The sequence below is a fragment of the Panthera leo genome, chromosome B1, assembly GCF_018350215.1.
Source record: "Panthera leo isolate Ple1 chromosome B1, P.leo_Ple1_pat1.1, whole genome shotgun sequence".
NCBI lineage: Eukaryota > Metazoa > Chordata > Mammalia > Carnivora > Felidae > Panthera > Panthera leo.
Window position 1 is genome coordinate 93,927,840 of NC_056682.1, and position 288,358 is coordinate 94,216,197.

The 288,358-nt window shown below is 35.1% G+C and overlaps 1 long non-coding RNA gene across 2 annotated transcripts; it reads right to left on the minus strand.

Annotated features, from left to right (window-relative positions):
* Nucleotides 1–94,100: 94,100 nt before the first annotated feature.
* LOC122217002 lies at nt 94,101–223,954 on the minus strand. 2 transcript variants are annotated; one of them, XR_006201241.1, is made up of 5 exons: nt 223,735–223,954; nt 218,373–218,438; nt 161,739–161,880; nt 105,962–106,083; nt 94,101–94,429 (listed from the first exon to the last, which is right to left on the minus strand). It is a non-coding gene; the product is annotated as an uncharacterized LOC122217002 (long non-coding RNA). The 2 variants fall into 2 exon arrangements; XR_006201242.1 differs by lacking the exon at nt 161,739–161,880.
* Between the last annotated feature and the right edge of the window lie 64,404 nt (nt 223,955–288,358).

Here is a 288,358-nt window from a genome sequence, read left to right on the forward strand (position 1 = left end):
ATTACTCACTGTTAAACCAAGCAATAGTCTTGACTATTAACTATACAAGCATAAACACATATACACATATATGCATTTGTATATACATAAGTATATGCTTGTTTCTATATATGTTTATACATATACATGCAATAATGTGTGCACATGTAGTTCTAGTTGTTATTATTGCTCTTTGTATGATTCTTATTTCACTTTGTTGTCAGTATTCTGAGTTTCCTTTCTAAATGGCTTTTATGTTCGTCTTTATTTATTTATTTCTCTGGGCACTGGATAGGTCTCTTATCTGAGTGACATGACAAACTCTGTAATTACTTTTTTTAAATATTCTTTAGTCAACTTTTCTCTTTTTTATTAATATTTTGAATAAAGTTTATTTATTATATTTTGAGAAAGACAGAGACAGCACAAGCAGGGGAGGGGCAAAGAGAGAGGGAAAATCCTAAGCAGTCTCTGTGCTGTCAGCACAGAACCCAACACTGGGCTGGAACTCACGAAAACTGAGATCATGACCTGAACAGAAATGAAGAGTCAGATGCTTAACCTAATGAGCCATCCTGGCATCCCTGTTTTTTTAATATTTTGTAAAGAATTCATTAGTGGAATACTGAGACTTCTTGTCCAATCCTTAAATATCTGTATCTTTCTTCACCTATTTTGTTCATTATCCTTTTTTGTTTGTTTTAAATTTAGAAACACATCCTCAATTTTACCTTTTAACATACCTACTATTTTTTCTGATTGATATTTTAATTTCCAGGTAATTATTATTGATTTATAATTATTCTGTTTCACAATTTTTTTATGACAAAGGAATCTACTATTTCTGAGGATCTCACGCTATTTAAATATTTTTTCTTTCTAATTCCTCCCCCATATTTGTTTATCATAGGTAAAATATTATAATATGATGCTTCTTGATGTCACTTATAGACAAAGCTTGAAGAAAGGAAAGGCACATTCCAAAAGGAAAAAGAGATTAACATTTAAAAATGTCCAGGTAATTGGGTGACTGGGTAGCACATTAGGTTAAGCATCTGACTCTTGATATCTGCTCAGGTTGTGATATCCTGGTCATGAGATGAAGCCCCATGCTGGACTCCACACTGTGCATGGAGCCTGCTTGGGATTCTCTCTCTCTCCCTCTCTCTCTACCCCTCCCCCACTCGTGCTCTCTGTCTCTCAAAATACAAATAAACATTTAAAACAAATGTCAAAGTAAATCAACAAAAACTATTTAGAAGTTTCACCAACATCCAGAATAAAACACAGATTAAAAAAAAAAGTTTTAAAATGTTTCTTTATTTTTATGAGAGAGAGAGAGAGAGAGAGAGAGAGGGAGAGAGAGCACAAGCAGGGAAGGGGCAGAGAGAGAGGGAGCACAGAGAATCCGAAGCAGGCTCCAGGCTCTGAGCTTTCATCACAGAGCCAGATGCGGGGCTCGAACCCACAAACCGTGAGATCATGACTCGAGCCCAAGTCGGGGCTTAACTGACTGAGCCACGCAGGCACCCCAAGACACAGATTTCAAAGAGGATTTATCTGGAAAGCATTTGATTGTGAATGTCTCTTCCCAAAAAGGGAAGTGAATGCTGGGAAGATGCCACTTTCAATCCTAAGCTTAAGGAGTCATATGTTTCCTTGCAGGTGGAAGCACTTTAGACAGGTATCTGACTCATGGCCCTGACCAAAGAGTGTGGGGATGCCTCCAGGACAGTCAGTGATTGGCTGGCTTCATGAATGAATGCATGACTGAATGAAACAAACAAAAAAAAACAACATTTATTGCGTATTTACAATGTGCTACATACACAACTATAATTTTCAGTTAACTTCTCATTTGATCCTCACAATACAAATGCAATTTAGTCTTTTCCACTCTAAAACTCAAAGAAATGTATAAAACATGATGATGACAATAAATCTGAGAACTAATAAATTATAAAACTATGCAAGGAGTTTTCAACTCAGCTGTGATTGTGGAAACCACATTTGTTCCTTGTTTATCACATACTACTGGCAGCATGCCCTTTATACTATATTTTAAAACATTCAGAGTTTATTCTATTGCCCCAAGTAAATTTTCTATTATTACTGTTTTAATGACAAAACACTATACCTTTCAGAAAACAGTAAGTAGGCAGGGAATGAGCAGAGATATAGGGTGCATCCTGTGCTATAAACTTCACATACATAAAGTCTAAAGCTAAGTAAAGATAGAGAAGAGATATTAATGGCATATAGTAGATTACAATATTTTTAAATTGAGGTATAGTTGACACACAGTGTTACATTAGTTTCAGGTGTACAATGTAGTGATCAGACAAGTTTGTATGTTATGCTGTGCTCACAACTGTAGCTACCATCAAATCACCATGCAACACTATCACAATACTGTTGGATATATTCCCTATGCTGAACATTTTATCCCTGTGACTTATTCATTCCTGAATTGGAAGCCTATACCTCCCACTCTCCTTCATTCATTTTGCCCACGCAATATATTTTAATAAGGCACTCAGAATCCATGAGACAGAGGTCCAAAAATGAGAGTCAGAGAAAGGATGTCTGATCAGGAGAGCCACTCCTAAATGTTGGGCTATGAGGTTGCAAACAATTTCCTATATATGTAACTGTAGGCTTGTTGAGTAAATATGACTAGAACCTATTTAAATCATATAAGTAATCTGGATTTTTCTCTCAGTTGTAATTCTGAAAGAAGAATCGATGAGAAGGGGAATCTGTTGAGAATAGATAACCAAGACCTGAATTTTTGAAATGTCTATATATCAGGCACAAGATAAACAACAACAACAGCAACAACAACAAAAACAACAAATGTTTGACTGAGAGAGAACATTGCAGAGAGGCAAGAAGAACACTTTAATGCATTATATGCCAAAGCAGAAAATGTTCAAGTTAGGGAATGATGAACGATGAACATATATGGTTAGCAGTTGTCAGCTAAAATTATAAATCTTAACAAAGGTTTTTTTTTTTATTATTTTTAATTATTTTTTTTTTTACAAATGTTGATGTTGTCAGTGAAAAATTGCCTGCCATGATAACCACCCCATTGTACATAAGAGCCTTAATGACTATGACATTTTGACAGCAGAAAAGCATTCTATCAGCTCTCATGTACTCCAGGAAATAGCTGGCCACGGAAAACTCTCCACCCCTTATATTGAAGAATTCTTCCTTTTTGAAATGACCCCCAAACTGTTAACTTATCCCCTTGTAGCCAACCGAGGGCTGCCAAATGTACCAGAATACCAACTAAAATGTCTCTTTGCCTGTAAAATCTTCACCTTAATAGAATACTTATCAACCAGAGACTGCCAGTTTTTCCTGTTTTTACTCTATAAAACTTACTTGTCTTTCTAACTCCTTTGAACCCCTGTGGAAATGTAAGTGATGGCAGATGGGTTCCCTTATGGCAAGTTTGTGAATAAATAACCTTTGTATATGTTGTAGCAGGCTTAGTTTTTGACATCGATAAAGGGACCCATAAATTTAAAAGAAGAATAAATTTAAATATGAAATAACTAAGTACACAAATGTCAAATCAACAATGGAGTAATCTTTTACATTTTTGTAGGCTGCTGTAATTAACAAACTATCTTCGCCTTGATTATTTAAACTTTAACACAACCCATAGACACAATCATTCATTGTAGAGGATACTGGAAATAGGTTTTATATTTTGATTTGTATTTCCCCAAATTCAGTAAATATGAGCTAGAACTTGAACTCAGGTCGTCTGTTAAAAGATCCTTTCCTTCAACAATTCAGCACATTGCTTACATTATATTACAATGGCAAAACTGAGTGTTGCTCCAGAGTTGGAATGTTTGAAGTGAGAAACAGAACATGATTTGGCTTCTGGAAGAAATTTAGCCAAGGCTAAAAAGTGATATTCATGGATTGGGAAGGAACAGGAGAGTGAAATGATATTAGAATAATGAAATTTGAAAAAAAAAATATATTTTGCAGACTAATTATTTTTTCAGTTCCACTGGAAGCTGGAAACATGGCAAAATGAGATAAAAAGTTTACCATCTGTTATATTTAACCTATAGACTAAAGGATCATCCAAAAGATCAAGTGTTACATCTGAATTTAGAGAGAGTTTAAGAGGGCATTACAAATATATATATGATATTTATATGGTTATTACATTAAATATATATGATTCTCTTGGATAGAAAAATCTGACTTTTAATCTCAAAGGATGAGCTCTCCCACTTAATATATTAATCTCTGTTGGATAAAGCTTTTCACAAAATCCTGACTCTCTTAGTTTCTAGCCAGTAAAATGTTGGAACAGGAAATCTGAATACATAAACATTTAAGAATTTCAGGAAATGTTTAAACTTTATACTAAATATACATTAAACAGAACAGGGAAATTACCTTTTAAAATTTGTTATCAAAATCATTGGTATCTTTATTTTTATTGGTATTTATAAAAGAAAGAGTAAATTTCTTCTTTATCCCCTAAAAGTTTTAGTATTATGAAAGATTGCTGTTTTGTACTTTCTTCCCCCAAATTAAAACCTCTCTTTCTTAAATTGATCACTTGTAGTTCAAGTTTCTTCCATATTTAGGAAGTTTTATTACATAGGCATCATAATATTAGCAGACAATTAAGGATATAGTACAGGAAAATCCAGTTTTCTGAACAAATTTTATAAAAAAACGTAGCAATCAATAAACAATACAATAGTGCACATGTGATAATCTTTTAAATCAGTTTCCTATCTCATCAATCAAGTCTTAATGATGAACACTTCCACATTTTAGTATAAACATCAAGTCTGAAATTTTCTAAAAGGAAAGACAGAATAATTTTGAGAGCCAAAAATCCCATATCTAATCACTAAGACTGGTAATCTTTGACAAACACTCCTTCTTGGTGTTGGTGAAAGCATCTCCTCTTAGACATGTGGCTCTATCATATGCACTTGATACAATAATTTATAATTATTATCATTGATGACTCTAAATGTGGCCCATCAACAGTGAAGTGGTATCTTAGGACATACACTTTTGTAGGCTAAATTCTATCCAGGCCCAGCATCAAAGATTACTTCTTTTCTTCCTTGGAATTATAAATCTTTCTGTAATTATTTTTTTCTTCCTCCAGGCCTTTATATTTCTTCTATTTGACTATATTTCATCTACATAAATCTACAGATCTGACCACATCATTGCAATACTTAAACTTTTCTTCTGACTTCAGGGTGAAATTCAAAACTTATTAGCACATAAAGGTTACGTGTGCCACAGCAAAAAGATAGTGGTTTGGAGAGTCAGTGGGAATTAAGAATAAATCTGGATATGTCATTTCAAGAGACTCAATTTCTTAATCTTTAAAGAGACATAATAATAGACAATTTACAGGTTTGTTGTACAGATTGGGCATGAGTGTGCATGAACAGCACATAGTGTAGCAGGTATGCAGTAGGGATACATGACATTATTTATGTTCCTTAGCATTATTCATTTATGACTCTTCATAGCCTTCACACAAGTATCACCTCTTGCCCATTAAAATATATTTATCTTGTTCTTGGAGCTCTTCTTTCTGCTGTTAATCACAAGTTTGCTCTTTCTGTCCCAGTTTTCACTTATGATACAGAACGAAAGGATAGAGAGGGGGCTGCAGAAGTGGAGGAAGACAGTAAAAATTTGTTGATTGATGGTGTTATTACAGGGCTCCTTTTCAATGTAGGGAATTCAAATAATAGACAGATCCAAGAGAAACAAGAAAAGACTCCATAGGCTAAACTGAACTCCATATTAAGGAATTGAGGGGAGGGAAATTCTGTAACAAGTCCTCCAAATTTTATTATAATAAAGTTGTGTAGTTTTAACATTTTCTTTATTTTTGTGCAACATTTGAAACTAGAGAACACTTAAAGTATGTTTTTGTTTTATAGATTTTAATTTTAGCCAGAAGAACTTTCCTGATTTCAGTTGTTTTTTCCAGAGCCTATTTTAATTTCACAAGATTAACCCCTGTCAATACCCTTACCATATCTGTTTTCACCCCTCAAAGCAAAGAAGCAACACATCCCAGTTACAAGGATCCATATAAATACACACCTTAGACATCTGGGAGTTTCTAACAAAAGCTAAGATTAAAGAATGAAGGCAACATACCACATGCATGAGACATTTTGTCTCCCATAATGTTTGAAGCTGGACACCTGAGGTTCCCCTTGATATGGTGAGATCAGATATTATGTTTCACACATAGCTGTAATAGAGTACTTGAAGTAAATATTCTTATTGAAATATTCACTATACAGTGGGAAATTTAATGAAAGCCTATAAATATAACATATGCTTTAAATGTTCTGCTTGAAACTTTCACTACATATGTTTAATATGCAATAGCATCTGAAGGTAATTATGTTATATATATATATACATATATATATATACACACACATATATATATGTCAACTTCAAAAAAGAAATGGACATTTGTCTGTACTTTGGGACTTACAATTAGTCATTGTAGTAAAAACCATTAGAATTATGGAGGAAAGAATTACAAACTGAAAGAAGGTGATAGTAAATGCCTTTCACAAAGCATTGTCCCAAATCCATACCCTTAAACTTTGAAATCATAATGTAGAAAGAGAAATAGAAATGATGTACCACATTACCACAAACCTCCTATATCACATTCCTGAAGCAGTAAAAGAGACTGGGAAAATATGGTGACAAAAATTATTTTAAAAAAATGCTCTGGACTCAGTCCAATTCATAGAAAAGTATTGAATAGGTAGTGTGAGACATAAACTAGCATGGATTTTTTTAAACAAAAATTCCTCCTCCACAAAACAATAGAGATTCCATAAAATATACCAAAGATAAAAGAAAAATAAGAACCACTGATGTAGAAGAGATGAACAGAAGAAAAAGACGTTCATTTAAAACTCTCCTCTTCGGGGCCCCTGGGTGGCTCAGTCGGTTAAGCGTCCCACTTCAGCTCAGGTCACGATCTCGCTGTCCATGAGTTCGAGCCCTGCGTCGGGCTCTGGGCTGATGGCTCAGAGCCTGGAGCTTGCTTCCGATTCTGTGTGTCCCTCTCTCTCTGCCCCTCCCCCGTTCATGCTGTGTCTCTCTCTGTCTCAAAAATAAATAAACGTTAAAAAAAAAATTTAAAAAAAAATAAAAAAATAAATAAAACTCTCCTCTTCTTCCACTATGAATTAAAAATGACAGAGTGGTCCCCAAGTTATAGTCTTTTCTTTCATCTTTTTTGTGGAGAATTTAGTAGAAGAAAAAGACACATAATATGAACAAATGTTAACCGACAATTTATTTCCTCCACTTGGTGAATCACGATTGGTAAACATTTGAATTTCATGAGGACAATCCCACTGGATTTAACTGTGTCCTGGTCTTTGTATATAAAAAGGAAAAACAAACTATACATCATTTACGCAAAGTGTCTGATGACTCACTGACTTCCTGGAAGTAGACTGGGCAAGAAAGATGGTGACACTTCATTGAGAATGCAAGACTGGCAGCCACACCGCCTCTTGGGATCCACACTTGCAGCACTTAGATCTCCAGGGAATTTGCCCCTGTTACTCAGTTTCTCAAATCACCCCACTCATAGAAATGAATCTCTACCTTTTTCTTATACCTCTGCTCTCATTGAATTAGTTTGCTCAGGCTGCCATGACAAAAGTACCAGAGACAAGGCGGCTTAAACAGCAGACACTTTCTCACAATCTTGGAGCCCAGAAGTCTGAGAACAAGGTGTCAATAGGGTACGTTTGCTCCGAGGTCTCTCTTCTTAACTTGTAGATGGACTTTTTCTTCTTGTCTCTGCATGATCTTGCCTCTGCATCTCTGATCAAAGGTCATCTTATAAGGTATCAATCACATTGGATTAGGGCCCATCCTACTGGCCCCATTTTAGTTTATCACTTTAAAGATCCTATCTCCAAATACAGTCACATTCTGAGGTACTGAGGGTTCTGACTTTAATATAGGAATTTTGGAAAAGGCCCAATTTAGTTCATAATGGTAACTCAGTTGAGATTTAAAGTTCTTGAAAGGCATATCTGATTGGCCATGCACAGGTTTACATCCCTACTCATGAACCACAGATTTTGTTAACCGTACAACTTTCATCTTACAGTTAGAAGTGGGTCCACCATATCCCCCACAGTAAATCAACCTCAAGTTTCAAGGCTGGCATCATGTTCAGGATCTACAGGTTAATTCTTCCTTTGTGTCTATCATGATTTCATCTCATTATTTTGCATCCTGTAGACTATGTTGTCATAGTATCTGCTGTCAATATACTCTATTTTTTTAAGTTCATTTATTTTGAGGGCAGGGGGTGAGGGGGGACAGAAATGAGTGGGGTAGGGGCAGAGAGAATCCCAAGCAGGCTCTGCATTGTCAGTGCAGATCCCAACATAGGACTCAGTCTCACCAACTGTGAGATCATGACCTGAGCTGAAATCAAAAGTGGGGCACTTAACCGACTGACCCACCCAGGCACCCTATCAATATACCCTACTTAAAACAGTGACAGAAAGGTAAAAAAAAAAAAAAAAGAGTGTTTTCTTTTTTCAAAAATATACTGCAGCTTAAAAGGGAATCCAGGTATGTAAAATGTGATTTTTAAAATAATTTTTAAATGTTTATTTATTGTTGAGAGGGAGACAGAGACAGAGACAGAGACAGAGACAGACAGAGAGACAGACAGACACAGAGACAGAGACAGGGACAGAGAGAGAGTGTAACACAGGAGGGACAGGGAGAGAAGGAGACACAGAATTCCAAGCAGGCTCCAGGCTCCCAGCGGTCAACACAGAGCCCTATGATGGGCTCAAACTCACAAGCCGTGAGATCATGACCTGAGCTGAAGTTGGATGCTTAACCGACTGAGCCACCTAGGCTCCCTATAAAATGTAATTTTATACATGTACTTAATATTTATAATTTATATTTACATCTTTTGGCAGACTCAATCAATGAATTGTCAAGTAAAATGACAACTGAAAATTAAATTTGAATATAGCAAAGTGGCAATCACTAATGACCGTTAAAAAAATAAAAATTTAAGTTCTGATTATAGGGATGAAGGGGCACCTGGGTGGCTCCATAGGTTAAGTATCTGACTCATGATTCAGGCTCAGGTCATGATCTCACTGTTCAAGGGAACTGAGCCTCTTGATGGGCTCCACACTTTCAGTGGGAGCTTACTTGCGATTCTCTTCTCTCCCTCTTTCTCTGCCCCTACCCTTCTCAGGTGCACTCTCTCTCTTTCTCTCTCTTTCAAAACATAGAAGGAAAGAAAATATGTGATTATGACGGATTTAAGGAACAAAGTGGCATCATATGTACAGTAAACATAGAAAGAAAACCTTTAGAAGGATTTTTTCTTGAACAGGAAAGAGTATGGGTGATTACCTAGCAGGAAATGTGAATTCAAGGGAGCATTTTATTTGTTCATTTTTAATAGGGGAGAAATGATCAGAAATTTGTATGCTCATGGAAACTATCTAGTTGAAAGCAAAAACTGAGTAGTGTGGGAGGCAAAAGGGACATTTTCTTTTTAACTTTTATTATTTACCTACTTTTTTCAGTAAGTAATATATTCACAGAAATCAAAATCCAAATAATACACAATAGTGAACATTGAAAAGTCATTCCTATCCTTGTGCCTATGTCCACACCATACTCCCACCCCTTGGAGTCAACAACTCTTATTAGTCTTTAAAATATATCTTTTCCATGTTTATTCATGCAGATAAAAGAAAATGCAAATATATAGGTTTATTCTTGAAAAGAGACATTTTCTGTAGTAATGATCTTAACTCTGAGAAGGAATATGCCTCCAGGGCAATGGAGAAGGTAATATTAGAAACCAATGAAATCAGACTAGTAAGGCTTCATAGGGATGGATGTGTACTTTGGAAGAACACTTTAAGGTAGAAGAAAAAAGCTGTTTCAAACTTAGGAATAGCATGACAAATAATTCTTGACATTGATAGAGGGTCATATATTTCCAAAATATTTTCTAGAGATTTTTACCTCATGTATCTCTCAACATGTGATCTAGGTGAGGCAATTCTGAAGCCAGGAAAAAATTAATTTTGAGGAAATTATTTTTGTCCTCACAACTATTCTATACAATGTGTTCTTTTCAAATAATAATAATAATGTTTTATTTCTTTTTGAGAGAGACAGAGACAGAGTGCAGGCAGGAGACGGGCAGTGAGAGACAGGGAGACACAGAATCAGAAGCAGGCTCCAGGCTCTGAGCTGTCAGCACAGAGCCTGAATTGGGGCTTGAACCTACAAACTGTGAGATCATGACCTGAGCCAAGTCAGATGCTTAACCAACTGAGCCATCGAGGGACCCAATGTGTTCTTTTTTAAAATCCATCTCACACCTATGGATATCTTTCTGGTGTCATCTTTGGTTTGATTTCATGTATCCTTTTGTTAAATATGAAATGTACTTCTTGAAATGTTCCTATCTTCTTTTCAGAAAATATACATTTGAGGGTAATGCCTATAATTACTCCACTGTTACATTTTTTTACCCTTTTCCTGTCTCTTTGAATCTAATTTGTTGCCACCTATGTTTTCACTGAATTAAAATCCTATACTTTTTGAAAGAACTGTATAATGTGGGGAAAGTGTAGACGTTTCCTTAATGTCTATATCTATTATATATAATTTAACCAGCATATTTAAAATATAAACATCTATTTAAATAAACATAATATATTTTAAATATATCTAAATATTAAGAAGAGAAACACTGATGAAAGGTATGGTTTTATATTTTACTCTTTAATATGTTTAATAAGTTTCATAAATTTACTCTTGATTTACATTTTGAAGTGTATACAACATAGTATTGCCTTTATCATTAATTCTTTAAAGCCAACTGTTATAAGAAAGTGTAAAATTAAAATTTACTTTATATATTAATTTTAATATGTACTTATTGATATATATTAACATGTAGATAACTCAAGGAAATTTAAATGGTTTGAATATATTTTTAAATTCTAATTACTAAGTACTTACGCTATTCCTGAAATTATAGTCTTATGGATTTCTACCTTTGTTAACATCTCATGATTCATAGTAACTCTGGTATCAAAATTAATGAATAAGTGTAAAAAGGAATCTGTCTCATTTTTAATGTTAGTTCAGTGACTTCTTTGTAAGTCTAACACTCCTTCTCCTTGGTCCTACATCTGAACATGCACTTGCTAATCTCCTTTGGAACTGGATGAGAAATTTAAACTTGCAACTCTCCAGCCCACCGTAGGAACCTCTCCTCAGTCATACCTGTACCTCCCAAAAAGACCCAACTCACTCCCAGTCTTCACTCAAGTCAGCCTTGCTCTTTCAGGATCTTTTCTGTGAAGAATAAACTTGCTCTCAAATTGCCTTAAGGGTAAAGTGCCAGCAGCCTTGACATTTGCCCTAAAACTAGCAGAGGTCCATTTTACTTCCACATAGTGACCCTAAACAGTGAATATGTAAACAATTTATTGTTTTAGAATGTGAATTTCTACTTTTAACCTGAGTAAATATAAGATGTAAAAACATTTTAAAAGAAATCAAAACACCCAAAAACTATGTTCCTCACTTATAACTATATGATTGTGTGATGTCAACTAAAAAAAATATGCAGAAACACAATGGTAATTAAAGTGCAAACAAATGTTAAGATTCACGATATTCTAACCCAGAGGATGAGGTCAAACATTATTCTTTTAAAAAAATATTATATGATGAATAGACACTTCTCCAAAGAAGACATCCAGATGGCCAACCGACACATGAAAAAATGCTCAACATCACTCATCATCAGGGAAATACAAATCAAAACCAAAATGAGATTCCACATTACACCTGTCAGAATGGCTAACATTAACAACTCAGGCAACAGATGTTGGAAAGGATGCACACAAAGAGAGTCTCTTTTGCATTGCTGGTGGCAATGTAAGCTGGTGCCCCACTCTGGAAAACAGTATGGAGGTTCCTCAAAAAACTAAAAATAGAACTACCCTACAACCCAGCAATTGCACTACTAGGCATTTATCCAAGGGATACATGTGTGCTGTTTCGAAGGGACACATGCACCCCATGTTTATAGCAGCACTATCAACAATAGCCAAAGTATGGAAAGAGCCCAAATGTCCATCGATGGATGAATGGATAAAGAAGAGGTGGTATATAGATAGATATAGATATAGATATAGATATAGATATAGATATAGATATAGATACACACACAATGAAGTATTACTCGGCAATCAAAAAGAATGAAATCTTGCCATTTGCAACTATGTGGATGGAACTGGAGGGTATTATGCTAAGTGAAATTAGTCAGTCAGAGAAAGACAAAAATCATATGACTTCACTCATATGAGGACTTTAAGAGACAAAACAGATGAACATAAGGGAAGGGAAACAAAAATAATATAAAAACAGGGATGGGGACAAAACAGAAGAGTCTCATAAATATGGAGAACAAACTGAGGTTACTAGAGGGGTTGTGGGAGGGGGGATGGGCTAAATGGGTAAGGAGCACTAAGGAATCTACTCCTGAAATCATTGTTGCACTATATGCTAACTAATTTGGATGTAAATTTAAAAAAAATTAAAAAATTAAATTAAAAAAAAGGAAATGAAACAAACAAAAAAAGTTGATTTTGTTATTGTCTAAGTGACTTTAGAGGTGTAAAAGACCCTTACAAACATACAATTCTTTTATTTCAATTAAAATTTTGTAATAAAACGTTATATGTATTTAATATGTATATGTATTCAATAATTGATAGAATGTCATATATAATATGTGTATGTGTGTGTGTATGCACACGTGTGTGTGTATGTCCTCATTTGGATGGAGGTGGCCCTTACGAGAGCAAAGGAGAACTCTTTCAAAGTTTATGCTGATTCAAGGGATATAATGCAAAACTCTCCAGAAAAATCTGTAATGTGTGGTAATTTACACAAATCAGATTCAGACTTAGCCACGATATATGCAACTTCGCCTAATTCTATTACCCCATGGTCTTTTCTTCATTTAAATGTCAATATCCATGCCTGCATTTATTCATTCTAAAATGCTTTCAAAGCTCATTATTCCCTCTATTTTACCACTGTCCACAAATAATATTCTGTGTGTCTAGATTACTAGATTAAATGAGTACATTGTAGTCTACCTTAAATCTTTCTTCCTTTTATCAAAATGTACACTACTTGTCAAATTTAATCTTCTTAAATTATACTTTGTATCTCTTTACTCAAGAATAATTTCCCCCCATTACTTTCAATTACTCCATTAATCAAACTGAATTATCTTTGCCTTTCTAGTCTACCAATTTAAACCCCATCTATAACTTACACCACTCTTCAAATTTCATCTTCTCTGTAAGACCACTTCTTTCTCTTTTCTGTTGCAGTTTCCACTAAACTTTCAAGCATCTGGACTCCTTATGAATATGAACTGTGTACTATACAACCCACCATTATTGTTTCTGTCTCTCTTCTCCTTCTCTCTTCTTTTTATTTTCTTCCCTCCCTTCTTTCACACCTCCCTCACATATGTTAATCTCATCTCTCCAGTCTTCATGTCTAATAATTTTTTTTTAATATTTTTTGGTGTTTATTTATTTTTGAGAGAGAGAGAGACAGACAGAGCATGAGTGAAGGAGGAGCAAAGAGAGAGGGAGACAGAATCCGAAGCAGGCTCCAGTCTCTGAGCTGTCAATACAGAGCCTGATGCAGGACTTGAATCCATGAACCACGAGATCATGACCTGAACCAAACTCAGATGCTTAACTGACTGAGCCACCTAGGTGTCCCTCTAATAAATGTTTTTTTTTTTTTATTCCTTCAGCTGAGGCTCAAAATACAACGCAGAAACTCATTTCATTAGAAAATATATATATATATATATATATATATATATATATATACAGACTTACAGAATAACAATGTTAATAAAGGTAATGGCTAATGTTTAGTGAGCATTTACTAGGTACCAGATTCTGTACGAAGATATTTACAGGCAGTATGTCATTGATTTCACTCCAAATTCCATGGTACTGTGATCATCTTGCTTTTATTGGTGATAAATTTGAGGCTTAAGGAAAATAAGCATGACTCAGTGCAAGCAATGCTATTCAAAGCCTATTAACATTTGGCTTCAAAGTCTGTGCTATTAAAATTGACAGCATGTTTGAGGATAATGTCAGTTAAGCCATATGCAAAACATATGATATAAGATTGGCAGTAAGTAGATTTTGTTTTGTTTTATTTGGCTTGATTTTTTTTAATTGATTTAGTTGAAACTCAAACTAAATGTCATTTGACCAGATATGTCAAATCTGAGTGTTATTTTATTTACTAAATTATTTAGCATTCTTTTAGATTTAGCTTCAAAATATATATAGGGTTTCTAATTTTCATTCTGTGCCTTATATGTTAATAAAGTTTAGTAACTATACACATATATATTATTATAGTATTATAACCAATGTAACAATGAAGTTATTGTTCAAGTTTAAGAATTAAGAACTTCCTTTGTGGTACAAAATAGCCATTATATTATGCATTCCTATTTAATATATTTTGAAGGCATAATGTTAAAACAGGTAAGGAAGTAATATCAGCAAGCATCAATATCTTATCAATTTCAAGTGTTTAAATTATGGCCATAGTAACTATAGAAAATGAAAAATACTGACCTAATACTCTAAGCATAGGATTTAACCATGATACAAAAGACAACATACAAAAAAAAAAAAAAAAAAAAACAAAAAAAAAAAAAACAAGCAAGCAAAACAAAACAAAATAAAACCCTCAACATTTCCTAAATTCATACTATGAATATTCCTTCAGAAACATCGTCTCTGGCTATTAGCTGCTTACTTGCTTGTTTTCGTTTGTTTGTTTCTTTGTTCATTTGTGTTTTGTTCTTGTTGCTTTGATCTAATAATTTGTGGAACTCTTTTTTTGAAACATTTGATAAGAAATAGATTGTGGTTTAACATTAGAGTGATTACTTTTTCTGGAAGAACACACTTTTTTTAATATTTAGGCTAACTATACAATCATCTGGGTAATCTAACTTTTAAAAAGTGGAAAATTATTTGTCTGTAGATGAATTAAAAAGATCACCTTATTCTTTGCATTGTTACGAATTTTAATGCATATTTATTATTACAATCTGTGGTCCCTCATGCATTATGTAATTTCATTAGAGATAATAGGTAAATTGATACTCAGGACACTTTCTTTCATTCCACTCTGTCTCTATGCTGGCATGGAGGAAATATAATCAGCTTATAATCAGATAAGTATTACGGAATACATTGTCCTTTGTTTTAGACTTAGAGGTCCCTTTCAGCTTCTTTTCTGCACTGAAATGCAATAGCATTACTGACACATTTTTTAAAAGAACATTTCAACAACAGCTTAATGAGGAAAAGACAATATTTTAAGCTTTCAGAAAAATCATTAAAATGTGCATACATTTTGAATTTTTCTCTCTGGTTTCTTGTATAAAACATAATTAACTTTTAGAACTATTTACTAACATTCAGGCAATTTATAATCTTGTGGTTTTATTGATCAGGTCCTGATTAAGAGAGAACTATCTTAGATTTAAAATCATACTATTTATTGAGATCATGGAGCTCAATGTTGATCTAAGAGACAAATAGCGATGACAAAAACCAAAAAACCCTAAGGGTTAAAGCAGCAGTCAAGTCCACCATAGTCTTCAATGGAGAAATAACATTAACCAGGAAAGAACAAATGGTTATATAAAAAGAGAAATTTTAAAATGGACAGTCACCATACCCATAATTCCATTAAGCTTCATTAAAATGATGGACAAAGATAAAATCATACAGTTATCTTTTAATATTTAGATATAATTTAAGATAATTTAAGAAATTTGTTGCAAAAGAATTAAACCACAGAACGCTTGCAAAAATATCTTGGAGGTCACCTGTACAATCCAGGAGCAGGTGGGTAATCCTTAGATATTAAAAAAAAAAAGTGCGTACGTATGTGTTTACACACACAAATACAGCTTATATAATTCCAATAACATAAATATATTTTAATTTAAAAATGTAATGCATATTGTAAAGAGCCAAACATAATACAGAAATAACACTGTTAAAAGTTACTTAATTATTCAAAAAATACGGTAAGCAATAGATAATAGTTGGCACTTCATGCTGGCATAAATTCAAATGGACAGTACATTACAAAAATTCAAATTTCATTTTGCTGTTGAAATGCTAATTTTACATGTTTATAAAGCTGTGAATAGCTGTAAGTTGAAAACTGTCATACTTCTTTCAACCAAGTAAATCTGACCACATAAAAGTAAATAAACCTGCATTCATATATAGCCATATATATGAATGCAAATGTATATATATACATTTGTATGTATGTGTATATGTATGTATGTATGCATGTGTATACGCATGTATGTGTGTATGTATGTATATGTATATATGCATAATATGTATATATGTATGTATTTGCATAGTTATGTTTGTGTGTGTGTATATATATGTATAATAAATATTATATATATATTCGGCAAGAAACTTTTCTTGCAGAATTGTTCTGAGTGGGAAGTAAGGGAATTGTTTACCAGTTGGCTCATTCACACCATGAATACTATGTAGCCTTTGTAAGAATGAAGTAAACTTCCACCAGTTGGCACCCAGATGTATTTCCAGATGGTATTATAGAGTGTAAAACACAATATGCAAAAGACTATTTATACATAATTTTTTTTGCCAATAAATGACCAAGAAGTGTGTGTGTGTGCGTGTGTGTGTGTGGGCGCAGTTGTAATTTCAGGAGCATGGAGAAAAATAAGTCAGTCCTCATAAAATGATATTAACATGACATTTCTGGGTCTGATGTGTTAGAAATTGGAAGAGCAAAAAAATAAAATAATAAAAACTGTTGTTGAAATACTATTGTGTGATGCTCATGATTCTCTATAAACTATATACACATGTATTTGTGTGTTTAAAGAAATGTAAAAATCATCAATGTCGCACTTGATGACAATTCATGAAAAGCATTTTTCTAAATTTAGGAAATAAGGATGCCATCTAACCCTAGGGTTACTTAATATTGTCTGAACGGTCTAGTCCATGATTTTCAATATCAGTACCATCAACATTTGAGTCAGATACTTCTTGTTGTTGGGCTGTCCTGTGCATTTCAGGATGTTTAGGAGCATCCTTGGTCCCTCTCTGGTAACAATAGCACCTCTTCATTATGACAACTAAAAATGTTTCCCAACATTGCCAAATTTCTCTAGGTGTAAATGTGTCCATGCAGAGAATCACTCATATACAAGGAAAGGTGGTATTAAGTAAAAAAGTTGAGGTTTACAAAAAGGAAAAAAGCAAATTCCTTTGCAGAATACTAGTATTCTATTTGGAGAAAAATTGATCAACTGGTAAAATATAAGAACTTTTATTAGTGCTAATATGTAACAAATAATCAAACACTGGCAATTTTCATACTACATTTCAAAGCAATGAGAAAAATATGATGAAGAGAAGATCCCTTTACCAGTAAGTTAAAAAAAATGGTTTGGTGGTGTAGATCCAATGGCATTGTTAGAAATAAAATACAGAGATATAGCTTTATTGGTAGGAAGACCTTAAGCGCTGCCCTGATTCCTTCCCCAGACTAATTGTATAAATGACACTAATTCCAGGGTTTTGGCCTCTCTGATGTGAGCTGAACTGACCACCACAATTCTGACACAACTTTATGAGAGAGTATGGAAGCAAGAGGATGAAAATCTACCTCTCATTTGTAAGAGCTTATTCAGACATAAATTACATACCATAAAATTCACCCTGTAAAGATCATGATTCAATAAAGTATAGTGTATTCACAGTTACATACCACTCATCACAATCTAATTTTATGATATTTCATCATCCCCAAAATAACTCTTGTACCCTTGCAGATACTCCCAATCCACTCCCCACTCTTGCTTCCCTGCTACTAGACCTAGGCAACTATTAATATACTTTCTCTATACGTTTTCTTATTATTAACATTTCATATAAATGGAATCATAAAATATTTGGCTATCTTCCTTCAATTAGTATAATGATTTTGGAATTATCTGTGTCGTAGCATGAATCAGTACTGGATTCCTTTCTATTGCCAAAACAATATTCTATTGTATGGATATACCACAGATTGCTTATCAATTAATTTGCTGATAGGCATTGGCTTTTGTCCCACTTTTTGGCTATTGGGTATAATGTTGCTATGAACACTCATGTAAAAGTTTTCATTTGGATATATGTTTTCATTTCTTTTGGGTAGATATCTAGGTGTGAAAGTCCTGGATAATATGGTACACTACATTGAATATTTTGAGGAGCTACCAATCTGTTTCCAAAGTGGTCCCATGATTTTATATCCCCACATATCTTTTCCACATCTTTGGCAATATTTGTTATTACCTGTCTTTTTGCTTATGGTAATCCTGGTGGGATCTCCATCAGATCTGGTGGGAATCCTTAAAGTGGAACCACCTCCTGGTTTTGATTTATACTTCCCTAATGACTAATGATGTTGAGCATCTTTTCATTGCTTTTGACCAGCTGAATATCCATTTTTTGAGAAATATATATTGGATCCTTTGCTCATTTCTAAATTGAATTGTTTGTCTTCTTATTACTGAGTTTTAAGGGTTCTTTACACATTCTAGATATAGGCCCCTTTTTGGATATGTGGTTTTCATTTTTTTTCTCCCAGTCTTTGGATTGTCTTCTCTTTATGTTCTAAGGAGTACAAAAGTTATTTGTTTTAATGTTAATTGAATCTAATTTAATAACCTCTTATTTTATTGTCTACACTTTTGGCATCATATCTAAGAAATCATAGCCTAACCCAAATTCTCAAAGACATCACTCTTTTAAATAAGAGTTTTATGCCTTTAACTTTACATTTAGGTCTACAATCCAGTTTGTGTATGATGTGATATAGTTTTGTACATTCTTTCTCTACTATGTGGATATCCTGTTATCCCAGCTTAATTTGCATAAAAGGTTTTTCTTTATCCATGGAATTGACTTTTCCCTTATTTTATTTATTAGTTTATTATTTTTGTTTTGTTTTGTTTTGTGTTTTAGAGAGGGGTGGGGAAGACAGAGAAGGAGAAAGAATCATAAGCAGGCTCATGCTCTTCAGGGAGCCCATCACGGGGTTTGATCTCACAACCTTGGTATCATTATCTGAGTTGAAATCAAGAGTCAGAGGCTCAACAAACTGAGCCACCCAGGCACCCCTATTTTTTTAATGTTTCTTTATTTTGAGAGTGAGAGAGAGAGAGACAGCCTCATGTGGGCTCAATACCATGAACCAGGAGACAATGACCTGAACTGAAATCAAGAGTCCAATGTGAAACCAACTAAACCACCTGGGCACCCCTGCCCTTATTTAAAAATTGACCATAAAATTTAGGGTTTAAGGGGTGCCTGGGTGGCTCACTCGATTAAGCATCTGGCTTTTGATTTTGGCTCAGGTCATGATCTCTTGGTTGTTGGGATGGAGTCCTCCATCATGCTCTGTACTGGGAGTTCAGAGCCTGCTTGGGATTCTCTCTCTCCCTCTCTCTGCTCCTCCCCTGCTCATGCTCTGTCTCTCTCAAAATAAATAAATAAACTTCAAAAAAACTTACGGTTTATTGCTGAACTTCCAAATCTATCCCATTGTTCTGCATGTCTATTCTGTGTAGTATCAGACTGCTGTGATTACTGGTATTCACTACTATGATTCAGCTACTGTGTAGCTGGATTGTTAAATTTTGACATCCGGAAATAAAACCCTCCAACTTTATTTTTATTTTCAACAATATTTCGCCTATCCTGGGTTACTTGATTTTCCACACTATTTTTAGGGTCAGCTTGTTAATTTATGAAAAAAAAAGCAAGCTAGCCATGACTTTGAAGGATATTGAAAGCCAAAGATTTGAAAGGAAATCCATAGATCAATTTGGAATTATGGATATTTTAATAATGTCAAATTTTCTGATCCATATATGGAAAGTCTTATATTATTTAGATATTCTTTAGTCTCTTTCAGTTTTACACTTTTCAGGTACGGTATTACATTTAGTTTTTTAAATATCTTCCTTAATTCTTCAGTATTTTAAAGCTATTGATAGAATTGTTTTCTTAATGTTATTTTCAGATTGTTCATTGTATAGAAATACAATTGCTTTCCATGCATTATTTTTATATTCTGTAACATTACTAATTTTATTCCCTTTAATAGTGAATTTCTTAGAATATTCTATATACAAATAAAGGTAATAATGACATATCTATTTCATATTTACTTGTTTAATAATAGACCCTAAAGGAGGAAATCTTGTTTTCCATCTAAGATTTTGTTCCTATGACGCTACAAAACTAGGTTAAATTCTGTGTCCTCCCTGTGTATTTTGGAAATAATAAAACATAAGTATATTAACCTATACAGAAAATAATGCTTTATGGAAAAACATAATTAGACTTAAAAATAAATAAACAGAGCCAGAGTAATATTCCGGAATGGGAAGAAACTTTCCCCCCAAATGCCAAACTTGATCAAGAGATTTCTAACATTTTGGAACAAGGTGCATCTTAAATCTACAATTAATAGAGTAATGTTTATAGATGGTGCTATTATTCCACATAGTTAATCACCATCATTTGGAAGAAAATATATCTGTATCTTATACTGCAACCAAAATGAATCCCATGTGTAAAAAAGAGATTACTAAACAACTTTGATGGATATAACTGCCTAGTTTTCATGTATAAAAAGGAGAATTTTATTGTATAAACATAAAAGAAATTAAGTAGTTGCAAAAAACAAAAAAATAGGTGAAAGAAAATTAAGTAAAATCTTTGCAAAATATCTGATGACAGGGTTTTGGAGGGTCAGAATCTTAAAATGATTCCACCCTCACCCCACTGGAAGGTTTCTTGCCTATTCCCTGGGAAGATATATATTAAGATACATAACAAATACACTAGGGATTTTACAGATGTAATTAAGATTAACAGTTACTTAAATTTGAGTTAATCAGAAGAGACAGTATCTAAGAAGTTCTAATCTAATCATATCAGTCCTTTAAAAATCAGTGTTTTCTACAGCTTATCACAGTTAGAAATACAAAAAAGATGCTGGTTCGAATATGGAGGATTCCATGATAAAGAATGTGATCAGCTTCTAGAAGCTGAGAGTAATTTCCTGACAGATTGAAAGGAAATGGTTACTTGAGTCCCACAACCACAAGGAAGTGAATGAGCTTGAAAGAGGATTGGTTCCCAAAGCCTCCACATAACATCACCAAATGACTAGCACACTGATTTTGCTCTTGTGAGAATTTAAGCATAGAACTCAGCAAAGCCTGCCCGGATTTTTAACCTACAGAACTGCGAAATTATAAATGTACATTGTTTTAATCTCCTAAAGTGGTGATATATTTCAATGCATCAATTAAAAATAATAAATTGTCCAATACAGAACTATAAGTTGTCAAGAGGAAGCAAACTGCTACCTCCTTCAAAACTTTGCTCAGAAATCTCATCAGCTAGGGGTGCCTGGGTGGCTCAATCGGTTAAGGGTTTAACTCTTGATTTTGGCTCACGTCATGATCTCATGGTTCGTGAGTTCCAGCCCTGCGTCAGGATCTGTGCTGATCACTCAGAGCCAGGAGCATGCTTCTGATTCTGTGTCTCCTTCTCTTTTTCTCTCTGCCCCTCTCCTGCTCGCACTGTCTCTTGCTCTCTCAAAAAGAAACAAACATTTAAAAAAAATAAAAAAGAAAGAAATGAATCATCAGCTAAACATATAATTTTATCATACACAAATCTGTCCTTCCATAAAACACTAAAAAACAGTTCAGTCAAGTTTTTTGCCATTTATAACAAGGATTGTGTTTCCTCCAGTTTCCAATCACATATTCTCTTTTCTGTCCAAGAGACATCATCAGAATCATCTTGAACACCCATATTTCTAGCATATACCTCAAAACTCTCCCAGCCTCTACCCATACCCAGTTGCAAACTCACTTCCAGATGTTTAGGTATTTGTTACAGCAGCATTCTACTTTCAGTAACAAAATCTTAGTCAGCTCAGGCTGCTGTAACAAATACTATAGGCTGGGTTTTTTAAGCACAGAAATCTATCTTCTCAGTTTTGAAGGCTGGAAGTCTGAGATCAGGGTGCCAGTAAGGTTTGGTTCTGATGAGATCTCCTTTCCTGCCTTGCAGAGGCTACCTTCTTGCTGTGTTCTCACAAAATAGAGAGACTGAGAAAGAACAAACTCTCTGGTGTTTCTCATTGTAAGAGCACTAATCCTATCATGAGGGCTACACCCCATAATTTCATCAAAACCTAATTATTTCCCAAAGGCTCCATTTCCAAATGCCATCGCATGGGGAATTAGGGGTTCAAAATAGGGATGGAAGGATGGGAGATATAATTCAGTCCATAGCACCTGACATGGTATCTTCCCCAACTGACATAATTCCTTACCAACTTGCTTTATCTTTTCTTTTTTATTCCTATTTCATATTTCATTTTTTCTTCTGCTTCATGGATTGTGCTGTGTTTTGTTCATCCTTGGTTACAAGCTGTTTTTTTTTTTTTCTTTAACTTGTTTTCTTAATGATACCACAGTGGGAGGAAGATGCATAAAATATATGCATGTGTCCTCCTTAGTAAGAAAACATCAATTCAAATCAATGAATAGGAGTGTTTTAGGTTACTTGAAGCCTTCCTAATGTAGAAGCATATCCATACAACCTAGCATTTATAATTGAGTGATGGAGATAACATACACACGCGTGCATGCATACACACACACACACACACACACACACACACACACACACACACAATAAGTAACTCAAGGGAAATTGTTGTGAATGCTATAGAAAAGATATGAAGAAAATGGTATGGAAGCATGAAGGAAGCAAACATTAATCATAACTAGGAAAAATAGAAAAAAAAGTAATTTGTGAATTAAGTTTTCAAATATTCTGATGAAAAATGATTCTGCTTTTTTCCTTCAAAAAATGATTTTTAGATTGATAAAAAAAATCTGCTTTTTATTTCTCTGTACCTCTCTTTTATCCTGTATCTGTAATTTCCTTTTCGTCTCCATGAGTTCTTAAGCTTCTTTATTCTGTTTCTCCCTGCTTCTATCTCTGACTGTTATTCAGACATGATCTACACTTGATCATGTCTGAATAACAGTCAGAGATAGAACCAAACCGTGGGTGTCTTGGAAACAGTATTTCACCTATGGAAACACATAGAGGTGAAGACTGAAATCTTCCTTGGAGACAGGAGGGAATTCACCCAGGGATGCACTAGGCAAGAGGCAGGAACAGGAATGAGTCCTCAGCTTGGGGTAGAGGAAGTATGCTTCAGTTTTTATGCAAGACATGATCAGTCCTCCTGGTGGTTTGCCTCAGGAGTGTGGGGGAGTCTACAGAGAGTGTCTGACTCAAGAATTGCCAGGAGTCACATATGAAAATTAAAGAGCAGGAAACACATAAACGGATTCACCTTGAGAAATCATTTTCTGCATTGTCTGTTTTAATTTCCTTATAAATACGATTTATATAATTGACCTTTTTGTACTTTTAAGATTTCTATAAAAAAGAATTATAAGTAAAACTATATAAGAACACAAATATTTTAAAAACATTTTTAGAATTAAGATATAATATAGATTTATTTTTCTTCAGAGAATGTTATTGTGCTCCAACACACTTTGACAACCACACCACACTATTACAGGCTATTTGGAACTCAAAGGAGTTTCATGAAATGTAAGCAGGGCAAAGAGAGAAATGTGTGAATTTGAAATAAAAGTGATGACAGCATAATCAGATGATCTAGCAGGCCACTGTAAGTTTGCTTCAGCAATACCTATAGAAGAATACATGAAGGACAGACGTTTAGAGAAAAAATACGTCTAGCATATGAGAGAAATCATTAATATGTCATCTTCACATTACAAAGAACACTAAAAATCTACCATAATGGTTTCTGTTTTTAAAGTTATTTTTACACATCTAAAAACATATGTATATCCGCTACTACAGGTGTATCATAAAACATCTAATTTTATAAGAAAATACACTAGCTACATGTAAGATTAAGAATATTAAAATATTTTGAGCTTATCTCTATCATGTAAACAAAGTAAAGATGAAACAAATTAATGCCAGGGGCATCTGGGTGGCTCAGTCACTTACGCATCTATCTGACTTCGGCTCAGTTCATGATCTCCCAGTTTGTAAGTTTGAACCTTGCAACGGCCTCTACGCTGACAGTGTGGAGCCTACTTTGGATTCTCTGTCTCTCTTTCCCTCTCTGCCCCTCCCCTGCTCATGTTCTCTCTCTCTCTCTTTCTCCCTCTCTCTCTCAAAAATAAATAAATACATGTTTTAAAAAATGACATCTTTATTTAAATAAATTAAATTAATGCCAGCCACCAAAGGGTATCCCTTCTTTCCTATGTTACCATTCTAATACTTCCAAGGAGTATTTGTTCATCACTATTATATTATTATATTTACAATTGGATAGCTTCTAATAAACTCATTGTCTTATTTTAAGAATCCTTTTTATGCTTATTTGTGAGAAATGGATTCTGAGTTTCCTTTTTGTTTCTCTGAAATCAAAGGAATGTTAAATTAATGGCTCCTTATAACAAGATACATTACCACTGTTAATAAAATTATACACATATTAATTTTGGAGATTCAAAATACATATTTCAAGGGTATCTCACATAGATGAAAAATATGAGCAAGCATACATCTAATAGCTACTAAATTATATTATAGTAATTATTTATTATAGTAATTATTTTAAAGATATTTAAATAAAGAAAACATAGGTTTCTTTTCTCTGTGGTTTTTAAATAGAAATCATATTTTAAATATGATAGAAGTCTAAATTTGATTCTAAAACAATCATATGAAATCTATATCATTTCATATGAAATGTAATGATGTCCATAAAATAAAAATTTTTAAATACAAAATATAGCATAAAAGTTATTGTTGGTTTAAACATTGCAGTGAACCAATCGAAATTAAAAATAACTTTAATACTGAGAAAAAAAGTCTTCCACTTTCCTTAATTATGTAGGCAATTAAAAAGTCTTGCCTGTGCTTAAGTAATCAAAAGTTGATGGGTTTCTAAGATTAACAAAAATGGTTCAGCATATGTATTTTGTGGTGATCCTTTTCCATTTGGCTGAGATTTTTAGCAGTATACAGAAAAAAACATTCTCTTGCAGACAATATTACATTAGAAACAAATTTAGAAACATGCTCACATTTTCAAATTTCTTAGGGAACTATTCTAACTTTATCATGTGTTTAAGAGACTGTTGTTTGTTTTTAAATGAATTACTCTACCCATAAAACATCTCTGGTTGAAAAAAGTAACTTAATGTATAAAATATATAAGTAAATACATAAAACTTGAACATGTCATATAAAGTGGTATTTCTAATTTGTAATTCATCAAGTTAGTTTTGCCAAAGAATTGCAAATAATTCTATTTACAGTGCTGATTCTCACTCTGATTTTCTGTATCCTAGTTAATATTTCCCTAAATATTTCCAATCTGATTCAGAAAATAGTGCAGCTCTGCATCAGTGCTGAAGATAATCTTGCATTAACATCCTAATTTCTAATTTAGTCAACAAATATTTATTTAGGGCTTAACACATATCAGGAATCTTCTGAGCATTGATGAGATTGCCGTCTCACTCCCAGTGAGCTGCCATTCCAGCGGAAAATGACGACCAATGGAAGGTGGTAAGTGCAATAAAGAAAACAAAGCAGGGACCAACTACCAAAAGGATGACATAGGAGACCCAGCCTTTCTTTCCCCCAACAAATATCAGCAATTAGACAGAGATCCATTAACAAAACATGCTCTTGGAGAGCTCTAGAGTCCATCTAAGAAATTTTAGCAACACAGGGGTGCCTGGGTGGTTCAGTAAGTTAGGCGTCCGACTTTGGCTCAGGTCATGATCTCACAGTTTGTGAGTTTGAGCCCCACATCGGGCTTTGTGCTGACAGCCCAGAGCCTGGAGCCTGCTTTGGATTCTGTGTCTCATTCTCTGCCCCTCCCCCACTTGTGCTCTGTCTTTCTCTGTCTCTCAAAAATAAATAAAAAATGTAAAAAAATTAATAAAAGAGAAATTTTAGCAACACAGTGGTACAAAATAGTGAGTATAATTGCATGCGAAGAGAATAAAGACAGTTTTATTTTGACTGCACCATCCTATTTCTCAAGCTGACATTGCTCAGTGCCAAGCGGTAACTTCCCAGCTAGAGAATACTCATTCCCAGTAAAGGAAAAGCAGAATAAGGGACCAGCTTGTTCAGTCTTTCAGGATGCTGCACAAAGGTCCCACATCAGTTTCACTTCTCCCAATTGATGAAGCTGAGATATATAGAGATGGCTAACATCAGGAAGAAAAGCAGGGGCTATTAATAGCAGCCATGCAGGGGGAGCAATTGTGGTTCACAGAGACCTGCTCTGCTGACCAATTCAGCAGATTTTGTCACTGAATAAGCAACCAAGAGCCAACACAGCTGCCACAGAATCCCTGACGATTTCACACCCTTCTTTTCACAAATATCCCATTGTCATCAAGATAACATAAGCATCACTGGAGTCCCACAAGGAGAAGCAAAGGAGAAAAGGGTAGAGAGCTTATTTAAATAAATAATGCCTGAAATATCCCAGACATGGGGAGAAATTTGAACATCCAAGTTCATGAAACTAATGGGTCACTTCAAGATTTCAGTCAAGAATGACCTCCAAGACACATGATAATAAAACTCTGTGAAAAAGACAAAGAGAATTTTAATTCTCTCATACAAAGGAACCCCCCTATATGGCTATCAGTGAATTTTTCAGCAGAAACCTTGCAGGCCAGTAGAGAATGTGATAATATTTTCAAAATACTGAGAAAAATAAAATGCCAACCAAGACTATTTTACCCAGAAAAGCTGTCTTTCAGACACTAAGGTACAATTAAGATTTTCCTTAAAAAGCAGAAACTGAGGGAACTAGACCTCCTTATAAAAAATGCTGAAAGAAGTCCTTTAAGTTGAAATGAAAGGACACTAATTAGTATCATGAAAATATGAAAGTGTTGTACAAAGTGTTAAACGATAAGCATATAGTCAGATTCAGAATACACTAATGCTATCATTTGGTGATGTGATAAGAACTTAACTCAGGTATACAGGTTAAAATACAAAAGTATTAAAAATAGCTATAGCTACAACAATTTGTTATTAGGTGTGAATATAAAAGTATGTAAGTAATGACAGCAGAAACACAAAAAGGGGAGTAAAGAAGTAAACTTTTCATACAACTTTGAAATTGTTATCAACATAAACTGGATTAATATATATGTAACATGTTTTATTTAAGCTTCACAGTATGCACAAAGCAAAAAAGTACAGTAGATTCCCATAAGGTAAGGAGAAAGAAATCAAAGCATACCATTCAGGAAAATCATTAATTCACAAAGGGAAGTAGTAAGAAAGGAGGAGAGGAACAAAATAATGCAACAAACCCAGAGAGGAAAAAAAAAAGTAGGATTGTATTAGTAAGTTCTTACTTATCAGTAATTACTCTAAATGTAAATGGAATGAATTTTGCAATGAAAAGACATAGAGTGCCCACTTCTTCACTGGATTGTTTTTTTTGGATGTTGAGTTTGATAAGTTCTTTATAGATTTTGGATACTAACACTTTATCTGATATTTCATTTGCAAATCTTTTCTCCTATTCTATCAGTTGCCTATTAATTTTTGATGATTGTTTCCTTCGCTTGTGCAGAAGCTTTTTATCTTGATGAGGTCCCAATATTAATTTTTGTTTTTGTTTCCCTTGCCACTGAAGACAAGTCAAGTAAGAAGTTGCTGCTGCCAGGGTCACAGAAGTTGTTACCTGTTTTCTCCTCCAGGAATTTGATGGTTTCCTGTCTTACCTTTGGGTCTTTCATCTATTTTGATTTTATTTTTGTGTATGGGTAACAAACTGGTCCAGGTTCATTCTTCTGCATGTCACTGTCCAGTTTTCCCAACACCATTAGCTGAAGAGACTGGCTTTTTTCTATTGGATATTCTCTCCTGCTTTGTCAAATATTAGTTGGCCATATGTTTGTGGGTCCATTTCTGGATTCTCTATTCTGTTTCATTGATCTCTGTGTCTGTTTTTGTGCCAGTACCATACTGTCTTTATGACTACAGGTTTGTAATACAGCTTGAAGTTAGGAATTGTGATGCCTCCAGCTTTGGTTTTCTTTTTCAAAATTACTTTGGGTATTTGGGGTCTTTTCTGGTTCCATTTAAATTTTAGGATTGTTTATTCTGGCTCTGTAAAGAATGATGGTGTTATCTTGATAAGGATTGCATTGAATACATAGATTGCTTTGGGTAGTATCGACACTTTAACAATATTTGTTCTTCCAATCTATGAGCACAGAATGTTTTTCCATCTCTTTGTGTCTTCTTCAATTTCTTTCATAAGCTTTTGATAGTTTTCAGTGTATAGATCTTTTACCTTTTTGGTTTATTTCTAGGTATTTTATGGGTTTTGGTGCAATTATAAATGGGATCAATTCCTTGATTTCCTTTTCTGTTGCTTCATTATTGGTATATAGGAATGCAACCAATTTCTGTGCATTGATTTTATATCCTGGAGCTTTGTTGAATTCATGGATTAGTTCTAGCAGTTTTTTGCTGGAATCTTTTGGATTTTCCATGCAGAATATCATGTCATCTGTGAATAGTGAAAGTTTGACTTCTTCCTTGTCGATTTAGATACCTTTTATTGTTGTTATTGTTGTTGTTGTCTGATTGCTAAGGCTAAGACTTCCAAAACTATGTTGATTAACAGTGGTGAAAGTGTACATCCCTATCATGTTCCTGAACTTAGGGGGAAAGCTCTCAGTTTTTCCCCTTTGAGGATGATATTAGCTTATGAGCCTTTCATATATAAGAAATGGGAAAAAGACATGAATAGACACTTTTCCAAATAATTCATCTAGATGGCTAACAGACACACAAAGGGATACTCAACATCACTCCTCAGCAGGGAAATACAAATCAAAACCACAATGGGATACCACCTCACACCTGTCAGAATGGCTAAAATTAACAACACGGACAACAACAGATGTTGGTGCGGATGTGAAGAAAGGGGAACACTTTTGCACTGCTGGTGGGAATGCAAACTGGTGCAGCTGCTCTGGAAAACAGTATGAAGTTTTCTCTAAAAAATAAAAATAGAACTACTCTACAACTCAGCAATTGCCCTACTAGGTATTTATCCAAAGGATACAAAAATGCTGACTCAAAGGGGCACATGCATCCCAATGTTTACAGTAGCATTATCGACAATAGCTAAAGTATGGAAAGAGCCCAAATGTCCATCAATTGATGAATGGAAAAAGAAGAGGTGGTATATATATATACAATGGAATATTACTCAGCAATGACAAAGAATTAAATCTTGCCATTTGCAACAATGTGGATGGAACTACAATGTATTTATGCTAAGAGAAAGAAGTCAGAGAAAAACAAATATCATATGGTCTCATACATATATGGAATTTAGGAAACAAAACAGATGAACATAGAGGAAAAGAAGGAAAAAGTAAGATAAAAACAGAGTGAGGCAAGCCATAAGATGCTCTTCAATACAGAGAACAAACTGTTGGTTGCTGGAGTGGTGTTGAGTGAGGGGATGTGCTGACTGGGGGAAGGGCACTTGCTGGGATGAGCACTGGGTGTTATATGTAAGTGATGAATTACTAAATTCTACTTCTGAAATCATTATTACACTATATGTTAACTAAATTGGATTTAAATTTTAAAAAAGGGAAAAAAAGATCTAGAGTGACCTAACAGATAAAAAACAACCTAACTATATGCTGCTAACCAAAGACACACTTCAGCTTTAAGGATACACAAAAACTCAAAGTGAAATGATAGAAAAAGATATTCCATGAAAATGGAAATCCAAATAAAGGAAGGGTAGCTATACTTACATGAGGCAAAATAGACTTTAAGTCAAAAGAAGAAAGAACATTGAAACTTCTAAATATATTAAGCAAACACTAACAGACATGAAAAAGAAATAGACAGAGGCGCCTAGGTGGCTTAGTTGGTTAAGCGTTCAACTTTGGCTCAGGTCATGCTCTCGTGGTCTGTGAGTTCAAGACCCACATTGGGCTCTATGCTGACAGCTCAGGGCCTGGAGTCTGCTTCAGATTCTGTGTCTCCTCCCTCTCTCTCTCTCTCTCTGCCCCTCCATGGCTTTCTCTCTGTCTCTTTCTCTATCTCTCTCTCTCTCTCTCTCTCAAAAATAAATAAATAAACATTAAAAAAAAGAAAAGGAAATAAACAATACAATAATATCAAGGAACTTCAATACTCAACTTTCATAATCTGATAGATCGTCTAAACAGAAAATCAAACAGGAAATGTTATACTTAACCTATACTTTAGACCAAATGGACCTACATATATATACAAAACATCCTATCTAACAGCATCAGAATACACATTATTATCAATCACACATGAAACATTATAAAGGATAGATGATTTAGTAGGTCACAAAACAAGTCTTAACAAATTTAAAAAGAATGAAATCATACAAAATATCTTCTCCAATCACAATAGTATGAAACTAGAAATCAATAATGGAAGAAAAATTAAAAATTCACAAATATGTAGAAATTAAATACACTCCTGAACAACCAATACATCAAATCAAAAATTAAAAAAAAAATAATCAAACTTTCTTGAGACAAATGAAAATGGAAGTACTATATGCCAAAATCTATATGATGCTGCAGAAGCAGGTGTAAGAGGGAAATTCAGAGTGCCAAAACCTACATTAAGAAAAAGAACCATCTCAGGGGCACCTGGGTGGCTCAGTTGGTTAAGGGTCCAACTTCAGCTCAGGTCATGATCTCATGACTTGTGAGTTCGAGCCCTGCATCAGGCTCTGTGCTGACAGCTCAGAGCCTTAAGCCTGCTTAGGATTCTTTGTCTCCCCTCTCCCGCACTCACTCTCTCTCTCTCTCTCTCTCTCTCTCTCCCCTTTGGCTGACAAAAACAATAAAAGAGATACAATATAATACTAAAAAATGATACATTAATCTAAACATGGAAGAAATAAAAAGAAAAAAGGAACTAAAAACAGAAGGGTCAAACAGAACAACAACAAAAAGAGTAAGAGAGTAGATCTAATCCAAACCATGTCACTAGCTACATTAAATGTAAATGGAACCATATCACAATTAAAAGGAAAAGCTTTTCAAACTACAATAAAAAAGAAAAGGGGGGCCTGGGTGGCTCAGGAGTTTAAGCATCTGACTTTGGCTCAGGTCATGATTTCACAGTTTGTGGGTTCAAGCCCCACATCAGGTTCTCTGCTGTCAGCACAGAGCCTGCCTCAGATCCTCTGTCTCCCTCTCTCTCTTTCTCTCATAAATAAATAAACATTAAAATATTTAAAAAGTAAAAGTAAATAAGTTAATCATAATGGATACTACATAAACATTAAAACAGTAGATTAAGATTAGTAAAGTGAAAAAATATATACCATAGAAACACTAATCATGACAAAATCTGAATAACTGTATTAAAGTAGAAAAGTAGACATCAAAACAAAGAGTCCTAGGAGTAGGTAGCATGGACCATTTTGTAACAATAGTTGATTACTTATGAAGATCTACCAATCAAATTAATTTGCCCTAATATAGAGATTCCAAATATTGAAAACAAAACCTGAAAAAACTAAAAAGAGAAAGAAATCCACAAATTTAGTTGAAAATTTAAATATCCTTCACTCTAAGAGAAAAAAAACATAGAGCAGATATAAAAAATTTGAACACTTATCAACTACTTTGACATAATTAACAATTAAAGATCAATAAAAACAATAACTGCAAAATATACATTATTCTCAGTTGAACACCTCAAGTAACCAGTACAAAACATTATACCATTATATATCAAATGCATATTATTTACCATTTATAATCAAATTCACCATTATAATCAAATGCACATGAAACATTCAACTTGATCAATATAATAAAATGTGTTTAGATTCTAAAAAGAGAAATCCACATGTATGTACAAAGTACTTTTATTTATAACAGACAAACTACAACAACTGAACTGTCCATCAACTGGTGAACCAATAATTGAAATGTGACAAATTCATATAAAAGAGCATTATTCAGTATCATGGGAATAAAATATTGATACTCACAACAGCATGAATAAATCTGGAAAACAACATGCTGAAATAAGTGTGTTGTTAAAGGATTAAAAACTGTATTCCTGCATTTATTGGAATTTATAGAATAAGTAAAACTAGCTAATGTCGAAATCATTGAGAGTAGGAGTGTTATCCAAGTGTAATTTTGCCTGGGAGGGCCACAGGGTAGCTTTTAGGATGACAGAAGTTTTGTCTCTTGATAGGTTTGTATGGTTCACAAGGTCTATGCATTTTTTTAAAACTCTTATTTAATACATTTAAGATTTGTTCATTTCACTGTATGTAAATATTACCTCAAGTAAAATGCGTGTTTGAATGCATGTAAAATTTTAAGGCATATTAGATTTTTTAGCAATAAAAATCTCTACACTGTTTTTGAATAGAAGTACAGGTTAATAATGATAAAATTATGACAGACCAATACTTTATACATGCTACATTAGTGTCTCTAATATGTATTGGCGTACATGTGCAATTCTTATATATTTTTCAAAAATAGATAACTGTGGATGTTTTAAAATGGTAAATACCACTCTAACAGTATAGGGTACTATATGAACAGTATAGGGCTCAAACTGTTTTCAAATATATGTTAATACTTTTTTAAACTATAATAAATTCAACTAAATTATAGAGAAAAGATACCCTAACTTTTAATGTAAAACCCAAGATAATATGGTAGTATCTTTCTACAAAAGTCTTTTTGGCAATTCTGTATCATAAAACCATTAATTTCTTTTAATTAGGATTTCTAAAACTAATTTAAATTTTTTTTAATTGCTGGACTATGGCATCTTGAAAAATAATAATTTCCTGTCCAATTGCAAAAGTAAAGTGCACTATTATATTCACTTGACTTTCTTTAGTCTTGCTTCCTATACTCCTATTCACTCCAGCAATATTATTAAGTTCTGAGGTTGATTATATGGGTTGCTTTGTGAAGAGGGACAAGCAGCATTTCAGACAGCTAAAAATAATATTCTATTTTGGTATAAGTGAAATACTTATACCTATCATCCCCTCTGAAAAATGTGCACTAAATATTAGAATTAAAATGTTCAGTACTTTAAGCCTGTTCTGGAAAACTAAGAATTAGCTTACTGACAGTTAACATTTTTGCTATATCTTTAAAATAACAGTTTTAAATTATGCCTTTCCATTCACAAATCAAAGTTCTTTAAAAAGTTCTCAATCATCAATTATGAGTAGAATAACACTTTTTCTCTCTTTTTTCTTTCATGGTTTGAACTAAAACAATGTTACAATGTTAAAACATTTTTTCCCAACATACTATGTAATCTGAAAAAAGACTGATATACAGAAACTAATTTTCATATGTAATTAACAGAATCAGACTTTAAGGGTTATGTTTGTGAAAAATACATTAATGATTATAAGATAAAATATAAATATTGATTTTGTTATTTACTATAATTTTGACATGCACAACTTGAATATTTTAATTAAATCACTAACTTAATCTAACATATTCAATAAAATTTATATAACATGAAAGTACTGTGAATTATGATATACATAATAAGTGGATTACATGCGTGATGGAAAATCTTTTATAAAAAATATGAGATCTATACGTTTTTCTTCTCACAGTGTTCTCAGCAAAATCATCACCTTTCTTTTTTATACTCTCACATTAAAAATATTAATCCTGTGGGGCACCTAGTTGGCTCAGTCAGTTAAGTGTCTGAGTCTCGATTTTGGCTCAAGCCACAATCCCAGGGCTATGGGATGGAGCCCCGTGTCAGGCTGAGCATGGAGCCTGCTTAAGATTCTCCCCCCTCTCTCTGTCCCTCTCTGTTCATCTCAAAAAAAAAAAAAATTACTTCTTGCATATTGTTTGCATAGAAGTAGTCTGATTTAGGCTAGAATTGCGCAGGTAAAAGCTTGTCCAGTATCAGCTACAAGTTCAGGTATAGGATGTGAGTGAAGCTCTCCAACACTGATGCCAGTAAAGCAGTTTAGATGAAGACAAGCTCAAGATTGAGTGCTTTAGGACCTGCCTCCTTAACCTGTCCAGCCGTGTTCTTTTATCCCATCCCTTCTAATTACCTTCTCCCACATAATTACAAAGCCATCAAGCTTTTATACATATAAGTTTTCTTCTTCCACCTATCGTTTGCCATCACTATTTTAAATATATGACTCCAATTCTCAGTCAGAAAACAAGTGTTGGGAAGGAGAGATGTTAGCTTCCTAGTCTTGAAGAACACTTTGTTTATGGTGGGAGGGGACACTCAGGCAAGATTTACATTCTCCAGGTTTGTTTCTCCCTGCCAGCCTGCTCCAGTGCAAATATCCTTCTGCCACCCTTCCACTGCCCAGTAATTGAACATCTGTTACTTTGTTCCTCTATTTACTGTCCCTGGTCTCCAGTTCCAAACATATATGAAGCGTAATATCCCAGATGTCAAAGTGGTGGACTGTTTGCCCACTAGGAAATGGTGAAAATGTATTTTATAGAAGACAGAAAATATGAAAACATAAGTATTAGGAAGGCAATGTGGAAGTCTCAGTCTTAAAGAGAGCCAAAGAGGATTCAATAGGAGTAACTATAGAACAAGGGATAAAAATGCATCTCAGTGTCATTTTTGACCGAAGGAAGGAAGGAAGGAAGGAAGAGGGAGGGAGAAAAAAAAAAAAAAAAAAAACAAGATTACTGGGAAAGTGGGAAAGAATGGCTACTATGTCAAATATTAAGGCTAACTGTACTTAAAAATTGTCACTAACTGTGAATTACAATATTTTGTAAGGCATAAAATATGTTTGTCTCAAAATTTAGGTTTAATAGTATAAACATGTACATAGCTATATGAAGTAGTATAAACTGTAAGAAGTGGAAAAAAATAAAACAAACTCAGTTACCTGTGGGGAAAGATTAGAAAGAATGGGAACATTGATTTAAGAATGACAAACTTGTATTTTTTTATTATTATTAACCAGGGCCTTCTCGATTGTCTGTAAACAAAATAATGGGAGCTACATTCATAGGAATTTAGCCTTCTACATCACTATATACAGATGTTCCTTATTAGGAAGTAGGGTAGTAAAATGAGCAAATATTATCATTGTTTCTTTTTTAAGAAATGGGGAAATCTCATTATATAGAAACATACATTCTCTATTATTATGTTTCCCACAACATTCATGGAAACCATCTTTCTTCCTCAAATGAACACATAGTCCATATTTTTAAGGAAAATTATCACCTAATTTGAAAACTTGCTTAGATTTTTTTCTTTTAGAATTAGAACTTAAGATCAATACTTCCATCTATTAACTGTCACATACACTAAACTTGTGGATACAGGAGTTTCACTGGTGGTGCAGAGAAATAAAGAGTTGTAGTTTCCACATAGAAAATCATAAACAGGGGTGTCTGGGTGGCTCAGTCAGTTAAGCGTCCAACTTCGGCTCAGGTCATGATCTCATGGTTCCTGAGTTAGAGCCCCACGTCGGGCTCTGTGCTGAGAGCTCAGAGCCTGGATCCTGCTTTGGATTCTGTGTCTCCCTCTCTCTCTGCCCTTCCCCCATTCATGCCCTGTCTCTCTGTGTCTCTCAAAAATGAATAAACGTTAAAAATATAAGAAAATCCTAAGCATCTCAGATAAAAAGAGATGACTCAAAATATAAGAGCTCTATGACCCTCAGCATAAAATTATTGATAAAAAAAAGAGACTACTTAGAAGATGTCTGAGGATATTTCCCTGCCCAAAACACGGATACAAGTATACAAACTATGTGGTATATGTAAGATATAATTTATAAAGAATAGTATAGGAAAATGGTGGTGGTATTATTGACTTGGGAGCTTCTTGTGAATCCAATAGCTCAAAGTCTAAAAACGAGTGAAATCAATTATTTAATACATTTGTATGAAATCAGAATTTGGAAATGTACTGTAAATATATTTTAGTTACTTCAAAAAACTTTAAATGATACACTTTTCATACTGGATCTCATTATCTAATTTCTTGCATATGTGCATACATAGAGATATATATGTAAGTGCATTGAACTATGATGTCTCATAGAAATAAAACAGCCTGAAGGGAAGCTATAAATTAGTTTTTGTGACAAGTGTGACATTAGTGGAATACAAAAAGGTAAATTTTAAAATCAACCATGATTTATTTCTTGGTAGAGGGGTACTTTATACGGCAATCAATAAAAATTGCATATTATCTCTGGTTTCAAGGAATCTCTTGTGTTTAGATAAGAAGCCACTATATATTGTCATTCATATCTGAGAGTGAGTCCTGGGAAAGTGTATGTGTCTATGTGTGTCTGTGTGCATATGCGTTTAAGCTCTCTGTATGATTCTGACGATCAGGTTTAATAAGTGATGTAATAACTTATCCAAAGATGTGATGCCAGGGTAGTTGATAAGAATTGAGCCTACCAGCTTCAGCATAATTTTTGGGATCACCAAAGCTTAAAAACTTTTGATGACACCTGTGTCAACATGATTTAACTGTTTGTTCTACAAAATTATTATTCCAGACAATATGACTAATAATCAACACATACAATAAATAATTTCACTACTAGGTTCAGAAAACATATTTATACTAGCTTCCTAGTGTTACTGTAACAAATTGCCACAAACTGAGTGACTTAAGAAACAAATTTATTCTATCACAGTTCTAGAGGCTAGAATTCTGAAGTGAAGGTTTTGGCAGCATCATGCTCTTGGGGAAGGTTCTTCCTTGCCTCTTCCTAACTTTTCGGGATTGTCATCAATCACTGATGTTCTTTGGCTGGCAGACACATCGCTCCAATCACTGCCTCCATCATTACATGACAGGTCTCCCTGGCCAAGATGGTAAAGTAGGTCCCATACTTGAATTAAGCTCTAATTCCTTTTCACTGAGCTGCAGAATATTGAATTTATTTTGTCTGAAAGAAATGAGGAATTCTTTTTTTTTAATTTTTTCAATGTTTGTTTATTTTTGAGAGATAGAGACACAGAATGAGTGGGAGAGGGGCAGAAAGAGAGGGAGACACAGAATTCGAAGCAGGCTCCAGGCTCTGAGCTGTCAGCCCAGAGCCCTATTTGGGGTTTGAACTCACAAACCATGAGATTATGACCTTAGCTCAAGTCAGATGCTCAACCGACTGAGCTACCCAGGCGCTCCAAGAAATTAAGAACTCTTTTTTGTGAGAAGATTGGTTATTCAGTAACATTTGAAAAGTCTTATTCTTAGGGAAAATCTGCCATGTTATGAATGACCTGTTAATATTTCTCTGTCTTTCTTAATCTCTTTGTTCTTTGAGTCTATAAGGGCAGAGTACAGAGCCAGCTACAAATACTTTTTAGGCTGGCCCTGATGATGACAAGTTCAGAAAGTTTTATCAGACTAGCATCCTTATAAGGAAAATTCTACATTGGGGCACCTCAAACTTTAAAAAAATTTCCATATTTTCGTCTTGTTTGTTTGTGAGGACCTGATTTCAGAAGAGATCTCCTCCCTAAATATCCCATCTACTGGGATTGAAAATCTGAAACTGTAGACAGCTAATCATTAGTTTGGGGCCAAGACACCAAGGAACAAAACCACATCTGGACCAACCAGCGCCCAATTCATTTCAGGCCAAGTCCTTGCCACCTCTGGCCTGGACTCAATGTTTCTATAAACTTATATCATGTGTTTACTTTGTCTAAGGGGCATGATATTGATGAACACAATTTGGAATTACAGTGGTCACACTGGAGGACTTTTGATGGGAATGGAATTGAGAGGTACCACAGAAAAAAAGGGATCGATAATCTAAACATCCAATGATCTCCTTTATTTTCATTATGAGGAAGCTTCCAAAACAAACTCCGATCATAACATTGTTTTTTTAAATATCTTTAAGATAAAAGTAAGAACTGAGGATGAGGTTACTTATTTTTTAAATATCTTTAAAAGTAAGAACTGAGGATGATGTTGACATTACTTAACAGTTTGCTCCTAGAATTATTAACCAGGAAGATTAGATTAAAAACCAGTAAATAGGGGTGCCTGGGTGGCTCAGTCGGTTAAGCGTCCGACTTCGGCTCAGGTCATGATCTCACGGTACGTGAGTTCGAGCCCCACGTCGGGCTCTCTGCTGACAGCTCAGAGCCTGGAGCCTGTTTCAGATTCTGTGTCTCCCTCTCTCTCTGGCCCTCCCCTATTCATGCTCTGTCTCTCTCTGTCTCAAAAATAAATATTAAAAAAAAAAAAACAGTAAATAACTTCACTTTTGCTTTTGAAAATTCTGTTAAGAAAATTTTATGGGCAAATAATGTGTTCACTTGGCCAAGTAGCTTTCTATCCTCATCAAGGATTTCCTCAGTGGAACAAACTGCTCATTTTTCAGGACAAAAATTTGCTCATCACGATCCTCTTTAAGATTTTCAGCCTACTGGGTTCACCAATCCTACATACTCTGTCAGGAAATTTGCCCAGTCCTAATTGGTAGCCTACTTTTATATATCTGCTCTGAAACCCTCAAGCCAAGACCCCCCAAAGTCTACAAATTATTTATCAAATTCCTTTCAAGAATTGAAGGACATTACTGAGGTGATGTCATGGTAGAAATTCTTCTATGTTAGCAGCAAATGTAGTGAATTCAACTTTGTTTGATCAAATTTAGTTTAGTGATCTTTATTCGAATGTGACAGTCAAAACAGGTTAAAATACCCTATGGTGTTTTATCTATTAGAAAGCTCAGACAAGGGATGCCTGGGTGGCTCAATGGCTTAAGCAACATGATCTCACAGTTCATGGGATTGAGCCCTGCATGGGGTCTTGAACTGATAGCGCTGAACCTGCTTGAGATTCTCTCTCTGGCTCTCTCCCTCTCTCTCTGTCCCTTCCCCACTCCTGTGCACATGCAAATGGGCACACACTCTCTCTCAAAATAAATAAACTTAAAAATAAAAACAGAAAGCTTAGCCAAAAAGTAAACTTTAGGGGCTCATTAAGAAAGCAAAGAAGGTTTCCAATTTAAATATAATTCCCGTGTGTTAGGACCACTGTTAGTTACTTATTAGTTAATTAGTTAATTGATTGATTTTTAGAATCTAGGATTTCTTTTTATAATTCAAAGCTGATTCAAAATGATTCACATTTTGTATCCTCCTATTTATCAGTTAACTGCTGCAAACGACTTGGAAATCTGGGAATTATAGATTGTTCCATTTTCCTATATTCATTCTGTTATAACCAGTATTAACAATGGAATGATATTCAACAAAAATGAGTTTTGCAATACTTTCCAATATAAGGCTTTTTATAAGATGTATATGGATGGATAGACAGAAAGATGAATAGATAACAGATGACAGATAGATAGATTATAGATGATAGAGATTAATATGTATATACACACATATACATGTATAGATATACAAATATACTGATACAATAATAATGGAAATTTTCATTTTTATCAAGGATTGGCACTACCATCTATATGTGTTAGGTTGAACAGATATTAGTATGTGTTGGATTTCCATAATGCCAATAACTTTAAAATGCAGACAGTGTATTAAGTTGTTTTGTGTTGTTTTTCAAAGGTATTAAAAAGTTAAAAGGTTTTATTATGGAGAATACACATAATTAAATCTGTATCATAGGTAATTTAAGAATAGGTAGTTCAAGGGGCACCTGGGTGGCTTAGTCAATTAAGCATCCGACTTCAGCTCAAGTCGTGATCTTGGAGTTTGTGAGTTCAAGCCCCACGTTGGGCTCAGTGCTGACAGCTCAGAGCCTGGAGCCTGCTTTCGACTGTGTGTGTGTCTCTCTCTCTGCCCCTCCCCTGCTTACATTCTGTCTCTTTCTTTCTAAAATAAATAACAAAACATTTAAAAAAATAACAACTAAAGAAGAGACAGTTCAAGTTCTTTACCTATGGTCACATAGAATTTTAAATTGAATTATAGTCGACTAGAAATAAGAGTTAATTTTAAATACAATACTTTTAAGAGAACTGTCCTTATGTTCTTTTGAAAATCACAGAATATACTTTTTTACATGAACTGATTTAAAAGGTTAATAAGTTTGCAAAGATTTGTTATAATAAAAAAATTAGTACCTTTTGAATCCTTCTTGTCTTCTTGAATCTGATATTTACAGCAAAATAATTTTTTTTTACACTAAGATGATTTCAGTGTGGTAGGTTTTTGTTTCTTTTTTAAACACAAATCATCAAATTATTACTCACACCAGTAAGTATTTCTAACTGTTAACACATAGGAATTTCAGCATTTAATACTACAGTGTATGAGGTGAATGTTTATTTACTTCCGTAGAAAGAAATGCACAAATATAATATATGTTAATCTGTATGACACATGTCAGTTTTGAATAATTTCATGATTCATTTTCCTAAATTTAGATAGTGATATTTTCATGTATCTGTACATTTTCCTTGATACAAAAAGTCTGCTCTGCAGCCATAGATTAAAAAAAAAATACATCACTCATCGAAATGATTCTTTTGCAATGAATATGCAGGGGAAAATAGCTTACTGTAATGATAATGGTAAATGTCCACTTTTAGCTCATATTCTTGGTGGAATTTATTTCTAATTATTAGCTTACATTACAAAATTTATTTAACATCATCAAACTAGACAAAATAAGACCATTAATATATTCAATATAAGAAAGGCTATCAGCCTAATGAGTAAAATAGGATAAAATTTGAGGAACATCAAATGAGTTCATTATCAATGTTGAGGAAGAATTTCACATATTATGGAAAGCATCAGCAGTTAAGGTAGCATTCAACCGACAGAGAGTTAGGAGACAAAGAACTTAAATATTGCCATAATATTTTTTTTCATGGAAAGAAACTTTCATTACAATGATCTGGGATGGATTATAATATTAAGCAATAGAACACAAGGCATTCATTGGAAAATAGTCATAAACTTACCATCACCTAAACATGTCGGCACAATAGAAAGATGGCACACAGATGTCCTATATTAGGGGGTGTAAGGCTAAAACTATTTTTACAACAGCCGTGAAATTTAATGGCAAATCAAAATGAAGTGAATTGCAATGATTTAGCTTCTAATAATTAGACCTTTTTTTTTCCTGTAAGGAAATGAGTTTTAACTCTAAAACCTATAAAAAATAAAGTGTTTTAAAGAAAATCATCATATTAAATAATGAAATTTGGTGTGGTATGATATAGTCTGCTCATGTCTTAGCTTATGAACATCAGTTTTCTTTGGGATTGATCCAAGGCAGTAAGAATCTGGCTGCACCAACTTGATTTACTGGATTAAATTATTTTATTATTTTTTAAATTTTATTTATTTCTTTTGAGAGAGATAGAGAGAATGTGAGTGAAGGCGGAGAGAGAGGAAGAGAGAGAATCCCAAGCCAAAATCAAGAGTTGGATATTCAACCAACTGAGCCACCCAGGTGCCTCTAAATTAAATTATTTTAAAAGAAAATTATACAGCTAAGTTTAGGAATATTGAGGAAGATTGATCATTAACCAAAGCACAACAAGGGCATAGGTGAAACTACAAGAATGGTAGTTAGAACAAAAGGAGAGATCGAGGCATTTAAGTCAGGGGACTGACAGCCTTCTGTTTTTTGAGTGATAGAAATGGCCAAAATGGGTCTCATTCCGTTAAAATGACGGTGTTGGTAGCGCTACAATTATTCTGCAAGCTGTAGGAAAATTGGTTTTCTTATCTTTTCTAGCTTACACTAGTTGTTCCCATTTCTTAGCTCTTTGTCCTCCTTCCATCTTAAAGAGACCAATGAGTCATATGTTTCTCACATTGTGACACTCTTACAGTGTCACATTCCTGACTTTCAATTTATAAGGAATCTTGTGAATACATTGAGCAGTCCCAGATAATCCATCTCCAGACCCTTACTTTAAGCATATTTGCAAAGTCTGTTTTGCCATGTAAAGTAGCATATTCATGGATTTGTTTTTTGAGGGGATGTCATTAGTGTGCCTACCACAGGTATAAATGGAAAAGCAGATTTGACAGGACATAGGGTAAACATATGCTTAAGGTTTGATAAATACTTCAAATTACCCAAGTAATTTTGCTGATTTACATTAATTTACTTGCAATTCATGAGATTCCCAGTCATTTTCCATCTTTACCAACACTTAGCCCTTCCAGTATTTTTTTATTTTAGCCAGTCTGGGTTTGTAATGGTATTTCATTTATTTTAATTTACATATAACTTCAGAGAAATTATTCTGAGCACTTTTCATATGCTTACTGGAAACCTGAAACATTTTTTAATTATATCTCTTCAAGTATTTTGATTATTTGTACTGAATCTTTCTTATGGATTTCCCAGAGCTATTAATATATTTTAAATTATCCCTCTTTTTCATTTTTCTAAATGTTTATTTATTTTTGAGAGAGAGAGAGAGAGAGAGAGAGAGAGAGAGAGAGAGAGAGAGAAAGCGGTGGAGGGGCAGAGAGAGAGGGAGACACAGAATCCAAAGCAGGCTCTAGCCTCTGAGCTGTCAACACAGAGCCTGATGCAGGGCTTGAACTCACGAACTGTGAGATCATGACTTGAGCTGAAGTCAGACCCTTAACCAACTGAGTCATCCAGATGCCCCAATATTATCATTGTTTTGAAAAACATACATGTATTGTAAGTATCTTCTCCCAGTTATTATAAATTCTGTCTTTTGGTAAAAATAAGTTTTAAATTTCATGAAATCCTATTTGACAATATTTTTTCCTCCTTTAGTTATTGCTTCCTGTGGCCTGTTCAAGAGAAATTTGCCAGGATTATTATGACATTTTTTTTTTACTTTTTAATCAAAATACTATTTTTAATTGTATTGAATTTTCTGATTTGAAAATAAGTCCACTGTGTATTTCTGTTATCAGTAAAATTGATAAATCTCCACACTTGTTTTTTCTCTGAATACTGTATATATTATTCTTTCTTCTATGCTTTACATAATTCTTAACATTCATACTCAGTGTTCTAAATACAAAATTGAATGATATTTTGTATGTCATTATTTTAAGAAAAAATAGTTTAATTAATTTTTAAAAGTACAGTCAGACTAATTATTTATATCCCATGTAAAGTAAAGCATTCAAGGAGATTACCAATTAGAAATAAAATACTACTGTTCTTTTTTAAACAGCAATAAATCTTCATTGTTGAATTCTAGTGATGTGATTCATTTAGTATGATCCTGGTCACAGATTATAGAAATGCCATTTCAAAATAGCTTCAATAATACAAAAATACATTATTTCAAAAATGGCAAATACAATACAGTCAGCTCTAGAATTGAATGATTCAATAACTCTTATATGTCAGTATAGACCCAGATTCATTCTTATCTCTTCAGTGATCTCTGATTTTAGCGTATCCTTAGATAATTGCTGATGTCTCAGGTTTCCAATACCAATGAAAAGCTATTCAAAGAAAAAAAAAACACTATACGTGTTTACGGTCTAGAAATAAATGGTGCTTCAGCAAACTTACTTTCACACATCATTGGCCAGAAATGTGTCACAAATCCCCTTCTGAATCATTTTGTGATGAACAATACAGCAGTTGGATGTATAGCTAAATGAAACTGGAAGAGTTTAAGCATTTACTTATTAACTTAATTATATATAATAAATGATGTAATAGATGCTGATTTTTACCTAAACTGTAGCTACTCCCTTATTCTCCATTTCTAAATGGGCTCTGGAAAATATGTTGACCAAACAAAATGTAATATATATTATATTATATTATATTATATTATATTATATTATATACATACAATATTTCATTGAAAGGTGCATATTCATGGTACTAACATTTTTATGTCCAGTTATTATAACTTGTTATTAAATTATAACTTCTATCCAACATTTCTATTTGATTTTTTCTCTCTCTCTCTTTACCTCCTTCCCTCTCTCTCTTCCTCTCCTTCTCCTTTTCTCTCTCCATTTCAGATTGCTTTTCCTCTCATTCTCTTTCTTGATCATAGTAGAGTTAGTTTCTATAATTTGTGTTAATGTGTTTAATATTTTATCAGCATTTATTTTATAGAAGAATGTATCTTACTCACTTTAAAACTCCCGAAAATTATCAATTTGATTAAGTAAATACATTCTGAAAATTCACATGAAATAATTTAGATAAGTAAATAATTGCTAAGGAAATAATATCATTTTTCTTAATTTTATTCACTGTTTTATGTTAATAAAAGTAACATTACAAAGCAAAACCGCATCTTACAAATCAGAGTGAAAGCGGTAAAAATAAAAATAACAGTAACAAAATATCTATTAGAGATTAACTGAGAGTCTCATATGTTGCTGGTAGAAATGTCAACTATTACAATTATTGTATTCAGCATAGAAAGCAGTGCGGCAATAGCTATTAAAATTAAAACTAGAAATAAATAATAAAAACTAGAAATTTAACCCTTAAGGATCTACACAACACAAATAAAATCAACGATGTTGAAAATATAGGTATTTGTTTATTGCTCAAGTTAAAAAAAAAAACTAAACTGGATTGCCTGGGTGGCTCAGTCATTTAAGTATCCAACTCTTGATTTCAGCTCAGGTCATGATCTCATTGCACATGAGATTGGACCCTGCATTGGGCTCTGCACTGACAGTGCAGACCTTGTGTAGGATTGTCTCTCTCCCTCTGTCTCTGCCCCTCTCCCACTCATGCTCTCTCAAAAATAAAGAAACTTAAAACAAAAAAAACTAAACTATAAAACACCTGAATGCTTATTAATAGAATTAAGATTGATAAAAATATACCTTTAAAATATGCTTTATATTAAATCTATGTTTAATATGTTAAATGAAATAGAGGTATTTTTATGAGGCAATGTTAAGAAAAAAAGTATGGGGGTGTCTAGGTAGCTCAGTCAGTTAAGTGTCGGACCTAGGCGCAGGTCATGATCTCTCCTTTCATGGGTTCGAGCCCTGAGTCGACCTTTTGGCTGACAGCTTGGAGCCTAGAGCATGCTAAGGATTCTGTCTCCCTCTCTCTCTGCCCCTACCCCACTCACACTCTGTGTCTCTCAAAAATAAATAAACATTAAACTTTAAAAAAAAATTTTTTTAATGTTTATTTTTCACAGAGAGAGACACAGAGCATGAGCGGAGGAGGGGCAAAGAGAGAGGGAGACACAGAATCCGAAGCAGGCTCCAGGCTCTGAGCTCTCAGCACAGAGCTCCACACGAGGCTCAAACTCACAGACAGCTAGATCATGACCTGAGCCAAAGTCGGTCGCTCAACCAACTGAGCCATCCAGGCGCCTCTAAACTTTTTTTTTTTTAAAGAAAGAAAGAAAAAGGATGGAGAATTACATAAAGTAAGTATAACTGTATTATTTAAATAAAGATTTGTTAAAGAATATTTGTATCTACTTTTCACATTATTAGAAAACTGTGATCGTTTTACAGATATAATAGGTATCGAGATTGATGTGTTTTTCTAGAAGCATGCATAAATTTTGAAAATTAGATACCTATGTTAACTGTACAGTATTAGCATATGTGTTTGTAAGTATCAAAAATATTATCTTGAAGTACCCCTATGGTTGGCCAACATTTTCTATACAGAGTCAGATAGTATTTTATGCTTGTTGCTACATATCATCTCAGTGGCAGTGGTTTTTCCTCCTTCTTCTCCCTCCCACTTTCCCTCTCTCTCCTCCCCTACTGAACCACCTCCCTCCTCCTCTTCTCCCTCTCCTTTTTTCCTTTATTTTTCCATCCTATAGAATATAAAAACAATTTTTAGCTCATATGATATACAGACCATGGTTACATTTGCCCCATGGGCCACTGTTTACCAACACCTGCTGTATAAAGATTTTTTAATTTGTCCTTCTTCTCTTAAAAAATACATATTTTACTAATCTCTCTATTTTTAATTATAAATTTTCATTAGTTTTTCTACCAATGATAACTAATCTGTGATATGCAATGGCATTTTATTTTAAAATAATTCCTGTTAGGGTGCCTGGGTGGCTCAGTCAGTTAAGCATCTGACTCTTGATTTTGATTTAGGTCATGATCTCATGGTTTGTGAGATCAAGTCCTAAGTTGGGCTCTGTGCTAAAAGCTCTGATTCTTTTCCTTCTAAACCTCAACTGCTTTAGGGGAAAAAGGTAAATATACTATGGATTGTCACAGAGTGGAGAAACTCAAACTTTTATGATTCTATTAAATACACTCAAGCAACCATCCTGCTTATACCTTTGGGTAGGGGAAGTGGCTTGATTTAACGGATTCATTTATATGGGTTAATAGTGGGGGGAGGAGGCCAATGTGTCCTTGTAGAATTGAAGTCCATAACTGTGATATCACATGTGAGAGCTCATCTTACTTGCAACTTAAGAAGTAGCCTGCTATATTTTATATGTTAATGTCAGTATGTAATATATGTATGTATGTAAAATGTAAACATTATAGTATACACTATTAAAATCTACAAAAATTAAAAAGTACATGGAGATCTGAAACACCTCTGGGTCATGGAATAAATCTTTTTCTCACAAAAATTTTATCCCTTTCACCATGCCCCAATTCTCCAAGAGCCAAGCAATGAGAACTAGATTTGCCTATGACTCCAGAAGTTTACACCACCCAGGAAGAACCACAAAATTATGAAGCTCTGAACTCTATGGGATCTTCTAAGTCTTATGGGAAGATGTTTGTATCACTCTTTGTAATGTAAGTAAATATCTCCAGGGAAGATGTTACTAAATCTTGCCAAAACCCTGTCTTTCACTTCTTTAACCTTTATTTCTTTTTGAGACACAGAGAGACAGAGCACAAGCAGGGTAGGGGAGAGAGAGAAGGAGACACATAATCCAAAGCGGACTCCAGGTTCTGAGCGGTCAGCACAGAGCCCAATGTGGGGCCTCAAACCCATGAACTGGGAGATCATGACCTGAGTCGAAATCAGATGCTTAACTGACTGAGCCACCCAGGTGCCCCCTCTGTCTTTAACTCCTAAGGATCATTAGTCAGTTGATCATCCTTTACCCCAACAGCAGTTGTCCCTTCCCAGAAAAGGCCTAATTGTGCAGAAACATGAAAAAATCTGGATCATTGAATCCAGAAAGTGGGGATCTTTGAGCCAATTCAGTGTAATGTTTTCCTTGCTTCTACATTTGAATGTAAACCAGGAATTGACATATTATATATTTGTATTTCACCACCCCACATGGGGATTAGCCAGAGAGGATTATGTCAGCAGTGAGAGTGCTTCAGATAGAGAGCTGTTACTGGACAAACTCCTCTGCCATTTGCCACCAGTTGGTAGATCAGGATTTACCATGAGTGCCTCTATTCTCTGAAGTTCAAAACTTTTACTATATGGATGACGTGCTATTGGTTGTCAAGTCTGAAGTCTCAGGGTCAGAAGCCCTGGCTGTGATGTAATTATATCTTTGTATCAGAGGTTCATAAAAATCTCTTTGAAATTCAGAGTCCTGCTTTCCAATAAAATTGGGACTATGTGGTAGATTCACAATGCTGAATCCTTTTGATATTCAAGGGAAATATTTTGGTTTTTTGGCTATAATACCTAAAGGAAGGCCCAGCACCTTATTGGATATTTTGGGTACTGGAGATAGTATAACTCTATAACTGATGATTTTGTCATTTTCAGCCTCTGGCAAAAGAGGGAAGCCTTTACTCCTTTACTTGGAGATGTCCCTTGGAGTTTTGGACTTATGGCCTCCCTGACATGGCTAATAGATGCACTACCTTTAAAAAGCAGTGATCAGCTTGTGACTGAGCTCTTGTTGATACCTGGCCTTCACAGTCCTTTATATTCTCTGGCCTGAAATTCTCCTGTGTAGTGGGGTCAACACAAACTCAAGAACTAACAAGATAGGAAGGACCTAAATGTATTTGCTTGAAAAGTGAATGATGCACCCAAAAACATAGCCTGCTTGGCCCCAATAGCATCAGGCTTTTCATGATAAAAGGGCATCTATTATTTCGCTGGGGACAATTTATCTCCCATAGCACTGCTGGAAAACAAGCTATTGGGACAATTGGACCCTCAGTTCCCTAAGGTTTTCCTAAATGCTTATGGCTTTCTCCTGGATTATTTCCCTGAGCTGAAATCCACTATCTATGGTTTTGTTTCAGCTGTGGGTGTAGGTTATTTGGCTCAGTAAATGTATCTCTGATTCTAGGACTGTTCCCAAAAATCTACTTTTTTGGACTGGAAAACTATAGACTATATGATTAAATACATCCTTCTCTGAAGACTAAAACAGAAGAAACAAATCATGGCTACTGATGAAATTGTATGGGCCATTCATTTAGGCACTCTTGGTAAAGATTAATTCTCTGATGAAACTGACTACAACCAAGTACTAAAATAGATATGCTATGTTTCTGTGGCAGAGGTTATATCTACATGCCATATTTATGACCACTTCCAAAAACAGACCTGTATGTCTCATGATGGTGAGAGACTACACTGTAATTGGGCATTGCCTCCTTCCACTCCTGGCAGATTGACTACTCAGGTTCCACCACCTTGTGGGACTATTGGCGGTGTCTCATTATCATGTGTGTGGGTGTATGCATACACACACATATCTACACAAAAAGTGAACAACCAGCAACCAGGTGCACTGCTGGAAGTTCTTCCCACTAGGAGGTTTCCCTTCACCATTATCTTTCATGAATAGGGCTGTAGTCATACAGCCGTCCACCTCTGGGTGGTGACTATGTATCTTGCTGAACCATCTGTAAACCAAGCCAGAATCTTCTCTTCCTTTGTCAACTTATCATAATGAACTCCTTATGAGGCCATAGATGTAGGTTATGAGAGAGAGGACAACTTAGCAGAAGTGGAGACCATGGATATTGGGACATTACTTCATGAAACTTACTTGTGGCTTCATGTCCCACTCAGGCCTAATCTCATATATATAAACTTCCATTTAATCATGTAGTGCTGTTGTGTACACCCAAATTTATGCTGTGATGGGTCAAGTAATATCCAGTTCATAATGGGCAGCTTAGGTCACATGGTAACTTGGTGACTCATGGTTAGCATCTAGTTTCTACCAAGGCCCGGTAGCAGGCCAAAAGCTGTTTCTAAAATGAGATTAATTATTTACAGAGGATGGCAGAGCTTTGATTCAAAATTCCAAGGGCCTGTGTTGTGATTCTCCTATAAGGACCTGCCAAATGATGCATACAGCATCCGCATCTGCCACTGTGACTTAGAACTACTGGATCATATTATCCAGGTGGTTATAGCAGCTTTCACAACAACCTAGGCTGTTTGCACAACCTCTTCTCATTCTGTGTTACACTTAAAACTAGTAGTTCCTTGAGTCACTTGGTAAATAGACTGGAGTAATGCACCCAAATGAGAAATATGTTGCCTCTGAAATCTGAAATGGTCCACTAGAGGGGCGCCTGGGTGGCTTGGTCAGTTAAGGATCCAGCTCTTGACTTCGGCTCAGGTCATGATCTCACATTTCATGGGTTCTAGCTCCAGGTTGGCCTCTGTGTTGACAGCATGGAGCCTGCTTGGGATTCTGTCTCTCCCTCTCTCTCTCTCTCCTCGCCCCACCCCTGCTTATGTGCACCCTCTCTCTCTCTTTCAAAATAAAGAAACCTAAAAAAAAAAATAAAATGGTCCACTAGATATTATGCCTCTATTGATTACAGGAGGAGTCATATGCAACAACTTATCTTTCACCTTAGAAGGGTTATCTGGTCATTCCCCATACACAGACCTCTAGTAATTTCATTGAAGTGGAAGGACCCTGAACTTTTATTGGATCCATCTCCCACCCTTTTATATGTAAATATCTAACAAATAACTCTAGAATAGTTGTATCTTCTTGCTCACTAAGTCCAATTAGTTTATTGTCATCAGTGTAATGGGCCAGAATGATATCCTGTAAAAGGAAAAGGCAATCAAGATCCTTGTGAATTAAATTATGATATAGGGCTGGAGAGTTGATATACCCCTGGGTTAAACAGTGAAGGTCTACTGCTGGCCTTGCCAGTTCAGAACAAATAGTCTAGTAGTGTTTACTAAACAGAAATGAAGAAAAAAGCATTTGCCAAATCATTAGACGTATATCAGGTACTAAGAGATTGGTTAACTTGCTAAAGCAATGAAACCACATCTAGTAGAACAGCTGCAATTGGAGTCACCATCAGTGAAGCTTAAAAGAATCCACTGTCATTCTCCAGCATAGAACTATCTTCTGCACAGGGCAGATAAGAAAGTTGAATGAGGATGTGCTGGAAATCACCACTATTCCATTTCTCAAAGCCTTGAGAGTGGTAATAGTAATCACTGCAATTCTTCCAGACACGTGATATTGCTTTTGGTTTACCATTTTACTGGCTAGAAGCAATTCTAGTGGCTTCTACTTGGCCTATCTCACTATATTAGCACTCATACCACAGTTCAGGGAGGCTCCAGCAGCTGCTGAGTATGTCTATTCGAATTATGCAGTTTGGAACTGGAAATATGATAGCACCCTTTATAAGACAGACATGAACTAGTAACTTCACTAATTATCTGATTTCCATAAACCTGTATTATGAATGGGGACCAACGTGACTTTTGAGTCTCCTGGAATTAACTATATCACATGGTCTTCTGTGGAGTTATTTCTAGAGAATGTATCGTAAGCCCTGAGAAAGTGAATGGGGTAACTGCTGAAACATCAGCGACGTTCTGGTCTCAAGGCTGTCAACATGATAGCACTATGAGAACAGAGCTCCATGATCTCCCAAGAGCCAGTGAGGGAACAGACCCACTGTATTGATTAGCCATTCTTAAAACTGCACATCTTCCCCTACATGCTTTCACATCAACACCAGATGAGTGTTTGGTTTAGGTCTGGAGCCTCTTTGTCTTTTCCCCCCATGCTTTAACATTCGTTGATGTTTACACCTGGCAAATATGAACTAAAGATTATGTGCAGTTTGCTGCTGCTGCTGTTTCACTGGCAGAGGCAGCCCTGCAGTCCACTTAGTCTAAGTGCCTGAGAACTTTTTCTTTAGTGTGCAGCTACAAGTGGTGCCCAAACAGGGACCAGCAGAATCGACTGGCTCCTGGCGTACCTCGTCTGTCAAGCCCATAAAAGGGAAAAGGACGTCTACTCATTTAAGTAGGATCTACCGGCACTCGGTACTCACGAAAATATCCTTAATCTTTCCTTTTCCAATCAGACATGCAGAACCCTTCATCTTCTTGTCTCTTTTACTTTTGTTTTCCTGTTCTCCTATCATGGGAGTTTCACTATGTGAACAGCAGAATATACATAAGGAGCAACTCCATGTGTTTTTGCACTCATCAGGATTTAAAGTCCCAGATAAAGATCTAACCCAATTGCTTTCCATAATTTATCAGCAATGCCCATGGTACCCCACTGACGGGCCCCTTAAAATGGACAATTGGGAGTGCATAGGGTGCTACTTTAAAAAATGGCCTTGACCCAATGAAGATCTCTCATTTACACACCTAGAACATACGCCACAGTGCTACTCATGCTAAAAAAAAAAAAAAAACAAAAAACAAACAAACAAAAAAAAACACCAAAACACAAAAAAAACAAACAAAACAAAACAAAAAAAAAACCCTGATTAAAATGGTGAACAGGACTTGAAAAAAGAAAATGAGAAAGAAAAAAAACAGCTGCCTCTGCTCATCTATCCGAGTAATAGGCTTTAAGACCGGGAGATCTCTTTCTCTGTCCTCTGGGCTTTTATCCATCTCCAGCCTTCTTGGTGGCACCTCACCTCTATGCTCTTTCCATCACCTGGGTTATGAGAAATTCCCTCACATATGTTGTTTTAATATAACTAATATTTCTCACAGAGTCTCACAACTGATAGATGACATTCAGGCATAATTGGACAAAGTCAGGGTCTCTCCTGGATTATTTAACTGGTTTGGAAACTGGGAACATTATCTTAGAGATGCCATCTTGTTGGTCAATATAATCTTTAGTTTGCATTTTTCTCTTTATGTCTACCAATGTTTATGCCACCTCATGCCTGCCATGCTTCCTATAAAACAATGCCTTAAACCACTCAACCTACCCTTGGGTAGACTGACTGCCATACCCCCACACAGTCCCTTATCAGCTTAAAGAAGCCAGAAAGGTCATTGTCCCTGTTCCCTAAAGGCAGTTAAGGGCCCTATTCCAGGGAGAGAAATAAATAGGGAAAGGATTTACACTAGGCAGGGAAAGATATGGGACCATTAGGGAGGCAGGCTTCAGGTGCAAGTGGGAGGGTGAGAAAGTGGCAGTGGAAGCAGAGTTTGGCAAAAAAAGAGGATGAAATAAACATGTTCTAAGCTGCCAGAGATAGGTGCCATAACAGTGCTATCTTACAGTTAGCTCTATGTTGTAAAAGAGAAGGTAAATGGTCAAAAGTTCCTTATATGCAGGTCTTCTTTGCTTTACACGACCAGGGAAACTTATGTAAGAGTTATAAGTCAGGTGCCAACCTCCTGGCCCCTTAAGCAGCAAAAATAGGCAAGTACTTATAGACTTGCCCCCTGAGGCCTCTTCTCAGAAAAAGCCACATATTAGACCCTTATGCTCTCCTTATCCAGGATTGCCAGGAATAAAAATCTTCCCCCTGAAAGAAAGCACATTCAATGTATCCATCAACTAAAATGCCTCATGGTACATTTGGAACCATAAAAGTTCCATTTTCCTTGAAAAATCTTAAACAAATAAAAAAGGACCTGAACAAATTTTCAGACAACCCTAATCAATATATATGGGAATGTTCCAAAACATAACCCAGGTTGCTGAAAGAGCACAGGCCATCCCTAATGAAGGGGACTCTAACACTCTCTCGCTGCTTCTCTTAATACACTAAAATTCTGCTAAATGTAATTAAGACTGATAAAAATAAGAAAAATAACTCTATATGTACAAAAGTAAGAGATATATAAAAAAGACATAAGGAATGGGAATGTATTTTTGTTAAAGGTAAAAGAAAGTAATTTTGTCCAAAACAAGACTAGTTATTTGGAAAAAAATAGCTTGGGACAAAATCTAAATGCAAAGGAAAGTTATAGAAGGTTCATGAAAGGAAATCTTTGAAAAACAATTTTATATATAGTTAGGACAGACTAAAGTTAAAATAAATAGATTTTAAAATATACTAATACAAGATGAAAATTCTACTTTTCTCTCTATTCAAAAAAGTTGTCTTGGATTGTAGATCTGCTCTTAAAAAAAAATATATATATATATATTTGTATATATATATATATATACACACACACACACACACACACACACACACACACACAAAGGTCTTTTCCCTTTTATCTGCCAAAGAAAGCCAAAGCTTTATGTTTTGTCTTTATCAGGTCTTTAATTACTGAGTTAAAATTTCTCAGTATTAAAAGAGCTAGGTTTTACTAACAACTATGTAAACATCCATATTTGCCTTAAAAAATTGCTTATTGCCACCGTGGTTAAATAAATAAAATTTATAATAACCTATAATCCTATTTAGGATATACTTGATAACTTTCTAAGGTCTTAACAAACTTCCCAAGATTTAAATTGTAAATAAAATCTTTTTAACCAATTGGGACTTTTTATTTAAAATCTTACTTGAAAAGCCCTATCAAACAAATAATAATAAACCTTAAGCTACATTGTTGGAGTCAATGCTATAATTGCTCAAATATACATAAAATTCCTAAAATTTTTATATTTTTTGATATAAAGTCATCACTTGGTATTCTATTTATCAAAATGTTATATGTCACAACTAATTTTTCATCAATTACATCACAATAATTCTCATATCACATTATGAACCATGTCCCTTTTTAAGCCTTTTTTCATTTATAGTTATTTGTCATTATAGTTATTGCTCTTACAAAATGTGTTTCATATCCAAAAAGATTTATAAAACAAAATTTAACACAAATACATGTATTTGACATCTTTAAAATCATAAAACAAATGGGAAAAAAATTTCTAAAATTAAAAAACTACATTCAAACTAAACAAAAATTAGTAACATGAAACTCAACAGAAAAAAAATTTTATCAACTATCAAAGGACTCTTATTTGGGCTTCCTTTTATTTCTATTTTTCTAATCATATTTCACTATTTTCTCCTATGTTTCTTCACCTGATGCCAAGACTCCTTCACTGCCACAATGTCAAGCCATCATTAAACATATTTAAAACTACTTTTATTAAAACAAAAGGATGAGATGACACCCCTATGGCAAGATTAATGAGAGCACTATTTATATTAAATCATCTACAATTAGACAACAATTTTCACTCTGCAATGTTCAAACATAGTCAAATGGAACAGGAACTCCCGAAACCCAAGGTACGGTATAGATTGCCCAATGAGGGGCCATTCTGAAAGGGTCCAATACAATTGTTAACCTGGGGGAGAGGTTTTGCTGCTGTGCTTTCTCCTCAAGGTCCTATGTGGGTACCTGCTCGGTTAATAAAACCACATCATGAGCTGGCACAAGGGACTCAAGAATCCAATACCAAACTTCAAACTGATGGTGGTGGCCACTCCCAGCAGGATGTAGAATCCAAAGGAAAGGAAGATTGATCACTCAGCCAACTGAGACATCTCCCCAGGGGTGATGTTAAAAAATTAACCTCACGGCTGAAGAGGTTTTAATTAACACAGGCACACTTGTGATCCCTAAAATTATGTTTCTGTCCATCATCTCTTGACTTACTGCCAACTCAAATAAGGTAGTACTCCTGCTACTGTGTCTGCATTCTTTACCTGTTGCTTCTACTCACCCACGCTCTACTTTTACTTCTAAAATTCCTATCTTAACTAATGACTCCCCTATTACAGGAGGACACTGGGTTCCCATTAACGTTGATGATTCGTCTAACTATCCATCCTATAGGATCTCTATAAATTGGACTTCTTCTCACTTAGGCATCTCTCTATGTTTCCATTATAATCCTAATACTCATAATACTAACCTAAGCCTCTGTGTCCCTCTTCACAAACAATGGCATATAAACAGCATATTTAAAACATCAGAAGATATAAAGAAGACATCCAGACACATGAAAACAGGCACATGAAAAGATGCTCAACGTGGCTCCTCATCAGGGAAATACAAATCAAAACCACACTCAGATACCACCTCACACCAGTCAGAGTGGCCAAAATGAACAAATCAGGAGACTATAGATGCTGGAGAGGATGTGGAGAAACGGGAACCCTCTTGCACTGTTGGTGGGAATGCAAACTGGTGCAGCCACTCTGGAAAACAGTGTGGAGGTTCCTCAGAAAATTAAAAATAGACCTACCCTATGACCCAGCAATAGCACTGCTAGGAATTTACCCAAGGGATACAGGAGTACTGATGCATAGGGGCACTTGTACCCCAATGTTTATAGCAGCACTCTCAACAATAGCCAAATTATGGAAAGAGCCTAAATGTCCATCAACTGATGAATGGATAAAGAAATTGTGGTTTATATACACAATGGAGTACTACGTGGCAATGAGAAAGAATGAAATATGGCCCTTTGTAGCAACGTGGATGGAACTGGAGAGTGTGATGCTAAGTGAAATAAGCCATACAGAGAAAGACGGATATCATATGTTTTCACTCTTATGTGGATCCTGAGAAACTTAACAGAAACCTATGGGGGAGGGGAAGGGAAAAAAAAAGGAGGTCAGAGTGGGAGAGAGCCAAAGCATAAGAGACTCTTAAAAACTGAGAACAAACTGAGGGTTGATGGGGGGTGGGAGGGAGGGGAGGGTGGGTGATGGGTATTGAGGAGGCACCTTTTGGGATGAGCACTGGGTGTTGTATGGAAACCAATTTGACAATAAACTTCATATATTGAAAAAAAAAATAAAGGGAAAATAAATAAATAAATAAATAAATAAATAAATAAATAAATAAAAAGTAAAAAAAAATAAAACATCAGAAGATAAATCTTGGGTAAATACTCTTAAATATCAACACCTTGTCCTCACCATAGGAGTAGAAGGAAACCTAACTGAGGGAGAATGAATACCAAAACCTCCAATTCTAGTATGTACCAGACCCTGGCTGGAGATGGGGTCCTATGATGGCTTCTCATGGGACCTCTGCTGTTCTCATAATTTTATCCAAATATCCTTATTTAACAATACAATCCTTGAAAATTGGAGACCCCAAGGACTTATGGTGATGGAAATTAATAGAACTTGGGAAGGACATATCTAAAATTGGTCACTTCCTTTCCATCATGACACTTCTAATGCCATATGAAATCCTGGATTTGCGGGTCCAAAACTTAGACTCAAATACTCTACGAATGCCTATTCCTCTATTAAAACTTCTTCTTGGAGGATTGGCTTGCCATTTGTTCAAAAAAGTTATGTTTACATTGACAACTTAAAAATCAGATTGCAAAAACAATTATAGAGCTTCAACAAGAAGGCCAACAGGTCATAATTGACACCCTCAATAATATCTCTAACTGGATCAACCCAAAAAACTGGACCTCTGGGTTCAATCTACACTCCTGATTGAACACTATTTATTATAATATTGCTAATAATCTTGTCTTTTGTTACAGTTATCAAAATGATGATGTTTCTTTGCTCCTCTAACAAGTCACCCAAGGTGTTCTTCACCAATACCCAGATGCTTACCATTCCATGACAACTCCTAGTTCTGCTAATAAAACACAAAAGGAGGGAGATGTGGAGTTATTTCTAGAGAATGTATCGTAAGCCCTGAGAAAGTGAATGGGGTAATTGCTGAAACATCAGGGATATTCTGGTCTCAAGGCTGTCGATGTGAGAACAGAGCCCCATGATCTCCCAAGAGCCAGTTAGGGAACAGATCCACTGTAATTGCTTAGCTGTCCTTGAAACTGCACATATTCCCTACATGCTTTCACGTCAACACCAGATGTGTATTTAGTTTATGTCTGGAGGCTCTTTGTGTCGATGTTTAAACCTGGCGAACATAAAATAAAGATAACGTGCAGTTTGCTGTTGCTGCTGTTCGCTGGCAGAAGCAGCCGTGCAGTCCATTCAGTCTAAGTGTCTGAGAACTTTTTCTTCAGTGTGCAGCTACAGTCTTTTAAAGGAATTAGCCACTGCATTTACTTTTCTATATTTTTAAAATTATTATTTAATCACTTTATCTACATCATTGACTTAAAGCTTTTCTTTAATACTTTTACTTATTTCTGGTTTAATTTCTTGGTTGTTTATTCCTTTATTTATTAAGATAAATCCTAAATTCTTTACTGTTTGTATGTGTTTCTTTTTAAATTATTGGGACTTCCAATATTATACCAATGGTTTTTTTTTTTAAACAAAATTTTGTTATAAAGCATTTTATTTTATATTACTGACTAGGTAGCATATAATTGCTCTTATAATATCTTCTTTTGTAGAAATATTTCACACTATGATTTTTAATTATGTTTAACTTCCATGTAACTAAGATGTCTTTGGCCTCCTTTTTGCTTTTTTTTCTTTTTTTCAAATTTTATTGGATGACATCCGAAGTACATGATCAACAATACAAACATTTTCATTAGGGTTATTCAGGTTTGCCTATTGCCAAGAAATATGTTTTTATCAATGGGATATGAATGTCTGTATGTATCAATAGCACAGAGTTCTTTTACTGAATGGTATTGCCTATTGTATCTCTAATGCTAGGAATTCATTAATTGTGGGTGTCCACGCACACACACCTATTAGAGTTAGCCCTTTTTAACTGAAAACTCCTTTCGATATTTCTATGCCTGCTTCTGCTTTCTATTTTACTTGCGTAGTATTGCTTTCTCTATGTTTTCAAACTGCATTTCTTTCTCACTACCAGAGAAATCCAGCTTATTCATATTTAGTGTAATGATTGATGTATTTGACTGTATTATTCTCATCTTAATTTTTGTTTCTATTAGTCACATTTTAATTCCCTCATTTTTTTATGTTTAACCATGTTTACTTCAAGTGTTCAACTTGTTTATTTGAAAGCAATTGTATTTATATGTCTATTCAATTAATGCTAATCTTCCACTGACATACACATAAATAGACGCATAGTTCCTTCTTATTCCGAAGAGATTATCACTTATTTCTGCCACCATGATAACCTCTTTCACCTGGCATCTTTTACTCCACTAAAATGATACCTTGATCTTACTGACTTTGTCTTCTCTATTCTTCTCACTCTTCCCCCAGTAAAAGGTCTTTGGGTCCTTCTTCATTCTAGCGTTCACTGCTATGAGTCTATGAGATAGTTTGGTTTAGTTTTGTTTTTTGTTTTTGTTTTTGTTTTCTTTTACTTTTATATCACTAACACATTTATCTTTGCATTTTTTATGGATTTTATGGAGTCCTTATTTAGCACTTATATTACATATTCCAAGAATTAGGGTTATCTTTTTAGCTTTAGCTATATTTAGATTACAAGGATCAATACCTTTATTGTTTACTATGTTCTTTATCTTTCAACATCTTGTGGTCTTCATTCAGATTCATCTTATGCTTGGTTAAAATAACCTCTCTTACAGTTTTCAGTTGAGTTATGCAAGGAATAATGACTCCAAATACTTCTTTTTTAAATTTTTTTAATGTTTATTTATTGACAGAACCAAGTGGGGGAGGAGCAGAGAGACAGGAAGACACAGAATCCCAAGCAGGCTCCAGGCTCTGAGCTGTCAGCACAGAGCCTGACACAAGGCTCAAACTCACGGACTGTGAGATCATGACCTGAGCTGAAGTTGGACGCTTAACTGACTGAGCTGCCTAGCTGCCCCTGACTTCAAATATTTCTGTTTCTCTGCCTTCAGAAGGCTGAATGATACTTTGGTTATATAATTATAAACATAAGTATGTAAGATCAATTTGCTCTTAGAATAACCTGAACGTTGTCATATGCTACAGATATCCAATGCTGAAAAAAATAATACTCTATTGTTATTTTAAGTTTAAATAACTATTATAGAATTTTCCTATAAGATTAGAAGGTCAATTATTTTGTTTTACTGCTTATCTGAAAAATAATGAGAAGTGGTTAAAAAAAACACAGATTATAAAAACATCTATATGCTGAGGACTGGGGTAGGCAAAAGAAAAATAAAATCTGTTAGAATTATAGCAATTGTTCCTTATTTGGTTTGTTTTAGTATGTTGAATAAAATCTCTAAGTCCGAATAGTACATAACCATCATTCAATAATAGCTTGAAAAAGCACTGAATGTAAATTCAATCTTAATATTTTCTATCACTAACCTAAATTTTAAATTATAGATCTCTAAACATGATACAGAGACTTCAATTCACATTTATATATTCAAAACAGTAAGTGTAAGGTACAAATTTTTTATTTAAGTAATTTTTTGGTGTGAATACACATTATAACCTCAATCAATATACATATCTAGGCCAGATTCAATATACATTATAATGTCATAGGCTCAAACATATAATTCAGACTCTACATGTCTGTTGCAAAAAATAAATAAAAATAAACCATTAGATCTTAGTTTCCAAATAACAAATAATATGAAAACCAAAAATATTCTGTGTTTTTTCACATATTCTCCTAATTTATACATTTTCTTAAATTATGTTCAATATGTACATAGATATAATGCTTCTAATGTTAGTGTTTGATTTATTAACATTTAGATTTTCTGTTCTGCTTTTCATAAATACAGATATCATCTTGGGTAAAAGTACCTACAGTCCTTTGTATTAAATTACATATATTAGCCTGATTAATTATAATAACTCCAATTCTATGGATTAAATTCACATTAGCTTAAAATAAATAGCTCAATTTTTTGAGTTTCCTAAAAGAACACATTCTTTGGTTTCAAAAAATGCCTATTTTTATTAAAAAAATTTTAAAAGCCTATTTTTTTAACCTGTCGTTTGACAGAAAAACTGTAAGAGATTTTCACACTAAATTATCTTGATCATATTGAACAGTGTATTACAGAGTGTATTGCCATCTATTGGGTAACATTATTCCCAAATTGTGCTCATGTTTTTTGTTTTGTTTTGTTTCAAGTATATTTTGATAAAACCTTAACATACAAAAAAAGAGGAGGGGGCTCACATTTACCTACATCATCATTAACTATTTCCACTTACACATAAAAAATCAGGTTAGTTGTTTGTTTGCTGATTCTGTGGTGTTACTGAGTTAACTACCACCAAAACCAAACATAGATAAATGAGATGAGGTTTCATCTATAATGACTAAGAAATCAGAAAGACACATTTGGTGAATCTCTCTCTTATAAAGAATAATTTTAAAGATTAAATACGTTTATAACATTGAATTTGTGTCTATAAAGATACAATCTTCAAAATGTGGATATTATTATCAGGCTTAGCCAAAAAAAATGATTTCATGGGGAAGACCATGCTGTAATTCTGCATGTAAATATGAATATTTGTATAAAAAAGGAGGCACAAAGAAGGAAAAGACCCTAAAGCACTGAAAATATTTCAAAGATATAGGAAAATATATATTCTTAGAGTTGGATTCAGATGATCCCAATGCTTTATTTAAGGGTGTTAGCTATCCTGCTATGCTCTTACTGTAAGAATTGACAAGAAATAATTTTGTTTTGTGATTATGACACCTTCTATGCAGGATAACATTCTGGCAATTTAGCAAAACAAAGGCTTCATTTGAGCAGCCTCTTTCCTTGCCATACTATATTGAGGTTCTATTTTATTGGAAGCTTGAGGTTAAGAAATGTGTCCCAAGAAAGGCAGGAAATGAAAAAGAATTCACTCACTGTAGTAAGGTCTCTTTTGTGATAGTACTGTTGTATAGAATTTAATTAGATGATGGAAAGAGACCTAATGTCACTGAGAGAGAACATAATTGAGGTGCGTCACAGAGCCAGCCTTCTACTCTAAAGCTTTTATTTTGTGAAGTCAGGAGTACTGCTGTATTCAGGTCCAAATGGTAGAGTTGGGGGGGATAGTTAAGCATTGAGGGGAGAATATATGCCAAATCTAAGACCTAAAATATTATTTTTAGAGCATGAATATAGTTTATGCCAAATGTTTAAAATAAGATGTAAAAAGCTAGAATGAGGAAATTCTTCCTATTTTTTTTTTTTTTTTTTAATGTGGGCAAGGTGCCCTTTCTTGCCATGATAGCTGTGGACACGTCTTTTTTTTTTTTTTTTAATTTTTTTAACGTTTTTATTTATTTTTGAGACAGGGTGAGACAGAGCATGAACAGGGGAGGGTCAGAGAGAGGGAGACACAGAATCCGAAACAGGCTCCAGGCTCTGAGCTGTCAGCACAGAGCCCGACGTGGGGCTCGAACTCACGGACTACGAGATCATGACCTGAGCCAAAGTCAGCCGCCCAACAGACTGAGCCACCCAGGCGCCCCCTAAATTTTTTTTATATACTGTGAATTGAAGGGGAAAATAGAATTGTATGCTCCCAGGTGAGCTTCATCAACTTCTCTCTCACTTTTTTTAACGTTTATTTTTGAGACACACACACACACACACACACACACACACACACACACACACAGTGCAAGCAGGGGAGGGGCAGAGAGAGAGGGAGACACAGAATTCGAAACAGGCTCCAGGCTCTGAGCTGTCAGCACAGAGCCCTACGTGGGGCTCAAACCCACAAACCACAAGATCATAACCTGAGCCAAGATCAGATGCTTAACAGACTGAGCCACTCAGGTGCCCCTCATCAACTTCTCTTAATGGTGTACACTTTATAATTTGAATTTGGGTTAAATATGTTCACTGTCTACATTGAATTGAAGTAACACTGAGAATTGACTATTTAAATAGCTAAAGGGAAGTTCAGAAAGATAGTTACATTTTATATGAAAATTAGAATAAATGTATAGTACATATGTTTAGTTAATTCCTAATTAACCAAACGCTGGAACATATTTAGAACATATAAACATGCACACATAGTTTTATTCTCATAATAACTCCCTTATTTAGGCAAGGCACTTTTATTACTTTGTGATTTAATAGAGAAGGAAAGCGCAACATAAAATTTAAATTATTCTTTCAAATTTCCATGTGTAATAAGCAGTAGAGGTTGTACAAGAATTCTGTCCTCCAAATTTCACTTCCTGGGTTCTACATCTGTGTCAGTCTGCCTCCAAGATTCCTGTTTTCACCATCTTTGTAATTGCTCAGACTTGCACATTCTTACTAAAGAACAAACAGTACGTATTTGCTCAGGAGCTTGACTAGAAGGAAAATTATATTATGTTGACTCTCAATGTTTTACATAATTTTTAGGGCTTTAAGAACTTTTTTTTTTAATTTTGCAAATAAAGAAATCAAAAACACCAAACAAGCAGTGCTGAGCAAAAAAAAATGATCAATACAGAAATATTTCAATAACTTATTATATAATTAGATAACTTTATTCTAGTATCACTGAATTTTTTCAAGTCAGTCTTTTGTTTATTTTTAGTAAAAGTAAAAATAAACTGTATGTACATATGATAGAAACTAACCAAAAATATGTTGTTTCATAATACAGATTTGAGGAAGTTTATATGATGATTATGGAAATATCTTTATGTGTACAGTTTAAAAAATGCTAATTTTATGGCACAATGAAGAAAACTGCTGTTTTCTTGCTTAAAAGTCAAGTATCAATTTTAAAAAGTTTCAAATTATTTCCAACTACTAACTACTGTTATATTACATAGATTGAGGGCCATGTGAAATCTACTAAATTATGAAATAGGAAAAAAATGTTGGAAAGAAAGCTATCAATGAAATTTTTCCTTTTTTAAAAATTTTATGTGTTTATGTGTTTGTTATAAGCTTTTCATAATAAAAAGATGCCCAACAATGTTTTTCTTTATAATACTTCCCCTAATAATGACCTTCCTAGTGGTATTTATTCACAAGTGAGTCACGTAAATTTAAAAAGCCTATCTGTTGTGAAGATAGCCCTAATTTTTGTTAGGGGTGTGTGTGTGTGTTTGTGTGTGTGTGTGTGTGTGTGTGTGTGTGTGTGTGTGTGTGTGTGTAGGGGGGGATTTTTTGGTATTTTAATTTTTAGGTTTTTTTTTTTTTTTAGTTTTTTTTTTTTTAATTCTGGTTAGTTAGCATACAATGTCATATTAGTTTCAGGGGTATAACGTAGCAATTCAACACTTCCATACAACATCCTAGGCTCATCACAAGCGTACTGCTTAATCCCCATCATCTGTTTCACCCATCCCCCCAAATACTACCTTCTGGTGACCATCAGTTTCTTCTCTATAGTTATTAGTGTCTTTCTTGGTTTGCCTCTCTCTTTTTCCCTTTTCTCCTTTATTTTGTTTCTTAAATTTCACATATGAGTGAAATCATATGATATTTGTCTTTCTCTGACTTACTGCACTTAGCATTGTACTCTTTCTGGCAATCCCATATAATTGTGGGCTCGTTTCTGGGTTTTCTATTCTGTTCTGTTGATCTATGTGTCTATTTTTGTGCCAATACCATACTATTTTGATCACTATAGCTTGGTAATATAACTTGAAGTCTGGAATTATGATGCCTCCAGCTTAGGTTTTCTTTTTTCAAAGTTGCTTTGGCTATTCTGGGTCTTTTGTGGTTCCACAAAAATTTTAAGATTGTTTGCTCCAGCCCTGTGAAAAAGTTCTGATAGTATTTTGCTAGGGATTGCATTAAGTTTATAGATTGCTTTGGGTAATATAGATATTTTAACAATATTTGTTCTTCCAATCAATGAGCATGGAATGTTTTTCCATTTGTGTCCTCTTAAATTTCTTTGGTCATTGTTTTATAGTTTTCAGAATATAAGTCTTTCATCTCTTTGATTAGGTTTATTCCAAGATATCTTACTGTTTTGGATGTACTTGTATGTGAATGGGATCAATTTCTTAATTTCTCTTTCTGCTGTTTCATTAGTGGTATATAGAAATGCAACAGATTTTTGAATGTTGATTTGGTATCCTAGTACTATGTTCAATAAAACTGGTTAGAGTGGACATCCCTTATTGTATTCCTGACCATAGAGGAAAAGCTCTCAGTTTTTTCCCAGGATGAATATTAGCTGTTGGGTTTTTCATATACAGCCTTTATTGTGTTGAGGTATGTTACCTCTAAAACTTTGTTGAGAGTTTTCACCATGATGGATGTTGTACTTTGATACAGACTATGAGTCTGGATTTCTCTTTTGTCCAGCAGAAAAGTGGACACAGAACGGAAAACGAATGAGGCTAATGTCTGGGAGGAGACATGAGCCCAGAACAAGGGTTTCGTCTCCCTAGTTATTGAGGCTCAAGATCTTACACACGTGGTGAACGTGAAAACAACAATCTGATAGTAATCATTAACTTGTGTGTGTAAGAAGCAAAGGGTCTGGGGAACAAATGGAGTTTGAAGTTGTGATCAAAGTATATTGGTGCCAATTGGAAAGTAGTTTCCTGCAGGTGAGATAACAATTATGACATCTTGCTAACTAACCTTGTGGGCTTGTACCCTATGATGACGGCTTTCCGCCCTAAGCTTTTTTAACCCATTCACTCAAGTATAAGGAATTCTTGAACCTATTTGCCTACAGTACTTTGTCAAAAGTTTTTCTACATCTATTGAAGGGATCTTATGGTTTTTATCTTTCCTTTTATCAATATGATATATCATGTTGATTGTTTTGAGAATATTAAACCAGCCTTGCAACCCAGGAATAAATCCCACTTGATAATGGTGGGTGATTTTTTTTAACGTTTATTTAGTTTTGAGAGAGAGAGAGAGCAGTGAGGGGCAGAGAGAGAGAGGGAGAAACAGAATCTGAAGCAGGCTCCAGGCTCTGAGCTGTCAGCACAGAGCCTGATGCAGGGTTCAAACCCATGAGCTGTGATATCATGACCTGAGCCAAAGTTGAGTGCTTAACCGGCTGAGCCATGCAGGGTCCCTGATGAATGATTTTTCAAATATATGATTGGATTCAATTTGCTAGGATTTTGTGGAGAATTTTTGCATCTATGTTCATCAGTGATATTAGCTTGTAGTTTTCTTTTTTTAGTGTCTTTATCTGGTTTTGGTATAAGGTAATGCTTGCCTCATAGAATGAATTTGAAAGTTTTCCTTCTTTTTTCTATTTCTTGGAATGGTTTAGGAAGAATTGGTATTAGCTCCTCTTAAATGTTTGGTAAAATTCCCCTGGGAAGCCATCTGGTCCTGGACTTTTTTTGTTTGGCATTTTTTGATTACCGATGCAATTTCTTTGCTGGTTATCAATTGTTCAACTTTTCTATTTCTTCCTGTTTCTGTTTTGGTAGTTCATATGTTTCTAGCAATTTATTCACTTCTTCTAGCTTGTCCCAGTTTGTTGGCATATAGTTTTTCATAATATTCTATTATAATTGTTTTTGTTGTGTTGGTTGTTATTTCTCCTTTCTCATTTGTTATTTTATTATTTGGGGTCCTTTCTTTTTTTCTTTTTGATAAGTCTGGTTAAGGGTTTATCAATTTTATTAATTTTTTCAATGAACCAGCTCCTGGTTTTATTGATCCACACTACTGGGTTTTGTGTGTGTGTGTGTGTGTGTGTGTGTGTGTGTGTGTGTGTGTGTGTGTTTTAATTTCTATATCATTTAATTATTCTCTAATCTTTATTATTTTCTTCCTTCTGCTGATTTTAGGTTTCATTTGTTCTTTCTCTAGCTCCTTCAGGTGGAAGATTAGTTTGTTTGAGATTTTTCTTGCTCCTTGGGATAGGCCTGTATTGCTACCTACTTCCCTCTTGTGACCAATTTTACTGCATCCCAAAGGTTTTGGATAGCTGTGCTTGTATTTTCATTTGTTTCCATCTATTTTTTTTTTATTTTTTCTTTGATTTTCTGGTTGATCCATTTATTGTTCAGTAACATGTTGTTTCATCTCCATGTATTTGTGATCCTTCCAGATTTTTTCTTGTGGTTTACTTCTAGCTTCATAATGTTGTGGTCAAAAAAATGCAAGATACGCCTTTTTTTCTATTTGTTGATGCCTATTTTGTGATCTAATATATGATCTATTCTGGAAAATGTTCCATGTGCACTGAAAAATAATGTGTATTCTGCCATTTTAGGATGGAGTGTTCTGAATATATGTTAAATCCATCTAATTCATTGTATCATTCAAAGCCTTTGTTTCCTTGTTGATTTTCACCTTAGATGATCTGCCCATTGACGTATGTGAGGTGATAAAAGTACCCTATTATCATTGCATTATTATTAATGGGTTCCTTTGTGTTTTTTTTTAATTTTTTTTTTCTTAACATTTATTTATTATTGAGAGACAGAGACAAAGCATGAGCATGGGAGGGGCAGAGAGAGGAGGGACACAGAATCTGAAGCAGCTCTAGGCTCTGAGCTGTCAGCAGAGAGCCCAATGTGGGGCTCGAACCCACAAACCACAACATCATGACCTGAGCCAAAGTCAGATGCTCAACCGACTGAGCCACCCAGGCACCCCTCCTTTGTGTTTGTTATTAATTGTTTTGTCTATGTGGGTGCCTTCATGTTGGGTGCATATATATTTACAATTCTTATATCTTCTTGTTGGATTTTCCCCTTATTACTATATAGTGCCCTTATTTGTCTCTTGCTATGGGGTTTGTTTTAAAGTCTAGTTTGTCTGATTTAAGTATTGCTACTCTGGTTTTCTTTTGACATCCATTTGCATGATAAATGCCCTCCATCACCTCACTTTCAATCTGCAGGTGTCTTTAGGTCTAAAATGAGTCTCTTGTAGGCAGCTATAGATGGATCTTGTTTTTTAATACATTCTGTCACCCTATGTCGTTTGATTAGAGTGTTTAGCCCATTTACTTCAAAGTAATTGATAGCTGTGCATTTATTGCCATTTTATTACTAGTTTTGTTGTTGTCTCTGGAGATATTTTATGATTCTTTTTTGTCTTCTCTCTTTCATGTTTTGTTGATTTTCTTTAGTGATATATTTGGATTTCTTTCTCTTTATTCTTTGCATGTTTATAAGTGGTTGCTGATATATGGTTACCATTAGGTTTGTATATAACTTGTTCTGCCAATGGCAGTCTATATTAACTTGATGGTCATTCAGGTTTGGGCCCATTCTTTTCTCCTTTCCTCCCTTTTAGGTATATGTTATTATATTTTATATCCATTTTTGTATATGTTAGGTATATACCTTTTAGGTATATGTTATTATATTTTGTATCCATTTTTGTATGTGATTTTCTTGACTGATTTTTACAGAAATATTCATTTTTATTGCTTTTTTGCTGTTGTTTCCTGCTTTTTACTGTCACTTTTTGTCTCTTCTTTACACTCAGATAGTGGCCTCTAATATTTATTGCAGGGCTGGTTGGTTTAGTGGTTACAAACTCCTTTAGTTTTTCTTTGTCTGGGAAGTCTGGGAAACTTTTTTTTTAAGCTCTTTATCTCCCCTTCTGTTCTCAAGGATACCTTTCCTGGATAGAGTATTCTTGGCTGCAGATTTTTTCCCATTCAGCATGTTGAACATATCATGCCACTGCCTTCTGGCTTATGAAATTTTCATTGAGAGATCTGCAGTTAGCCTCATGGGTCTTCCCTTGTATGTTAAGGGCCTCTTTTGTCTTGCTGCTTTTAGAATTGTTTTCTTTATCACTATATTTTGCAAATTTAATTACAATATGTCTTGGTGTTGGTCTGCTTTTGTTGATTTTGATGGGAGTTCTCTGTGCCTCCTGGATATGGATGTCTGTTTCCTTCCCTAGATTAGGAAAGTCTTCAGCCATTTTTTCCTCAAATAAATTTTCTGCCTCCTTTTCTCTCTCTTTTTCTTCTGTGACTCCTATGATATGAATGTTATTACATTTTTGGAGTCACTGAATTCCCTAAGCCTTTTCTTGTGATCCATAATTTTTTCCCTTTTGTTAAGCTTCATTAGTTTCCATTATTTTATCTTCTATGTCACTTACTCACTCCTCTGCTTCTTCCATCCTTGTGTCCATTACATTTAGTCTGTTTTGAATCTCAGCTATTGTATTTTTCATTTTTGTTTTTTTAACTCTTTTATCTCTGTGGTAAGGGTTTCTCTGATTTTTTTTAATTTTTTTCTCAAGCCCAGTGAGTATCTTTATGATCATTGCTTTAAACTATCCATCAGCCATGTTATTCATATCTGTTTCACTTAGATCTCTGGCAGTAGTTTTATCTTGCTTTCATTTGGGATAAATTCCTCTGTCTTATGTCTAAATTTCTGCCTTTTGTGTGTTAGAAAAACATGTTATGGCTTCTGCTTCTGAAAGTAATGGCCTATGAAGGAGAGGTCATGTAGTGTCCAGGACCTCCTGGTGCTTCAGGGCGTGTCTCTGGTGTGTGCTATATGTGTTCTGTGGTTGTGTTTTGGCTGCACTATCCTTTAGGATAGTTGTCTGCAGAGGCACTCCTTGCTTACTGCAGGCAGTGTTCAGTTCCTGGTCTGAATGTGATGAGTTTTAACTAGGTGTGCTCTGGTCTTCTTGTGAAATGAGATCTGTCATCACATCCACCAGAATTGAGGTCCTGCAAAACTCTCAGGTCAGGAGGTATGAGCAGGGGTTTGTGCTGGTCTTCTGGGTGAGGGACCCACTGCCCTGGGACTGAGGCAAGCTTGACTGAGAAGGGCAGTTCCACCAGAGTGTAGAATACCCAGTGGGTTTTAGTGTAAGCAAGTTACGCAGCCAGTGTTGGTTCTGAGCTTCTTCCCGCAGGTGGCTCTGTGCTTATGCTGAGAGGTAGGGGAAGGAAATGGAACTGGCCAGCTCCTTTTTTCCTGGAGAGATATCTCTGTGAATGCTGTCTCTCAGGCATGTGCTCAAAGAATAGCAAATAATCTCCTCACTATGGGCCCCAGGACCCCTTCTGATCACTGTTGCCACCTGTCTGTCCCCAGGTTCTTTGCCTGCCTTCACTCTAGTAGTAGCACATTTGCTCTAGGCTCTATTCCAGCCAAATCCACTGACTATTTGTTTGTTTGTTTGTTGTGTGTGTGTGTGTGTGTGTGTGTGTGTGTGTGTTTTGGATGATGATTATATTTTTATGTTTTATTTTTTAATATAATTTATTATCAAATTGGCTAACAAACAATGTATACAGTGTGCTCTTGGTTTTGAGGGTAGATTCCCATGATTCATCACTTATGTACAATACCCAGTGCTCATCCCAACAAGTGCCCTCCTCAATGCCCATCACCCATTTTCCCCTCTCCCTCACCCCCCACATCAACCCTCAGTTTGTTCTCTGATTTAAGAGTCTCTTATGGTTTGCTTCCCTCCCTCTCTGTAACTATGTTTTTTCCCCTTCCCTTCCTCCATGGACTTATGATAAGGTTCTCAAGTTCCACATATGAGTAAAAACATATATCTATCTTTCTCTGACTGACTTATTTCACTTAGCATAATACCCTCCAGTTACATCCACATTGCTGCAAATGGCAGGATTTCATTCTTTCTCATTGCCAAGTAGTATTCCGTTGTATATATAAACCACATCTTCTTTATCCACTCAACAGTTGATGGACATTTAGACCCTTTCCATTATTTGGCTACTGATGAAAGCACTGCTATAAACATTGGGGTACATGTGCCCCTATGAATCAACACTCCTGTATCCTTTGGATAAATTCCTAGTAGTGCTATTGCTGGGTTGTACGGTGGTTCTAATTTTAATTTTTTAGGAACCTTCACACTGTTTTCCACAGTGGCTGCACCAGTTTGCATTCCCACCAACAGTGCAAAAGGGTTCCCTTTTCTCCACATTCTTGCCAACATTTGTTGTTTCCTGAGTTGTTAATTTTAACCACTCTAACCGGTGTGAGGCACTATCTCAGTGTGGTTTTGATTTGTATTTCCCTGATGATGGTGATGTTGAGCATCATTTCATGTGTCTGTTGACCATCTGGATGTCTTCTTTGGAAAAGTGTCTATTCATGTCTTCTGCCCATTTTGTCACTAGATTATTTGTTTTTCAGGTGTTCAGTTTGGTAAGTTCTTTAGAGATTTTGGATACTAATCCTTTATCCGATATGTCATTTGCAAATATCTTTTCCCATTCCATCAGTTGCCTTTTAGTCTTGTTGATTGTTTCCTTTGCAGTGCAGAAGCTTTTTACCTTGATGAAGTCCCACTAGTTCATTTTTGCTTTTAATTCCCTCGCCTTTGGAGATGTGTTGAGTAAGAAATTCCTGCAGCTGAGACCAAAGAGGTTGTTGCCTGCTTTCTCCTCTAGGGTTTTGATGGTTTCCTGTCTCACATTTAAGTCTTTCATTCATGTTGAGTTTATTTTTTGTGTATGGTGTAAGAAAGTGGTCTAGTTTCAGTCTTTTGCATGTTGCTGTCCAGTTCTCCCAGCACCATTTGCTAAAGACTGTCCTTTTTCCATTGGATGTTCTTTCCTGCTATGTCAAAGATTAGTTGGCCATACATTTGTGGGTCCAATTCTGAATTCTCTGTTCTATCAGTCTATGTGTCTGCTTTTGTGCCAATACTATGCTGTCTTGATGATTACAGATTTGTAGTAGAGGCTAAAAGTCTGGGATGGTGATGCCTGCCACTTTGGTTTTCTTTTTCAACATTTCATTGGTTATTTGAGGTCTTTTGTTGTTCTATACAGATTTTAGGATTATTTGTTCTAGCTTTGAGAAGAATGCCAGTGCAATTTTGACTTGGATTGCACTGAATGTGTAGATTGCTTTGGGTAGTATTGACATTTTAACAGTACTTATTCTTCTAATCCATGAGCATGGAATTTTTTTTTTCCATTTCTTTGTGTCTTCAATTTCCTTCATAAGTTTTCTATAGTTTTCAGCCTACAGATGTTTTACATCTTTGGTAAGGTTTATTCGTAGGTATTTCATGGTTCTGGGTGCAACCATGACTGGGATTAATTTCTTGATTTCTCTTTCTGTTGCTTCATTATTGGTGTAGAGCAATGCAACCGATTTCTGTACATTGATTTTTTTATCCTACGACTTTGCTGAATTCATGTAGCAGTTGTAGCAGTCTTTTGGTGGAGTCTTTTGGGTTTTCCACGTAGAGTATCATGTCGTCTGAGGAAAATGAAAGTTTGACATCTTCTTTGCCAGTTTTGATGGCTTGTATTTCATTTTGTTGTCTGATTGCTACTGCTAGGAATTCCAACAGTATGTTAAACAACAGCGGTGACAGTGGACATCCCTGTCGTCTTCCTGATCTGAGGGGGAAAGCTCTCAGTTTTTCCCTATTGAGGATATTAGCTGTGGGCTTCTCATATATGGCTTTTGCGATGTTTAGGTATTTTCCTTCTCTCCCGACTTTCTTGAGGGTTTTTATTAAGAAAGAATGTTATATTTTGTCATATGCTTTTTCTGCATCTATTGACAGGATCATGTGGTTCTTATCCTTTCTTTTATTAATGTGATGTATCACATAAATAGGTTTGCGAGTACTGAACCAGCCCTGCAGCCCAGGAATGAATCCCACTTCATCATGGTGAGTAATTCTTTTTATATGCTGTTGAGTTTGATTTGCTAGTATCTTGTTGATAATTTTTGCATCCATGTTCATCAGGGATATTGGCCTGTAATTCTCCTTTTTTGTGGGGTCTATGTCTGGTTTGGAAATCGAAGTAATGCTTGCTTCATAGAATTAATCTGGAAGTTTTCCTTCCCTTTCTATTTTTTGGAATAGCTTGAGAAGAATAAGTATTAATTCTGCTTTAAATGTCTGGTAGAATTCCCCTGGGAAACCATCTGGCCCACGACTCTTATTTGTTTGGAGATTTTTGATAACTGATTCAATTTTTTCACTAGTTATGGGTCTGTTCAAATTTTTTATTTCTTCCCATTTGAATTTTGGAAGTGTGTGGGTGTTTAGGAATTTGTCCATTTCTTTCAGGTTGTCCAATTTGCTGGCATATAATTTTTCATAATAATCTCTGTAAATTGTATTTCTGAAGGGTTGATTGTGATAGTCCATTTTCATTCATGATTTTATCTATTTGGGTCCTCTCTCTTTTCTTTTTGAGAAGTCTGGCTAGGGGTTTATCAGTTTTGTTTTGTTATGTTTTTTTCTTTAAAAAAAACAGCTCTTAGTTTCATTGATCTGTTCTACTCTCTTTTTTTTTTTTTTTTTGGATTCTGCATTGTTTATTTCTGCTCTGATCTTTATGATTTATCATCTTTGGCTGGCCTTGGGGTTTCTTTGCTATACTGCTTCTAGTTTCTTTACGTGTGCTGTCAGATTTTGTATTTGGGATTTTTCTTGTTTCTTGAGATAGACCTGGATTGCAATGTATTTTCTTCTTAGGACTGCCTTTGCTGCATCCCAAAGTGTTTGGACTGTTGTGTTTTCATTTTCATTTGTTTCCATATATATATATATTTTTAATTTCGTCTTTAATTGCCTGATTGACCCATTCGTTTTTTAGGAGGATGTTGTTTAGCCTCCATGTATTTGGATGTTTTCCAACCTTTTTTCTGTGGTTGATTTCAAGTTTCATAGCATTGTGATCTGAAAATGTTCATGGTATAATCTCAATTCTTTTATATTTATTGAGGGCTGTTTTGTGACCCAGTATGTGATCTATATTGGAGAATGTTCCATGTGCACATGAGAGAAGAAAAGTTCTAAATAGATCTGTCAAGCCCATTTGGCCCAGTGTATCATTTAGGGACATTGTTTCTTTATCGATCTTATGCCTAGATGATCTGTCCATTGTTGTAAGTGGAGTATTAAAGTCACCTGCAATTAACGTATTCTTATCAATATGATTGCTTATGTTTGTGATTGTTTTCTATATTTGGGTTCTTCCAAATTGGGTTAACATTTATAATTGGTAGCTCTTCTTGATGGATAGACCCTGTAATTATGATACAACGTCCTTCTTCATGTCTTGTTACAGCTTTAGTTTAAAATCTAGTTTGTCTGATATAAGTATGGCTATTCCATCTTTCTTTTGACTTCCAGCAGCATGATAGATGCTTCTCCATTCCCCCACTTTCAATCTGAAAGTGAACTCAGGTCTAAAATGGGTCTCTCATAGACAGCAAATAGATGGATCTTGTTTTTTTACCCATTCTGATACCCAATGTCTTTTGATTGGAGTATTTAGTCCATTTACATTACATTAAGTGTTATTATTGAAAGATATGGATTTATTAGTGCCATCGTGTTATCTCTAGGTTTCATGATTGTGGTGATGTCTCTGGTCCTTTGTAGTCTTTGCAACATTCCATTCACAGAGCCCCCCTTCAGATCTCTTGTAGGGCTAGTTTAGTGGTGATGAACTCCTTCAGTTTTTGTTTGGGAAAATCTTTATCTATCCTTCTATCCTGAATGACAGCCTTGCTGGATAAAGGATTCTTGGCAGCATATTTTTCCTATTCAGCACATTAAATATTTCCTGCCAATAACTTCTGGCCTGCCAAGTTTCAGTAGATAGGTCTGCTACTACCCTTATGTGTCTACCCTTGTAGTTTAAGGCCCATTTGTCCCTAGTTGCTTTCAGAATTCTTTTTCTTTGTATTTTTCCAGTTTCACTATGACATGTCATGCAGAAGAGCGATTCCTGTTACATTTGAAGGGAGTTCTCTGGGTCTCCTGGATTTCAATGTCTGTTTCTTTCCCGAGATTGGGGAAGTTCTCACCTATGACTTGTTCAAGTACACCTTCTGCCCCTTTCTCTCTTCTTCCTCTGGAACTCCTATGATATGGATATTATTCCATTTCTTTAAATCAGTTAGTTTTCCAATTCCCCCCTCGTGGTCTAGAATTTTTTTATCATTTTCTCAGCTTCAACTTTTTCCATAATTTTATCTTCTATTTCACTTATTCTTCCTTCTCCCTCTTCAATCCCTGCTGTCACTGCATCTAATTTATTTTGCACCTCATTTACAACATTTCTTAATTTGTCTTGACTATTTTTTAGTTCCTTGATCTCTGCAGTGATAGATTCTCTGCTGTCTTCTATGCTTTTTTCAAGCCAAGCAATTAATCTTATGACCATTATTCTAAATTCTTGATCAGATGTGTTGTTTATATCTGTTTTGAGCAATTATTTGGCTATCATTTCTTCCTGGAATTCCTTTTGAGGAGACTTCTTCCGTTTCATCATTTTGGCTAGTTTTCTGTCCGCTATGTGTTTTAAAATCTTGTTATGCATCTTGCACCTGCTAGCACTATTATATTAAAGAGGAGTCATACACTGTTCAGAGCCTGGTCCTTCAGGAGGTATTTTTTTTTGGAGTGTGTTACATGCTCTCTGTTGTTGTCACTCTGATTGCTTTATCTCCCTACTCACAGTGATGTTTCCTACCCTCCACCAGATGTGCTTTGATTTTATTGTTGAAGTAGCTCTGTGGGAAAAAAAAGGAAAGAAAGAAAAAAAGAAAGAAAAAAAAGGAAAAAAAAAGGGAGGGGAAGCGGCAGTGGAAGAGGCCTTATCCCATACAAATAGAGAAATTACAGGGGCATAAAAAAAAGGAAAGAAAAGAAAATTGACCAGGGAGAGAAACTATATGGCTAAATCCAGAGACAGACACAGGAAAATAAAGAAGGAAATATAGAACAGGTATAAAGAGAATAAATGTGTCTGCTTAAACAAACCAACAACCAGAATAACCAGACTAGAGGAGGGAAGAAACAAGAAGGAGAAAAGGGAGGGAAAATATATATATATAAACTGTCCAAGAATTAAATCAGAAAATGTAAAAATGCTGGGTGCCTTGAAACCAGTGGTAGCACTGGTCTGGAGGAGGGGCTGTCTGGTTTGTCAGCATCAATACTGCTCCTATAGATAACAGTTACCAGGTGCAGAGGCATATGGTTTGGTGTAGGCGGGTCCCACCTCCACTGTGGGCCTGCTGTCTATTCTCTGAAGCCCCACATTATTGGTGATGGGGAGAAAAATGGCAACACCCCAGTCTCTCCTCCCCAGACTGAGTGTCCCAAATCACTCTGTTCAGACAGTCCTCACATTGCTGCAAGGGGGCAAACATTTTGTTTTTGTTTTTGTGTGTTTGTTCACAGTCTCCCATGCCACTCTGGGGCTTGTTTGGGATTCAAACCCAGATGTCTTAAAGGGTCCCACTCCATGCACCCCAATTTTGGGGAAGTGCCACTCTGCCCCACCAATGAAGGGCCTCCTCACAGTGCTGCATGGGTGTGAATGAGGTGGTTTGTCCCGCTCTACTGACTCCCTAGTGTCTCCCTAGTGCTCAGGTGGGATTTAAACTCCGATGTCTTAAAGGGTTCCACTCTCTGCACTCCAGTTCCAAGGAAATGCCTCTTCGGCCCACCAATAAATGGCCTCTGGCTGGTTGGCATAGGCAGGGTCCTTTTTCCTTTGAATGTCTATATACCTTCTTCCCATGGTATTCGAGGGAGAGGATGGCTTTTTCTCACTGTGGACTGTGCCTCTGAACTAGTTATGGAGACTGGGGCTGGCACCCTCCTCCCCAGGTGTGGGAACAGGGCAGTCGGCCCAGTACAGAGAAAACCCCACAGTTAGAGATTCGATCTTTATCCATTTTTTGTCTGATCTCCAGTCTAAGGTTTTCTCTTGTCGAAATACAGTCCTACATTTCCACAGCCTCTCCTTCTCTTCCCTTTGTTTCTGCACAGAAGAGGTAAATCTAATGACCTTTAAAACTCCAGGCTTTAAGCCCCACTGATTGAAATGACACAAAATTCAGCCCCTTTAGTTTTCCTAAGCCAATGGCTTTGGGGAAATGTTATGCTTATGCATTCCCTGGTATGTTCCTCTCTCTTTCACCTTTCTCTGTGACCACAGCTCCTTCCCTTCTGCAGCAGCCATGATTCGTTTCTCCCCTACACCACCTCTCTGCACTTCCTACCTTCTTCAATGTGGCCTCTTCTCTCCCTTTACTTATGGAGTCTGTTCTGTCAGTCTTCAGGTCCGTTTCTGGGGTATTTAGTATGATCTGATGGTTATCCAGTTGTGTTCATGGGACAAGGAGAGCCTAGGGTCCTTTTACTCCGCCACCATCTTCCTGCTCCTCAAGGATCTTTTATGCAGCTGTTTTTGGACCTACATTCCAGAACTCTCCCTGAAATATCGTGAATGCCTTCTCAATATGCAAGACAATAAAGAATCATTTACTTCTAGTTGACCATACTATGTATTCCTACGTACTGCTACCAATTCTTATGAAACTGTCTCTATTTCATTAATTAGCCCATGTGGCCCTCATCCTTTCTCTCCTTAAAAATCATCTTCTTTCAGCATTCCCTCTATGTGTTCCATGAATGGTCATGCAGGTTGTGTTCTGTCCAAAGTCACTGACCAAGGTGGTGGGATTAGGGATTAAAATCCAACGAGTACTACTACTCAAGCTGTGCATCCCATGAAGCTGCACTGTCCTGGAGGAAGGCATACCTTTTTGAAATAAGCCTTCCTAGAGGGGGCATTTTTTTTTTCAAATTTATTCCTTCACAGGATGTAACAAAAGGTGTCCATTTTTTGATGTTCTGCTGGTGACAGCTTTCAACCATGCCCATCTCCTTTTCCTTCTCATCTCACACCTGGGCAAACTTCTAAGAAATCCTGGGTGCTCCTCCTTTGGTGAGGAGGTCAAACCACACAATACTTTGTTCACAGGCAACCCTCATTCTGGCTGCATAAAACTCCCAAGTCCGCTTCATTTCCTGACTCTATCAACCCATTTTCAGTCCTGCTTGGAAGCTACCATATCCATTCTTTTATGAATTATAATAAATATACTCATTCTTTCTTGGTGCATATATGTTGTCATCAGTCTAAACATTTAAAACAAATTTTGGGTAAGGGTACATTGTGTTTCTGTGGAGTGATCACAACAGAGGGGATGCTTTTTTAGTCTCGATTCACACAAAGGCCCAGTACATGCTGTAAATGCATAACATGGTTGTACTTAGAATAATGGCTACAAAGGGGAAGGCAAAATGTTACAGAAATAAGCACAGAAGAATAGGCAAAAGTAGCATAAGATAAAAGCAAGTGTGACTTGGAAACAAAATACCTGTGTCTAAGAAAAAGCAGAATCTACCAATACTTGAATTACAGGAGGACCCAAGTGACAGTTTGGCAGTTGTGCTGGCTATTTCCAGGAAAGGATTAGACATTCCCTCCCTCATATCCTTTAGGAAACTGAAGACATTGAACATGGAGAGTGGTGGAGCTGAGGTCACTGATTTTGTTGCCACTACGAAAACGTCTATGCTTTTCCAAAGTCCTTTCCAGAGTTTGGCCCAATGTATACTATTACATTATTATGAAACTTTTTATATGTTTTAGGCATTAGGCCTTAATGCATTTTTTTTCTCCAAATTTCAGTCTGTGGCTTGCAGCTATGTAATGAGAACTTTTATTTAGCCTTTTATTAGTTTTTTTTCTTATTGTATTTCTATCTATTAAAGAATAAATCTTGTTAAAAGACTGACATATTAGCCCGTGGGTTTTCATTGTTGAAGCAAATTTATTTTCTGGTTCATTTAATGATAATCAAATTATAGACACAGATAAAAAGTGAAAGGCAAGTTATTCAATCTAGCATGACCAAGACTGCCACAGTCCTGACCTGAGGATACAAATTACTTCTGTTGAAGTCATTTAAAAAGGTATCCCTTCCTTTTATAGTTGAAATTGTATTTGTACAAATGAAGTTGTTTTTTTTTCCTCATTGACTTTGATCTCTGCATAGATCAAGATAATAATTAGAAAATTTAGACAAATCAATAAAAAAGGTAAATGTGATGTTTGGGACTCTCTAAACAAAATAAGTGAGTGCTCATTTTTCAACTAGATAGTAATCACTAGACAGGTAATCAATGTTATTCTCTAATTGTGGCTATTAATCCTTCATTTACCTGAATAAAAACTAGAAATTAACTGCACGTGTGATATGGGTGATATAGATATTTTGACAATTTTAAAGGTATTCTATTTGTGCATTTTTCAATTACTAGGAGAGGAAAACATTTCTAATAAATCTAAATATGTATTATTCATGGTTCTCCTAGCTCAATTTATTTGTGCTTTGTTAATTTCCATCTGTGTTTTCAGTGTACTTTAGTCATCTATTATACTCACTATCTTTATTCTTATGCAGTATATTAATATATGTTACCAATATCTAATCCTTTGTGGTATTCAATCATCATCCATCGTCATCATCATCATAATTTGAAGAAAAAGAAATGTTTTATGTAGGAAACAGAGTTTTCTTAAGATCCTGAACTAGGCATCAAAAGACATGGCTCCTAGTCCAGGACACACTCTTGAGTAATGTACATGGTAGGCAAAGAGTAACAACTTGAAATCCAACCTATAGAATTTAGGGTAGAAATTACCTACCTTACTTTATCCATTATGTACTAATTAAATCTGATAATAATAATCGTTACTCCTCTTTTTAATGGCTTTCCATGTGGTAATTGATGTATTTTGTAAGACAAACTTAACTTTAAGAAAGACACTTTACACACCGCAGTTTTACAATATTTACATCAGAAAATGCATGTTTTGTTCTACTTTGGATTTTTGCTATCCAACAAGAAATGCTGCTATATATTGATGAGAAATTAAAAAAATATAACTTGCAGAGACAATAATGAACGAAATATTTAATAAAACAAGTAGATTTATGTTGAATGATCTGAATCAATAACAACAAATCTAGAGATAATTTGCAACAAATAACTCCTAGGATTTAAAAACTTGGCCTAAAATAATACTTATGTATAAGTGAGATCAAATGACTGATAATTTAAAAAATTCTTTCATATAAAAATGTTAAGTGTATATGAGAATTTATAGTCTATTATATTTCATTATATTTAATTTTCTTCTCTTATGTTTGTGATTTATGGAAAATTCTTCAGCTTAAAATTAAAACCATTTCATACACACACACACACAGACACACACACAGTAAGGAAGGTTTTATGAACCCAAACTTCTCAATTATTGGATGAAAATTAGAAACTGAGGTCCAAAATTGCTTTTTGTAGTTGAATTACTTTATTTATTTATTTGTTTTTTTCAATTTTCTTCCCTCAGTGGGGGGTGGGCAGAGATTACCAGATCTGGTTGATCAGATCTTTAAGGATGACACGGAACTCTGGCTATAAACAACAGAATATTACATCATTCCTTCTCCTTTTCAGGTCATCTTCCCTTCCCTTATGAGGTCTACAAAGCAAGCCTCAGTCTCTGCAACTTAGGATGGAAACAAACGCTGTTTTTATGGATACAATAAAAAGAATGAAATCAGATTTATACAACATGAAGAAGAGATAAATAACCTCCTGGATGTTTGCATTCATTTTTAGATAAAATAATTATAGTTTAATAGTGAACAATTTTGACACATGTTTATTCACTTATTTCTGCTTTGCTTATTTTTCCCCTTTTAATTGTTCCAACTTCTTGAACTTCAGTCCATTCATACAGCTATCCTATGCTTTACTTCCCTCTATTTCTTCTAATTTCCAAATATGTTGTCCTCTATAATATTGCCTTTATTACAATCTGGATCTTCAGAGCAGTTATATTTCAAAAATATATAGATAAGTCTATATCATCTGAAAAAATATGTTTTTGACAATTACTTTGAGGCACAGGAAAGAGGGTCAAACTGCATCATTATAATTTAAAAGTGACAAATGGTAAATCATTTTCTTTGGGATATTGTGCCACTGAATTTTCAGAGAAATTATTTTCTTTCATTCATCAAATATTTTTTGGTTGACACCAGACAGTTCTGAATCACAAATTCCAGCCTGAAAACATAGTTTATATATTTTAAGACACATTATTCAGTGTGGTTGTAAAAAAGTAAAATTCCATTAACACCTAAGCTGTTCATCCACAAATACTATATGCTTTAGCCATGAATAAGTTCAAAGAATGTGAGTTATGTGTAAACTGGAAAGTTCAAGAATTGTACTTATTTATAGTGACCATAATTTAAATAATTACTTCAGAGACAATTGCTTGTCCAAAGTATCCACTTCTTACTACTTAATATAAATTATCAAAATGTGATCAAGCAGAGCTATACTCTTAAAGGTGGTTTTCTCCTATATATTGTCCAGGAATAATAATAACTTTAACAATTATTATAATTGTGAAGTAGGCACCAGGCTAAGCATCTTGCCTGCATTATTTATCTCTTTTACTTTTCACACCCACATTACATACTATTACTGTGCCCTATTGGCCAACTGAACCCAAGAGAAGTGATGTAATGTCCCTAAGGTTACACAACTAGAAAGGTAGTGAACCAATACATTTGAAGACATTAACACCTGATTCTAATATTTTGTTCATTTGATACCTACCCCTTAACACTAATATTACCATTTTTTTGATTTTGGAGAATTATTTACACAGTAATTCACCTTTTTAAATATACACTCACACACATCATTTTAATTTTATTTGTGGGGTTTTTTTTAGAAAAACATTTAAAGAGTAAATTAATCTTTCCTTATGTTTTATTCATTGTTTGTGCTTGGAATATTTTTTCTAGCAATAAACTACATAAATATTCAACAATATTATTTTCCATATGTTTTGTTTTCTCAACTATCTAATCTATTTTAAATATGTTTTTATCACAATAACCATGAACTGAGATATAGTAATATAGAGATACTAAAGTATTGGAGAGATACCAGGATAACAGGTTCCTTCTCACTTAAACAGAAGGCAAAAATTTGGAAACAATCTAATACTGATATAGAAAACAGCTTTTGAGACATTAACTAATCATGGAATATTCTGACATTAGTTAAAATAAAGATCATATAGTAAATATCATCTGGCTTCTCTGAAGTGAATAAACATATAAAAAACATAGGGCATTTGATATCACAGTGTATATTCCTAGTACTTATAATTCCATTATATATTTTTTATTTTTATTTATTTGTAATATCCAATTTCTTTTTCATTGTGCAAGTTTTCTGGAAATGCTGACTTTAATGCCTTTTACAAACAAAACTGTAAATGCCATCCCTATATACCTTGATACATACATATTGAAGTTTAAATCAAACACTACTAATCTTTTCACCCTCCCCCTAACCCAAATAACCACATTATTTTTTATTTGATAATAAATTATTTTCTGTGTTCTCCAACATTATTTTTACAATCTCCTGAGAATAAAATGTATCATATCAAGTTCTTATCTCTCCTCTTTCTGACCCTGCCACACTCCTCATTCATCAAACATTCATTTATTATCTCAGTGTTTTATGAGTGCAATAGAAGTGCTAAACACAGTACTTGGCACAAGTAAAACAAAGATGAATAAGCCTTGCCTTAATTATCTATAAGACTCTGCAAGGAGATAGATTTGCAAAAAATAACAAGGGGGATTTAAGCAAATTCTTACTAAGTCACAGAGAAAAGATTTTTAAATCTGGAGAAATCAGGAAATGTTTCCTAAAGTACCAATATTCTAGTGCAGTCTGAATTTTCCAGGTGAATAGGAAGAAATGCATTCTGGGCAAAGTAAACAATAGGTGCATATGCAGAGAATAAATCCTGCTAATTATAAGAGAGGCAAGAGATGACAGATAAAATCTATACAGAGGCCTAAATGTTAAACACTATGAATCAAACACTAAGCTAGTTAAATATTTTCTTACTGTTAATAATACAATCACTGAATTTAAGAAAAAAAGTAATTAGTGTAACTTGGGAGTTAAAAAGAGGAGTAAAAATTATTAAATAGCTATTATAATAGTCCAGATGAGGGAAGATGAGATCAGATTTAATACTCTGTTAGTAGATATGAATAAAGTGGGTAAAATCAAATAATATTGGGCTGACAGATTTTATCGCGCTTAAGTGACCAATTTATAAGACTCAGATGATGAGACAGAAAGAGGTGTCAAAAAATGAGTAATGTGTATGCAACAATAATTCAAAATTTGGTTTGGTTGACCAAGTTGTGAAAGGGCTAAAAATGGGAAACCAAGTAACTAAAAAAATTAAAAAATTTAATTGGAAGTGTTGGAATTAAATCATTAGGTCAGCTTTCTACATGGTGAATTTAAAATTAAATTGCAGCTTCTAAATACTTTAAAACATAAATATGGCATTTTGGAGTGATTTGGTGGTTTCAATAGTAGTTAGTTAGTTACTTAGTTAGTTAGTTAGTTAGTTAGTTAGTTAGTGAATACCTACCATATGCCTGGCTATGGACTAAATGTTTGTGCCCCTCCAAAATTCTTATGTTGAAATCCTAATCCTCAATGTGATGGTATTGGGAGGTGGGAACTTTAGAAAGTAATTAAGTCATGAGGGAAGTCCTCATGATGAGTGAGTGCTCTTATAAGAGATAGGAAAGAGCCCTCCCTCTCCTTTTGCCACAATGTGGGTATATAATAAGATGGCTACCTGCAAATCAGAAAGGTGCCTCACAGGACATCAATCCACCATCACCTTAAACTTGGACATCTGGCCTCCTTAACTGTAACAAATGTTATTTAAGCCACCCAGCCCATTGTATTATATAGAGAAGCCCAAACTAAGACATGCCTGCCCTATGTTAAATTCAATGGTGAACAAGAGAGATAGATCCTCTTCCCTGCTGGCAGCTTAAATTCCATTTGGAAGGGAAAATAATAATAAAGAAATAGATAAGGTAAATTCACAGTGTGATACACATTTAGAAAAATGTAATATTTCCATATGGTGGAATATGAAAAAACAAAACAAAACAAAAAAACAAGGAAGGGTCTCTCTGTAGAGGTGACATTGGAACTGAGAATGAAATCATGATAGAAGGAAGCTACTTCTGGGTAGAAGCAAGTGCAAATGTAAATATTCTTGCTAAGATACGAAAAAAATTGTAGTAATATTTAGGGTAAAAATGTGTGTGTGATATGTAACCTCAGAATAGGTATCTTAGTTCAGATTCCCGTGAAACAGAGATGAGAATGCAGGAGACCACTGGGGAATTGATCTAAGGTATGGTACATGTAGGGGAGTAAAAAGAAGTGGAAGTGTGCAGCGAGGAGTTGAACTGCAATAGAGTTAAGAGTTCTATGAGGAACTTGGAGCTGGGATGGCTAGGCTGTGCAAAGGAGCCAGGCCTGTATATACCTGCCATTGCATCTGAGCTTCCCCCAGAAAGGCCACAATCTTGGGTGAAGTGACTCTCTTTGAATGAAGGTAATTTCTGGAGGGGGCTAAGCTGTGAGCCTTAGGAACCAATACTGGCACCAGCTGAGAAAATAGACAGTTAGTCCTGAAGAGGGGCACATAGAGCATCAGAACATCCACTACAGCAGATGAGGACCTGGGTAAAGAGGTTGGATTTTATGTTTAGTATCTACATGGGCAATTCAAGCAAGTGTTTGTCCTGATATGATTTATAGTTTTAAAAAGATGCTCCTGGCTAGTGTGTATAGAAATCTGAGAAGGAATTATTGTGGAATATGGAAGACAAGTGAGGAGTGGAATACTTGAGTAGTCCAGGAATGTGATGATGCTACCTTGGTCAAGGGTAACAGGAGAAGATAGGCAATAATTAGAAGCTAAAGCCATGGGTTGGAACTAACTGAATCTCTCAGAAAAGTGTTACACCAAGAGAACTAAGGCTAGAATTCAGGAGAACAACATTACTTAAGTCAAGAGAGAAAGAAGCAATAAAAAGAAAAACTAAAAGGACTGCAAGACAAAGTAAACTGAGGTAAGAAGGTGGAATTATGTAAATATTAGAAGCCTTGTGTTTCAACAAGGAGAAAGTGATTAACCACATCAAATGCCACAAGAGAAATCTAAGAAGATAAAGGTAGGATTTTCCACTTGGTGAGGTTACCAATAGTACTTCCAAAATTTCATACATGTAATAGGATGGAAGAAACTAGTGGTTGGTAAAGAAAGTGACAAAGGAAGGAAAAGGAAAGCAAAAAATGATTGATTGGCTATAGGTAAATGGAGAGCAAAGGATTTAATTAAAGTGACTAATAAGGTTAGGAAAGAATTTTTAGTTTGCTTTTATGTGTTTGTATTTTAAAAATACAGATATCTGACTGGGTTTTCTAGCATGCACACACACAAACACACACACCAAAAACCCAGAATACAAAGAGTTGATAAAGGTTAAGTTGAAGATAAATCAACACTGTCTCCATAATCAATCCTCTGTCATAAAAATCAGGAATTGGTTGGATCTATGTGGGGTTGGGAAGGGCTGTAAGTGAAAAAGTTCACATCAAATTAATCCTATGTCCTTGGAGAAGCAAAAGATAACACTGAAAGGCATAAGACATGAAATGATGATATGATATAATTAGCCATTGAATGTTTCAAAAATATTAATGTACACATTAAGGATGGCATCAGTTATACTAAGATGTGCAATAAAACACCTAACCATAAACAAATTAAAAAAATATGATCTTTATTCTGAGAAAGCTGCTAAGCAGAGATAGAAAGTGTGGACAAAAACTGCCTTTATATGCATGAGCTACTACTATGCTCCTTACTTATTAAACTATGTAAGACAATTCAACACTCATTCAAAATTTGCATTCTTTGTATGATGGAGTCTCTTTTTTCCATTGCTTGATTACTTTCTCAGTAGTCAACACTGACTTTCCATAGTCATAACACATACAAACTCAATAAGAGATAATGGCTTCTACATGTAAATGTGCATCTATAACTCTCTAGTCACTGCATAATTTTATTGGTATTTAGGATAAATAATAATTTCAATATGTGTTTACTAGACTTAGAGTAGTCTAGCCAACTCACAAAACAGAGTTATATCAGAAAATTTGTGATTTCCATTTAAATGCCTAAGAGTTCACTTATAATGGGAGATATGGACTCATTTTAGTATGACATTTTTATTTTGTAATGTTTTAGTAGACTCACTTCTTTTCTTAGCAATATAGCATATTAAGTTCTGTAGCATGAATTATTACAAACATAAAAGTTGATTTAAAAGAGCCTATGGAAATGATAAAAACTGTATGTATCTAGTTTGGCTCTTATAACCTTGAGTGAGCTATTAATATTGACTAAAAATTCAACTATTATGCTACCAATAATTTCTGAGATGTAAAAACAACTTAGATGGTATGATTTATAACATAAAATCTACATGATTATAAAAGTTACTTTAATATTAGGTGTTATAAATTAATGCTAAAATGCATGGAAGAATGACAGAAAGACCATTACAAAATTCTATTTTGGATATTATAATAGAGATAATATGCTGCAATTTAGTTTAATGAGTTGCAATTAAGAAACTGTTTCAAGAGTTGCATGTGACTTCTTTTAATTATTAGTTATTAGTTGTTCCTGCATAAGTGTATTTAAAACCACATTATTTGAACTGTAGTACATGATAAAAACTCTTCAATATATTAATATCTCTTATGGACTACAGAGAAAATTTAAAAAGAGAAATCAGTAAAATTTAAAAAGAAACACAGTACTTTTAATTCTCAGTACTTATGAGGAGAATATGAATATTTTAGGAAGCCTATTACTTCTGAAATGGAGAGAACACACACCTACATATGTAATTTGGGAATATTCTGACAAAAACTAAGGGACAAAATGTTGAATACTTATCCATCCAAGAGGTACACCAATTTAATGGTCATCTCAAATCAAATATGTAAAGGTTAGGGCTGCCATAACAGAATATCACAGATTAGCTGGCTCAAGAAAGAAAAATTTATTCTCTCACGCTTGTGGAAGGTAGGAATTCAAGAACAAGATGCTCTCAAGGTTGGTATCTGATGAGGCCTCTCTTTCTGGCTTATAGATGACCACCTTCTCATCATAGTGAGAAGCATGGAGAGAGAGAGATTGCTGGTGTCTCTTCTTTTTATAAGGACACCAGTCCAACCGGATTAGGGCTCCACTTTTACAATTTCATTTAGCCTTGATTACTTCTTTAAAGGCCCATCTCCAAATACAGTCACCCTAGGGATTGGGCTATAAAATATGAATTTTGAGGGAACAGAATTCAGTCCATAACACTATGATAAATAATATTTCACAGTTAGATGAAGAAAATATTATAGGATCCTACGACAATCAGAATAGGTTTCTATTTCATCTAAGAGGAAGACGAAAACCCGCTGAATTAGCTCTGATTTTAGAATAAAAAAGAAACACTGCCTACCTTCATCCTATAGCATACATGGCTCATAGTTTTGAAAAATTCAAAAATGTGTAAAATATAAAAGAAGTATTATTATATTTCATATTCTGTTTGGATATATAATAAATCACAAAGTAATTGCCAAAGCAAATATATAGTTTTGCTAAATGGAGAAAATATCTTAATGTTTGAGTGACTAAAAATAGAATCTTGATTAAACTTCCTGTGAAAAAGCATGTCTAATTTCACATCAAATTAGAATCTGTGATCTATTTGATCGCAGATATTTCTAGAAAATATAAAAAGCTGCAATGAAACATCCAACACTTTTTTAAAAGGCAGACTGCCACATGCAGCACCTCATTTAGACGTGTCTGGAGTCTTGGAAGCTTGACTACCCTACATTCTCCTACAAATGGACCTTGAGAGCTTATTTGGAGGTTCTGACAGGGGAGAACAGCTACTGTATACTCATGACTGAAAAACAGTCCTCTTCAGGCAGGGAGCATCTTCCTCTTCAACCCTGCAGGTAGCTTCTGAAGAGATGCACACGGAGTGCTGAGGGAGGAAGGGGATGCCCACCTACACACAGATCAGCTGATTTTACCCCGGCCATCAATGGGGTGACAGATTTCACAGCCAGATCACCCTCATATCCACATTCAACATTCCTAATGTCATATATTTAAGCTTCTCATTTACACTATATTTTATATAGAAAAGTGTAGAAATACTTTAAAATTCACATAAAAGGACACTTATTATACAAAACCATCCTTCCCTTACATAAGTTATGGTTATATTAAAAATTGTGTAAATAGTTGTTTAAATTCGTTCCCCCCAACTCTCCATATTTAGTGCAGAATCACCAGCACTTACACAGCCCTTTATTCATATTGAGAACTCAATAAACATATGTTGAAAGATGAACATATTTTATTGCTTAGCTGTTTAATTGAAGGGTCATTTCATTTTCCTCATACGTTCTAGAACCTTTTTGGAAATTATTTTTTGCACTATGCACATTCCTTGATATTCTTTTTTACATTTATTTATTTTTGAGAAACAGAGTGAGACAAAGTGTGAGCGGGGGAGGGGCAGAGAGAGAAGGAGACACAGAATCAGAAGAGGCTCCAGGCTCTGAGCTGTCAGCACAGAGCCTGATGCGTGGCTTGAATCGACGAACTGTGACATCATGACCTGAGGTGAAGTCAGACGCTCAACTGACTGAGCCACCCAGGCGCCCCTACATTCCTTGATATACTTAACTGATACTTTGCACATTTTGAAATTTTAATAGGGAGAGGCTTCTCTTTTCTTCATCTATGAATCTAAAACCATCACATTTCTTCGTGATGGTGTCTCCAAATAACCTCACCCAATTATGTTAACTCCTCCACTTATTGTAATATATTTGTATACTATTAGTATCCACAGAATGCTACATTACTATTAGTGCTATTAACTGGCATAATTATTTCTTTTACTAAACAACTAAACAGTAGTAGTAATAACATGTGTGCACGTGTGTGTACCTGCCCCCGATGCAAGGATGGAAACCATGATATCTGTTCACTGTTTTTTTTAACACTCCTCAATTTCATGTTTCATAATGGCTGTATATTCACTAACAACTGCTACGGCAAAAGATTCAATTCAAAAATGTAACATTTAACATGAAATTAAGGGGATCATCTAGGAGGGGCTCACCATAATAATACAAGAATGAACCCTTCAAACACAGCTCCATTTCCTATGCATCATTCTTCAAGAGACTTTGTTTTGTTTTGCTTTCCTTCTCAGATTCTTGCTGAAATTTCTAAGCATTTTGTTAACCCTTTTCCATAGTTGCTTTCCATAGTTGCTTTCCATCCTATCTTTAAGTCAGATAGGATATTTAGAAAAATACTATTCCATCAAGATGTGAGCAAATAGACAACATCATGACATTCTCTCGGGCATATTACTGAAAAGTCTTACATTAAAGTGACTTATTTAACTTTGTTTAATGTAATTTACACCAAAATAATTTCCTTACGTAACCCTTTCTAATTCTTCAGAACTCATGTCATGAGTAACATATTTGAGAAAATGCAGGACGACTTAAGTCCCTTTCCTGAATTATAGCACATAAATGAAGAACATTCTGCTGAACATAACAGAATTATATTAAAATAGGTCTTTCCACAAACACACAGCCTTCAGCTTATACAAAAACATCCTTAAACAAATTACTTGGTAAGAAAGAGAAAAATTCAAGGTAATTCAGTGCATAAATGGACACCAGAAAGTGAAAGCCTGATGTGAGCAAGAACTTTCTCAATGATAGTGTATCAGGAAGTCTCTAAAAATTATGCGTGCAACTTCCTAATTTACTTCATTCTCAAAACACACAAAACATTTATGTGGGTAAGGAGACTGAATTAGAGAAGAAAATGCAAATACAGAGTCGGACCACACATCTTGTAATGAATAAAGCAGTCATTTTTGCTATATCAAGTGTAGAAATATACCATTTTCATGGTACATTTATTAGGGTAAATTCTCTGCAAACTAAAAGATGATAATAAAAGAATAATAATTAGTTTTCTTACTATATGTGTAAGACCATTCCTAAATGTATAAGCTAACAAGGATTTCTATTCCAGGAATGACAAGAATGTGAGCAAAGGAGTCACATAATCAGGTTAAAAGATTCACTCTGGCTGCTGTGGGGTAATCAACTCTCAGGAGCTGGTTGTGTAAGAGTTTGAAGCATACAACAAGTTAGAAGCTAGGCAGTTCTCTACAGGAGATTCTATGCTTGCCTGGACTAAGATATTAGTGATACAGGTTTAAAAAAAAAAGAAGCATATAAACATATAAACATGTGAGCTTTATTTTAAGAACAAACCACCAGTATTTTTTAATGGATTAGATGGAAAAAGTGAAAACATGAATTCAACATGATAATTCTAAAGCTTTTCACATGAACAACTGGTTGAAAGAGACACCACTTACTTAAATAGGGCACTTCAGGGAAAGAGTAGCTTTTGGCGAAAAAAGGATGAAGACTATTTTTTAACATATTAAGTTGATGATGCCTTTTAGGAATCATAGTCAATCAAATACTTGATTTATAATATATGGTAAAGCAAAAAATATCTATCATTATAGTTGTTAAAAGAAATTTCACAAATATGGATTTAAGGAATTACTTCTAAACACAGCTATAAATAGGAAAGCTGCCATTTTTCTTATAAGTTACAAAAAAAAAGGAAGATGTCAGTAAAACACACACACACACACACATTTTGGTGTGCAATAAAAACTTGAGTAATTTATTCATTCAGTCTATAAATGTGGCATTATGGGCTATGTATATTAACTGTTAGTAACTCTGAATAAGCAACACTGATCAAGAATCTCCCCTTGGATCTTAGAATCTAGTGATAAAGACAAACGCTTATTATATATATTTTTTAAGTTTATTTATTTATTTTGAGAGAGAGACAGTGCAAGCAAGTGCATGAGCAAGGGAGGGGCAGATAGGGAGAGAGAAAATCTCAAGCAGGTTCCATGCTGTCAGTGCAGCACCCAAGGTGTGGCTAGGTCCCAGGAACCGTGAGATCGTGACCTGAGCTGAGATCGAGTCAGATGCTTAACCGACTGAGCCACTCAGGCGCCACAACGCCTATTATATTCTTTGATAAAAACATGGAGGGCTTTATAAGAACCAATAATAATAAGAATAGATCTTCCCAGTGTGGAAGGGAAAGGCTTCCTTGAGGAAAAATGGAGAATAATTTGTGGAATTGGCCACACCAAGTAGGAGGGGAGAGGAGAAGGCAAAGGCTCAAGGAGGATTTCATGAGAGGGTAAAACAGGATTTTATAACTCACAAAATTTAAGCAGTTTTGAGTATAAAGTAAAATTTCTTCATATTGTGTAAGACAGAGGCATTTATTTTAGTGGCATGCATTTAGTTTTGCTGAACTGTTCTCCTTTGAAGCTAGGTGATAAAATGTTCAAAGATAAATTCATAAGATAGAGAATCAAGAAGAGATTTGGTCAATGTGGAAAGGGGATGGAAGTGGAGAGGCTATTGCTGCAGTTTTGCCAGAAGTGCAACATGTTCTTCACCTCCTTAGGGTGAAAATGTAATACTCCTTTTAGTACTCATCGCAGAGTTAAAACCCAAAATACGATGACAGAGTCCCCTTAATATTTCTTTTTAAAAGTGTATTCCCTTGGTCCTTGAAACCCTGCTATAAAATTACTAATTAATATTTGGCAAGGAATTTGGAAAGGTGTATATTCCCAGACATGCCATAAAACATCTTGGTTAGAATGTAAAATCAAGGCTACAGTACACCCATTAAAAGGATTTATAACTGTGTTTTAACTTAGAGTGGAGATGGAAAGAACACCAGACAGCTGTTAAGGGGTTGAGAGCAGAAAGCACGCTCCACTATTCATCAAAAAAGAAGACGCCAGGGATACAGAATTTGTTTTAAGTTGCTGGAAGATGTTAAGAATTAAACAAGCTTAGAATTGATATTTTTAAATTGGAACATAATTTGTAATTCAACAGATATTCTAATACGATGAAACTCTCAGGAATATTTGTAATAGAGATATTTACTTATGAAACAATGATAGCATTATATTTGATATTTTAATATATTACACTAAATTGGGGAGGAGGAGAGTTACCCCCCAAAAAGAAGAATTTTAAAATATTCTTCTTGATATGAGGCTAGACAGGCACAGCTTGGAGCTTTTGATATGTAATCTAAGTGTCATTTTCAACTCCAGTGGTTGCTCATCAAAAGAATTACTTGGTTTAGGAATAAAGATAAGTTACAGAGCAGCAAATATGTAGTGCAGTTTTACTCAGGATCTTGTCATCTATAGATACAAGAAAGTTATCATAAATTTTATGCAGAATTAATGTATTTTACATGCCACGGTTGGATTTCATACAAGTTGTCTTACTGTGTCATCGAAAATATGATATCCATCCAAAATCTAGGTTATCAAACTTCAGAGATTAGCATTAATTGGGGAAAGTTGAGAATTAAAAGATCTATAGTTTTTGATATTTAAAATTACAGAATTCCATAGAAAATATTACTTTGCAAGGAAGTTTTCAAATTAGGAACTTCTGTGAAGGAACCGTCATAACTACCACCACTACTACTGCTACTACTGCAACTACTATAAATACTCCACCACTCTTAATACTATTACTGCCACTAGAAGTAGTAACTACAACAGCAAACTTTGTTGCAGTCACTGGATAGTAGACACTGTGCTGAACACTGTAAGCATAACTTATTTTTTATCAAAAGTCATATCAGGTGGACATTACTATTTTCATCGTATAGGTAAAGAAATACAGCTCAAGGTCACTTGGCTAGTAAAGAGCCAAGACCTTATCTCAACTTAAAAGTTTGTGTTACGATAGTCCACACTCTTCACTATAAGTCTGAGCTTCCATTCACAGGTAGCTGTTGAGAAGATGTGTACGTACTCTTTCATACTGCAAATTAAAAAAACATAGGGAGGAAACAGAAAGAGGCCACATCAAAGTATTGGTAAATAATTTGAATTTTTGCCTTAAGTAAATTTTGCTAAACTATTTATTTTAATAATCAGAGTTGATATTTATCAGAAAAGAAAAACACATTGCTTTCTTGGTATTAAAATGTCAATTGCTGTTGAGGATAAGGCTAATCAATACACTAAGACCCAAATGCAGAACTTTATAAAGTTTGTTTAAATAGCTCAGCTAATTATATAAATGTAGAAGGTATCAAAACAGATACTGCTGAGCTATCCCACTGATTCAGAGAGTTATCCATAATAAGGCAGTAATAACGGATTATAACAGGCATGGTATTTTGAGACTTCTGACAAATTCTCATGGGGATTTAGTTAAGACCTTAGAATCAAACATACAGAAAATTCTGGAATATCAAAGGTGAATGATATTTCCAAGTGAAAGAATGTCCCACATAACCCTACAGAGCTTTGTCACATATGCTTTGAGAGGATTCCAGAGTCACACATGTTAATTGGTTACTAAAAAGGCAGTGGAAGCTTGCTTCTTTTACAGAAGAATATTTCCTTAGAACTCTGTCCTTCAAACACCCACTATAAATTATCTGTGGCCAAAGCCACAATATGTTTTCCCCAATCATGTCATATCCTTGAAAGTTATAGTCTTTCCTCAAGTGATATAGTTACTTGTAATGTACATTTATTTATTTATGAAAAAAATGGTTAGGGGTGTCCGGGTGGCTCCGTTAGGCCTCCAACTTTGGCTCAGGTCATGACCTCAAGGTTCATGCGTTCAAGCCCCACATCAGGCTCCGTGCTAACTGCTAGGAGGAGCCTGGAGTCTGCTGAAGATTCTGTGTCTCCACCTCTCTCTCTGCCCCTCTCCCACTCATGCTCCATCTCTGTCTCTCAAAAGTAAATAAACATTAAAAAATAAATTAAAACAATTTTGAAAATGGATAAATAACATAAAGCTGACATATATTTTAACAGAATTATAGCTCATTAGGTGTCTTCAACAAGGATAAATGACATTGAAGTTTAAAAGTGTGTAAATTTTAAAAATATGGTTCTCTTCATGAATAGTTAAATTAATTATAATAAATAAATGCAATGGGAGGAAGAAAGTATGGAAGGGATAAGAGAAGGGGAGAAGAAGGGAAGGATGAAAAGAAAGAAGGTAGGAAGGAACTGAGGGAGCAAAGGAGGAGAGGGCAGGAGGGAAGGAGGAAGAAAGAAAAAGACAGAACTTAAGATTCAAGTTCCAGATGTTTTAGTCTTCATACTCTTTAACTAATTAAAGTCAAGTGAAGGCAAAGACTAGTAGCCAATTAACATGTTTTATTTTTAAAAAGTTAAAATTCAAATCTATAGTTTACTAAAATCAGTATAAAATCCATTAAAATAAAAAAGACATTATATATCTACTTATGGGAATCTGCCTCCTTGACTAATATAAACTTTTTACTTATTATTTCCCACACACCCTTTTTATTATTTTTAATTTTTTCTTATTTTTTAAGTAAGCTCTATGCCCAAATGGGGCTTGAACTCATGACCCCAAGATCAAAGTCCTATGCTCTACCAACAGAGCCAGCCAGGTGCCCCCCTGCAATTAATTAAGAATTAATTGCAGTTAATATTGACATTTCCAGGCATTTACCTTTTATTCTTCCATGGTGTTTAATAAGATGTTTTGTTATGAAAAAAACCTCTCCCTGTGTTTATTAATTTGATTGTTCAAAACTAAATAAAAAAGATTTTCTTATTGTATGGATTCCAGCTCTTTGAGTAAGTAATCCTCTAGAGAATGTTCTATACCTGTTTAGTTATGTTATTCTTAAAAGACATTCTCAATCTAATTGCTTGAGCTAGAACCATCTGTTAATGGGTCTCAGGTAAAACTAGGAGTTTCCTTCATAAGAAAGAGATCACAGGATACAATAGGATACAACACAGTAGGTATTTAATAAAGGTTGCAAGTTCATGTCTTTAATCCACTTCCTCTTCAATAGTAATAAAAATTTTGGAGAGTCATATGACTCCCTCACTATTAAAGGATACATTTTACAGTTCCTTCTGCAGCAAATGATCATGTCCCTATGTAACAGGGTTTGGTGGAAGCTTACAGACACATTCATTATAAAATAGCTAACGGCGTTGTTGGCCCCTCTTGATCTCCTCTGCCCACTACTTGGCTTATGGGTGTTGCTAGATTGAATGATGAGGTTTAGAATGTACATAATGAAATACTGCCATTGAAGGATTGTTGTGAGCCATATCAACTTTGCAATGCATTTCTGAAATTATATAGGAAAGGAAAATAAGTGTTAATCTTGTTTGGCATCTTTTATTCAATTATTTTTTTCAAGCTTTTTGTTATTCATGGACAAGCTGAACTAATATCTCATTTTTGTATAACACTTATATACCTTTATCTGAAAAGAAATAAAGAATAATTTGGGGACCATATAGTCTCTGTTTTACTTGTTACTATTTGTTTTTCCTAACTAAAAAAAATCTTATTAATTAAGTTCACTACTAAGTCCACTTAATATCTCCTCTAATGTCCTAAATTCATGTTTAAAACTTTTTATTCACATGTCTTAACAGAGGTCCCTAGTCAGGATCTGTATTTGAATCCCACTGATAATTATATCCATGTTCTCCTTTTTACCATTGCATACCCTTTCTTAAATATTTTAGATAATGTTAATCATATTTTCTAGTGGAAACATAACCAATTAATAAGAGCTAACATTTATGAACAGTTTCTATACAGAGCTACTCAAATTAATGCTATCTAATTTAATCTTCACAAAACCCCAATATCATTATTATATCCATAATGAAATAGACTTAAAAAACATTAAATGACTTGTGAAAGATCACACACTCATTGGAACAAACAGAACAATTATCCATTAATTAAATCAGTTTCTCTTTCCAAAAATTTACATTCAACAGAAAGTGTGCCTGGTATTATTTACATCTTAGGGGATATGGTTTTAAGCCAAGGCAGTGGCAACAGAATTAGACATGAGAAAGTTTCTTGACCCTTAAGTGATTTACTGAGTGACTAAGCTCCTTCAGATTTATGATGATAAAAACATGTTTGGTACGTACAAGGGAGCAAATGATGAATTGTGAGACTCATAAAAGATAGCCCTCAGCAGGTGAAACTGATTATTATTCAAGGGGATAAAACATGACACATCTTTTGAGCTATATATGTTCAAGTCTGAGCATGTAACACTCTGATGCTATGGCATCCATCTATGCTGTAGCTAGATTCTTTTGTTACTTTGATTAATACTGTAAAAATGATGATTAAATAGATAATGCAGGTCAGTCTAAAAAAATACTGGCTGATTTGTTCTTATGTTGCTTGTATCTTCATAACGAAAACTGTAGCTTGACTTGGATTTTGTTTTAGTTGTTAGCAGCAACCAAGATTGTCATTATCTGGCATTCCATATTTCCCCAAGTAACCAGACTGTTTTTACTACATCCACTTTTTAAATATAATAAGTATTGCTGGATTCATCTTTCCTTTTTTTTTTTTTTTTTTTTGACATTCATGAAATGAACATGTATACTCTGAGGCAGAGAGTAAAAGCAAAGTTTTTAAGGGACTGAAGCTAATATAATTATGGTGCATGGATTATGAAATCCTTAAGGGAAACAATATAAACTTAAAATTTTAATTTTAATTTTAATTTAAATTTAAGTGCAGACTTGAAAGAAGTCTGTGTAAATTAGGACCCCTGAAGCTTGAGCTTCATTAGTTTCATGGTAAACCCACTTCATTAGAACAATATACATACATACTTCTTATATATACATCATAGATACATCTTATTAGTAATAATAAATTAGTTCTAATAATATAGTTCCTGACACAATCTATGAAGATATAGAAGTTTATAATTTTTCATTTTATCTCTAGTCTTTATATTTATATATGAAGTTACCTACACGTCTCATAAAATTTAACATAACCAACATTTATTGTACCAGGCATTGTTCTAACCACTTTTATAACCATCAATTACATTGTGAAACAGTTCTACCACCTATAAAATAAATACAAACAGATAGATTAACTTAATTATAAATTATAAAATGAGAAAAGGTAAATTAGAAAGGGGTATCTAGGACTTGATGCAACTTAAAACCAAGTGAAGAGACAAAGCATTACGTTTCAAGTTAAGTTTCAGAAACAGACACCCTTTATATTTAGTAATGACAAGAATTTCATAAGGAAATCTAAAAGAGAAAAGAGTCTTTTGAAAAATATATCAAAAGTGATCTCCCCTCTTACCAGCAAAAAAGGAAGAGTGGGAGGGGGATGGGGAAAGAGGGAAGAAATAAAAGGAGAAAGTGATTATGAGTTGTAAAGGAAATAAGTATACTTATATATACTGCAAGGTTTTGCCAGTGTATTTTCACAATGACTTCCAGACATATTTTCACAGTGCATATAATGCAAATTTGAAATATAATCCTGTTATATCACTCTTATCAACACTGACTGGTATCATTACTCCTGCCCTGGCCCTGCAAAAAAAGAGCCAATTTTTTAATGCCCCCGATTTCGAATCTGAGAGACCACCAAGGAGCCGATACTGATGCAAAGGCACGAGGGTTTATTTGCAAGCTCAAGTTTGGGCCCAAGTATACCCGACACAGCGACACAGCGGAGCAGGGAACTTGGACCCCTAGGTTAAGAGGCATAGCAGTTTTATAGGGGCCAGTGGCCAATGAGATTGTAACACACACAGAAAGTTGCATAGTCATGCCAGTCCACACGCAGGTGGCCAATTGAATTACAATTTACCCTATAGTAACTGTTTGAACTAACCTATCACTCTGGTCAGAATTGGCGCGCAAGTTTGGCGGGCAAAAGGTGGGGTTTACATTCTTTGGCGGTTAGGGGTTCCGCATTCCTATATGAGCCGGTTTCCAGTAAGGGTGTGCTCAGCGGCTTGACTAGGGTGGGGGAGTGTCTTAAGCAATAAGCACGTCATGTGGGGGTTATACATGAGATGGTGGGTGTAGCACAAAATGGAGTTAGTCTTGCTCTGCTTGTCCAGGGGTAGAGGATTTTTGTTAAATTCCTTGGATCCCACAATTTGATACGTAAAAAGTAAAAAGTAGCTTCTCATTTTTATTTCAATTATTATTTTTACCTTTAATTTTGTATAAGTCTAAAAATGTTCACATAGATTTGTAGACTAATTACCTTCCTGTTTTGAAGTTATCTTTTCATTATTCTTTCATCATGTTCTAGGAAGGTATTTGGTGTTTTCCTAAATATTTGTTAAAATAATAAAAGTCACTCATTCCATTTACTTTCCTTTTATAATCATTTGACTCTTCTATTTGCAATATTTTATAGAATATAGTTTATGATGTTACATAGATGCATCTTTCAGTTTTTCTACTATAATTTGTAAATTGGATGTGATGCTTAAAGAGAATATGTGAATATATATTTAATATGTTAATATTTATTAATGTTTCATTTTAAAAGCTGTTTTATATTCAATAAATATAGACTCCATTTACGAGTGGTTGAATTAGTGATATAATTTCATTTTCTTTAAACATGTATTCAGTTTTTTACAAAATAAAAATATGTTATGTTTAGATATATCCTGCATATAAATGTGCACATGCACTTAATTACATACTTGTTGAAGCTTCCATTAATCATTCTATCAATCAATACATCTATTTCCTAATCCATATTACCATTATATAATTAATTTTAACATCATATAGCAAGTAACCTTACAAAACACACACAAACACAATTTTTTTAATTGTTCCCCAAAATGTGGCTTATTTAGTTGTATGCCTTTTGTGAATAGAGAAGCAGGATTATGGCATTTGGAGCTTAAATTCTTATAGGATGTGAATAAGTGAAATTAATAAAATGGGGCCAGGATGAATATGTTGCCGTCTGCTTAACCGGTAAGTTTACTGGATTATATTATAATATACAGTGTTTTTCATGCAACCAAAATCCTAGTAAGAGGGTTGCTTTCAAGAAGCGATATTGCCTCACAGAAGAATGTTGTCCATGAAAAGTGCAAATAATGGATTTTTTGAGAGGTAATATCAAATCTGAGATTGAAGTTTCTCATTTGCCTGCAGAAATTTCCATTCTTACCAATGGAATCAGATAATGGTCACTGTTCTTAGGGAAACATGAATTTCAAATAACTTATTTTCATTTTCTGAAATTCATACCCTTGTGTGTGCTTGCTGATATTCAGGTAACTAGGTCAATTCCACTGGGTTCACGAGTGTCAGTTCTCAGAAATTCATAACTTCAGGTGAACCTTAGAGTACATAGGTCAAATTCTAGTATAGAATCCTGTTGGAATTTTGATTAAAATTGCATTAAATTAAAAGACTAAGTTTGGAGGAAGTAAAATATTTATGAGATTATATTTCTTTCCATGTATTTTGACCTGCCTTTATGTTCTTCACTGAACTGAAGTTACATTCTTCATGTGGATCTATCCTTAAATTTCTTTTAACATTTTTAAAAATAACTTAATAATTTTGCTGTATTACCAAAACAGTTTTCTGACATGTTTTCTTATATAAAAACGCTCCTGATTTATATTTACATATATGTTATATCTATACACATTTATATTTGTAAAACATATTTTAACTTTATGTATAAATACACACATACATTTGAATGTATGTATACATACATTTGAATATATGTGTATATACACAAATACACAGATATATAACACAGAACTTTATTTTAGCTCTAATATTTTGCAGGCTTACAAATACTATACAGAATTAATCCCATTTTTTGATCTCCAGTTTAATTTGATATTTCGAGATTTTTTTGTTTCCTTTATTACTTGGCTTACACTTCCAGAGTAATGCCAAATGAAATTTGTGATTCTTCGGCAAATGTCAGAATATTATGTGTTGGGAAAGACAATCTGCCATGAACCTAGAGCATCCCTGCATATCTGTATGCCAAAACCGCAAGGTTTGAACATTTTTGTGCCTGGGCTCTTTTTCAGGAATGTGCTCGCAGTGAGCAACTTTGTGGGATGAGATAATGTCACCCTCTGGAACCAAGAAGAGAATTATTTACTGCTCCCTCTGAAAGAGTGGATTTCCCAAGTCAATACTCCTCAGCTTTGTTGCAAACTCACTGCATGTGCAATGTCCATCTAGCACCCCATTCCCTACATTGCCTCCATGGGACTTGATGAGAAGGGGAGTTGATGTGCTTGCTGATACTCATGCTGATTCTTGTGCTGTCCTTTGACTCTGATCTCATGTTTCATGTCTTCTGCCTGCATCATGAAATAGTAATAGGCTAACATATTGTGTCGAAAGTAAGATAAAATTGAATCATAGAGGTACTGGGTGGCTCAGTGAGCTTAGCGTCCGACTCTTGATTTCGGTATAGAACATGATCTAATGGTTCATGGGTTTGAGTCCCACGTGGGGCTCGGTGCTGATGATGCAGGACCTGCTTGGGATTCTCTCTCCCTGCCCCTCCCTTGCTAATGCTCTCTCTCTCTCTCTCTCTCTCTCTCTCAAAATAAATACACTTAACTTTTAATTGAATCTTAAATCTAACAATTTCGGTAATGAATATGAGAAATAGATGACATAGGATGTTTAAAATGGCTTTAAACAAGGAGATGATCAAGGGCCCTACAATTTGGATTTGGGGATATGGGCACAATACCTGGGATTGGGTAGCAAATGCATTTGCCCAAGTGATGAAATGGACAAATGTAAGGATCTCTTAATATCCTATCTGTTAATGAGGCTGAACAATGAGAGGTAAAATTGAAACAAACCCATGAATAATAATTTGGTTGTTGCTTCTTCTCCTCTGGATAGTAGAAAGGAGGGATGCTATGATGTCAATGTGGCAGCAAGTCCCACAAGCCACAGTTGGAAGATAATGTTGCTGTGGCTGTGGAGTTACCAGACTTAAAATGAATGGCATCAGCAATAAGGACCTTCTTATTCAATATAGAGCTTGACGTGACCCAAAAACATTAGAAGTTTGTTTGGTAGGGCAGCCAACATGTGGACACTCAAATGCAAAAATGAACCAAAGATTTGCTAACAAACTGGTCTCCACCACTGGGTAATCTGCAATGAGGCAGAGCCACAGAGGCATGCACAGGGCAGAAGGAATAGGGCCATTATGTCCAGGTGTTTGATGGATATGGTACACAGAGGAAGAACTGGCACTCTCTTGGCTTCCCTGACTTTGGAGTTAAAGGTCAGGAAGGAAAAAAATCCTCCCTCCTGATACTTCCTATCCCCACATCTAGTTTTCCCCTTCTCCCTGCATTCCATGCATTCTAGGCCCATGTATCTTTATACCTGATCCTATGGAGAAAAACAAAACAAAACAAAACAAAACAAAACAAAACAAAACTGAATTCAGCTAAAAGGTTCTTGCAAGGGGAGGAAAACTACCCTGACCTTGGACATGAGGCCCTCTGGGCCAATTCAAGGTATTCTCTTTCTGCCTCCTACTTCTAAATGTATAATGAATAGTGATGTTTAATGTTCATGGACTGTGAATGCCCAACAGTATCAGAAGGAATTCACCCATTCAGGGACAACTACATAGGAGAAAGTCCCTATCTCCTCATATGGGGTCTGCAGGGGCAAAGTAGAAAATCAGGAGAAGGGGAAATCACAGTATAAGTTAAATATTTGATGGCCGGTAGAGGACTCAGAGATACCATTCCCCCGTGCTCCAGCATCATCTGTCTCATGCAGTCTCTAAGCCTTTCCAAATCAAAGACAACTATTAACCCCACTGTTAAGCTCTTATGGAGACTGAATGTTTGACCCATGGTAGCTTTATAATTCTCTAGCTTGACATCCACATTTTGGAGATCTTCAACTCAGATTCAATGACTAACAAGGGAAGGACCTAAGAGGGCTCACTTTTCATATGAAAATGGTGCATGCTTGAGAGCACAGCTGGCCTGTTGTCACATGAAAAAGTGGCAGCTAGACCAGAAAGGAAACCCTTACTTTCCACTCCACCACTTAAGCAAAGCCAATTGCTCCATGAAGCCCTTGATTTACAAAGATCTCCATAAATTTGTGGCTTGGTTCATTCATGGTTTGGCTAAGTCAAAGTCTAACGGTGTTTATTAGAAGGTAGCTGTCATCCAAACTGAGTGGCAACACTGGAAAATCAATAGGAAGGTTTGGCTTCTCATTTTGCTTTGGCTGCAAACTGTGGAAACAAATCACAGCTGCCAATTGAATACGAGATTACTTATGGAGATGGTCATGGTTAAGGGCTCATTCTCTGTTGAAATCTACTGGAATCAAGTTGCTGCTGAAACCTGTAACATCCAAATCTCTGCCACTGGCACTGAGATTCATCATCACACCAAAAATGGCAACACATCCACCTCTACAGACTAGGAACAAAGTAAACAATAATATGTCTCTGATGTCAAGGCCACAACTACACAACTTGCCATTCCTGCCAAAACTTAGCCTGTCTCATGGATGAAGGAGACTACATTGCCCTTTGACCTTTCTCAAGATTATCTGAGTTACCTCAGAGCTGCCAAGACTCTGGTTTAGAGTATCTCTTTTACTGTGTGATCAGCTAACTGATCACAGCATTATAACCCTTAAAACCATATCTGTATATTTTTCCTTTTATCCAACTCTGACAATAGTGTTTATTTGCCACAAAGAATACCTGATAATGGGGCATATTCAGGTGTTTTATGGTCATTTTATTCCTCTTATAAACCTAGGACACCAGCATTATTGAATGGTAGAATGGACTTTAAAAAAGCCCACTCTACATCCCTCAATTCTGGTCCAGAAAATTCAGAAAGGTAGTTTGGTCAGTGAATATGGTTTTCCCTAGTACGGGTACATTTTCTCTTGCCCACTCCCTGGGTAATTATCAGAATAAGAAGGATAGGGAATTACGTAGACATACATCAAAAATTTATAATTTAATCTAGTCCATTCCTGGGCATAATGAATCTTTATTTTCCTACTGCAACTCCAGACCAGCCTACTTGTTATACCCTTTAAGTGCCAACTCAGTCAAAGTAAGGTGAGGACTTTCAGACTCAATTCTGGCTCAGCCATACAGATTATCTTGTTGGACTGACACACCCTTAGATTATAAAGACACTGACATCTTGGTTGTATACACTATTCGTTGTGTCTACCTAGAGTGAACCTCTTAGGCAAATGTGATGCATATACTGGAGCCCTGAAAAAAATGTTAGTTATGGTAATGGTACACATTAACTTTGTATTTGTTGAGAGAGAGCAAGAACCATGACACATAGGGAGGGAATGCCTTAGAGTCACCGATTTGGGGATGGGGTACAATTAATGTATCTTTGTCTCCTAGATACAGCACCACAGCCTAGGGAAACAATCAGGGCCTCCTTAAGGAAAGCAGCAGCTGCAGCTGACAATCTGACCTTTTAAGTGGTTTATAATCCTTGTCTATGTACTATAAAGAAAAATTCATGTGGACATGTCTGGTCCAGAAGTATTCAGATATCCTTACAACGTCAGTGTCAGGTCTTCAACGTGCATTCCACCTCTGTATGTTTATAAACAGGCCAGCAGTCAGCACAACTTTTTTTTTTCATTCTGACTCCTACAAATTCATATGCTTTTATTGATACTCAAGTGGATTATGTTATGTTATGGGACTGAGGCTGTAAATACTTGTTAACAATCTCCAAATTAACCAATGTAATGGTGATCCAAATCAAGTTTAAAAACAAGTGGCTAACTGTTAAGAGTTGTGACTTTCAGGTTAAACATTTATATATGGGGGGAAGTGGGTCTTGTAATGTCCTGAGGATTGAGGACTGAGGATGAGAATTATTTTTTGGCATATCTATTGCCCCCTGGAATTAACAGCAATAACAACAAATACCAGTATATCAACTTTCTCTCTCCTGTATGCATAATAATGGATAATGCACTGGTCTTAGACTACATTTTCTCTGTCTAATGTAAGACCAACTGATTCTCTCTGAGACATATTCATAGTTGGCTGGTTCTGTCAACTTGGGGAGGTAACTTCTACAGGTTGATCTCATTATTTTGCTTGGAGCCCTGTTAATAGTTACAGATAGTAGGAAATAATTAAAGGCAGTATGAAACAAAGTGAACAGATTTGATCCCAACCTCTGTCATTTAGATTAATCAGAGTGGACAATGGAGTAGCACATTTATGTGAAAGTTAGGTTTGTCCAAGAACATGTAGAACAAATTGTTGAGAGAGGCAACACTGATGTGGTTGCAAAGCAACCCCTACATGTTCTTGCTGGCTGTATCAAGAACCCAAGCCCTGGCAACTCTTTACCTGGAACATTTCAAGGCTTTGTTTATAATAAGCAATCACGAGGGATGAGGTAATATCATCCTTTGGGACAAACAGTGGGCTTACTTCCTGCTTCCTGTGAAAGAGGTGGACTGCCTAAGCTTAATGCTTCTCATCTGTGACACAGATCTGCTGCATGGGCAGTAACCATCTGTGCCTCTCCACATCATGCCTGGGGAACGTGGGTACTTGGGGAATCAATACACGTCTTATATTCATGATGTTTGCATGACATAATAAATGAGTAATAAATGATACTAAATAATAAATAAAGTCTTTTCTTTCTTACCCAGGAGTCTCATGTTTTCTGCCAGCATCCATCAGACAGTAACGGGCTTTCAAGTAGGTAACTAAATCCCAGACACAAATACATACCCTCGTGGAAATTCATAGCATACATTATTAACCTTATAGCTCTAAGAAGTCTGGTCAAGAAACCTTTCTAAATATTTTAAACCTATGTTTTCCATAACCCGTATGTCATACTGGAACGTGCTGCTATCAGGATTCTTTTATTTATTTATTTATTTATTTATTTATTTATTTATTTATTTATACCTTTAAATGTTTGATACATTCTAACATTTCTTCATTATTAGACATTTTCTTTTTTGTTTCACTAATGAATATGGAATAGAGTTTAATACCTCATGCTCTCAATAACAGCCCTTCCCAACTTTCTTCTTTCTTTCTTAAAATAACTTGATCTTTTGCTAGAGAACTTGTTCTCCAGATTTGCCTGTTTTACCATAGTTTATATGTTCCAAACTGTAATTCCTCTGCTATTCCCTAATAAACTCATTCTGCTGGTAAACTAACTTTAGGCTATTTTCACCTTTCAGGCTGACAGTATCAATGTACTTTTGATATTAAGGTTCATTTTAAAAATCCTTATAGTTAATTCATCCAACTTTAGCCAGCTTGACCACACATAAAATTCCTTCTCAAATTCATATTCCATTACACTTCCACAACTTTTTAAATATTCCTTCAGATTTTGTCCTATATTTTTCCCTTTTCCCATTCTGAAAAACAGCCTCACTTTAGAACAAATTACTTTTTTTCTCCCAACAACAAAAAAAACATATCTTTATTCCTCCTACCTTCTCTTATTGAAAATATATATCCTATTTTCTTGCATATGGAGTTGTTTCCTTATTATTACTAGTAGTTTAAATTACATGGATTATAATTTTTAACCCTTAAAAATCTTAATTAAAATAGGCATTCCATTTTGTCTGATTTGAGAGCCCTTGCTTTCAAGTGCATTTCTTAAATGATCTTATCTACTTAAAATGTATCTTTAAATCTTCATTGTAATTCTCTTGAGGGCGGGCAGCAGTTGGCAAGATTCTGGCCACAAATGGAGTTCAATGTACATTTCTGTCCAGCCATATCTAACTGCAAATGAAATACACCCACATTTCTGTTTAACCATATTTTGGACCTCCCAACCTGATGATTACCAAGCCAAGTTCTCAAGACTCAAAACAAGTTCTATGTAGTAAGATCTTGCCATTTTTATATGTATCTATGCCTTACAGGACTATAGTTTTCAGACATAAAATAAGTAAGTGTACTGGAAAGTGGCACATTCAACCTTTTGGCACCCAAGGGGGCTTTTTTTTTTTAAACTAAGCCTTGGGTCTTGTGGAGCCAAATTAATATCTAAGACAGATGTGTCACAGGATTGGGGATTAGTGTACCTTATGGGACAGACATTTTCTTTAGATTGGCATTCCTTAGATAGCCCATTCTGTGACCAATATAACCTAATATAAGAGTCTTAAAGTTAGGTGGCAAGTGTTCTAACAGCTTTTCAGTGCTTGACCCAAGCCCACCAATTTTATGGCTTTTGGCTTCCAAGATTTCCATTAGCAACAGCTTTTACCTACATAAAATAGACAAACAAGCATGTGAACATTAACACACCAGCAGTAACCAAGAGATATTACTGTGGATGTGGAATGGGCAGTAGAAGGCCTTGTCTGCACCACCAGCAATTCCCTGTATAGAACTGGTGACTAGGAAAAAAAAATGAACAAGCAGACTCCAACAAATGGGGACTACAGACAGGGATAAACTGCTTTGTCAGCCTTAAAACAAAACTTTATCCACCTAGGTCATCACACTAGATCCATTCTAGCTTAAGTTGTACCCAGTCTGACTTTGGACCCAGTGGGTTTCCAAATCAGAGTCTCTGGCTAGCAGTCACCAGCAGTTCTCAAAGTGAAATATGGAGAGGGATTTCATACAACTGAGGAATTACAGACTGAACCAAAGGCTAGGAACTCAGGTTATGGATAGAACCATCTGTGAGCTCAAGCTGACCTGCTAAAGCCAGGACTTGAAAGCCAATTATATCAGAAGCTCAATGCAGAGACAGTGGAGCTCAGAGCCGAAAGAAACTTACCCATGGCCCTTGGAAATGGTAAGAAATACGGAGAAACTCAAAGGGGTCGTGGAAACCATGATTTGCTCCTCCCCCATGAAGCTGTCAAAAGTTTCCTTTGGATGCTGACACCGCCACCAACTCTGTTAAAAAAAAAAAAAAAAAATTCAACTGACTAAATTTTAAAGACATTATTGGCTTTGTTCAATGGGTCATAGATTGGGCAGCATACCATCTAGCAAATAGAAAGGGGCTCCAAGTAGCTATACAAAATGGAAGACTTTTATATGCAGAATGGAGTGGGAGAAAGGAGTTACTAGCAGAATGGACTGTTTGTGGAAAGGTCAATTTACTTCGGGGGGACCGCAAGGGTCTATCAGGCAGATTACCTCACTGGTGCTAACCAGGTAATTTCAGATTGACTAGTTTAAGTTTTCCATTCCTGGGAGATGCTGAAATTGTAATTAAGTTAAATATTAAGTCTCTGGGCTTAAATATTAAGACATGGGCTTAGCACAAGGGACCCCATTTGGGGATGTTGTCTCTTTTTTTAAACAGATTGTAATAGATTGTGTGTGTTGGCAGGGATATCAGCAAGGATTTTTCAGGGAGGAATAATAATTCATACAGATAAACAAGGAAGGTAATGAATATCAGAGAAATGAACCATTATGTGTATAAGCAGAAACTTAGACAAGCATTCTAAATGTTTTAGCAACAGTGGATACTCCAATTTGAATTGCAAGGCAATACGAATTACAGAAATCTCAAAAGAAGTTAAATGTTAGGTTGGTTACAGGGCTCCTGGGTGGCTCAGTCGCTTGTGTCCAACTTCACTTCAGATCATGATCTTGCAGTTGGTGGGTTCAAGCCCAGTGTCAGGCTCTGTGCTGATAGATCAGAGCCTGGAGCCTGCTTTGGATTGTGTCTCTTTCTCTCTGCTCCTCCCCCCACGCTCACTTGCACTCTCTCCCTCTCTCTGTCTCAAAACTAAATAAACATTACTTTTTTAAAAAAAATATTAGGTTGGTTACTTGAGTACTAGACTAAGAAACTGATCTCCAATGTTGTTCACAACTGGTATTATCTGATGGTATATGAGATAATAAGAATAATCTGTATAAGAATAAAAGCTAATTTTATCTGGTGGTAGAGGCTATAGGAAGATATTAAAACAACTGTGATTTTGGGCTTTTGAGGCTGGGAAATGTGCACTGCCATTAAAAACAACAATAATCAGGTTTTGGAAGTATATAATTTATTGTTTCAGATTTTTCCCCCAAAGTCTTTGTTAAACATACAGTGTGAAAATAGAACACAGCTAAGTATTTTATAAAAACTTTATTATTTACTCCTTAGAATAATAGTCCTGTAAAGTAAATTCCAACTATTATTCTCAAATTATACACAAGGTACGTGAAGATTGGAGAGCTTACAAGGCTAATAATTGACAAAGTAATGATTAGCCAAGTGTTTTGAGTCTAACATCCCCATACTTAAAACACTTCTCCCAATTGTCTCCCTGGAGGATTTGGGGATATTAAAAGTTTATGTCTACACATCTTACAGTTACTCATTTTATTATTATTATTATTATTATTATTATTATTATTATTATTTTGTGTGTGTCTAGCCTCTCATCTAAGAGCAATATGAATTTCAATATTGGAAATTATATTTAAATACAATGACAAATATGAATCTTAGATAACTCTGCTTAGTAAGTGGGTTCTTGGTGGACAGATTTCTAGTAGTGAATTATGAGTCAAAGCTATTCTTGAGGCTTATTAACATAAATATAAGTAGAATGGAATAATAATGGAATGATAATGGAAGCCACATTTCTATAATTGAAATAATCCATATTCTGTAGTACCCTAAGTTAATTTATAAAATTAGTATGAAATGATAAATGAATAGAAAGTTACTGTGCTACCAAAGTTTAATTTGCTGAGGCAGTGTTCAGTTTAGTGATTCTACTTCACATTTGCTTTTCTTTAGATTTTTTTTGTCTTTTCTGATATTCAGACTGCAAAATGAAATGATGTTGAAAATGTAATAAAAGCTCAAGTTCTTATTATAACATGCTTTTCTATGTGGCTGAATTCATCCCATTTTTTTCCACACTATATACTTTGATTTTTTGGTTCTAGGTCTGATGATTTTTTTTCAGTTTATTTATTTATTTTGAGATAGAGAGAGGGTGCACAAGTGGGGGAAAGATAGAGAGAGGGGGAGAGAATCCCAACCAGGCTCCCTGCTGTCAGCACATAGCCCAATGTGGAGCGTGACCCCCATGAACTGTGAGATCATGACCTGAGCTGAGGGCAAGAGTTGGTTGCTTAACCAACTGAGCCACCTAGGCACACTTTAATGATTTTTGTAATAGATTATATTTATGTAATTATGTGCTTTATGAATTTGGACTTTTTAAATGTAAATAATGTCAATATAGCATTAATACAATGTTTTAATCTAAATAAAATAGCTAATTTAAGATTATTTGATTTTAATCATAAACATTATTTATGCATGATCAGGTAAATACCTGTCATACTGTCAGCATACAAAAATATGCATTGAATTAAGGATACAGGTTTAAAAATGAATTTCAAGGCATTCTATGAGAAAATATTACTATTGATATTATTAATTCTATTTATTATTATAAAATATATACAAAGAATGTCAGATAGTTCTAGAGATATCACCACCAAGCCACTAAAGTAATGTTTTCTACATCTGTATCGTGTGTAAAAACTATATTTTCTGATAAAATGTATATATTTTAAATGGATTAATTCACTTACATTTTGAAAAGTTCCATACTAAAACTTTCATAGATCTTGTATCCTAGTTTGTCTCCTTACATCCCATGAAAACTCAGTATTTTTTTAGGCAATGGAATCACTTTTAGAGAATGAGAATTTACTTGATATAAAAAATCAAAATTATCTACGATTAGGTAATTTTCATAGAATTTATATTCAGCATTAAACTTCAGTGAGATTTATTCTGAATCCAAATGTACATAAGAAATTTGAGTAGACAACATGCAAAACAAATAGAATTTAATTGAATATAAGGCATTAATTGAATTTTATGAACATTTGAAAAATTCATGTGTGATAAACTTCTAATGTGCTTTTTAAGTTGTTTTTAATTTTCATTCTCTTTTGAAAGTCTTTTATTGTGTAGGAGTTGAGTCAGGCCACCCCAAGATGTGCCATGTGGGCATGACGATTATTCTGAGTTGAAGGCAATTGAGAGCTGATGGGCACAAGAAAAACGTTTGATCCTCCCTTAACTTCTATTCAGATAGAATAATCTGAATTGGAGGTCTCTCCAGAATAAGGGTTATTAACAGAGATACATTTTAGCTGAGTGACTTATAGGTATGGCAGGGCAAACATTGATCACAAAACACCTGCTCTTATTGTTGCCAGGTGGACTGGGGAAACCCCAAGCCTTAAGGCCTCCCCCTGGCCCATCCCCGGGATGTCCCTGAGGCTGTTAGTCTCATCACAAGAAAGAGTTAAAGGATGGACCAGACACAGTGGCTGAGTGGTACAAATGGGAAAGTTATTAAAGGGAGAGTACACTCTCGAGATGTGAGAGTGGGCGAGCTCAAGGGGAGAGCTGAGATCAGTGTTTGGTTCTCTTTTATTGACACTTGTTAACTAGGGGGTGGAATATTTATTATTTGGGGAGGGGAGTTTTTTGGGATCAGGGTTTTGTGTCTTGACTCCTTTACTTGGTCAGGGTCTCCAGGCTTCTTTGTCTTGGCCTGTCTGGTTTGATATGGCTTCTTGTGACTTTGTTTTTGGAGTGCTGCCTTGATAGGTCTTTAACTTTCCCCAATAAGGGGCTATGAATCCCCCTTTGCTGGCCTCCAGGCATCCTATTAAAGCTTAACTAACTGTCTACTCTAACATTATTGCCCTATGAATTGCATTCCTTTCTTCTGAAGTCCTAGACTCCCGACTCCCTTCTCTTTACTTTAGGAAGACATATATATTTCATTTTGCTTGTCTTTGGAATTTCTATTTCTATGTGAATTCCTCATACAAATGCTATTAAATTTGATTTTCTCCTGTTAATCTCTTTCATGTCAATTTGATTCCTGGTCCAGCTAAAAGGACCTTTGAGGAGATAGGAATTCTTGCTCTCCAATAACAGCTACAACTTCAGCTCAAAATCCAGACAAATCAGCTCGTCTTATAAGAAAAAGAAGTTGTAAGATTTACTAAATATTCTGTGACCTTTTTACTACAAAGTAAATGTACTCTGACCAAAAATACTGTAGAAGCATAGTGCAAATCTTCACCTTAAATATTAGATACATCAGTGAAGGTTCCTGGGTTCATTAATTCAACCAACACTTAGAAGTTCATAAATAGGAAAGTCATACTTCTTGTACTTAAAAATTTTCCATATTCATGCAGCAAAATATGCTCTTAATGATATATAATTTAATTGGTGCAACTATAGATGTATGCTTAAAGTGCTATAGGAGCACAAAGGACCAAGTTGATTAACTTTAATTAATGGGGACCAGAAAAGGACAATTCAGTAAGCTTTACGGAGAAGGCAGGTGTGGACAACACAGTTAGAGATCAAAATATGCAACACTCCATATTACAGGAGTGTTTACATTTACAGGGGTGAGACACAAAGTAAGCAATTTAAATTAGTAAGTTATACTAGAAGGAGTATATAGTAAGTATACTAGAAGGAGATCAGAGTGTATAGGAAGTAGAGGGGGTTTACATCTATAAAGAGAGTGATCAGAGACAACATCACAGAAAAACATATATTTGGGGGAAAATAGAAGGAGTTGATGGAGAGAGAAATGCAGATGTTTGGGAGATGAACATTACCGACAGAAGTAAAGTGGTGAATGTGAACGGCTTTAAAATTCAGGAGTGACTGGCATATGAAAGTAACCGCAAGGATGTCAGTGTGTGGGTAGAGTAGCATGAATAAAGGGGCCAGCTATGAAATAAAGCCAAATTGGTCAAACTGACAGAATGAGGAATCTCAGGGGTGAGAACTGGTAAACTATGTCAATTAACTTTCCCTCAGGCAAATCTATCATTGACTTTTTCTGTTAAATACTTGTGCTACTTATTCTTCAATTTCCTTAAAAATTTCTCCCTTGCATTTGGTGATAAATCAATATAGGTGGTAGATATTTGGGGTTAGACTTGTTTGTTCTTCCATTTTCTCTGTGGTTCTTATACAGATAGGTCCTCTGATGAGGTGCAGGCATTCTTTCTTTCTCTTGATTCTCCAAAGCAATCAACTCGGAAAAGACCTGCTGTGCAATTTAGTGATTTTTTTTTTAGTTTAAGAAAAGCACCTCAACTGAAAGAAATTGATGCATTACTTTTCTTTATAGTGTATAATGACACAGGTTTAATTAGATATATAGAATCAATGCAAATAATACGCCAGAAGAATAAGCCATTGTTATGTGTAAAATAATATTCTTCATGGAGAGTTCAATTAAAGAAATACACCAGGCTATAAAGAATTAGACAAACCAAAAATAAAGGTCTAAAAATTTTAGTAAAGGAGAACTCATCTTGCAATATCCCCATACTTCAGTAAAAAGGAAGATAAATTTGATAAAGATGGCTGACCACTAAATAGATTCCTACAAAATCTTAGCCATTAATTCCAATAATTCCTAACTCTGTGTTGGGAAGCAAATTTTGCCATCCCAAAATATGCCTCTTTGGTATATGATTATTCTAAATTTTTTTTTTTAACGTTTATTTACTTTTGAGACAGAGAGAGACAGAGCATGAACGGGGGAGGGGCAGAGAGAGAGGGAGACAGAGAGTCGGAAGCAGGCTCCAGGCTCCGAGCCATCAGCCCAGAGCCCGACGCGGGGCTCGAACTCATGGACCGCGAGATCGTGACCTGAGCTGAAGTTGGACGCTTAACCGACTGAGCCACCCAGGCACCCCCTATGATTATTCTAAAAAGCTGCACACACAAGAGAATCTCTGAAAACCAAGTTGAAATTACCCTTTCATACCAGACATTTACACATATGAGGGAAGTCTCCCTTTGTAAGGGTGCCTCCCTCAGTACTCTAAAAGGAAGATATGTCTAAATCTCTAGAAACTGTTATCAGTACGGAAGCCATGAACTTAAATCTATATAACAACCTTACCCTTTTACTGTGCTTTTCTTGGCAACTCTCATAACTGACTCCCAAAGCCTTTTGTCTTCAGCTGGAGATGGTATTTAAGGTAATGGCTTCAGCCATTTCAGAGAGTTACTCAGGTTTTCTGATCTCTCTATGAATATCAGAAGTATACATATCATTAAATTTTATATTTTTTCCCTCTTATTCTGTCTCATGTCAATTTGATTCTTAGACCAGCTAGAAGAATCTTGAAGGGCAGAGGAACACTTGGAAGACAGTTTTTGTTTGTTTGTTTGTTTTAAACTAAACATTCTCTTGCCATATAACCCAGTAATCACATACTCGCTGGCATTTACCTAAAGGAGCTGAAAATTGGATGTCCACAAAAAACAAAAACCTGCACATGGATGTTTAGGTCAGTTGTATTCATAACTGCAAAAACTTGGAAGCAACTAAGATGTTCTTTAGTAAAATGGATAATCCAACTGTGATATATTTAGACAACAGAATATTGTCACTAAAAAGAAATGAGCTATCAAGCCATAAAAAGACATGGAGGAAACTTAAGTACATATGATTAAGTGAAAGAAGCCAATCTGAAAATGCTACATACTCTGTGATTCCAACTATATGATATTAGAAAAGGCAAAACTGTGGAGACAATAAAAAAAACCATAATATATGTTACCATCATGGTTGGAGATATGTCGTTATACATTTGTCCATACCCATAAATTGCACGACACCAAGAGTGAACCCTAAAGTAAACTATGGATTTTGGATGATTATGATATGTCAGTGGAGGTTCACTGATTGTAAGAAACAACCACCTGGTGTGGGAGGTTGATAGTAGGGGAAATTGTAGATATGTAGTGACAGGGGTATATGAGAACTCCCTGTATTTTCCAATCAATTGTGCTGTGAACCTGAAAATGTGCTAAAAATTAAAATATACAAAAAGCAACAACAACAAAACACTGGATAACCTACGATGTTAACCTAACTTACTATGTTAACTTACGATGTAACCTACTATTCTTAAATTATTACGTTAAGATGGCCCCAAATTTTCCCACTATTCTTACTAAAAATTAAGTGACACCTTTGAACAAATACAGAATCTCTCCCTTTAAACTTATATGTGGCAGACTATGAATTCGGGTCTGAGACCACATCCTGTGCCTGATTTAACTGAATCCTTTCATAATCATGCTCAATATTTTAAAATGGTTTTTCCTTAGAAACCCTGAGACATAAAGTCCTAACAACCTGAAAGGACACATGGAGAGAATTCTGCCATGCCTACTGACCAGGAGATCTGACTGCATAAAAGTGTTCTGCAGTAAAGATAAGATGAGCTGTCACCACAGTAAGACAGACCTTTTCAAGTGCTGATAATCACCCACATAGCTATTTTTTTTTTCACTTTTAAAAAATTTTGGATGTTCAGTCCAAAGTAAAAAACAAACCAAAACAAAAAAGCAGCTGGATTAATACTACTCATAAGAAGTTAGTTCCTCAGGAATACTGGACTATGGTTCCAAAAAGGACTTAAAAGCTTAAGTTTTCTAATGTAACTGATATTGGTTCTGAACTCAACTGAAGAGAGGTACTCTCACAAATTTATTCCTATTCTTACACACTACCTTGCTGTTCTAATCACAGTAGGGTTATTTCAATTACAATAAGAATCACATTTTACTAGAAAACAAACATGTCATTTGTTATTGAGGGGAGGCATAATATGTGACCCTTAGCACAGGATTATTTGGAGTTGAAGGCAATCAAGGCCTAGCAGACTCACTATGATTTTGTTTTTGTTTTTTTTTTTTTTTTTTTTTTTTTTTAGAGAGCTCTCCTAACTCTTTAAAAGAATTAGATAGGGGGTCTGTATCAGGAAGAGAGCTACTATCAGGTAACATTTTACATCAGAAAGACTTATCTGCATGGCATGGCAAACATTTATTTACCAAATATTTGTTTTTCCAGTCTTCCAATAGGTACCCCATAATAAAACCTTGATACTAGATGATGGCCATGGTGTCTTGTGTCTTGTTTCACATATGGCAAAAAATATTTGGGAAGATAAAACAATTACTAAAGGGACTAAATTATTACATAAATGTGATGGTGCTTATGTGATGACAGAAACTCAGAAAAAAAGTATTGACCCTTACAAGGAAAACTCAATTAAAATTTTAGATTATCAGGGCCCAAAGTCTTCATAAGGAACTACCAGATAATACTTAAACATTTTAAAAATGCAAGCGAAAAAGGCAACAATTTGTAAAATTAACATATGGCCAAGAAAAATCTTTGTGGATTGTTAATCTAGAATCTAATTCAACTGTTTACCATTGGTATGATATATTCAAAGGTTATTCTCCCAAATTAAATAATCTAATAACTTTTAAACAGTTTTATTGAGATATAGTTGATATACAAAGAATTTCATATATTTAATGTGTAGAAATCGATTAGTTTGGATTTATACAAATGCCCATGATCCATCACCACCATCAAGGCTCTAGAGATCCGTTGTACAAAGCTGTTAACAATACAGTATAGGTACTTCAAGACTTGTTAAGAGGATACAGTTTATGTTAAACATTCCTACAACAACAAAAACAAAAACAAAGGTACACCAGGGAAATTTTAGAGGTGTTGGATATGTACTGAATTTATTAGAAATTTAGTAATTTTTGGGGCGCCTGGGTGGCTCAGTCAGTTGAGTGTCCAACTTTGTCTCAGGTCATGATCTCACAGCTTGTGAGTTCAAGCTCTGCGTCAGGCTCTGTGCTGACAGCACAGAGCCTGGAGCCTGCTTCGGATTCTGTGTCTCCCTCTCTGCCCCTAACACACTCACATTCTGTCTCTGTCTCTCTCAAAAATAAATAAACATTATTATTTTTTTTAGTAATTTTGTTATTCTATCTTAATTTTGATAATTGCTTTGCTTTGTATTTTCTATACACTTGGTGTGATTAAGTTTTGGGGTGATGGGGGGGGTGGTGTCTAGAGCCTATGGACAAGAAAGAATTCTTGAAGACATCTTTAGTTCAAAATGGTGATTTTATTAAAGCATGGCACAGGACCTGAAGGCAGGAAGAGTTGTATTGGGATTGTGAAGGGTAACTGATTATATATCCTCAGGTTGGGAGGAGATTAGGGATAGAGTGAGTCTCTAAGGAATTTTGGAGGCAAGGTTTCCAGGACCTTGAGAGGTTGGGTGTTGTTAGGAAAACGCCATTTAGTAAAATTTCAATTATGACACTCATCAGATGTATATCAGGGGGCCATAAGCTTGGAGTATGATTGCCAGCATATATCTTGGGTCAGTTGAGATAAAGGAAGTTTCCAAAGGAATTTTTATGTTAAAATAGATTTACAGGATCCTGGGGGTTGGGCTAATGTTAAGCTAAGATTCCCTTTTGCTCCTAGTAAGTGTCATCATCATAAAGGCAGCTGAGCTCTTAGAGGGAGGTCACTTTGCAGGTTTAAAGAGCCTGTCAATGGGCTGTAGGAGGTAAGGGAATTTAATTTTTATTTGCCTTAGTTTCCCACATTACCATGGCAGGCACTTTTGTTCTTGGGTAGTCAGTGTCTGAGTAATATCACACATATCCCACCTGGAGGGAGGGGTTGCTGTTAGCCTGTACTTTTCCCTCAGCTTGCCTATGTTCCCTCATCAGATGGATATTTACAGGGCTGCAATTTGCTCAGAGAAAAGTAGAAACAGAAATGGAGATAACTAGAAACATTATAATGTTACTATTTTATAGTAACAGGGAAGAGATTATAGAGCAAATACAAATTAAAAATAAGAGACTAATTCCCCCTGTTGAATATAAGAAAACTCTCCTCCTTTTTCTTAGCGGATTTACTTAAAAAAAAAAAAAAAAAACTGATTAAGTTCTTTTTCTGTCTCTTTGAAATGTATATAACCTGTTTTTAAAACTGAATAAGCCTCTTATCAGCTTCGGGAGCCAAGACTGTCTTTCTCAAAGACATGGGAACTGTCCCTTTGAAATGTAATCATCAAGGAAGATGGCACCAGTTTCTGTAAGAGGGTACAAGCTTCACTTCAGAGGGCTCTTCCTCCAAGTTGCAAAACTGCTTCTCATAAAGATATGACAGGTTCTTTTCCTGTGGTTAAAACCAATTAGCTAACACAGATGGTTACCCCAATTTAAGATGAACTGTGTGTGACAAATGATGCTGTGAGGTTATTTGAGGACTAATTATTGTTTATCTTGGGAACATGTATGTATGTGATGGGTTGTATCTTCACTTGGTTACATAAAAGGGTAAGATTTCTTTCTGCTATTGCAATCTTTTAGTGGACTGCCTGTGATGTGGATTGCAGTCTAGTTTAGGGATTATTCAATAATAACAATGTTTTCTTTTCTCCTAGGGAAAGAAAGAAATTCCTTTTGCAAGGAAGGGAGGGAATTTTGTTTTTAATTATATTTCCCTAATAGTTGCCCAGTAAGCAACTGTATATAAAAGTTTGGAGTCAGGGAAGTGATCCAGGCTGGATACATAAAATAGGGTAGTGCCATTCTGTAAATGCTATGTAAAGCCAGGAGATAGGCTGAGATCACTAAAGGAGTGAATAGAAACAGGCTTGAGAAGATATCAAATCCTAGTAATGGGCCACTCTACTGCCAAAAAGAGAATCCAGAAAAGTAAACAGAAAGAACAGACCATGAAGTGGGGAGACAGAGTAGTATAGGGTCTTAGAGGCCAGCTGAAGAAAGTATTTATAGGTCTGTGGTGTATTAAATTGTGTAAAATGCTGCCATTAAAGCAAGAAAATGCAGAAAATGCAATATTAGATATAACTACTTGAAACCATTAGTAATCTTATTTATTTATTTTTTATTTTATTATTTTTTAAAATTTATTTTGACACAAAGTGTGAGAGAGAGAGCATGTGAGTGGGGAGGGACAAAGAAAGAGGTAGAGAGAGAATCCCAAGCAGGCTCCATACTGTCAGTGCAGAACCCAGTGTGGGGCTCAAACGCACGAACCATGAAATCATGACCTGAGCCAAAATCAAGAGTCGGACACTTAACCATCTAAGCCATGTAGGCACCCCAAAACCATTAGTAATCTTAACACAGTTGTTTTGAGAAAGAGGGAAGGTTAAAACCCCACTAAAGTAGATTTAATAGAGTTGTTTCAGGTATAAAGATTGGTATGCTGGAGGTGGCTCTCAAAAAAACAAAAACCAAAACCCAACAAACAAACAAACAAACAAACAAAAAAAAAAACAAATGTGAGGAAGTCAAGTGAGTACAAACACCATGTTGGATAGTTTGAAATCAGCCCTAGTGGGAGTACATATTTACACCATGAATTTCAGAAAAATACTTCAAATCAGGGTTTTGTTCTCCAAAAAGCTGGTTGTTAAATATTCACCAGCATACCACTGAATGAAAATCATATGGGAGTGAGTTTTAAAGATCGAAAGAAAAGGCAGTAAGTAAAAATAATGTCTTCAAGAAGTTTTTGTCTAAAAAAGAAGCAAAATACATACATACATACATACATACATACATACATACATACATACATACATCGGGCAGAGGCTAAACAAAAAAAGTGTGCTGGTAAAGAAAGATGTGTTTTGTTGTTTGGTGTGTTAGTTTTGTTTTGTTTATCATCTGGAAGTAAAAGCCACAGGAAGCAGATTAAATGCTTCAGTCAAGGGGAGACAACTGATGACATACAAGAGGAAAGGGAGAAAATGGGGCTGTAGGCAGAAGACGGGATCTAGTGTGCTAACAATGGGGTTGACATAGCCCCTGGAACTACCAACCATAATGGAGAGGAGGACAGAGCATCTGGGTACACCTGTAGACAGATAATAGTGATGGAGGTTCTCTGTGAATTGCTTTCTTTCTTCAAGAGACATTAAAGTTTGAATATATATGCCTTGTATGATTTCATTCTTTCACACAAGATCTTCAGTCTAATTACCTGAACATATATGTTAAAATACAGCACATTTGATTCTTCACCCACTGTGTTAGGTTTATATATTTAAGTAGGACTACAAATTGTGTCACTTCTTTAAACAATCCATAAAATGATTAAACTGAAAGAGCCATTTCATACAACTTTTATACAGAGTTCAAAAGTTCTCTGCCTACCTAACTCACACCAAAAATAACAACACCAGCAATGAATTTTCTTACTCAGCCTATAAATGGTCATCCCAATGAATATCTGCTATAGTCTATTAGATGACAGCCTGTATAATGTAGGGGTTCAGACTAGTTAACCCAAGATATGTCATTTTGGCATGCAGAGCATTTTGAGCTGAAAACAATTAAGGTTCAAAAGATTCAGGACGAAACTTTAACTTTCTCCCTAAATATCAAAAGCATTTGGGTGGAGGACCTGCTCCAGGAAGGGAATTATCACCACAGGTAACTACAGAATAATATGAATTAAAGGTGGCAGGACAGGGAGGAATTTAGCAAATTCCGGTTGTTAAAAACCAAACATTTACTTGTCATCTTCCTGTAAATTGTCTTCTTTCCCTTTGAAGTCCCAGACCCCAACTTGTTTCTCCTCAGTTCACATACTCCATTTTGCTTTGCAGTATTTCATGTTTATGTGTATTCCCCATATGTACATACTTACATCTGATTTTCTCCTGTTATCTGTCTTAATTTAATTTAATTCTTAGACTAGCCAGAAGAATCTTGAAGGATACAGAACAATTTTTTTTCTCCCCAAAATAAAAAATAAAAAAAAAACATTATATTTGCTAACATATTCTGTGGACAAATAACTGATATCAACCTTACTGCCAATTGAGAGCAAAAGAAAATCCAATTTTTCAGTTCTCCTGTGTAGAAAAGCAAAATTTGCCAACCTAAATTTGTCTCTTTGACATGCAGATTATTTTGGGCTGATTATTTTTAAGAAACAGAAGGCTCAGAAAGAACCTTTGACATTCCCCCCACCCAACCTGCCTAAAAGAATTTACATGGGGAACCTGCTTCAGGAAGAAAGCTATCATCATAGATAAGATCCACAGCATAATATGAATTATGTATGGTATTGGGGAGGACCCTATCAGTCTGTTTCTTAAAATTCCTATGTCCCATTGTTTCTGTATGGTGCAGAAAACATCTGTTTACCAAACATGTACTCTCTTTCAACTTCCTGTGAATTGTCTTCCTTCCCCCCTGAAGTCCCAGACCCCTACACCTTTCCCCTTAGCTCTAGATGGCATATAAGCTTCAATTGCCTGATTGCCTGTGGGCCTCATGTTCTTATGGACCCCCTGTAAGAGTGTAATTAAATCTTATTATCTCCTTTTAAGCTGCCTCATGTCAATTTAGTTCTTAAGATGAGCCAAAAGAACCTTAAAGGATATATTAAATGGTTCCTCCCCAACTACAGCATGTCTTTTTTCAAGACTATGTATATATAAAATTTATATACATGCATATAAGATACACATATATATGGTTACTTACATGAATGGAGTTACTTATTTTATTAAATAAGCTACATAATTAATATGGCCTTTGAAATAATGAGCTATTTTCTTCTTCTCAGAATATATAATGCATGAAGATGGAACATTTTTAAGATGGAACACACACATTTTAATATGTTTGTGTACACACAAATTGTTTTGTTTCTTGCAAAAGAAATCTAAACACAAATTTAAAATGTTCTTACATCTTCATGTCCATTCAGTACATCTGACAAGCCAGAACAGGAAGATTTAAACTGCTATTATTGTCACCAACTATCCACATGCTTTAATAATATCCTATTCAACTGACAGAGTGACAAGCCCAGCATCTTTATCTTATCCTTATAATTTAATTTGCAAACAGCTAGCTCAACTCCCTTACCCTCCAGGCCCAGTGTCAGCCTTATTGAATGAAAATTCAATTCTCACTAAAGGCCCTCCAGGGTAATTACTGGTCTATGGTGGACAGTTCTGCATTAAGAACTCTAGGTGAAATCCAAACAATGTGTCTTTATAGTGATAAAAATCCTATCTCCCTAGACTTACACTTCATTCCTCTAGCAAAACAACCTAATGATTTGTTTACTTTCTATACTTTTAGGGCAGGCACAAGGAATCAGTTTTTGTTTTTGTTTTTGTTTCCAAATGATTCTTAGTCCTTTCTCCTGTTCAGTTTCTCAAGCATATTTCAATTTTAGAATTTTTCCTTTGTTTAAAAATGTGTAATTATAGTTATATTGATATTTATTTGGAATTTCAAGGTACAAAATAAATTTCCTAAAGTTCTTAAATAGAGCTGAGTGGATTTTTTTAAAGAAAATTTTTACTCAAAAAGCAACTAACTAATAACTGCAGGAAAAAGACAGGCTTGAGATTAATAATAAGAAGCATTTGATTGATAAAATGCTTTGAGAAAATGAGTAAGCCACAAGTTGATGTTTTATGATCAAAGGTGAAAAAGATTTTGTTTGTGTCTCATAGTACAGATATCTCTGAATCTGAAAGTCAATTTCAAGATTATCATTTAAAAAAAGGGGGGGGCAGATAAACCTCCTTGGTATTTATCTAAATAAAATAATAAAAGAGATTCTGTCCAAGAACTCTGTGGCAAACTCATTACTCATTTCCCCATTAGTTATTTAGTCATTGTCTACCTGAAAAACTAAACAATCAAAAGAGAACCACAAAATCACTTTGAACTCATGAAAATAAAAATATGCTAATATTAAAGAAAAAAAGATACAAGCTAGAACCTTTTCTTTTCTGTCATTCACAATTACATTTCTCTCTATCCATCCCCAAAAGATGAGAAATGGGGTTTTGGATTTTCTGAATTAATCAGTCCTAGGTATTGTTTATTGCTATTATTCATACAACTGATAATATATATAAAAAACCCTTCATGTTATTCTAACAAAATAGCTGGATAGAACATTTATTGCAAAGATTTAAAGAGAGAGAATAAGAAAGTATGAGGGTACTTACATTTTTTTTTTTTTTTTTTTACTAAATTAGGACATGAAACAAAAATCTTCTCTGACATGTCTTTGAAATTTATAACATTAATAAATCTTCAGCAGAAGGTAGAGAGAATGTGTGGGAGAGGAGAGATGAATAGTGAGTTTATTTATTCAAAAAGGACAAAATAACAGCAACCATTTCCTGAGAAGTGTGTAATGCCATAAAGATAAAAACCTAATTCAATCATTCAATTGTTCAGTCAACCAATTTTTTTTTTAATTTTTTTTAACGCTTATTTATTTTTGAGACAGAGAGAGACAGAGCATGAACAGGGGAGGGGCAGAGAGAGAAGGAGACACAGAATGTGAAACAGGCTCCAGGCTCCAAGCCGTCAGCACAGAGCCCAACGCGGGGCTCGAACACATAGACCGCGAGATCATGACCTGAGCCGAAGTCAGATGCTTAACCGACCGAGCCACCCAGGCGCCCCTCAGTCAACCAATTTTTATTTAGTATTTATTTATTTATTTATTTATTTATTTATTTATTTATTTGTCAGGCATCCTGCTAGGTATTAGGGATAATGGAATGAATAAGAAAATATGCTAGCTCCACATTAAGGGGATATAAGTCAGCATAAATAATGGATGTATAAAAGGTTCTCAATTAACTTTCAATAACTATTACAAAATGTGAAGGATACATCCTGGTGCCAGTGGAGAGATTCCCTCTATAGGCCTCAGACATTCCATCTGTCCCAAAAGGTGTCCACAGATATCCTGTGCCTCATCTGGATTCCAAGGCTTTGTCCTTGAGCATCCATTTCATCTGCACACCCACACCACTGGTTGCCTGCATTTTGGAGGTCTGCCGTCTATTTGCCCAAAGATTATAGAACAGCTCCTGGTCTGACCAAACAGAGAATTTCTTACTATCTTCTGGGCTGAACTACGCCTTTTCCTATGAGATCTTAACCTCTTCCAAGTTTGTCCTGCTTTGAGTATTCTTTCTTAATCCTACTGTATGATACAAAGTTTCCTTATGGGGCACTCTATTACTTTTACACTCTTACATTTCGTACTTAATCTTTTATGATAGTTTATAACTCTTTATACTGAAAGTTCCATTTAAGCTGCTGTGTAGTTATCTTGTGATCAGATGCAGACCAATGCTGGTATGTACTTGATAGAAATCTAAAAGTTCACACACCTGGTAAATAATAAAAGTGGGATTTGAACAGAAATGCAATTCCCAAATCCATTAAGAGAGGGAGTAAATTGAAAAAAGAGAGATAAAGACATTGAAGTATAACAAAAGTAATATACCTCAAAAGAAAATGATTCAGAAAATTAACATTACTTAGTTATATTAAATAATAAGGCGGGGGAGGCTGGGGAAAGTCAAGAGAGGAAAGTGGTTACAAAAAGTGCCTCTGGTTACCACATAGGCCTATTCTGCAAAAAAATCCAGAAGGTTCAGTGGCCTTTAAAAAGTTAACTTCAGGGAAATACTGAGGCATAATGGAGGAACTCTTTGGCAGAACTGCCTAAGGTGAGGGAGGCAGTCAGTATGAGAAGACTGACAAAAACCCTCACAAAAAGCAGCAGCAATAAAAACAGAACAGCAAAGCACAATGATGGACCCAAAAGAAGCCAATAGTGAGGCATCATGATGGTGTGGAGGACACGCAAGAGACGAGAGTCTGAAAACTTGTATATAGATATTGACACTTTTTTTTTTTTTCCTGCTGGGTTACCTGCTGGAGCATGTACTTAATCTCTTTATGATTCACTTTTCATGTCTGCATAATGAGAATGATAATATCTCACCTTCACTGTTGGTGTGTGTATTAAGCGAAAGATTGACCATAAATCGCTTGGCATAGGCCCAGGCCCAAATAAATAACCAACCTTTATGAAACGTTCTCATTAGTAGTAAAATAGGTAAATAAATTAATAAGAACCCACTCTTGAACACTTGACAATTGATGTTATGAGTAGTAATGTTCCAAGCATTAGAGTAGAATATATTAGGATAATTACTTGTTTTCTTTAATTAAAACAGAAAAAGGATGTCAGTTAGTTGCTACACTTCCTTTAATATTGTACATAATATTTTATATCTTGTATTGTTACACTGAGTATTTTTAAATAAAATGATTATAGCAAATATTTATGTTTGTGCTAGAAATAGTAACTTTTTTAAGATGCTATTTCCCTTTTACTTTTTACTTATGCTGTTATTTTTTTAATCTGATAGCATGACAAAATAGACAGGGTCCAGGTTTTCTAATGGGCAAATGTGACTTCCCCACTGCGTGACCCTGGGAACTTTTCTAGCCCTTTTATGAGTTTCTGGGAATAATATAAATCAGCTCATAAGATTATTATGATAGTAAAGGTACAGGATAATCACATAATCCCAGTAAAAGGTTTCATCTTTTATTAAGAACTACAACTCAAACCAAAACTGAGGAAACTGATTTCTAGATACTGTATATTCTAGGTTCAGAGAACCACCAAATCTGGGGCCAAATATCTTTCCTCCAGGTTTGTTGAAATTGTAAACCAGGTTGGTACAAGACGAAATATGACTGGAAATAGCATGGGGGCATGCACTCTTCCTAAAAAGGGGTAATTTTTGCCCACAATTCCTACATGGGAGATGTAACCACTCTTTTTGAAGTCTTATTAATGGCCTCAAGATAAACACTGAAGAAATGAAGGATGAATGTAAGTATACTCTCTCATTGACTCCTACTAACAAGTGTTTGAGATAAGATTCACAGCTTAGTGTACAGTTAATTTGTTCACAATTCAGCCTTGATAACTGACAGAGATTTAAACCCAGTGTACTTTTACACTAGTTTCTTTAATTACTAGACTCTACAGCCTGCTACAGTGTCTGACAGAAAATAGGAATTTGATACATTTTTATTCATTTTCTTTTCTTTTCTGAAAATAAGATTAGTCATATGCTATCTATATGTATGTCTATGTATAATAACAGGCATAATTTGGAGCCAAAAATTATAAAACAAGTGGTATTCAAATCCCACAGTTGTTTTCAATAAAGTTAAGGCTTAGGAGTTTTGCCTACTTATGTCTTCACATGTATTATTTTGTACATTGGAATAGATGCCTTTCATTTGTTCTTTCAGATTCCTACCCGCTCTGTTCCATCCAGCTTGATGGCATAGCTGTGTGACTTGTAGAGATGACAATACATTCGCATGTCCTCCAGCTTCCTTATGGGTTATACTAATGGGAACCAAACGGGCCATGTGAATGAGGAAACAGTGAGGTCAGGGTTTCATATTCCTGGTTTCCTTCCTGAAGGTTCACATCAGGCTGGCTACGTCCCTCCATAAAAGGTCACTTTTCTTTTCCAGGCAATGGTCTCCACATGATTCTCCTTCCATATCCTAGTAACCATTCTTTCCCTTGGTCCTTTAGAGTCCAGAGCTGGTGATCATTCCACTGTGCTGCTAGCCTTGAGGTCCTTGTGGTTTCCTTCACCCAGCACACTTTAGAATACATTTCTTTGTAAAAACCAGACCAAACCAAAACCAAACAACAACAACAAAAAATAACGATTGGAGTGTAGCCTGTCTTTCCTATTGGAGTCCTGACTTACAAATATATAAATTTAATGAATTAGTTATTTAAAGTTATGCAAAAATATGTTAATTATATGTTGTATGTTTAATGGAGCATTATTCCATTATAGTACATGAAGTATGCAAATGTACTATAGGTTAAATGTTTTTGTTTTTGTCTTAGTGTAATACATTTGCAACATATATTGTTTGCTCAACTTGAAATGAAATCATTTAGCACATATTCAATTATTTTCAGTTTCAGACATAAAAATGTTACTTTTAAATTTCTATTGTTGTTCATTTCCAAAAATCACCATTTTGTTCCTCAGATAATATGGCTGGAAAAATGTTCACAGCTGAACACATAGGTTTCTTTTAGGTATTTAAAAAAATGTTTCATTTGAAATTAGTCTAAGTTTGAACGTATTTTGCTTTTGAAAACTACAAAACATTATCATTTGTCTCTTTTCTCAAATATATTTTTCCTACTTGTACTAATCACATATGCTATTATGATTATGATACTTTTACTTGTAGACAATATGTAAAGAACTACTTTTAAAGCTATGCATACATATCGACCCGCAGTAGATGCAAATAGATTTATTCTGATAGGCTGATCTCTTACAAGGAAGTTTTAGGGTTGCTATATTCCTCCTGACATCAAGGGACAATATTTACAAAATAGAATTACTACACTTGCTTTCAAAGTTAAACAAACAAAAAATAACAAAAAACTTCTCCATAGGAAGACAGTTTGCCATTCAAAACTTATTTTTTCATAAATTTACTGAAATTTATTTTAATCAACACTGAAATGTTTATTCCAAAATTTCCTCATGGCCTATTGTGTTTATTTACTGAAGCCATAGTACATTGTTCTGTTACCTTCATGTATAACCTCAAGGGGATTGACATTCTGATGACATTGTGATCACTAGACTTTAGATGACTCTATACTGCTATCTTATTTTTCATCCTTGTCTCATTTCACAACCACATTAGAGCTAAGTGTATAATAGCCTAGGCTCCTTATGGGTTGTTCAAAGAATATGTCAGGAAACAGCCTGTGTTACCTCCAGGAAAAGAAGCCCTTTCTTATCAATGCCATAATTGTCATCCCAGTCAATATTAGCTAATTGAAATACCAGTGATTAATGATCTATCCTTTTAAAGGCTTTTCTTATCTCAGTGAGCTTTTCAAACCATGCCTAGGAGGTCTATATCATTTTCCAGTAATCTCTTTTTTTTTTTTCTTTCTCTCTTAGCTTTAATTTTCCTGTCTTTCATCTTCATCGAAACTGTCCGTACTCAGGTGTCTAAGCTACATGTGTCATTTATTTCTTTTGTCACAGTCTCCTTCCTCATTCATATTGCCATACGTCTTTCTGTCCTGTGGTGTCTATCCCTCTAATAGTACATATTTATCATAGTATTTTATCCCTTCCCTCTAACTAAATATAGTTATAGAACAGGCACAACGCAAAAGGGAGTCCGATTAGGTGGTGACAGTTCTAATTGCCAAGATGTTAGATATATATGGTATTAGGGAAGTTGTTTTTATCAAGTCATCAAAACCTAGCTTTTCTTAAAGACATACAAAAAGTTCAAGGACTTTAAATCACAGCATCATAGTTATAAGCAGAAGAGTCACCTGTACTTAATACATATTAACCATTGTGTTGCCTGACATTATCCTCCTAAATAGTTTACCTAAATCTGTTTTATTCTGTGCAACGTGAAAAAAAAAGTAACATGTTCAACTAAATTGTAACTTCTTTTGTAAAAAACCCATTTTTACAAAAAACCCATTTTTACAAAAATAAATGATAGTTTCATCACAACAGGACTTAACACCAGTGTTTCCAGTCATCACTATATACCTATTGAAATAATTACAAATATACAGTTCCTTAAAATGTACTTCCCATTCATGTGAATCATAGAGTTTCATTTTGTCTCTGTGTATCAGGATGCGTAACTAAGGAAAAGCAGGCACAAAGTGATACTGCCCAAACATTCCTTCTTCCTTCAGAATGTTTGGTAGAGTGGAAGCCAGATTCAAAAGAATGTAAGATAACACATTTATTACAACACTACCTTAATATAACTTTGATATATCCATAGTATTTTTGAACTAAATAACTATTATGAATATATAATGGGAGACTTCAGTACTGAGAACTGGTTTACATGTCATTTGCCATTTACTTGCTGGCTATCAAAATTTAATGTTAAGGGTAATGTTTTCCAAAAATGACTTAGAAAATGCAGACCAGACTTGAAAAAAGATATGAGTGAATCCAGTTTCGGGATTCTTAAAAATTCAAATGCATTGATGTAATAAAAGAGTCAGGCATTTCAGAATAGAGGAGTCTTTTATTTAGAGAATGATTCTAGCAGGGAGATTCTTGACTGTAATACATTCCATCACCTAGCCCAAAGAACAAGGTGTGACTGCTGTTTTTATTTCAAGTTAGAGAGATTATCTAAAAATAACCCTAAGAGCTTAATATGTGTCCCTTGAAATTTGGAGTTAAAGGGGTCAAGCTCTGAGTAATGCCTGTGTATGTAAAGAGGAGGTAAGTTAGAAGAACCAGCAGAGGAGGTCAGAATATAAAGCTGATATTTAGAATGTAGCTGTTAGGCAGTTAGCTATGAGACACTTGAGATAAAGCAGATGCTGGCCACACCCTAGGAGCCACTCCCGAGGGTCAACAGCTGTCACAGACTATGAATCTGGAGTTCTTTCTTGCTCAGCAAGAGAGTGGACACAGAATTGAATACGAGACAGGCATATGTCCAGGAGAAGACAAGAGCCCCTAACAGAGGTTTTCTCTCCATATTTATTGAGCGCCGAAGATCTTACACACGTGGTGAATGTGAAGAAAACAAGATTTTACACATATGGTGAACATGAAGAAAACAATCAGATAGTACTCATTAACTTGTGTAAGAACCAAAGGGTCTGGGGGGCAAGTAGAGTTTGTGATCATAGGATGTTGATGCCAGATGGAAAGTAATTTCCTGCAGGTGATATAACATGTTTCTCATGATCCCATTACAATATCTTGCTAACTCGCACTGGGTGCTTTCACCCCATGGTGGCTTTCTGCCCTAAGCTTTTCTGTAAACCATTTATGTAAGCAGAACCTATTCTCCGACAAACAGCCACAACTTCAGAGCCACACAAGGACTAAAAGAACAGGAAAGGCCTAGCCACAGAGCTGGCTCAAAAGCCACAGGGGGATCTCTAAGAACTGAGTATGCACACAAAATGTGTAACTTGCCCTTAAGTACCTTAAGGTCACAACAAAAGCTCATTAGACATCCCTAAATACACAGTACATAAATAATAAATAAATACAATTATAACAGAATGCATCATGGGTAGGCACAAGTGCAGAAGCCAAAAGGTTTTTAATCACCATTAGATTATATATAATCTAATGGTGGATTGGGTATAGGTCATGTAAATGCCAAATGCAGGAGTCATGTTTCTCAGGGCTGAGTTAGAAGGAGTAAGACATAATCCAAAGACACTACGACACCACCTCAAGAGTTCAGCAGACGAGGTACTCCCAGCTAATGAGAGGGAGCAAGAGTGTCCTCAAAACCCTACAACACTGATTCATGAAAGAAGTGACCTTAAACTCCTGCCGAATCCAGAGAGTGAAATGTCATTTCTGAACATGACCAAGCAAGAGAGAACATTGCTACACATTATTCCTCTTTTCTCTTCTTGTTCCAATTTTGAAAAGTAAGAAATGAGTCTACAAGTTGGGGGAGAAATTGAAACACACAGTGAGAAATGAAAGCAGAATTAGTTTATAGCAGACTCATTCCCTGGGGTAGGAATAAAGTCTCAATTTTAAACCAATTTCTAAATTTTGAATGTTGTGTATGACTGGACTTTGTAGTCACTAGGTCGATAATGTAGTGACTAAGAGGGATCAAGTTTTCATGCGAAGGCAGACTAATCCACTCAGCCACTTGAAAAGCAGAATGGTCTACAAAGTAGGCAGTTGTGTTAAGATTGCAGGCCCTAAGTCATTTCTTGTTAAGAATTCTGGTTACACAAGTTATATAACATTGGGCAGGTAACACAATTATTTTGATCCTGATTTATATCAGTAAATGGTAACAGATGTGGTGACCAGCCCCAAGATCTGGTGACAGGAAGAAAAAAGCCTGACAACATTAAGAAACAGAGGCAAGTTAAACACCCATAAAATCATTTAAAAATATTATATAGTTTTTTATTTTTAATTTTTTTTAATGTTTATTTCTGAGACAGAGAGAGACAGACCATGAGTGGGGGAGGGGCAGAGAGAGAGGGAGACACAGAATCCGAAGCAGGCTCCAGGCTCTGAGCTATCAGCACAGAGCCCGACGCAGGGCTCAAACTCACAAACCATGAGATCATGACCTGAGCCGAAGTTGGTCGGTCAGCCAACTGAGCCTCCCAGGCGCCCTATACTTATATTTTTAACTGGGAATAAAATTAAAACCAGAAATTTCAAGCAAATAACTAATATATGTTTTAAATAACTCATAAGAACTATTTTTATTAAGTATAAGAAACTGCCACAAGTCATGAATCTTTTTTTTTTAATGTTTTTTAATGTTTTTTCATTTTTGAGAGAGAGACAGAGCATTAGCAGGGAGGAGCAGAAAAAGAGGGAGACACAGAATCCAAAGCAGGTTCCAGGCTCTGAGCTGTCAGCACAGAGCCCGACATGGGGCTTGAACCCACCAATGGTGACATCATGACCTGAGCTGAAGTTGGATGCTTAACCAACTGAGCCACCCAGGCACCCCAGTCATGAATCTTATAATTAAAACAATTCTGCTCAAGCTCTAATCTTACATACAAAAAATAATTTTTGGAATAAAATGCAAAAATATATTAGCATTTCAGTACTGGGTAAAAAGTTCAGTGAAAATGGTGGTATATTTTATATCTCATTCACTAACACCCAAATAATTTGAAAATAATATTACTTTTAAAAAGCAAAAAGCATAGCATAATATGTAGCTCTATCAAGAATTATGTCTTATGAGTCTGGCAAAAAAATTGTTATTGCATACACATTATATGCTGAAATGCTTATGGCTCAGGGAGTCCAACAGCAAGGTAATTTGGTTTCCTTATTCAGAAGTATAGATAAAGTTTCCACAGAAATGTCCCATTGTGAGGCTGTTACCTATAATAAGGGACAGAATAGAACCTATACAACAGATCTGTTGAGAAGAGAAATAGGATTGTTTGATAGTGATAAACATAAGCGACTTTTTTCTTCTCTTTTTTACTTTTTAAGTGAGCTAAATATGTGGAGATAAAATACCCCATTTTTTATTGATCCCAATTACTGATAATTTATCAATAGAGCAAAGAGTTATCTTTGCTTTCCACAGCAGACAATCAACAAGGTATTCTACTGAATGGAATCAGAGTGAAACTAGTTAATTCAAAATAATAATTCAAAAATTTTTTGAAAGATTACTAAAAAGAATATTGTGATAAGTATGCATGGTACAAGGCAAAAATATGAATTTAAACTTATAAATATAAGACAATCTTATTTAGTTCTATCATCTAGATAGTATCTAGTATAAGAATGTAAACACAGCATATGAGTATCAAACAATGCAAAAATGTTTATTTTTAAAGTATAATAGTAATGAATGTATTTGAAGTACAGTATGGAATATAACATTTTCTTGTTTCAGAAAATACACGGAAAATCTCTGTGCCTACTTTTCAATTTTGCTATAAACCTAAACCTATTTAAAAAAAATAAGATCTTAAAAAATAGGGATGAATATAAATACTCTGGCACTGCATGTTCCTTTGGTATCAGTGAGGGCTTCTTTGATCACAATAGTCAGAAAATTGAATTTAGAATATTTTAGAGAAAAATATAATATATCTTCTACTGGGACAGTTTCATAAAAGGGTGGGAATGACATGAGGACCTGATTTTTTTTTTTTTAATTTCTCCAAACCTCTCCACTTCACTGCTACTCCATTTATACCCAGAGGTATTCCATACCACAACAATGGAATTTGGAGTGCTGATTGGCCAGCCTTAGAGACACATGTTCTACAGTAGAGTTAGGAGGGACCTAGTCTGAAGTTCATAGCCTGAGAGTGAGGAAGACATAATTTCCTAAAGAAAATCATGGCTCACCCACTAAATATAGTCAATAAGTAGAGGTGGCCAAAAGAAAACATAAAGCAACAATTTACTGCTCCAACATTTTAGAAACGACCATATCACTTCTAGGATGCACATCATCAAAGAAGCGTGCATCAGTGTGCATCAGTCCAAATATTTTCTTTATTCATGTATGCTTTCTCATTTAACCTTAGGAAAAAAAAATGCATGAGATTGGTCTAGGTCATGTTACCCTTTATTTCTACAGGATGACAAACTAAGGTAAGTGTTTATGTGGCTTTTATGAAGTCAGATAGCTAGTTAGTAGCAGAGGCAAAATTTTAGTTGTTTTGTCTGAATTTTAAAGTATAAGCACTTTATGTTACTCTGTGCTGTCTCCAGTAGGCATTGAATAAATTTTGAATGAAGTAATGAATAAATGAATAAGAAACTGCCTGAAATAAAAGTTGTAGTGTCCCTAAGGCAGACAGGAAGACTTACTGCCATGACCTGACCTAACCACTTGTTTGGTCATGGACTATATACTCCACAAAAGGACTCAATGATTATTAACTTCCATTTCATCTCTGTAGTCACTCTCAGGAGGGTAAAAATAACCAAAATTCCATGGGACTGAATAAACAAACCATCACAACTGACCAAAAACAAAATTGAAAGTCAGAATCATAACATGTCTTCATTAGAAAAGCTCAAAGAAAGAATTTTTCTTAGACATCAATAAGGAAATTATGTTTATAGCTTATATTGTTTCTCATCAGCAACGTTAAGTCGATGACACACATTTATTTGGCAAATGTTTATGAAAGTAAGGTGAATGGCAAAGTATACATAAGTTCATTTTGTTTTCTTTTTTTAATCCAAGGATATGGTGGGAATTTTTTCCTCTCAACTTTATCCCCTTGCCTTTATAATTAAACACTATCTCTTCTTTATATATCTCCAATTTTCAACCATGGGTAGCATATTATTTACTCAGTAGTTTCTTGAGCATATAGAAAGTAGCCAAGTAAACATTATTTAATGAATCTCTAAGACTTGACAAACTAACTCAGTAGAGTAAATGTTTATTTTAAAGGAATTCCTTATGAAATGGCATTTCTGGACACTTCCCATAGGTGAAAACTTGTAAAAAGTAATAATAGTAAAATTTATACCCTGAACATAAAGATAATACTGTTGTGTCAACAGCTAAAAACAGCAAGGGTTAGAAACATCTAATTACAGATTTATGACTTTAGTACATCCTGAAACCTGATAAAGTCTTTAGTACCATCTACAATCACAGTCCACTATGAATTTAACTTATCTTATAAAATGTTATAACTCTAACAAATAATAATCTGAACTGTGACATCACTGGATAAAATTTTATCCGAAGTAAATCATACATGGATTGTAGGATGACACAAAGATACATTTTTATAACTTGATACTGTGTCCTACTCAGGATTTTTTAAGGTCTTTTAAGCTGTCTGTCTCAAAAGGTTGTCAGTGGAGACCAACTTGAGATCTTCTCTATGTCAAATGTAGCTTGTACAGTAATTTAATTTTTGAGTATTCTATTATAAGCCTCTTAAATGCTACCAACAAAATGCTTTTGAGAACCAAACAAAAAGAAAGCACTTCCCTAGCCCTTTTGTGTTAAAGAAGAGAAATTTAGAATTCCAAGAAGTTTACAACTGCATTATATGAGATGCATGAGAGGTGTCTACCAACATAAAACTATAAGTATTAATTGTGGTAAATGTATAGCAATTTGAATTACAATCTTCCTCGAAGAATATGTTCACTTCAGAATAAGATACAGTCCAGGACAATGATCTGGCAGTATAGGTGATACAACTTTGTGAAGAAATGCCCAGGTTATATATTCAGCCTTACTTGGATTAAATTCCTGTCTTAGCTATTATATGATCTAGAGAAAATTATTTACCACTCTGTTTCTAGGTGTCTAATTATTAAAATAGGTAGTAATCATAAAAATAACCTATATCATCAAGTTATAAATATTAAATTACATAATAAATAAAGAGCACTAGCACAGTTAGTGATCCATAAATATTATATTAGCATCATTATTTGATTGCTGAGAGAGTTGAGGTAGATTAAAAAAATGAGAGAATTAATGTAGCTTCTTTTAAGAAAGATTATTAAATATTTCTTCTCCTCCAAAGTATTAAGTCTATACTCTATAATGTCTTATACTACACCTAAGCCAGTTGCGACCATACTACAAACATAATTCTCATGAGAAAAACAAAAAACATTATTAGTCAATTAAAGTGAATCTTAACATCTATAAGCTTCCTAGACAGACTCATGTTCATTCAAGATTTATCACAGATCACAGTTAAGAGTCATTATTGAAATAATTGCTAAGATATCATTGCTTCTTTTCAAGATAATGGTGTAGTTATTTTTTTGCATGGCGTTGTGTTGATATGAATGAAACAATTTTACTGAAATTAAGGTTTCTTTTTAATTTTTTTAATGTTTATTTTTGAGAAAGAGCAAGCGAGAGAGCGCATGCGCACGCTCACGCGTGCAAGTGGGGAAGAGCAGAGATAGAGGGAGACAGAATCTGAAGCAGGCTCCAGGATCTGATCTGTCAGCACAGACCCAGTGTGGGGCTTGAGCTCACAAACTGTGAAATCACAAACTGAGCCCAAGTTGTGTGCTCAACCCGACTGGCCCACCCAGGTGCCCCAAAGTTTCTTTATCACTAAGATAAAATGTGGGTTAAAAACTGTTGTTTTGAAAATTCACCATTTCAACCTTATTAAGTTGTTCAAAGGCCCTAGAATTTTTGTTTTTAATTTCTACATGAATTCCATTTCACAAATCTAATGTATACTTCCTGAGGAACAACTAAGAGGATTTAGAATAGAAAACGGGTTAATGACATTAAAATAATCTTTAGATTCACAAAATTAATAATAAAATGAGGAAAAGAACTGACATCATAAACTTACCAGACTTTTAGTTGTTTCATTATAGGACTTTGATTCATAAGCTTGAAAATATACAAGAGTTAGGTATTAAAATTAGATGTGTCTTTCTGATCCCTGAAATATGGGTTGGAAGAAGGTCTAGGAACAACCTTGCAAATAAAAAAAAATGTGAGTGTGTGTATATGTATACATATATACATATATCTGCATATCTATGTCTGTGTGTGTATTTACATATACATATATACACACACTCATCAGATATAGCTTACAGTAAATGCTGGATATATTTATCATATATACTCAACACAATTATTGATATTTATTACAATATCTCTATAAATTTCTGAGTCTTCTTTTAAAAACTATCCAAGCTGTAATTCATGGACTACACCTTAATCAACTAAACAATAATTCCTCTATAGAATCCTTGGAATTCTAATTTATCAATTTTCTCACTTAACATTGTCAAGACATGCATCACAATAGGGAGATTTTTAAAGAATCATCTAAGTTGAGGTTTTCTGATACATTTATCTCAGGTCCAGTTAAAGATTTAAAAACCAGTAAAAAAATAAGATTTCTGACATGTTGTGAATGTTTGTGAATATCTTGTTTTATTTTTTTAAAGTTTATTTATTTTGAGAGAGAGTGAGCGAACAAGAGCACAGGAAGGGCAGAGAGAAAGAATCCCAAGCAGGATCCGCACTGTCAGCGTGGAGCCTGATGTGGGGCTTGAACTCACAAACCAGGAGATCATGACCTGAACCAAAATCAAGAGTCGGATGCTTAACCTACTGAGCCACCCATGTGCCCCATGAATGTCTTATTTTGAAATAGTATGACCTGTTTTCTTTTTTTTTCTTGGGTATTTTCTTGGGTATTAAGGAATCCAAGACAAATTTTTGTTGACTTTTAACAATTTCCCTGCACTCTAACAATGAAAAAAACTTTATTTATTAATGGAGAACACTGATATAGATCATAAGAGGTATAATGATAGTTTTAACATGTATCAAGTGGTATCTATTGGCATAGACATGTTCTAGGTACTCGTTAATAAGCATTTTATAAAGACTAACCTCAAAAAATTGTATAAGTAGTAACTTCAAAAAATGGTATGAAAGGGTTACTATTATCACTGTTTTACAGCTGAGGACACATAGAGTACTAAATACTAGATATAAGTAATATTGATAAAATTTAGCTGATTTATATCAATTTATATCATTTTAGCTAGATTTATATCAATCTAATTAACATTTTAAAGGATATTTCAGAAGTTTTAAATTAATTTTTTTCATGTTTACTTACTTTTGAGAGAGACAAAGACAGAGCATGAGCGGGGGTGGGGCAGAGAGCGAGGGAGACACAGAATCCGAAGCAGGCTCCAGGCTCTGAGCTGTTAGCACAGAGCCAGAAACAGGACTTGAACTCACAAACTGAGATCATGACCTGAGCCTAAGTCTGCCGCCCAACCAACTGAGCTACCAGGCACCCCTGGATATTACAGAAATTTAAAAAAAACAGACGCTTTTCTGAAAATAATGCCAACTTATTAACCACAAGCAAATCAATGGAAAATTTACTAAATGGTAAGAAACCGATTAAAACTTAATATACAAATCTCTAGCACCCATATATAAAAATAAGTAGTGAAAATATAATGTAAGATAATTTGCATTAAAAAAGGTATTAAATGAGGCAAGAGGCTGGAACATAAAGTTAAAAATAATTTTTCAGGAGATACAGTTTTTAAAAAGTACCATCATGAAAATGTAGAATAACATAAACATTTGCCTTGTTCTTGGATAACTCAATATCATAAATACATAAACAAGTTGTAGTTTGAGAATGTTGTAGGAAGCCAGGCATGTACAATCACAAATGTAGGACTACAAGAAACAAGTGATGGAGAGGTTAACAGATGTCTATTGACTCTATATCTGATAGTGGGAATAGGGTCATTATTGCTCATTAGAACCAGCAGTCAAGAAAAAGAGCTGGACCTAGAGTGTGAAGAACAAGAACAACCCAGACTCCTACCAGCATTTTTGTTTCTGTCTCTTACTAGAGGAGACTGAGGGAAAGAGGAAATCTTTCAGGACCTTTGCATGTCAATAGCCACATAAGTAAACAAGACCTCTTTCAGAGAGTGATGGATTTTGCTTCACTTCTGCCTTCCATCTGATGCAAATTTATCTTTTGGCCAGTTCTAACTCGACACAGTGATGGGGTGACTTTTGAGGTATCATGCTTTCAGTTTCATCACATTTATCCCCTACAAAATCATGACTGTCTACCCTTTGTCTATTTAGCTTATACACACCTCCTTTGACTATATTTAATTTCCAAATAAAATAGCAAAAGCATGCTCACTATCTAATATGATGTCAATATCTCTTGTAGCCAAAAATCACACTAACCTTCTGCACAAAAAAAGGCAATAAATCCCATATATGAGTTTAATTCTTCCTTTAGCTGAGCCACACTTCCATTCAATTATTTGTGACTTAAATACACAGATATAAGATTACCAGCATTCTTGAATTTTATAATAGCTAATAAAGGATGAGTGAGAGGGGAAAAGGGATTAGAAGAATATATATCCTGAAATGGAACAATATCACTACAAAGTTTTCATTTCTATAAATGGTCAAATTGTCGTACCTGGTATTTATAACTTCCTTCTTTGTCTACCTATTCTATATTATCTTTGCTCTTGGCAAGTGTCTAAAATCCCCATTTTTTTTTTAATTACTAGTTAAGTTACACTTCCATTCCTAGAAAGTCTATGCCATTAGCAGTTTTGCTTATACTAATTTTTATCACTGGATGTGGAAGTGGTAAGAAGTGTAATACAAAATCTCTATGTATAGACATGCTTCTCTTCATCCTAACTGTATATTAATAAACCAATTTCATCTTGATAACCTCCTGTATCCAGTACAGTAATAAATATCTCTGCCAATAGGATCACTATAATGAGAAATTCAGAGTGTACAGGTAACAAGTTAAGCATCCATTTTTAAAAATGTCTTGGTGACAGCTTTCCTCTCTTAGAAACTAAGTCCTCTAAATGAAAACGGTATAGATTTGTGAAAATGAGCATATTTCAAGATTTCTTATGACTTGGAGAACAATAAAAATTCCTTTATTAAGGACCTGTTCTGCTCATGGTTACTGTATTCACTTCTTGTCTCACTCTCTTGGCTATGACTTTACTCTTTGATACACCCTTCCTTCTTCAGAAGAAAATTCATTTTCTGATAAGTTGCTTTAAAGATTGTTCCCTCCCTGCAGGAGGCCAAGGCATCTTTGTTTTTACTCCTGTTTTTGAACTGTCTATGTTTTGTACAGTATAAGCCTATATAATTACTCTAAAAACTTGTTTGTGTTTTCTGTGAATATGAGTATAATCCACTCTATTAGGCAAACATTTCATCTAACATTTTTTTTTTTTTTTATGTAGGCAACATAATATCATGGAAAACTGTACTTTGAATAGTAAAAATCTTTGTTTCTGCTAGGGAGAGTCTAAAAGGTTAATTCTTAAGTTTCTAAGAGTCTTTTTTTAAGTGACTTAAAATATCTAGGCTACCCAAAGCAATCTACACATTTAATGCAATCCCTATCAAAATACCACCAGCATTTTTTACAGAGCTAGAAAAAATAATCCTAAAATTTGTATGGAACCACAAAAGACCCCGAATAGCTAAACCAATTCTTGAAAAAGCAAAGCAAAGTGGGAGGCATCACAATTCCAGACTTCAAGTTATAGTACATAGCTGTAGTCATCATGACAGTATGGTACTGGCACAAAAACAGACACATAGATCAATGGAACAGAACAGAAAACCCAGAAATGGACCCACAACTATATGGTAAACTAACTTTCAACAAAGCAGGAAAGAATATCCAATGGATAAAAGACAGTGTCTTCAAAAAAAAGTGTTGGGAAAACTGGACAGTAACATGCAAAAAATGAAACTGGACCACTTTCTTACATCATTCACGAAAATAAATTCAAAATAGATGAAAGACCCAAATGTGAGGCAAGAAACCATCAATATCCTAGAGGAGAACACAGGCAGTAACTGCTTTTGACATTGGCTATACCAATCTCTTGAGGCAAGGGATATACATCTCCAGAGGCAAGGGAAACAAAGCAAAAATAAACTATTAGGACTTCATCAAGACAAAAAGCTTCTGCTCAGTAAAGGAAGCCATCAACAAAACTAAAAGGCAACCTTCAGAATGGGAGAAGATATTTGTAAATATCTGATAAAGGGTTAGTTTCCAAAATCTAGAAAGAACGTATCAAATTCAATACCCAAAAACAAATAATCCAGTGAAGAAATAAACGGGCAGAGGACATGAATAGATACTTTTCCGAAGAAGACATCCAGATGGCCAAAACACATATGAAAAGATGCTCAATATCACTCATCATCAGGGAAATACAAATCAAAACTACAATGAAATATCACCTCACGTCTGTCAGAATGGCTAAAATTAACAACTCAGGAAACTACCGATGTTGGCAAGGATGTGAACCCTTTTGCATTGTTGGTGGAAATGCAAACTGGTGCAGCCACTCTGGAGAAAGGTATGGAAGGTCCTCAAAAAGTTAAAAATATAACTATCCTATGACCCAGCAATTGCATTTCTAGGTATTTACCCAAAAGACAGAAAAATAATGATTCAAAGGGATACATACACCCTGATGTTTATAGCAGCAATATCAATAGCCAAATTATGGAAAGAACGCTGTCCATTAATGGACTGATGAATGGATAAAGAAGAGGTGGCATATCCATAAAAAGGAATGAAATCTTGCCATTTGCAATGACATGGCAGGAGCTAAAGAGTATTGTGCTAAGCAAAATAAGTCAACCAGAGTCAAACACCGTATGATTTCATTCCTATGTGTAATTTAAGAAACAAAACAAATGGACAGAGGGGGGAAAACAGAAAGGCAAATCATAAAACAGACTCTAACTACAGAAAACAAACTGAGGGTTGCTGGAGGTGGAGGTAGGTGGGGGTTGGGCTACATAGAGAGGGCTATATGGGTGATGGACTTTAAGGAAGGCAGCGGTTGTGATGAGCAATGGATGTTGTATGTAAGTGATGAATCACTAAATGCTACACCTGAAACTAATATTACATTGTATGTTAACTACTGGGAATTTGAATAAAAACTTGAAACTAAAATAAGTAAATTAATAAATTAATTAATTAAAATTTTAAAAAAGTGGCTTACCTCCATCTATCCTTATGATGGTGATATGGAAACACTTTCCCTGAAAGTGTTCTGGATTTAACCTTGGGGACATTCCTTACCTTGAGATTCTTTTGATAGGATAAACTGGAATTTAGAAATAGCATTTAAAAAAATTTTTTTTTAAGTTTATTTATTTTGAGAGAGACACAAACAGTGTGAATGGGGGAAGGTCAGAGAGAGAGGAGACAGAGAATCCCACACAAGCTCCTCACTGCCAGCCCAGAGCCCAACATGGAACTTAAACTCACGAAACTGTGAGATCATGACCTGAGCTGAAACCAAGAGTCAGGTGCTTAACTGACTGAGCCATGGAGGCACCCCGAAATAGTATTATTATGGCACCTAGCAAGTTCTGAATCTGAAATATTTTCTCCATATTTTGCTTAAGAACATACTTTTAGTTAATTTCTCTTTCTTGGTAGCATTATCATATGAAGCTAAAAGAAATCAGTTGGCACATTCAATGTTCTGCCTAAAAAATCTTTTGTCAAATTCATAAGTTAGGTATATTTTCTATTTTTGATGTTATCACAGTGGAATTATTGCCAAACTTTCTGCTACTATTTAAAACAGTATGCATGTTTTTCTAGGTTTCAGTAACAATTTCCTCATTCAAGCTTTCACTAACAGTCTTCTCAAGTATCTTTCACCTTCTACTCACTGCTCAGTTCAAAGGGGGTGCGACATGTTTCAGGCTTTTGCTTTAATAGTACCTAATTTCTGTGCCACAATCTATGCTGGTCCTATGTTGCTGTATTACAAACCACACCAAAATTCAGTGGCCAAAACAATGACCACTGCACTGTCTCTCAACATATGTAAAGTGTCTTAGCTAAGTTGAGTGATTTTTCTGTTCCATGCACTAAAAACTGTGGCTGCAGTTATCTGAGGGAGGCTTAGCAGGGCTAACACATCCAAAATGGCTTATTTATATATCTGGTATTCTGCCAGGGGTGGCTGGGAGGCTTGGCTTTTACTCAATTATATAGAACAAATTAAATATATTTATTTTATAGATAGATGCAGATATATATAGATATAGATATAGATATAGATATAAATATTTTATATTTATTATATAGGACAGAATAAAAGATATTTCAGTTAGTTATAATAGCAATGCAATCTAAGCTACATTTAAAAAGAAGTTACTCAGAGGGCACCTGGGTGGCTCAGTGGGTTGATTTCAGTTCAGGTCATGATCTTGAAGTTTGTGAGATTGAGCTCCTCATGGGGCTCTGCATTGACAGCACGGCACCTGCTTGGGATTGTCTCTCTCTACCCCTCTCTCAAAATAAATAAATAAACATTTTCTTTTTTTAGGAAGTTACTCTGGGTTCTGGAGTAAGAATATGTTAAGTTATGTGTAGCGCAGATGCAGTAAAAACAGCTGGATACTACAATTTAGGTAGGAATAGGCAGTGTCTTTGATAGGAAAGTAATGGTTGAAATGGTAAAAATGTCTAATTATCATAGATGTGTTCTGAAAGAGAATCAACAGAATTGCTGAAAACACAGAATAAGGTATAAAGAATAAGAAGAATCAAGAATAACTGCAAAATTTTTAACCTAAACAAAAGAATATATAAAGTGGCCATAATGGGGAAGACTATTAAAAAAATATGTTGAGCTAGAAGAAGCAGAAATTCCATTTTGGGTATTCTGAGGTTGGGATGAGTACTGGATACCCATGTTGCCATGTAAAGTATGTGGTTGAATATCAGAATCTGGAGTTCAGTACAGTGTTCTGGGATGGAATCATCCAATCCAGATGATCATTCAAGCAGTGAGAATTGGTGAGCTTGCCCAGAGTGACTACAGATCGAGAAAAGAATAGGACTAAGTAATGAAATATAAGAGGTAGATACATAAGGAGAAACAAGCAAGAAGTGGCATTTTAAAGCTTCCAATGAAGTCAGAAAAAACAAAGTCAGGACCATGAAATATCCTAGAAGACAAATAAAGGTTGTTTTCCAAAAAAGAAGGAATGACCAACTTAGCAAATACTGTGACATGTCAAGCCATATATGATGGAGGTATGGCAATCAGATTTACCATTGCAAAGATGTCTGCTGATTTGTGAAGACCAGTTGCGGTGGGCGATTGGGTGAAAACCTAATAGAACTGGAATCAATTACAGTATGGAAGGAAAAAGATTGAAGACAATAAATACAAACTACTTTTTCCTTTAAAAAAATTAACATTTATATATTTTTGAAAGAGATGGAGAGAGAGAGGGAGAGAGAGAATGAGCGGGTGAGGGGCACAGAGAGAGGGAGACACAGAATGTGAAGCAAGTTCCAGGCTCTGAGCTGTCAGCACAGAGCCCAAGGCGGGGCTCGAACTCTCAAGCCCTGAGATTATGACCTGAGCCGAAGTCGGACACCCAACCAACTGAGCCTCCCAGGTGCCCCCAAACTACCTTTTTCAAAGATTACTGTTGTAGAATGAAAGTGAAAGATATGCACGGCAGTATGTAACAGGAATGGTTAGTTTGGTTAAAATATATTTTTTATGAGAAAAATAAAAACATGGGAGACTTTTTCAGTAGGAAATGTGATATAACGTGGAGCACAAGCAGAGGTACTGGCCTCAGAAAGGGGCATGCAATGCTCATTGATATAAAATCCTATTTGAGTAGGATTTTTTGTTGTTGTTGTCATTGTGTATAATCTCATTTGTCTAGAATGATGCCTGGTGCTTAGAATATGCACAATAAATATGTTAAATAAAGACTAGTAATTGGACAGATGACAAAATATAGTGATACTGACATTGATAATATGTTGAGGGATAACATTTTGTGGAAAGTCTCCTCTCAGTGCTTCTATTTTATCAGAGAAACAGGAAACATGGTCATCACCTGAAAATCATAATTGGAGGGCATGTCTTAGAACTTTGAGAAGAGACAAGTTTTGAAATTCTAGATTTATGTCTGTCCTGTATGAAACATTCTCCAAGCTATATTGCCAAGAAAAAAAAAAAGGAGGGGGAGGCAAAACTTATTGCGTAAGTTGACTCAACTCATGACAATTTGAAAACCCATTTACTTTTATTAAAGATACATATGGGGAACCTGGGTGACTCAGTTAAAAATATTTAAAGATGCATAATAATTTTGGGTTACATTCAGAGTATGGTTCTATTTAGAGAGACTTACCAGGACTACTGAAGAAGATACTTTCTTAAAAATTAAATTTAAACTATTCTAATTCAAAATATATTTAAAAAACTCATACAACACCAAAAAAATCCAATTAAGAAAATGAGCAGACTGGGGCGCCTGGGTGGCTCAGTTGGTTGAGCGGCCAACTTTGGCTCAGGTCATGATCTCGCGGTCTGTGAGTTCGAGCCCCGCGTCGGGCTCTGTGCTGACAGCTCAGAGCCTGGAGCCTGTTTCAGATTCTGTGTCTCCTTCTCTCTGACCCTCCCCCGTTCATGCTCTGTCTCTCTCTGTCTCAAAAATAGATAAAAAAACGTTAAAAAAAAAAAGAAAATGAGCAGAGGAATTGAACGGAATTTTTTTTCGAAAGAAGAGACACAAATAGCAAACAGACATAGGAAGATGCTCAACATCACTAATCATTAGCAAAATGCAAATCAAAACCACAAGGAAATACTACTTTATACACATCAGAATGGCTAGTATCAAAAGGCAAGAAATAACCAGTGTTGGTGAGGATGTAGAAAAAAGGGAACCCTTGTGCAAAGGGAACCAACGTAAATGGGTGCAGCCACTATGAATGGTATGGAGGTTTCTCAAAACAATTAAATATAGAAATACCATACCAGACAAGGCACCTGGGTGGCTCAATCGCTTAAGCGTCCAACTTTGGCTCAGGTCATGATCTCAAGGTTCATGTGTTAGAACCCCACATCGGGCTCTGTGCTGACAGCTGAGAGCCTGGAACCTGCTTCAGATTCTGTGTCTACCTCTCTCTCTGCCCCTCCCTGGCTGGCACTCTGTCTCTCTCAAAAATAAATAAACATTAAAAAAATAATAATGATAAAATACCATACCATCCAGTAATTCCATTTCTAGGTATTTACTTAAAAGAGAGTGAAAACACTAATTCAAAAAGATATAAGCCCCTCTATGTCTACTGCAACATTACAATATTCAAGATACGGAGGCAACCTAAGTGTCAATTAATAGATAAATATAAAAGAAGATGTCATACATGCACACACACACACACACACACACACACACGCAGAGGAATATTTCAGCCATAAAAAAGAATGAAATCTTGTTATTTGAGACAACATGGATGGACCTAAAGGATATTATGCTAAATGAAATAAGTCAAACAGAAACACAAATACCACAATGATATCACTTTTATATGGAATCAAAACAAAGGAAACAAAAAACAAAAACAGACTCAAATACAGAGTACCGGTGGTTCCCAGGGGGGAGGGGTTAGGGAGTGGGCAAAAGGTGAAGGAATTAAGAGGTACATAATTTCAGTTATAAAATAAGTTATGGGGATAAAAAGTACGGCATAGGAAATATAGTCAACAATAATGTAACAACTTTGTATAGTGACAGGTGATAACTACACTTATCATGCTGGACATTTTGTGTGCATGGAAAATTTGAATCTTTATGTTTACACCTAAAACTAATATACCATAATATGTCAACCATACCTCAATTTTAAAAAGTTAAACAATTCAATATGGTTTGAATATTTGCCCTTTGTATATGTGAATTTTTAGTTGGATTTTGAAAAATGATTTTATTTAGCCTGTGCTAAATTTTAATTATAAAAATAGCAACATTTTCAATACATTGTAGATGTAACTGGCTTTTCACACTTTATCTTCAGTTTTCAAGATGAATATCTGAGGCTCATGAAGGTAAAATAATTTGCTTATAGCATACAACTAGTAAGTAGTGACATTCAAATCAAAGTGTATCAGCTATAAAGCCATTTCCACAAACATGTGGATACTTGGCCTTGCAAGTACTATGCATAACATTTTAAATAACTGTTAAAAAATACCTAGGAAATGCAAATACATGCTGAATGTGTAATAGTTAATGCAAAATATAAATTGAAACAATAAATATCAGTTAAAGTTTCAATTAAGAATACATGCTAATATTTTCTATCAATACCAAACCTACCTCAGGAACTTTGCTGTGAAAAATAATCAGTTTTTCTTTTGCCTTATGGGGCTGAGCTTACAATTTTTCTTGTTTGATTTTATCTAAACACTGATACTAAATTATAATACCTTGTTAACTGTCAATTCCAATCTTGAGGATTCCTGTGTTCAAAGTTTAACCTAACATTTCAGGTCTAGGTTAGTTTGGAGAAAAAAATCTACCAGTGCCACTTAGCCATTAAATTCAACAAGTTTAAAACATGTGTTGCAATTAATATTCAGAAATACTGAATATACAGAAAGTATGTGGAGATGTTTCCCAATGCTATAGGTTGAAACTCCTTCAATAATTACCCAACCTTTAAAATCAAAATTATATTTGTGTTTTTTTTTAGTCACCACATTGGCTTTACTATGTCTCCATCTTCTTCTACTTCTTAAATATTATGTTCTAGAATATAAGAGATCTCTGAAGTACTTGGAATTTTCAAGTACCATTAGAAGACATGCTGAATTTATGTACTCATCAAAATCAGTAGTTGGGTAGCTTAGGTTCAGTTACTGATAGAGCATACACAAAGCACTTACCTGGTAATCTGAAATAAAGACTTGACAAAATATTTTTTTATAAGTAAGAGAATTATGGAATACAGTTGTAAGGTCATAATTCATAAAGTCTATAAAATCAACAGTTAATAATGTCATGAATTAAAAAAAATATTTCTTTGCTTGAACTTAATAATTAGAATGCACAGAATGACCTTGATATATTGGACGTTTGTAACTATTTTAATCACCATCCTGTACAATACAACTATACTATGCAACATCTGTATCCCATTTTTCATTAAAGCATTTTCCTTCCTTTTTAAACTATATAAGCCTAATATTTTATAAAGGCCAGGCCACTGCATTCTTTTATTTTTTACTATTTTCAGATCTTTTGATAGTACAATTCTTTCCTTAAAAACAATTAAGGAGAAAATAGTATAGATTAATTCTTCAGTTTCTAAATTACATATGCAGTTATCAAAACAGAACAGGAACTATAAAATAACTAAATGTAAAGTTCCTTCCTCTGTCACCTTCTAAAAATTGATGTTCATAGATACACAGATAAATGTATGGTGCAAAATAAATCTTAATACTATATTTCAACATTAGAACAAACATCAAGGTTTATGTTCTTTAAAAATTGTACACTCCAGTCATGGACTTTTACTATATTATTCTCTGTAGGGAATATAAGTGTTGAGAAGTTAAGATGCACATGCAAGATTATAGAATAATTCAATAGCATTGCAGATGGCATATTTTGTATACTGGATGTAATATTCTTCTAGGATATTTATTCTTATTGTCAATACAGTTATGAGTTATGTTTGTTGTCATTTATCTCTCTGACATTCTGAAATAAAAGGAACTGCAAAGTGACTACTTTGATCTCTTTCATGAGAATTATGACCTACAGAAGAAGGAGGCCCAAGGATCTCAATGTCCTAATTCCTGGAACGTCTAGATATGTTATCTTACATGGAAAAAGGGACACTGCAGATGTGATTAAGAAGGACTCTGAGATGTCGATATAAGCATGGATTATCTAGGTAGGTCTCAATTAATTAGTGAATTCTTAAAAGTAAAGAACATTTCCTTGCTGTGGTCAGAGGGAAATGTGACTATAGAAAAAAGGTCAGAGATGCTGTTTTGCTGGCTTGGAAAATGGATAGAAGAACCTATAAGTAACAATATGAGGGGCTTCTAAAAACTGGAAAAGGCAAGGAAATGGATCCTCCCCTACGGACTCCATAAAAGATCACCGCCTATTGACACTTTTTTTAAGTTTATTTATTTATTTTTTTTATTTTGAGAAATAGAGAGTGATGGGTAAGGGTAGAGAGGGAGGGAGAGAGAGAATCCCAAGTATGCTCTGTGCTGTCAGCATCAAGCCCGATGCAGGGCTTGAACTCACGACCTATGGTATGATACAACCTGAGCTGAAATCAGAGTCTGACACTTAACCGACTGAGCCAGCCAAGCATCCCAATACTTTAATTTTAGCTCAGTGATACCTATGTTAGATTTGTAACTTATTTAACTATAAGATAATAAATTTGTGTTGTTTTAAGTCACTATATTAATGGTTAATTTGTTACAGTTTTCTGTAACTACTACAGCATACTCAAAACTACTAGAAAATTACTTCAAAAATTGATTATGTCTTGGAATTTAATACCACAGTACTCAAAATATGTATACCAAATTAAAATATTCTTATTAAATATGTTGTACGTTTCTATAGAAATAGATACTATAGAGAATATTCTCAGATTTAGGTATTCAGATGAGGCTAATAAATAACACCATATTTCTATAAGTGAAGTGAAATATATGGTTTGCTTTAAAGAAGAAAAAAAATTATATGTCAGCAGAAGCACCATAATTTTGTCTCCTTGTGAATGCCACAGTAATTTCTTATAAATGGTCAAAAACTATAGAAATTTTTATTCAATAAGAATTTTTGAAGTACCATGTAAAAATATATGTTAACATTTTAGAGCACAGCAATACATATTATTTAATAAAGTCACACTCAAAGAAAATCTGATAATGTGTATTCTGACTGAACATTCTGCATAATAATATTTTGTACCTATTTGTGTAAAAAAACATATACTTCAATACTGATGACTGCAATGAAAGAATTTATCATAACTTATCTAACCAAAGTTTTGGAATTTATAATGCTTTCAATATGTGCCATTACACATAGTTTTACAACAAATATTCTTACACGTGATATATTTTATTGGATCTCTGTCGCCTTAAAAAAAATCCTAGCAGTTAAATTCTTTGCACAGAGAGACATAACTTTCAAGCCAAACATTACTGTTGTCTATAATAAGCTTGAAGTATACAGATGTTTCCCTTCATTATATCGCATTCAGTTGCATTAACTGGAAATCATTGAAAAAAAACCAGTATCCCATAAAATACATTTATAAAAACTTAAAATATTTAGCATTTGTATATAAAATCTAATAACACTGGAGCTTAAATACTTTGCACTTCCCTGTTCATGGGGAACAATAGCTATCACAAGTGTTTTACTTTTGTACTTGTACAGTGATCTCACTGCATCAGCTACAGCGATTTCATTCTTATGTATTTAATTCCCCACCTTATTTCAATGAACTGAGAAAACAATTAGCAGAAGTGGAGAAAAAAAATTTTAAACAAAATGACTAATATGAAAGAAGAAAAAGATGTAAATATCAATTTCATTGTATATTCTTTTTATCTGGTTATTTAAACAGTGAAGATTATTTAGAATAAAGCTACATAGGTAAACAAACAAATGAAAGCATGAGGAAAGTTCTGGATCCATATATACACGATTATAAGAACACCATATTTTCAAATTAGAATATGGAGATGGACATTCAACCTTGGGATCCAACCTCATATGGAAGTAATCCAATCTGGTAGAGAAACTGAACATCTACATTCAGCTCCTCGTCCTGTCTTCTTCATGCGATCTATCTATCTATCTATCTATCTATCTACCTATCTACCTACGTACCTACCTACCTACCTATGAGGCTAAACATTGTGTTATGTCCAAAATGAATATATGTTCAGTTTTGGGAAAATCAAACATTTTCCTTCTAAAACATTAAATACACCAACACAATTCTAATAAATAGAGAAAATTTATTCTGCCTATTTTGTATATTGAAAACCACTTCTATGACTTATGATCATAGTCATAATGATGCTAGTGATGCTCGTGACAATAGAAAATAGTAAGAAGATCAACAGTGTAAGAATCCCCCCCCCCCAAATTAAATCAGTTAAACCTTTACATCCGCAATGTATGACACTCAGAGCACATTCTTTTTTTGGGGGGGGTGGGGGTGGTATTTTGACTGTAAGATTATTTTTTCTATGGGTTTATTAGCCCTTTAAGCTCTACTTCAATCTTTTTCATTTCTTTGTAATCAAAACTTTAAAAATAAAAATAAGGACATATAGAACATTATTCAATTTCAGAAATAGAATTTCTAAATAAACTCAAGAATGGGAACAACTTAAACCATCTTTTTTTAGTAATTTTTTTAATGTCGTATGCATTGGGTTTACAATAACCTGTTCCAAATTATTTGCATTCATCATATTCTGTTCTATATTTTTAAGCAGTGTATATTCGGATTTCTTAATATCTAGAAATAACAAAATTTAATTCCTTTTGTCACTCATTTCAATATTTAGAATCAGAATTACTTATAATAACATTGTCTTCTCCTAAGTGGATAAAGGAATGATAGCTTTGGTGTTTGTACGCTGGACAAGATGATGTGTAAGCAACCTCATAATTATCAAAACTCCTTATTATTTAGAAGAAAATTACTAGAGATAAATGTCTTTAAATGTAGGTTTTAAAAAAATGAATACTAAAATTATATCATTTATGATTTCAATCTATCCACTTAATAAAGCATAGGAAAATAAACTGTCAGAATTATTTTCACTCATGTAAAATAAAGCATTGAACGTCATTTTGGGATATATATTACGACTTTGCAAAGTCAGTAAACTAAAAATAACAATATATATAAAGGAAATACCACCATTAAAGTAATGCTATTAAGATAGCTTATTTAATATTAAGTAGTTAAAGAATATTTGGACATTATATCTAGAGGAAGTAGGGTGGGTAACATTATAATTTATCAAACACAAATTTCAAAAATCGATTTGCCCTTCTTCACTAATGTAAGACATAACATTTTACTAAGCTCTCTATTTTAAATATTGAAATAAAACCTAAAAAAAAAATTCCAAAACCTAGGAAACAGACACAACACAATGCAACAAATTTAGTGAAAACTTACTATCTGGAAAATTAATTTGTGTTGGATCTTCAAGATTATATTAGATTTCCAAAATTTATTCACATTAAATCTTCAAGTGTGTATTTTTTTTCTGATTTATATTCATGACATAGTTTTCAGTATGAGATATCATGTTTTCAACAGCAAGGAGTTCCAGATCCTCGTAAACTGAAGAATTATCTATCATTTTCATTTAAGATAAACCAAGTATAACTTGAACTTCAGAGGAATAAGCAAGTGTTTTGCCATTTAGAATTGGCTGGACAAAGACAAACAGCAAAGAAGGTTAAAAAGATAAAGGTAAAAGATGTGAAACCAGAAATAAAGGCCATATAGAGCAAATATAATGTGTTTTCAAAGAAAGTTTTCCGTTCTAATCAATTATTATTGCCTTTGTGACTTGATTAAATAATTGTATTTCTATGCTTTAAAATGTTAATGCTTATATTTTTAACAGAAGTGTTTTTAACATGGTACTTCCAATTTTCATTAGGAATTTAATATTTTTTTCTATAAGTTTGAATATTTATAAGAAATTACTATGGCATTCACAATGAGTCAAATGATGGAGCTTCCATTTGAAATATATTTTTTTCTTCTCTAAAACAAATCATATATTTTATAACTTCAAATATAAAAACATGGTATCTTATTTATCAGGTATTTGCTTACTTATCCTCAGTTTCTCATATAGTTCCTACCTTAATTGCTGTGTTTGAAACACAAACATCTCCTTAAAAATCACCTAAGTATGCAAAAATTTCCCTGACCAAGCTAGTTGGTCATAAACAGTGTCACAGCATGAGGGTAATGGCAATGATTCACCTTGCAAATTTGAAATGTGCAGGAGTGACAATCCTCTCATATTTCTATGTATTTCACTAGTCTAGCCTTTATAAAAATCAGATGGATTCTGATTAATTAAATGATTACATATAGAACCCTTCATCCCCTGCCACACATTACAACTCCTGGGTTTCTTAAGGTTCTGAAGGGAGAACACGACACCAATATTTGGGAATATTGGTATAAAGTTGAGTTTATGTAATCCTAAATAGATGAAACACAACATAGACCCCCTAGGTTATGAAACAAGATCAAGCCATCTATAGGAGATGTCATTCAAAAAAGGTAGCTCCAGGGGCGCCTGGGTGGCTCAGTCCATTAAGCATCTGACTTCGGCTCAGGTCATGATCTCACCATTGGTGAGTTCGAGTCCCACGTCGGGCTCAGTGCTGACAGCTTAACAGCTCAGAGGCTGGAGCCTGCTTCAGATTCTGTGTTTCCCTCTCTCTCTCTCTCTCTGCCCCTCCCTCGCTCATGCTATGTCTCTCTCTCTCAAAAATAAACAAACATTTTAAAAAAAGGTAGCTCCAGCGCTATTTCTGAGCCCAGGTGTAAATTCAGCATGTGGCCATTAAATATCAAGTGACTAGATAGCCAGAACCAAGAGCATTGTAAGCTGAACTCTTTCAGACCCACCAAACCCATGTCAAGTAGATCTATCAGCATTATATAGCAAAATGAATATATATATTTGGAATTCCACAGGAGCAGGTTCAGAGGGTCAAGAAAGCTGCATGAACAGGTAAGACATATCTCCATATTATTCAACATTTCACTTAGGTCAGACCCATGGTCACATGAGGGTTTCTCTGGGACAAGCTGACAAAGAAAAAAGAAGGTCAATTTCAGTTCATGGTTGGATTGACTCAGTATGTCAGTGCAAGCAAAAGAGCAACTACTGCAATATATTGTTCTAGAGAGACTTGGACAAATAATATCACCCAGACTCTGTCGTTAGCCACTCTACTGCTGGCACAATGGGTACAAGAAAAAGCAGCAATAATGGCATGGATGAAGGTGAGAGATGGGCACAATACCATGAGGCTTGTTCAGAAAGCCAATCTAGCTTTCTTCTATCGCTGAAATTCCAGCCTGTCAGCAACAGAGACCATTGTTGAACTCCAGTACAGATTTATCCCCCAATGTGACAAACTGCTACCTTGCTGACAAACTGAGTACACTGAAGCCTTCCCATGCTGGAAGGGACAAAGATTAACATTGTTTAAGATCTGCATATATCTTCGAAATGGGTGTTCCTTTCCTGTCCTTAAGGCTTTGGCCAAAACCACTATCTGAAGATGTATAGAGAATATGATCCACCAGTATGGAATCCCCCAAAAAACTGCCTTGATCCAAAGTACTCACCCTATAGCAAACATGGTGGTGACAATATACCCATGGGATCCACTTACTGAGCTTATCATTTAGTGTTCATTCTGTTACCAGCCTAATAGAGTGATGGAAAGGCCTTTTTAAAGGTCTAACAGGATGTCATTTTACAGAGCCCAACTCTGCAAGAATATTGTATCATCTCCCAAAATGTGCTATATACTTTAAACTAACAATCATCGAATAGTGCTATTTCCCTCCATAAATAGAATACACTGGCCTAGAAACCAAGCACTGAGTGTAGAATTAATTTGTTTTACCATTACTTTCAGCAATCAACTTAAGAAATGTATGTTTTCTTGCCCCAGAAATTTAGGCACAATACATGTAGAGATTCAGGTTCCCAGGCAGGAGGACACTCTTCCCAAAAGGGATGCAATGTCCACTTTAAGCTACAGCTGCCACCCAGTCATTTGGAGCTTATTATGTAAAGAGACAACTAGGCAAAGAAAACAGTCACATCCTGGCAGAGGTAACTGGCATTTATCATCAGTGGGAGACAGGGTTGGGGTTACACAAAACGGGGAGAGAAGAAAATGTCTGGCATCCAGGTGGTTTACTTGGCTATCTTTTAGAACTCTCCTGTTTAATCTTGATATTAAGTGGCCAGCAAGTGTAATTATGAACAGGGCTTAAGTTTTGGGACATTAACTTCCTATTTGGAGTTTTCCTCCTACAGCAAACTACAACTAGAGTCTGACCTGTTCAGACTTATCGCTCCCACCAGCTTGACTAAATTTTAGATAGGCTTCTTTCAGACTAGAGGCCCCTGACCTACTTTTTCTTAGAGTATTTACTTTAGAAAATCTGAAATTGCAAATTATTTCTCTGCCCTTTGAGATGCAAATCTCCCAGCTTCCTGTCAGTTTTACAATCCAGGAATGTCTTTCTCAAAGACCTGAGAGGCATCCCTTTGAAATGTAATCATCAAGAAAAGATAGGGCTCCAGTTATCAGTCAGTCTCTGTGGGTGGATAGGAACCTAACTTTGAAAAGGGACAATTAGCATCTTTTCATGTGTCTGTTAGCCATCTGGATGACTTCTTTGGAAAAGTGTCTAGTCATGTCTTCCACCCATTTCTTCACTGGATGTTTTTTGGGGGGTGTTGATTTTGATGAGTTCTTTCTAGATTTTGGACACTAACCCTTAATCGGATATGTCATTTGCAAATATTTTCTCCCATTCTGAAGGTTGCCTTTTAGTTCTGTTGATTGTTTCCTTCACCATGCAGAAGCATTTTACCTCCTCTGGAGACATGTCAAGTAAAAAGTTGCTGCAGCCAAGGTCAAAGAGGTTGTTGTCTGTTTTCTCATCTAGGATTTTGATGGCTTCCTCCTGTCTCACATTTAGGTCTTTCATCCATTTTGAATTCATTTTTGTGTACGGTGTAAGAAAGTGGTCCAGTTTCATTCTTTTGCATGTCTACAGCCAGTTTTTCCAACACCATTTGCTGAAGACAATTAGCAAACACAGATGGTCTAATTACAGTGACCAACCTTCCCCTGATGTGTTCCAGTACTTTTCCTTTGGCTCTCTCCAACAGTTAAAATTCCTCCTCTTTTCTTTCAGTGGAGTTGAGCTGAATCTCACCAATTGCAAGTCTCTTGCAGTAGTCTTGAATAAAGTCTTCCTTTCCATTTTTAGCATGCATTTCATGCATTTTTTTTTTCTTTGACAAGTCCTGGAGAAGCATATCCCACATGGGATGAACTTAAGCTAATAAGTCAGTGGATCCATGTGGCACAAGTGGTTGACGGTAGTGGATATTGTAGTATACCATGCAGAATCTCCCTCTTCCAATACTCACTCATTCTCCCATCTTCTGGGAATGCTGACTGCTGACTGCTCTCAGCAGTGTCTCTGAAAATACTTTCATCTGAAAATAGCTGCTTCCTCATCTAATGGCTGACCAATGGGAGGTTACTTATACCCAAGCTTTCTTTTCATTTGGGAGAACTCTGAAGAAATCCTACATATGCAGTTATTCTTTAGACCACATTCGTTACTACTATTTTGACACTGTTAAATTTCACCCCAGTCCTGTAACCCTGGATTAGACCATTCATTTTCTTAATGGTAAGAACACTGCTTCATATTAATTTCGAATGCCCAGATAATTATTCAAATGTAAGTTTTATATACCCAGTTATATTTGTTTTCTTAATTTTATACTGTTAACAGTTTTGAACCAATAGCCTTTATGATAAGAATTTTTAAATGCATTGTTACACTCAGTATTCATACATGCACTTCCAAGTTTTGTTTTATTGCCATGTGCATTTTTTTTAATATTTTGAAAACTGTAAACTGTGAGAATGACTTAGATATTCATTCTATTAATATCCCAGAACAGTTCACTTTCCATTGCCTATTTTAAAACTACTGATTTTATTGATTCAAATGTTTTGCATATTTTTATCACCGTTCCTTTAATGTTTTCTGTACACTCAGACACATCTCATTTGTTTATCATGTAATTAATAACATGTGTTTATTTCTCTATGTTCATTTCTCTTGTTTAATAACAAAAAACAGGAGCACATTTATTAACTAGTTACTATAATTTCCATCATCTGAACCAATAGCACAACTATGCTGTTCTCACAGAGTTAATTTGTTTATTTTTTAAAAATGTTTATTTATTATTTATTTTGAGAGGTGGGGGGAGGAGGGGCAGAGAGAGGAAGGGAGAAAATCCCAAGCAGGCTCTGCTGTGCCAATGCAGAGCCCAATGCAAGGCTCAAACTCATGAATCATGAGATCATGACCTGAGCCAAAACCAAGAGTTGGTCACTTAACCTACTGAGCCATCCAAGTGCCCCAATTTTTGTATGAGGTATTTTGTATGGAGGAAGAAACAAGTCTCTTGGTGCTATCAAGTTGCTTAAGTATCCATAGCCTTTCCTTTCTTTCATCAGGCTATGCTGCAACTTAATAGTCTTTTGTCTCTTAATAGTCTATTGTTCTTGCCTTGATGTTTATTTTTCCAAAAATAGGAAATATGATTGGATCATACAATGTTTAGGAATTTTATACATGTTAACTCTGTGTTTAATTTCACCTTCCCTATTATAGTGTCACCAACCTGACAAGAAGGCCTTGTATTTCAATAATACCCCAAATCTACCAATGTATAGAACACACAGTGGTTTCTTTAAATATTTAACAAATGATTGTATGGGAAGACAGTATAACCTCCATAAATATGGCAACATGATTTCAATGTGTTTTAATTTCTTAAAGGGTACAACTATACTTACTTGGCAAAAATCTATTTGGTGATTCTGATGCTACCTAGGAGTTACAGTTTATGAAGGCTTAAGGAACCAAGAGCTTGTTTATTACATCAGAAGAATTTCTAGAGCTCTAACACAAATATTTACAAAGCAGCTCTGCAAAAACAATATAATTTCAAATGTAGTTTCTGATAAGGCTCATTTTCCAACAAGCCTTCCTGCTTGTTGGAATAAAAGCTTGCTAGAATAGAATAGAATAAAGGCTTCCTGCTTGCTAGAATAAAGGCTTCCTTGCTTACACAAACCACCTAAAGAAAGAGATATAGTGCACACATATTAGCCTCTAATTTTCTTTTCCAGAATCTTACATGAAACTCAAACGCATCATCAGAAATGTTTGGCATCAATACCACTCAAGTGACTGATAACAAACTCCCTTAATGTCAAGAGCCATTCCATTTTTCTTTCAGGAAGAATAAGGCCATACCTAAACATATTAAAATATTATTCACTTTGACAATGGAACTAGTTCCAAGACATGAACTATTGCTATATTAGAAACAAGAAGCAATCAGTATTTTTCATTGCCTAAGAATCTCTATACTACAAAAAAATCCATCACTTCTAATGAAATTGGTAAGTACCTAGGAGGCAAATGTCTTTCCTTATTTCTACTGTGAAATCTGGGTTGAAATGAGCAGTTGTAGTTAACTCGCATTCCTATTAACCAGAAAAATTTAGCCAATAGTGAATAAATTTATCAAAGCTTTTGGAAAATGACATGAAATTTTCATTAAGATTAAAAGGACTATTACAGTTCTATTTTAAGTAGACCTGTATTTTTCTTAATATGAAAAACTGAGAATACCAGTAAATTTACTTTTATTTAAATTATATTGATTAATCAACAAAAATATCACTTAGATTCACTTATCTAAATGATAGTAATATATAGTTGAGCTTATGTGTGAGGTTTTTAATACAAATATCATCTTCAATTTCTGCCTATAAAGTGATTATGTAGTACAATTTATGCTTTCTTTACTGTGTAATTGGTTTATCAGTAACTGTTGTGTCAACAGCAAATCATATTTTCTGGTGCATTAATCTTAAGAATTTTTCTTTCTAGACACACAGAAAATGAAGCCACATGAACATCTGAAAGAGATTAAAATGGAATAAAAAGTCCTCAGTAGAATTTTAATGTATTTTTATATTAGCATCAAAGACCAATATTGTATGGCTTCAGATATATGCTTGCAACACAATTATTTTAAGATACTTATTAGAAATCACACAGTGGTTTTAACTTACTAAGGTAAGTCACCTTAATGGTAACTTAGGCATAATTGGAAATTAGATAAATACTTTCAGGCTGATAATGCTCTTAAGGAGTCATTTACAAAAAGCAAAAAAAAATCTTAAGTATTGTTTTGAATAGTAAAGTTAGTAAAGAATAAAATTCTATTAATCAAGAGAAATTGCACTTGAAATAAATCAAAATATAACATTTTGTAAATTTTCAGAAAAATAAATAGGCTATATATTTCACTTTGCATGACTAGATTTCAGTAGTTGTAGTTTTCCTTCCTAACATTAATTTCAATTTTCAATATATACTTGCCTGTGTGAGATCACTTGATTAATGCCAGTCTGTCTCATTAGAGAGAAAGCTACATGAGAGAAGAAAGCATGGGTGCTTTGTTCTCTATCTCCCAAGTTACACTTTGCCTGGCACATGGAATTAGTTTAATATATTTTCTGAATACATTAAAAATAAATGGACAGGGGCACCTGGGTGGCTCAGTCGGTTGAGCGTCCGACTTCGGTTCAGGTCATGATCTCGCAGTCCATGAGTTCGAGCCCCGCATCGGGCTCTGTGCTGACAGCTCCAGCCTGGAGCCTGCTTCGAATTCTGTCTCCCTCTCTCTCTGCCCCTCCCCCACTCATGCTCACTCTCTCTCTCTCTCTCTCTCTCTCTGTCAAAAATAAATAAAAACATTAAAAAAATTTTTAAATGTCTAAAAAAAAATAAATGGACAATATTACCAAAAAAACTATCTGACTCTCATTAAATGGTTGTATGTGACCAGACACTGGACCAATAAAACAAAAACAAAATATACCAAATGACCATATGAGTTTAATAAAAAACATTATGCATAATTTTATGCTCAATATTATGCTTAATGCACACAATTTGAAGAAATATATAAATGTAGAAACATGATAGATGACAGACGATAGATAGATAGATAGATAGATAGATAGATAGATAGATAGATGATAGATAAATAGATAGATCTGGACACTTCTGGCCCTAAATTTCCCAATCCCATTTTAATTTCCAAATTCTGTTCTATTTTTTTCTAATTTCAAATGTAATTTGAAATAATAATTTTGTGGCTTTCTGATCCTTTCTGTAATATTAACTACTAGTAATCTATAACAGTATTGTTTTTATCTCAATGAGATTGTTTTGCTTTATAATTGGCTATCTTATAAAACTTCAAAATACATTTTGATAACAAAGACAAAAAAATAATTTTATGGCAAGTCATTTATTTCTCCACACTTTTGATTAAGTTTAAAACATGGTATTTGGAAAAAATTTACAATCTAGATGGACATCAAAACCAAAAATTTAATGAAATCATCCTATAATCATATTTGTCATGAATGGCCTTTGAACTGTAACTGTTCTTTAGTAATCAAAGAGTCATTTTGTCTTCTCATTGATTCCAACATCTACATATTTATATAACTTTTAAGTATGTGTTTTTGGAAACCTATATGGATATAATTTACATAACCACATGTTTTTATGTGTTCATTTTGACCTAATTTATAGAGATAATAAGTATACATTTTCTACTTTTCTACTTGCATGTTTGGTAATTTCTTCAACAATTTCTGCAGTGTTTTCTAATATTCTTATATGAGATTATAATATATCTGAGGTTATACTCGAGCGATGCAACATGATAGTTAGTATGCAGTATACCAAAGCTTTTGGCTAATTAATGTAATTCTTGTATAATGAATTTTTATTTGTTCCATAAGTAATATGAGCATTGAAAATATAGTTTTTGTCATACACATATGTATTAGTCTGCTGGGGCAGCCATAACAAAGTACCACACACTGAGTGGCTTAAATAACAGAAATTTATTTTCTCACAGTTCTGGAAGCTAGAGGTCTCTGATCCAGATGCTAGAAAGTTTCTGGTAAGATTTCTCTTCCTGACTTGCAAATGGCTATCTCTTGCTATTTCCTCACATAGACTTTCCTCTGTGCATTCGTGGAAAGCCAGTGAGCTGTGATGTCTCATTCTTTTTTTTTTTTTTTTTTTTTTTATAAGGACACCAGTCCTATCAGATTAGGGCCTCAATCTTACCATCTAATCGAATCTTAATTATCTCCATAAAGGCCCTATCACCAAATACCATCACATTGGAGGTTACAGCTGCAATCTATGAGTTTTGGGGGAACACAGTTTTATCCAAAACAATATAGAGTTTCCTTTATCTTCCCAATTACAACACATTTGTAATTTCAAATGTGGATTTTACTGCTTTTGTTTTGTTTGTTGTGTTGTTATCCTTTAAGTATATAAGTTTCAGCCACCTAGGGGTCATCACTGACCTATATCAATATTATGTACAATGTGTTTCTTCATAAAGCAGTTTGAACAAGTATTAAAAGTTTAGGTTGTGTTTTTTTTTTCCAAATTGCAAAATATAAGTTAATATCTGTTGCTGATCTCATGACTAGTAATTTTTCAATGTGAAAATATAAACACAATCTAACTTGGCATGTACCTAAACCAATTGCTATGGAAATGATATCATGAAATATGATCATGGATGTTTTTTAAATCATTACTCCATTTATTAAATTTGAATGTATAGCATATTTCTAGGTCTAGTTTTATTGATAGATCAACTGCAGTTTTCCTCTGCTACAAGGCAAATGGCAATCAAAGACTGATCATAGAGCTTTAACAATATTTCTAGTGTGACACGGGATTAAAATAATCAATACAACTCATAACACTGTACTTTCATATGAGGTCAAATGCTAAAGTTTTGATTCTTGGATTATCTCCTGCTGGTAATTGTGCCAGACTGCATTCTGATAATTTCCCACCATAGTGAATAAATGTTAAAATGTTTCAAAATTCAGAGTTGTGTGACAGGAGTTGTTTACAGGATTTCACAGTGTCTATCTCTTGTAACTCTGTTCTGCTGACAGTATGATGCTTGTCATTCAAGTCAATATGCACAGGGTTCCTGGAAGCTGGATTTATGAATAGTTTTCCTGGTGTACTTTTTTAATGGAATAAATACATAATTTTATTAGATTTTTTATTACTATAACAATCATACAGTATGATTGCATAGCTCATGTATAGCCCATGCAGAATGATAAAAAGTGAAATTTACTTACCTTTATTCTATATTTTGTACCACATGCAGTCACTTGTCAATGGCAGTATTAAAACATAATTATGTCAAATACTATTATAAAAATCTTAAGAGTTGAAATGGATTTTAAATGTTATGTATTGAAATGTGCTATCCCATACACAACTAAACTTCATAACACCTATAATATGATATCATGGAAAGGATAATGAAATACACATGAGGAGAGCTGAATTCTAACTCCTTCTCTCCAACTGATTATGAGTAAGACTTTGGGCAAAACAGTTAAACTCTCTGAATCTCAGTAACCACAGTTATTATCAGTGCTGCCTAATTTTCTAGCTCTCAGTATCAGTAAACTTCACCCACATGATTTCCCTGTATTCACACAAGTCAGTGATACACTGCTGAAACAGTCAAGGCCTTAACTTGAGTGTGGTTTATCTTCCCTTCACCACTCCATTCCTTTTCCTACGGATCTCCTTTCCTTCTCCCCACAAGGGGCCTCCAGTCATGAATACATCTTGGATTTTCCCTGAAAGGGCTTTTGTTACTGAGATGTTGTCAATGTCATATTTTGTAAGAATATATTTCACATTAAAAGTCGAGGGTTATGTGTGTGTACACACTTGATTTCACACCCATGTGATTTCAATATCTTATTATCAATTGACCATTAAGTGGAAAGTGATACAGACCATCAACTACATGGATTTTCTTTTTTTGTTTTTTTAGAGAGAATGTTTTTTTAAAAAAATTTAAATTTTATTTTAGAGCGAGAGAGAGAGTTTGCTCAAGTAGGGGCCCAGGGCAGAGGCAGAGAGAGAGAGAGAGAGAGAGAGAGAGAGAGAGAGAGATTCTTAAGCAGGCTCCATGCTCAGTGCAGAGACCGATGGGGGCTCAATCCCATGACCTGAGCCAAAATCAACAGTCAGTTGTTCAACTGACTGAGCCACCCAGACTCTCCAACTACAAAGATTTTCTATATACTACATCAGCTGGAACAATTTTTCAAGAAGAGAAATGAACAACTCTTTCCCTCCAATGTTTTAACTGCTGGAAACTGAAGCACAACACTATTTCCAATAGCAACTATCTGAACAGTAACAATTTCATACCCTAATTGAGACAACAGTCACATTATTTATTAGAATACTTCAAGCAGTTGGTGGATGATGTCAGGAGGTTCACTCACACATGTTGCTGTTTCTGAAAAGATGTTTTTTTTTTCAAAATCTGGAGATTAAGTATGGAGATGTGGTTCATATATATCTAGGGGAAACTTGTGTTTTAAAGCCTGCAAGGCCTAAATATCAGTTGGCTGTTTCACTCCTCCAGGATAATTACTATGAAAGTGAATTCTGTGGACATCAAAGATTTTTTGAGAGGTCATTTCTTTCTTTAAAATTATCTATAAATAAATATGTTTGCCAACACTGACCCAAATGTCTTCATGGAATATTTGGCAGTAATTCCAGATGTATCTTAGAAAAGACAGTCATTTGAAAATATTTCTTAGAAGTTATTAGGTTTATATCCCATAAGAAAGATAAAGCCTGAGTATATTGTTTTCTTAAAGAAATAACTACTGTGTTCTTAAAGAATGTTTTCACTGATATTTTACATGCCAAAAATGGTCAAAATAAAGCCAAATATACCAAAAGTTTCAAGGCTGAGAAAAATATAAATATTGAGTTAGTGTTATGAAGTATTATAAAAACTTCAGAGATAATATATCTAATATTGGACCCCAGAATGTTTATGTCATTCAATTGTGCACATATGTGTGTTAATTATGTATGTGCATGCGTATGTGTATGCACTCTTCGTGATGAACATGAGGGTAGTCAGTTTTATTTTTATGACAAAACTGGTAGCTTCAAAACCAATGACTGAAATGGATATGCAAATGTAAAGAATTAATTGTTGGCAGAAGAAATGAAAGAAAATGGAAGAGACAGAAACAGCTTTTAGAAAGACAAAATCACTGTGCATAAGATGTCAATGTGAGTAGAAAATGCAACATTTCTCCCATTTACTGATAAAAAGAGGCACCTGAACATAAACAAAGGGCTAAGAAAGGGCTAGACTCTGAATCACAGGACAGGGATGAAGTGAAACCTGGAAGAAGAGGCTTTACAGAAAGTGGAAGAAGCAAATGAACACGATGAACTTTATGAGACAAATGCTGATGAAACATGAAAATGCTAGAAAATGCCAAAAATGAAATTTAATATAAATACGGTTATTCTTTTTCGACGTGATCTTTCTTTAAAAGCAGTTGCAATTAATCTCTTGTAGATATAGCATGGACGAGATGTATGTCTCCTATTAATCTCTCTGAATCTAACTATACGCAGTATTTGTTAAGGTTAAAGTTACTCAGAGATGGTAAAGTTTATGAGGTGTTAGTCAACTCTGAGTCAGAGATTACTACATATTTAACATTCTCAGTTTCTTTCTGTATTTGGACACACACACACACATGCACAAAGTGCATTTCCCAATCATTCTTGCAGTTTGGTGACCTCGTATGACCAAATTGTGCAAATGAAATGTCAGCAAAATGATATCTACCACTTCCAGGCTTAGCTAATGGAAACCTACAAGAGACACATGGACTCTTATTTTCCACCATTTTAGGTTAAATGTAGGAGAGGATCATGTCATAGAAGTTAGCAGAGCTCCTAACTGAAGAACCATGGGTTCCCTGAATGACTTTTTTGAACACAGCATCTTCTACTAACCAGTATCAGACTCATAATGATGTAGTTGTTTAGGACTTGGGATATCCAACCTTCAAATAATGGTGGTTTGCCAATCAAAGCAGTGACATATCTAATGATGCAGAGTCCAGGAGGAAGCAGTTAGTTGAGGTCTTTGAAGTCTCTATGGTCAAATACAAGAAATTGTAATTAGCAACTTCCCAAAACATTTTCAACTAGAACTATATCCATTTCAGAGGACCTAGATTGAAAAATAAATATTGTAGTCTGGATGAAACAATGTGGTATCTGAAAGTCCCAATTCTCTGGAGCACTTAGAATAGCACTATTGTCCAATGAATCCCCAAATCCAGCAGGTTCATTAAGTGAAGAACTTATGAAATTACAACCCACTGCAGAGAATTTTACAAACCAGGAAAAGAATGGGAACAGGGTTCTCTCTCAAAATCTCTCTCATTCTCTCATATTCTTTATCCCTTCCTCCCTCCCTCACTCCCTTCCTTTTCTCACTCTCTCTTCCTAACACGCACACACACACACACACACACACGTGTGTGTGTGTGTGTGTGTGTGCGTGCATGCATGTGTGTTAGAGAGGGAGATTTTGGAAATTTTTGCTATCCAAAAAGTATACAACGTAAGAAACTATTCAAATCTTTTGCTATTCAAAAAGTATACAACATAAGAAACTACACTTTGGAACAGAGTTGCCTAAGTTGTTAAAATTTATACTGACAGCAGCCTTTAACCATCAGAAAATGCACTTCAACAGAAAACAAAGATTTGAACACATTTGGTTTCTATCATGTGAATAGAAATAAAATAATAATAGTCCAGACTCTTTAAAATTTGTAAGATTTAGTTGAAGTGTCAGAATTCAGTGCATATGATATTTAACATTTTTTCTTTATTCATTAATTTAATTTATTTACTTACTATTTAGAGAGAGCAGATGGGGGAGGGGCAGAGAGAGAGAAAGAAAGAGAGAATCCCAAGCAGACTCCACACCATGATTGCAGAGCCCATTGCAACGCTCGAACTCACTGTGAGATCATGCCCTGAGCGGAAATCAAGAGTCAGATGCTTAATCAACTGAGCCACCTAGGTGCCCGATATTAATGATGTTTTAAATTGCACTTTTGTCATATCTCAATAAATTGTCTTCCCTTGAAGTTTAGTCAAAAGTCTAACAAAGAATTATACACAAGACCGCCCTAAAGTTAAGACTATCTGTGTACAATCGGGGAGCCTGGGTGGCTCAGTCGGTTAAGCGTCTGACTTCGGCTCAGGTCATGATCTCACGGTCTGTGAGCGTGAGCCCCTCGTCGGGCTCTGTGCTGACAGCTCAGAGCCTGGAGCCTGTTTCAGATTCTGTGTCTCCCTTTCTCTCTGCCCCTCCCCTGTTCATGCTCTGTCTCTCTCTGTCTCAAAAATAAATAAACGTTTTAAAAAAAAGACTATCTGTGTACAATGTATTAAATAATTCCCATTAAAATTAAAGATTTTTTAGAAAAAAAACTCAGAATGACTAATTCTAACATTCTTCAAAACTTTACACTTTTCTGATACTTCAAACAAGCAAAAAGGAACATCACACTAGTGGAGAATACTAAACAAAGAATATTGAAATAATACTTAGGCCATGTGTGATGTGACCCACTATTCAGTTGTTACTTTGTTACTACTGACTGTACACATCAACTTAGACTGGTATAGCTTCCTGTAATTCATTCTGATAAAATCTTTGGTGAGTTCCTCAGTCAGTTGTGATTCTACTGACAGATACTGAAAACTCTTTTCCTATACTTTAATCATCAGAAGAGAGACATGACACAGCACAAGAAATCATTGTTGTTTTTTTCTTTGGAGACAAGTATCCTGATTATTCTTATTGAGAGTCAGGCTTTATACAGCTCTAGATTATCTGTGGAATTAGCAGGCAACAATCAAAATACAGGAAGACGAGATGTTTCCCTATGACTATATTTTTGGATTCAAAGAATTAAACTTACCCCATCAAAAAGAAAATGGATGTAAAGCTAATAACTAAGTAAAACTAAAATACAATGATCAAGCAACCAAACCTTAGTTGATGTCTAATGGTAGGTTATTTTACCTGAGCCATTTTCCTCTAAGCAATGGCAGCAAAATTACACGTTTGAATTCCGATGCCTGTGATAAGTATCCTAGTATTTAAGGATTTGTTAGAAAATAATTCCTTCTACGGTGTGTGCTTCTGATGTGGCAAATAATTTCTGTAGAAAATATTAATAAAAAATATCTTCACAACAACTTCAACGTTAGCCATAATTTTGACCAATATACTTCAGGAAGCAGAATAAATAAATGTCAGTAGCCAGTAGAATTTCAAGGAAAGTACTGCTTCAAACTTGGTCATCTTAGAAGCTATGTAAACAGGGATGAATAACTTTCAATCATGCCAGTAAGTCTATAATGATCTATTATTATTATTATTATTATTATTCATGGTTATCTTATTCTCATCCTTAATACTTTTCATATAGCACGGACTTTCTCTAATTTCCTCAATGAGAAAAGCCCATCCATCTTGATTTTCTCTATCTCAGCATTCTATCTCATTTATACATTTTGTTTCCTTTCTCAGTCTTAATATATTTACTGCATATAAATGCATATGATGTGGTATACTTGAGGGCAGAGGCCATATCTGTCTTGTTCACATAGCAGCCCATTAAAGCCTAACAAAGTACTGGACATATAATAAGCCATCAATAACATTTGATGAATGAATTAATATACTGTGAATATTCTTGTTCAAATCCAAATACATTCAAAATCATTACATAGACCATATCCTCATTCATAAATTCTGGTGGTATAAGAGACATATCAACCCTTATAGAACAGTTCTCAAATATTATTCTTTCAGCTAATCAGGTAAAATACAGTGTCATCTCTCTGGAAGAAAAGTATTTCTTTTATATTATTGTTAGTTAATAGCTAAACATGTATCTCTGAAAGAACTACATCAGAATTTAATTCATGTACATTTATTATTCTGGTCAATGTACTATATATGAGATTCTCAAGTGTTTCTTAATCAGAAGACTAACAAAGTTGTCTAGGTTTTCTAATCTATTGTATAGCAGAAGTGATGGTTATACAACCCATGTACTCTTCCCTGCTTTCTCCTTATCCTGGAAAAGTGACAGATACTATGTTTCAACTGTAGAACTCTTTTCAAAGACTGCAAGGAAAAGACAGTCTTCAACATGAGAATGACATCCCAGCATCATTTTCTCTTTTATTTCACAAAGTTCTCTTTGGAGAGGTTCATGACAATCAGAAGTTTGTTTTTTGGATCTTTAGATCTGAAAATATGCTGGGTGACAGTATAGACAGTTGGCAGCCAATAAAGATAAATTTTACCTGTCAAAACTTTCATAAACTGTTTAGGTAAAGAAATATAGATGATTTGGGCAAGTTAATAAAAATAAAAATTTATATCAAAGAATACCTCTCAATGAATATAATGTGGAAAGTGTTGAAATAAGATTACATTAATAATTGTGATACATTTAGAATCACAATCTCAAAAATACCTTTAAAATTAAAGACATAAGATTATAAACAGAAATATACACACATGTGTAAGTATATGTGTACATATATGCATATGTATAGAGATAGAGGTATAATCTGGGTGATTTTACTGAAGAACAACAGTAGGAGAAGGCAGAGGGTAAGAATAGAAAGTACCCCAGAAATGCACTAGGTGGGTATGGACAGCAGGAATGGCCATAATACCCAAGGGAAGGTAATGACTTCAGATTCCATTCATACCCGTGTCATTAAACAGAAGGTTCAATGTCCTAGACAAGCACAGCAGGACTCCTCAGGAGCAGTAACAATACATTAGTAATTTAACAAGTAAAATCACAATTCTAGTGTAGTCTGTCAGTATCAAATAAGAGCACAACCAATGGCTATGAGCTAAGGACACAGAACAGTTCCTTGGAAAGAGAGCAGTCAACTAAACAGGATGCAATTCTTGGAATGGCTATTAGCAGAAAATCAAAATGCTATTTTACCTTTAGGTAAGAAGAACAGGAACATATAGATTCATTAGGTAACACACTTTTTATTTTGGCAAACTTTTTAGACTCCTAAAATTCTAGGCTCTTAGAATTTTAGACTGTTAGACTCTTTTGGTTTGGGACAGTTTCTCAGACATTTTTTACTTTTGACGATCTTTACAGTTTTGAGGACTACTAGTCAGGGACTTGGTAGAATTTTTCTCAATTGGGTTTTGTCTGATATTTTTTCTAATGATTACATGTTTTCAGGAGGAAGACTACACAGATAAAATGACATTCATACCTCATCAGCACTCACTGCAGATATATAGGAATGCACTTAAATTTTGTATATGGACCTTGTATCCCTCAACCTTGCTTTATTTGCTTTTTAGTAATTTTGAAATTATTGATTCCATTATTTTAGTAGACATAAAGTTATTCAGGTAATCGATTTCTCTGAGTCATTTTTTGTAGTTCCTGTCTTTCAAGGAATTGGTATGTTTTATCTAAGCTATGAAGTTCACAGGAATTGTTCCTTTATTATCCTTTCAATGTTCATGGGTGTCAGTAGTGATGAACCCTGCTTCATTTCTTAAATTGGTAGTTTGTGTCTTTGCTCCTTTTTTGTTTAAATTAGCCCGTCTGGAAGTTCATCAATATTACCTATTTTTTTTTTCAAAGAACCAATTTTAATTTTATTAAAAAATTTTGAACATTTTATTTTATTTTTTGACAGACAGAATGTGAGTAGGGGAGGCGCAGAGAGAGAGGTAGACACAGACTCCAAAGCAGGCTCTGGGTTCTGAACTGTCAGCCCCATGCGGGGCTTGAACCCATGAACAAGAAATCATGACCTGAACCAAAGTATGACGCTCAACAACTGAGCCACCCACGTGCCCTAATTCTCATTTATTTTCTTTTCTTTCTGCTTACTTCATTTTAATTTTCTTCTGTTTGCTTCAAGTTAATTTGTTATTTTTCTAGTTTCCTAAAGTAGAAGCTTATGTTATTGATTTTAGGTCTTTATTCATTTATAATATATGCATTTAATGCAATAAGTTTTTCTCTAAGTGTTGCTTTAGCTGCATTCAACAAATTTGGATAAGTTGCATTTTCATATTTATTTGGTTTAAATTTATTTTTTAATATGTCTTGAGACATCTTTGGCTCATGTGTTAAACATCTGAAGTTTAATCTTCAAGTATTTGATAATTTCTTCTCTTTATCATTAATTTATGTTTAATTCTATTATAGTCTGAGAGCATACTTTGTAAAATTTCTATAACTTTAAAATTTTTTAGTGTGTGTTTCATCATTCTAAATGTGGTATATCTGGGTGAAGCTTGAGAACAATGTGCACTCTGCTCCTTTTTTCCAGGAGTATTTTGTAAAATGTCAATTAAAACAAATTGATTGATAGTGCTGTTCAGGGCATCTATAGCCTTACTAATTGTCTACTTACTTGATGTATATGTTGCTGGCATAATCATTTTGAAGTCTCCAGCTATAAAGTGAGCTTGTCTATTTCTCTCATCAGTTTTATCAGTTTTTTTCTTTATGTATTTTGGTGCTGTGTTGTTAGATGCATAACTATTTATGATTGTTTTGTCTTCTTAGAGAATTGGCCACTTTATCATTATGTTTTGCCCTTCTTCATCCCTGATAATTTTCATTGTTCTGAAATGTGTTTTGTTTTAGATTAATATAGTTATTCCATTTTTCTTTTGTTAGTGTTTGCATGGTACATAGTTTTTTTATCCCTTTATTTTCAACCTTTTTATCAAAAGTTATTTGTTGAGTGCCTAATCGAGGCACTCAATCAAGGCTAGGTGCTCATTTTTCTTGACTTCTTAGTTCTATGTGTTCACTAATCAATTTGTTTTCCTATGAGGAATCAGGAAGCATAAACTCCCCAGGCTCCTCGCAAACAGATGGATCCATGTGACTTGTTCTAAAACATGGAAACATGGATAAAAATAATGGGTGAAACTTCTAGTCCAGTTTTTAAAATGATCTTAAAACATTTAACTCCCTACATAGTTTCTCTGAGATTGTTGAATAGTTAGAAAAGAGAATCTGACAGATGACTTCAGGATCCTAGAAATGGTATAGCCATGTAGTCTTGAGGCACCTGGGTGGCTCAGTCAATTAAACATCCAACTCTTGATTTCAACTCATGTCATGATCTCACAGTCATGAGATCAAGCCCAGTGTTGGGCTCCACGCTGAGTGTGGAGCCTGCTTGGGATTGTCTCTCTCTCTCTCTCTCTTTTTCTCTGTCCCTCTCCCGCTCATTCTCTCTTTGTGTCTCTCTCTCTCAAAATAAATAAACATTTTTTTAAAAAGATCCTAGAGATGGTATACCCATTTAATCTCAATGTAATATCTAAATATAGACATTTAATTTTGCAGTGGCATCTGTATATAATACTTTTTTATATTCATAATATGACATAAGAAAGCTTTTTATTTTATTATTTTTTAATTGTTTATTTTTTAGAATGAGAGTAAGCATATGTGAGGGAGGGGCAGAGAGAGAGGGAGAAAGAATATCAAGCAGGCTCTGCTGTCAGCACAGAGGCCGACGTGTGGCTTGAACCACTAACCACCATGAGCTCATGACCTGAACCAAAATCAAGAGTTGATGCGTAACAGAGTCACCCAGGCACCCCAACATAAGGAAGTTTTTTTAAAATAACATCTATATAGGGGTCCCTGGGTGTCTCAGTTGGTTGAGTGTCTGACTTTGGAGATCTCGGTTTGTGAGTTGGAGCCCCACATCGGGCTCGCTGCTATCAGCACAGAGCCCTCTCTGGATCCTCTGTCCCCTCTCACTCTGCCCACCCCCCTCAAAAATCAACAAATATTTAAAAAAATAAATAACATTTATCTAAAACCTGTGCTTGAAACTGAGGTCAAGGTGGTTATTGTGAGCCCCTTCTACTATATGATTTTAGCAAGGCACCTTCTCTGACCATTTGTTCTGATCTGTTAAATTATTGTAATTAAACCATACAATGTTAAAGTCCTTTTTGGAATTATTAGGAATTGTATTTTAATGCTCTTTTCTTAATAATTTGTTCCCACTTTGCCCCTAAATCTACTATTCATGGTATGCCAAATTACTGTCTGTGACATTTGCTTATTTTCCGTATTTCCCAGCTATGCTATATAGAGAAGCAACTGAAATATAACATGTCTCTTTGTCAGACATTTTTACCATTTTATTTTCAGTAGTTTATAAGGAAACCTCAGAGATTGCTTCAGGGAGGAAAGGGAGGTTTGTCAACGCTGATTATTCCTTATTTAGCATAGCAATTCTGTTCTTACAGGAGATTTAATTTTTAAAATGGCTTTACCAATAAATGAGAAAAATGGAACATATAAGAAGGAAAAGAGAGAAATATAAAATAAAAATGAAAAGTAAATTGAAGAAAAATGAGAAAAGAAGGAAAAGATAAAAGGACAAAAACAAAGAAAAAGTTTGCATTATACCTTGCCGTTTGCGTATTTTATGTTCTTATAATTTTTAAACTCTGGATCTTCTTAGGCACAAAGGAAGATACAGTGAAGAGAGCAAGATGGCTTCAAATTAAAATTCTTTTCACCAAATACTGACAAGTTACTTAAGTTCTGAAATTCCATTTTCTGATTTTTTTTAAAGATAAATGTCCTGTAGGATTGCTACGTGATTAAAAACAACAACAACAACAACAACAACTAAACCAAAACCAATGTACTATAGATATCCAATATGTGTCTAGTATCTTTAAAATAGTAAACAGAATGCTTGACCTACATCATGATGTCTGGCTTAGATTCATGGCTCTCACACTTAATTATAGTCTAATTTGAATAATTTATTTAACTTTTTAAACCCAGATGGGTGATTTATTAAATGGGAATAACCCTAGCAAATCTATGTCACCTTGATATTTTGAGGTCTTACCAAATGACCCTCAAAATAATGTATATGAATATCCTTTATTCACTGTAATGTGCTATGTAATTGCAAGACATAATTATAAAAAAGTCATTAGCTCATCCATGTACATGAACTTATTATGCCCTATTATCTTTTTTTGGCTATCAGTCTACTTTTCAACGTAAGTTTTAACTCAAACAATAGTTTAGTTATAGATTTTTGTGTTATTCCAAATCTGTCGTTGTATAAAAATGAACTCTTTGTACCTGCTAACATTTTTTTTTGGAGATAAAGAGCAAGAGTGCGAGAAGGGTAGGGACAGAAGAAGAGGGAGAGACAAAATCTCAAGCAGGCTCTAGGCCCAGTGCAGAGCCTGATGCAGCAGTTGATCTCACAACCACAAGATCACTACTTGAGGAGGAATCAAGAGTTGGATGCTTAACTGACTGAGCCACCCAGGAGCCTCTAACATTCTTTATTGAATAAGTGTTTACTTAAATTTATTTCCTATTTCAATTTAGAGTAATTGCCAAATCAGAATCAAGATTGAAAAATTTGGCCACTAAAATGCACATAAAATTTTAGTTTCCTACAATGTTCTGGTAATCTGTTCACCTAAGACAGTTCTTTTTGTTAATTTATGTGGTGTGATATCTTGGAAGTTAGTTGTAGATCATTAGTAACAATTGGTAATAAGTGCTTTGTTGGCAATATCAAATTATTTTATCTTTTGTTGATATCTGAATTATACATTTTTCAAGGAAATTGGAAATTAAAATGTTAAGTTTCATGTTATCTTCAGTAGGTCTAAATAGGTAAAACTGAATCAAGGTGAAATTGATGGAACTCTTCTTTCAGTGGTAGTTACTATGTTTAAATTCAAAGAGAAAGAGAATATCTCACTGAATGATCTTAGAATTATATAAATCCCTATTTTATTTCACAATTAAGCTCTAAGTCTCTTTCTTTTCTGCAAAATTTGTTTAATACTTTGTTTTGGTGGTGAACCTTTAAAATAATATCAATAGAGGATTTAGCACAGTATCTTCATAGCACACTGAAAGAGGGAATGTATACATCTAGCCAGTAGAACAAATAAGCTATTCAAGTTCTAACATAATTTAAAAAAATTGTTCTCAACAGACTTTAATTCTGATTTCCCTGTTTTCAAAATTTAATAGAGAAAAATATGCCTGCCATTTTTCACTCTAATAAAAATATGGCAGTAATGTTTTTTACATACACTTTTCTACATGAGGATATCATGAGATTGTTCACAATTTTGACAATTATGTAGAACAATAATACATAGAAAACTACAATATAATCAACTTTTCTATAGAATCTATAAAATACATACTTTTAAATACCTATTACATGAATTATTATTGCATTTATTTCAGTGATATTTGCATTTTCAAAATCTTCAATATCATACCAAAAGATTTATAAAACACATTTTTTACATTACAATTGAAGTGTCAGCATAAAGCACGAAAATTATAAAATAAAAGCTTATTCAAGATCACATATTCAAGTGAGAAAATGAATCAAAATATTCTCCCTTCAGGCGAACATTAAACAGTAAGTTCACTTTAGGCAAAAGGAATAAAATACAAAGAAGCCATCAGTAGCCTCGACAGACTACTTGCAGCTATCGAAAGCTACTTGCAGAATAAAATTATTTCTCCATTCTTTTTCTAGATGCTCCAAGTACACTGTGTTATGAGTATATACATGAGCGCTGTGGTAAGGAGCAGTATTTATTCCAAACCCCTCCTCTACTCTCTTTCCTTGCCATGTCTTCCCTGAGATGGAGTATATGCCCTTGCCTCACAGACCATTGAGTTTGTTCATGAGACTTATTTGTCCAGTGGAATGCAGACAAAAGTGACAGAGCACCATTTCTGAGCATAAGTCTTAAAACACATGGCAAGTTCTACCAGCCCTTTCTCTCTTCTGCCATCTATCATAAGAAATCTATGCCATAAAGAACCATTGACCTTGCAGCATGGGTCACAGACTAAGAGATATGTGGAGAAGTCCCGGGCATAACCTGTGGCCTGCAGTCTGGAGAAAATCCAAGCTGACCCCACAGGGCACCTTAAAGCCACAGATAATACAGATTCGTGAGCAAGAAAGCAAAAGGCCATGTGCTAAAAGCTACACGTTTGGGGTTGTTAACAATGCAGAATTACCATAGCAAAATCTTTTTTTATACAAGAATTATTTCATAATTTGAGGATATGATAAAGAGAGATGATTCTTAGAGAGTCTGACCCAATATACTTCAGTGTAATTCACTGGGCAACACTGTTTTAGCAGAATCAGAGTTGACTAGGGCAGTAGTTCATAACTATGACTACAATGTAAAATTAACGAGGGTGCTTTAAAAGAAATTATGCTTAAAATCCATGCTGAGAAATTCTGTAACGATTGGTCTGAGTGGGATTTAGACAGACTTGTTGATTATTCCCCAGATGCCTTTGTTAGGCAGCAGGATTGGGAGTTCCTGACCTATGGCTAGCTGAGATCTACAGGAGCATAAATTCATTTTTAGGAATACCTTCTGAATTTACTGGTAGTGGTTTTTATCAGCTAAACTCACAAGAAACATATATATTGACCAATGTATCAATTTATTAGATTTCACTTCAAAAATTTCTGTATCAGAGCGCCTGAGTGGCTCAGTCGGTTAAGCGTCTGATTCTTGGTTTGGGCTCCAGTCATGATCTCATGGTTTCATTGGTTCAAGCCCCACATAGGGCTCTGCACTGGCAGCACAGAGCCTGCTTGGGATTCTCTCTCTCTCTCCCTCTCTGTCTGCCTCTCCCCAACTCGTGCCATCTCTGTCTCAAAATAAACAAGTAAACCTAAAAAAAATAAAATGAAAATTTCTGTATCAATTAGACAAGCTCTACTTTTAATGAGCATCACAGCTAGTCAGCTAGTTCTACTTTCATTAGCACATTTGTCACCTGTCTGCTTGTCCCAACCTCAGGTAAGTGCCAATTCTCGGATATTTCCATTAATGTAAACTAACAATAAAATAAATGAATGTATTACAAGTGCAAAATGATTTTCAGCAGCTGTTTCTGGTTTCCTTGTGAAAAACATGAAGCTGTGAGTATAATTTATTTTAACTTCTTTTCAAACTTCATTGGGATAAAAGACACTATTATGCTTACAATTAGCACTTACTTTTCATCTTCTAACAAACATAATTTAAAACTTTTAACATGCCTTCGGTTTTGAACTTTCCTTTGCACCCCAAAATGTTATGGTTTAACATGGCATAACTATTCATCATTTCTTATGATTCTAGGTGCTGACAAGAGGCTGTTTTTTCTTATGTGGTATTGGCTAGAACTGCATTCATCTGGAGACTCAACTATGTGGAACATTTAAGGTGACTCCTACAAAACCAGCACCTGTCAGGAGCTCAGGGTCTTTCTCCTGGAGTGTCCCTGTGGTCTTTTAACCCACACCTCTCCTTTGGATAGGCTTTCTCCCAGCTATGCAGGTGGGTTCCAAGAAGGGTTACCCCTAACAGCAAAGATAGAAACTACAGATATCTTAGGACGCAGTACCAGAAGTTACACCATGGCATTTCCCCTGCATTCTCTTGGGCCAAACAAGTCACAGGGCCTAACCAGAGTCAAGGACAAAGAAATAGGCACTTTGTCTCTCCATGGGAAGGAGTGACAGAATTTGAAAGAAAATTTAATCCACCATATTTATTTCAATTCTACTAGACTGTGAGCTCCAATAACTTTGGAGCAAAATAACTTTTATTCATGACTGTGCTAGAAAAATATCATTACATAAAAGACACTTAATGAATATGTGTTGAATTCTTTTAATATATAAAACCAATCTAATGCATTGGCATTAAAATTGTTTAATTTTTAGAGTTATGATGGTTCAGTCTCACATCTAAGTACCACATAATCCTACAATTTATGTAATGTCATATCTACACAATAAAATGCACATATGCAGAGTTTAAGTTATTTCAGACAGCCACAAACTAAACTGAAGTTTTACCTTTGTATTATCAATATAAATAGGCCTGTTAATCAAGTTAATTGAGTAAACAAGACTAGAGGAACACTGGTTAATTTAATCAAGAGATAAAACTGTCCATGAGACAATAAAAAATTTTGGAACCTTTCAGAATATTGTTAATATCCAAGTGTAAAATAAAACTAACTGTATTTTGGCTTAAACAAGTACATATAAATTTATAAGCGTTTTAAAAACATGTTTTCAAAGATTCAAAATAAACTAAAAGTGATTACTATTTTTGAAATTCATAAATTTTTATACTTTTCCTTGCAATTTGCATATCAGCAGTAAAGAAATGGTTCTCTGGTTTGTGCAGTTATGAAAGTCATATTCTATAATTGTTTAATGCCTAACTTTTGATGTATGTATTGGTAAATAGCCCAGGGTTTAAGTAAACATTTGCTATTCATCATCTTAAGAAATAAGACCATTGATTTATAAATGTATTCATAAAGCAGAGCTGCAAAAGTCATGGGTGAGTAATTTAAAAAGGTGTTTGTTCTCTCTTTACTGAACACCATATGCCATACATACCTAATTCTCACAATTGCATATTTCAATTTTCATGAAAATATAAACAAAGAGGGATAATGAAATATAATTGATCATTATATGTACATTACTACTGCCTACAATAAACTATACTGTGTAAAAAGAGGCGAACTTCTTCCAAGAAATGAATAGATAAATACAATTCCTTTATAAAAGCAAAAATTACAATTCCATTTTTTAACATTTCATGCTTATAAATATGCAAACATTACTTCATAAACTCCAACATGTTGCTTCTAAAACTGCAAATAATGGCAACAGGTAATTTTTTGCAGGAAAAACACTATAATTTACTTTAATTTTGGTTTTTCCCCTGACACACCGGAATTCATATATATATGAATGTATATATGTATGCATGCATATATATATGTACATTCATATATATGTAGCATACATACATACATGCATACATATATACATGCATACATATGTACCTATGTATTTATTTTAAAACTTTTAATGTTTTTGTTTATTTTTGAGAGACAGACAGCAGGAGCAGGGGAGGGGCAGAGAGAGAGGAAGGCACAGAATCTGAAGCAGGCTCCAGGCTCTGCACTGTCAGCACAGAGCTGGATGCAGGGCTTGAACTCACAAGCCAATGAGATCATGACCTGAGCCGAAATCAGATGCTTAACCAACTGAGCCGCCCAGGTCCCCCTGTATATATGTACTTAAATGTATACTTATACTTACATATATTTACATACAGAATGAGAAAAGGGTCTTCACTATAGGTACCCACCTATGCAAAGAACTCGCTTATAGAGACAATACGAACTTGTTCTTAATTGGAGTTATATTAATAGGAGTTACTAAATAAGGCTTTATTAAGAATCCAATGATCAGTATGTGATATGTGATAAAGAATCTTTTAAGTTTTAAAGTCATATATATGTAATACATATCACATTCATCAGACAACTGAAAATTAAAAGACATCTCCAAATGACTACTAACTTAGACCACACATGGGGCGCCTGAATGGCTGCCTCGGTTGAGCGACTGATTCTTGATTTTGGCTCAGGTCATGATCTCACGATTTGTGAGTTTGAGCCCCACGTCAGGCTGTGCTCTGTCAAGTTAGAGATTCTGTCTCTCCCTCTCTCTCTTCCTTCTCTCCCTTTCTCTCTCTCTCTCTCAATAAATAAATAAACTTTAAATTAGACCACACAGGTATGGGAAGATGTTTTGATTTACATACATTCCATTTTCATTCCATTTATGTTGAAAGTCAGGAATCATTGCAAAGTGACCATAGTTCTTTCATATGTTTGAGCTATTCAGGCAAAATAATGTTTCATCGTAATAATTTTGAAAATATAATTGATTCCCTTTTACCATAATTGTATAAGTATTTAGATTATAAATTATTTATGAAGTCACCTGATGAATCTGTAGAAATGTTATAGCAAAATAACATTATTTTGGTTGATGATATTTATCAAAAAGGATAAGAAACTCCAATAGAAAGTTCCTAATAATGTATTAAATTGTCCCTAAACTTTATACTCTTGAGTTCATCTCACCAATCACACTAATCGAAAACATGGATCCCACTATATTACATTTAAATGTATGCTATTTATGATTTCATGAACTTTTATAAACATTCACCATTTTTTATCGCTATAGAATTTTTGGAGTTAATTTTGTTATTAATTCTCCATTATCATTATGAAAAATCTGTATGTTCCATAAACAATTTCTGTATCTTAAAACACATATCCAAGCAGAAAATCATTAATCCAATATGTCTAAAAATAAATTCATGTGAGGGAATTAATTGAAATGACTATAAATGAAGAACCATTTCTACTCTATGTAAAACTGTTTTTAAAAATATAGCAAAACTAGGGCAGGGGCAAATGGGTGGCTCAGGTGGTTAAGCATCTGACTCTTGATTTCAGCACAGGTCCTTGTCTTGTGATCCACAATGATAGCATGGAGACTGCTTGGGACTCTCTCCCTCTCTCTGTATTCTTCCCCCACTTGCATGCACTCTCCTCCTCTCTCTCAAAATAAATAAATAAGCATGGAAAAATTTTTAAAGAAATATAACAAAACTGGGGCTCTTAGGTTGCTCAGTCAGTTAAGTGAATGATTCTTGATTTTGGCTCAGGTCATGATCTCACAGTCAAGCCCCACGTCAGGCTCTCTTCACTGACAATATGGAGCCTGCTTGGGATTTTCACTCTCTCTTCCCCACTCTCACTCGTGCTTTCTCTCTCTCTCTCTCTCCATCAAAACAAATAAACAAACATAAAAAAACAGCAAAACAATTCAAAGTACTTTGTCATATAAAAAAGAAGCATACCAAAAAGATAAAGATGGGAAGTCAACAATAAAAACTATGTAAAATAGAATGAAGTCCTTTCAGTGCATGAGGACAGATATAATTTACTGATATATATAGATATAGATATAGATATAGATATAGATATAGATATAGAGTTTATATATATATATATATATATATATATATATATATATATGATTTACTGATATCATATATCATATATATTTTTTAATATGGCCAAAATCTGGGTACCTATTCCTACTCGGGATTGGAAAGGGGATTATTTAGAGCACCGGAGAAATTTTTAAATGACTTGTGTGTGCAAGAAACTTAAGATCTAAATTTTTAAGGAAAAAAATGTCATTTTAAATGCAGATAAATTAAGCACTCTAGAATTTAATATCATTAAATTGAAAAAAAAACCTAATGTATTTTTCTATACTCAACTTCAATAACTGTCTCTAGTCTCATAAATATTCACTAAGCATCTATAGCATGAGAGGTAGTTTCATTATGTTATGCTAGTCACCTGATATGCATGTGGGGTACATGACAGACACAATCCCAATCTTCCTAGGGCACAAAATTCAGTAAAAAATATGGACAGGTCTATAAGCAACTAAAGTGCTAGAGCAGCACAGAGAAAGGATCCCAGTCCAGAACAGATGAGAGAGTTCATGGAGGCTTCATAGAGAAAGTGTATCTAAAGTTTCAAGAATGAGAATTTACCTAAATAAAGACTCCAAAGCAGCAGGCATCACTGGTATGTTGAACATACTAACAGCAGCAGGTACTCTGATGAAACTGGACTGTCCAGTGGGAAGAGTAGAGGAAAGAGAGAACCCTAGACAGCAACCAGTATTGGACAATGAAGAACAAGATCTTGTAATCCATGCTAAAAGGAGTTTATACACTTAATCCAGGAGCCAATAGGAAGTCAGTAAATGTCTTTAAGCAAGCGGTAAGAGACTGAAGTCACTGTTCTTCAATATTAGAGGTGTACTCTGTGGTATGGTAAATAGATAAAAAGGCTCTGCAACATTCCAGGCCAGAGATGATGATGGCCTGGACTAAGCAAGAAACAGGGGATGAAGAGATGTAGATTTATTTAAAGCTATTAAATGCATACCATTACTAAATTTTCAGTATCAAATATTTGTATACTCAAATAATCTTTTAACAAGTAAGCAAATTATTAAAATATTCACAGGAAGTGAAATATATGGAAATATAATTTAACTATATTTTAATTTTATTATTTTTCATTTATAAAGACTAAACAAAAATATTTTTTATATTTTTTTACCTGTTGGATGACTTTATTTGAGATTACAATTAGCCAATTCTTCAGTTACTAGAAGATGAATAATCTCAAAAATGTTAGATGTTATGCCTAAATACAAATATATCCTATTATGGTAGAAGCTGTTCTTTTCTGTTAATGTGCTTGTTACCAAATGAGAAAGCCTCCTCACCCTTCCTTAAAGTTAGAAATTCTGCATCAGACAAAACGGCCACTTCTTATATCGTTGATCGTCTTTTTTTTTTAAATTTTTTTAACGTTTATTTATTTTTGAGACAGAGAGAGACAGGGCATGAACGGGGGGGAGGGTCAGAGAGAGAGGGAGACATAGAATCTGAAACAGGCTCCAGGCTCTGAGCTGTCAGCACAGAGCCTGATGAGGGGCTCGAACTCATGGACCGCAAGATCATGACCTGAGCCGAAGTCGGACGCTTAACCGACTGAGCCACCCAGGTGCCCCTGATCATCTATCTTAAAGTAAAACGAGTCACAGGGCAAAATGAAAAACTTTGAAAGCTTAAAGCATAAACTAATATATTGTGTCTCATCTTCTTCCATATACTTCTTTCTTCATGGATTTTGCTCTTTTTTAAGTGATTTTATTTTAGCACCATGAAGAAGAAATTGAAAAGTGTCTTATTTTTCCTTCAAAGAGGGAGAAGAGAGAGATGAGTCATTTTGTTTCTAAAATCTGCAAAAAAAATTCTATGTATCAATATGCCACATTAAACCCTGAAGTTTCTAAATCAGATTTCTGTGAAATGTTTTATTCACATATCTAAAACTGTGCACTTTCATCTGTTCCATTCCTTTGTGCATATACTTACTTATCTAACCTTTCTATAGGTACAATAGTGGGAATAGGAAACATAGTTCTGCTCTAAAGTGGTTTCCTCTTTCAAGTAGAAAGTGGGTCCTGAGGGTAAGGGTACTTAAGTAGTGACTTTTTCCTTCCTCCAAGTCATTCACAGATTTATATGCATTTTCTTTCCTGGCACATCCCTTAAATACAGTGGTTTTGCTGAGACCCTGACAAATTTAATTTCTCTTACTAGTTTTACATGTGTTAATCCTGTTGTTACATCTTCCCTAGGATTACAGAGAGCACTCCCTTTTTTTGTTCTTTTTCACTGAACCATCATATACATTCATTCCAAGTGTCTGCACTTTGGCTGAATGATACCAAGCCACACAACACCACCAAGTAATGGAAGAAGAGTGAACAAGCCCTAATGGATCATTCTGTAATCACAGGAAAAAATGTCTTTTGTAACAAAGCAAAATATATCCTACCCCAGGACTGCATCAACTTCATGAATAAGGAAATCAGATGCAAGTCTATTTATTTACATGCATATATTATACTTTCTATATTATGGATAAAGAAGTAAAAGAGTGATTTTTTTAACAGTCTCCCTGGGCACTCATAAGCTTTGGCTTCTTTTTTTTTTTAATTTTTTTTTAACGTTTATTTATTTTTGAGATAGAGAGAGACAGAGCATGAACAGGGGAGGGTCAGAGAGAGGGAGACACAGAATCTGAAACAGGCTCCAGGCTCTGAGCTGTCAGCACAGAGCCTGATGCGGGGCTCGAACTCACTGACCTCGAGATCATGACCTGAGCCGAAGTCGGCCGCTTAACCGGCTGAGCCACCCAGGTGCCCCAAGCTTTGGCTTCTTTACCATAGAGAGAAAAGAAGAAGAAGAAAAAGAGCTGGAACGCTGACTGTAAAAATTAAAATGAGGAATATCTTAAGTTTAATTGTATGATAAGATGCTGGTGAGACTGGATCTTATTGACTTTGTTTTTTAAACAATTTAGTTATGGCTATTCTTATTTCAATTTGCAACTTTATGTGAATTTCTCTCTCTAACCTTCCTTCTCTGAAGTAAATGTTGCAAAATAGAAATACTTCATTATTAAATCCCTTTAAAATTTCTGAATATAAGCCATATATGTATATTTTAATACCTCTACTTGAAAATATTTCTTTGCCTCATCTTTACAGACCTGATTTATAGGAAGATAATCTGGAGGAAATTAGATCATTTTGTGTTTAGTTGGTATCTTTTTTTTAAGTTTACTTATTTTGAGTGAGAGAGGGGGCAGAGAAGGAGAATCTCAAGCAGGCTCCACGCTGTCAGTGCAGAGTCCAACATGTAGCCCGAATTCACAAACTGTGAGACCATGACCTGAGCCCAAATCAAGAGACAGATGCTTAACCACTGAGCCACCCAGGCTAGTTGATATTTTCAAAAGATGAAATTTTTGGAGTGCCTGGGTAGCTCAGTCAGTTAAGCGTCCAACTTTGGCTCAGGTCATGAACTCACAGTTCATGAGTTCGAGCCCTGCATCAGGGTCTCAGCTGTCAGCACAGAGCCCACTTCAGATCCTCTGCCTCCCTCTCTCTCTGCTCCTCTCCACTTGTTCTCTCTCTCTCTCTCCCTCTCTCTCTCTCTCTCTCTCAAAAATAAAAACATTTTTAAAAGATAAAATTTTTCTAAAAAATATAACTTTTCACCATAAAAAGAACAGGGTAAGATATTTTTTTATTTTTTATTGTTGAGTAATATTCCATTGTGTGTGTATATATGTATATATACATATACATATACATACACATATACACATATACATATATACACACAACATCTTCTGCAAACCAGAAAACAGACTCTTAACTATAGATAAGAAACTGAAGGTTGCTGGAGGGGATGTGGGCAGGGAGATGGGTTAAGTAAGTGATGGGTATTAAGAACGGTACTTGTGATAAGCACCAGGCATTGAGTGTAAGTGAGGAATCACTAAATTATACACCTTAAAAAAATGACATAATAAGTTCTATTTCTTTGAACTAACAAGTTTAACATCTAACTCTGTATCTTGGACTTGATTTGTGACAATACATACCAAAATATAAAAGAAATAATGTGAGACAAATGAATCACCTAATGATATGTAGCAGATAGACAAATGGTGTGAGAAAAGCTTGGGCTTTAGCCTAGGGAGGCCTGAGTTTGAATTCTGAACCTACCTCTAACTGGCAATGGGACCAAGTATAAGGCCCTCAAGATTTCTGCACATAAGATTATTTTCTCAATTTTTAAAATTAGGGAAATAATATGTGGGATAGGTTTAGAGTTAAATTAATGCTTTTATGTGAAGTGTCACACTTGGTTTGTGGCACCAAAATAATGTTAGTATGATCATCCCTTTCTTGACTGGGAAGATTATTATAAATTATTTACTATGAATTCCTGTAATAAGAACAGCTTTTCTGAGTCTTTTGAATTATTAAGCAATTAAATTATACATAAATGGCCAGTTATAATTTTATCCCTTTGAATTGACTACTTTTTTTTCTGAAAAAAAAGTTTGCTCTAGAATATTTTCTTCAAAATTGTTCTTTTTCTAATTAAAATGTATATTTTAATTATTTAAAAAATTATTAAAAGCCCAGACATGGTAAAACCAAGAGAGACGGTGTACCCATTATGTTAAAACTTGACATTAATAAAAAATAAATGAGTAAATAAGTACACCATTATACAAGTGTCGTCTGACAAAGTTCTCATTTTTCCTCGAATAACCAAATTAATTCTTGTCACATCAAATTTCATTTTCTAAAAAACAAATACAATGACTTATCCAAGCATTCAGGAGTACTGAATTCTTGCCCAATCTACACTTAGTATTTTATTACCTAAAGTTCCCACCCTAATAGTTGGTCTCTCATCAGATGTGACTATAACAAATTAACACACCTGTGATTTTCTCCTAGCTTTGCCTATACACCTTTGGACCTTGTTCACATGCTCCCCTTGAGATATGCTTCCAACATCTCTCAAGACTATGGCAATTTTAAAACATGAGCCTAATACTTTGACACTCTTCTCATTGGTGAGTGAGGTTTATGTCTGTCTCATTCAGTAATATATTAGTCAACCTTGTGATTTCTCAATCAGTTCAGTTTAGAAGTGATTCTATGTCATTTCCAAGATTGGTCATAAAAAGTCACGCAGCTTCCATACGGTTAACTTGAAACTTTTGCTTATGGCAAACTCTCTATTGAGATGGTCCCTCTTAGACCCATGAGCCTATTGTCCAATACAGATGGAGAAGCCACATATAGGTCAACAATCCAAGGACAGCAGAACTTTAAAGCCCTAACATTCCATGCACCAGACATGTGAGTGAAGTCTCTAAGTGATTTCAGGCCAAGACAAAGGACTCATCCAAAGCGCTTTCTGTCTTCTTAGCCAAGACCTCAGACAAGCTATCCTTCTCCTATACCTCCATCTTAAGAAGTGGACTCCTACTCTCTTAGAGGACAACTACCCCTAAATATTTTCATGTTTTTGTATGGTCCAGGTGTTGTGAGCAAAGGGCACTGCAAAGATGTTTGCATAAAATCCTTAGAAGTTGCAGTCTAAAAATAGAAACCGCCTGAGACATCTGTAGGCATAATGTCCTTACTTTCTCCTTCCTAGAGACATGATTATATTCCAAAGTAATGAACCCCCTTCCCATCCTCCTTACAAAGAGTATTGCTTAATAACCAATTTCTCTCTTTCTGGAGGGCAGATGGGTAGGTGCTTCAGTCACTGAAGCAAAATTTTGGGGTTTCTCCCTTGTGACACAAATCTATTTCTTATGCAAATAACATTTGGCTCTCATCACATTACTTTGTGGGGATTGGGGCTCTGGCTGCTGCATTTTGCTGTGAGTCTGTTTCTCTGACCCAGAAATCCTTGGGTCTCATGCCAATACGCATACACACACACACACACACACACACACACACACACACTGTGGCAGGCTTATATTCAAATAAACAGTGAGTTTGAGCCATCTGGGACCTGAGTGATGAAAAATCTATGACCACGAGGTGGCGGTAACACACAACAAACTTTATTTAAATAAGGTTTTGATGGGTTTGCATTGGGGCCTGGGTACTCTCAGCATCAGGCATCCAGAGGCAATAGCATGGGGGCCACCAGGGAAGGGAAAAGAGAGAGAAGAAAGTAAAGACCTCCCAGGAGCAAAGGAAATCAGAGAAGGGACTTGCCTGTCTACATGATCTCTCTTAACAGCATGATGGGGAGTCTCTATGTCAGAGAATTCTAAAAGGCAGCAGTTGCTTGAGGTCATTTATAGCCCCAGAGTTTGTTATTTCTATGGCTAGCAGATGTTGGGCACAGTTTCATGGTGTATGCAAAGTAGGCAGTTTCAAAATGCCTAAAAGAGCTGCGTACTTGGGCTATACTTAAAACAACCAGATGTATAAAATTTTGAATTTGGGACTGGCAGACTTTTGAACTAATGACTGCCAGCTTCCCGTGAGGTAAATATTAAGGCCAGTATACAGGGATCATCTTTGACTAGCTTATGTAACATCTCAGACTGCGTGCCCCCCAACACACACACACACACACACACACACACACACACACACACACACAGTTTCTGACTTAACATATCCTTAACTTAAACCTGGGTCTGCTTTGACCAATAGAAAACAGCAAAAGTGATGCCATGGGACTTCAGATATTGGACTCTAAAAAACCATATAATTTCTCCTTTGGTCTCTTGGAAAACTTGCTCTGCTGACACTCCCACTCAGGATCTTCTTCCCAGAACCAGTCTCTACACTGTGAGAAGCTCAAACCAAGTGGAGAAGCCTTATGTAGGTACTCTGGATGGCAGTTCCAAGTGAGTTCTGATTTTGAGGCATGGCAGTCCATGCAGCCAACACATGAATGAAGTAGACCCCAAATTATCTACTCCTTGCCATTTGAGTGTTCTAAGGTGTGGTCTCATAAATCATATCATGAGGGGTGGACGAGGCATCTCCATTGTGCTTGTCAGAACACTTGTTTCACAGAATCTGTATCATAAAATGGTTGTTTTAATTCACCAACCTCACCAACATGAGGTAGCATGTTAGGTAGCAACAGATAACTAGGAAAAAATGATCTACATTAAATTCAATCTCTTTCATGAAGCTTTGCATAAGAATTCCCTTCAAATGTGTTTTTAATGGCTTTTAAACTTCTAAAGCATTTAAGCGTGACTTCAAAAACCATCATCCACTATTATAGTTGCTGTTTTGCATGTGCAAATGCCAAATATCTCTTTACATTATAAATTTTCAAAGGGAAAACTGTATCAAACAGTTACACTGAACTGTACCAACACTAAACTGTAACAGAACAATAAGTTAATTCAAATGAAAAGACTAAATAATGCATAGAAAATACTACATGGAAAAATGGAGGTAGAAAAATTTAAAGTGTATATAAAAATATGATCTAAGTTAACCTTTAGTAACTGAGCAGTTCAATGCATTAATCACATATTTGATAGCATTAATGCAGTTCTTTAAAATACATATTAATAATATATAAATAACAGAGAAGAATGAATTAAGGCCTGAGACGATTTTCAACATTGTTTCCTTTTTTATGGCACATTATATGGTTTAAAATTGTATGTACTTAGTTTTTGAAAACACAGCTATTTAAAATATTGCTGTGTTTCATAGCTCATAAATGGCAGAAATGGATTTGTAATCCATCTTTGAACTCCAAATTCATCCTTTTAATTTTGTCAAATTATATACAGAAAATATCCCAATGCTTAAACTATGTTGGTTACTTTATTTGCACTTAAAATAAATGTTATTTTCATTCTTTATCAAAAGTGTTGAAATTCAAAGAATTAATATCACTAAATGTTAGAAAGAAAGTTAAGTAGTGAAAGATTTCAATATACTATCAATAATTAGGATATAGGATGATTTGATTTGGCTCTCCATTATTTTGTAATATTCTCTTTTTGCATCTGCTTTGCATGTTTTGTTTTGATTTATTATTTTCTCCAATTTCTATTTGCATTATGAAATTGTCTTCCTTTCTTTGTGAACAATTAATGAAAAAGGTATTCATTGGTCCATTTAAATAAATCTGTTTTGAACTCATGTTACACTAAATGGTGACTCTTTTAAATAGGCCATCCCCTTGAATTCAAATGGGAGTACAGATAAATTAAGCCTTTTTCATTTAGACTCTATTGACCTGATTCTACTATAATGTATTTTCATAAACACACATCTGTTGTTTATCATGAAAGACTAAAAGTATATTATAATTAGAAATCTGCTAGTAATTTATTTGCTTCTTAACCACCTGCTTCACACAGGATTATACTATCTTGTGATATAACGTCCTTTTATTATAAAAATGAAGTCTGTATATGAGAACATTATCCCATGTTTTGAAAATCATCTTGGTTTTAATATGATACTTATTTTCAATAAGTGCTTTTGTGTCACATTGGCAGTGATCTTGCAAGCAGAGACTATTGTTTTTTGGAAATATTCAATTACATTAACAGTGTCTTAATTATATAACAAAATAACAATCATGGTCAATCAGAAACCTCACTTGTTATTCTTATTATTCCTAAAATTACACAGTATATCTATCTCTCAAAAACAGTTTTCTCAACTTTTCTATACTGAAAAATTATCCTCTTTTCCTAAAACAAATGATTATAATTTTATCATTTTTGTTCTGAGTAGAATCCATTGCTCAGTTACAATATCAAAATGTTACAGATATTTTTAGAGGTCTTGCTTCACAGAATTGGCATTACCTATTGAGTTTAGTTAAATCTAAAAGACTTTTTTTTAATAAAGCCAAGTCAGGGAATAGGTAGACCAAGCACTCTTAAGATAGCAATACATAGGTGGATCAAAAACAAGAAAATAATATTTCAAAGATAAGGAAAGTTTCAAAATCTGATATAACTTATATAGACAAATCAGTAAAAACCTATGGAGAATAAATTTATCCCTTTCTTTAAACATTCCATTTGGTACAATATTTGCATCATTTACTAGATGTTTAAATTATAAATACAGCTAGACAAAGATGAGAGGACATTTTTGGAGTTCTCTTTACAAGACACTTCAAAGATATTTGAGAAAAGACATTCTATAAATTAAAGATTTAGAACTTCAGAGTTCAATAATTCAAATAATTAAATAGAGAACAAATGAATTAAATTTAGATTATATTGTTTTCTATTTGGGTCTGTAATTTGGAATGTGAAGGAAACAGTCAGACCAGAAGGCTTCGTTATTAGGTAATGAGACAAAAAAAGTAATTAAATAAAAATATAGGCAGGGATTGTGTTTTCCAGCTATGATTTCTTAGAATTAAAGACTGGGAATTCTGAGTTTAAAATTTTTTATTTCCCCATTGAATTAAATTGACACATTTTTCAGAGACCATACATATGTGGATCTATTTGTGGACTATCCTGTTTCAATGAAATTTATTTTTATCTTTACACCAATACTACAATGTACTGATTACAGTAAATTCATATTAAGTCTTGAACTCTGATAGTGTAAATACTTGTACTTGTTTTATTTTTTTCCTAATTATTCTAACTATTTCAATGTTTGGAAGGGTTGCATTTCCAAGTGAATTTTAGAATCAGCTTTTTAACATACTGAAAAGATGTTCATAGAAATTATTTTGATTACATATATCAATTTGGGCAAAACTGACACAATACACTTGAATCTTCTGACACATCAACACAATATAGCTTTTCATTTAAGTCTCCTTTATATCTTCCCGAAAATGTACTTTTCCGTATGAAAGTCTCACATGGTTTTATGTTATTGTAAACAGTATAAATAGTTTATGTATTATCGCATATTAGGCCACAAAACAATTCTCAACAAATTCCAAAAAATCGAAGTCACACCATGTACCTTTTGTGACCACAACACTATGAAACAAAAATTACACAAGAAGAAAATCTGGAAAGAGCACAAATACATGGAGGTTAAATAACATGTTGCCAAACAATGTCAACCAAGAAATCAAAGAAAAAATTAAAAACTTACATGGAAACGAATGAAAATGAAAATACAATGGTCTAAAATTTTGGGGATACAGCAAAAGTGGTCCTAAGAGAAACGTTTATGGCAATACAGGCCTACCTCAAGAAGCAAGAAAACCTCAAATAAACAACTTAAACGTATACCTAAAGGAGCTAGGAAAAGGAGAAAAAAACAAAACCCAAAACCAGTAAAAATAAATAATAAAGATTAGAGCAGAAATAAATGATATAGAAACTAAAAAAAAATAAAAAATAGAACATCTCAATGAAAACAGGAGCTGGTTCTTTGAGAGATCAACAAAATTAATAAACCTCTAGTCAGATTGATCAAAAAAAAAAAAAAAAAAAGAGGGAGAGAGAGAGAGAGAAAGCAAGAGAGAGAGAGAACCCAAATCCAACGAAACAAAATCATTCTTGAAAGAGACTTAAAAACCAACACCACAGAAATACAAACAACTGTAACAGAATGTTATAGAAACTTATATGCCAACAAATTGGACAACTTATTTATTTTATTTATTTCTTTTTTTTAAAGTAGGCTCTATGTCCTATATGGGGCTCCAGCCCTAAGATCAAGAGTCACATGTTCTCCTGACTGAGCCAGCCATACACCCCCAAATTAGACAACTTAGAAGAAATGGATAAAGTCCTGGAAACATAACCTACCAAAATTGAAGCAGGAAGAAATATAAAATTTGAACAGATGAATTAACAGCAATGAAACTGAATCAGTAATCAAAGAATTCCCAAAAACCAAAAGTTCAGGACCAGATGGCTTCACAGGCAAATTCTACCAAACATTTAAAGAAAAGTTAATACCTATTCTTCTCAAACTATTCCAAAAAAATAGATAGAAGCGAAACTTCTAAATCCATTCTATAAGGCTATTATCACCCTGATACCAAAGCCAGATAAAGATATCACAAAAAAAGAACTACAAGCCAATATCTCTTGTGAATGTAGATGCAAAAATCCTCACAAAAATATTAGCAAACTGAATCTAGCAATACATTAAAAAAATCACACACCAAATGGAATTTATTCCCAGAATGCAAGGGTGGTACAATAGTCACAGAACAATCAACATGATATGTCACATTAATAAGAGAAAGTATAAAAACCACATGATCATTTCAATAGATGAAGAAAAAGCATTTGGCAAGGTATAACATCCATTCATGATAAAAACTCTCTGCAAAGTAGGTCTAGAGGGTTTAATAAAGGCATTATATGAAAAACCACAGCCAACATCATACTCAATGGTAAAAACCTGAGAGATTTTCCTTTAAGGTCAGGAACAAGACAAAGATATTCACTTCACCACTTTTATTCAACATAGTACTGGAAGCCCTAGCCACAGCAATTAGATACCATAAAGAAATAAAAGGCATACAAACTGGTAAGTTTGCAAATAACTCTCATATTTGCAGATTACATGATGTTATGTGTAGAAAACCCTAAAGACCACCAAAAAACTATTAGAACTGATAAATGAACTCAGTAAATTCACAGAATACAAAGTCAATGTACAGAAATCTGTTGCACTCCTAGGCAGTAATAACAAAGCAGAAAAAAGTGAAATTAAGAAAACAATCCCATTTACAACTGCATCAAAACAATAAAATATCCAGGGATAAACTTAACTGAAGAGATGAAAGGCCTGTACTCTGAAAATTATAAATCACTGATGAAAGAAATTCAAGATGACACAAAGAAATGGAAAGACAGTCAATATTTTAAATTGCTTTTTAAATACAAAAATATGTAGAAATACAAGTACATAGAAATTCACTATTTTCTTTAAAATGCTATGTCTTATGTCCTTCCTATATTGACTTATAATATTTGCTAGCCCTTCTGTGTTTTACATATGATTATATGTGTACAACCATAACATCTGCATGTAAAATAGGTTTTATTTCTGTCCTGTCAATCTTTGTTACCTTTCTTGCCTTATTGCATCAGCTAGAACCTCCAATAAAGAACTGGAGAGAAATGATAGGAGCACATATCCTTGTTCTTTACTTTATGTAAATAAGTATTCAGCATTTCACCTTTGAGTATGATGATAACTGAATTTTCCATAAATAGTGTCTATGAAATTTTCTATTTACAAGTAAGTAACAGAAATTTACTTCTCTTTCTACTTTGCTGAATGTGTGTTCATGAATTAAGATGAATATATTTTTCTCTTATATGTTAATACGGTGAATTATATTAATTGATTTTGAATAATAAACCAATTTTATATTCCTGGTATTGTATTCCTGTATTCTAATAGTCTATTACTGAATAACAAACCACAAAAACTTCGTGGAATAAAATAACCATTTAAACATACATATGAGGGGCGCCTGGGTGGCTCAGTCGGTTAAGCGTCCGACTTCGGCTCAGGTCATGATCTCTCAGTCTGTGAGTTCGAGCCCCGCATCAGGCTCTGTGCTGACAGCTCAGAGCCTGGAGCCTGTTTCAGATTCTGTGTCTCCCTCTCTCTGACCCTCCCCCGTTCATGCTCTGTCTCTCTCTGTCTCAAAAATAAATAAACGTTAAAAATAAATAAATAAAAAAATAAACATACATATGATTCTTTGGCTAAGGAATCAAAACAGGGCACTGTGGAGATGATCTTTTCTCTAAAAGGGATGGAGAAGTCTTATAATGAAGAGAACCTAGTTTATGCTAATTCACATTGGATGTAAACATAAGTGAAAAAAAACCTTAATTTTTAAAACACTGATCTTTGGTGTGGTTTAGAATAGCACCTAACTTATTTGTGGACAATAATATCACTTATCCCATAGACTTATTGTGAAAATTAAACAATAATTATAATGTACTTAAATGAGTGAGGCACATGCAAATCTCTGTTATATGCATTTGTTTTATAAATTAAACATAGAACATTAAGTCATCCCAGTTTAACTCATTATATGCTTTTCAAAAACCTGTTCACTTGGGATCCATATTTCATGTTAACTGCATCATCAATTTTAGTTCTAATATAATTCTTTCATGCTACTCTTCTTTCTACTCTTATTGTCAAAATCCTAGAGCTTTATCTAAGCCAGGGTTTATCAATCTTGGTACGATTGACATTTTGAGACAGATAATTCACTTGCAGGTGGGGGGAAGGGAGGCTGTCTTGTACATTATTCAATATTCAATAACAGCATCCTGACCAATATCCACTAGACACCACTAGCAGCCTTCCCAGTTGTGACAACTCAAATGTATCTCCAGGTATCTCTCTTGTACCAATGAAGAGAAAAAAATCAGATGTCTCCACAGATGACCTTACCAGCAGAAAGAGAAGGTAACTGTTTCCGTCCCATTTTAACCCTTGTTGGAAGAGGTCTTCATGGCATGACTGCCAGTTGACCCACAAGTTAGACCCAGGCAATCTCAGGCTCCTCACTCCCTCCCCTGTCCTTGGATTGTATGTTCTACTCACTACTTCTGGAGTAGGAGCTACATCAAGGATGCAGCCTTGAGAAAGTAATGTGTTATTGAGACAATATGGACTGTATATATGACTGAACTCCAGTAAGACTTCTACATAAACTTTGCAGATTCTAGTGGGCAGTTGTGGAGTCTACTTGTCTTGTGGCCAAGACAAACCTTGTCTGTAAGTTCTCTTGCTGGGGTACCTAGGAGGCTCAGTCAGTTGAGCGTCTGCTCTTGATTTCCACTCAGGTCATGATCTCATGGTCATGAGACTGAGCTCCATGTCAGGCTCTGTGCTGACAGTGCAGAGCCTGCTTAGGATTCTCTCTCACTCTCTGCCCTTACCCCAATTGCAGACATGTGTGTGCATGCATGCACTCTCTCTCAAAATAAATAAATAAACTTAAAATAAATAAGTTAATAAATGAAGAAGGAGGGAAGGAGGGAAGGAGGGAGGGAAGGAAGGAAGGAAGAAGGAAGGAAGGAAGGAAGGAAGGAAGGAAGGAAGGAAGGTGCCTTGCTTATTAAAATTGCCACCTACCAATCTAGAGGGGTCTGCCTGTTTCTTTGGTCTCTCCTTGTCCCTCATGTATGGGGGCTGATTTCAAATTTTACTCGGGAGACCAATAAACAGGTCTTGGAAAAGAGGCATCCATAAGGGAAATCCTGAGTTGGCTATCAACCTCCATGTGAAAAGGGATGAGCCATGTGTTAGATACTTGTGGATCCTGTGTAGGTATGGGGAAATCCTAAAAATAGCAGCTGGACTAATACACTTGTTTGAGGAACTGCATTTGTGCACTGTGGCCAAAGAAAACAAATGGTTTCCACAGTGGGCTGTGGGCAGTTCAGCCGGCCACAGATGTCCAACTACAGGCTGGAACTCGAGTCAGGAAGTTAGGAGAAAAGCTGACATTAGAGAAGAACATGCAGTTGTCTACCACTCTGCCAACTTTGAGGCTAGCAGACAAGGTGGAAAAACAAGATGATAAGTTAGAGACCTTAGCATGTCATTTTGCAAAGCTAAGAGTGTGCAAGCTGCTGTAGAATAAGGTCCTAGTGTTTGTGCAAAAGCCTGACTAGTACACTAAGAGCTATAATGTGATGAGAGTAAAGAGGAAGATGTTGTGGTAATTGAGAGTGAAACAGATAAGTGCCTCAAGATGCCCAACCCCTAGCATGCCATCAAACCCCTACAATGGAAAGCAAAAACACAGCAACAAATCCAGCCAATAAGTCATCCCTGTTTCAGGAAATGTTTGTGCTGGGAGAATATACTCTCACTCAGAATATTGACATAGCTGCCAAGTTCCAGCAGAAGGCCAGGAAAAACATCCTGGCATCGCTAGTGTGGGTATGGGCTACAGGGGTGATGGTGTTTTTCTGACCAGGCAAGAAGAAAAAAATAATAAAGTGAGCAACATCACGACATACCCTGCCCTCCAGCAATGCCTGCATGGCACTCTCTTATAGATTGAATTATTGTAGCCTACACAGAGGTTTGGCTCAATGAGGAGGGTCCCCCTGGGTATGTGGGACCCTGGAAATCAATAGAGGAGATACAACAAATTTTTAGGGAATTGGGAATGAGATAAGCCATCTATGCCCCTGTCTTTGAAGGCCCAGATCAGGCCACATTCACTGCAGGAATGAAAGTAAAGATACTCTAGTACAGAATTCAGGTATAAAATGCTGATATCCATGCTGATCCCAGTTATTGAATAAGACATTTATGATGTTGGGAATTTCATTGCTGACCTGTGGAAAACTTAAAAGTCCTGGGAATGGATGTGGGCTGTGGCAAAGACTCAAGACAGACAGGGAACTCGAGAAGCCAGCTATCCCAATAGGGCTACAAAGAGTCAGGAAAAAATAACCTTAAAACAAATGTGGTTTGACCTCACAGCTGCCAGGACTGCACCTAGAAAGATAGACCAGCAACTCAGTGCTGTGTTGGTTGGCTTGTGGAAAGCTCTAAAAATGGAACACTTTAGACCTGCCCCTACTACTGCTAGTGCCCCACCTACTCCAGCAGAGGCCTCATGGATACAGTTCTATTTTGGGTGGGTGCCCCCCATGTCCACGCATAGAATGCAGGACAAGACTGCTTCCAGGTAAAGGTCACCGTAGGTGATCGGAGGCCTCACACTGAGTTCACTATTCACTGGTACCCCTCAGAAATAAAAAAAAGGTGATGGTGGTACTGGAGCCAAATGTATTCTAATACATGGTAACCCTGGAATTCCCTGGGTTTTCTGGCCCTCTTAGGACCATAGGTAGCCAGAAGTTATTTCCATAACTACAGTTATGGAAGTCAAATGGTTATGGTCAGGAAGGTCTCTTCGCTGCAGCAGATCGGGCATTCTCCCCTATGGGAATAAGAAGTTTTTATTTCTCCAATACCAGAAAACAAATAGGGCATTCTACAAAGTCAAACACTGAAAACGTCTATCAACAAATTTTGCCTCTAGGTTAGAGTAATCAAACAAGTATGGAGGGGAAACACCAACTGGGAACTAGTAGGCTTATCATTCCTGGAAAAAGTGGAAACTGTCAAACAATATAAATTACCTGGGAAGCATATGGAAATAACCTATCCAAGAACTGAACTGAGTAGGCACTGTATTCCCTGTTCATAGTGCTTTCAATAGTCTATAAAAAAGCCAGCTGGCTCATGGTGGATGACCATGAACCACCGAGAACCAAACAAGATCTTTGCCCTCATCCATGTGCCTATGCTGCACACCGCTACCATCTTAGATACCCTGTCCATGGTCCTAGGAGTGTGCCATGATATACTGGGCTTAGCAAATGCTTTTCTCAGTATACCTCTAGTCACTAAGTCAGAAAATTAATTTGCCTTCATGTGGGAAGGATAATAATAGACCTTTTCAAGTGCTGTTTCAAGATACCCACAGCCAGACAATATTTCATAGGATGGGAGCCCAAAATATTTCCTTATTTTCCTCCCCCACATCAGTGAAATGGGCCCATTGTATTGGTGATATAATACTGACATAAGAAGGCTTGCCTCTGCCATGAAACATTGCTGGAACACCTGCAAGAGAGAAGATGACTGGTGAACCTGTAGAAAATTCAAGGCTCTGTACCACCATAAAGTCTCTGGGAGTTGTATGGTCAGATAAAGTGTTTGTTGACCCAAAAGCTCTTGTCAACAAAGCATAAGCCTATCCAACCCCTAAAAACATGAAAAAGGTGCAAGCTTTTGTGGAAATTTTGGAGTTTTGGAGGACTTTTGTTTCCCACCTAGCACAATGCCTCTGTCCCTTATACCACCTGGTAAAGAAAGGGCACGTGTGGGACTGGGGATGAGAGCAAGTTGCCTTTGAAAATGCAAAAATACCAGTGAAGCAGATTAAAGTTTTGGGCATCATCCAAGTAGGGCCACCATTTGAGTTAGATATACCTGTGACTTCAGAAGTTATAGGTAGGACACAGGCAGAAACAACAGAGGGTACCCCTTCGATTTTGGTCCTCACTTTGGAAGGAGGCAGAAACACCACCCCACATAAAGCAATCGTTCCTAGAAATGTACACCACATTCCTCCAGGAAGAGCCTCTCATGAAGAAACAACAGACAATGATAAGAACTTCCCTTCCATCAAGGGGTGGGCTGGGAATATGACCCACTTCTACCATGGCTCAAATTCCCACTCTAAGTGGCATGCATCTTCACAGCACAGGAGCAGCACCCTGTCTGCCAGCCCACTGTCTCTAGAAATACAAGCACTACCAGGCTCTGTGGAATACATAGATTCTCCAAAAGTTCCTTCCCCCACTCCTGTGGTGGCCCCTGCAGCCTGTGGAAAGGGAATGGGGAAATCCCTGCTGATGACTGTTATATCGTTGGGTCTAGTTGGAACAATTTGGCCGTATGGCAATTTGTCCGTCTGGACTGCAGTTGCTATTCAGCACAATACTGATACAATCTTGATGGCAACAGGAATAAACACACAGCAGCATAGGAAGAGAGGCGACTTTAGTGCCTGAGTGGGATGGTGTATTGCCAAGGATGCGATATTACCCTTGAAATACGGTGACAGTTACTGTGTTAACAGCATGTCCTACATGTTTTAAACAATGCCCAAGACAACTGCCAAAGGAGCCTGGGGCTATCCACCAAAGTTCCTGACCAGTAAGAGATTGGCAAACTGAGTATAATGGCACCTTCCCTACAAGTGAGTGTTCTAAATATGCTTTGGTTTGTGTAGGCACTGTATCTGGCCTACACAAGCTTTCCCCTGTCATTGTGCAAACCAGCCTACTGCCATTAGGGGATTAGAAAAATTTAATATAATGTATGGATACAATTGTTGAAAAGAAAATGATCCGGGATCACATTTTAATTGCTATGATATGCAAGACTAGGCAAAAGAATATGCCATTTACTGGAGGTTCTGTCTCTCCTATGACCAGCAGGTAGCAGGATTAGTAGAAAGGAAGAATGAAATATTAAAGCAGAAAGTTAACTTAGTAGCAAGTACAACCACTTTGGTCAGGTGGATTAAAGTACTATTCAGGATTTAATATAGTATTTGAATTATCAAGCTTAGGGCCTGGTGCCCCATATGCCAGACTGGGGACCCCTGCTGAGGCACCCAATACCATGAAGGTATGGAAATCATGGGATAGCCATTACCCTCTCACTGTGGACTAACATGCTATGCTGCTGAGAATACCAAGCCCCATCATTCCTGGGAGAGGTTTTATGTACCAGAATTTGCAATGGGATGGCCCACTGTGATGGATGAGTTACTTTATATCCTTGGGTAAGGGAGAACTTCTCACTCTCCACAGGGATCCACTGTCCTGCTATAAGCCAGACCTGTTGACACTATACCTGGAATGGAATGCACACCACTAAGAGGGGAGAGGGTAATATTCCTGGTCTGGCATACCCTGTCCCTAGTTCACCTTCTCATACCTAATTGCACTGCCTCCCCCAGCCAACATGTATGGTATAAACAACCAAGTCAAGCTGCAGCCACACTAACATGTCAGGATCAGGCCACAAGCATAATTCTTATAGAAGGGGAAGACTTTCCCATACAAGTTTCTAATAAATGTCTGTCTTTTTTACTTTAGACTTCTGCTACTTTTGCGGTGTCTGGTCATAAGTTGGACACCTGATGGAAATGCCTTTTCTACAGTGGGCCCACTCATATGTCCAACAAAGGAATCAATCCAGCTGGTGGGTGTATGTAGGCAACTGCACCTCTCTAGTTCATCATGGTTGCCTCCTTATTCCCAAAGCCAAATGGGCATGTTCTCTTTTCTACTATTACAGTTTTTGTTCCTTTGTTCCCTCCATTGGCCTGAAGGATATTATAGAACACAAAGAAGCCTTTACTGAAGTCACTCGGCAAGCATTAAATGATAGCTGACAAAGCCTGCCCTAACTGAACCCTGAAATGTCTCTAATGAGAAAAGCTGTGTTCCAAAATAGTGTGGCCTTCTTTGGACATTATCACTGCCTTGCAAGGAGGCACCTGTGCTATTATCCAAGCAGAATGTTGTGTCCATACCTGATGAGTCTGTTAATGTATCATCTTTATTAACATGAGGCCATAAGTGAATGCCTGGAGAAATCTGAACCCTAGCTTAGGGGACTTAATAAATCTGTGATTCGAATCAAGGTGCTCTTGGTAGAAAAAACTTGTTACTTAATTTGGAAATCATTATTTCCCTCTACTTTTTCTCTTGCATGTGCCTATATTGTTGCCATAATACCTGCCTCTAGTTCAGGCAGACAGCCACCAACCAAGTCATCTCCATGCTAATAGAACCCCTTGCTAACCACTTAGGGCACACTGCGAAAGACGACAAACATGTAAGATGTAACAACATGAGAGATGGAATTTGGGGGAAGTCATGGGGAGAATGACTTCCAGATGAACTTCAAGCTGTACCTAGGCAATTGGAGGCTCCTTATCCCCTTTCCTCCCCTTGGAATGTACATTGTACCAACTATTCCCATATTAGCTGCCATTTCAAGGATGCAGCCTTGAGATAGTAATGTGATACTGAGACTATCTGGATGGTATACAACAGTAAACCCTGTTAAGGAATCAATACAAACTCTTAAAATTTAGGCAGGCGGTGTGGAGATCTACTTATCTTGTGGCTGCCCAAAACAAACTTCATATTTAAGTTCCCTTGCTTAGTAAAACTGTCCCCTACAAATGTGCATTGGTCTGTCCCTTTTGTTGCTCTTTCCTGCCCTCTCAGTATGGGGGCAAATTTCAGAGTCCTTCTGGGTGCTCTCAAGGATCCAAACCAACAACCTTCAAATGCAATGGCTGTTTCTGCTTAGGGGAAGCCAGGTCAACATTGGCAATGAATTAAAGGTGAGTCTACAAAATGTAGTCTTTAGCTTTATAACCTATACCATGAAGAAGTACAAGATACAATAAAGGTAGAATAGAGATGAAAAACCCACTCTACATCTGCCTGCTCAGTCCATTACAATAATTTATAATAAGTGCTTACTTTTACAATCTGAATCTAACCTATGTTTCCAGGCTTTTATCTGCACATTTCCCTTTATGAGACCTATATTCTAGTGAAACTGCCTTTTAAATACTCTGCACATATTCACTCAGAGTTCTCTAGACTACCTATTTCCTATCTTTGTGATTCTGTTCTTGGTTACACAATTTTCTGTTAATTCCTTCCACTCAGACTCTACTAACCAACTTAAAAATACTTACTTTTAAGATAACAAATGAAAACATCATCCATAATTTATTTAATTGTCCCAATAGAAAATATTATATTACCTCAAGTTGTGCAGATTGTTTACACCCCATTAATATAATTTATCATATATACATTTCTCATACAGATCTCATCTTCCTTAATAGAGAGTAAATTTATTAAAAAGTATCTATGAATATGTTTGTTGAATCAATTTATAAAAATTATTAGCAACTGGCTATCTTGAGGATGCATTAACTTTATTTGCTTTATTAAGTGAACACATTTATAAACGTTCAACATTTATAAAGTTAAACAACTTATGACATATGCTAGTGAATAATATTTCTGAGTATTCAAAATACTTTAGGCTAAACTTTTAAAACAATAGGAGACACTTATTATTTAGATCATGACCATCACAACTAAATAATCTAGAAAGCTATTAATGAAATAAATAAATTTTAATGTTTAGTAAGATTATTTTTTTTAATTTAAAAATAACAATTCTCAAATATTTGCATACTACCAACTAGTCATCATGGATTTTTCAAAGTGGAATTTAAGAACAAATTTCCACTAACTTATCCTCATGGTCACAAAATACATGACTCTTATGTGGTATATCCAAGTAAGTCATGTTCCCGTATTTTATATTCCTAAAGAATTACATGTTATACTCATATCTATTGTGGACATTTTAAAATGTCAACCCAATGAGAACAAACGGAGGCTATTTCTTCAGTGATTACTATAGCAAGGGGGTCTGCCACCACTGCCATCACTGAGTTTGGCAAAGGCTCAAAGGCAGGCAGGGAGTAGGAAAGCTTTATAGTGAAAAAACTGGAAGGCTCTGGGTGTGTTGAGATTGGAGGTTGTTGAGACAAGAAAGAAAGCAAACACTTAACTTTCTGTTTGTTTGTTTGTTTGCTTATTTTCTGAGTTGAACATGGGGGCAAAAATATAAAATTTGGCAGCTGTTGACCAAGTCCTGACGTCTCTGAGCACATCACTGCAGAGGTTGTTATTTGGTTTCCTCGGCTTCTGGGTCAGAATTCTATTGTCATAGATTATTTGGCTATTGTCTATTTGTATATTCAGTCTCTCACTGTCATAATTACATGCTCTAATATCTGGTTGTTTTTCTTCCTTTCTTATCTCCCCCTTCCAACATTCATTTCCTTCCTTCAACCAACAAATATTTATATAGCACTGTGTCAGGCAGTGGCCATATAATGACAGCCCTCATTTCATACAGCTTATAGTTGACATGAATAGTGTGCATTTTGTTTCAGCCAGACAGACATGGGGGGAGGACATTAGCAGTATAGACTCCTGTTTGACCTCATAACTGGAGGCTAAAGATGCAACACATTTAGCCAAGTGAAAGGCACTTGCCCAATGGGAAGCCCTCCGAACAGACAGCAGTCTATTTGAAGGTCTGCAATTAGAAATTTGTTCGCTGGAGTCAATGTTAGGTCACTAGTATAGGTAGCATGCGCTGGCTTAAAATGAGGATATTGAGGGGCACCTGAATGGCTCAGTCAGTTAAATGTCTTACTTCTGATTTCAGCTGAGGTCATGATCTCATGGTTCATGAGATCTGACAGCTGAGAGCTAATTGGGATGCGCTTTCTCTCTCTCTCTCTCTCCCCCTCTCTCTGCCCCTCCCCCACTCATATTCTCATTCTCACTCTCAATATAAATAAACTTTCAAAAATAAAAATAAAAAATAAAATGAGAATGTATTTGTGGAGAATTTAAAGAATTAGCTATCTAAAACAGATGGAAATCTTTAAAAAGGGCTCACATTCAGATTCTGCCTAGCTAAATGGCATTCCCCTGCAGTGAAGAATAATCAGTAGTTGTTAATTGTGCAGGTTACATACCCTTTCTCAAATTCAAATGGCAGAATCATTTTCTATAAAGTTAAAAATTTGGACCAGAAATGTAAGAATTGACAAAAATATTTATTTTCCCAAGATTATGCCGAAGATTTGTCTATGGAACCTTCCTGGGATTCCAACACTGCATAATTCTATTCCTGATTTTACCCATATTTCACCAAAATACTTGTGCCCTCCATCACAGCCAACACTTTGAGCTGCTGGAGCCCAAAATGGTAAGCAAACACTACATTATTGTATAAAGTAGACTTATACTTTTACATGATCAGGATGGTGGGAAATAGGCTTATATGGAACTGTAATCATGTGGTAATAAGTCCTGATCATTCAATAGCTAAAATCCACGTTCTGTCTACTAGTTAGGCCACTTCAGTTCTGGAAGTGTGCCTGTTACAGCTTGATTTTAACTATGAATACAGTACTTCAGGATGTGGGTAGAGCACTTTTAAAAAAATTAATGAGAAAGGCCTGGGTGGCTCAGTCAGTTGAGAATCCGACTCTTGATTTAGGCTCAGGTCATGATCTCAAAGCTTGTGGGTTCGAGCCCTGTGTCTGTCGGGCTCTGTCCTGACAGTGTGGAGCCTGTTAGGGATTCTCTCTCTCTCTCCCTCCCTCTCTGCTTCTCCCTGACTGGCACTTTCTATTTCAAAAATAAATAAATAAACTTTAAAAAAAATAATGAAAACCTCACAGATCGGAAATGGAAAAAAATAAGAAAACAAAAAAATATATAACCAAAGTCAGTATAACCACCAATGACATAAGGGTAATTACTTGTAAGAATTAGGTACCAATATTTAAAAATTATGGAACAGGAATTTGTGGTATTTCGGACAGAAGTCTATGGGCAAATTATATTTTCACTCTATACTGGTATAATTACAAAGTTTTACTTTGTACATATATAACTTTCATAATTAAAGCCGCATTATGAAAAGAGAAAAATATCATGTTTGAAAGGTATTTAAGTGCTAATATGCTAATTCTGAAAAGTATGCACAGAATGATCTGTTTTGTGTCAAAATAGATAAAAATGTAAACATGTAGAAAGATAGCTTTGCATATATATAATTGAATATATTCATATAAACATTTTGAAAATGTATATAGATAAACGGATACAGATATATGCTTAAGTGTGCACTCAAAAAGGTCTGGAAAAATGCACAAACAACTGGATTATGGTTACACATGGCGAGTGGATGTATGAAAGAGGGAGTATGAGAACTGGGAATGGATAATTTTTAAATTTTCAAATCTCTATTATTTGGATAATATTTAACAGTGATCAATAATGTTCTACAATTTAAGCAAAATATTATTTTATGTTGTTATTTATTTTTGAGAGAGAGACAGGGCAAGCTGGGGAGGGACAGGGAGAGAAGGACAGAGAGAAAATCCCAAGCAGGCTCCCTGCTGTCAGCGTGGAGCCTGATGCAGGGCTCAAACCCATAAACACTGAGATCAAGATCTGAGCCAAAAACAAGAGTTGGAAGCTTAATCGACTGAGCTACCCAGGTGCCCCAATAAATGTTCTACAATTTAAAATAAGCAAATGTGTTAAACAAGCACATGAAGGAACGGTATAATGTGATTAATTATGTAAAATTTCTGAGTTGAAAGAGAATATGGAATCTATTTGAACAAACATCAACGATACACTATAATAAGTATTGGAACATAAAGAAGTAAAGGAAGAGACTGTGGTGAGACTAATTAAACTCTATCATTGTGTAGAATTTCAAGTGTGTTTGTTAATTTTCTAATAGAAACTACTCTCTTAATATATTATAATGACAAATTTTCATCTTGTAAAGAGAAAAACTTTCCCTGTGGTATAATCATATTTATACTTTTGTTTCTGTTTTATTTTGTAAAATATTCTCTAAAACATTCATATTTAAGACATGGTTGAAATAATTCATTTTAGTGTTTGACCTTGAACATAAGAATAAAGCCAAGATATGCTGTCTCTACTTGTACACAGGGAAACAACTGATCATATTTAGCTATTCTAAGGAAATAATACCATGTAAATACCCTTTCTTTTTATAGAAAACTACTGTATATGGATTTTCTTTGACATCTTACTATAAGCTCTGGTTGCTTTTGTAGTGAGAACCCAGCAATTCATCTGAAAGGTCATTCAGGACTAGGCACAATAATTTCAGCTGATCAAATCAATTATTTATACAATGAACTACAGTATGGTTCCCTCTAGAAATTACCTTATTATAGCTACTCACTCCCACTGAACTCTAAGAAAAGTGACATTTTGAAATACAAAGCTTATTCTCTTCAGTGAGCTTAATACGTATCGGCATCTCTCTGCGGCTCTTTTCTCTATTGAATAGCTGTCAGTCAGCAAGAGAGGGCCCATTCCCCAAGCACACTGCACAGTAGGTTTTCTTGACGTGATGGAAAATTTTCCAGTTGGCAGAAGTAAAGATTGAGGGAGGTAAAGCTTTGGACTCAGCATGAAAGGTAATAGAGCTATTAGCCAAATACCAAATTCAGAGATGCTGGTACTGCACAACCAGGCAGCTAAGAAGGAGTTTTAATGTCCTGTGGGGCACAAGTTTAGGAAAGTGTTTGGCAGATTAAAGCATACAAACAGAAAGGGGAACATCTTTGAAATAGAGCTTTTGGTATGGAAATTAGTGTCATTTTAAATTAACAATTATATTTAGTAGACGGAGAAACGTTGGACACAAAGTGGACAAGATGTTAGCATCCAGATAATGATATAATTACAAAAATAATCTGCTACCATGAACCCTAGCTCTAATAAAATAATCACATCTATGACCCCCATGACCCCTGAATTTTACTATATTCTCTGGTGCTGTATTTATTTATTATGACAAGACTGACTGCCTAAAACTGTCAATATAATAATCTATAATGTCTAAGAGAATTTTATATCCATGTTCGTTCAACATTTTATACTTAAGTGAAACTACAGAGTGCTCAAAGGACCTACTTTTTTAATGGATAATTAAAGAAAGAAATATTTAGGGGCACCTGGGTGGCTCAGTCAGTTGAGTGTCTGACTTCAGCTCAGGTCATGATCTAGCAGTTCCTGAGTTTAAGCCCTGCATTGACTCTGTGCTGATAGCTCAGAGCCTGGAGCCTGTGTTGGATTCTGTGTCTCCCTCTCTCTCTGTCCTCCCCTGCTTGCTCTCTCTCTCTCTCTCTCTCTCAAAAATAAACATTAAAAAAATAAATGCTTAAAAAATCATTAGAGCAATGCTATATTATGCCATAAGCAGGTGTACCTTAGATGAAGAATTTTAAACGTGTTAAATCACACAGCAAATTGGAGATTATGTTAGTGGTAAAGTGCTGTGCAAGAAGGGTTACCTCAAAACTAACAGTTTAAAACAACAAACTTTTATTGTCGTACCCTTTCTATAGGCCAGGAGTCTGGGCAGAGCTTGTGTGAGCCCTCCAGCTTAGTGTCTTTCACAAGGCTGTAATCAACGTGTTTGCTGGGACTGCAGTCATCTCAAAGCTCAACTAGAGGAGGCTCAGCTTACAATATTTCATATGACTGTTAGCAGAATTCAGATCCACGTGGGCTGTTGAACTTTGGACCTCAGTTTCTTGCTGGCTAGTGGCTGGAGGCCACCTTCATTTCCCTGGCATATGAGCCTCTACTTCAGCCAGCTCACGACATGCCAGCTGGCTCCCTCAGAATGAACTGGCAAGGAAGTACAGGAAGGTAGCCACACATTCTCTCTGTAACCTAATCTGGGAGTGACATTCCAAGAGTTTTGCAGTACTCTATTTGTGAGAAGTAAGCCACCAGGTCCAGTCTGCACACACCAGCATGAATGCCAAGCACTGGGAATCACTGGGGCCATCTTAGAGACTACCATAATGGTTTGGCTACCTTAGATTGGTTTCCAGTGAAACTGTGAATGTAAGACAGGGAGAAACATTTGTATATTATTACATAAATGTAATTAGATTACACATAGGTATTAAATTATTATTTTAATTTTCAAAAACCTTTTTCAAGCTTGATTTTTTTTCTGTTATAAACATAAAATTCTGAAGGTGAATTGGTAAAGAGCCCAAGTCAGGAAGTCATTTATATTAAGGTGTTCTCTAAAATAATTTATGGAAGAAACTCTTTCAACTAGCCCTTGCAGGTTTTCTCAAAAGATATTCTTCAAAATGAAATTGCCTTGAATTTTGGCAATTGGTCCCTAGAGCTTAGAGGAGACCATATGTCCAGCTAGCTCAATTTGTACATAAAAAAAAATCAGTGACAGGAATATCATGAATAAACAGAGACACCATCTACAATTCACTGTCAAGCACACGCATCAGACTCACATAGCATCTACTCATATCTGTTTACATATTAGACATCACTATTACTAGCCAAAGTAATGTAAGCAAACGCATTATAGTCTAAAAACAATGGAAACAAAAGCAACACATGCTTATAAACTCAAAAATGTATGATTCTTTAAATTGATTTTGTTTTTATTTAGGCTATTTTAAACAAAACTGGTAGAGATTCTTGACAAGTAATGGTCTATAATATGTTGAAGAGAGCATTCTCTGCAAGGTTTAGTCAACACCAATTAGCACTTTTGTTATGTCATTTATTAAGTAGTTAATATTCTGGTGGTGAATTACTCATATCACCAAAAAAAATTAATAAAGATAAATCTAACAGCTTGTTCCAATAGCTATCATCTCTATCTGGTCTCCTGCTTCTATCTTTTCCCACTTTTAATCCCATACAACATGGCAGCCAAAATGATCCTATTAAAATTTATGTCAGTAATGTGTTTTGTTTTATTTTGTTTTGTTTTGTATTGTTTTGTTTTCCCTTGGAGATAGGAAGCCATTCATGAAATTCTCCAAAGGCTCATTTCACCACAAGGAAAAAACAAAAGTCACTGAAGTGATAAGAAGAACCTAGATCATCTAGTACCTGCTATTTCTCTAATATATTTTATCTTGTTCCACTGTGGCATTCTGCTCCAGACACAGTGGCCTGCCAGACAGGGACAGGCTCTTACTGAAGATGCCATTTGACTAGAGGACCTGCATAAAGTGACAGAGTAAGACATGCAACTATCTCAGAGGAAAAACATTCCAGGCAGAGGAAAGAGGAAATATATAACCTTGAATTAATACCACTAATAAGCACAGATTATGAAAAATTAGACAGTTACTGAGGACAAGATTGTTTCAATGTTTATTGAGATACTGACATACAATGAACTGCATATATTTAAAGTATAAATTTTTTTTATAAATTTTATACTTTATATTTAAAATTATAAATAAATTTTATAAATTATAAAAAAAAAGTTTTTACTTCTATATTTCACTTCCTTTCCATCCAGACAGCTAAATGTTTCCACACAATTTGTTGAAAATACTATTTGTCCACCAGTGAATCCTCTTAGAACTTTTGTTAAAAAGTCAGTTATGGTCAGACTTATGGTATACTTCATGAATTTGTTTCTGTTTCATTATTCATTTTTTTGATGCCAATACCACTCTATGTTGATTTATCATGCATCTTGAAATAAGATGTTAGCCTCTTGCATTACTGCTGCCACATTATTACCACAAACTCTGTCTTAAAACAACACACATTTCATGTCTTAACGTTTTAGAGGTCAGAAGTCTAAAGCAAGTATCACTGGCCAAAAATCAGAGCATCAGCAGAGCTGCATTCCCTTCTGGAGGCATTAAGGGAGAATCCAATTTCTTAACTTTTCCAATTGCTGCAGATCTCCACTACTTCTATTAGTACAGCTCTCCCTTGTCTCTTCGCTGCCTGGCAAACACTAGATTCCTTGTCTCTCCTAAAATCTCAACTTGGTCATTTCAACTTAAAGTGAACTTCTGAGTTTCACTAGTGTTCCCCCTCCAAGTGCCGTGACCTGGAAAACCCACAGGCAGAATCCTAGGCCAATTCAAGGGATCCCTTCATTTGCTTTACCTTCTATCACTGCCCAATGTCTTCTGTTAGCTGTTATTGGATATTTGAAAAGAAAGGTGTTTTCTATTTTTTTTATCCAGTATTCATTTTTTTAAAGCAGAGGAATGAATCTAGTTATTTTACTCCACCTTGGAAACAGGAGGCTCTGTTTATGTCTTCTTCATATATGACCAGTTTTATTTAGTTCCTTTCTACTATCCACTAAAAGGAACTATCAAAGCTACACTATTTATGACTTAAGATATATTCTATTATTTCAAGTTCCTCAAAGTCGAGTCTTCCCATACATACTGTCATTTTCCTACCCAATACTGACCAATTCTTCCCACCTTTATCTTTGTCTTCATGTTTCTCCAACCTGATATTTTATTCTTTCTTTATTGTCCTTTGCACACATAATGCTCTATGTTCAGTAATAGCAATATACTTGTAGTTTGAACATCGTAGCCTATTTCAGGCTTTATCTTGTGCTTCTTCCTTCATTGCCAATATAAGTATCTTCCCACAACCTGGATTTCCTAATTACTTAACACATAGTTCTTTCTTTAAAAAAACAATGTTTATGGCCCCTTCCATTTGAATTGACAATTGTCTCTCTTGTGTTCTCACTCTTCTCTAAATTTTATTAACGCTGACAAACTTTTTTTCATCTGCTTAACTTACTGTTAGATTATAAATAACTTTATGAAAATTATCACGTCTGTTCCATTTCTTTGTCCTCCAGAGCAAAGTATGCGATAAAAGATACGTTTCCAAACATGCTTTAAATAAAAAAATTATCGAATGACTGAATGAGCAAATAATTGAATATGCTCATTCCCAATGACATACTTATTAAAGTGCCATAATCCTTGCCAGTACACTGTAAGATTAAGGTTACAAACATGGATTACAATTAACAAATATAAGTAGGTAATTTCTCAATAAGCTGTAATTATGAAATTTAGTGATTGAGACAAATTATATGAAATATATGATATGCACATCTAAGTACACAGACCTCTGACCTTTCTGAAGAGTGTTTTTAGTGAAAAAAAATTATACAGCTCTGTGTACCATATTTAAAAAATATGTACACTTAAGAAAATTCTGATAAAGAAATTTCTGCACAAATGGTGTTGATACATATTTTATCAATTCAAATCCTAGAATTGTGTCCTGCTCATTGTTCATTGGTAAAAACATATTTGTTAAATGTATAAAAAAGGAGGGAAAAAGGTATCAGCTGAACTTCTTTTTAGAAGATTTTTGTAAGCAATATGTTTGCTAAAAACATATTTCCAGAGCTAAAACTCTTTAATATATGTATAAAAGTTGTTTTTCCCCCCCAGGGAATAACAATAAATTTCAGTGTAGAAAAAAAAAAAAACTTAAGATACTTTACAACTTGTGAATTTATATTTATAAGCCTACCATTCTTAGTAGAATTAGCACAATGAAGGGACTCAGAACAAATCCCCCCTAAAATGCGTCACTTTGGCACATGGACGATTTTGAGCTGAAGGCAATCAACATCATGCAGGCTCCAGAGAAATTTTGCCCATGCCTTAACACCCTAGAAAAATCTAAATTGTGATGTTTCCTATAATAAGAGTTATTACCAGAGATAAATTTTATTTGTGACCCATCTGTAAGGCAGAACTAACATTTAATTCCCAAACATATGCTCTTCTTCCTATTGCCTTATGAATTGCCCTCGTTCTTTTGAGAATCCCTATCCCATTCCTTAGCTTAAGATGGCATATATACCTCATTTTACCTTTTTGTGTTTGAACCTGTCATGTATGTGAGGTTCCCATGCGTGCAACATTAAATTAGAATTTTTCCTGTTGATCTGTCTTATGTCAATTTAAATCTTACCAGAGGATTTGCCAGAAGAATAATCCTATGTCTTTTTCAAAGAATAATCACATTTTCCATTGCTGACAGTGTCCTTTACCACTGACACTATTATGAGGGATGACCTGGTGGTGGTACTTAACATGGAATTTTCATTTAAATATTGGTTAAAACAGCACCTGGGTGGCTCAGTTGGTTGAGCATCTGACTTCAGCTCAGGTCATGATCTCATGGTCCATGAGTTCGAGCCCCATATCAGGCTCACTGCTGTCAGCATGAAGCCTGCTTTGATCCTCTATCTCCCTCTCTCTCTGCCCCTCCCCTGCTCACACTCTCTATAATAAATTTAATAAATAAAGAAATAAAAATTGGTTAGAAAGACACATGTGAATTATATAGGTCCAGTGTGTATAAGAAATGGAGAGCTTACTGAAGAACATCAATAATTGGAAATAGACTCTAAAAAATAAAACATGATATCTGTACTTAATGTGTTTTTAATGTCAATATTATTATGACTTATAGTAGCTTCTTCTGGGAAACAGCTAAGAATCAGAATATCATTAGAAACTTCTATAACCAATGATTTGCAAACTAAACCAATAAAATATGATAAGTGAAGGTTAGAAATAAAAATAGCATCAAATGTCCCATTTATTGATCACATTCTTTCCATGAACACCTAATTACTTAGTATTTATATTTTTGCTTCATAAAGCATTTTTTTTCTTTTTAAATTGTGATAGGAATGGATAGGATAGGATATGTAATGGTCACTATCCATGAGGAATGTTCTAGCAAAAAGCATAAATGTATTATTGCAGATATGCAATATTAAATGTTTCATTGTGATTTATTTTTATGATTATAACTGGAAAAAAACTAATGAAGATTATTAGATTTGTTTTAACGATTTAATAGGAATTTCTTATATGCATAAAATAGCTTTTTATAGATTTTTGCAAAACTGAAATACCTAAAGACAATTCACTATTTTAAGGTACATAACCATGTCGACAATCTGAAAGTATAAATTTCAGCCAAATATTGGATGAACTGGCTCAAGCTCTGAATTATTGGATTTGAATGCATTTTTTTCTAATAGAAATTTGCATGCAATTCTCTTTGGTAAATAGGTCAAAAAAGTTAAAGCATATGTATGAATATATAATTACTTTAATTTTCCTTAGTTGCCTTGTTTACTTTTATGGTTATTGTAGAGAAATGTAATTTCAAATTTTACTGACAACAATCTATCACCTTATATCGTCTAGTTCATTCCTAGAATCACTGTATGCTTTTGTTTGTTTGTTTGTTTTTACTTTTTGAGCATTTTGCAGTTAGAAACCTGAATTAAATGAAAAAAAAAAACGTTTTTGTGCTATAATCTTGATCTTTAAATAATTGAATTGGACATTTGATTTAGTCATTTGTCAGATTCAGATCTATTCACGTGAAAGGAATATTTTCACCCAGGTTTCTTTTAGAGAAGTATCAAAGCAAAAATCCCAAAATAGTGTTTTATAAAGAGTAATTAATTTATCATTTTATTCTATAAAATTCAGTAGACAATCTTACCCTCCACCCTGTGAATTCTGCTATGGCCAACACCACTATTTAAGAATTGTTAGGTAGAAAGCAGATAATTAGTTCCTATTTCATCTATTAGAAATGATCTGAATTTAACTTCTAAGTTATCACATTACTGTCACATTTATTTGTAATTAAGCATTTTATACTAATTCTGATCCATAGCTTGCTGTTATTAGCATACAAATGTAAGCAATAACACAATCATAATTCTCTTTAAAGGATTAAGTTAGACTGTCCATAAACTAATGAGCAATAAAAAAAGAATCATGCAATTTCAGTTGCCAGTAGCTTTTCTACAACTTACACATTGCTGGAATAGAAATGATTCAGAAGGTTTTTTTGTATTAGAGGAACTGTGAATATCTGAAATAGCCAAATGGACACCTAATACAAAAAATTCTATAGAATGAAAAAACGACAGGATGTTTATTTTAAAATTTAAGCTATTGATTTAGGAACCATTGCTTAATATTTAAAATTATGTGAAAAATAAATAGTAAAGGAAGTTCAAAAGAAAAAATACCTTAGAACTGGTTGAACATGATTTATGAAATATGAATTTTTCAATCAAGCCATTTTATCCTAATTTTAAACTTAGAGTTTTTGTCTAAATAATTGCTCATTCTTCTGACTCCTAAAAAGTTTATTATATTCTAAATTGTGTGTGTGTGTGTGTGTGTGTGTGTGTGTGTGCGCACGCGTGGTCAAACTGTCATAGTCATAGTGGTCCTTATGCAGTGGGGTGGCTATCGTGGCAGGCAGATTCTCATCCAGGTTTTTAAGCATTCTTCTCTAGTAACAGTATTGCATTGTGTCTAGCTCTGAATGCACACTATATTAAAGTCATTAACAGTTCATTTCTTTTACTTTCTTGTGTAGAAGAGGATAATAATACCAACGAATTCAAGTAAATACAGGATTTGCAGAAAGATGAAAATGGACATGCTAGAGGATTCCCAGTTTTCCTCCCACATTTCCACTATTGCTACCTTTTCTTTATTGCAAGTTACCCACACCCCCATCCTATGAACCTTTACTAGCTGATAATCCTCTGAAGTTGACAAAAATAGTTTATAGAAATATTGTTTTGATGGCTGTCAGCATTATACCGGAGATCTCAAGCAAAGGGCATGAAAATAGGACCAATTTCAAACTGCAAGTTTTGACTAAAGCTGAAAACTGGCACTTAAACCAAAACCATAATGACAGGTACTTAATTTCTCTTAAGCTGTGACAACCCTGAGTCTGCCTTAGTAGGGCATCTCTGGGTCTTCAGGTGCTTCCAGATGCACACTGGCTAAATAAACCTTTTAACTTCTATTTTAGCCATTTAAATTTCTTTTCTGATAGATATGTAAATTCTATCCTGTTCTTTGGGTAGTGATTTCAACTGAATTTCTCTCCCCTATGTGAAAATGAATTTTGTCCCCATTTGCAATTTGCCACAACATTCTTTTACTTCATATAAATTTGCGCATTTTTCACTTTTTAAGTTAGTTATAACATCTGTCTATTCCCTCATATTATATGAGCAAAATAAACTAGATAATGTGAGTTCACTATTATACTATATGTAAGTCATGATTTTACCTTTTTTTAAAAAAATTATCTTTTAATGTCTTTTTGGGACCATTTTAAATGGGTCAGAACAGTTTCTGAATATATAACAGTCTTATTTTTTTAATGTATTTAAAGGGTCATCTTATGTATGAAATTCCTGTACAAAAGCAAGGATGGAAAACAAAGTATGAACACTTATGTCAGTACTTAACATGCATGCAAAGAGACAGAGTATATTCCAGTAACTGGCAGCTTTTAGATCCCTTGAGTTTTATTTATTGGTTCCCTGAAAATTAAACACAAATAGTTGAATAAATAGAAATGAACTCTAATAGCCTTTAGTTATGTAAAACAGATAAATACAATATAATGAGAGTTCATAATAGTTCTACCACATGTAGCAACTGTGAAGAAAAGAACATTTGTGAACAGAGTGGACAGAAAAGATTAAAGATATGCTTGAAAGCTAGTGCTGAGCAGCAAAAAAAGTTGGAAGGAAAAGAAATCCCTTCCACTTGTATCACACTCATATCTCCATTGGGAACTATTTCTCTTTCCAATACAGAATGCCTTACACAGGGAAATACAATGAACCATTGTCAGTCTATTGATGTCTATTAATAGCAATTTCCTTTTCTGCCAAACACAAATTAAGCAATAAGGTAAGCTACTGGATCCTTTTCTTTCTTTCTTTCTTTTATTATGAAGGTTATTGTCATATTGGTTTCCATACAACACCCAGGGCTCATCCCAACAGGTGCCCTCCTCAATGCCCATCACCCACTTTCCCCTCCCTCCCACCCCCCATCAACCCTCAGTTTATTCTCAGTTTTTAAGAGTCTCTTATGGTTTGCCTCCCTCCCTCTCTTTTTGTTTTCCCTTCCCCTCCCCCATGGTCTTCTGTCAAGTTTCTCAGAATCCACATAAGAGTGAAAACATGGTATCCGTCTTTCTCTGTATGACTTATTTCACTTAGCATAACACTCTCCAGTTTCATCCACGTTGCTACAAAAGGCCATATTTCATTCTTTCTCATTGCCAAGTGATATTCCATTAAGTATATAAACCACAATTTGTTTATCCATTCATCAGTTGATGGACATTTAGGCTCTTTCCATAATTTGGCTATTGTTGAAAGTGCTGCTATAAACATTGGGGTACAAGTGCCCCTATGCATCAGCACTCCTGTATCCCTTGGGTAAATTCCTAGCAGTATGATTGCTGGGTCATAGGGTAGATCTATTTTTAATTTTTTGAGGAACCTCCACACTGTTTTCCAGAGCGGCTGCACCAGTTTGCATTCCCACCAACACTGCGAGAGGGTTCCCATTTCTCCACATCCTCGCCAACATCTACAGTCTCCTGATTTGTTCATTTTAGCCACTCTGACTGGCGTGAGGTGATATCTCAGTGTGGCTTTGATTTGTATTTCCCCCATGAGGAGTGCTGTTGAGCATCTTTCCATGTGCCTGTTGGCCATCCGGATGTCTTCTTTAGAGAAGTGTCTATTCATGTCTTCTGCCCATTTCTTCACTAGATTATTTGTTTTTTGGGTGTGGAGTTTGGTGAGTTCTTTATAGATTTTGGATACTAGCCCTTTGTCCGATATGTCATTTGCAAATATATTTTCCCATTCTGTTGGTTGCCTTTTAGTTTTGTTGATGTTTCCCTTGCAGTGCAGAAGCTTTTTATCTTCATGAGGTCCCAATAGTTCATTTTTGCTTTTAATTCCCTTGCCTTTGGAGATGTGGCAAGTAAGAAATTGCTGTGGCTGATGTCAGAGAGGTTTTTTTCCTGCTTTCTTCTAGGGTTTTGATGGTTTCCTGTCTGACATTCAGGTCATTTATCCATTTTGAGTTTATTTTTGTGAATGGTGTAAGAAAGCGGTCTAGTTTCATTCTTCTGCATGTTGCTGTCCATTTCTCCCAGCACCATTTGTTAAAGAGACTGTCTTTTTTTTTCCATTGGATATTCTTTCCTGCTTTGTCAAAGATTAGTTGGCCATACATTTGTGGGTCCAATTCTGGAGTCTCTATCTATTCCATTGGTCTCTGTGTCTGTTTTTGTGCCAATACCATGCCATCTTGATGATTACAGCTTTGTAGTAGAGGCTAAAGTCTGAGATTGTGAGGCCTCCCTCTTTGGTCTTCTTCTTCAATATTTCTTAGCTATTCGGGGTCTTTTGCAGTTCCATACAAATTTTAGGATTGACTATTCTAGCTTCGAGAAGAATGCTGGTGCAATTTTGATTGGGATTGCATTGAATGTGTAGATAGCTTTGGGTAGTATTGACATTTTAACAATATTTATCCTTCCAATCCATGAGCACAGAATGTTTTTCCATTTCTTTTTATCTTCTTCAATTTTCTTCATAAGCTTTCTATAGTTTTCAGCATACCTGGATACTTTTTTCAATCTCAGGTATCAGAAGAGTCTTTCCAACTCCTAAAATTTCCTAGCCATGGGGAAATATCAAAATGATGACCCTTAGATTCATGCACTAAAGGTCAGTCTGCTTTGGAACTGATTGTTACAGATTTTTCACATGGTTTGCCTGGAAGAGTCTCATCATTTTGACTCATTTCCTACCAGTATTTTCTCAAAATTTGCTTTAGTATACAAACAGAGTTTGTATTCTACTTACCAACACTGAAGGTGTATATTAAACCATTCAAATATGATTTCTTTGTTACCTCAACAAATGTTTGTTATTAGCTAAGAGCCCAAAGGTCTCTGTTGTGAGAAAGGACAGGAAAAAACAGAGACATTTAACTATAGAAAAGAAAAGAAAAAGAACAACTAAAAGAAGGAAGGAATCCAATAGTGTACAGAGAATATTCTAATAAAAACAATAACAACAACACACAAGCAAGGAAGCATTTACTGATTCATAGTTACCCGAAATTACAATTAATTTGCTTTGGTTTCCACGAAAATGCTAAAAAAAGCATTAGAAGGTCAGGTTTCTATTCCAGTTTTATTGCTCACTAGTTATGTAATCTTTTAACATCACATACACAATTTAGTTACTGTCTCTTCAATAGTAAATATTAAGGTTGGATGAATTTAGTAATTTCCAAAACTAAAGAATGGAAAGGGCTCTTATAAAGTTTTAAATCTACCTGTGACAAATTTAGGAAGGTAAAAAAAATGAGGCTTTATTTTTATAAAGTTAAATATATAAGTTTAAGAAGTTTTCTGATAGTAAAATTCTATCTTCCATATTATATTGAGGTTTATAAAATTTAAGATTAGGTTTGGCTGCAAGTAACCAACATGTTAAATTTGCAATATTTATTAGATATGTAAGTGGAGCTCTCAATAGGCAAATAAACATAGGTTTTTGTCATAAGTCATATGCTTCTAAAAATCACTCCATGTTCTATTTAGGTTTTTTTTTTCCAACCTATACTCTAAAATGGACCCATCCTCACTGGTTCTTAGATTCCTAAAATTTGTATAGATGATTCACAAATAGAAGGAAAAGTTATTAAGTAATACAGGAACACTATATACTATTTTTTAATGATCGGTGAACTTAGTATGGTTTTCATGTTGGTGTATATAGAATATTTGTTGGTTGGCAGACTTTTCAGAAATAGATGATTTATTCAATTCTAATTAGAGGACACTGACATTAGCCTAGCTCCCTGAGATCCTAAACACAGTCTGAATCCTTCCCCTACTTTCAAGGACACTCTAAAACCCTACACAAATTCCACAAGTGTTAATAAATAGGCTTTTGACAATTTTATTCCCTTCATTCTACTTAGTGTCTATCCTGAGTAAAATAGAAGAGGGAAAATATTCTAAAGAGTGAAAATCCTTTAGAGTGTAGACAAACTGGCACCAAAGGTCTGCCCTAAGGCATGAGGAATTAATGTTCTCTCCTTTTCTGCTCTTAAACACAATAGCTAGATCTATTGCTATTTAAAACTACTCCTTGTGTGAGAATTACTATCTCTCTTCACTTTTTACCTCATATAACCAACCATTCATTAAACAATTATATACTCTATACTTATTATGTATTAGGCAATACCCTAAACATGAATGAAGAACAATATAGGTTTTCAAGGACCCTGAAGGCTACTGTGAGAAACAGACATTTCAAAAACTAAGACTTACTGAATATAGCCTTTAGCCACTAGAATTCAGTACTATGGAAATGCTCAGGAAGAATGGTTACTGGATGCACATATTGTGCACATTCTCAGATTCCCTCTATCAACTGCCTCTGCCTTTTTCCTCCTTACTACTTACTTGAAACAAATCACCCTTCCACCTTTAGATCTGGATGAAATGTCCTACTGCAGGGTATGCAATTTGGTTTTTTGTCCAACCTCTGAGATGGAAGATGATGCAATCTGGAGTGTTAGCTACCTGTGTCCTACTTTCACTAACACAAAAGAAAGAGTATACAGGGGCTGATTATACATCCCTCTGCCTTTTTCTCGTCCGTGGCATACAGCTAGGTATATATTCTCCTTACAAACTTTCCCGGATAAGCTCACATGCTAAGCAAACATGCTGAGCTGGGGACCAGCCTCCTGTTCCTTTCTGCAGTTCATACCAAGCAGGCAGGTAAGGTTATAGCACCATGTTGCTGCATTTCCTTGCCTTTTTTCTCTTCATCTCTACCACCCTCACACTGCATTTCTCAAACAAACTATTAACACTTGAAACTGTGTCTCTGGCTCTGTTTCTGGAACACCTAGGACAATACACATGGTTAATTTTGCTTAAGGACAATCATGGTTTTATGATGTAAGAAGCTAACCTGTAGCTTGCCTAAAAGCTACATTAAAAAAAAGTGTTACAATATTGGCATCATTTTTAATCCAAAGAAGAATCTCATTCTTATAAAATCAAAGTAAGCTACATTCAAACAGCATATCTAGTAGGGCTCAATTATGGAACAAATCCCATTGAGGGCAGTATCTCTGCATATAGCTATAAGGTTGTATTTTGCAGTCTCCCAATTTAGGAATTAAGCACAAGTACTGTATAAAATCCAGCCTCAATCATATTTTCTCAATAAGCCATTAGCCCTGATTTGGAGCTGTATCTTCTCAGATATATTTTATGAAATGCACTTGATATGGGTTATTCACAGCCCTATCTACAGGTTCACCTTTTATCTATCTGTATTGTTATATGAAAAATTAAACTTAAAATCACTGTGAAAAACAATTCCAAAGGGAAAAAAAGTCTTGTAATCTCATCACGTCATTAAAATTTGATCTAATATATTTATAAGATAGTCAAATGAAATGGAAATAACTTGTTATTGAAGAATGTAGCCACATACTTTAGTAAGAAGAATGAAAGAGAGAGATCCTCTCATCAAAATGTGGTTTTAGAATTCTCCATAAAAGGATTCCTAACTCTAATGCTTACCAATACATAAACAGTTTATCATAGAATGTCCACCATATAACAAATACTTAATGGATGAATAAATAAAATTTGACAGATCAGTCTATAGTCCACTACATAATGCAATAATTTTTACAGAAAAGAACTAGTTTTGTGGCATACCTATCTTACCAATTTAAAAAATTGCAAAAGTCTTTGTTGAAGTTTCTAATAGTGTCAAATGACAAAACTAAAACAACTGAGTAACAAGTTCAAAGGAAAACAATCCATGAATAAAGGGAGTAGAGTGCCTCACAAGCAGTGAAACACTCTTCCTGAAGGATTCTGGGCAAGAGCGAGTTTTATAGAATGTGAGAAGAGACAGTGCAGAAACAGGGCATGATTGGCTAGAAGGTCAAGGATTTCCTTACAAGGCTAGCAGGTCCTATTTTCTAGGGTAAGCTATCTAAAGTTGAATTAGAGGAATTGGACAGATTGGTTGGTTTGTATTAGGTTTCCTTGACAGGTGTTACCACAAAGTGCAAGCTGACATAGGCTTAGATGTGTGATGTGGGCCAGGCCACAAGAGTGGTCTCCATTTTTTGGATCCTGATATATGAATCCACCTTACCAGTAATAAGTAGCCTTCTTTCTACTGTTTCTGGCATTATAGACAAGTAGACAAACCTTTATAATTAAAAGACAATCCTGGAAAAATCACACCAGACATAACACTTCATATATTGTGTAGCTTGGCACGAAGTAAGATAAATATGCACTACACCCCATGCCTTAATTAGGTCAGCATACTTTGTTCCTCCAAGTTTAAGGCTATCTATAATTTCAGTTACATCAGTTCATCCAGAATAGACCAGACTGTGAAAGACTGACTTTCATTAGTCAACTTAGAGAAAACTGACTATTAATCCTGTTAGGGCATACAGCTTTCTAGTAACTGAAACAGTTTCCACTCCTTTTCTTAGTAACAGGCTTTCTGGAAGGTGATGGAGAAATTAGAAGTTTATGTGACGTTTATGGAGTTAACTCATTGTGGTCATTTATCTGAAACAATGAATATTCAAGAAGTAATTTCTGGATTATTCCAATTTTTAACTTTATTCTTTCTTAGGCTAGAATATTCTTACTTGCTGCCAGCTGGGAAAGTTGAGAAAATATTAAATAAAATATCTCTGAGATTTTAGCAGGATTTCTAATAAAGAAGAATGATTGAATTACAAATGCATGGGGAGCAGTCTCTGCCAGTGGGTGGTATTTGTATTTTAAGAGACAACATTTCATGGATCATAGGTTCAAGCAAATACCCATTGTGCTAGACATTAACCACCACTTAGCAATAGTGATAGAGAAGTGGAAAACATCTGGTTGTGGATAATGAGCCAGAGCTTCTCAGCACCCTTGGATGCTAATAGCATTGGGCAAAGGTCATGGTAGAAGGCCATCTGGCTCCCTGTGTAAAGATATTTAGAGATCTTTCCTATCACTGCAAATCACCAGCATATTTATAAGACGCAGGTAAGAAAATCTACTGAGTAGTATATATTTAACCACCAATTTTAAGTATCTGATATTAGTATGTTTCATTACCACTGTTGCTACTAAATATTAGATTAGTATTACAAACTATTGAAACATGAACTGTGTCATGGTAATATAAAAATTCACAAAACTATATTATGAATACAAGAAAAATCACTGCTCACAGATTTGTGTTATGTAGGCAGAGGAGCTATTTGTAAAATTGTAATTTAGAAGAGAATTACTTTCAGTAAATATTATTTTCCCTTTCTGATTTTTCCTTAATTTTTACCTGCATCATATTTCTATCAAAAATTACTTAGTGGAAAACATATGCTATCATCCATATAACTGTAAATATTCATCTTCTTAACAAAAGAAAATGTATGTAGCATCTACTACATATGAGATGGTATACCTGGAATTGAGAACTCAGCAAAATTAATGCTCTAAAGAACTGATGGGTTAGCTGTAGAAAAAGATTACAGAAATGTTTATAAAAGACTGTTTTGTAATGTAGTATAATGTATGCTTTCATAGAAACATGCACTGGCCTTTATGGGAGAATGGTCATGGAAACTTTCATCAAAAAAATGTTACCCAGGATCGGTCTCACGTAATGAGTAGGCATTGACAAATATTCTTTGCTTGACCAAATTTTAGTCAGGCTCTTGAACCTTCTCCTAGGCCCATCTGTACACTTTCTTGTAAAATACAGTTTTAGAAAGCATCCTGAGAAGTCAGCTAAGCAAGAATACCCCTACCGTTGAAACAAATCATGCTTGTAATTAAAATTTCTCACTCCCCAGCCTTAGCATCTCATCACCCCTGGTCTTCCTTCAGTAGGAATTCTGTTAGGCAACTTTAGTAGACTCAGAAGGTACTATTCACAGAAAGTACTAAAAAAGTAATATAAGTGTCATTGTAAAAATGATTAATATACAACCGGAGGAATTTAAAATTAAGCTGTATTTAAATATAACTTGGGAAAACTAAAATGATATGGGTTCACTTCTTGATAATTTGAGGAATTTGAAAAATTAGATTAAAATGTGTATTTTTAAACTTAATACTAAACATTCCCATTAAACAAATACATTAAACAAATACCATCTGTGCCACATCAGAAAGTAAAGCCAAAGTAAAAGTGGTCTTTATAAGTAAATAGTAGATAGATGAAAAAAAAAAAGGATAAAATAACAGAAATTACAAACTAAGGTAATAATAATTTACCTCAAAGTGATAAAATATAACCTTAATGTGTAAGAAACTGAATTCTCAGGAAAAGATAACAAACTAAAAGTTAGAGTAAAACATATCCCCATCTAAAATGCATATATATGTATACATGTGTGTGTGTGTGTATATATATATGTATATGTATATGTATGTATATGTATATGTATACATATATATATGTATATACAAATATATAATCAACACATGAAACATAAAAGCAACCCTAAAGTTAAGAAAGAAGTCAGAGAAAATATGACATGCACGTGGGTTGAAATTCATTCACATACCAACTAGAGGAGCAGAAAAATATAGCTTCATCATTTTTTACGTAATTTTTACAGAACCATTTACTACTTACTCCATAACCATGAGCTCTCCAACATTTCCCACTTTCTTCATTGTTAAGCAATCTCTGGGTCTAAACCTGGGAAATGGGTTATGAATGAAAGAACATTATATCATTTCTAAGGAGAAGCATGTAAAACTCATAATGTAACACCCCTTCCCTTCAACTCTTTCTTCTTCTGTTGTGTAATTCAAGATCATCAGGGATCACATATAATGAAGCTTGAGCTTCTGTCAATTTGGGTTCTTGATCAACTGTGTGAGGCATAGCTTCATTAATCTGTGATAGACACAAGGCATTAGCAAGATGTAAATTTCTGTTGTATTAAACCACTGATTTTTGTGGGTACCTTGTTTCGTATACAGTAAAATCTAGTTTTTCCACAAAGGGCAGGATGATAAATATTTTAGATTTTGTGGGCTATTCAGTCTCTTTCCCAAATACTCAACCCTTCCTTTTTAGCACAAAAGCAGCTATATACAGTACATGAACAAATGAGTAGAGCTGCATTTCAATAAAACTTTATTTACATAAACAAGCAGTGGGCCAGATATGACCCCAGGATAAAGTTTGCTGACATCTGATCTGGACTACATAGATAATAAAGTAAAATGATCTTAATCATGAAATCTTACTTGCCAAATAGCAGAAATATAAGTTTTGGTTTTATATAGTTCAAAGTTTAAAGTCCTCTATTTTGGGGGTGCCTGAGTGCCCAGTCCATTGAGCTTCCACCTTCAGATCAGGTCACGATCTCACAGTTCGTGAGTTTGAGTCCCGCATTGGGCCCTGGGCTGACAATTCAGAGCCTGGAGCCTACTTTGGATTCTGTGTCTCCCTCTCTCTCTGCCCCTCCCCCGCTGGCACTCTGTCTCTCAAATTAAATGTTATTTTTTTTTTCAGTGCTCTATCTTGATAGAAAACAAACAACCTCTCTTATTCATTTCATCTTAGTCTTTCAGTCTTTCTCAAAAACACTGTCTGGTTGAATGAGGGTGGGGAAGTAGGTTAAATTATCTTGCACCGTCAATTGGTTGTGTTCTCTGTACTTCTTGATGCTGGGCAGTGTGCTGGCAGTTGATGCCACAGCTGGTATTTAATAACCTAATTATTTTCTGGATTGAACAGGACCTTGACACACACACACACACACACACACACACACACACACACACACACATATGAATTTAGAAGAAGTTCCTAAAAGAAGCATGTAAAATATGATGTCATGCACAAGGGCAGTTGCATAAAATAAACAAATGAATAATTGTTCACCCTAAAGTATCACTAGTACAGCAAAGAAAATAAAAGAAAATAAACTATTGGTACTATATCAAAAGAAAGTTTCTGTACGGTGAAGGAAACAATCAATAAAACTAAAAGGCAACTATTGAATGGGAAAAGATATTTGCAAATGGCATATCCAATAAAGGATTAGTATTCAAAATATATAAAGAAGGGACACAATTTAACACCCCCCAAAAAAAAATCCAACTTAAAATGGGCAGAATAGACATGAACAGACATTTCTCCAAAGAAGACATAGAGATGGCCAAAAGACACATGGAAAGATATTCAACATCACTCATTGTGAGAAGTAAGTGAGATGATTCATTTTCAGAAATACCAAATAAAAGCTGTGCTGTCTAGTTAATAGGTTTACAATCTATTGGAAATATGTACAAAACCCGCTCCCCCCAACAATGGAGCCCCAGGCCCTTAGACACTTCACTTCATGGTTCTTCTTCCCCTCTCCATTTCCCAGCTTATTTTTCACTGGCTTTGCAATGAGCATGCACTAAAGAATTGAAGTCTCCGCATCACCTCAAGGAATGTACTTTTTGCCTTCCATGGGCATAGGCAACTTCCAGGTAAGGCTGTAACCTCTGTATACTTAGCCAATGAGAAATCAGGGGAGTGACTTACATGCTAGGAGATAAAATGCCTGCTGTAACTGCCCCAAGTGTGCCTGTCCATCAGACACCCACTTTTGCAAGAACGTTGATTAAAGCCTCACTTCACTGTGCTCCAAGTCTCCACATCCCTCCTTTGATTGGGCCAGTGGGTTAATTTTTCACACTCATCATCAGGGAAATGAGAATCAAAACTACAATGAGATACCATTTCAGAATGGCTAAAATAAAAAACACAAGAAACAAGTATTGGTGAGGACATGGAGAAAAAGGAACTGTCATGGACTATTGGCAGGAATACAAGCTAGTGTAGCCACTGTGAGAAACAGTACTGACATTCTTCAAAATATCCTTGGTTTCAGAATTTTTGTTTGTTAATGTCCTATTAACCTTTTATATGACCAAAATTTATGCTAAAGTCTTAACAATGGACACCAAAACCTTCTGTATACAATTCTGTCTTCTCCAATATAGTTTAATGATCACTAGCCATTTGTGACTACTTAAAATAATGAAAATTAAAGTTAGTTCTTCAGTTGTACTGACAACATTTTAAGTGTTCAGTAGACATGTGACTAGTGGCTAATATATTGGATGGTGAAGATACAGAATATTTATATGAATGTGGAAAGTTCTACTATATAGCACTGCTATAGACAAAACTTAATAGAATTGTCTACCATAAAGTAGATAATTCCTTGGTAAAGAGACCTTCTATTGCCTAGAAATAAATCTCTTGGTTTAAGAGATGAAAGGTCATGGGGGGAAATGATTTAATCAAATAAATTCACCATTTTATATATGCAAATTTTTTATGCAAACAATGTTATTCCTGACGCAAAACAGAAGATGCTACAAATTTTTACCTAAATCATAATATTCCTTATAAATGCATTGAAAAGTTGTGTAGTGAGAGAAAAATTGAATAGATAAAATTCTTTAAAATATACATTAAATATATCCTCTCCAATTTGAAGAGAAGGGATGTTAACAGAGGCAGATAGGCAACCTGGTGGGTAGTGTTAGTGAGCCAACACAAAAAGTATAGAGTCTCAAAGAAGAAAGATCCCTTCTGATGGAACAGATGCAATAAACTGTTACTGACCAGTAAGAACAACTTCCAATATTCGACTTTTTTTTTTCCCCTTGGTTTCCTGAAGGAAGCACTGGAAATGAGAGAATAAACCTGAAATTATAGCACAGAGCTAATTCTCTACAACAACAAACAGGAAATAAAGGAAGACAAAAGAAATGTGAAACAACACAGGAATCACTTGAGGGAGAGAAGTTCCCAAGGAAAGACATTTGGAAAGTGCTACATGCCCCCAAACATTAATAATGACATATTGGAGGGACTCCTGGGTGGCTCAGTCGGTTAAGTGTCGGACTTCAGATCAGGTCATGATCTCCCAGCTCTGCAAATTCCAGCTCTGCATCAGACTCTGTGCTGACAGCTCAGAGCTTGGAGCCTGTTTTGGATTCTGTGTCTCCTCTCTCTCTCTGCCCCTCCCCTGCTCACACTCTCTCTCCCTCTTTCTCTCTCTCTCTTTCAAAAATAAAGAAACATTAAAAAAAAGTGACATATCTGAAACCTATATATTGTGTGCTTGTTTTATTAATTAATTAATTAATTAATTTCACAGGCCTGGAGAACAACTGAAACAGTTACTAGGTAGTAGTACTTTAAATCTGTAAATAAATAGCCACAAATGCTGATGAACCTTTATCAGCATAAAAGATGGAAACTCAAAGACAGCTGCCATGTAAAGGAGATACATATTCAATGTGTGGAGTTGTATGGGAATGTTAGTAAAATTAAACAAAAAATGAGCAGAAAATAAATTGTTGAAGCTGAGCTGTTGCTCTCCTCCCATTGTAACAGTGACTTCAGCTCAAGTCATGATCCTGAGGTTCATGAGTTAGAGCCCCACATTGGGTTCTGTGCTGACAGTGTGGAGCCTGCTTGGAATTCTCTTTCTCCTCATTCTCTGCCCCTCCTCAACTCATGCTCTCTTGCTCTCAAAAATAAATGAACTTTAAAAAATAAAATAAAAATAACTTTTGCAAAACACAAAGTCCAGTATTTGGCATACAACAGACAAATAAATGTTAGTTTTCATGCTTCATTCCAAAACCTTTATTCCTACTGAGTTTCTTCCTTTCTTCCTACTTTCTCCCTCAGAACTTAGTCACACTTCTACTCTTAAAAGAAATCTTGATGCCTCAATCTCTTTTTGCCTTCGTGATAGATTTCATGAAGGGAACCCTGTCTTTTAACCCTCCTACATCCTTATGCTTTACCCACTTAAATCCAAACTCAAGCTCTGCCGTCCCTAGACTATGCCATACCACTGAAAATTCAGCTCTTATTAGTACATAGGTGAGTGCGCATAAGGACAATACTGATTTAAATTATTTTGATCCCATGTAAAATAGCATTTACTGATAAAAGTCCATATGTTGCTCCGGTAAAGATTTACAAAATTACTTCCCCATTTAAATATCATTAAAGTAAATGCATATTCCTTTCTTCTATTTGCCAAGACAAAACACGAGGCTTAAAGAAATTTCATGCTTGAAAGACACATTATTTCTTAAATATTTGCTAAGATTTTTTTTTTCCATAATTGACATTTCTGGGCAGCTACGTTGTCTTATGAAGCAATACCATTTGTTGTAAGCTATAATACATACTCTTTTGGCTATAACCATAAAACTTTTCAAACAATGAGCATCAGTTAAAGATGAACTTCTCAAGGATATTCTTCATCATTTCAAAAAGGAACTGCTATGACACATAAAAGTTCACAGCAATTTTTTTATGCCTTCAGAGTAAAAAGCTCTTTAAATGTGAGCCATCACTCTATTTATTTTTTTATTTTTTATTTTTAACGTTTATTTATTTTTGAGACAGAGAGAGACAGAGCATGAACAGGGGAGGGTCAGAGAGAGGGAGACACAGAATCTGAAACAGGCTCCAGGCTCTGAGCTGTCAGCACAGAGCCTGACGCGGGGCTCGAACTCACGGACCGCGAGATCGTGACCTGAGCCTAAGTCGGCCGCTTAACCGACTGAGCCACCCAGGCGCCCCCATCACTCTACTTTTTAACATCTAGATTGGCTGCACAATTTTCACTTGACTGAAAATATAATTTTGCTTTTTAAAACTGTTGTATATATATTTGTAAAGTGTGTTAAATTACTGATTTCCCCGAAAATCTTCCTTCATTTGTCTGACATAAAAAAGATTAAAATCAACTGCCTAGGCAGTTATTTTAGATTATTTTAAATTGCAAAATTAGAATATAAAAGTATTTGTGTAAGGGAAATATTCATCTTAAGCTTCAGTTATGTAACATGCATTCATAATGAAGACACGTTCATGAAATAGTTTGTAACCAAGTGTAAAAGGAATAATGAAATCTGGAGTATTGAATTAGGGAGGGGGAGTGGGAACCTACCTGTTGATTGGAAGAGAAAACTTAAACGTGAGCAATAAAAATAGATCATCTTAAGTTCAAATCTGACCAAGCAGCACTATATTTTTCTCGTACTTGGAGTTCGTCAAAAGCAAAGAAAGCTTTTGGCCAGTGCGAGAGAGACGCCGTCCGCCTGGGCGGACCAAGGCAGGAAGAGACCGGAGCAGCCAAGCGGGCGGGAGGTGGAAGCGGCCGCGACGGCGACGGCGACGGCGGCGGCGGCGGCAGACCACATCCGCGCATGCGCTCAGCTCCTGCAGCCGCGGCGGGGCTCCTTTCTTCATGGCTCCTCTGCTCCCTCCCGCCCAGAGTCTGCAGCCACCGCCTCCAGGCGCGTCCTTTCCACCCACCGTGCCCCCTCTCAGCGGCAGGTGAAGGGGGAGAACAGTAAGGTGGGCATTTCAGAATAAATATAACATAAATTTCACATTAGCTTTAAGAATACACTTGGCATGTTTGGGGAAAATTTGATTCCATTGATCTGCAGGACCACAAAGAGGATGGGACATTGACAGAATTTAAGAAGCATGTTAGACTAAACTGTTATTAAAGACTGATCTAGATGCTCTCAGGCATACAAATTGGAACAGGAAAGATCAAAAGTCAGACTATTCAAAGAGCCTTTTCAGCAACCCAGGCAAGGAGTAATGAGTTGATAAGCAACACAATGACATTGAGAATTGGGAAAAATTGATTGAGAGACGTTCTGAAAAAATAGTAAACTAAGTGTCTTGGTTGGCTACTTGTAGAAAGGACCAGGGAAAATTCAACTTTATTTGGCAATGTCTAGCTTTAGGATATATAATGGTATATAAATGGGGACATGAGATAGAGCTATTCCTTTTGAGAGAAAGGTGTTTATCTTGTTTAATACATAATGAATTTGAAATGATATGGGGGCATTTTCAAGAAAGTGTCCAATAAGTAGAATGTGAAGAAGAAACTCCAGACCACGCGTCTGTTCGTGTTGAAGTGTACTATGGAAGGAAATGGTGGTTGAAGAGAAAATGAAAATTTAATGGAGAATATAAAGTAATTAGCCATTTTCCCACAGGAAGCAGAGAGGACTTAATCACATACATTGGCAGTTAGCCCTGAAAAACCAAAAGACAATGCCATTTGTAGATTTATACTTACAGGAAACTGCCAAACTGTCTTACAGAGTGGATGTATCATTTTACATTCCTGCCAGCAGTGAATTCCTATTGCTACATATCCTTGTCTACATTTGGTGTTGTCAGTGTTTTGGATTTTGCTCACTCTAATAGGTGTGTATCTCATGGTTTTTCTAAACTTCATTTCCCTGGTGCTTTATAATGTGGATCATCTTTCCATACTTTTATTTGCCATCTATATACCATTTTTGGTGATGGGTCTGTTCAGGTCTTATTTTTTAACCTACTTGTTTGTTTTCATACTGTTGTGTTTTAAGAGTTCTTTGTGTTATTTTGAACAATAGTCCTTCATCATATATGCTTGTTGTAAATGTTTTCTCTCAGTGTGGCTCGTCTTCCATTCCCCTAATAGTGTCTTCCCACAGAGAAGAAGTTTTTAATTTTAATAAAGTCAAGCTTATCAACTTTTTTATTTTGTGAGTCATACTTTTGGTTGTATATAAAAAGTTGTTGCCAAGCTCTAGATTTTCTTTTATGTTGTCTGCTAAGAATTTTATAGTTTTGCATTTTACATTAATGTCTAGGATTCATTTTAAGTTAATTTTCGTTTTAAGTTTTTTTGTGTTTTGTTTTTTTGTTTTTTGCATGTGGATATCCAGTTGTTCATAACTATTTGTTGAAGACTATCCTTTCTTCATTATATTGGCTTTGCTGCTACGCCAAAGGAGTGGGTCTTTTTCTGGGCTCTTCTGCATTGATCTCTTTGTTCTTTTGCCAGTACCGCACTGCCTTGATTACTGTAGCTTTATAGTAAATTCTAAAGTCAAGCAGTATCACTCTCAGACTTTTTTTTTTTAATTTTTTTAACGTTTATTTATTTTTGAGACATAGAGAGACAGAGCATGAACGGGGGAGGGGCAGAGAGAGAGGGAGACACAGAATCGGAAGCAGGCTCCAGGCTCTGAGCCATCAGCCCAGAGCCCGATGTGGGGCTCGAACTCACGGACCGTGAGATCGTGACCTGAGCTGAAGTCGGACGCTTAACCGACTGAGCCACCCAGGCGCCCCTCAGTCTCAGACTTTATTCTACTTCAGTACTGTGTTTGCTATTCTGCAACTTTTGTGTTTCCATATAAACTTCACATCAGTTTGTTGACATCCACAAAATTATCTGCTGAGATTTTGACTGGACTTGTACTGAATCTATAGATGTTACACATTTTTAATTCCCGTACCCAGTTTAATTGATTTCATATCTTAATTTTGGGATTTATTTATTTGGATTTATTCATCATAAGGGCAGAAAAACCATTATAAAGTTTTCCATCATTCAGTTGACATCAAGTTAGCTAACGAGTTTGCATAGATAAGACACCATTTGTCAGGGAATTTATTTCTTTTATCATCATTTAAAAGTTACTTTTTCTTGTAGGACTGGTACTTAATTATATCTCTCTCTGATTTTACATTTTTGGGATGTATTTATAATATAGCTGTGTTGGCTTGAATAATAGCCTTTCAACAATATTTACGTCCTAATCCCCAAACCTGTGAATAAGTTACATACATTGCCAAAGGACTTGCAAACATGATTAAGAATTTTGACATAGGGAGATTATCCTATGTTATCTAAGTGAGACCAATGTAATCACAAGTAACCTTATAAGAGGGAGGCAGGATGATCACAGACTTTGAAGGTGACATGATAATGGAAACAGAGAGCAGAGGGATAGAGAGAGAGACATAAGAATGTCAGTGGTCAGAGAGAAGATGCTATCTGTTGGATCTGACAATGGAAGAAGGGGACATGAGCCAGAGGATGCAGGCAGCCTCTAGAAGCTAGAGAAGGCAAGGAAATAGTTTAGATCCTAAAGCTTCCATAGCAATGGGCTTGCATCAGCCTTGATTTTCAGCCTTTGAAACAGATTTCTGACTTCCAGTCTGCAGAAATGTGAGATAATAGATGTGTATTGTTTTTAACCATTAAGTAGTCCACTGTATCTTCTTCAATCTTCTGTTTAAACTGTCCTTACTGGATTATTTGTATCATGTGCTGTTAATAAGTTTTATCATAAATAACTGGAAGCAAAATCCAACCATCTCTCTCCATATGTGTACATGTATGTGTATATATACATACATCTATGTTTTGATATGCAATTATGTATATGTACAAATATACATATATACACACCTACATATGTATAGCTACACATATAGCAAAACTAGAAAAAGAAACGTGAAATTTCATTTAGTCAACTATTGTCTTATTTGAATATATTCTGTAACTCAGACTTCCAGTATATCATTTCTCAGTGATCTGAGAAATCTCAGGTATTACTTGAAATTTAATTCTATGTTTTTTGAATTCATTTCAGCTTAGTAAAAAATTTTGAACATAAATCTATGCTTAATCCAATATTAAGTTCAAGCTAGTGGTTCAATTTATTATTATATGTGCAAAGCATGTTTTAACAAGACTAAAATGAAAAATAGGTTGATATATTTCAGTATGAATTTGAATGGAGAAATAATTCATTCTCAAATGTCCCTAGATTTTTTTAAACACAGTAAAATAATTTTAATATAGTTTATAAAATGTAATAAAACTTCATTGAAAATAAAATTATTGAAGAAATGGGACTTTATTTGAATTAGTCCATCATAAATAATAGAATCACATTCTCACTAGCATTTAAAACCTTTTGATACATGTGCATATATATATTTATATATATTATATACATAGTTAAATATATATAATTTACTAAGTTATTATTTTCTTATAATTTCCAAAAATCATATTATATCTGTTTACTTTAAATTATTAAGAAGTTTGATAGTGATTTTTCCAATAAATTTTCTGCCTGTGTATTATTTTAGGATATAATTTCTCTGAAATTTACTTTAGAAAAAGAGTATTCGATCTGGTAGCTGCAGTAAACTTACACCCAACTGTATACAGCTCTACAACTATGACAAAAATTAAGATTAATTTTTGTCCTTGTATAACTGTTAAAGAATTCTTGTACAGTATAAAAGATACGGTGATAGTTGCACTATTGATTCCAAAGTAAAAACTTTTAATGTTTGCTCATTAATTATGCTGTTTGCCAAAGGTTTGGTTTTTTTTAAAGGATGTTCCTTTGTTAGAATAAATAGTGCATTGCCAAAATATCCTTTTTTTTGCTGTGAGTACTGGGGCTAATGACTAAATACTGTGATCTTCTGCACAGCATTGTCTTTGACTCAAGGAAGCTGCCTTGCCTAGAGAAATATAAGATATTATACTCCCTTTGGTGATAGACAACTGAATAATACGAAGCTTGAAGCCCAGCCATCTTGTTTCAAGGTAGAAAAATTGGTTTTGCTATTTATATTACAGAAGCTACCTGTTAATGACATTAAAATTAACTTTTGCCAAATATCTCATTTTTGCTTAGTCCTTTCCCTAGCCTTTGTTTCTGTCTCCTTTACAGTATTTTCTGGAAGAACAGATTTTCCAAAAAAGCATATATATATGTGTCTCTATCTCAGGGATTCTAGGTCCTTCTCAGGAACCTGACCTAAGACAACGTCTATTTCTTATTTCTATGATTTTGCATTATGAATAGATGGTGGGTGTATGTATTTCCTGTCCTGATCCTTGGTGATAATTACATTGTTTTACTCCTTTTTTATTTTAAAGGAGTTCACAAACATTTTAATTTTTATGTAGGTTTATTTACAGCAAAAGTAGAGGACACTGTTGAAAAGGATCACACAAGCAGACAGGGTATACTGCTATGGAGTATTTTACTCATTTTGAATAACTGAAACAAGTATTTGAGTGTGTTGATTGATTTTTAGATGGTAAAGAACCTTTTATTCCAGGTATTAATCCAATTTGGTCATTGTTTTAGTCCATTTGGTCTGACATAACAAAATAGTATAGATTGGGTGGCTTTTAAACAACAGAAATGTATTTTCCAGTTCTGGAAGCTGGTTAGCTTGTATGTTTTATAAATGACGATCTTAGTATTTAATTGATGTTTTTAGTAGGATTTAGTAGTTTCTATATTTTTTAATTTAAATCTATAATTTTTCTGTTTCCTATTTTCCTCACCTATTTTATATTGATCTCTTGTTTTTTTGCCTTCTTTTGGATGGCTCTCTTTTTTACTATTCCATTTTTATCCTCATTTCCTTGCTAGTTACACATTTTCTTTTTTTTTATTCTTTTATTTTTTTAAATTTTTTTTTTCAATATATGAAATTTATTGTCAAATTGGTTTCCATACAACACCCAGTGCTCATCCCAAAAGGTGCCCTCCTCAATACCCATCACCCACCCTCCCCTCCCTCCCACCCCCCATCAACCCTCAGTTTGTTCTCAGTTTTTAACAGTCTCTTATGCTTAGGCTCTCTCCCACTCTAACCTCTTTTTTTTTTTTTCCTTCCCCTCCCCCATGGGTTTCTGTTAAGTTTCTCAGGATCCACATAAGAGTGAAACCATATGGTATCTGTCTTTCTCTGTATGGCTTATTTCACTTAGCATCACACTCTCCAGTTCCATCCACGTTGCTACAAAAGGCCATATTTCATTTTTTCTCATTGCCACGTAGTATTCCATTGTGTATATAAACCACAATTTCTTTATCCATTCATCAGTTGATGGACATTTAGGCTCTTTCCATAATTTGGCTATTGTTGAGAGTGCTGCTATAAACATTGGGGTACAAGTGCCACTATGCATCAGTACTCTTGTATCCCTTGGGTAAATTCCTAGCAGTGCTATTGCTGGGTCATAGGGTAGGTCTATTTTTAATTTTCTGAGGAACCTCCACACTGTTTTCCAGAGTGGCTGCACCAATCTGCATTCCCACCAACAGTGCAAGAGGGTTCCCGTTTCTCCACATCCTCTCCAGCATCTATAGTCTCCTGATTTGTTCATTTTGGCCACTCTGACTGGCGTGAGGTGTTATCTGAGTGTGGTTTTGATTTGTATTTCCCTGATAAGGAGCGACGTTGAACATCTTTTCATGTGCCTGTTGGCCATCCGGATGTCTTCTTTAGAGAAGTGTCTATTCATGTTTTCTGCCCATTTCTTCACTGGGTTATCTGTTTTTCGGGTGTGGAGTTTGGTGGGCTCTTTATAGATTTTGGATACCAGCCCTTTGTCTGATATGTCATTTGCAAATATCTTTTCCCATTCCATTGGTTGCCTTTTAGTTTTGTTGGTTGTTTCCTTTGCTATTATACATTTTCTTAATTTTCCTTTAATATTACACTGAAGATTGAAATATTTGTCCCACTTATTAAAATCCATAAAATTAGGACTTTTTAATTCACTTTTAGAATATGCTAGAATTTTAAAACATTTTAAATATATTTTCGCCACTTCTTCCTGCTCAGCATCTCATACTTTTCTACAGAAATTTTAGAATTGGCAATGCCTTAATGTTGTGCTATCTCATACAATAGCCACCATTCACATATGGGTACTAAGCACTTGAAATACAGCTGAAATGGAATGTGCTTTAAGAGTGAAATGCACACATTTCACTTTGAAGACTTTCTGAAGACTTAATACACACAAATATTTTTTCTGGCTTTTCCTGGTGGTTGAATCAGGGATGTTGATCAGAAACATGGAAACCCATTGGTGTCTGAAGCAGATGTTTCTAGACTGGAAATGTTTGAAATGTGTAAATATTTTTAAATAATACTAAATAAGCATGAACCACAAAGTTTAAAGCCACAAGTTTTAAAAATTATTTTTAAAGCTTACATAGGTATGTGCAATTGGTTATAATAAATAATTTTTAAATAATAAAAATGTTTGTCTAGGAAAGATTCCAACATACTTCAGACTTAATACAGTCCCTAAATTCAGCTTTATTCTAAATTACAAGGATTGGTACCTAAAAGAAAACTCTTCTGGCAACGAAGAGCTGATAAAGTTTAGAAAAGCATGTTACACGCACACGATGTTAATGTTTGGTTTTATATTCCATAAAGATAAACAGTAAAAAAACATCCCCAAATTTAGGGAATATAAAGCAGCATAAATGGTATTTTACAGGATTAAACTAACCATTAATTTTCCTTTACTAACTCCATTGGAAAATTCTCAACATCTGCCCCACCTTTAACTGAGATTTTTTTGCATATATTATACATTTTGATTGCCTTTGCCCCCACAATATTGGGCTCACTGTCCAACGTGTTGAAACATTCTTATTATATTATTTCTATAAGATTAAAAAAGTAACATTAGTGTTGATGCTTGAAATGGAAGAAATTCATTTAAACTTTATTTGATATATTCAACTTAATACAGGAGAATTGAAATTAAGGACTGGTAAATAGTTGTTTTTCATAAACCCTTTGACAATTGTAACTTCATCTATTAAAAGGCATGTGATAACATTCTGATGTAGTACTCTCAATCATCGCTTCAGCACACACACATATACACACACTCTCTCATACAGAATGGAATATTTGGATATGGAAGTCCAAAGTATGTTTTTAGTTGACTTCAGCTACTTTATTGCTTATTCCTCTATGAAAAATCTCCCTTTTCTTCTATAAAATTTTAGTTCCATTTTTCCTGATAATTGCTACTAGGCTCAGAAAACACACATAAAAATAATTTTGCCTCAATTTTATTTTCATTTATTACAGAGAAAATTAAGGGAATATTAGCATTATTATTTTAATCAAAGAAAAATGATTCCCTTTGTCCTCCAGTGGCTCCGTTGAAAGGTCTTTTTGGTTATTCCAATGTATGAAAAAGGGCATTCATTACTCTGGGTGAAGTACATAATAAAAATTTTTGATTTTAGTATCTTACAAGGTTTCTTGGCCCTATAAAAGGTAGTCTTCAGAGAAGAAACTGAATCATTCTTGGGTGAATATAGGCTCCAATATTGGAAACTACTGTGGGACTATGGAGCAACAAGTGTGAAATGCCATCTTGGCCTGGGAGAATGGACTCTCATTCGTGGGCTCGGATTATGGTTACCTTTCAGAATCAGCCACTGTGGTGCATGGTTCTGACTTAGAAAAATGACTAAATATGAGAATATGAAATAAAACAAGTATGTCTTTAACATCCAATACACAGGGAACCGTGACTGTGTGACTGGGCACTCTTGTAAATACTTCTATGTCCTCCAAAGCTCTCCTGTCACTTCTCTGGTTAACTGGAGGGACTTACAACATTGACAATAAAAACATTCACAATGGTTGATTTCTTACAACTCTTCTAGTAGTCTAGGGAAAAGAACATGCAACCACTAGTTGTCTCATAAAAGGATTCCCTCACCTGGTCTGTCTGAATATCCAAAGGGTGACTGCTGGAGTAAACCCACACCCACAGACGCACAAGAAAACACATGCATGAAGCAAGATCAACCTGCAGAAACATCGCAGCCCAACCTCTTAATGAGGATGAAAAATTCTCTCTTATTTGTAACACAATGTGCAGAAATTACCTGGACACACAACAGAGACAACCCTTGACATTTCTGTTAAAGAGATATTTCCTGGATTCTCATCTCACTTCCATATTGTGCCTCAGGGAGTAAGTAGCACATGTGAAGCAAAACATAAAAAACTACTACATGAGAATCATGTCTCCATGGATGATCAGCCTTATCTAAACCAAGATTCACCAGAATCTTAACTTTTGTTTCTTTATTTATTTTTCATTTTTTTTAATGTTTAGTTATTTTTGAGACAGAGAGAGATACAGAGGACGAGCAGCGGAGAGGCAGAGAGAGAGGGAGACACAGAATCCAAAGCGGGCTCCAGGCTCTGAGCTGTCAGCACAGAGCCTGACATGGGGCTCGAGCTTACCAACTACAAGATCATAACCTGAGCTGAAGTCAGACGCTCAACCAACTGAGCTACCCAGGCGCCCCTATTTCTTTATTTTTAAGTTAACCTGGAGGCATGATAAAAATCTTACAAAAATATCTTTTTTTATTTATTTTTATTTTTTTTAACGTTTATTTATTTTTGAGACAGAGAGAGACAGAGCATGAACGGGGGAGGGTCAGAGAGAGAGGGAGACACAGAATCTGAAACAGGCTCCAGGCTCTGAGCTGTCAGCACAGAGCCCGACGCGGGGCTCGAACTCACGGACCGTGAGATCATGACCTGAGCCGAAATCGGACGCTTAACCAACCAAGCCACCCAGGCGCCCCTCAAAAATATCTTATAATCACTGTGAAATAGGAAATTGAACAGAGGGAGTTTGAGGATTTAAGCTCTTCCAGTCCAACAAAAGTCCCTAGAATTAGAGAGGACAGAGATTTGATCTTCACTTATTTTTTTTTGTATTCAATAGTGGACAGAGAACCTGTATGTTTTTCAAATTATCCAATAGATCCAAACACAAATCTTGGGCCATGGAAGGTTATTTATTTGAAAAACAGCTATTTTGATTTTCATTTACAATCAAAACCCAATTGGAATGATTTAGAAGACACAGTGAGTTAACACTACAGAACAGCAAGCAACACTATCTCTCACATGGAGATAGTGGAAATAACAGACACTATCAAGAAGGTTGAACAGGGCAGAGAGAAGAGCAAATAAAAAAGGAAGAAAATGATGAGGACTCAAAAGCAGATTAACGTCTCTTGTGAGCACAGCCCTGCAGCTGATAACACAACTCTGCTGTGAGGGCTGAAGGAGTGAAGGCTGTGCTTATCACTACTTCCTGTGTACTCATGAGATATTTGGAGATGGCAGACCAACACAGGCACTAATTTATCTTTCCCAGAGGTTTCACTTATCATTTAACAAAAAGACAGGCATGATTTTTTTTTCACAGATTAGGTTTTTTTTTGTATTATGGTATCTACAGATAACAAAATAAAACTGCCTACTTTATGGAGCATGTAAAATATAGGCCTTATCATCATTCCCACTTCATGCAATAGTGGTCAGTCATACAGGAGGAACTGAAAAACAGAGGCAAAAGCAACCATGCCCATATTTTTAAAAAAATATATGGGGATTACTTAAAATATACAAATTAACATGGGGGAAGCCTGTATCTTTACTGTATAAAAATTATTCATTATTTTAAATTTCTTAAGTTCTATGAAATCTGTAGTTTTATTATTTATACATTGATATATATATATATATATATATATGTGTGTGTGTGTGTGTATATAAATATATATATATATATATATATATATATGTTTAATTAAGATAAAGCTTTACTGTAATAAATGGTTGGGAGGAAAGTCAAAGATTTAAACTTCTGCAGGCCAAGAAAACCACCAGGATGGGCGCCTGGGTAGCTCAGTCAGATGAGTGTCTGACTCTTGATTTCAGGATCATGATCTCACGGTTCCTGAGTTTGAGCCCCACATCAGGCTCTGCACTGACAGCATGGAGCCTGCTTGGGATTCTCTCTCTCTCTCTCTCTCTCTCTCTCTCTCACTCTTTTTCTCTGCCCCTCCCCCACTCATGGTCACTCTCTGTCTTGCTCGAAATAAATAAATAAACATTAAAAAAAAAAAAACACCCCACCACGAGTTGGAAAAGAAAGTAAGTATGGAACTTTAGCTGTTAAGACAAAGTGTATTAGAGTTCTTCAGGAAACAGAACTAATAGTGTGCACACACACACATGTATGTACATATATAATCTTAATCTATAAAACCACTCAATATGCTAAGAACTATTATATATAATACAATTAATTTTATATATTATATATAACATAATTAATAGAAAAATGGCAAAACTTATATAGTATTTCTTGTTTGCCAGAAAGTATTTTACAGGCTATAAATATATATTTTTTAATGCTTGCCCTAGAGTTGCAATACACATTTACAACTAATCTAAGACCACTTTTAAATAACACAATAGTGATTCACAGCAGTGCAGGCCTCTTACCACAGAGTATTTCCAATCCCTTGCCTCCATCCCTTATGTTGCCTACTTTTCCCTTTGGAACCCTTTTCATATCATAGCTATTTTAAATTCCTTGTAATTCCAAAATCTGTGTTATATCTGAATCTGCTACTGATGCTGGCTTTACGTCTTCAAACTGTGTTTTTTTTTTCTTTCCTCTTAGCATGCCTTGTACATTTTCATTGAAAACCATATCAGTTTCATATCAGTTACATATCAGTTAATAGGAACTGAGGTAAAAGGCCTAATGTGAGGTTTTAAGTAAATCTGGCTAGTTCACTGTATTTAATGTTTGCTCCAGTTATAGGTCCAAGAGGTTTCAATTCCTCTCTTGTTCCTATGTTCTTTGGGTTTCCTTTATAAACTTCTCCAGAGTGTCCTGTACTCTTTCAGCTGTAACCCACTGCTACTACACTGGGGCCCTGCTGATAGAGTGGTAATGTGCAGAGCAAATGAAGCATTCTACAATCTCCCGATTAAATCTGTCTTTTAGTGGGCCTGTGACCTTCACAAATGTTTTTACACCCCCTTAAGCTGTGACCTTCACAAATGTTTTTACACCCCATCTACCATTTTTGTTGAGACAGAAAGGATAGAAGGGGCCAGAGTTGAGGAAATTTCCTACCCCAAGAATAGATCAGGCTCTTGATAAAGTCTTTCCCCCTTTGATATGGATAGCACACTGGGTATGTTTCAAATGGTTAGTTTTTCTTTCCCCTACAAAAAACATGAGGTTATCTTTTCTGACTATTCACTCCTTGGTTCTTAGAAGTAAAATCCATGAACGTGCAAGGCCCCAGTTAGGACGGTGGCCCAGAAGTTTCTCACTCTCATGTTAGTCCCCATTCAGCCTCCAACAATTTGTCCAAATTACTGTTTTAAGTGTTCCTACTGTTTCATGGTACCAATGGCTTCTGCTTTAGGTAAGGAGATCTCAACCATGACTTTGGATTCACTTGATTCTCGAGTTTGGGGTGGTAGTTCATCCTGCTACCCAGGTTCTGTGATGGATCCAAGAAGAGTCATTCATTTTCAGTTTGTTCAGTTTTGTTGTTGTTCTTATAAGGATGGGTGTGGCCAATTCAATTTCATTACCTATGGAAGCTGAAACCAGTAGTCTAGCTAGAAATTACTTAAATCATACAACAACCCATGAGGTATATAACTGCATTTACAACTTATCCTCTACTTAATGATAGGAGAACTAAGTTACAGAGAAATTAAGTACCTTATACATGGTTTCAAAACTCGTATTAGAAATAGGATTTGAACTGATAACACAGCTCCTGAATCTACTCCTTTCATCACTAGGCCATGTTGCCTTTCAGAGAAGGCACTGCTTAGACAACTTGTCCAAGGTCACATAACCAGTAAAAGGTGTGTGTCTCTGACCACAGCATGGTTCTGCATGGATTCAGGTCATGTATTGGTCCACATGTAAGTATGCCCTAGAATGTCTGGATGTTTATCATTATTTACACTTCACCTTACACAAAACTTCCCCATTTACAAATTCTGTAGAGACCCCCAAATTAACATTCTATTTTAATCACCCAACATATAATGTGATATCTTTCTCTGGCACAGACTAATAATATCTAGCAGGTATTGAGTGCTTACTACATGCTAAGTGATAGTTCAGTGATTTTTGTACATTAACTCCTTTAATTCAAACAAATCTGTGAGAACAGAGGTACCATGTTCTTATTTTAAGGCACAAGGAAAGCTTAAATATATTTCCTAAGTTTTTATATGTGATCTCTTATTGAAATTACATCTTTAATATTGAATTATTTGTATATGCTACAGTGATTAACACATGAAACTGGAGTCAGTGAGACCTGAGTTTTAATCACAATTCTGCCATTTATTAGTGTGACCTAGTTAAATTAATAAGCTGATGGACAAAAAAAAATCTAAGAAAAAAGGGAGCTTGCATGCATGTATTGAAATATTTCAGGAAAATAAGATATTTTAAAATATTTTCCAAAAAAATGTTTCCCCAAGTTAATTGAGCAAAGAAATAGCATGATGGCTTTAAGTACAATAAAATGAATCAAGTCTTAGTGCTTTAAAAATATGTAAATTATAGTATGGCAGAAGATAAATAATGTGTGCACTTCAGTTTGTGAAGTTCCTATTGACGTATCTGTAAGGACAGTAATTCTTTTCTTGGCAACGTCCAGTCTACTTATGAATCCATCAAAGGCATTCTTTCTTTCTGTTATAGTGTTTTTCATTTCTAGCATTCCCTATTGATTCTCAGAATTTCTGTCTCTTTGCTTATATCACCCATCTGTTCTTGAATATTGTCCTTTTTACCATTAGAGCTCTTAATCTATGAATCATAGTTATTTCAAACTCACATATATTGTCTCAGCACACACATATAACAACTATGTGCTGAGAAAAATTATGTAGTATAATATATAACATAACCCAGTGACCTATGTGGTAATAATTACATCTAAACATTTTTAGAACAGATTTTTTTTTAAGAGAATAAGAAGGACAGTTTAGGCACAAAATTTTGAAATAAAATTTAATACCAGAAGCGCTTACTAGATTATAGAATCACTTCAAAAAATGTCTTCTGAAGGTCTATAATTTTGCTCACATCGTGTTAAATGTTAATTCTTTTACAACTTTAGTGTCCTATTATTTTATATCTCTAATATATTCATGATTTAAAAAAATTACACAACCTGAAACTCTATTTTCTCCCTTTTATTAGTGTTTTAAACTATACAGACAATTGAAAAGTTAAAGCAAATAAACAGGCTGTTTTCTCACATAGAAAACCTTTCATGAATCATCTGAAGGAAGTATTTAAAAATTTAAAAAAAGCAATTTCTGGAATTGTCCATTCATTATAATACATATGGTAGTGTATGAACAACCTCCATGTTTGATGAAGGTATTTAGCCTAAGAGTTAAGTTCAGAATTTTCTCACCTCTTCTGTGGTTGCACACTGGCACTACTTTATAGATTCTGACGTGAATGTGATTTGGAACTTGATGCTACCAATCCACCTCTTTTCACTGATTCCTCCCAAAAAGTTCAGGCAACTTAATTCGTTCGTTTGTTTGTCAGACTTATCAAGCAGTAGAATTCACAGTTTCAACTTTGTAGTATCTATAAACATCTTATCACATTCTGAGCCTACATCCCATTAAGTACAAAATAAATCTGAATCATTTATACAAAATAATAACAAAGGACAATGGGACAGGACTTTTCTGTCCCAGGGATAATGATTTGGATATCTAATGTAAAGTAGAAATTTAAAACTACTTCCATCTATACATTGCATCCTTCGTTTCATAATTAGTACCATAGACATGCCAACGCATGCCATCCCAGACACAGAGCAAAGCTAATTAGCCTTGAGGGATTGAGGCTTCTCAACTAGTTGTAAATTCTTACTCATCTGGGTGAAAGGCCCCTCGAGAGGTCAAATGATGCTGCCGTCAAACCAGCACATGGAAAGAGAACCACACCGAATGGTCAAAGAGGTCATCAATGATAATAAGTACAGAGAAGTTCAAGTTCAGGACCAAAATATTACAGAGTGACGAGTTGCACAGTTTATGAAAAGGCAATTAAATTTGAAGTACTTCTAATTAACTGCAGGGGTGAAAAGGAGCCATAGAAAGATAGTGGAGGAGGAATAAATCATGGGCCTCTAAGAAAAACATTGTTTTCATCATTAAAATTCCTTTACTTAGATTTTCTTCTGTAGAGTTTTAGGGATGGCAGAAACCACCTAATTAAAAATTCACACATTAACTATTAGTCATTTTTCAATCATATTATATAATGCCCTTGGAAAAAGAGGCTTTTGATAATAATGTATTCTACCAATTAAAGTAACTCAGAAATTTCTTTGATTTACAGTAAAGAAACCATACTTGACAATGAAAGTAAAACCACTTGAATTGCAGTCTCTAAAACAATTTCAGTCATTCTGTGCTTCCTTTAATGCCACTTTCTATAGCTAAATTGGGTATATCTTTATCAGGAGAGCTTGTTAGAAGTAATTTGAGATTATGACTAATCTAAATGGAAAATACCTATTAAGAAATGTATGATTTGTCTCATTTTCATTACATTCTTATTTGAAAAGTCTTCTGTTTCCTCAGGAAAGAAGGACAAATAATTGGGATTATATGTGATATCTAAAAGCTGCACTAATTTTTCAAACACTCTGCAGTTTTTAAAAGCTTATAGAATTCATCTAAAATCACAGTGATTGAAAAGGCATTTTTCTGCCAAATGATCAATTTGCCTAACTCATATTCATTCATACTGTTGAGAAAATTTAGATGATTTTAATCAAAACATTAATAAATCAGAAAAGTAAATGCATTTGTACAATTTTGGAAATGAACAATACTTTGAAGAGCTGAAGTTTAAGGTAGCTGCTCCCTTTGCATAATAAAAAAATCAATTAAATTCAATACAATATTCATCAGAATCTACTTGCAATAAAAAAGATATTAGGATAATTATCTTGAAATACGGGTAGGATCTTAACAGTGAGAAAGAGAAAAGTACTTTCCAGGTTAGGGAGAATAGGGGCTTTTTAATGAATGGGATGCTATGTCACAAAGAAACTGAATGACAGAAGACCTACTTCTAGATCTGGCTTGACCACCAATTTGATTTCTGCCATTGAGAACATGCCTTTATTTCTCAAAGCTTAAATATTTTTGACATTTTAAAAATAAAAATAAAATAAAATAAAAAAATAAAAATAAGATATATAAGACCTATTTTTTTTTGTATTCCAGACTTCTTATTATCTATGATTATATAGGCACATTGAAAAACTTAAATTTCATTGAAGAATGGAATAAGTTTAGTGGCATCATGGAAATTAAGGCCAGAGAATTATTGTAGAGCCATGTTGTGGGGGGCTCATGCATGATAGCCTGAGTGTATGTATAATCTTTTAAATTAAGTGAAAAAAATTTATATTAGCACATTCTGTGAATAGAACCAATAAAATTATTTATAATGAAAAACACAAAATCATAATAATAGTTCCTGGTGTTGCTTTTCATACTTCTATTGATGTGCTCCTAACATCAAGGAATATTAAGCCTTAGTCCAGAGGAGCCCTGTGAAAGTGAAGTTTGCTCTATTTTTAATGTTTGGGTTTAGCTTAAATATTCATGAGACCTTCTGGGATGCCTGGGTGGCTCAGTCGGTTAAGCATCTGACTCTTGATTTCAAGCCCCACATCAGGCTGTGCACTGATAGCCCAGAACCTGCTTGGGATTTTCCTTCTCTCACTGTGTCTCAAAATGAATAAAATAAATTAAAAAAAAATTCCTGAGACCTTCCACAATGCACCATAGCATATCCATAGTTTTTGAAATGACAAAATACCCCAAAATCTTTGAGGTAAACGGAACCTCCAGAAAAATACTTCATGCCCCATCTCAGATCTCTGGAGATGTGTCTATTTAGGCAATAGAGGTCTAAATTGTGTGTGTGTGTGCATATATATACTCTATCTGTGTATATGTGTCTTTGTGTGTGTGTGTGTGCATGTATTGATACATATATGTATACTGGTGTTTATTAAATTACAAAATGAAACAAAATAAAGTGAAATAAAGAACTCACAGTCACTTTTATATACCTTATTATGTTCTTCCAAGACCCTTCCTTGTGTGACACAATTATGCTATGTCTTTAGCATTTAAATAGACACAGTTTTAAAACAACCAATTTTTCTTTCTGTTAGCAGAAAGCCAAATTATGCAAGACACAAATTGATTTACGTCACATTTTTAGCAAATGTGCTTCAACCAACAAATTTCTAAGTAAGGCTATAAATCCAAAGCTTGAATAAAGAAATAGACCAAGTTGAGTGTTGCTAAATATATTAACAGAAAAGGAATTTATAGCAGTTAATCATGAAAATCAAAGTAACTAATCATTTATTGTCTAAGAACTTCAAGGCAGTAGAAAAATAGTGAACTAAGAAAATTAGCCAAAGTTATATACATATGCATACATAAGTATACATATATACATTTATAGAATATGTAATAAGGGACATTCAAAGGAAGATTATATAAATAAACTTTGGTCCTAAAGTGGGATTTTTCATGGAAGAAATCTTATTTCTAACACAACTTCATCATGAAATATGTCTTCTCATGTGTAAAGGAAACCATAATCTTAAAAATTTACATTTTCATGAGATATTAAGACATTATTAGATTAAAAAGGTAGATCACTTTATGAACCATGGCCAGAGAAAAAGAATGATGGAGGACTTATTTTTTTAAAAATAATGTTAATAATGCTAGTACCAAACTGTTATAATGAACTTCTACTTTGGACTTTAAAACTGTTTCCAAATTGTGTGAGAAACCTCATGATTATGGGCATTTAATATAAGATGCTTTTATTATAAAATCAGAAAAAATAATTATTTATGGGACACATGTGCTATTGACTGTTCTAGCACATTCATACATGTGTATCATTAAAAATCACCAACTCTCTAAAAGATGATATACACATTTTCATGAGAGATCAGACTAACATATGTAGATAAGTTACCTACATTCACTTACCCCAAGAGACAGAATTTCAGCTGTCAAGTCTGTTTGAATAAAAATCCTAGATTTTTCCACTATACTTTGCTGCCTCTCAAACTATAGGAAATATTAGTATTGGGAGAATTCTTTGAATAGTCTAAAATACTAACATGATTGGTCATGAACTGTGAATGATGGAAATAATCCCAATCATTTGCCTTCAGTCTCCAAACTCAAGCTGCTTCCAAAGCTGTGCAGAGCTTATACATGCCTTTTCTCAGATAGTAGTTATGCTGGAATCAGAGCTTTTGATGGGCAAACTTAAGGTGGTCTCACCAGACTCTAAGTTGAAAGAGATCATCATGTAACTTCAACTGTTAAGACTTTCACAGATCTTGCTCCAGTTTTCCAAACCATAATTAGGGATAAATTACTAGGTGATGAAATAGGGGAGGTAAAAGAAAGGAATGGGAGAGATGATTTGGTCAAATGAACCACTTCATGGTGATATGTATTCACATTAAGGAATCTGTTTCTTCTCCCTTTCTTTTTTTTCTTTTTTTAAAAAATGTTTTGACATTTTTTCATCTTTTAAGAGACAGAGAGAGAGCACAAGCAAGGGAGGGGCAGAGGGAGAGGGAGACATAGAATCTGAAATAGGCTCCAGGGTCTGAGCTGTCAGCACAGAGCCCAATGCGAGGCTCGAACTCACAAACCACGAGATTGTGACCTGAGCTGAAGTCGGACATTTAACCAACTGAGCCACCCAGGCGCCCCTTACCTTTATTTTTTTCATTAGATTTTTTCTTAATGCTCTCATTTTTCTTGAGCATTCCTTATGATATGAATTTTCCTACATATAGAGATCTCTATGTTTTATAGTGATTAGCGTTATGATTTCAATAATATTAACTCTTTGAAAATCTTTACATGAAGGTATGATTTTCTGGATATCTATGCAGTTTCTTCCATAGCAAAAAAATTTTTGTGTAAAACAGTAAGACGATAGATGTTTTATGAAACTAACAATGCATTAAGTATTAAATTCTAGAAAGAGTTTTATCCTAGTTTCATGAAAAATATATGACACATATTGAACAGATAGCACAGATTCAAAAATGAAAAGAGAACTTGCTTTCTGTATGTTGGAGAATCTCTTATAAAAATATTTTCTCCATCTCTAATTAGGTATCATTTACTAGCTAGGCCATCAAAACGATGGGTACAAATAATGATTTAGAAAAAAGAAAGAAAGAAAGAAAGAAAGAAAGAAAGAAAGAAAGAAAGAAAGAAAGAAGAACATTGGAAACTTACATTCTCTGTCCAGCATAATAGTGAATCTCAAAAGTTTTGGTTTAAGAACCCCTTGCAACTCTAATTTATGTTGAACACCAAAATACTTTAGTTTATGTGAGTTATATCTATTTATACTTACTGTATATTAGGTATCAAATATTTCTAAAATTCTTAGTCTTCATTGAATTGTAATTGCATGTTAACAAATTATATTTTTATGAGAAATAACTATTTTATAAAACAAAAGGTTAGTGAGAATAGCAGTGTTTTCCATTTTTGCATATATTTTTTTAAGTTTTATTTATTTTGAGAGAGAGAGAGAGAGAGAGAGAGGGAGAGAGAGAGAGAAACAGAGCAGAACCAGCAGGGGAGGGAAGGTACAGAGGGAGTGAGAGAATCCCAAGTAGGCTCTGACTGTCAGCACAGAGCTGGACTCAGGGCTCATTCTCTTGAACTGTGAAGTCATGACTCAAGCCAAAATCAAGAAAGTCAGTTTCTCAACTCACTGAGCCACCCAGATGTCCTGCAAATCTTTTTAATTTCTTCCTTAATTGCACCAGCTGGATTCTCATGTATACTTTGATATTCAATATATTGCAATATCACATGTCCTATAGCCTCTGGAAAAATCCACTATACACTTATACACCTTGGAAATTATGCAAAATAATCATTTTGAAATGGAACTATGATCTTATTTAAGTCCCACTAGACCATTAACTTCATTGGGTCAAAGGCCATGTCTGTTTTACTGAGCAATGTATACCCAAATTATGAAGTCTTTTCTTGTTTAAACCTTTCCAATGATTTTATTTCCCCTTCAAATAAAACTTAGTGTAAATTATAAACCCTCCATCTGCATATGTGTCTTTAGCCTCATTTCTATCCCTTCTCCCTTACCCCCACATATATTTGCATTTTGAATCCCATTCATATCATTTTCTAAATTCTCAACAATGTTGAGCTCTCTCTTTCCTCTAGGTTTTCATGTGTGCTATCATCACCTGCCCAACTCCTCCTTATTCTTTTTTTAAGATATTAGTTGAACTATCAGTTTTTCTAAGTTTCATTTCCTAGCACTGTAGAATCTCATCTTACTTAAGTTCTCAAGTGAAAGACTAAGTTAAAAATAATAAAAATTACACTTGAAATTTTCTTAATTGCCTACAATCAATGGTAACACTATTTTGTACACTACAACTTTATATAATAATTTATACACATACTCAACTTTTGAGGAGAAGATTCCTGCTTTGTGTCAGGATGGAAGAAGGAACTCAGATTTTGAAAACAAATATTTGTAAATTTTTAGTAAGAAATTGAAGAAGCTCTAAGACATTTCTTTTTTTCTTTTCTTTTTCTTTTTTTTTCTTTGCTTTTATTTGTTGGGGACCATGAGTGAGAAGCAAGGAAAAATCAGATCTGGGAAGAGTGAAGGTTTGAAACAATCATTTCAAGTGAGGAGAAATAAACTGAACAAAGGTGTTTGGCAGCTTAAGACAAGTTTTGAGTTTGGGAGTCATGAAATTGTACCAAAACCAATCATCTCAGTTTTGTGATTATTTCCATTAGGTAGAAAAAATTTTGAAATAAGTTGCATTTGGTTTCAGGTATAATTTTTATGGACAAACACAGTAAAGAGAATAAAGATCAAGAGAGTTAGAGTAATATCAAGAGAATAGAAAAACAAAAGCCCATGGAATCTAAGTTTTAAGGGTAATTTGCAAATAAACAGAAAAATTTAGGAATATTAGACGTGTCCATGAAATTTGCAAATTAATGTATTTAATGAATAACCTGATCAAAATGTGTGTGTGGGAGGGTAATACACAGAGTAGGAGTTCTAAATTATTGGAAAGCAGGAGCAGATCAGATTCAGGTGAATGTCAAATTATGCTATGGGAAATGGCTTTGGAGTGAAGTAGAGGGGACGTTTGGAGACGAGGTCAGTGAACTGAGGTCAAAGTGTTACATGGGCCAAAACAATTGCGCAGTTCATGATTACCCTCAGCAAATGAGGAGGCATAATAATATGGATAATTATAAAGCAGACACAAAATGAGAAGACTCGTAGGCAAACCTCAATGAAGCAGTTTGAGGTTGTGTGTATACGTGCATATGCAGATTTGTTGTTCGTCTGTCTGCTTGTTTATACCTTAGCAGAGGCTTGGCAAGGATCTCAGAGTGAGAAAGGCATGAGAGTCCCACTTGTAGACAGTGGAATGCATCGAATGGCAAGAATGCTAGAAAAAGAGCATCACTACTTAATGGGAGAATGGAGCTTCCTCTGCAGCAGTAAGAATGGGAGAAGAAGGAAACAATCATTGAAGAAATTGAAGGTGGAATGCATTTTTGGTAAGGGCGCAGGACTTTCAGATGGCAACAAGAAAAAGTTTGAGGAGAAGATACAAAGAAATGGAAGGAGTTGTTAGGACAACTGGTGTAGAGAATGTCAAGGGGACAAGTACAGCATGGAAATAGGAAGGTGACACATGCTTTACTTAGACCTGACTGTCTCTTGGAGGACATTTCCTGGTTTCTCTTATAGAAAGAGCTGTGTTTACATTTTATTATTTGGTTAGTTTCTGTAGTTCCTCCATACAGTTTTCTACTTACTTGCTTTTGGAGGCTACAAGTTTATTCATATTTAACCTTACAGTATATGATAGTTTAGCCTTATGTTCCAATGAACACCTGTCTTCCACTGAAAATAAGTTAGATTATTCCATACTGGCAAAACATCTTTGTTTTAGGGAACTCACAACCTACTACTCTGCAAAGTACACAGGATCTATTAAGCTGCTTTTTAAAGCCTCACCCCAAGAATAACACAACTTAATGCATGATAAGCTCCCACATCTCTCCTGAAAAGTTACTAATCTCCTGCATGGAGGAATGAGTGAATCCACAGATTATTTCCTAAAGTAGGAAAGTTATTGGGGTACTGAGGTAGTAGTGTGAAAACAACAGAAGGGTTTACTTTGCACTTTGCATAAATTTGTTCCTTTAGATTTTTCAATTCAACCTTGGACCCTGTTACCTCTATGTTGTTCCTTATACCTTATTAGTGCTGGGTTTTAATTTCTAAAATGGTTTTAAACAAATGAGTACTGTGACAACTGCTATCCTTTACCATGGCCTCTGAGACTTGATCTGGCCTTCTGCTCGTTTTCTGTTTTATTTCTTCTCTCTTCTGTATTCTATTCCAGCCACATAAGGATCCTTGCTTACTGGTCCATGAAAAGCATGCCTCTGCCTGGGTCCTTTGCCTTGATTCTTCTACTGAAGATCCTGTTCCTTTAGACAATCATGTGTCTTACACTATCATATCTATCAGGCCTTCACTCTAGTGTTCCTTCAGTTGCAAGACTTTTACTGAAAACCCTGAATGAGTCCTTCACACCCCACCCTAATCTCTATTCTCTGTACCCAGTCTTATTTTTCTTGACAACACATATTGCCATCTGACATTCTATATCTTTATGTGTTTACTTGTTTATTGTCTGTGTTTCAGTTATAGATAATAAGCATCATGATAGCAGATACATTGTTTCTCTTGTTGTTATACCACAGTGCCTAGAAGGCAGCAATCATTAAATATTTCTTGAATGATTCCATTTTCTATATTTAAGATAATTACAGCTTATCAAAGGTCCCTATTATATCTACATAAGCTGCTCTTTGCAGAAAATGTGGATTTATTGCTTACCCTATAGGGACTCAATACAAATAGTAGTAAGACTGTAAGGAACATTAGGTTTGCAAACAAGCCTTTCTAGAACATCTGAAAATTGCAGAAACACAATCTGTCATCCTTCAAGAAATTAATATCTACTACAGCTTCTTGGGCTATAATGTGTTATCTGCAGTTTATTAGCGCACTTCAAAAAAGTTCAAATACTACTGGGACTAACTTGCAGCCTATGTTATTGAGTGTGAGAAAGCCACAGCTCAATATTCCCTTGACAATGAATGGGCCAACCAATAAATTGAAGAAAAAATAAATTACATGGAAATAGATGAAAATGAAAACACAATAGTCCAAAATCTTTGGGATGTAGCAAACGTGGTTCTAAGAGAAAAGTTTAGAGCAACACAGATCTACCTCAAGAAGCAAGAATGGTCTCAAATAAACAACCCAACCTTACACCTAAAAGAGTTAGAAAATGAATAGACAAACCCAAACCCAGCAAAAAGAAGGAAAAAAATAAAGATTAGAGCAGAAGTAAATGATATAGAAACTAAAAACAAACAAAACAATAGAACAGGTCAATGAACCAGGAGCTGGTTCTTTGAAAGATCAACAAAACTGATAAACCTCTAGCAAGACTCTAAAAAAATGGGGTAGGGGAGAACCCAAGTAAACAGAACTACTAATGAAAGAGGAGAAATAACAATCAATACCACAGAAATACAAACAGTTGTGACAGAATTTTATGAAAACCTATATGGCAATAAATTGGACAACTTAGAAATAATTGATAAATTCCTAGGAATATAACCTACCAAAACTAAAGCAGGAAGGAATAGAAAATTTGAACAGACCAATCACCAGCAATAAAGTCGAGTCAGTAATCAAAACTCCCCAAAAAAACCAAAGGCTAGGACCAGATGGCTTCATAGGCAAATTCTACCAAACACTTAAAGAGTTAATACTCATTCTTCTAAAACTATCCTAAAAAATAGAAGAAGGAAACCTTCTACATTCATTCTATGAGGCCAGGTTCACCCTGATACCAAAACCAGACAAAGACACCACAAAAAGGGAAAGAAAAAAAAAGACTACAGGCCAATATCTCTCTTGATTATAGTTGTGAAAATCCTCATCAAAATATTAGCAAATGAAATCCAACAATACGTTAAAAAAATCATACATCACAATCAAGTGGGATTTATTCCCAGGATGCAAGGGTGGTTTAATAGTTGTGAAACAATCAGTGTAATACATCATATCAATAAGAGAAAAGATAAAAGCCATATGATCATTTCAATAGATGCAGAAAAGACATTTGACAAAGTACAACATCCATTCATGATAAAAACCCTATGCAGAGTAGCTCTAGAGAGAACACACTTCAATATAATAAAGGCCTTATATGAAAAACCCACAGCCAATATCATACCCAATGGTAAAAACTGAGAACTTTTCCCCTAAGGTCAAGAATAAGACAGGGATATCCACTCTTACTACTTTTATTCAACATAGTACTAAAATCCCTAGCCACAGCAATCAGGAAAAAAAAAAAAAAAGGAATAAAAGGCATCCAAACTGGTAAGAAAAAAGTAAAACTTTCCTTTCACTATTTGCAGAGGACATGGCAAGATATGTAGAAAACCCAAAAAACTATTAGAACTGATAAATGAATTCAGTAAATTCATGAGATACAAAATTAAGGTACAGAAATCTCTTGCATTCCTATACATTAATAATGAAGTAGCAGAAAATGAAATTAAGGGGGTGCCTGGGTGGCTTAGTAGGTTAAGTGTCTAACTTGACTTTAGCTCAGGTCATGATCTCACAGTTTGTGATCTCGAGCCCCATATCAGGCTCTGTACTGACAGTGAAGAGCCCGCTTGGGATTCTCTCTCCCTCTCTCTCTGCTCCTCCCCTGCTCATGCGTGCACATCTCTCTCTCAAAATAAATAAATATTTAAAAAAAAAAGAAAGTTAAATTAATAAAATAATCCCATTTATAATTTTACCAAAGCGATATTTAGGCATAAACTTAACCAAAGAGGTGAAAAATCTATACTCAGAAAACTGTAAAACACCGATGAAAAAAATTCAAGATGATGCAATGAAATGGAGAGACAGTGCATGTTTCTGGGTTGGAAGAACAAATATTGTTAAAATGTCTATATTACCCCAAGCAATCTACAGATTTAATGTAAGTCCTATCAAAATACCAACAGTGTTTTTTACAGAACTAGAACAAACAATCCTAAAATTTGCATGGAACCAGAAAAGACCTGAAATAGCCAAAGCAATCTTTAAAAAGAAAAAACAAAATCTGAGTAAAACAATTCCAGATTTCAAGCTATATTACAAAATAGTAGTAATTAAAACTGTGTGGTACTGGCATAAAAATAAACATATAAATCAATGGAATAGAATAGAAAACCCAGAAATAAATCCATATTTATATTGTCAGTTAGTCTTTGACAAAGAAAGAATGAATATGCAACGGGAAAAAGACAGTTTCTTCAACAAACTGCATTGGAAAAACTGTACAGCCACATGCATAAAAATGAACTGGACCAGTTTCTTACACCATGCACAAAAATAAACTCAAAGTGGATTAAATACCTAAATGTGAGACCTAAAACCATAAAAATCCTTGAAGAGGGCACAGGCAGTAATCTCTTGACTTTGGCTGTAGTGACATTTTTCTAGATATGTCTCCTGAGGCAAGGGAAACAAAAGCAAAAATAGACTATTGGGACTACATCAAAATGAAAAGCTTCTGCACAGCAAAGGAAACAATCGATAAAACAAAAAGGCAGCCTATTGAATGGGAGAAGATATTTGCAAATGACATCCAGTAAAGGGTTAGTATCCCAAATATATAAAGAAATGATACAACTCAACACCCAAAAAACAATCCAATTAAAAACTGGGCAGAAGACGAACTCACATTTATCCAAAGGCATACAGATGGCAAACAAATAAATGAAAAGATGCTCAGCATCACTCATCATCAGGAAAATGCAAATCAAAACTATAAGGAGAAATCACCTTATACCTGTCAGAATGGCTAAACTTAAAAACACAAGAAACAACATGTGTTGGCAAGAATATGGAGAAAAAGGAAACCTCTTGTACTGTAGGTAAGAATGTTAAGTGGGGAGGGGCGCCTGGGTGGCTCAGTCCGTTAAGCATCCGACTTTGGCTCAGGTCATGATCTCTCAGTTTGTGAGTTCAAGCCCCGTGTCAGGCTCTGTGCTGACAGCTCAGAGTCTGGAACCTGCTTTGGAGTCTGTGTCTCCCTCTCTCTCTTTCCCTCCCCTGCTCATGCTCTGTCTCTCTCTGTCTCAAAAAATAAATAAAACATTAAAAAAGTTTTTTTTAAAACAAAATGATAAGTGGGGAAGCCATTGTGGACAATAGTATGGAGGTTCCTCAAAAAATTAGAAATAGAACTACTCTATGATCTGATCCAGGAATCACACAATTGGGTGTTTATCCACAAAATTCAAAAACACTAATTCAAAGGGACACATGCACCCCTATGTTTATGGCAACATTGCTTATAATAGTCAATAAATGCAAGCAGCCCAAGTGTTCATTGATTGATGAATGGATAAAGAATATGTAGTGTGTATGTGTGTGTGTGTATACAAATATATACATATATATACACACAAGTATATATATATATGTATGCAAATATATATATATACACACACATACATACACACACTACAGAATATTACTCAGCCATAAAAAAATAATGAAATCCTTCCATTTGCAACAACATGGATAGAGCTAGAGAGTATAATACTGAGCAGAATAAATCAGTCAGAGAAAGACAAATACCATATGATCTCATTCATATGTGTAATCTAAGAACACAACAAATGAACAAAGGAAAAACAATGAGAAACTGACCAAGAAACAGACTCTTAATTATAGAGGGCAAACTAATAGCTACCAGAAGGGAGGTGGGTTGGGTGATGGGGGAAATGGGTGATAGGGACTAAAGAGTACATTTTTCATTAAAAAAGAAAAAAAAGAAGTTCAAATCCCACTGGGACTGACCCACAGCCTATGTTATTGAGTGTTAGATAGTCAGGTCTCCATATTCCCTGGGGATTATTCCTATTCCCAATAAGCATATTTGTAATAATCAATGAAGTTAAAGTTACTAACTTATTCTATTATTTACTGATATATAATTAACACACTAGCCAAATATGTGGTAAGCATTACCTTGATTGATCTCCAGCACCTGTTCAGTGGACTGTCCTTCCAAATACAATCAGTATTTGCTTCTCTCACCTTAAATGTAAATCAGTATATACAAAGTGGATTTACAAATTCTGTGTCCATTATATCTTCCTGAATTATCATTCTCCCAGGCTTTAATAATTCCAGATAGAGTTTGCTGTCTCATGCTAATTAAAGATGATGTAATAAAAGCCAGATGAGCTTTGCCTTCATCATTTCCTTGAGGTCCATCTATGTGCATATGGTTCTTTAATCAAAATCTTGGACATTTAGCCACTCTATGCCTCTTGTGTTTATGAGCTAAATGTAATTTTTAAATACTGACATTTTGTATTCTGAGCTCACTAAAGTCATCCATTTTTAAAATGTACCAATTTTACATTCCACTCTGCCTCACTGTTAACCTCCCTGCTTTCTACAGCCATCCAGAAGAACTAGCAAAGAAAGGTTTATCTATTATACTACTGCTTGGGCAACCTCTTATTTGTGTCACTTCCCCTTGTAATCCTAACCCTAGAGATTATTTGGAATGCCCCTTCATAATGTATTTCATCCTAGCTTCCTTTTCTACAATGTTGGGACACTGATGAACACAACCAAACAACATCCAATTATAGAAAACACAACAGTTTGGCTCTTGTCATACCCATCCCAATCCCTTTCTAGCATGTCTGCTTGCACTGTAAATGCTGGAAAGCTACAAACTGCACTTTCCAAATTTACTTGCACTTAGCATGCAGATCTGTTACCTAATTTCAATAAAGCAGAGAAATGTGAAGAGGCATCTGCTCCCAAAGAAAACAGATCTTGTGGGAGGGACTTTTCATCATTCTGGGGCAGCTGCGGCAGAATTCGAGTGTCTGGTCGCTGGCAGGTGGCATCTCTAGCAGTTTCTGTGTGCAGTTCAGTATTTCTCCTGGCTCCATTTATTTCTAATGGTATAGCACAGAAACTTGATCCTTAGCTTCTGAGAAATTCTGTAAGATAGCTATCATCCTCTAAAATCCTATTGTGCTTAAACCAGCTAGAGAAGATTCAGTTATCTGCAACTAAGAACCTTGAAAGAATTAGAAGCATTCTTAACTACCTTTCCTGATACTTCCTTCTCAAGTCTGTTCTCATCTTCCCTATATATTCATGGAAGTCAAAAATTAGTAAGTTTTGATACTGACTTCCTACATGCAGTTTTATGAGGATAATACCCAGTTTCTTAGATGCGGTCTACCTTTGAACAGTTTTATAATTTGGCTATCTTTCTGTGTTAGAATTATAAGAATCCAAATCACTATCTCTAATTTATTAATGAAAGTTACCATGCTTTCTTTGCTAATTCTTAGCATCCATAGCATTCAGATCTGAGGATTTATGAAAATATGTATGAAACCTTTAACATCTCACATAATTATAGTCCTTCCTCCGTTCTTTGGAGCTGCTTGTCTTTACTAACCTGAAACTCTTTTCCAGAACCTTAGATATCTGTAGATACAAACTATCTTGTAATTGCTTTCCTTGTTGCCCAAGTTCTTTGTTTTCTTTCTGGCCATACTACTTTTTAAGGCCGTCCTGACATTTGTATTTCTTATAACTTTATTTATTCTTTTCACAAATAAATATACTTCTTAAACAATTGTTTACATGGTACTGTACTTACTACTTTAATAGCAATCCACTTTTGTTTCCATCTAGAATTTCTTTTCCTTCAATCTGCTGAATATTTTTATATGACTTTTAATTCTACTCTAAGACCCCATTTCAAATTTAGCTTACAAGTTAAATTCTATATCTGACACATATTGTCCTCTTCACCCACTGTATATTCAATGCAAAGAGTATAGTAAGAGCTCAATAAACATTTACTAAACTAACAAGTTGAATTTCTTTTCTTGGGTGGGAGGATGGGTTAAATGGGTGATGGGCATTAAGGAGGGCACTTGTTGGGATGAGCACTAGGTGTTATATGTAAGTGATGAATCACTGGATTCTATTCCTGAAATCATTATTGCATTATATGTTAACTAGCTTGGATTTAAATTTAAAAAAGAATGAAATTAATTACTTTTTCTATGTACAGTCACCCCATAAGTGGGCTTTTTTTCAGATTAGTCCCACAAGACATTCTAATCAAATTGCACTGAGTAATAGATCTTGATTTTTAATTCATATCTGTGAATGAATAAATTGAATAACAATTATAGTGGGCTTAGCCTTTTTAGGGGCTATGGAGATGGTAGGTAGAACATAAGAGAATAGCAATAATATCAGGGCTTAACATTTTCAGAGGACACCACATGCATCAACAAACTACAACCATATATACTATGTAGTTAGAAAAAAAGTGATTTGTAATATTAACATATGTAAATTGGTGATTCTGGAATTCATTTCTTTATGCAAAAAACCCCCACATCAGATAGATACAAACTATATACAGGTATAACTATAAACATTGAGTTTAAATGATAAAAACACAAAGACAAGTTTCTAAATTCATGGAACTCTGTAACTGGACACCAAACCTTTATTAAGCATCAAATATAAAATAAGGGCTACAAAGCAAAATACATCATGCTATGAGAAAATATCATAGAGTAATACAAACTAGTCTGAAAGTTCAGGGAAGGCTTTTCTGAGAAAATGAAGGGTGAGTACAGCTTATCTAAGTTGGGAAAGGGAATGGAAATATTTCAGGAAATCATTTTACAAAATGCCAGTGGAGGTTGGGGCTGATAGGATGGATGGAATAACTTATCAGTAGAGTAGCAGTATAGAGCAAGGGAAAACACTGAAAGAGGAGTCTAGATAGGTAAGCAAAATTCAGATCATATAATGCTCTGTAGGTTATAGGAAGAAGTTTAGTTATGTTAAGAATAAACAATAGAAAGTTATTGAAGGAGTTTAAACATGGATAGGACAAATTAGAAATATGTTTGAAAAGGACACTCTGGTAGGTACTCTGGAAAGAAGATTAAAAGGTTAACAGTTAATGCTTGGAAAACAAGAAGTATTAAACACTAATATAAAATATAATGGAGTTTCTGATATAAATTCATGAAATCTTGATTCCCAATCAATGTTCTTGCCTCTAAACTAAGAACATTTTAGCTGAATTATAGAGTTTATTAATGAAATGATCTTATTACTTCCATTTGTTTTATTGTAACTGTATATAAGTAAAATCTCTGATAAGAACTAATCTTCACATTCCTTTGGATTAATTAATGAAGCATTTATATTAACTTGGCATTGTGGATGCTTACTTTAATCCTCACATATCCTTGAGTTAATATGTCACCTGAACACCTAAAATGAATTTCAAAACTTAAACTATAGTTTATGCAATTAAAGGTCTAGGTTTCAGAGAAAATATCGTATAGATGTGTCCCCATAAATATTGTGAGTAAAAGACTTCAAGTGAATAAAAGGAGGAAACATAGAGGTACAATTTTAGACACATATATTTTTATATTTTATTTAATAGCTCTGAGTGAGGCTGGACTTGAAATATGTGTTTGCGTATGAATTTCACAGCTACTAGTTTGATTAGATGCAAAAAGTCATTTGTAGACTTCCTTCAATTATGCCAAGTACATTTTGAATTTTGATATTTCACTGTATAACAATCAATGTATTTTTATATAGGAGACTTCATGTGTCTTTGAATTCAGCATATGCTGTATTTTAGGAACATGCAAGGTAAAACTATGAATCAGATTTTCAAGGACATAAGTCTTGTGGCTGAAAGAAAAAAGAAAGAAGTGTCCTAGTTTCCTGACCCCAAGTCTACTTGAGAGTTTAACACCTTGATGCTGTCCTTTTCTTTTTATGAGCTCCCCGGTATTGTTGCAATCAGCCAGGCCGCCTTGCTTGTATTCCTCACATCCTTAATAATGGACCAAAGCCTTGCTTTCAGTACTGGTACCAATAATCAGATCAGTTTCTCTTTTCAGTTTCAGGCTTCAGGTTTATTTATAAAATAGTTTTATATGGGATATTGCATAAATTAAAGTCTTCGGGATGACAATAAAACCTGGCCAAAAGAGCTAGAAAAACTTCCCAGCACACCATTGGACTATTTTAGTAAAGATGCAAGTGCCATTACACTCAGTCATTGCTATCCAACAAACCCCGCCCCACCACCCACTCCCATATTGATGGGGGAGTTATTTGACTTTAATTATTTTCTATTACTGCACTATAAAGCAGTTTCTTTTTGGAAGTAATTTGCTCTATCATGCTTCTTTAGCTGAGCATAATTGGAGACCTCAGATTTCTATACAAATAAACTACTATTCAACTATCTCACCAGTTCTAGTAGCTTTTGATGGTTTTTTTCTACATAGATGAGTATATTCTTTGCAAATAATGACATTTTAATCTAATCCCTTTCAATCCTTACACTCCGATTCTTTTTTTTCTTTCTCTTCTTCATTCACTTTTTTTTTTCATCTCTTTATGTTTCTGTCTCTCTCCATTTCTCCCTGCCACCCTTCCTTCCTTCCATTATTCTTATACTGTAACCAGGACATTCAGTACTATGTTAAGAGTGGCTGTGCTAATGAGAATCCCTGTATTCCTCTTGTTCTTATGTGTGTCTATAGGGGTATTTGGTGCATAACCTTTTCCATATGAGGAAAATTTCCTTTTTATAACATTTGGCTCTTTATCAAATGCTTTAATTATACCTATGATAGCTACTTTTTCTTCTTTGGTCCATTAATGTGAGTTACAATGTTAACTATTTTATGTTGAATCAGCAAAGACTTTGGGGGATAAATCTTATAGGATTAGGATACATTAATTTTAGTACACTGATTCACTTTTTTATTTTATCTAAGGGTTTTTATCTGTATTCATGAGAGGAATGGATTTTTAATTTTCCTTTTTGTATTGTCTTTATCTGATTTGAGATTATAATAACTTTACATAAAGTAAATAGTTACCTGTAGCTATTTCTATTTTTTTGCAAAAATGCAAAAAATTTCTCACTTTGGAAGTTTATGGAATTTGCTCTTTGTCTTTGACAAACTTAAATTTCAATATAACATATGTATGTATAGATTTCCTTTAACTAGGGAATTTGGCATTCTATAAATTGTTATGCTATGAGATTTTAAACTTTATACATTTTATAAGTTTACTATTATTTATTCAAACCTTTGCTCTCACTTTGGTATCCTATGCCTAAATGCTGGCAATTCTACTTCTTCTTCCCAATTTAATATTTATCTCATTATCTTTTCCTGTTGACGTTTATAAAATTCTGTATATGTTTTTCCAGATCATTTACTCATTTTTAGCAGTTTCTAACTAGCATTTTTTCTTATCCACTGTAACAATTCTACTTTATCATCTTTTCAGTTTTTTAATTGCTATTAATCTTCCATAATAAACTTTCATAAAATTTATCATTTGGGTTAGAGTCTTAACTGTTTAAAATATTTAACATCATGTGTTATATTTGTTATTTTTCTTTATAGTGGGTTTACTTCTCAGGTAGGATTATTTTGTTTTGTGAACTTGTATCCCCGTGGTGGTATTATCCACCCTTTTTGGTAGGTGGCAGGTCTTAAGGACATATAGGGAATAAGCACCAGACTCACGAATCTCCAGAACCCCCAATGTCATGTCTTGCAATTCAACCTGACCACATTAATCCTGAATTACATAGGGTCTAAGGTTAAGTTTCTGTATCAAGGAGACCCAAAGTTACAATAGATTATATGCAAAAGAATTTTATTCCTCTCTTACTTATATTTCAAAGGAGAATTAATGTAGAGCTACTAGGATATTTCTTCACCACAAAAAGAACGACTAAGGATAAAAAGTGGCCCTCAGACTAAGGATAAAAAGTTTCGTGTTGTCATTTCTATACCAGCAAGGAAGGGGGGTCGTGGGAAGGACAGGAAATTATCCTTTCTAAAAGATATAATCTAGAAGTTATAAATCCCATTTGCACATATTCCACTGACCAGAACTATATCATATTGCCACATCTCGTTTCATGGGAAGCTAAGAAATACAGTATTTGGGTGGAGTTGTGCCCTGCTAAAATGTAAGTGTCTCTATCATTAAAGTCAAGAAAGTTTGAATAGATTCTGGAAGATAATTAGCAATTTCTTTTAAAAATTACTCAGGAAAAGAACCACCCAGAAAAACCTTCTATCTTAATGGCATATATCAAGTTTTCTTGAATTTGGAGGAGGTGGATGTGAAGCCAGGAACTTCCCACCCTTCTTTTATACTTGTTCTACTAGCAATTCAGGAAATCAGGGCCAATTCTTAGGACATTACTAAACATTTCTATGGTGATGATAGCAAACAATGGCATGCCCTAGAAAATGTGTTTCTAAGGTCAGAATTTTAAACCTCTTTCAATTGTAGCCTTCTGCTGCAATTCACCTTTCTGCAAGGAAGTTGTAAATTTACCGTCTCTCCACTGCCTCTCTCTTACACTCACAACATATGTGTTCCTGTTGATAGTACCCTTGATCTCCCTAATCTTTTACTCTTTAATATTAATCCTTCAAATCTATGTTTCTTTATTGCTTCTGCAATTTTTCTGGAGTAAATTATATGGGAGAAACCCAAAAGCATAAGTTAGTGACCATTTTATCTGATATCAGAAGCCCACTGATTTACTTGCTTGATATTTCAAGTTTTGAAAAATATCCATATAAATACTCCAGAGAGCTTTATAATAGTCTGTACAAAGTTAAAACATTTTGTTGATAACCTTTCAATAACTTCTGAAGCTTATTTTATCCTAACTAAATGGATTATTTTGACATTTTATTGATGTAATTATAAATAGAAATATTCAAAAAGACAAGAGTGGTGAGTCACAATCATTATTAAAATAAGTAAAATAAAAAGAATAATTGAGTATAATTTTAGTTTTAATTAAATTAACATAACTTGGGTTTAGTCAGATTTGGAGGAAAATTTAGCATTTCATGAAGTTTTCAAGGTCTGAGGATATGATTAAGTTCAATATTGTATGATAGAATAACAGTAAGACCACAGGAAAGATCATACCTCAATGGATAACCTAGCCCTAATAATTAATACCATAATTCTTAGGCTTTGAAAATTATGCTCATTTTAAATAAGCATATTAAAAGTCTGTTGCTTTGCCTTATCTTTGATACATTTTTTTAAAATCTCCATCTGTCTGATGGGGTTTGTATAAACTTAAAAGAACTATCTTTACTCAAACGTATCATAGTTTTGTCTTTTAAAATATTAAGTCATTCCCCAAAATCCAGGCTCAGTTTAAAGTGCTAAGTCTCTGGTGGCTAAGGGCAGCCTGTAGTTCTGGTCCAAAATGGGACTACGAAACCAGAAATCATGAGCTTGTTTTAGTGTGTGTGTGTGTGTGTGTGTGTGTGTGTGTGTGTATTTAACTCCTCCACTTGCAAGTTAAATATTGTATGCTACTTTGAATTTTCCCCAGGCCTTCCTGAATAACCAGAACAAGGTAGATCAAGGTATGCTTACTCTATTGTGCATCTTATTTTTCTCTCACCATATTCCTTACTGTAGATCCTAGGTTGAACTGGTGCTGAAAATACATAGATTGTAGGCATAACTGCTCCATACGGATTTAAATCACTACAGATTTACCTCTGATTATTTTGGTTTTAAGGGCAGAGATCCATAATTACCCTCTAATATTTATCCTTGCCCTATATAATAGCAGAACTGCCCATGACTAGAGATAATTCCCAGCCTCTTATGCAGTCTATTGTGAACATATATATATATATTTATTCACCAATGAAATAGAAGACACGATGTCCACTTTAAGCTCATGTGTTCAGAGGAATATATGTGTGCTTTCCCAGTACTTCTATACCTAGATAGCTGCTTTGCACCATCCCCAGGTCACTCTGAAATAGATACCTTCAACACAGAGATGGGAATCTCCCTACCAACTCTGGACCTACTATTTCTGTTCTTCCATGTGAAAGATGAATACATTTCTATTTTGTTCTATATTTTTGGGTGCCTTTGCTACAGCAAATTGTCTGAACACTAATATATTCTCCAACTTAAGGCAGATATCCTTAGTGTTGGGACTATTCTACATGTGATGCCACCTATTTGATTATTTTCCAACTGTTCCCATTAATCTCATTCTTGCCTATCACTGCATTCCTTCAGAAAATAGATACTCAAGTATATAGAACAAGGCAGGGATTTTGTTGCTTCAGTAACAGATGTCAAGGTGGTTCTAGCAACCAAGCTAAGTCTCAAATAAGAGTTTTCATAATTTGGTATAGTGCTGAAATTACAAATAAAAGAAAAACTGATCAGAAACATACAGGGACCAAGTTTTTGACAGCATTTCCTAGGAAATGATATAATCATTATAGACAGGAACTCCTCCTAAGTTATTTATTTCTTTACACTTATTTTCATGGCATATAAAAAAATGAGCATGGAGGGATCAAGAAACATTTATAGACATATACTGTAGCATAATTAAAAATCGCTTTTTGTTGATATATTAACTAGAATATGTCAAAAATTTGACAGAAATCAAATAATTGCAATCTTATATTTACAATTTAAAATGAACATTTACATATTCAGAAAAAAACTAACTTGAACACATTCGAGTAAAGAGAAAGAGCACCTATATGACAGATTATAAGGTCACTTATGATTTTTGAAGTCCTGTGGGGTAGAGAAATTATTAGTTTCCAAATATATATAATAAATTAGTAGATGTGTGTGGCTCAAAATGTGTCTAAAACACCACCTTACCCATAGGGTGAGCAGGGGAAAGTAATTGATTATATCAATACATGAAGAAAAAAAAAAAAAACAATATTCAGGATATTCAGTCTTCTCAAGAGACTGCAAAAAAGAATTTCCTGATTAAGAAACTAGGAATTTAAGTTGGCACAAAATTAGTAAACAAGTCTTATAAAGGGAGATTGAACAAGTGAAACATACAAGTTCAAATAAACTTGCAATTAATTTTAACTGGGAGATCAGAGAAAGCTTCAGAGATAACAGGTCATATATTTAGGTTTTAAACATGAGGACAATCTCGATTCTGGATGACTAGCAGAAAAGATAATTCCAGATAAAGAAATATAACAAAAGATAGTGTCAAATTAAAAAAAATCAAACTTATGTAAGGAGAAGCTTATTTCGAAAAGACTACTGCAATAGGGAGAATGCTCCAACCATAAGATCTGCAAGAATCTGTAAGATTAGAAAGAAAGGGCTCCTTAGTAAGGAGTAGAAAAGACTGAAAAGAACCAGGTGTGGGGAGTCAGATGAGCAGGCATCATGATTGGACAGTTGATCCTCAAATGTTTCTCTTGGCTATCAGTTGCTTTGTAGGGACCATTAACAATATAGCAGTCAGGTTTTAGTTGTTTGATGACAAATCCAGGAAGCAAGGGGAAAATTTGGAAATTAGTTTGGACAATTGTAGCCAGATATTAAAGAACACTGGAAGAATTAAAAGTTTAGTAAGCATTGCTAATTTGTACAAAGTGACAGGATCTAATCCAAGTTACAGGTAACAAAACTGGTTTTTCCAGGTTTTTCCAAGTGAAATAAAAAGTCACTGGAATCTTTATCAGAAAATACAGAGTTTGCATCATTATCAGATACTTCCAACTTAAAAGGAGTAGCAAAAATAACCCAAGAAATGAACAATACCATAATATGATAACTCAGAAGGACATGCCAGGTTTTCTATTGAAACACAAAATTTTTCTTTACAGTCATTCTTCCTTTCCCTTGATCAAAGACAATCTCAAGAAAATGTTATTGTTGATCACAAAATAAAGTCAGACTCACTAAATTTGCCTGATTATTTTTTACATAGGTTGAACAAGAATGATAATTTTGTTTTGCTAGAGTCTTTCATAAGAAATACCAGATTGAACTTTTAAAAGTCACTTGAGGTTAGGAAGCTAAGTCAAGAACTTGCAATAAGATTTCACCTGCAGTACCTATAAATTTGGGTGAATTCTTTCTTTCTTGAGGTCACTGAAATATCCTAAGATTCCTAGAGTGGAGCCTGCTTGGGATTTTCTCTCTCTCCCTCTCTCTCTTCCCCTCCCCCACTGGCTTGCACCTAGGCACACGTGCGTTCTTTCTCTGAAAATAAATAAACTTAGAAAAAAAAAAAGAATATGTGACTCACCACAGTGGATCCTAATATCCCCAGTCAAGACAGGATACAAAGATCCAAAAACCTGGGGTAAATACTTGTGAGAAGACAGTGGGGTCCCAGGGGCAGTCAGCTCTTCATTGGACAGGGTCTTGACATCAGATAACTGTTAAACAGAACAAATCTGGAGGACTTTTTTCCAAAGACTTCCAAAACCAAAGAATGGGAATTTGGAGGATCTGTGCTTAACCTTGTCCTAGGTAAACAAGGATATTATCCTCAAGTCTTGTCTAATTCACCTGGGGAAGGGTAGGTCATTGCAGTAAACCACTTCCTGCAACACAAAAGGGTGGGAGTTTCTTAATCACAGTTTTCAAAGAGCACGGGGCTTAGGTAAATTTCAACACCGTCAATAATATGAGGAATTATGAAAATGCACATAATATTCTATTACTATCTTAAATACTCAAACTGTATTCTTAATTTGCCTTCTTAATATGCCTTCTTAATATGAATCATTGAACATTTAAATATCAATAAATTCTTATAAAATTGATTTAAGTGCTTCTGTCTATAACACTCAGGTTTAGAAAAATAACAAAGGAATTACAATGAATAACAGTAATTTGTGGCTTTCATTAGTATCCAAAGAATAAAAAATTCATAATCAAATACAACCAAATGAAGAATTTGGCATAAGATTTTAAATGCTGAAATACAAAAGATTGAAGTCACTGTTACTATGGATATACACATTCAATAGAGAATTGGCTCACCTTTTTTGTAAAATTCTCATGAAGTTGCAAAGATAATAAAACAATCATGGCTTTCAACGTTAGGAATACAGTTCCATTTCCAATCTTTCCATTCCAGTGGCTTTACGCATAATGAAAATTTAACAATAATTAATGGATCTTTAAAATTTTTTCTTCAATTGAAGGCATATGCTAATTACATCTCTGCCAGGGTAGAAGCAGGGGAAGTGTGCAGAGAAGAGATCTAGAAGAACTCAACCATGATGTGAACATCTATGAATAGCTATTTCAATAGCAGTGCACATCATTTGCAAATGCTTGATATTAATAGTGATTTGCTTATAAGAATGTTTACTTTCAAGTCTGGGCCTATGACTACATTTTAAGGCATATACTTCATGACTAAGAAGGCAATTACTCTGTCAGGCTCACTATCAGGAGATATTTGATTAGCAGTTTGAAATTTTTGTTTGTTTTTAACTATCTGAAGCTGTTATTTAAATTATACTTTAAGGTTTTATTGTCTTGACTCCTAACAATACCAAATATATCTCCCATTTCAATTTTCTTTTCCTTTAAGTCTTATCTGTCCTTTTTTGAATTTCAAGCAGTAAGTCTATTAAATACTTTGCAGAGTCCACAAATGGCTACTGAAAGTGACTATTTATTGCTGTTAAAAATCAGTTGTGGGTTACATATTTAAATCTGAATATCTGGAGGTGCCTGGTGGCTCAGTCAGTTGAGCATTGGACTCTTGATTTTGGCTCAGGTCATGATCTCACAGTTGGTGAGATGGAACCCCATGACAGGCCCTTCGCTGACAGCATGGAACCTGCTTAGGATTCTCTCTTTCCATCTCTCTGCCCCTACCCTGCACAAATATGTGTGCGCTCTCTCTCTCTCTCACCCTCTTTTATTCTCTCAAAGTAAATAAGTAAATAAATATTAAAAAGAATTAAATCTGAATATTTCGACATGCCATATAATTTGGTTCCAAAATGATATCCCATATAACCCTTTCTACTAATTATAGAAATAAATATGTTAGAGAAAATGATGATGGTTGAACATTGGAATTGCCATCAGTAATCTTAAATAAAGCATTAACAGTGTTCCTTTTTCACCATGATAATTTCTTAAAATTGTAAGTGAGTAGGCCCACATTTCAAATTTCAATCCAGTCAATAAGGCTTTATAGAAGAGTGAGTGAAACGTTGTACTTGAGAATAAAAGAATGCCGTATTTCTGTTTTTGTCATTTCATGGTAAGTAACCTTAATCAGTTTGTTAAATTTTTTCAAATGGGGCACCTGGGTGGCTCAGCCAGTTGAGCGTCTGGCTTCAGCTCAGGTCATGATCTCACAGTTCGTGAGTTTGAGCCCCGCATCAGGCTCTATGCTGACAGTTCAGAGCTTGGAGCCTGCTTCGAATTCTGTATCTCCCTCTCTCTCTGCTCCTCCCCCACTCATGCTCTGTCTCTCTCTTGCTTTCAAAAATAAATTAAAACATTAAAAAAATTTTTTAAATGTATGTCAAATGCAAGTACAAATCTAGTTGATAACATTGTTGTGAATACTAAATCAAATCATATATATCATAGAACTGTTTAGATAATTTGTGATATCAATGATATTAGATTAAAATGTTATACATGTTCCAAAAGTCCTATTTCATTTTTAATGAAAACAGTGTATTTAAATATTTGATAAAAATGGTTGCCTCATTAAATACAATATTAAATTATAAGCCGGTCGTTCCTAATCAAAATTCCAAAATGCTTTTGAGCACTGAGCAGGTCTGAGCAGATTTTCCCTAACAGTGCAGTGCTAGATACAAAAACTGGTACAATTTACACTTAATATCCAAATCACTATAAATGCTCCTTTGCTGTTATTGTTATATGCTACTAATCACAGTCCATGCAGTCTTCATTCTTGTATAGCCGCAATACGACATTCTATCTTCCCCATGCGACTCCTCCCAACCTTTAAAGTCCCTGACATGTCCACCTGGCCAGTCTTCTGCTACAGTGACCACTGGGATTATTGTAGTCCCTAAAGGGCACTTGAAATAGCAACCCTGGTAACTAGATATCATGATCCCAAAAGGGGCCTTCATGGACATAGTGAAGACAACTTCCAGGCAGTCTGACCCTTCCATAATGCCTAATAATTAGCCCAAATATTGCCAGCCAGTAGCATTAAGAGACTTTACTTTCCTTGTGTGAAACGGAAGTTATTCCAAGTTTTAAAATCTTTAGAAACTTTTTTAAAACTTATTTTCTCTAGGAAATTGTCATAGAGAGTATGTTGGATCACCTTTTTTGTGCTATACAATAAAATTTATACGCCGTGCTCAATCTCTGTTTCCTTTCCTATAAAGGAAATCCTTTATAACACCTCACAAAGTCTTACATATGTTCTATCTGCTTCCATTGCCTTTTTCCAATGTCATTCCATCTTGTGAACTCCTATTCAGCGCTCACATTTTAGATCAAATATCTTCTTTTCCGGGAAATGTTATAGGATATCTCTAGACACTTTCTGTAGCATTTATCATTCTCTTATAGCAGTTATTGTATTTTACTATTTATGAAGGTGATGCACCCCTGGAGTTACCCCTGGTAACCCACAGGTTACCCCTGTGGTAACCTACCACAGTACCTGGCACAGAGAAGATATCCAATCAATACTGGCCAAGTGAATATGGATTTAGGAGGTGTTTATTTAGGATCTAGCATGTGACAGATGCTATTTTAAGTACTATCAATTCAGCATTTGGCCAAGCATCAGTTTGTTTGCACATGTGTTTGTTCATTTTAACCTTCATGGGTGTCCTAGTTGGCCCGTTCAACCTGGGAATGCTGGCATTTCAGTTTTGTAAAGATTAGATGCTAATGGTCCTTCTTTGTGTGACTTCAGTTCTGAGGAGTCAGTAGGGGGTCAGTTAAATGTCCAACTCTTGGTTTCGGCTCAGGTCATGATCTCACGGTTCGTGAGTTCAAGCCCTGCATTGGGCTCTGCACTGACAGTGCAAAGCCTGCTTGGGATTCCTCTCTTTTTCTCTCTCTCTGTTCCTCCCCTGCTAGTGTTCTTTCTCTCTCTCAAAACAAACATTTAAATACTACTACTAAGTGAAATAAGCCATACAGAGAAAGACAGATACCATATGATTTCACTCTTATGTGGATCCTGAGAAACTTAACAGAAACCCATGGGGGAGGGGAAGAAAAAAAAAAGAGGTTAGAGTGGAAGAGAGCCAAAGCATAAGAGACTTAAAAACTGAGAACAAACTGAGGGTTGATGGGGGGTGGGAGGGAGGGGAGGGTGGGTGATGGGTATTGAGGAGGGTACCTGTTGGGATGAACACTGGTTGTTTTATGGAAACCAATTTGACAATAAACTTCATATATTGAAAAAAAATTAAAAAATAAATAAATAAATAAATAAATACTACTACTACCAATAATAATAATAATGGCTCTACTTAGGTCATGTGCCACAATCTGTAGTAACTGCTGCCTGCAAGTTCAACAGTCTTGCAAGTTCAACACATGGTATCATTTTTTGAAACGTGCAAGCCAGCCAGCATTAGCGAAAAGGAATTTGAGGTTTTCCTGATTCTGGGCAATGCTGCTGCTAATTGTTTTGGCTTTTAATGTTACAACAATGTGATTTACTATGTTGTTTTTCCTCAATCATGACATCTCAAGTCTACAAACTTAGCAATTTTCCTATCTTTTCTGTAGCTACAGCTATACTAATTACTGCCCACCCTTTAGTCATAAAAGGTAAGCATTCCACATCACCTATCCTGAAGATCTACATTAAGAAGAGAGCAATTTAGAGTGATAGCTGCCTGACTTTGGTCCATAGATAACACTGCAAGAAGATAGCAGAAATGAGAATTTGTTAAACCCCCATGTGTGAGTGCTCTCATAACCAACCACCTCCTTCAAACTGAGAGGCAATGCACATGTCCTGCATGGACTTTAAATGGGACTGGAGAATATTGAAATCTATAAATATCTATATGAAGAGAAAATAGGAGATAAAGTTCTACACTCTAATACTAATCCAAAATTACAGAATGTTTAATATGAGTCAACAACTTATTCTTGTCCCAAAGTATTTTTAAAAAGGTAAATTGTTTAATAGTGAGTTTAGATCATCAGTTCCAGCACATCATGTGTGCAATAAAACAAGAGTGGTGAATAAATAGATGTGAGTAACTTCGTTCCTACCTCAACCTAAATGTAGGAGAAAGTGACAGAACTACTAAAATCCAGGGACCAGGGACATTTTAAACACCTAGTTCACTCAATTCTATTCACTGACCCCATTGTCTATAGTCTCTTCTCTCTATATACATATACAAATAACTTGCAGAAAAAACTATTCAAGCGAAAGAAAATTGTTTTCTATCCTTTCTGGGAAAGAAGGGGAAAATGTGTGACTAGTACTGTACACAGGCCCAGGAAAATCCAGTGTAGTATTTTAAACTATTATATCAAAATGTGGTTATATTTACATGGATAAGTACACATTTCTAAGTTTTTATTTCAAGTGAATATAGCACTTTGTAAATACAGTTGATATTAATAAAAACATAAGTATAATTTATGTTACATTAATTGCTTTTCCAACTTCTTTCAGAATAGCATACATCAGGGTGCCTGGGTGGCTCAGTCAGTTGAACGTCCGACTTCGGCCCAGGTCATGATCTCGCGGTCCGTGGGTTCAAGCCCCGCATCAGGCTCTGTGCTGACAGCTTGGAGCCCAGAGCCTGTTTCAGATTCTGTGTCTCCCTCTCTCTCTGACCCTCCCCTGTTCATGCTCTGTCTCTCTCTGTCTCAAAAATAAATAAACATTAAAAAAAAAATTTTAAAAAAGAATAGCATACATCTTTTTAAAGAAAGAGCAATTTGGATTTATTTTGATTATGAGAAACTTGCCTGCAATTCGAATGTATAAAGCAGGATTTATACTTGAAGAAGTAATTTAAAGTGACCAAAGAAGGTTTTCAGCAGCTAAAAAGAACAATAGTTAGTTGCTAACCAAGGAAGGGAAGAGAAGTGTGTCCGGAGTGGGCACAGTTTCAGAGATGCAATAAGATCCAACTGTCCTCCACATACAAACTCCTACTAATATTTACCATACTATCCAGAATTTCATTTACTAAGGTTATTATTTTTGGCTGAAACATTGTTTGTAGGAGGTCTTGGTTTAAAAATATATAGTTGTAACAGTAGCAGAAGTAACAAGAACAGCAACAGCAATAATAAAATGTTAATCTACCATATGCCAGCCATTCCTGTAAGTGCTTTACAATGATTTTTCCTTCCAGCCTCCCACACGCCTTGCCCATCGTCACCCTCAGTTAATGACATTGCTTCTTATTCTAATGAGAAAATGAGAACAATTAGAAGAGAACATCTTCATACTCCAACCACTGCCTTCATTTGTCCACCTGACTGTCTCATCATGTTCTTCATCCCCTTTTAGGATAACTCACTCACCCAGTTCCCCTGCTCCTCCTCTCTGTGCACTTCTCTGTTCCCTTTGCTGGCTCATTTTAATGGGAAATACAGTTAATCACTTAATTGCATTGGTATTGAATCCTCATCACTTAGGACTTCTCCCTCTTTTCTGTCTTGGTGATCTCATCCAGACTTCTGACTTCAAATATCATCTATAGGATTTGTTACTGACTCTCATATTTCTATTTTCAATCTACACTTGTTGAACTCAAGTTTTATATATCTAACAGTTGACTTCATCTTTGGGTATCTAAACATGAATCAGCTGTCTAAACTTGAATTTTTGATTCCCCTCCCTCCCCCCCCCCCCCCAGACTGCTCCTCTCACACTCTTTTACATCCTCAGTAAGGATCTGTTCCTTCCTTCCGGTTTCTTCCCCAGTAACTTGCAAGTTTCATTAGGGAGGTAGTTTTGTCTACTTCTGTTTATTGCTGTATCTGCAGGATATTGGTTAGGACTAGGGCATTTTGCCAGCAGTTGATAAATACATTGAATGATAATAATAAGAGTTACATCTGTATTCTCTGTATTGTTCCTGTTTTCATAGGTTTATTCAGTCTTCCCAAAAAGTCTCAATAGTAGGTATTCTTATTCTTGTTTACAAACAACCTCAGAGGGCTTAAGTAACTTGCCAGCAATAACAGCGATAAATAGATATCGGTGCCAAATTTTGAACAAAATTTGGACAAATAGATATCGGTGCAAAATTTGTTGTGTGTGTATGCATGTGTTTGCATGTGTGTTTACAGAAAGAGAGAGAGAGAGAGAGAGAGAGAGAGCCCGCTTATCATCTAGATTTCCTTCATTCTGAATTAACAACTTTCTGCATGGCGGGCATGTTGGTTAAAATACCTTTTGGCTACAGAAATAATATTCTTAGTTCTAGAAGATCTTCAGCAAATTATTTTACAGTTGGTCCTTATTTATTCATTTCTTCTATCTACTTTTTCTTTATACAGAAACACAAATTGAGATAAAGAACAAGTAAAAACATGGCAGTAGTAGAGCTAGACTTAAGGTGGCATTCACAAAGTAATAAGTACTGTTGTTAACTTCTCTTGAGCTATCAAAGTTGCATTGAGTAAACAGGTAATAGTGTTAAATCAATGTAATTTGAGGTGTCCATGTGTTTAGTGTCAATATAAAAAATTCCATGACCAATTTAGAGGTTTTCAAAATTACTTCTCAAAAATGTAAGTGTAATTAAATGAGTTAGTTATACCCAATTATGTGTGAAGATTAATATGCTTTGTCAAGTAATGCTTTTACCACAGGCTTTACTATTTTCATCTGTTATTCCCTACTTTACCGTGAATTTTTTAAAAATATGATTTAAGAAACTATTTTCATTTCTGTTTTCTCAGCAGAATTTTAAATAATTTATGGCTTTAGTTATATTTGTTTTGAGAGTGAAATCTACTGCCCAATATAGCCTTTATGTCATTCTTTGTTTTAACAGTTTATATCTTAATATCACATATGAACCAAAGTCTATGAAATCCCACAATGATTAGGCCAACTCAGCAATATTTTGTTGACAGTTATTTTTCTTTCTTTTCATTTTCATGTGGGAGTTTTACAATTTCTAAGACATAAGGAATATTTTAAAGTTATTCTTAGGCTTCCAGGTCTGTAGTGGAATGCACACCAGTACTCAAATGCTCTCCTAAATTCCCACTGTAGGTGTGTCACAGAGAGCAAGGGGGAAGCACTAAAGTGAAGGAACTCTAATAGGTGGCAGGGGAGTCCCACATCAGGACTCAGGTGGCAGCTGGGGCTGGGGGTGATGTGGCATGTAAGCAGCAGTGAATACTCTTTGCTGAAATCTTACGAGATGTATACTTTGAAGTCTTAGTGTAGAAGTGAAGAATTAGGTATGGAACTGACAAAAAATAGAAGGATTAATTAAAGATTCTTCTACACAACAGCTGCTCCACAAATTATTTCATCTCTCCTTCACACTGGGAATTCTGACATTTTGGGGGAGGTAGAGGCTAACAGCCAGTTCCCTGCCTGAATACATCCAAATAAAGCAGGTTGGCTGTTGCACCCTGCTTTTGTTTTCATGCAGTTTCCCACCCATGGGAAAAAAGGTTGGGGAAAAAACAGGTCTGTGTGTACTGCAGAATAGGAAATTCCCTTTAACTGCATTATGAAATTCCACACGTTTATTCCTAAAAAAGAATGAACAACCAAGATTTATCACATTGATTGGCAACACAAGCAGCATAAAAGACAAAGACAAAGATGGAGAAACTAACCCTGGTATAATCTGAGACAACCAAGAAGGAGAAGAAAACTTAACCAAAAAAACTATGAAATTAGAATCCTCTGAGACGTATTAAAATGTATCATATCCAGGGTGCCTGGGTGGTGCAGTGAGTTAAGCGTCTGACTCTTGATTTTGGCCCAGGTCATGATCTCACACTTCATGAGATCTAGCATGGCATGGGGCTCCATGCTGACAGCACAGCATGGAACCTGTTTGAGATTCTCTCTCTCTCTCTCTCTCTCTCTCTCTCTCTCTCTGCCCTTTCTCTGTGCACTCGCACACACACATTCTCTCTCAAAATAAATAAACTTAAAAAAAGAGATATTTGTATCCTTGAAAGCAGGAAGAGGAACAATTAGAGGAAAATAAAGAACTCTCTATAAATCATGTAAGTAAGAATATTTAAGGGACCTTGGGTTTGGTGGTGACGTCTTAGACAAAACACCAAAAGCTGGGTCCACAAACAAAAATTTGATAATTGATAATCAGTCACCAGTTAGGGGAGCTGAACAATGGAGTGTAGTAAGAGAATAAGAGCAGCTGAAGAGAACCCTGCCAAAATAAACAAAACTGTGTGACATCCCAGTGTGAGTGTCCATGTCCAAGAATGTGCCCTCTGTGAACATCAGAGGCTTCACAGCATAGTGTAAATAGACTTCACTAAAATAATCTAGTCAGTCACTAAACAAACAAGTGAAGAGTAGTAACAGTCCCAGAGGGTTAATGGAAACATCAGAGCTCTTACAACATGTGTTCTAAAATGTCTAGTTTTAAATTAAAAATTATAAACCATGCAAAGTAACAGGAAGAAGTGACCCACAGACTGGAAATAAAGCAGGCAATGGAAAGTGCTTTTGAATGCAACAACCTGTTGTTGGATTTAACAGACAAATCTTGAAACTAGACATTAAAAATATGTTAAAACAACTAAACCAAATGTGCTTAAAGAAATAAAGGAAATGATGATTAATTTTATGTGTCATCATGTTGGGTTGAAGGATGTCCAGGGAGCTGGTAAAACATTTCTGGGTGTGTCTGTGAGGGTGTTTGTGGAAGAGATAACCATTTGAATTGGTGAACTGAGCAAAGCATTTAAATAGCTACTGACTCTTCAGGGTTTACCACGTGATCTCATGGAATCCTGACAACTATCTGATGATAAGTATTTGTATTTTCCCACTATAAAATAACCATATTTTACCAAAAAGGAAAATGGAGATTAGAAAAACTATAAAAATCAGACAAAGATAACACAACAACAGAATAGCTGAGATGAATCCCAGTGAGTTTTAGATGTGTTGTATGAAAGAAGATATGATGGAATTTTAAAACAGGACATTATGCATGACACAGTCTGGCAGGAGAAAGTGGCAGGGCTGGAGAGATAATATCTCAGATCTCATAATATCAGCAACAATCGACACTGTTGCTTCCTTCCTTCTTACACTTTTTAAAAAATGTTTATTTAGTTTTGAAAGAAAGAGAGCACGAGTGGGGAAGGGACACAGAGAAGGAGACAGAGGATCTGAGGATCCGAAGCAGTCTCCTTTCGGACAGCAGCTAGCAGGATGCAAGTCTCCAACTCAGGAACCGTGAGATCATGACCTGAGCCCAAGTCAGATGCTCAACCAACTGAGCCACCCAGGCACCCCCTTCTTTTACTCTTTACCCTGGTGGTATCTTCCTTTTGATTCTCCTTTCTATGTTTTTCTGTTGTTTTTCTTTACTGTATGGTGCTGCCTATTTTTGTCTGGTATTAATTATTTATGCTTAATTCTATTAAATCTTGCCTATCCCCATGCACTACTGTCTCCACGTGTATCGTGTGCAAGCCTGCACTTCTTAGTTGGGACTCTCTTGAGCACTAGTCCTAAATGTCCAATTTCTACATCACTGCTCAATTCTACATCATTGTTATATTAATTTTCTTTTCATCTGTGCTGCTATTGTCATAACTCAGGTTTGTACCATTTCTTGCTTATGTTATTTCAGAAGGCTAATGACCAGTAATCCATCCTTTAATTTACCCCTTATTGATCTGAGTGCTGTTCTGAAATCCAAACTTGATCTTAAAATTGCCCGTGGCATGAAATTCACAGTTTACAGAATTTCATAATAGAAATATAATGTGTATACACACCAGCATATACTGATGATATTTTTTCTTTCATGGTATCTACTGTAATGGAATGTGGAGAGAATAGGTCATGTTATCCTATTGCTGGTCTAGCCTAGTTAAGACCCAGTCAATTCAGAAAATTTAGCATCCTTTCTTAAAAATAGGCTTTAGCCCTGAAATGACTGACATAAGTTTTGAGTCATGGAATCATAAGATAATGCCTTGGTTTATCAAATGGGGTAGAAAAAGAACCATATTGCTTCATCAATATTATCATTTATTATTATTGTCTAAAACTGCCAATATCGAGGATAAAATACTTTACCATCATGATATCTCAAATGAAAATTTATAAGCTAAATGCCAGTATGTCCACAGGAAAATTTAAAAAATTTAAGCTTCAGTCACATTGCTTCCTCAAACAACTTGATTCCACTAGACGAGTGAAAAGAAAACAAACATTCAATGTAAAAGCCTAGCACTAGTACAAGAGGACCTGAGCAGCCCAAACCTGTGTGGTTGTTTAACTGTATATCATTTGTCATATATATCATATATATTATATATTATATATCACATTTCACACATACCCACACACATACACACACACAGACATATATGTATGTGCTCAATATGCTCATGAGTATACAGGTCTGAGTAAAGGAAAATAATTCAGATAATTCAAATATTATACTTGGAGTTGGTGAAAATGGTAAATAATAGATTCAAATATGAAAGTCCTTTGGCAGAGAGATAGCTAAAGGTATAGAAAATCCCGAGAACCAAGAGGCAGATATTTTCAAAGCATAATGTAGATCAGAATATATGGTTTGAAAATCAGGAAAAAACTTCAAGTTTCAACTTCTGTTAACTGACTTTTCTGGATGGCTTCCATGAAAGTTTTAAAGGATTTCTCAGTAGCTTAAAATATATATAAATATATATATTTAATATACTTAATTATATCTAGGACTTAATGAAGATTAATGGTTGCTTAATTATACTTCTTAGATCCTTCCCTGATGTGCCCAGTGTGTGATACATCTATTAGGAAAACAAGAAAATCTTCCATATCCATAATCAATGAACATATGAGGGTTTCTCTTATATTAGACTTTCACTTGTTCAGTTTCTTTTTCTATGTCATGCTTGTTTTAGATTCATTCAACAACTCCTTATCAAGAAGTCGTCATAGTGTCTGAGATGAGGTAGATATTTGAAATCGAAATTGCATAGAAAGAAGACGTATGTGTACAGCTCCCTCTCTGGTTCTGATGTGCTCTTCATGCACGACTAACTGGAGACCACAGGAAGCCTATGCAATCATTGGAATCAGTCAGCACTTTGCATTATGTGCCCAGCCAGATACCTCATGGTCTTGTTTTTTTTTTTTTTTGTTTTTTTTTTGTTCCAGTGTGTGCTGGATCTTGGCCCTGCTTGGCTCTAGAATGCATTTGATGCCTGCTTGCACATCATTCACATTTCCAAATAACAGTGTTAGTATAGTATCTCTAAACACCTCATAGATTTCAAAGCTATTGGATTTAAACACTTTAAATTAACTACATAACTTTCTAAACTTTTAAAAAATTGGCATCAAATCAAGATATAAAAATCAAATACAACATTTAAACATTTTGGTTTATTTTAGGAGTTTCTATTGCTATTTTTATCAAATAATGTAGAAATTGAAGGAATCTTATTAATATTGACTGCTTTGCCATTAGACACAAATTATTTTAATAGTAAAAATATATTGAGATAAGTATTTTTAGAGATTTTGGCATAAGATGCTCAAATTCTAAAATGTTTGCGTCTTCTGATAAAACAGAGAGAAGTCAAAGTAATGAATCTAGGTTTCTTATTCAGGTCCTTTGCCCTTTTTTTAATCAGACTTGTTATTGTCATCGAGTTGTAGGAGTTCTTTATATATTTTAAATATTAACACTTTATCAGATATATGGTTTGCAAATGTTTTCTCCCATTGTGTAGAATGTCTTCATTTGTTGATGGTTTCTTTTGCTATGCAGAACTCTTTAGTTTGATGTAATCCCACTTGTTTATTTTGCTTTTTTTTACCCATGCTTTTGGCACAAAATCCAAAAACAAAACAAAAAAAGTACTGCCAAAATCAAAGTCAAGGGACCTGTGTTTTTTTCCAGGATCCCTATGGTTTCAAGTCTTAAGTCTACATGTGTTGCCCATCCTGAGTTGATATTTATATACACTATAAGATTAGATAGAGTACAACTTTCCTTCCTTCCTTCCTCCCTCCCTGCCTCCCTCTCTCTTCCCTCCCTCTGTTCCTTCCTTCCTTCCTTCCTTCCTTCCTTCCTTCCTTCCCTCCCTGCCTCCCTCTCTCCTCCCTCCCTTCCTCCCTCCCTTCCTTCCTCCCTTCCTCTCTCCCTTCCTTCCTCCCTCCCTTCCTTCCTTCCTTCCTTCCTTCCTTCCTTCCTTCCTTTCTTCATATAAAGTTTTCTAGTTTGTCTTCCTTTCTAGTTTTCCCAACATCACTTACGGAAGAAACAATTCTTTCTCCAATGTATATTCTTGGAAACTTTATCAAAAATTAGTTAAGTATGTATGTATATGGCTTTATTTCTGGGGTCTCTATTCTATTCCATTAGTCTGTGTGCCTGTCTTTATGCCAGTAGCATACTATTTTGATTATGATACCATTGTAATATAGTTTGAAATCAGAAAATGTGATGCCTCCAGCTTTATTCTTTTTGCTCAAGATTGCTTTAGGTATTTGGGATATTTTGTGGTTCCATACAAATTTTTGTGAAAAATGTAACAGGGATTTTGACAGGGATAACATTGAGTCTGTGCATTGGGTGGAATGGACATTCAACAATGGTAATTCTTCCAATTCCTGAATACAAGATTTTTTCCTTTTATTTATGTCTTTTTCAGTTTTTTGTCAGTATTTTATAAGTTTAAATATATAGATCTTTCACTTCCTTGTTTAAATTTATTCTGAAGTATTTTATTCTTTTTGAGTCTTCTGTAAATGGGATAGTTTTCTTAATTTCTTTTTCTTATACTTTGTTCTTAGGGTATAAATTTTCTCTCATTTCTAACTTTGCTATTTTGTTTGTAGTGTATCTTTTCTCCCCCATACACTTTTTTCTAAGATTGTTTATTTATTTTGAGAGAGAGAGACAGCAAGTGGGGAAGGTGCAGAGAGAGAGGGAGAGACAGAATCCCAAACAGGCTCCACACTGTCAGCCCAGAACCCCATGCTGAGCTCAATCTCAAAAACTGTGAGATCATGATGTGAGCTTAAATCAAGAATTGGAAGTTTAAGTTACTGAACCACTCAGGTGCCTCTCCCCCATGCACTTTTAAGATGTTTTCTTTATCTCAGGGCTCCTGGCTGGCTCAGTGGGTTAAGCTTTGGACTCTTGATCTTAGCTCAGATTCATGAGCTCACAGCTTGTGAGTTTGAGACCTGTGTTGGGTTCCTCACTGACAGCATGAAGCCTGCTTGGGATTCTGTCTCTCCCTCTCTATCCCTTCCATGCTGTCTCTCGAACTCTGTCTCTCAAAATAAATAAATAAACTTAAAAAAAAAATAAAAAAAGATGTTTTCTTTAGCTCTCTTTTAAGCAGTTTGATTTTGATGTTCTTTGGTGTACTTTTTTTTTTTTTAATATTTCTTCTGAAAGTAGTTCATTGACCTTCTTAGATTCGTGGATTTATTTTTGTTGTTGTTGAATTTATAGTTTTTGCACATTTTTTCCTACAAATATTTTCTCATGATCCTTTCTCTTCTTGGATTCCAAATATATTTATATTAGGCAACTTGAAGTTGTCTCATAACTCACTGCTAACTCTATTAATGTTTCCATTTGTATTTCTCTTTTTGTTTCATTTTGGATAATTTCTAGGCCTAAGCCTTCACATTCACTAATCTTCTCCCCTGCAGTATGTGATCTGATGTTAATTCCATCAAGTATATTTTCATCTTAGATATTGTGTTTTTCATGGCTAAGGGTTCAACAGGGGATTGTTTATAACATCCATATCTCTTTTTATCATACTCATGTGTTCCTCTTCTTTCTCAATTGTATGGAGTATTTGTTATAACAACTGTACTAGTGTCCTTTAACACTAATCCAATCATCTGTATTATTTGAGGGGTCATTTTAATTGATTATTTTTTCTCCTTAATATTAGTTGTACTTCTTTCTGTTTCTGTGCATGTTTTTTTTACGGATGCCAGACATTGTAAAATTCAACATTGTTAGGTGATAGATTATTTTTTTTTAATTTGTGTTCTTTTAATAGTCTTTGAGTTTTCTTCTTGGCTTCATATAAGATAAGTATAAACTGTTTTTATTTTTTGAGGCTTGCATTTCAACTTGTTAGGTCAGTCCTATCCTATTAGTCTTTGTTCTAAGGCTAATCTGGCCCTGCCACTCAGACATTAACAGTTTGCAGACTCTATTTGATGCCAAGCTTATTATGAAGTTGTCCAGTCTGGACAGTGAAAGCAAGAACATTTCCCAGTACTTTGTAAGGTCTGGGTATTGTTTCATCCGCTCCTTTCCTAGGGCTTTTCTCTGGCCGTGGAAGTTTTCTCACATACTTGTGCTGCTCAGTACTCTGTTGAAGACTAGTCCGTGCATGTATGTGGCTCTTTCTGTACAATTCTCTGGCATTCTGTCTTGTGATTTTTAGTCTCTTGACCTCCTCAAACTTTTAATCTTTTTCCTCAACTCATAGACAGCTCTGGAGTCCATTTTTGTTTCCTTACTTATGTAGTTGCCCAGAAGTTCTGTTTAGGCAGTTAGATGAAACAATTGTAGGGCTCATATTGGTTGTTCTTCTTTTCTCAATGGTATTGTCTGGCATGATTTCCAATGAAAGCCATTAGCTTCATGCATCTTACTTAGTTTTCTAGTTGTGTACAATGGAAGAGATAGCACATTTAGTCTCTGGTACTGTATCATGCCTAGAAGTTAACATTTTAGTTGTTGTTTTTAAAAAAACATATATATTAAATCATCTTTTTAAGTGTTGGGGGTTTCTCTGGACATCAATTTTCCATGTGGTTCCAGAATTTTGGTAAGTTTCCTTTCTGTCTCCTACTATGGAAATGAAATATTTTATAAATCTCTTATATTTTCTTTCAGCTAATACTAATGTTAACTAACATTTCTTTCAGGAGATTATTCTATTTTTTGTAAATATCCAGCATTGGTTTACTTTGTAATGAGCTTTTGCTTTCTAGATTCTGAGTGTCGGAGATAAAGACCGAAGCATGCATGCCTTTAGCCACATCTAAAATGAATCTTTTTACCATCCATCTATCTAAAGGCCAATAATCTTTCACTTAAATTCTTCAACTCTTCCCAAGCTTCATTTCAAAGTCCTCCATGTTTGCTTTTCTATTATTTTCTTTCATTTATTCATCTGCATTCACCAATTTCCTCTTTTTCTTTTTAGTAATTCTCAGTATGAAGACCATCCATCCACCAATAGCCTAAAAAAGAATATAGAAATATGTTTAGGCCAGAAATCATTATCTGGGATAGCCTGAGTTAATTAGCCACCAGTATTAACATTTTCCATAGTAACATACCTCAAATACAAACCAACCAACCTGATTACCTTGAATATCTACTATTTAGACTTATATATTGATTACATTCCAAGGAGTTTTTTTGGCATCATTATTTCTTTTGTTATTTGTCATTAAAATAACATTGTATAGGGGCGCCTGGGTGGCTCAGTCGGTTGAACATCCGACTTCAGCTCAGGTCACGATCTCGCGGTCCGTGAGTTCGAGCCCCGCGTCGGGCTCTGGGCTGATGGCTCAGAGCCTGGAGCCTGCTTCCGGTTCTGTGTCTCCCTCTCTCTCTGCCCCTCCCCCATTCATGCTCTGTCTCTCTCTGTCTCAAAAATAAATAAAAAACTTTAAAAAAAATTAAAAAAAATAAAATAAAATAACATTGTGTAACAAATATTTAATTAAAAATTTTGAGGAGAAAATAAAATATGGAATAATATAGCTTTAATTAACAAATTCACCCAGTGTTGTTCAATGTGGTCATAGATGCTGTATTACACAACATATATGTGCATTTTGGAAATGTTTCATCAGTGTTGGTTTATTTTAGGAACAGATACTTGAAGGCTACCAAGTTCCAAAAAAATGTAAGTTCTGTTGATCTGATTTCTAATATGAAAATAAGAATCAGCATGTCAGAGTTTCACAGCTTTTAGTATTGATACTAAATAACAGGCATAGTTTCCAAGTAATATATTCTTATGATGCTTATGAGCTCTTCAATTTATTTGAAGCATAATACTTCTCACGGCAAATAACAGCCCTGTCTAGTTGCACAGTATGCACTCAGAAATGCTCCAGGTTGTAATGCCTTCTGTTAAATGTATCTGTAGGTGTTGAGCCTTTTTATTTCCTTTTAGTATTATGTTCTTAGCTGTCAGCTGAGATGTCTTTTATGTTGCATTTTGTAATCTCTTTAAGTCATTAGTCATTTTAATTGACAGATATTACAATTCTTTTAAAAACCTGATTAGAGTCATGTCCAATTCATAAAGATTTATCTTCAGTGTTCTTTTTCAGGCCTATCATTTGCAAACAATATTTAGCATCATGGCCTTAAGATGTTCCTTTTATGCTTGCAAATATTATTGCCATTGATAAATATATAGGGATTATTCTACATAGAATTTACTGTTGTTATTGCTTTATCAAAATATAAAATTTGAAATGGATAATGAATTGTAAGAAATAGCAAACATTCTCAAGTTAAAATGACCACCCTAACTCTAAGTACTGGCTTGCTTATGACCATTTTTTAAAAATTTTTTCTCTAGAATTTAAACTTAGTACAGTCTCCATAGCTCTTTTCAAAAAGTGTAAAATAATCTTTGTAATTAAGAAAGCTAATAGTTGTAAATTGTTAATATAATCTCATATTTTTTCATTCCTATAAAAGGTTCCTATAAACCTTTTATTGTCATGTCAATTGCAATGTTTTCTTGCTCCATTGTTGTTAGTTGTTTTCTGTTGCCCTATTTTATTCATTCTCATCCTATTTTTATGAAGTTCTAAAACTGAATCTATCATTATATATATGAGAATTTAATGTCATACATTACTATTATTCACCAAAATATCTGAATTTATTCATTATTCAGAGACATGGAGTCTTATACTTCTCTGCCCCTTTGAAGATAAGCATGACCAAGTAACTTCCTTTAATTTAAACATAATTTTCAGAAATAGACACTTAAGAAGGGACAGTCAGTTCCTCGTGCTCTTTTCCCTCAAATAAATTTTATATTTATTGATTTTGAGATTGCTCAAGAGCAAAACTAAATATTGAGTCACTACATAGAGGACAGTTATATTGGAGAGACACCTGAACCTGGGTGATGGATTTTATGTAAGGAGTGAGTTTTGTTTTGAAAAGTCACTCAGTAGCACTTATTTATGGTAAAAACACTAAATAAGCTCGGGATAGAGGTGGCTTCCTCAGCTTGATAAAGAACAACTACAAAAAACCTACAGCTAATATCAGACTTAATGGTAAGAAACTTGGTGCTTTCCTACTAAGATCAGGTAATAGGCAAGAATGTTCCTTTTCCCCACCCTTGTCACCATCATACTGGAAGTTCTAGTGAATTCAATAAGACAAAAAAAGGAAATAAAAAATATATAGATAGAGAGGGAAGAACTAAAACTGGAGGTAGGGAAAGAAGCATAGACAGAGTGCAAAGTATTTTTAAGGCATGGAAAAAATTATGATATCAGAATGATGGGTACATGTCATTATACATTGGTCTAAATCCATAGAATGTACAATTCCAAGAATGAACCATAATATAAAAAATGAACTTTTGGTGATAATGATATGTCAGTACAGGGTCATCAATTGTAGCAAATATAACATGCTAGTGGAGGATGTTGGTTATAGGGGAAGCTATACATATATGGAGGCTGAGGATATATAGGAAATCTCTGCATTTTTCCCATGAATTTTCTATGAACCTAAGCCACTCTAAAAACAAAAGTCTAAAGTAAAAAAAAAAAAAAAAAAAAAAAAAGAATGGACAAACAAGCAAAAACCTTGAGCCACTTGTTATCCTGAGTGATTCATTTTCACGATAAGAATATCTTCTCTACTTAGGCCATTCTATACCATGCTTTCAGTTATACTTTTGGTACTTGGTGTTAATGTTCATCAAGTACTATTTCATTTCCCACCAGTATTAAGCATAGTTTCCTAATATTCATTTATATCCAATGAATTCCAAATTCATTTATATCCAGCTCTGTCATCCCATCTTTTGTAAAGATGTTCCTAGTTATGCCAGAATCCATCTCTCCTTTCTAACTGTTCCTATTCCATGTATACCCTATGTTATTGGTTTCCAAAATGGTTCCTATATGTTTTAGTTGTGGCAAAAGTAACTTATTACAATGTAGAAGGGAAATATTATGAGTTCATTTCATATATATGTTTTATGAGAAAAGAAAAAAATACATTTTAAACATTTTCTAGTGCCTTTACAGATTCTATATGCCAGATGCTCAGTTGCTGTGCATCCCATGTAGTAAATGATAACATCCCAAGAAAGTAATGGGAGATGTTCTATGTGGACATCCTTCATCCCTTATTCTTCTTTAATGCGTGGGATATATTGAGTTAAAATGTGTTTTGAGTCCATCATGTTGAAGATAATTCTAATAAGAAATACAAAAACAAAGGATTTCCAGAGAAGATAGCAGGGTAGGAGGATCCTAAACTCACCTTCTGTGAATACAACTAGATAATACCCACATCAGTGTAAATAACTCAGAAAAAAAACAAAAACAAACAAAAACAAAGACTGCCAAAACATTATCCACAGCTAAATGTAGAGAAGCGGCCACATCAAAACTCGTAAGAAGAGAGGAGATATGGTCTGGAAGCAAGATGACCCACAAGATGGTCTAGGGGAGGGAGGGCCACTGCAATGATGGGGAAGGTAAAGGAGCAGACCCCACACTGGGCACCCCAGGCACAGGGACCTGAATTAGAAAGATGAATCCCCATACCATGTGGTTTTGAGAACCACAGGGGCTTAACATACCAAGTTTTCACATCAGTGAAGCTGATCACCTGAATATTTAAAAATCAGCAGCTCTGCTCTGGGAAACAAGAAGACAAGGTGAAAGTGAGTCCCTGGTCTTACAGAGACAGCACAGCAAACAGCTCCACTAAGATACAGAAAGAAGCAACAGTTTGAAAAATGGCTGGTGTGTATGGGAAGGAAATTTGTTTACTAATCTCAGAGCATGTGCTAGAGAGGCAAGGATCTTTGGGAGACCTCTCCAAGAACAAAACAGCTGGTGGGCGCTATTCCCTTTCCCTCCCCGTAACCTAGATACCCGGACACCTGTGGGAACCAGTGAGTGCCAGTACTCTCCACATAGCTTGCTAATAGTATGCCTGACCCCTGAGGACCTCCAACGTGTCCTTAGCAGGAGTTTTCCACATCAGCACCAGGTCTCCTCCCACAACACACCTGTAAAAGCTTGCCGACACCACACATCCTGGCTTCTGTGGACTCAGCCCCTCCAACCCAGCCTCAGCAACGGTACATCCAAAGTGAAACCACAAGCATGGCATTGTGCATAGGGGTTCTAAAATGACTTCTGTTTGGGGGTGAGGGGAAGATAAGCACACAAAACAGTTACATTGTAGCCCTAGTAGTGGGCTGGGGTCAGACATCTGGCCTGACTATAGACCCTGCCCACCAATGAAAACCTCCCAGTAGAGAACACAGGGAGAGTGCCCTGCAGTTCAATGCCACTGCAGCTCAGGCAAACACCTGGTCTGACTCAAGTCAAGTTCAAGGTGGCCCCATATGGGCCTATTTACAACACAAAGACCAAACCCTACCCATAATAGGCAAAGAAAGCCATGGCAGATGACTAGACTTGAGGCAAAAGTGGCTCAGCCACAACAGTAGGGCATAGACAACACACATAAGACACACCCCTGAAGTGACAGATTTTGGTGAACAGGGGACATTGCAATTACAGGGCATTACTGGATCTCTTCTTCATAAGGCCACTATTTGCGAAAACAGGAGAAATAGCTCTTTCCTAACAGACACAGAGAAGTAGACAAAATGAGGAGAGAGAGGAATATGCCCCAAATGAAAGAACAGGACAAAATCACAGCAAGAGAGCTAAATGAAATGAAGGTAAGTAATATCTTTGCTAGAGAATTTAAAATAACAGTCATAAAGATAATGGACTTGAGAAAAGAGTGGAGAATCTCAGTGAGATAGAAAACATAAAAAAGCACCAATGAGAGATGAAGTACATAAAAACTGAAATTAAAAAATATAGTAGAGGGAATAAATAGTAGAGCAGAGGAAGCAGAAGAACAGGTCAGTGACATGGAGAACAGAATAATGGAAAGCAATCAAGCTGAACAGAGAAAGAATAAAGATTAATAAAGAATTAGAATAGATTAAAGGAACTCAACAACACCATCAAGCATAACAACATTTGCATTACAGGGATCCCAGCAGGAGAAGAGAGAGAAATGTGGGCAAAAAAACTTATTTGAAGAGATAATAGCTAAAAACTTCCATAATCTGGAGAGGAAACAAATTCCTGAGGGCAAGGAAGCACAGAAAGCTCCCAACAAAATCAATTTCAGGAGGTCTACATCACGACACATGGTAATTAAAATGGCAAAAAGCAGTGATGAAGACAATTTGGGGGTGCCTGGGTGGATCAATCCATTAAGCTCCAACTCTCCATTTTGCCTCAGGTCATGATCTCACAGTTTGTGAGTTTGGGTCCATGTCAAGTTTAAAACTGGCAGCTTGTAACCTGTGTGGGAATCTCTCTCCCTTTCTCTCTTTGCTCTTCCCCCACTTGTGCTCTCTCTCTCCCCAAAATAAATAAACTTTAAAAAAGAGAGAGAGAGAGTAGATTTTAAAAGCAGCAAAACAGTTACTTACAAGGGAAACGCCATAAGGCTATCAGCTGATTTTTCAGCAGAAACTTTGTTAGCCAGAAAGGAGAGTCATGATGAATTCAAAGTGCTGAAAGAAAAGAAGAAAAAAAACACAGAATCTGCAACAAAGAATACTCTCTCCTGCAAAGCTTCATTCAGAAAAGAAAGAGAGATAAAGAGTTTCTCACAAAAACAACATAAAGGAATTCATCACCACTAAACCAGAACTATTAAGAAATGGTAAGAGGTACTCTGAGTGGAAAGAAAAGACTATAAGCAGGGGTAGGAAAAGTAAAAGCACAACAGCATTAAAAATAAATGTATCTAGGGGCACCTGGGTGGCTCAGTCGGTTAAGCATCTGACTTAGGCTGAGGTCATGACCTCACGGTTCATGAGTTCGAGCCCCACATCGGGCTCTGTGCTGACAGCTCAGAGCCTGGATCTTGCTTTAGATTCTGTCTCCCTCTCTCTCTGCCCTTCCCCCGCTTGTGTGCGCTCTCTCTCTCTCTCTCTCTCAAGAATAAAACAGTAAAAAATTATATAAATTTTTTTATATAAAAAATTATATAAATCAGTCAGGGAACTCACAAAATAAAAGTATTAAAAATATGACACCATGTACCTGAAACATGGGGATGAGGAGAGCAATAAGAATGGGTTCAAATTTAAGTGACCATCAACTTTATATAGACCACTATATGCAGAAGATATTATATATAAACCCAATGGTAACCACAAATCAAAAACTAGTAATACACATGCAAAAAATAAGAAGAAAGGAATACAAATATGTGCCTAAGGAAAGCCAACTAATTGTAAGAGAAGAAAGGAACAGAGAACTACAAAATCAATCATTAAACAAGGAATAAAATGGCAAAAATGCATACTTATAAATAATTACTTGGAATTTAAATGGACTCAAGAATCCAATCAAAACACATAGGGTGATGGAATGGATTAAAAAAAGATGCATCTATATACTGTCTATAAGAGTCCCATTTCAGACCTAAAGACACATGTAGACTGAAAGTGAAAGGATAGAGAGGCATTTATCATACACACGGATGCAAAAGAAAAGCTGGGGTAGTTGTACTTATATTGGACAAAATAGCCTTTAAAACAAAGACTGTAACAAGACACAAAGAAGGACACTATATGATAATAAAGGGAACAGTACAACAAGAAGATATAACAGTTGTAAATATTTATATGCCCAACTTGAAAGGACCCAAAAACATAACACAGTTAATAACAACAGAAAGGAACTAAACTATAATAATACAATAATAGTAGGGGACTTTAATACCCCACTGACATCAATGGACAGATCATCTAAACAGAAAATCAACAAAGAAACAATGCCTTTGAACGACACATTGGACTAGATGGATTTAACAAATATATTCGGAAAATTCCATCCTAAAACAGCAAAATACACATTGTTTTAAGTACACATGAAACATTTTCTAGAATAGGTCACCAGGCTACAAAACAAGTATCAACAAATTCAAAAAGATCAAAAACATAAGATTCATCTTTTCTGACCACAATGCTGTGAAACTAGAAGTCAACCACAAGAAAATCTGCAAAGATTTTAATGGAGGTTAAATAACATGCCACTAAGCAGAGAATGGGGTAACCAACAAATCAGAGAGAAAATAAAAAAATACATGGAGACAAATGAAAATAAAAACACAGTGGTCCAAAATCTTTGGGGCACACCAAAAGTTATTTTAAGGAGGAACTTTATAGCATTATTGACCTATCTCAAGAAGCAAATCAAATCTCAAATAAACAACTGGAACTTACACCGAAAGAAGCTAGAAAAAGAACAGCAAACAAAACTCCAAGCCAGTAGAAGGAAGGAAATAATAAATATTAGAGCTGAAATAAATGAAATAGAAACTAAATAGAAACAAAAAGCAACAAACAAGAAAACAAAAACAATAGAACAGTAAAATAAAACCAGGAACTGATTGTTTGAAAGATCAACAAAATTAATAAACTTTTGTCATCATATTTTTGAATTGACAAACTTTTAGCCAGACTGATAAAGAAAGGGAGAGAGAGAGAGAGGACTCATACAAAATCAGAAATGAAAAAGGAGAAATAACAACTAGCATCACAGAAATACAAAGGATTATAAGAAAAAATTATGAAAAATTATATATCAACATATTGAACAACCCAGAGAAATGGATAAATTCCTAGAAACATATAACATCCAAAAATGAATCAGAAAGAAATAAAAAGTTGAAAAAGATTGTTTACCAGCAGTCAGATTGAATCAGTAATCAAAAAACTGGCAAACAAAAGTCCAGAAACAGATATCTTCACAGGTGAATTCTACTAAACAAATAAAGAAGAGTTAATAGTTATTCTTCTCTAATTATTCCAAATAGTAGTAGAAGAAGTAAAACTTCCAAATTTATTCTATAAGGCCAGCATTATTCTGATATCAAAACTAGATAAAGACAATACAAAAAAGAGACATAGAGGCCAATGTCTTTGATGAATATAGATGAAAAATCCTCAACAAAACATTAGCAAACCTAATCCAACAATACCTTAAAAAATCACTCACCATGATTAAGTGGAATTAATTCCCAGGATGCAAGGATACGTCAATATTTACAAGTTAATGTGATACCTCACATCAAGAAGAGAAAGGATACAAACCCTATGGTCATTTTAATACATGTAGATAAAACATTTGACAAAGTATAAAAACCATCCATGATAAATACCCTCAACAAAGTAGATTTAGAGAGAACATATCTCATTACAATAAAGTCCATATATGAATAACCCCCAGCAGATATCATACTGAATGGCAAAAAACTGAGATTTTCCCCCAAGGTCAGGAACAAGACAAGGATGTCACTCTCACCACTTTTATTCAATATAGTACTGGAAGTCCTAGCCACAACAATCAGGTAAGAAAAAGGAATAAAGTCATTCAAATTGGTAGGAACTAAAACTCTTAATATTTGTAGATGGCATGAAAACCCTAAAGAATAGAACGGACCAAGGAGAGATGGTGGCGTAGGAGGACGCTGGGCTCACCGCGTGTCCTGCTGATCACTTAGATTCCACCTACACCTGCCTAACTAACCCAGAAAACCACCAGAAGACTAGCAGAACGGAGTCTCCGGAGCCAAGCGCAGACAAGAGGCCCACAGAAGAGGGTAGGAAGGGCGGAGAGGCGGTGCGCGCTGCACGGACTGGCGGGAGGGAGCCGGGGCGCAGGGGCAGCCTGCCGGCGAAGCAGAGTCCCCGAGTCTGGCTGGCAAAAGCGGAGGGGCCGCCGGAGTGTATTCCGACAGCAAGTGGGACTTAGCATCTGGAAGGTCATAAGTGAACAGCTCTGCTCAGAGAGCAGGAAGACTGGAGGACAAAGGGAGGGAGAGTTGCTGAGCCCCAGGACGACAGAGCTCGGTTTGTTGGGGAACAAAGGCGCTCACCAGTGCCATCTCCCTCGCCCATCCCCCAGCCAAAATCCCAAAGGGAACCAGTACCTGCCAGGGAACTTGCTTGCTCCCTGCAAACACCCAACACTGTGCTTCTGCGGAGCCAACCCTCCGGCAGCAGGTCTGACTCCCTCCCGCTGCCACAGGGCCCCTCCTGAAGTGGATCACCTAAGGAGAAGCGAGCTAAGCCTGCCCCTCCTGCCCCCGTGCACCTTGCCTACCCACCCCAACTAATATGCCAGATCCCCAGCACCACAAGCCTGGCAGTGTGAAAGTAGCCCAGACGGGCCACGCCACCCCACAGTGAATCCCGCCCCTAGGAGAGGGGAAGAGAAGGCACACACCAGTCTGACTGTAGCCCCTGCTTGGGTTGGGGGCAGACATCAGGTCTGACTGCGGCTCTGCCCACCAACTTCAGTTATGCACCACAGCACAAGGGAAGTGCCCTGCAGGTCCGCACCACTCCAGGGACTATCCAAAATGACCAAAAGGAAGAATTCCCTTCAAAAGAATCTCCAGGAAATAACAACAGCCAATGAACTGATCAAAAAGGATTTAAATAATATAACAGAAAGTGAATTTAGAAAATAGTCATAAAATTAATCGCTGGGCTGGAAAACAGTATAGAGGACAGCAGAGAATCTCTTGCTACAGAGACCAAGGGACTCAGGAACAGCCAGGAGGAGCTGAAACACGCTTTAAACGAAATGCAAAATAAACGGAAACGACGACTGCTCGGATTGAAGAGGCAGAGGAGAGAATAGGTGAACTAGAAGATAAAGTTATGGAAAAAGAGGAAGCTGAGAAAAAGAGAGATAAAAAAATCCAGGAGTATGAGGGGAAAATTAGAGAACTAAGTGATACACTAAAAAGAAATAATATACGCATAATTGGTATCCCAGAGGAGGAAGAGAGAGGGAAAGGTGCTGAAGGGGTACTTGAACAAATTATAGCTGAGAACTTCCCTGAACTGGGGAAGGAAAAAGGCATTGAAATCCAAGAGGCACAGAGAACTCCCTTCAGACGTAACTTGAATCGATCTTCTGCACGACATATCATAGTGAAACTGGCAAAATACAAGGATAAAGAGAAAATTCTGAAAGCAGCAAGGGATAAACGTGCCCTCACATATAAAGGGAGACCTATAAGACTCGTGACTGATCTCTCCTTTGAAACTTGGCAGGCCAGAAACGCTTGGCACGAGATCTTCAGTGTGCTAAACAGAAAAAATATGCACCCGAGAGTCCTTGATCCAGCAAGTCTGTCATTTAGAATAGAAGGAGAGATAAAGGTCTTCCCAAACAAACAAAAACTGAAGGAATTTGTCACCACGAAACCAGCCCTACAAGAGATCCTAAGGGGGATCCTGTGAGACAAAGTACCAGAGACATCACTACAAGCATAAAACATACAGACATCACAATGACTCTAAACCCGTATCTTTCTATAATAACACTGAATGTAAATGGATTAAATGCGCCAACCAAAAGACATAGGGTATCAGAATGGATAAAAAAACAAGACCCATCTATTTGCTGTCTACAAGAGACTCGTTTTAGATCTGAGGACACCTTCAGATTGAGAGTGAGGGGATGGAGAACTATTTATCATGCTACTGGAAGCCAAAAGAAAGCTGGATTAGCCATACTTATATCAGACAAACTAGACTTTAAATTCAAGGCTGTAACAAGAGATGAAGAAGGGCATTATATAATAATTACAGGGTCTATCCATCAGGAAGAGCTAACAATTTTAAATGTCTATGCGTCGAATACATGAGCCCCCAAATATATAAAACAATTACTCATAAACATAAGCAACCTTATTGATAAGAATGCGGTAATTGCAGGGGACTTTAACACTCCAGTTACAGAAATGGATAGATCGTCTAGACAGATGGTCAATAAAGAAACAAGGGCCCTGAATGACACATTGGATCAGATGGACTTGACAGATATATTTAGAACTCTGCATCCCAAAGCAACAGAATATACTTTCTTCTCGAGTGCACATGGAACATTCTCCAAGATAGATCATATACTGGGTCACAAAACAGCCCTTCATAAGTATACAAGAATTGAAATTACCATGCATACTTTCAGACCACAATGCTATGAAGCTTGAAATCAACCACAGGAAAAAGTCTGGAAAACCTCCAAAAGCATGGAGGCTAAAGAACATCCTACTAAAGAATGAGTGGGTCAACCAGGCAATTAGAGAAGAAATTAAAAAATATATGGAAACAAACGAAAATGAAAATACAACAATCCAAATGCTTTGGGACGCAGCAAAGGCAGTCCTGAGAGGAAAATACATTGCAATCCAGTCCTATCTCAAGAAACAAGAAAAATCCCAAATACAAAATCTAACAGCACACCTAAAGGAAATAGAAGCAGAACAGCAAAGGCAGCTTAAACCCAGCAGAAGAAGAGAAATAATAAAGATCAGAGCAGAAATAAACA